The following is a 227419-nucleotide window of genomic DNA, read 5'->3' as shown; positions in this document are numbered from 1 at the left end:
GTGTACCGTTCGTGCAGCGAGCGTGTGGGGGGCAGAGGTCTCAGGTCTGTACTTATTGCTAGGCATTATCTACATTTTAAATTGACGACGGATTTTCCCGTTATTTCCCTATCATGAATAGGGGCGACAATTTACAGCTGCATTCATTAAATTTAAAAACAAATATGACAACATGATATGACAATATGTGCATGCATCATAAATGATTTTGTTTCCATTTGTATATGTTGACGCTGATGCACATAATTTGTAGTTCTTAACCTGCACTGGTGTCCATGCAAAAAGAATCAGGGGAAAGTCGAGAAAAGTGTCTGGTAAAAAAAAACTTTTTATTTCATATTTAAAAACTCAGCTTATGTATTAAAACAAGGAGTCTGATATTACAGGAAAAACATTTTCAGCCAAAAACCACAACCAGTTCTGTCTGACTTTATCATATAAAAATATATATAGTATATATACATTTAATTTCAATTTCAGGAGAGTCTTGCAGGAATGAATCCTACGAATAAGAATACAACACCTTCTCAGGTATGTGATTTGTAATAAATGGCTATGTTTACGTAAATGTACACTAAATGAAACAAATGTGAATAAGTTCAATATATTTATCTCCGACGCCTCTACTCATTTCAGCTACATGTAAATATAAGACTTTGAATTACCACTATGGCGATAATTTAAGTTGATAGATTCTACAAAAGGATTAATCGGTTTCTATGAAAGATGGTGCAGGGAAAGAAAAAGTATCACGTATATGAAATATACATATATATTATAGTGAACAAGAGGTTATAATAATTTATTATTTTCATTACTGATAATTACTGATGTGATCTACTTTGTAAGAAGTTTTCAACAGATTGTAGTTTTTAAACAGGTATTTAGTAATTGAAATATTGAGACAGAGAAACAGAACATGTATCTAAAATCTGAAGTCCATCAAACAATACAAACTTTAATGCAGAGCAAACATGAACCCCTAAAACATCGATTAACGTGGGGTCAGGTGCCATAAAGAAGTGCAACTCCCCAGTCGACTGGATTCAATTTTTGTCCTATCTTTTATATCATTCTATTTTATCTTTGACAGGTGGCTGAACTAGTTACCTTTCTTTGCTCCCCGGCAGCAGACAATACGACAGGGACAGCTATTCCAGTAGATGGTGGATATACAGCGCAATAGACGCTTAACCATTTCTAGTGTCATGTCCAGTGCAAAAAAACGGTCTTATTTCTGTCACTGCTTACAAAGCAAAATCTTAAAAGAACCTTGTTCATAATTCCATTCTATACGGGCCAATATATAGCATTCATTGTCATTTGGGAAAGTTTGAAAAGAAGCTTGTACATTTTTTGTGGATTAAACAAAGCAACAAAATATTACTTTTGATTATTTTTTAAAATAAAATGTTTAAATAAAATATCCTGAAAAAAAAAACAAATATTATTTTTTGCAGTCTAGAAGGGCATTTGTAAAGCAGAATATGCAATAGAAAATTAGATAACATTTGATTATATAAAAAGTACAATAAAATTCCATCATAACATATATTTATATTGCGTAAATCACAACAACTTTTGCATGATAAATATACGATAATATCTGAATTTGATATTCATTAAACTCGTTTATGAAATCTTTAAAAAAGTTTAACTTCCAGGAAACAATTATTTTTTAAGCATTCCGGAATATATATTTTGAAAATTCAGCATTGATGCTGAAATTTTCTGAGAAAAAAGTCCCATCTGCATGTATCTATTGACCAATGTTTTTCCCTCCCGAGGGAATATTATTTTAAGCTTGTCTTATAATGAAATTCTTGCAGCATACGGAATAAGGTAATTATATCTACTTTCTGAATTTTTAATTCCTTGAATAAGGAATATTATATCCTGTTTCCTTAAATGAATTCTTTTCGGTCAGATTTATATTCATGAAGACCATGTATTTAAAGTTTTTAAAATTATTTATTCTGGTGGAAGTGTAAATGGAGTTTTAATGTCTTTCTTGTATATTATGATCTCTCGTGTTATTCATTTTTTTCCACACATGTAGTGATATTGGATGAACATCCCCGCTTACTGGAAATTAGGAAATACACGATATATTTCACACATAAAGTGATATTGGGTGTACATCCCAGCTTACTGGAAACTAAGAAATACACGATTATTTAACACATAAAGTGATATTTATCCGTGGGATAGGCGTCTTGACATTTAAAGTCTAGGCTACTCATGGCCCTCATGTGAATTTTGCCCTCAAGGCCAGACAGACTAGCAAGACAGTGACCAGGCATCAGTGTACCATCGTGGAATCTCCATTGGGTGTTGTTCTCTTCTATTTCTTGAACCAAAACCTGGAACTGGCCATTACCTGTATATTGACCTAAATATAGAGAGCAGTATGTGTATTACTGTATATTGACCTAAAACAGTTGGCAGTACATGTATATGTATTACTGTGTTTTGACCTCAAAAAGAGGGCAGTATATGTATTATACAGTTATTGACTGGGTATGAGGGCAACATATGATTTGTTGGACCTGAAGGTGAAAATGTTGCCCGAGGCCTGCGGCCTCGGGCAACATTTTCACCTTCATGATCAGGTCCAACAAAATATATGTTGCCGAATCCCAGTCTCTAACTGTTTTGTTATACCCTTCACTGCTCACTTAAGATTGATCAATTTAATCAATACACGCTGTATTATCAATTATTTTATATGGAAAATTATGGCTTCTTCAGTAAATATAAAACATCAAGCTGAGAAAGAACAAAATCAATTATATATATATTGTATCACAAAAATTATTTATCACGAAACATACTCTTCCCTTCTTCCTTACCTTGCTGTTAGCAACAACTCTGTAGCTCTTAACTTCGTCTATTTTCGCGTCTCCGATATTGAACGATGATTAATTACTTGTGTCGTAACAGACGAGTGACGTTGCGGTCTAACAATTCTTATGTAAGACCGGTCAATAGCGAAATTGTTGAACCGATGTAATAAACAGTTCTTTTGTTGGACTTTTTATAAGTAATAAATCTATAGAATGATATTTATAAGGGTATAACAATACTGTATATTGACCTAAAACATAGGGCATCATTTGTTTTACGTAATACAGTGAAAACTGTCTAATCCGACACCTACGTAATCCGTCACACTGTTAATTCCGTCGTAAAATTGTTTTCCATTTTACTAATTGAAATGTTATTTTACACTATTCAATCCGCACACTGTCTATTCCGACACAAAATTCGTCTCCCAGTGCATACATGTCGGATTAGACAGGTTTCATTCGCAGCACTGTTAAGGCTTACTATGAGAAATCAACGGAAAATAGAAGTGCAAAAACGGGATTTTTTTAAAAACTGAATTTATTTTTATTCAGTTGTTTTATTATCACAGAACTTAAATACTTATGGAAATAGCATAGTATAACCTACTCCGTACTGTATAAAGTTTGGTCTCATCGATGGACAGTCACGTGCTGAATGCATAGTACGTGTACTGATTGTACATGTAGGTCATTAACAAATTTCAATATCGCAAGGGCATACCCTATTTGAAATTAAAAATTCAAGCTATTAATTTTTTCCGTATACTTTGTGCTTTTTGGAAAGTGCTGCTGCTTTGAATAGAATTTACGTTTTAATAGTTAAAATTTCAAGTAAATAGCTCCACGTCGAAATATGTTTGATTTTTACCAAATATTTTGTGTACTTATAAAGTCACCCTCTCAGTTTAAAGAAAGCAGCAGCACTTTTCAAGTTAAGGAACATATTCTTTATTTCTGTTTAAAAAAATGGTTAAGATTTATTTAGTGTATACCCTTGCAAAAGAACGATTTAATGAGGCACCTCGATGAAAATTTTACCTAACCTGAACATAAAAACGCAACAAAATTATTTAAATACATTCTCCCGGTAGTTAATGAATAATCGCACTAAACTAAGGATATACATTGGCATTAAAAGCCTAATTCAAAATCGGTAAATGACATTCTGTTTCATAATAAAACGCATTTTCAGTGTTTCCCTTAATCTGCCTCTCACAGCACATGAATATGTTATTTCTAACAAAATGACGTCATGATAGACAAGTTCATCGAGATCAGTGATTTGTTTATAACCAGCTGTATTGGATTTAACTAGCAACTTTTTAAAATGCATTGATAAGTATTATTGTTGTTTATTATGTTAATGCAGCTTAAGTTGCAAATTATTTCATTTTCTGGTATTATGAGGGATACATAAAAGTCATATTTTAGTGTGACGTCACAGTAAACTTTTCCCGTATAAATTAGGCCCTGCCTCCATTTTTTAGCCTTAACAATGCTGCGTTGTATGTTTTGAACTTAATACATTTCACGGTATAGTATTTTTCGGAAAACCATGCTGTATTTTATTGTGAGTTGCACTATCGATATATTTTTAAAACTTAATCTAACTTAAAATCTTATGATTTGAAATATCTGGTCTACAGATGTTCTTTTGCATTATTTGTCACGAATGACAGTAGATCCAGGGCGTTTATACGTTTTTAGCTGACTGTTTCGTCTGATAATATAATCGATGGAAATAAATTACCTCCTGTTTAATAAACTTTAACTCCGTATGAATTTCACATGAACCATAATAGATCTAAACCCCTTTTTACGTGTCTTTGCATACTCCACCCTTAATACAAGTTCAATTCCCAAGTTACTTCATGTACAATGACCTTTTCGACCTTGATCTGTGACAGATATAGCTTAACAAAGAAAAGATTTTATTTTTGTTCGTTTACTTTTTTATTGCCATAACCTTTGCTATACCATTTTAACATATTGAGGCTTTCATATTTCACAGATGCATATTCCTTGTGTCAAAATCTTCAATGGATACCAACAATGAACTTGTGACCTTGACTGTGACTTTCAATTTAAAAATAGCTTTCGCTATAAGTTGCCAAATGGGCGCATCAGTGTTTCATAAACACATCTTGTTCTAAAAACATTTTTTATAACGAGGTTGATTCCTAAAATTGGCAGATGGTTAAGATATTTCATAGTATTTTAAAAAATTAGTATTGCAATACACATAATTTAATTAAAAGTCAAATCAAATAATATTTGAAAAAATACGTATTTCTCGCTAGTATCAATTTTGATGAGATTGCCGCCATTTGTGTTTGCAAAAATGACATCAATTGTGTACATTTTCTTTATTTTTATCATATAGTAGACAAATAAACTATATAAGTGTGGTGGTATAAAACATAGCCCGTTGGACATTTTGCTACAAAAGTTAAAATTTATGACACAATTTATTTAAATTTATCTATCACAAAATGTTGGAACATTCCTGCATTGAAAATTTTAACTACATGTATTATTAGTTTGGAATTGATTAGAGTTCATGAATAACAATTTATTTTTTTTAATTTTTAGAAAAGAACATTAAAATTTTTAGAATATTTGATATAAATTTTAAAGATCTTTGTTACAAAATGTAATTGAAAAGATCTCTATTTTCATGGATAAAACAGAACTGTATTGGACTCATATTTTTGTTGCTACTTATAGAATTCATGATATTTATACTGCTTTCAAAACTGTTATTCTTAAGGTTATGACTAGATGTGCAACCAGCATGGAAAACTATGAATCGTTAATACTTACTATTACTGAATATTTACAATTCTGATGAGTAGTTAGCTAACATAATTTGAAAGGTTATTTTCTACATTACTCAACACACTGATATCTATTAAACTTTTAAATCTTACATGTATCAATTTTATTTATCTTAAACGCCAATGTGATGAGGTATAAATACAATACTTAGGAGCCTGATATTACTTGTTTAAAACAATACTTTCAAGCCTGGTATATATAATTATTCCGAGCCTTTTATATACACATGTACAATATTTACGAGACTGATATATAGGAAATTTTCAAGTTTAAATTTTAAATTGAAAAAATAAAAAAAAAATAACTATTTTTGATATAGAAACTCATTTCAGAAAATGAAAACAGTGCATCATTTTTTTTTACTTAAAAAATAATCTTTTTTTATTCATTATAGTTTTTTGCAAGTATTGTTCCTTCACATGATGTGCTAACGGAATAAACATATTCCCATTGAATAAAATATGCAGCTCTTCATATTTTTAATTCATATTATAAAGTATCACACCATAACACAATTAGTTAACACGTGTAAAACGTGTGAATTGTGATGAAAAATTCAGTATATACATATATTTCCGAACTGAAAAACAGTAAACGTCACATAAACGTATGTGACAATCACTTTTGTATCAGGTTAACTTTACGGCCTGTAACAATGATTTCCCATAGTTCTTTGTCGCTGCAAAAGTCACGTGATTTAAGTTGGCTGGGCAAGTCCCTATATTAGCTGCTGTGTGAGTACATGTTGTAACACGTATATTAGAGGGCATTCGAGTTTACTGCAGGGGCAGTTTATTTTGCAGTATGCAACGTACAGAACCTAAGTACTAACAAAGGGCATGGAGAGCAGACCGTGCGTTATGACGTCGGTGAAGTACGAGGACGTAGCTGAGTGAGCTTACGATCCAAATACAGTCAAGCTTTCTGAGGGTTATCATCGCCTTCTTACAAGTTCCGGGACTACAGCCCCAGAACCGATCATACGATTGATGTACCTGAGCTGAAACTTTTGGTGTTGATCGATATTCAGATAAATCGATCTGAAAGGAACTAGAACTTAGAGCTTGTGACTGTGGCAAACCTAGATATTTGGATCAACCACGTTACATTTGGTAGGAGCGGTAGTTGAGAACCTGTCTATCTCCAAATAACACTTAAGACAGTTCCAATTATAGAAATTTATTTACAAAATGAAAGAAAAAATATATTTAAATAATCACACTAACATTCACACGCACTTGCACACCTCTGTTTCACATATAGTTGTAAGAAAAAAATCAATAAACCTTATAACTTGAAAGACAGACTGACAGACTAAATGTTTCTTTATAAAATCATATCTGATTATGTTTTATATTGTTGCCCTGTAATGTTCACTTGCACAGTTCTTTATATCTAGGTTTGCCACAACCACAAGCACTAAGTTCTAGTTCCTTTCAGATCGACTTATCTGAATCTCGATCAACACCAGAAGTTTCAACTTAGGTACACCAATCGTCCGATCGCCTCTGCAGCTGTAGTCCCAGAACTTGTGGAAGGGCGATGATAACCCTCAGAAACGTCCTCGTTCTTCACCAACGTCATAACGCACAGTCTGCTCTCCGTGCCCTTTGTTACTACTAAGGTTCTGTACGTTGCATACTGCATGATATACGGCCCTTGCAGTAAACTCGAATGCCCTCTAATATACGTGTTACAACATGTACTCACACAGCAGCTCACCCGGGAATTGCCCCAGCCCATTTAAATCACGTGACTTTTGCAGCGACAAAGAACTATAGGAAATCATTGTTACAGGCGTAAAGCTAACCTGATACAAAAAGTGATTGTTACAACGCATTTCCTTAGCAGAATAAAACTTTCCTAAAATTTTGGAAATACATGAAAATCTTAATCACATATATTTACTTCAACATATACTGTAGATTCTTAATATACACGTGGAATTAATTATCGCGTAAAATCTCGAGAGGCAACAAGCGAAATAAAATTACTCGCTTTTATTCTTATTCTGCTGAAGTCTGTGTAAAATCTTTGGATCAATCGACCATTCGCGAATTATTATTCTCGCGATTTGACGTTGAAGAGGCCTTTCGCGATAAAAAGTACTCGCGAAAAATAAGGAATCTACAGAATAGCCTGAATCATGATATATAATGCTTACTAGCCTGATATATACAATACGTACGCGGCTGATAGGTACTCCATCCTGTGCTAATAACATCAATCCCAGGGTAGTCAGCACAACACAAAGACAGCTTGTCTTTGTCATTGTAGCTGAACATGTATGCCCATTGTTGACACTTCAAACAGGTGTAGAAACAGTGTAATTCTGCTTGAATAGGATAGAATTGCGCACATGACGTTGTAGGATAAACAACGACGCTAGCTTTAACTCCCTAACTAATAGCGTTCTGAATTGTCAACTTAAAAAGCGTATTAAGTGCCAAAAAACGATAAAAGACTACTAGACACATTGCAATGACTTTTCTTTGAAAAGTACTTTAAGAAAAAACAAACAAACAAATTTGAAATATGGTATAAGATGAAATTAACGAACAACCCGTCAGTCCTCTTAAATATTACTCTGATGATTAATATTTCTGAACTTTGTATATACATAGTATCTATTTTTTATTATTTATTGATAGAAGCATTCATTTGAAAATTGCGCTCTCAAAAGCAGGATGAAAGAGATATATAAATAGATCGATTTCTCTTTTCTTTTAAGGCAAGCGATTTTTGATATGGATGAGATTGTCAATTTTATGAGAAAAAAGAAGTAGATATATTATAAAGCGTTCTACGGAAGTGTCCGTGATTTCAACTTTGATTTAAATAAAAAAAATTCTTAAGGCCTCTCTAAAAGTTCTTAAAGTCATAAAGAGAAAATAACTGGTAGTGTTTTAATGTTTTATACATGTAAACTAACTTTAACAACTTAAGCAAAACCTTTGCAGAGTTATTTTTTTCATCAATGCATCTCTGTCAATAATAACATCTGATTTCCTTAAATTAAAACATTGCTTTGACGTCATGCTTATTGTTCTTGCAGTCTAAAACATTACCCGTAATCGTCCGAGAATAATAATCAACAGTCCAATAATATATTTTCGGATAGCAGTAATACCCCAAAAATGGACTGTATTTACAAAGCACATCTAAAGTGAAATACAAGATCAATATGCCAAGAAACTAAAAAAAGTTGGGGAAAACAAATTCAGGTAAGGCAATGCAGATAAATTAGTTGCTACAAAATGAATAATCCATGAAGAAGGTATAGCTGTCCTCAACTTAAACACTTTCATTCGACTTCTTGCAAATCATTTTTGATACAACCCTATAAATAAATTCTTATAACTCAGCATCTGATAAGGTTGCAGAGTCCTCAAAAATATTTTTAAGCATCGACAAGTACTTCTTATGTTGTTTCACTGTTGACAAGACGAGGTTGGAAAGACATCCGTTTTTTAATGCATAGCTCACCTGCACCACGGTTTGAATCGTGATTTTAATCACAAAACACAGATAAACAGAAAGAAATCGAACTGGTTTTTTTTAACATTATAGCGATTTCTTATAATTGTCTAATTGTTTTACTTTACTCTCTGAGTAATTAACATTCCAAATAATTTGCACAAGCTTAGTTAACATTTAGGCCAGCATACTTAAAAACAAATCGTGTATTAACAATGTAAATCCTCCATACATGTACTTGATCTTTTTCTAACTCTTGTCTGTTTAAACAATTGATATCTAGAACTAAAGCAGGAATAGATGATAAAATATTTTAAGATCTTTAGTGTTTGAAAGGGCACTAAACAGTATCACGTTTCATTTAGGACAAAATGGAATACTGTGCAGACTGTCTGTTTGGCCATATGAAAATTGTTTAATTTTCATGTTATGTAAATGAAAATTAAAGAAACGTTATCTCTAAAGTGGTATCCATGACGATGATATAATGATAACATTCAACTGTTTTAAATGTCCTTTAAAAGCAAGTGGGTTGCTTAAAACCAATCTAACAAACAAACCCAACAAAGGACGTAGTAAATACAATTAAAAGAAACAAAGGTTCAAATTGCATGTAATGGATTACATCTAAATAATTTAGATAAAGTATTAATAAGAATAAAACTGGGTTTTTACGGTTTGCAGTAAACGTTATCATATATTTCGTTAAAATTACATTGGATTAAGGAACAGACAATTTTAAAGTTAATTTCATATAATATAATATATAATCAAATTCAGAGATTGAGATTGTGTCATTGCAAGAAAGTTTTTTTTATCTGTTTGCTAACTCACTAAAGTTGGTTTTGCTAGGGACACGAAGAGCAAAACCCAGTGTACCTTAATGGAAATGAGTAAATAAACGATATATTTCACACATGTAATGAAACTCATCGGATGCAGACGCATCATGACATGTGTAATCGTAATGACTATTGGCTCTCATGTGAATTTCACTCTCGCCGTTAGTCTCGCCAGCGAGACAAATACGAGACATCAAGGTGCCGTCGTGAAATTTCCATTGATTATTTTCCTCCATTCCCTGCACCCAGATCTCTGTTTTACCACTCAGTGTCAGTTGTCCTGGAACAAAAAGACGTAGAAGGTGTTAAAATAATTTAAAAATTAATATACTAGCATACATATTGAATAATGTAGGAGTTTTTTTTATAGTTTTTTTTTCTGGTTTTAACCGCTTTATTTCCATGTATGAAGCTACACATACCTATTCTAATAAACGAGGGGAATTCTACGTCTCAATATTTACCACTCCCCCATGCTCAGAATATTAAAGATAGTTTATTGTAAGACGTTTTAAGACAAAAGAAAACTTTCTCACTATGATGATTTAACTAGAAAGTTTGTTCAATATTGTTTACAATGTACTTAACTCATCTACGCTGGTAAAGTTAAATTTGTCTTATTTCTGAATAAAGCTCGATAAAAACGATAAATTCATAATTTCCCTTTAGATCACGTATACTATATCCCAGGCTTAGGGTAATGCTAATTGTAATGGTAATGCATTGCAATGCATTACAAAAAATCAAAGTGATGCTAGTAATGTGTAATGTCAAAAAATTTGCATTAAATGTAATGGTAATGTAATGCATTACTTCATAAAATTGAATGTAATGCTTGCATTACATAGCATTACAAAGCATTATTTTGTATGTATACCTATTTTAAGAAATCAAAATGGACATGGAAATTATTGCTAAGGTTATTCATTTATTTATTTTATTTTATTTTTTATCTATTTTTTTGTTGCAAATGATAAATATGAATGAAAAAAGTTAACCCATTTAAAAAAAATTTCTGAATGTTTTTAAATACACTTTATATTCTGTTGAAAGTACACTTACCTTACATTTTAAGTTATCAAACTTATCTTAAGTAAGATTTGATTTCAGAGTTATTATTACTTATTAAATTACTGTCCACTGTAAACTGATAATTGCCACCATTTGAATAGCTAGAGTGTCATCAAAACACACTATGCCTCTGGGTTATGTAACAATTAAACAGTGCATTGTTTGGAGAAGTGCTCCAAATTACCAGTCCCTTTTTTCATACAGTGTTTATAAAACATAAATTGAGCTGGTCTAGCTTGAACTGACCATGAAAAACCTATTGTACCAAAGAAAATAGAAGACATGCAGGCATTCTCTGCTTAGCGGAGCAAAATGTACAAACTATCTACCTTTTTTACAAGTTTGCCAATGCATTTATTTTTTTCATAAGGCACTAGATCAAAACAGCCTATGCTTTATTATAAGATATTTTGGGCAGGGGTTAAAGTGCCCCAAAAGTTAAATTGCTTTATGGCATCAATAGTTACACAAAAATATTGTACATGTTTTATATTACTGACAATTTAAAAGTTTGAACTCCTTATGAATGTAAGTTATTGACAGTGTAATATATTCAAGTACTTGAAATCAAATTTGAATTATCATTAACCATGTTTAGTTTTGAGGGGGGTGGATGCATGCTTACGAAAAAAATGCACAGTTTTGTATTTCTTTTTTAAAATCCTCCAAAAGTAATGGTAATAGTAATGCATTACTTTACTTAAGGAATGGTAATGTAATGCATTACTTTCAAAAAATAGTGTAATGGTAATAGTAATTTAATGCCTAATTGTTGAAGTAATGGTGATGTAATGCATTGTTGCAACCACTATTGAAATAACGACCACTATTGAAATACTTGTATCAATAGTGGTTGAAAGTGCATTTCAATAGCAAACATAGTTAGTAACCACTATTGAAATACAACCACTATTGAAATAATTCTATCAATAGTGGTTGAGAGCGTATTTCAAGAACAAACATAGATAATAACCGCTATTGAAATACGACCACTATTGAAATAATTATTTCAATAGTGGGTGAGATTCATTTCAATAACATACATAGGTTGCAACCACTATTGAAATAATTTTCTCTTTTGAAATAAAGATTTCAATATGAATTAAATTGTGGTTTTAGTTTTGCTTAATACTTTAGTAAGTATTATCTATCAAATATCAAAAAAATAATTATTTAAATCACTTTTGAAATTATCATTTCAATAACTATCTAAATCTTCATTTAAGGACAGATGATTCAAACAAAATATTGATGCCTGGATTGGTATATATTTTTTCGTCTGATTTCATTGAAAATGATGCAAATAATAAATTTCTAGAATATAAAGAAATTGTAACCGTTTTTTGATATTCAAAAATCTGCTAAAACTAAAACCATCCTTATTAATTTATACACTTTAATCATTAATCTATATATTTTTCACCCCAAATCCGATTTTTGTGAAATTTGGATAAAAAATTAAAAATTACGCGGTGAAACTTTTCTTTCAATACTGGTCGTATTTCAATATTGGTTGAAACCTATTGTTACATCTATCACATTGAAATGCACTCTTCCCCACTATTAGATAATTATTTCAATAGTGCTACGATTTCAACAGTGGTTGAAACCTATGGTTATTATATTGAAATGCATTCTCTCTCACCATTGAAATAAATATTTATAAAGCGGTCGTATTTCAATAGTGGTTATAACCTATGCTTGTTTTGAAATACGCTCTCAACCACTTTTGATAGAATTATTTCAATAGTGGTTGTATTTCAATAGTGGTAACTAACTATGTTTGTTATTGAAATGCACTCTCAACCAATTTTGATATGATTATATCAATAGTGGTTGTATTTCAATAGTGGTTACTATGTTTGCTATTGAAATGCAGTCTCAACCTATATTGATATAATTATTTCAATATTGGTCGTATTTCAATAGTGGTTACTAACTATGTTTGCTATTAAAATGCACTCTCAACCACTACTGATATAATTATTTCAATAGTGGTCGTTATTTCAATAGTGGTTGCAACAATGCATTACTTTACAATGTAATTCGCCCCAAGCCTGCTATATCCATATTTTTGTTTCCAAGTTTTTGTCAAAAATAAAAATGAATTATATTGAATATAAATTTATGTGTATATTTTTGAAGATTTGTATTTTACGCTGAAATTTAGCAATGCTTTAAGTTTGCAAATACAAGCTAATTTTTACGTAACTGTCCTTAGATCAAATGTAGAAAGGCGTCTTTCATACAAATTGTCCGACATTTATTTCTGCATTGGATGACGGGTCATAGTAGCCTAGAAGCACGACACTCGCTACATGTTCCGGAGATCTATTTTCAATTTTCTACGCCGCCCTGTGAAAGAACTAACTTAAATGTAACTAGTAGACCCTTCAATCTCACGGCACCATACGTGAGGGAAAAACGAATCTATCGTATAAGAACTTAAAACTTCAAGTCTCGTGTCACTGAAGGCCTTCTCAAGAAAATTATTAATCATTGTTCAATTGCTATGAGTAACGAATAATGATTATAAATTTGATGCCATTCGCTAACATATAATGAAAGATATCCGGAATGGATGTAAAATAATAGAAAAATCATTTAGCAATAATACTGAGTTGTCTATGATTTTTTTTTCAGTTTACCCAATATCAAGAAAAAATGACAGGAGATGCTTACTCTTCCATGATACTTGATCCAAATCTCTTTTCATAGTTCTCAGAAATTGAATTGTTTATTTGGCATTTTTTTAGAATGATAACTATTCTTTATTTTCTCATTTTATTGATCTTTAAATTTATGTTTAAACTGTTTTAGGATCACAATTCTGCTGAATTGATCGGTTGATGATTGTACGTTCTATCCCTATACAAATATTACACTTTATCCCGCTTTAGACAAATTTGTCGATTACTGATTGGATAAAAGCGAATCACGTGACGCCCTGAAATTTTCCGTATTACGTCTCCGTTTCCGTATTACAGTGCTGTTATCCTATAAGTTGACAATTCTATCCTATCCTATCGTGAATCCTGCATCCACAATCCTATCCTGTGAATTCACTCTAATCCTATCCTATCCTATCCTGCAACTCTCAGTTTTTTAATATTTAGGAATTAATTTGACAAAACGAAAAAAAGGAATTATCAGGAAAAAAATCAGACATAGTTATGGTATTCATTTAAATGTTATAGATTTTAATGGAAAAAAAAATAATCGAGATCGGCATTCCATAATTCCCGACTCGCCGCACAAATTAAATTTACGATTATCATGGCCATGTTAAAAATAAATGTTAACAAACAGGTCGTAATTACACGTGGACAAGTACTGATTTTACGAACATATGTAAAGAAATTGGGCTACCAGAAGAATTAAAGAAAAAAAATATACTTAGTGTTTTAATTTTCCTACTAACAATGATCGGGAGACCCGGGATCGCGACTTGCGTCCGGCGTATTATGATTAATTAATTTTAAAAATCATAGGCCTATACGGTAAAAATGTTTAAGTATATGTTTCATGTATTTTTTTTTTCTAAACTGAACACCATGAAAATAACATGCATGTACATGTATCTATAGTCTAACTGTGCCTGCATAACAGGTTTTTCTGTATGCAATTCTCAAAAAGAAGATCTGACTAGACAATAAACCAAACAGACAAAGTCAAAATGTAGATCTAGAATATTTTGACTTTCACATATTAAACATTTTAAATGTGAAATTGTCTTATAATATCAAATATTAAATGTATGATTTTTTTAATTTAATTTCATAATTTATTCTTTTTTAAAATTTCAGTTCATCATCTGTCGTATGTGATATTTTTCAAACATGCAAAATATATAGTTGCTAAATAAAATTCAAGATGATCGAAATGTTTTTTTTTTCCATTTAACTTCAGTTTCTTCTCACTTTATGGTCAGCTCAGTGCCGTACAAATTATTTCAATTTCCTATTTTGTTTTATGTGTGAAAAGGTAATAATCTATGTTTAATAGAATATATTTTCTAAATTTGATATTGGTTGACAGATTGACAGTATATAAATATTGCATGTAGTTGAGTGTAACATTGTCAACCGAGGCGCAGCCGAGGTTGACAATGGTTTTCGAGGGGTGAAAATTTTTAATGTTACAATCAACTACATGCAATATTTATTATATTATACTGAATGTTTTATACAAATACATATTACAGTGAACCGTGTGCGCATAAATTTCGCGCAGTCACTATACTTTGTAATACCACCCGTCGTCAAGCAATGTTGACTGTTGCTACGCAGGAGGGCATGGCTTCATTATCAGCAGGTAGTAGTGTTTTTTATCAAATGTTTCTCGAAGAGTCAGATTCAAGTAATTTACATGAAAGTATAATATAAATAAATATTGCAGTGAGGTCACACATGTTCCTAAGATCTTAGAAAACATGCTAGAGAAATTCAGAATTCACAGTATTTACAGTATTTATAACTCATTCTTGAGTAAAGCAAGTTTGTATTTGACCTTGGTATTGGATCTTGAATCTTAATCAGTGTCTGATTGAAAAATATTAAAATGCTCCACACATGTTCCTTAGATCTTATAAACATGCATAAGAATTCACAGTATGTATAACACATTCTTGAGTAAACCTTTTATTTGACCTTGACATTTGATCTTAAAATTATCAGTGTTGAAATGAGAAAAAAAACTTTATCAAGTACACAATATTTTTATTCAAGGTGGTTCCTCAACAATGTTTAACAATTGAATATTCCATTACCATGAGACAAAGTCATTAAAAGTATCCATGTACACCGCATTTATGAATTTTAATTCAAAGATCACAGATACATGTACATGAACGTTGTTTAAATTTAAGTTTATCAATGTTTTTATAACCGTGGTATAATGTTTTACATGCATTTAATTTGACTTTCTTATTCGACGCTCAAATTGAAATTCAAATGTCAGAGTTATTGTCAGAGAGATGGTCATAAACTGAACAGTTCCACAAATGTCAACAATGCACAGAAAACATACACTGATCTCCTTAATTAAAGCACCATGATTTCAGTCTAAGGAATCTTTGACACTGGTTTGAACATCTTTCATCATTTACTCTAACAGCATATGGCATGAACTGCATTCTGCACAGCTGCAAATCTGCAGGGTTTCCTGAAAAAAAATCACATAATTAAAGGCATGTAGATTGTAAATTTTGTCATACACATTTCATACACATTTAAAATGTTTTTGATTGTGATTATCTTTCACATTTCATGTACAATTGGCTTTAATTTCACCTTTTTCTCTCTCAAAAAAAAAATAATGCATTTAGAAATCATGAAAAATAAAATCTTATACTGCAACCTCAGTCATATAAAATTAAGAGAAAAATCTTATTTAAGATAATTTACTTGTACATTATAATTCATTTTATCTTGTCAACTTGCTAACAAGTATGAATACATTTGTTTTAATGACTTTTCTCTATTTTCTCTTTGTATTTATCTATTTAATGTTTTTTCTTGGTTTTTTTTTTTTTGGTCTTGAAATTTGAATATGTAAAAGAAGAAGAAAATATCTATGTAACAGGAACATGATGACCAGAAAAATTCAACATTTCTTTCAGTTTAACTCTCAAGATTTTTGAAAGAAGAAAATCACTTGTTCCGAAAAACTGCAGACATGTCACCTCAAAGCAGAAAATGATGTTTATATAGTTGAATGACCATTTAAAAATACATGATAAAAATAAAATCATACATACTTTTTAGATTAAAATCCTTTATACCGTGATGACACATGATGACGCATGAGTGCAGGCAAATCCATCACTGTAATAATGAATATTAAAAGATTAACTTATGTTTCATAACTCACAATACATCATACATACATGTACAATATGTAAGTGCACTGCTGAGTGAGCTTATTAAACATTTCAGCAGTAGCATTAGAAATGGTCATGATGATTCTAAATTAATTTATTATAAGTTACACTGAAATGAAAGAATTAAGGAAATAATAAGATTAATAAACTGATTAAGGCATAATACATATGATTGTTTTAGTCTTAGAGCTCACTGATAGCTAATTGAATCATATGACAGAGTAACGGGGGTATTTGTAAATATTTTATCCCCCCTTCTGTCTACACTACTTCTTTTTTCCGCAACTAATTTTTGTTTATATTAAATAGAATAAAATGTTTATATTTTAAGACAAGAGAACATTGTTTTGAGGGATAAATAAGTATAAAAATGCAAACATGTACAGTGTACATGGTGTACAGTGTGTAGTATACTTACATGAACTCGCACATCATCTATTCAAGTCCGCTGTTGACGGTTCCTGTGGAATTATCCAAACAAACAGAGCATATTTAACAGAAAACATGTTAGAACACTTTTTCAAAGTAAGAATCGGTTAAATCATCCAAACAAGCTGAAGAAATACGGTCTTTCGATGTCTGGACTCTTCGTTGTTTACATTCCCAAATCTTCCGGTGATCGTTCACGGTTAGATCGTACGCCGTGTTACTCGAAGTTTATAATGTAAATCTGTGTTTTGAGAAAAAAATGTTTTATTTTCTATTGAAATTTTATAAATATTTCTTTTGTAGACATTTTATATCGTATTTCGTTTTTGTAATTTATTCTGAAATATGAATGAACCTTTGCTCGAATCTGATTGGCTGTAGGATACAGGATAGGATAGGATAGGATAGGATTGGATTAACTTCTATATGTTTCTATCGTGAATCCTCAATCCTGAATCCTATCCGATCCCAGCCCATGTCAACTTGTGGGATAGCAGCACTGTACGTCTACGTCGAGGCGTAATATGAAAATCGGGCGCGCGATTCCGTTCGAAGCGTTGTTATTGTAAATAAAAATGGCGGCTAAGAAACGGTTTACGTTGGTAGTTTAGTTAAATTTCTTGTTACCGTAACGATATTTAATGTTGTTTGTTATTGGATTAAAACGTAATATTTTCATAATATGCACAAATATTTTTTTTTATATTGAAAAAGGTCTTCAGCGGGATAAATTCGTAACACAGTCAGTTAGTGACCTAATACGGATTCATACAGGGTGTGAATTGGAAATCCGTATTGGGACTCGGTTTCGCCTCGCCCAATACGGATTTCCAATTCACACCCTGTATGAATCCGTATTAGGTCACTAACTGACTGTGTAACTAATAGTACAGGGTGTCCCATAATATATGATACCATTTGAAGTTATTGTCAGAAATCAATTTCTTGACCACTTCAGCTGATAATTGTCTCATTTGTTTCATAATTTGATTCCCTATATAACTTTACTCTAGAATATGTTTTGAGATTTCAAAGTTTAAATTTTTTAAACTTCATGACAGTGGTGCTAAATTTAGAGGTATGTGACTATAAATGAAATAAATCCATTAAATAAAAAAAAATGACCATGATTGTACGAATTGGAGAATATAAAACAAAGCAATCTTAAAGATAATGTAAAATACTTTGATTAACAAAAATGTTACTTTACTAAACTATAATTAACTATAAGGAACTATCTTTGTATAAAGTATCTTTTGTTTTGGATGTCCCATTTCAGATGCAGAAGAAAAACATACTTGTGCAAAAAGTGTTGAAATTAATTAGAAAAGTTATGCTAAATGATAAATAGGGTGCATATAAAGACAAATGTCAATAGAAATGTATCTCATATCCGAAAAACGTTAAACATTGAAAATAGAACTTATACATACCGATGTATTCTTTAAATATATCGCATTTCTCTACAGAATCTATTCGAATCAGATCGCCGCCATCCAATATACACTTGTTGACAGCCTCCCAGTACCCCATCCTCACTGACACATACTTGAGACAAACCTCGAGATGAGTATACACGTATGTAACGTACCCTGTTGGGCAGGGGGCTAGAAAGAAACCATCATGAGCCATAAATCGTCGATATTTTTTCCCTAGGCCTAGGTATTTTGATACAGTTTTTCATCAGAAAGTTTTAAATATTATTATTCTTTTTCCTGTTTTTTGTTTTTGGATCTTTTTTGGTTTTGTTTTGGTGTCGTTTTGGTTTTGTTTGTAAGTTTTTTTTGTTTGTCTGTTTGTTTTTTGTTTGTTTGCTATTTTTTGTTTGTTTTGTTTATTATAATTTCAGTAAACCATGTTGTAAATAGAAACATTTTAAATAGATACAATGTATGCCATTTTTGGCTATGGTTATCTTTGTTCAACCGTTTAAAGACGGTTCTGCGACACAAAAATGCAATATGCATTTGCATACGTTTGGCTGTTATCATTTTTACTTTAAAATCAAATTTACAATAAAAAAAATCTACGTCAATTTTTCGGGAAAATGTTTCAATCGTTAGCTAGCTACACATTCCAAACACAGGACAAGATGAATGATAATGTTCTGAGCATAATAAAATAGTTCCATCCTTACAAATAAAAATATCGAATAATAAATATATATACTAAAGACAGTATTACTTAACAATATTAAATAGCAAATATACACATGGTCTTTTATTTATTTCTCAAAAAATATATATATTTTATATTGTGAGTTTTGAAACTTTTAAAAAGAATTCATTCATTTTGATTATTTCATATCCTATTTCAAATTTTATCAACCAAAAACGTTAATCAGCTTGTATTTAACATCAATACGATACAGTGAATAATAATAAGTAACTTTGATTATAAGAACGCCGATTCTTTGATTTTTAGCACAAAAGCACAAAAAAAGATATTGACTTACAAGGCTTGAATGTATTCCACTCTGTACCGTTTATATTAAGAATACTTCCAGGAACAGCATTGCAGCACATACAACGCTTATTGAACCTGTTATGACTGAACATATATAAAGACTTCTGGTTTTTCACGCACTGGTGAAAGCAAATAATTTCGCTCTCTATGTTTGAGCGAGTTTGGCATGAATCTGTTAGATTCTCGTTGAAAATTATAGCATTGTTTTCATGAAATGTGCCTGGAATCGCCATTTTACACAGCAAATTAAAAATCGTGAATGAAAGGAAATATTTTGTTAACATTGCAGTGAGTTAAATTTCTGACTGTTTATAATCAAAAATCGCCTCGTGGAAAATAAACCTAGCTTGTAAATTTTTAAAACTCTTCTGTCAAAGTTCTTGTAAAAATTTCGTTCAAGTTAATAATATATACATCCATTAAATGAAAACAGTGAGATAGCTGTAAAATATGTATATTTGTTTATCGAGCTATTAGGTAAAATAATAGACTATTGTTCTTCTTACTGATTTGTAAATAACCCAATAATTTAAATTCCACTCAGAATTTTGCTGATATGAAAAATGGTAATGTAAATTCGAGCTTTTATTTGCCTTTTAGTTGAAGACAAAGTTTTTTCTTTCAATCGGAAATTTTATCATTGTAAATAATATCTTTTCTGAGAAAAAAAATCAGAGTTCGATATCTATATAAAAAAATCGTTAAAAAAGAATCGATCGAAAAATCTGTACCCAAGATATTTCTTGTTTGCTTTCTTTTTTAGAATATGTTTTTCAATATAATTTTGTCTAAAAAAAGTTTATACAAAGATTAACTAGCCTTTCGATACCACAAGAAAAAAAAAAAACCACCTTTCACTGAAAATATATAATTTGCCAAGCAAATCCTTGAGGGATTGATTCAATTTTCAGTGTACATTTTAGTATAAAGCAAGTGTGGTGCTATTGATATTTACTCTGGACTCCTCTATCCTCTCATAAGTATGTAGCCTTGTACTTTCCGCTCTGAAGTAAAGAAAGGAAATACAACCTGCATATGGGAATTTTGTCTTTCAGTTGATTTGATACGTAACAAGATTCTCTTTGCGCGAAAATTTTCAAAGCGAGACAAGCTATTGACAAACATGTTAATGAATCAAGGATATCGACAGTCTAATATAAAGTCATCATTTTGCAAGTTCTTTGTTCGATACAATGGTCTTGTCAGCAAATACAATCTATTATTAAACCAATGGCTGACTGGCAGTTTTTCTTAGCAATTGCTAGACCATTTTTATGTACTAAAATATGTACGGTTTTATTCCATTTGCCCTATCATCAAAAGAAGCAAACAGCGGGTTAATCCCAACCTCTAATACTTTAGAGGTCCCTGTTTACTCTACTTAAGATTTGCATTGTTTCAATTGAGTTTTAATAGGTAACGTTACTTTAGTCGTATCTCTTTTACATTTCTCCCTATTATTCTTAGCAAAATTGTTTCATATAAAATCAAATACAATAAAAGATATACAAGGATCAAACTCTACCATTTAGTTAATTGAAAGGTGACTCAAATTTTACTGACTCAAAGTTCACTGAAAGGTGACTCAAGGTTCCGTTGAAATAATTCCAGATGGATTGTAGCAACACATGAACACAGACAATGCTGATTAAGACCATCAAATTGTGACTGAACATGTAGAAATGGTTTAATCTAATTTGGCATGTCATAAACAATGTACAGTGCTGTGCATATTACGGTAAATCATGCATGAGCTTGTTGCATATAGGTTTATTTCCAATTCAAAAATAACATGAACGAAACCTTTTGTTGGTAATCTAAATAAGACATTAGAGGTGATTTAAAAGACAGATTATGCCCAAGTCATTCCAAGTGAAAAAATGTTTACGCATATGCAAAAGTTCTATGTGACAGCCGACTATATATCATAGGAAATACCGTGCAAGCACAATTTTTAGCGAGGATTTAATTTTGGCATTATTAGCGAGGGTGCTGAGATCGCTTAAATTGAATATTGCTGAAAATTAACTGCGTTTTCATTGTAATGTCCTCTTTAGTGAGCTTTTTAATATCGCTAAAAATACTTCTCGCTAAAAATTAAAATTTTTAAAGACAAATCACTAAATTTGCGTCTCGCTAAAATTTCCACTTATAATGAAAGAATTACGAAAATTTCAAATATTTTATTTGACTTTTCCATATTTTGTCATGTAAATTTATACCTATTTTATATATTAAGTTGATTGAACATTTTCAAGAAGATTAAGCAATTAATCCACCATTGAAATTTTATCGTTTACTCTTGCCTATGATTCCTTTCAGAATGTTCATTGTTTCCTACTGAATAGAAACAGAGATCTATTGCAATGAAGGGTTTACTTTTTAGGTGGATATCGAAAATAAATCCTGAGTGAAAAGATTTTTCATACTTTAATTACAGCAATAGTGCGGGTACAATTGCTTAATCAATATCCTCTAAGTGTAATCTTTAGGGATGGATTAAGAAATGTAGCTTTGGTTGATATCTGGATTAAGATTCTCATAAAATATTTTATTTTTAATCATATTTTTTTTTACATAAAATGTCAATAGGTCAAAGCTACATTTCATAAATTGAATTGATTTTTTTTTCATATTGTTTGATCTTAACTCTTCTCTTGGTTTTTATGATAATCTTTCTCAACTTATCTTACAATTTAGTGCAAATGTTTTTTTTCCAGAAATTTCCTATCAAATCTTCAAACTGTTAACTGTACAAGAAACAGTTAACAGATCTTAATCTACAGTTGTAGTCGCAGTCTATTATTTTATCTCTGGGGTTTAACTCTAAAGAATAAACATTCATGATAAATGGCTAAATTGGGACTAGAATCCTTGATCTGAATGGTATTTTAACAGATTGAATTTTCTATTCCAATTTTGGCCGGGAATAAAATGAAATTAACAAACAGAGCTGTTTGTTACAGGATTGAAGATTCAGGGATAAACACATTCCTAAATCACAACACAATGTTATTAAACTCCTAATTTTTTCTTCATTGATATATAAAAATATTCTTCTCACCTTACATGGTAAATGCAAGTAAAAGAGGTTTTACAAGCATTCATTTTAAACCTGAGTAGGTTTACTAGCTTAATTTTCATATTTGAGTCAATATGGAGGATTTAGATCTATTTCGTGGCGTATTTTAAATAAAATTAATAAAAATCCCGAGACAATTCGGTGCAAAAATATTGAATAGTCCATTATCTATACACGGAATTGACTACGAATTTTTCCGTTATTTTCCGATCATGACAAGGAGCACATGGTGGTGTGATCGGTCAGCAGGGGATGCTCACTCCTCCGTGGCACAAGATCCCACCTCTGATGTTTTAAAGGTCCATGTTTGCTATGCTCTTACCGGTATTTTGTATTGTTTTCCGGAGTTTAATATTGAATATATTCGAATAATTTGTATGAAAAACGTCAGTCAATATTCCACTTCTTAAGAAATTGTTTTTGTTGAAATGTCATTCTATCAACCACAGAATTTGCGATATGTTGGCTTAAAAGAGACAGTTGATATCTTTCCTTCATTATCCTATTTGTCAGTAGCTAGCATCATTTATGGAATTATTCGAACGTTGAACATGTTCTTGAGAATCAAGTTCAATGTGAGACATGTACTTTGTACTGTATGCAGATGTTAATGGTATATTGTTACATTAAAAAAAGGGAAGATAACGACAGAAATGTTAAGATTGTCACGTTTATCAGTAAATTTTTGTGTTGGATTTTAATTAATTTTTTCTTCTAATGAGATATCGAAGGATGAGACAGAAATTTATGTCTTTGAGTTGAAGTTTAGAGGGATATATCGAATCAAACTAGGAATGAAAATGTCTATAAATAAGACATCGAAGATATATCTCAATGATAAATTGAGGGTCTAGGGTCTCAATAAGAGGTCATCTTTTCATGAGGAAGTAAAGCGTACAATCACCCATAGTACTTTCAATCACTTGCTGTACTTTATTCAACATTTATAATAAATGCATGTTGCTAGGCAGATACTGGCAATAATGAGTTTTATGATCCAGAAACCAAAATGTAATAAACACATCAGTTCAGACATTTTAATAAAATATCCCGTATTCACATTTTTTATTATTGATTCATTGCAAATCATGAAAACATTTACATGTACATGTACTTTAATTACACTAGACTGCGAGCAAGCAGCATTACATTTTTGTAATCGCGGAAAGTAATACACAAAATAGTTCACAAGAACTAAGAAAAAATACTATATATTTCACACATAAAATGATAAAAGGCACTGGGAGGTGCGTCAGCGCAGTTGTACTTGTCATTCCTGAATCTTATGTGATTTTCTTCTGCCTTTCCTGATTCATCCATTTATCAGAAACTCGGTATATATAGGTGTATCGTCAATAAATTTCCATTCTCCATCTTTCTTTTCTCCCTGTACCCAGATTTCGATTAAGTCATCAGATGCGTCTAAATAAAATAATTTGTCATCAAAGTGGAGGTGGCTTTCTTAAATTTACTTTATCGAAATAAATTATGATTTATTTTTTCTGAGTTTAAACTGCTTTTCAACCTAGAAATTTTTTTGAACAATCTTTGCAAAGATCATAAAGGCACATATTTTTCGGAGAGATGCAAAAGGCATCCAAATAAGTGCTTTGAAATCTACTTGATATTGTCAGACGTCTGAAACCACTTGTTCTATCTTTTTCATTTCGATATCTTTCAATCTGAATTTCGGATCAATTATTCTGTAAACGGTTTGGAAAGAAATGAAATATTTAATTTCTCTTCTGACATCATAAAGTGTAGCATAATAACGTGTAAATTTGCATTTTCAGGGCTATTTATGCTCTAGTTTCACATCACATTGTACGAAATTTTTTTGGAAGAGTTTTTGGACTATCTCGCCATGAAATTAATTTTTAAACGTTTAGTTAGCATCATCTTTTTATTTATATAATAAACTATACATGATTCATCACTAGTTATATTTTTTAATAAATTGTTGATGATTCTGAAAGCAATGGTATGTCCAGGCAGCACAAACTCGACGATTAAGTTTTTTTTCTACATAAATGTTACTGAGATTTTTTTTAATATAAACATTTGTCATTGAAAATTCCGTTAATTCATTTATATGGTATGACACAATTGTACCGTTAAATTTGCAATTTATATCTCCTTCTGTTAGTTCTATAAAACTTTAGCGAGAATTTTATATGAAATGTCCAAACAATTAAGGGGTTGTAATGACGTCAGAAAGGGTATGGGGTTGGGTTTCTTTTTTCAAACATTCTATAACGTTTTACCCTTTGAAAAAAAAACTGGTATAGAACTAGGAGATAGTTCAGTGGGTTACTGAAAAATAACATGCATTCAGGTTACTTGTTTTTAAACGCCAAAAAGATTAGAAAGACGAGAGGTGATAGAATTATTGTCAATTTGTAGTGAGGATGTTATAAGTTTGTCACGTCAAAAATTGACATTGATCATGTGTGAAAGATGTTGAACTCCGACAAGCAAATTTGCTGTTATAATCAATTGGGAATCTTTCAGATATATTAACAATATTATATGCATTAAAATCAGCAGCTCATAACATTGCAAAATCATGCATATAAGCAAGACAGGTTGAAATCTTGTTAGGATAAGTGTATGAGGTAGAGAATGAGGACAATAAAAAACAATGACGTCAGGAAACTAAATGGTGACAATGCCGGGTGATCATATAATGTCTTTTATTTATTTATAATAATTTGGTAAATGTTGAAGGTATCAAGTTATCATTTTCAAAATTTCTTAAAATTTTCTCGTTTTATGCTCCTTAAAAAATGTGTAAGCATAAATTGCATGGTATTATTTTTATCGCATCAGTACATGATTTTTTCAAACTATCGTCGTCCAAAAAATACACAGGTATCAATAAACTTTCCAAAATTTCAGCAACATAAAGCTTTACTTTACAAACAGTATCACCCAATTAAACATTTCATCACTTTAAATTTTAAAGCTATTATTTACCTTGCATTATTTTCAGAAATCAACGATATATATTATCATAACGTCTTAATTTCTAAAGAATCAGATTAAATTTTAGAAAAAAAAAACTTTCATATCTACTCATCGTCATGTCTTAAAATTAAGTGGTTTTCCAAAGGTGTAAAAGTTGTTTTCTTTCAAAAGATAAACGTAACTGAAACATGTAAAATAAAAATAGTTGAATTTACCTCTGTCGAACTCCGATATATCGAATACCATGGATAGGTTGAAGTGAGTTGAAAGTCCAATAACTTTTTCTTTACTAAATTACGTTCAATATCTTGAGCTCTCTAGATCTGTTACATGTATCTTGACTTTTTTGGTTTCTTCGAGTTCTAGATAAGGAGTTTTGACCGTACTACAAATATTACAAGAGCACCGCTAAGCGGAGCATGCCATTGCGCCAAGAACTTAACCGGTAATGGCAATGTCTCCATAAGAGGGAAAAATTCTCGTGAGGGACGTTAAACAAGATACGATCATCTAAGCCATCAAGTGTGCAGAGTATTGGAAAAATAAAGTGTAAAATAAGGTAAACAATTCAAATGTGTTTTTAACAAAAGTCAAGGTAGATATCATCTACGGGGGGTATGGTGGGTGTGAGGCATAACAAACAAACGTGGTTGGGCAGTTTGCCATATTCCTCGCAGATGAATATCACGTATGCTCGAAATTACCTACCTGAGTATATATATAACCGTTGCATGCATTATGTATAAAAACTTCTCATGAAATCAGTTTTTTTGTGAATAATGACAATATACCCATATGTTCAGACGTCAATGAAACTTGTGAAATATCTTACACTTACAGCTTTCACAAATTTCGTACAACTCAAGAATAAATTCCATATTGTGAACATATACAACTAATATAAAAAGAAACCTTGTAAACCTTTCAAACTTTAATTCATTCATGAGCCTTTAAGCAACGATTCCTTTTTAGATTATATCCGTAGCATTTTTGAGCCCTTAAGGCTTATTTTCATGCAAAAATTTTTCGAGACATATTTCTTTCTTATATTAAATTAGTTATGCAAAAAATGCAGGACTTTATTCTATTTTGGTTCTTAATGGTTTGAAACGTATATTTTTAAATCCCTACATTTAATACTCTAAAGTGCGTGATTATTTGTAGCACGGTACAAGTACTGCTGAGGCCATTCATAAAATTCATAAAGAGCACAAATAATTTACAACAAAAGTTTAGAAAAATACATTTTTGTCTTAATAGTGGTTGCTGTTCATTCATCATGCATTAAAAGAGCAGGAAAAGATAAAGAAAGACCATTCACTTAGTATGTTTAAATAAAATTATCATTTCAGATTTATATTGAAATTAATTGCTCAACTTTTCAACAAGCTATTATTGCTTGATCTAATACTGCAAAAATTATGCTTCGTATTTAATTTCTTACTGGCATAGCATGAAATTCTTCAACTATGCTACTTGCAAATATGCATACCATTCCACTGTAATTAACATCCATTATTTCCATTACATTTTTTAATGTTCAAAAATGGTTAAGACAAAGAAATATATAGGAAAATAATAAATTACTTCAATGCGCGAACGATTGCCTACTTCGATTTTCCAAAATATTTCCCATACATAAGCACAAATAAGTGCCATCGATGTCAGTATAATCTGACATGAAAAAGCGCTCCGTGGTTGTTAAACATTTTCAAAAAATATCGCAAAATACTTTGTGTTTAATTTCCTTGTTTTGAAAACAAAAAAACCCAGTTGGTTTAAAATTAATTCTTACTGCTTAAGTTCGATGTGTCCTATTTTGGAAGGGACCTTCAAATGACCTTATTTGAATCAAAATGGCAAAGATATATAATATTGAAATTATTTTAAGTAATTTGGTTCCTAGTTTTATAGTTTTCTTTTTCTTATTACACCTGAATTACAATGTGAAATTCAGCCAGCATTGCCCTTTGTGTTTAAGTCTTTCATTCTTAGACCAATCACAGACAACCTTAGACCTCGTATTCAAGTGTAGCTTTACATTTATCTTTAATACTAATTACAAACCAAAACACAACACTTTTAATCACTTAATAAAACCATTAAGCACTCTAAATTGAAGCCCAGTTTTTTGACATCATATACTGAAAGAAAAAGGAAAAGCAGGGTAGCATGATATTCAAATTTTTTTTTTTGATGGCATGATTAAAAATTATGAAAATTGGTCAGATGATAATGTTTGTTACTATGCATCAAAATCAGGTTCCGAATCATCTAACAGTAAAATGTGTGACGTCACATAGGGAAAATGCTAAAAAGCCCACAGCACGTGCAAATTGATAACGACGAGTTTGTCAACAAGTCTTGTTGTATCATTTGTTGCATTTGATGTATTTTTTTTTTTGTTTTTTTTGGCAATGAAAAAGCTATCAACAGAATTCTCCCTCTTTCCATTCCAACAAATGACGGCGCTATAAATGTTGGGTCTTTTTATGAACATATTAATTACTCCCTATTTCGGGGTTATATGATATTCCTTTTTCAATTTTCTTTGATTTTAGATTCTTTACCCTCGCTTGAAATGTTGGAGGGTATATAGTGATCGGGGTGTCCGTGCGTCTGTTACGCTTTGGGGATACCTCTGTTTTATGATTTGCCGTTAGAAACCCAAAACATATGTCGGATCAAAATGTAAAATAAAAGGTCACAATGGCAATATGTTATTTAGATTCTGTGAATTTTTCATTGAATTTCATTCAGTGGTATAATAGGACAAGCGGAAAATAGGATAAGCGGATAAGAGACGGATACCCTAAAGCGTAACAGACAGACAGACGGGTGGATATATCGATTATTATAACCCTCCTGATTTTCAAGCGGGAGGTAAAAAAAAACACGAATTTCCTGGAAAGGATCCCAGAATTTAGTAGTACAATGTAGTAGTACTGTCTAAAAGGCATGATTTTCTAGATTTGTAGAAATAAATATTATACTACATTGAAATGTTATGTGTATGATTTACATAGTTTATCCACGTCAGCTATAGAATTCTGTGCGTTTTGTTTTCTAAGCAATGCGCAGTCACTTGCATTGATGTCGTAAACGATCGACCAACGGTCAAAGTCGAGAGGAGATCAACAGAAAATAGGAAAGGACTGTCTCTAGTTTGAAATTAAATTCTTGATAAAAATTTGTTCATTGGTAGTCATAATTGTACATCTTGATAATGAGTACACCCCCCACTTCCATATATTTTTCTATTTAAATGAAGCAAAATACAAATAATCGAAATGCAGAATAACAAAACATTTAATCTAAAAATATCAAAACTTAGATCAAGTCCCTTATTTTATCTAACCTTTTTATAAGCTGTATATTGAGACACTTTTGCAGTTACACGTATGTTATAAATATACGAAAACTAATGATATTTTGTGTCGTGTGGGCACCGTCACTATACGGCGTGCATTTTTTTTTTTACAGAGTTAGGTTTTTCATTCCCGGATAACCATTAGAAAGCCAGAAAGGGTTTCTAACAAAATTAGTTTTTTTTCTTGAAAGTTGTTTTGATGAAAAATTCTTTTAAAATATACCTCACAAACGGCTGGCATGTATTACGTCATTTACGTGACTATACATCTAATGAGACAAAAACTGCTAAACATAGACATTATTGATATTGATTATGCTTTACAGTACTTCCGAAATGTAAATGTTTATAGATATTTGATAGATTTCAAAGACAATAATAATTTCAATGTCAATCCTGTCTCACTTCCTTTGGAAACATTAACTTTCTGGGACCTTCGCAATGCTTTACGTCATTTGTTCTTGTAGTAACGATAAAATACTTTTCATATTTTTTCGGAACGAATAATCATCACAGACGGAAGTTGACATCTTTAATATTCAGATCTGATGTGCACCATTTTCAGTAAGTTGATACTGAACTAGACACCCCTCCCCATCTTCCCAGCCCTGATGAATACCATTTGTGTCAATGTTTATATCCTATGACATATTTAACGTATTATATCATGAATAATTTGGTTGAAATTCTTTTAAAGCTTAACAATATTTTGTCTGATACATTCGTTTTAACACAGATAATTTTTGAAAGGCAATTTAATATCTTATAAATGACTTAATTAATTTCTGAAAAAAGTCTTAATCGAGATAAATATATAGATTGTATGCAGCGGAAGGAGAAAAGCATGTCTCTTGTCAAAAAATAATGCATGATTATGCTTGTTTTTATTTCTTAAATATACAGCGGATTCATATATGTTAAAATTGCCTTCACTTGTCCGTGTAAAGAAAAATGTTAATTGCTGATTAGAACTGTTAATCTTTATTCAGACACAAATAAATAATTGATTGCATCATGTTTCATTTTATTACATAGAATTGCCGAAAACACTCACAACTGTAGCCATGCAAGATTTGTCAAAATAATATTATTTCATTATCTAAACTCCTTATAGATTACAGTTGCGGATCGAGGAATTTACTAACGGGGAAGGGGTGGTATTGAGGACAGGGTGTCTGGAGCTGCGTTGAAGCCCCATGGGGGTTGGGAGCACATTTCTGGTAGGGTCCAGGAACGAACATCTACTATAATATGTGCCCCCTCCCCATTGATTTAGAAAACCAATCGTCATTGTATAATTGTCGAATACATTGCCATGGCGGTAAAATAATATTTCGGAATATCTCATACCATACGTGTAGATATTCTGATAAGTTTGTGTTTAATGCTAGTACCAAAAAAAAAATTAATTAAATGCTTGTTTTACAAAATACAAGCAAATTTTTAAAAAAATCAAACGGTGGATTGGGGGGGGGGGGCGCTCGGTGCAACGGCCCTGGATCCGCCTTTGAATTGCATGTTTAATTTGAACCTGTCTTGAAAGCACTGATGTCAACATTCAGCATGATAAATGTATAATCTAAATCATACTTTAAAAAAGCTGCATGATAATTTTCAATAAAACACTAAAAAAATCTTTTCTTGAACAGTAAAGTCAATATCACGTCCAATATGAAAGAGACGCTCGTTTTAATGAGAGGTATATGTATTAATGTAAACTTATATCGTTTGACTGTTTTTCACTGTATATATATTGATTGAAAATTTATCATATTATTATTTTATTTTGGAAGACTGAAGAATTTGGTTATTCAACATATACCGGCTCATTGTGACGTCATGTTTTAATGTATTGCCTCATTAATTTCCATGTAATGTCCCTTGATAAATTTTACGAAGAAAAGTTTATGTGGTTTTCATAACATTCAGATACAGATTTAAGCAATAAATTCCTGTAAAAGTATAGATTAGATAATAACACATTCAGATCCAGACTTCAAAATTTAATTTCTTTAAAAGTATAGATTTCAATGAGGAGGAAAAGTCACATCTATCCAAAAACGAACTATTTTCAACTACAGTTTTTCTTAAAAACGGACGTGGCCGCACTTTTGTACAGTTATTTTTTCTCTTTAATATTAGAAACCGAAGTAAACTTGTTCTTTCTGCGAAGTTTCGCATACATACTCGGATGCGGCCACATCGATATATAGACTTGAAAAGGAGGGAAAACATCCCAAATAGGTGAATTTCGGAATATTTGACCGGTTTTGAACGTTATATACACAGAAAGTCACGTGAGTTGAGGAAAATTGATACCAGTTTTACACAAAGGGGAACCTTAACAATAAATTGACACAGTTCAAAAAATATTGTGCGTTCAATTTTTGACCTATTTTACAGGGCTGCCTCGTTATACATACCGTACCCAGTTCTGACCATTGTTAATTGACAATACGTCGTCTTTATATCTAAATGGCTTGTTAAAGGCCACAGCAAGTGTTTCTTGATTTTGATCCCAAAATTCAGGTGAATACATGAAAGAAATATTATAGGAAAAATCTTTGAGAAATTGTTAATGTGTAAGACGTAATTACAATGCAAAAGGGGATATCTTCGGTCCTGTAGCACACCTGGCTGTGCCGACAAATTATCATACCACGCTAACCCGCAATATTACATTTGTCGGCACGGCCAGGTGTGTTATAGGGCCGAAGACATCCAAATATATGAATTCAATGCTTAAATAAAATACACAATCTCTTTTTAACATTACTCTAGATTTTTGGTTTTTCGATTCTTCCTTGATCTTATTGGCTTGTCCTTGAACCTCAATTAATTTGCGACACCTTACTGGGTCAAGGTCACTTCATCTTACTCAATGACCAACATTTTTGGACTATGAAAATTATGTAAGAGGTTTGTGAAAATTAACACATCGCAAAAGGTATATTATGTAAGTTTGCTGGTTCATATTCATCATTCATTCTTTGAACATTGGTGTTAGAACCGAGGGTGGGGGTGATTTTTTTTTTGCAAAGATAGATATAATATAGGCATAAAAATATTCAGAATATATATTAAAAAAAGAACCTTCAAAATATTTCAAGTGATTATAGGAGCTCCATACATCAATGTTATCATATTTTCAACTCTGTTCAGATAATGTTAAGCGTAGAAGTATGAGAAATAATTTTTTTTAGATGTATAATCTAAAGATTCCTGCTTTTTGATTAAACAAATAAAATGCATTTTGAATGCTAATAAATAGATGAACGTCAAAGATCTGTGCAAAATATTTCATTTATTCAAATTTAACATGAAAGAAATGTATCATTTTGTAGAATTCTTCTTAACAATGTATTGTCTAGATAAAAAATTGAAAAAAAAATTATGATTTATTTTTTTCTGGTAACAGAAACGAAGGTTAATACATGTATATCTTACTTATGTTTCTTTTCACTTATGATTTTGTACAAAACTATGATGTGACATGAATATGCCAATGCTCTAATAAAAGGTAGCTTAAGGGTTTATCTTATATAAATATTATTTTATAGTATGACATTACATATATTAAAGGAAATAGGATATACAGCGTATTCTATTGCAATATTTAATGTACTTTCTTTCAAAAATACCGCGGTATATTATGCAATAAAATAAACACGTGTTGGTCAGTTAGTAACTAAAATTATATGCCCCATTTCGAGCTGAGAAAAACTTAACGTATATATGACAAAGGATGATGAACATCTTTTTAGCTCACCTGAGCCGAAGGCTCAAGAGAGCTTTCCTGTTCACATTTTGTCCGTCGTTCGTCTGTCTGTCCGTCCGCCTGTAAACTTTTCACATTTTCGTCTTCTTCTCAAGATCCAAGAGGCCAGTTTTAACCAAACTTAGTACAAAGCATCCTTGTCTAAAGGGGAATTTAAATTGATAAATTGAAGTCCCCTCACAAGGTTTGATAATCAAGAAAAGACAAAAAAGGGTGGGTTCATTAAAAAATTTTGTTTTTAAGAACCACTGGGCCAGAAAAGCTGAATCTTATGTGAAAGCATCATAAGGTAGTGTAGATTCTAAATTGAACAAATCATGACCCCCGGGGGTAGGGCGGGGCCACAATGGGGAATCAAATTTTAACATAGGTATATATGGGAAAAATCTTTGAAAATCTTCTTCTCAAGAATGGACCAGAAAAGCTGAAACTTATGTGGAAGGATCTTGGGGTAGTGTAGATTTTAAACTGTACAAATCCTGACGCCGGGGGTAGGGTGGGGCCAAAAAGGGGAATCAAAATTTTACGTAGAAATATATAGGAAAAATCATTGAAAATCTTCTTCTCAGGAACCATGGGCCAGAAAAGCTGAATCTTAAGTGGAAGCATCCTGGGGTAGTGTAGATTTTAAATTGTACAAAAAAAAAGGATATCAAAATTTTACGTAGAAATATATAGGAAAAATCTTTAAAAATCTTCTCCTCAAGAACCACTGGGCCAGAAAAGCTGAAACTTATGTGGAAGCATCCTGGGGTAGTGTAGATTTTAAATTGTACAAATCCTGACGCCGGGGGTAGGGTGGGGTCAAAAAGGATATCAAAATTTTACGTAGAAATATATAGGAAAAATCTTTAAAAATCTTCTCCTCAAGAACCACTGGGCCAGAAAAGCTTAAACTTATGTGGAAGTTTCCTGGGATAGTGTAGACTTCAAATTGTCCAAATTATGATCAGTGGGGTAGAGTGGGGTCACAATATGTATTACAATGGGGAAATCTGGTAAAGAACAAGATTGTCAAAGCTTCTCAGGAGAGCGATGTGGCCCATGGGCCTCTTGTTTGAATGGTTTTATGATTTTTATGAATGCTAAACTGTATTACATGTTTGAAGTTTCCTAAATAAAATCATATAAAAAGTAATTATAAGAGTAAGTTAACAGTAATATAAAAAGTATTGAAACACCAAAGTAGGTACAAGTTTCTAAAAAGGACCCAACCACAAAAAACGTAAGCATTAAGAATAATTTTTGAGGAACATTTTGGTGAAAAAAAAATTAACAACCAGCTGACCTTTTAAATTAAGCACAATGATATAATATTGTTCCACGGGGAAGCATATTCAATCTTAAATGAGTCGCGTCCTGGATTCTGTGAAAGGGAATTTGTGGAAAGGAATTTTGATACGACTGTAGAGATCCCGAAAAATCTCCAGTGATTTGTTGACAGATGCCCAGTATTTTACAGGAAGTATCCCTCTCCGCAGTTGACACATAATCATCATCATCATAGAGAAGCAGTGTCAGTAGATCATTTAAAGATTGTAATGACCTGACTGTGTCACCCAGCCTGTGGTGATTCAGTATAAATAACATGTGTAAAATCACGAAAGGTGGGACAAATAATACACGTGTTCTATTCTTTCTAATAATTTTCTGCTCTAACTCTAGTTCGTCAATGTAAATGACCTTAAATATCAAACGAATGTTAATCATTACAGCTCTTTTGATTTTCATTTCCAGAGACATCCCCGTCGTGTAGTATTCATACGTATCTATATCTACAGTTTTATCATACACAATAAAAGGGGCTGACATTCTCTCCTGTGCTTTCTTTAAGCAATTGAGGGAGAGTTCATATCTACGAGTTCTGTAGAAATACATAGCAAGGTACAGAATGTCTGACACAAAACCTGTTGTACATGGCAGTTTTAACATAGCTGTTACTTTATAGATATTGCAATAAACCGCGCGATTTTTATTTGGGTCTATATCGTTCTGTATCGAAAGTGAAGAGTTCCTTAATAAACTTGATGTCATGCATTGTAATGTAACAACCTGGTGCGATGTCAGCTTCGGTCTCATCAATCTCTCAACTTTATTCATGCAAAATGGAAAGTCCTCAACGCTCCGGTAACATTCTAACAGCTGTATTTCCTTAAAGAAGCTGATATCTAATTCTGTGCTCGTTTTTATACGGCTATCGTCTGTACAAGCACTCAATGAACTGTATAAAATGGGTTGACTGAGATAAGGTCTAATGGTTTGACTTAATAATAGAAAAGGTATGCCTTTACAATATAAATCCTGCAACCGATTACACAATGCTGCTTGTACAGATCCGGTGACTTTCATTGTAAACATGTTGTTTTTTGGAATAAAAAAGTTTGAACATTCTCCAATTCGAACCCAGTATATTAATAATTTAAAACATTCCAAGAAGCAACGCAGTAAGTAATTGGGTGTCCAAATTAAGGAATTATTGTTTTGAATGACCCAAAATAAAACTGATTGATAAAATACGAAAAAAGAATTGGGGAATTCCTTTGCGAACTGATTAGTTCCTTGAGTAAAATTTTTAGTAGACAATAACACAAAAACTGACAGTGATTCATTGTACAGACAAGTTTGAGTTCTGCTTGGGAGAAGGATAATCTCCATTCTTCCTCATTCTCGGATTTGCTTCCAATAGGAACAATATGAATTCCATTACACAGTATGTTCGATAAAACATTGCGGGTTGGCCAACCGTGTTAAAGCCATCTCTGTTTCGATGGTAGAGCTAATGTCGGCCAGTGGTGTGAATGAAAACAGAACACAATAACTGCCTCAAAATTCAGTTTTCTGATATTGGACGAACAGGGTCCGTGCGGAATGGATGATGCAAAGTATCCATCGATTGCCTTTATGAATTGTGAATGGTTATTGCGGAACAATGTACTAGAAATATATAATTCGTTATTACTAATTAAACAGGAGGATGTGATATATGGAGGATTTGAGGGACTTAACAAATGCAGTCTGGTAAATCCCGGTGGTAGCTCATCACACTCCATCAGAATCACAGTGTGTTGTGGGATAGGGTAGAGACTGATCTGAGAGAGATCACAGATGACCTTGAGGTCTTGAGGCCAGCACATAAAATCTACATCTGACGTTATCAGCCGAAATCCCTCACGCTTACGTCCACTCTTCATTTTTCTCAATCCCCTTCTATTATCAAAAGGTTGACTTAGAACTTCTACAGTGTCGTCTACTTCTTTTCTGAACATCACTTCTTTAGGAGTCCCTATTTCATGACACAATCCCACATAAGCCGCCTTTGAGAGTCGAGGAACGTGTAACATTCCAATTTTTTACAAAAAAATAAATTATATAGTTGCAAAAATCTGGAAAAAAAAGATATATATATATATGTTAACAGGTGCAGTTACGTCAGTGATATTTGCTTACTAAACTTAAATATTTTACTTTGCAGATTAAAAACTCACACGCATATATTGTGTCAAATTTTGAATAGTTTCAGCTGTCAATTACCTAGTATGCAAAATGAATACTGTTATCTACTGCCCTACAATATTTAAATAAGAAAAAGATATTTTGTAGGGTTTGGATTTCAGTGATTTCTTTAAAAAAAAATACTACAGTTAAATTTTAAATACCTTATTTGAAAACGAAAGTACAAACGAGGGATTTTCCATCAGATTAATCCATCTTCTAAAGTCACCTTCAGAGTTTGAAAAAGCCATTTACTATTGTACCATTATATCCATGGTATGTATATCCTTCCATCAATTTATTTTATTATATGTTTAACTTGCCATGACCTTATTTATAATTAATATAAGTTTGAAAAAGTCTGCTTCTAAAAATATCCAAGATAAGATAACATGTTCATAAATGTCAAAATGACAAAAAAATCAAGTTACGATTTATTAGTGTAAATAAAGTTATATATGTAGTAAAAATCAATAGCTTTAAGTCCAAATCTGCATGTAATTCAGTAACATTCTTAGAGATTCTATTTAATATCTAAGTGCAATGGGGATCCAGGCCAGGGTAAACGATGTCCGTTTGTTTGTTTACTTCGTTCCCTAACAAAAAGTTCTATATAAAAATAGTTAACTATTGTGAACTATAGATAACATGTACTACACTTAAATACAATTAATTAAAGGTAATTAATGATTTATTTTACTTTACAAAAGATATTTTTCAATGTCTCCTCCTATAATATTTCACAATATTTTCAATTTGCAATCAATGCAATTTTTTCGAATACACTACAGGTTAATATTTACGTCCCCCTTTTTTGCGAAAGTGAGGGGACATTAAATCTTGCGTGTCTGTCAGACTGTCTGCCTATTAGTGCGTCTAGATGTCCGTCTTTCACTTAAAGGCAAGCATTTTTACCGGGTTGTAAATTCAAGGTGAGGAAGTGGCTTATTTTGAACAGGTGTGAATGATTGGGTCTACCCAATGAGTCTACCTGTGGTCGCTTGTCCCCTTATCCTTATACACAGGAAGTGATTAAATTCAGGGCATATTACTAAGATCAATTAGAACCAAGTCAGGAAAGTCACCTCGTGACATAGCGGTCACAAGGAGAGGGGATCTTGTTTTTTCTGACCTTGACACAAGAACGGTTAACATAGTGAAGAATGAACAGATACAGGAAGTTATTAGACTACAGGGTGGATACCTTACAATGTCTGCATGACCTCTTATGAAGACACTTTGGTTTTCATGGTCAGCGAAAATGGCGAACAAGCTAAGGTTGTCCGTCACTCTGGTTCTACAAAGAAACAAACCATTCAGTTTGATAGCAACCACAAATCTCTATTCTCACTTGGTTACTGTAAATGCATTAATGAGAACATAAACTTGGACATTTGTGTTGCTGACAATAAGGCCAAAGCAGTTGTGGTGGTCAATGAGGCAGGAAAACTCCGATTTAGATACGAAGGTCCTCCCTCTTCTTCTAAGGGGACCTTTGGTCCAGTCGGCATCACAACAGACAATCAGAGTCAGATCCTGACAGCAGACTGTGACAACAACTGTATTCACATCTAGCATCAGGATGGACAGTTCCTTAGTTTAATTGATAATAGTCTTCTAAATCTTCCATGGGATTTATGTGCAGACACAGGACGCAATTTCTTTGTTGCTGAGTGTTGCAATGGTAATGTGAAGAAAATAAGGTATGTGAAAATAATTATTTAAAAGAAGTTCGATGTCATCAGAGGAATGTAAAGAACAAAAATTCATTATGTGATTAAATATATGGAGTTCAATTTAGGAAATGATGGAAATCATTAAAAATGTGCAAAGGTTATCAACAGTTTATGAAGAGTGGACAAATAGCCCAGTATATCTTTTGTAATTTTTCATAGCCCTTACACGTTCTTGTGAACCATTCTATTCTTCTCTGTTTTATATTTCAAACCATTATTTATATCCGAGATTGTCTTTATCTATACAACTACATTCAAAAAAGCATACAACTGCATTAAAATCATAACACATTTCAAATATGAACAAAATTAAATAAAAAATAAAACATCTGTCATATTTTTTTGTTATCTCTTATATCAACACTAGAATATATATACCCTTTGCATTTCAACATGCCATATATGTTTTTTTTAATCACTAATATCAGTACAAAGGTGTATTCCCTTCGCATTGCCATATGCCATGTCAGTTTTTTTTTAATCTCTGATATCAACACTAGGGTATATATACCCTCCACATTCGTTCCACCTGAATAAACACCAGCAGGAACTCATGGCAAACGTCTATTGTAGGCTTTTATTGCCTTTCTGTCATTTCGTTGAAATGCACATCCTCTGAATATCATCTAATAATTTTTCTTCGGAAAACCATGGTTTAGGCAGTATAAGCAACGCCGAACATATCACCTATATAGATTTAATGAGTAATGACTGTACTTTCAATGAAATCAAATTCAATTTATGATATCAATATTTCATTTTAAAGCCTATTTTAAATTATTATTTATACAGATATAAATATACACAATGAAGTGTGTTTCTTTATTTTGTTTGAATGAGAATTAACGTTGCATTTTTCTGAGACGGTTGCAACATTAATACCTGTACCATCATATAGAAATATTTAGGAAAATCTCAAAACACATTAATTTTACTTTTACTGTAGAATTGTATAGAGAAATACCTTTAATTTTCGATTTTTAAAGCAAAATATTGAAATTCTACAATATAATTTATTATAACATTTGACTAGAAAAACATATCAAACAATACAGCTCAAGGCACTTAAGCTCACATGATTTTCGCACAAATTAAGGTCACATTGTTCTAATGAAAATACCATGTTTAACTGCAGTACAAAGACATAACGTTATATTACATATATAACGTTCAAACATAGATGCCTTTTAAATTTATTATTTTAAGTTTCTAAAGTGGATGTTTTAAGGGGAATTTATATGTAAATGGTACGATTTTTCGACTATACGATTCTACCATAGGTTTTTAACAATTTTGTAAAACGAGCTTTCCTTGATATCATGTAGTTGAAATTTTGAATTTTGTTTCCTAAAGGTAAGTAGTTTTTAAAATTCTTTGTTTTTTACCATACTTCTCTTGGTTTTGTCGAAATGTAGCGCCGAAAAGGGATAGCATTGCAAACGGAAACCAGACTAAAGGGTAGGATAATGAAGTATTGTTTATTTTTTTCAATAGTAAATTCCTTCTATGAAAAGGAAAATTCCTCTGCATTTACATTTTGAAAGGTTAGAATTTTGCATAAGGATGAATCTCTCATGAGTCCAGATTTTAAAAGTTGACTCTGAAAAATCCCATCTTTTTAACATACAAAGCAGTCAAACAGATAAAAAAAACCATTATCACCCCGAGCTAATTAAAGAGTCAAAATGTACAGAAAATACAAGCTGGCAATAGCTAAACTGTGCCCATGTCTACGTTTCTGCAAACAGTTGTTGCTTTCATAAGAACGGATAAAAAGACAATTGCAATTGGCAAGAAACCACAAAAATTCAAATGAGAGTAGCTGTTATTTTTCAGCCATGAAAATATCAAAGTTCTACCAATTGATATGTGTGAATTTTGCTTTAGTAAATGAAATACCCCCGGTAAAACTCAAATAATGTAAACAAATACTTTTAAAATGTATTTTGATTCCTCAATACACAATATTACATCATAACAATGTGACCTAAATTTGTGCGAAAATTAATGTGAGCTTAAAAAGTGCGTTAAGCTGTATATTCATGTAGCGTAGAATTATATAGAGGTCTTCTTTAGGCAAGTTGTGATAAAACATTAATTTATTGCAAAAGCTGATGGTCAACGGCATCTCGATATATCGCCCGGAAACGAAATCTGACAGACCCCTCCAAAATAGTATCCCCTTCTTCAGTGAAAGCACGGGACAGAAATGAAGTCATAATTTATACATGAGATGAAAATATTTCGGGAAAATGCTTTGCGTTATATTTCTAATTATGCACAAAGACTTCGATTTGGATGGACAGCCATCGCAAATGACAACTTGTACGGATAAAATTTGATTTCCTTTACATGTCTCATATTTTTGATATTTGTGAAAATTATTCTAGTCATAGTTTCTAAATGCAGAGCTTCCTCGATAGACAAAATTAAGTCAAAATAAAAACAGTGTAAAGATGCATATTTTTGTTAAATTGTTTTTCATTTATCTGCCTCTTCTCTATCTGTACAATCAGAATGTTTTTAATAGAATAATTTTGCAAATGACCAAATGACAAGATAGTTAACGAATTCCATTGTTATAGAAAAAGCAGCTGCTAATGATTTACTCCTGGACATCAAGCAGTCAAACCGTTGGCATGATTGTAATCAGCATTGAGTCGTCTACCAAAATTGTGAAATTCATGGCCCCGGAGTTGGGGTTCTAGTGCTAGGGAGGCTGGCTGCCCGGGCTAAATGGATTATATAGTGAAAATACATTTCTAAGTATTTCTTTGAAAATCTTCTCTGCTCCTGAGCGATGTCAAGAAGCCTGGTGTTTGATTTATCGTGTGAAATTATTGAATTTAAATTTAAAAACGTCGTAAATTTTCATGCTATTGATTTTGGTAAACTTTTGTGATTCCATTTTTTTTGTAAATATAAGGAATGTTTTTTATGTAAAGTGTGAATTATTAGTGTATAAATCACACTGACTAGTTACAATGTAGCTTGTGTTTAATGGAAAATAAACCTATGTGACAAGTCTGTGTCATTTACTCATCAATAACTCACACAAATTAAAAAAAAATTCTTAAACCCCATTCAATTTTTATCCTGTTATATCTAGTTGCACACTCAAGTAAACGAAATTCATTTGAAAAAAAGATTTTGTTAATGTTTGACCTACTTAATCGATATCTTGTCAAATACGAGCCATTTAAATTGTAGTGGAAAACCCCCTAAATACAAGCACTAGTCATACGTACATTTGACTGCAGTGAAAATACTGGGGGTCACGTTTGACTTCATGTCGAACTTGTAAACATTAGAGAAAAACAAATACATTACAAACATCTAGAGAAGACCATTTAAGTATTATGTGCATTCCATGTTCAATACAAAAATTGGATCTCATGAATTAATATAAATTTCTCAAGCATGAATATGTGACCCTACTGGGTTAAAGGAATTCGATACCAATGCAAACAATACCTGTATACATTATTAGCATTGGTATCGTTTTATTAAACACATGTGTGCTCTTGATAAAGTATACATATTGTTTAGATGAAATATATGGAGATTACGAACGGCAGCGACTTCAAAATTGCAATAACATACATGCATTGTAGACACTTTACAAACAAGGAATTTAAGTATTTTCATCTAAGGTAACCTGTATATGAGTGAAACTGATATAGTGTTCAAGTGACCAGATTGCTTTCGGGAGAGTGTCCAGTGTGGTAGGATTTTTGTTACTAAAGTATATTCAAAATTATGCACTGAATACGTAAAATACACGACAATCTGAAGTAAATATCCAAGTTATCTGCTGGTATTTTAATGGAACATAAACACTGGTAGTAGTCGGGGTATTTTGTAAGCAGCTTTTTCATACAACAGTATACGGAAAGAAAATCGTTTTCCAAGCATTTTGTACAAACTGTAAGGGATTCTTTAAATATTGCCAAAGATGAAGTCTTGTACAATTTAGCAAGACAATCATAGGTCAATTTTGGGAATCAGAATCAGTTCCTTATAAATATGAATTCACTTTATAAAAGTTCGTTATATCCGTAAAATGTAACAAAATGTTAAGATGGGATTGCAAAACACCTCGCTATACCAGTAAATTCCCCATATCTTTGTTTAAAAAGTGAGGTTAGATAAGGTCATATCCATGAGGGTTCTTATGGTGACAGGTGATATACACGACCAATATTGTGTCAGTAGGAAAGATGCAAAAAAGTATTGACAATACATTATTTGAAGTTATGATAATGTTATCATAATCATGTGTCATGTGTCAAATGTTGCGCTACATTCCTCTCACCACCTCAATTTAAATGCTTTCATTACATTTACATCTATTCCAAAAAAAAGTGATTTAAGATTTTATTGTGTGCCAACACATTACATCAGAACAACACCAAAATTAAGACAGAGTTTGAAATATTTATTTTATTTACTTTATTTACCTGGTTTTTTTTTTTTGGCATAAATGACATGGTTTAATGTTTTTTTAGATTCTATTAGCATGTCACTAAACGGGAAAATTGCCTTAGTGACCGGTATTTGTGGAGGCTTGGGGTCTGAAATTGCTGCATCCCTAGCCCGATCTGGATGTACAATTCTCGGAACAGACCGTTTTGATCCAGAAACTGTTGCAGATAGCATTGCGAATCTAACGCAAAGGTAATTTTTAATCGTATTTTCTATCAGTTTATAAGAATTGAGAACCTGAAATATGAATATAATGAACAGTAATACTGTAGAAGCAGAACTTTTCATGGGGATAAAATTGCTTTGATTTGTTATCCAGAATAGTTTCGTTGGCATTAAATTTCGTTGTTTTGAAAGTGACCCTATTCAATATATAGTCATATAAAATTTTGTGAGGGATTTAATTCCGTTGATTATTGTTAACTTAACGAAATAAACGAAATTTAATACCCCACGAATACTTGTGCTTTTACAGTAAGTTTGAAAGGTTCATTGAAATCACACACATTTTGGGCAGAGCGAATCGAACATTGGATGAGGTTCCATTCAATATCGTACGATCAAATATACCTTGTGCTCTTTGTCATGATCGGTCAAAGGAAAAAAATGTCCGTAAACAAGTCAGTGTGAAATGGTGGACCATATGAAGAACATAAGTTAACATTCGACTTAAGGTTCATCGATACTCTGATAAAAAAGATAACTCTTAATGACATAGATCTCTATTATTCTTTTATAGATTTGTCAAGTTGAAGTGTCTTTTTTGTTCAATTTTCCCCACAAGCTATGCTACATTAGTTTTTATTTAACTTATAAAACACATTTATTTTGGAAAATCATTACGGTTCAAACAACATTTCATATGAGTGAGCAGATGGTTTTATGAACCTTAAGGATAGATTGTTTATATAAATAAGGTCATTGTATCGACCATAGACTTTGTGAAATGTTGATTTTAAGCGAGTTTGATGGTACGCTTGCCTCGATTTAAAGTTGTTTGCACGTAGAGCATTTTCTTCCATATTCAATCAATTTCAATTGAATAGATGGAATGATAAAATTCAATATTTATTGCTTAATTCCTATAATTTGTTTAATCTGAAATTATAATGATTGATCAAATTTATTTCATCTATAGATGCAAAACAGACGTTCGGTATTTTGAATGCAACCTGCTGAAGAAAGAATGCATAACTGATCTTTGCCAGAAAATTGATTCTGCAATTCCATCTGGTATAGATATATTAGTGAATAATGCAGGTAAGTTATATATGACCTCTGTACATAATCACATAACATACCAATGCTTACTGGAAATTTTTTTGTAGGTTTTAATCTTAGAAATTATATTATTAAAATGCTTCATATTTTTGGGTATGGTTTGAAAAACTGAAAAGTGAATTTATTTTTCCAATTGCCTTTACATATTCTTGAATTCAAAATTTTCATATTCAGTGAAGAATAGTCCAAATATTTTCTGTAAAGAGAAACATTCAACATTTTTGTATAAGTTCTTTCTAAAAATATTGACAATAAATCAATTTTCACTATTAACCAGCAAAGATTAGCTAGCACTAGGTCCTTAGTCAAAATGCATATAATTTAATTCAATGGTTCTCTTTCATATTTGCGTCTGGCAATATTTAATTCTTTTGAGGCTAGCTAAATATTACCCCCAACTCCAGTTAATATTTACATATTACTAAAACTACTACATCTTCATCCGAATATATGTAGAATTATTATTCATCTAGATATTTTAGCACTCAGAAGATTTCTTCGCGAAATTAATACAGCAATAGTATGAGGTGCTTAAACAATTCTATTTGAATTTTTATATAAAAGGAATGAGTAATCATTACTGACGGAATGTTTTTGGAGCGGGGGACAGGGGGCCCGTCCCTTTTGTCTCCAAAGTATACATTAGATGTAATAAATCGATTTTTTGGGCGTTGTTACTGGCCCCTACCCTACCCAAACTGGTCCCTCTCTTTCAAGATTCCTGGATCCGAAACTGAACATGGTAAAATTTGTTTTTTATTCGATGTCTTACAGGAATTATCCACTCTGACTTCCTAGAAAGTAAAACTCTGGAGGGTTTTGATGAAGAAATCACTGTGAATTTGAAGGCACCATTTCAGCTTTGTAAATACGCTTATGTATCAATGAAAAAGAAAGGTAAGGCTTAATACAATAATAATTCAATAGCATTTTCGATTGACTCCTAGTAAGAAAAAAATGTTATTTTTTATGTAGCAAGAAATGTTTTCACCGGCATATGGAATATATTTCTCGCAGAAGATTCGATACGCAAGTGCATTTTTAAGTACAAACAATTTCTGAAAAAGGCAGTTTATTGACAAATAAATTGAAAATAAAACATACAAAAAAATCTTTTCAAATTAACACTGTGCGCATTCTAAAGTCGATACAATGACCTTGTTTGACAAAGATCTTTCATACAAATTGTTTGGAAATTACTTTAACATTAATTTATCTATGGATTTTACTGCTAACCCGATCGAAGCAAGGAGGGAACAGTAGAAGTGGCCGGTTGAAAGGGACAGCTTACTCTTCCACGGCACCTGATCCCATTTCTGTTTTCAGAGGTCGATGATTCTTGTCGGTTCTTTTGTAATGAACATTACATTAATAATAATTTCTGAAAAGCGCTATTTTCATTTGAGCGATTTTTAATCGGTTTTTGCAAATAAAAAAAATGTTAAATGAAAATAATCAAAAGGTAAGAAAAAATAACTGCAAATTTTTTTGACAGTATCTAGGTATACAATCAATAACAATCTTTAAAATGTCTTTGAAATATATAATAATGTACCCTTCGATTCATTTTTGTATTCTTTAGTTTCTGATTGAATATTATAAAGAAAATATCAAAAATTGTCATTTCTTTACAATGTAACTGCATGCAACATTAACCTATATTCCCTTGTTACATTTTATATAAATTACTTTTGTCCTGCTAAAAGTTTGAGAAGGCAAGACATTAAAAATACTAATTGCAAAGTTTGCTTTAATATCACAAATAATTTTCAAAAGTATCGTCTTTTGTTGTTAAATATGAAATAAAACAATGTGATAATTTTTATATTTTAGAATGTTTACCTTATCCAAGGATAATGTAAAATAAAAATAAAAATACACCAGCTATAAGTTTTGTTCATTTCAATATAATTTTAGGAATTTATGTAATTTTTCTGTTATCGGTTTTTGATTTCAACGAGACTTTAATGTAACGTTGTTATTTCTTAATCATTATTATTATATAGTCTATTTATAGTCCCTATACAATCTATACAAACACGAACAGTTCATAACACTACATATTCACCGGATTTTAGGCCGTATTACTAAAAATAGGTGAAATTCTTTCAAAATGCGCGTTTTGCAAATATAACGGCACACAAGTAGACGTCACAATCAAAATATCGATTTCATAACGTTGTAAACAAAAATGGAAATTTCTGTGAAATTCTTTCAAAATGCTACTCCTCCTACAAATTTAGTCTGATTTCAATATAAACACATTATTCAAACCTATAATTCTGTGTATTTTTTTTTAACATCTGTTGGCGTTGTTACAAAAATGGAAATTTCTGTGAAATTCTTTCAAAACACAGAGGTTACAAATAACACTCAAGTAATCTGGAGATTTTTTATATCCGTTACAACAATGGAAGATCGCAAATAAAATGGTTTCTGTTACTCTCAAATTTGCCTTCAAATACAGTCTTATGTATTATAAATAATGTGGCTTGCAAGTAGACTATATAATAAAGAGACTTATGGAAGGATCATTATTCTCTTTTTTGCCTGTGCAAATTTTCAATTCCCATGCTTAAGTACTTTCCTCTTCCTTTGCTATAAGTACAAACCAGTAGAGCTTCAGTCTCGACAGAGACTTCTGGTTATTTTTTAGAATGTTTACCTTATCCAAGGATAATGTAAAATAAAAATAAAAATACACCAGCTATAAGACATTTGTTCAAGCCAATATGTAATTTTAGGAATTTATGTAATCTTTCTCTTTTTTTTTTAATTGAGACTTTAATGTAACGTTGTTATTTCTTAATCATTAATGTTGACCTGTAATACACATTCCTTTGCGTATACTGTAAATCACTTTTTATTTGGGAGAACTTTGTTTTCGCGTAATTACGCGAGACCGTGTGCTCTCGAAAATTTAATTCTCGCGCATAATAGTATTCCTAAAGATTATACAGAGCAGTAACAACGATTCGTGAAAATTTTGTCTCGCTAACCAAGAGACAATGAATATCTCGCGAAAATAAGGTGTCACGAAAATTTAGTGATCTACAGTATATCTTTTTAAGAGAAAAGTTAAAAAAAAAACAAACTGAAAAAAATTAGATCGATCTAAAAAAAATGGAAATGAATACTAGGACCCATTAAAATCCATGGTCTTTCTCCCAGTTCTTGGTATCCTATATCTATAAATTTAGTTGTAGTTTGCTGCTAAATGAGGAAATTCAAAATAAAAAGGTATAAGAAAATTTTGAAGGTGCTAATGATAAGTATCAGTTAACAGGTAACAATAGTTTAATTAAATTATAATTTGGCAGAACTTTCTCGATCGATCCTACCATGCAAAGTGCTAGTGTGTATATAAAATCCAAAGACCCTTCGACATTACGTAATCGCGCGTTCCGGTTTACATGTACTTATGTGGAAGCTTTGAACACACACACACACACATACACACACACCCTCTCTCACACACACACAAAATAAAATTTAGAAATCCGTTAGCGCACAATAAATTTTAGCGTTCAGGAGCTTTTGCGCCAAAGGCGCTAAAATTAGTAGTGCGCCAAATATTCTCGTTTTACATATATGTTTTGTATTTTTCAATTAGGCTGGGGGAGAATAATAAACATATCGTCGACGTTAGGACTAGTAGGTTGCCCTCAATACACAGGATACGTAGCCACAAAGTCCGGACTTATAGGTCTTACTAGGGTAATATTATCACCAAGTATAATTATTTTTAATTAGTATTTATAATTCTTTTTACTAGTATATCTGATTTTCCTCATCCGAAAGCAAAAAAAAAAAAAAAAAAAAAAAAAAAAAAAGAGAACCTATACAAAAAGAAATAATTGAATTCATTCGGGTAATATTTTCACTAATTATGATTCTTTTAATGAGTACTTATATTTATTTTTACTACGCGGTAATAATATTCAATTATTCTAATTTAAAAACAAAAATGAGACATATAAGAAAAGAAACGAATGGCATTTATTTATTTATCAATACCTACGTCTGTTTTCCCATTTTAATGGAAAATGAAAATAAAGTTTATCAAATGTTGAATTTTATTTTTGTTTATTACAAGGCTATTGCAGTAGAGGCAGCGCCACACGGAGTGACATGTAATAGCATTAGTCCCTGTGTAATGGATACCAACTGTGAGTTTTACAAAATCGAAAGACAGTGTTCTAAATGTTAAGAGGGACGTTCAATAAATAATGTCATCGGGGCTCGGAAAAAAGCAAAAGACGCTTTTTAATGATTTAGTCTTCATGATTTGACTTATTAATCTCTTTTGATTAAAATAGATGTCCGTTAAAGTTTTTATTTAATTTATGATTGTATTTAGAACACATTTTTGGGTATGACCCTTAGTATACTGGAAAAAAGCAGATCCAATGATTTCCTGGACTTGTTTTTATTTTTCTGAAAGGTGGTTTTTCAAGTTAGGAAATAGAAACAAGTCAAAAGGTAAAAGATCTAGCAAATATTGTTAATGTGAAAAAATATTAACTTTCTTTTTATCCCGAAAACCTCTTTACTCTTCAGGTGTGCAGGATTTGGACGCTGTCATGAAGAAATTTAATGTAGTGGATTCCTGATTCTAGGTTCTTCCTCTAATAAACCTTTCGATTTTTTTGCAAAAAGAATGCTTTCTAGACTCCTCTAAAAATTACTGTCTCCCCGAATACGAAATTGAACAACAGTGCCACTAATATTTAAGAAAATTGCATATAAATCTGTCTTTGTGTTCTCGCATACCTTTGCTCTTGTCGGACCATTGCTGTTTTTATCAAGTACATCTTATGGTAAATTTTGTGTTGAGTGTTTTAAGCAGTAGATTCATGTTCCATTATCTGTTTGAATATGAAACAAACTTGGATAACTACAGTTACTGATATTTTAAAATAATTGTTAAGACATTCCTACACGCTGTCGTTTTCACTCATTTTTCAAAATATGGGGTGATCTTTAAGTACCAAGCTTTTTTACCGTCAAACGTTTCTTAAAAACATTGTGAACTACTCCCGATATGACGTATATCAAATTTGCTATGTGTCTTAAAGTCAGTCATACATCATCAGATATTATTTGTTGAAATTGGGCAAATAGCACATAAGTTGTTATAATTTTTGTTGGCAAGGACGGTACCCATTCTTGATGCCCATTATATAATTTTTATTATTTAAATCCACCTGATCATTTGTCTATAAAACAGGCATTGGTTGCTGTAAATGTCACATATTTCAGTGAAAATTTCTTTGGGATTTTTTAACACGTTTTACAGCAGCTTTAATGAAGCTTTTATTTTCACTCTAGTTTACTAATTCTTTACCATTCATTTATAATGCAGTGTCTCGAGTAGCCCTTGTTTCCCAGCTTCTCACGGTTAAAATATGTGATGAAAAATGGTCACATAAACTGTTATCAATTCATTTAAGATTCAAAAATGAGAGAAAGTCTAGCTTAATGTCATATGATTTCTATGTTGTATGTCATCGAGCTAATGACATTATTTATTGAACGCCCCTCGTATGTTTTCCCCTCTTTCCCAATTTAAATTGGATGAAAAAGAGGGCAAAATAGGAAAATGTTCATAATGAAATGAGGATCGTTGGATTAAATATATAAACGTTATATTTCTTGAAAAAAAGACTTTCATGGTAACCTAACAACCAAGCTCCTTGATAGACGTGATGGCTAACTTATCAATCGTCGACATCCCTTTCTTATGCAGCAATAAACCTTCATGACCTGCTCACGTAGTCTATATCTCTCAATTGATTCGATATGCAAGAGCATGCTTTACGTTTATGCAATTTCTAAAACGAGGTAAATCATTAACAAAGTTGAAACAAGAATATCAGCAGTCTCGTTGAAAGTTCTATGGTCGATACAATGCTATATGGCCTTGTCAGCAATTATTCATTGAGTGAAATGCTGACTGACGTCCTACATATTTCTTGTTACGCATTATCTACATTCTAAATTGACGACGGATTTCCCGATTATGAATAGGAGCACACAATTTACAGCTGCCTTCATTAAATTTAGAAACAAATACATGTATGACAACATGATATGACAATATGCACATTATAAATGATTTTGTTTCCATTAGCATATGTTGACGCTGATGAACATAATTTGTAGTTATTAAACCTGTAATGGCGTCCATGCAAGAAAAGTCGGGGGAAAGTCGAGAAAAGTGTCTGGTAAATTTTTTTAGATCATATTTAAAAAGGCAGCTTATGTATTGTAACAAATAGTTTGATATTACAAAGAAAAAAAATTGTCAGCCAAAACCACAACCAGTTCTCTCTGACTTTATCATATAAAAGTATATATAATATAAACATTTAATTTCAATTTCAGGAGAGTCTTGCAGGAATGAATCCTACGAAAAAGATTACAACGCCTTCTCAGGTTTATGATTTTTGAATAAAGGGCTATGTTGACGTAAATGTGCACTAGATGAAACAAATGTGAACAAGTTCAATATATTTTATCTCCGACGCCTCTACTCATTGATAGAGTTGATAGATTCTACAAAAGCATTAATCGGTTTATATGAAAGATGGTGCAGTGAAAGAAAACGTTTCACATATATGAAATATACATATATATTATAGTAAACAAGAGGTTATAATAACTTGTTACAATATTCTTATTACTGATAATCACTGATGTGATCTACTTCGTTAGAATTTTTCAACAGGTTTTAGTTTTTAACAGGCATTTGGTAAGTGAAATATAGGGATGGAGATATCGAACATGTATTTAAAATCTGAAGTCCATCAAACATTAACAATACAAGCTTTGAATCAGAGCAAACGTGGACCTTTAAAACATCGATAGAGTTGGGATCAGGTGCCATGAAGAACTCTCCTGTCCACCGGTATAAATTTTTCTTCGTATCTTTCATATCTTGCTATCTTATCTTTGACAGGTTGCTGAGCTAGTTACTTTCTCTTTGCTTACCAGCAGGTGCCTTAAAGAAGTACAACTCCCCAGCAGACCGGTCATACTTTTCCTTCTATCCTTTATATCTTTCTATCATATCTTTGACAGGTGGCTGAACTAGTTACCTTTCTTTGCTCCCCGGCAGCAGACAATATGACAGGAACAGCTATTCCGGTAGATGGCGGATACACAGCACAATAGACGCTTAACCATTTCTTGTGTTATGTCCAGTGCAAAAAACGGTCTTATTTCTGTCACTGCTTACAAAGCAAAATCTTAAAAGAACCTTGTTCATAATTCAATTCTTTACGAGCCAATATATAGCATTCATTGTCATGTGGGCAAGTTTGAAAAAAACTTGTACATTTTTGGTGGATTAAACAAAGCAACAAAATATTACTTTTGATTTTTTTTCAAAAAATAAAATGTATAAATAAATTATCTTGAACAAAAAATATTATTACATGCAGTCTAGCAGTGCATTTGTGACGCAGCGTATGCAATAGAAAATTACATAACACTTGATTATATAAAAAGTAGAGACAATTTTAATCAAATTCCATCATAACATATATTTATATTGAGTAAATCAGAACAAGTTGTGCATGATAAATGTATGATAATGTCTGAATTTGATATTCCTTAAACTCGTTTAGGCCATCTTTAAAAAAATTACCTTCCAGGAAACAATTATTTTTTATGCATTCCGGAATATATCTTTAGAAAATTCAGCATTGGTGCTGAAATTTTCTGAGAAAAAACCCCACCTACATGTACAGACACGTGCCATAAGTATTCGGTCAACATGGCGACTTGTTTATGCTTGAAAACGAAAATACATATTTTGAGTCTCCTGTTTTTATATACAAAATGTACACTTCATCGATGACGAAGTGTCCTAGATATAGATTTTTAGTCACATGATGTATCACATCGTAATTTGTTGTCGTCTGTAGTTAGCGCAAGTTGTCAGAATTACGAATTTGAAAATATTGGTCAAAAAGGGCAGGAACTTGGGATGGAGGCGAAAAATATCGTTATAGATTTGATACAGAGTGGTCTTTCCCGTCACAAGGTCAGTGAGATGTTGAAAATTCCAAAATCAACAGTTATCGATGTTACACAAAAGTTTTTTTGCCACGGGGTCAGTGGAAAACAAACCAAGAAGTGGGATGCCGGCAAAATGAAACAAAGGGATTACCGTGGTTTAGAAAGGTTTGTGAAAACGCATGGTCGGGAGTCTTTAAGTGATATCACATCAAAATTTAATGAAGGCAGGACTGAAAGTGAAGAAGAAACTTGCTGTGTAAGAGGTTAAACGACGAAAGAGACTTGCATGGTGCAGAGAGAAAAGGCGATGGACAGTTCAGAATAACTGGATTAAAGTTATATTCTCCGACGAGAGCAAGATATTAATTGGACATGACCAGTGGGTTCATATTTGGCGCAAGAGAAACGAAGGTTGGAGACCTGATCTTGTTCAACCCCGGACATCGCAACCCAGATATAAAGTAATGATATGGGGTGTATCTCTTGGAATGGTGTTGGGACAATTACTCCGGTAAATGGTAACATAAATGCAGAAAAATACCAGGTAGAGAACCTGTGGCCAGTGATTGCTCGACATTTTCCTAGTGGTGTATATTTCTTCCAGGACGACAATGCCACCGTTCACCGAGCAAGGTTTACTCAAGAATACATTGCCCAGAATGGAATTAACTGCTTAAGTTGGCCTGCCCAGTCACCCGATATCAACATAATTGAAAACCTTTGGCTATTGATAAGAAGAAAGCTTCAGACACGCATTTCCTTTATCAATTCTAAAGACGATCTCGTGGAGGAAATTCGGGGCATTTGGACAAGCATCCGACCTGACTATGTTAAGAACCTCTACAAGTCTATACCAAACAGAAATTTGAATGTAATCAGACTCAAGGGACATCTTACTAAATATTAACAAGTTAGTTTAACATGATTTTAAATTTTTATTTCTTCATTTCATTACAGCGAATGTTTGAAATTTGACACTTCCGTTTTCAAGCGTAAACAAACCACCATGTTGACCGAATACTTATGGAACGTGTCTGTATCTATTGACCAATGTTTTTCGCTCACGAGGGAATATTAATTTAATCTTGTCTTATAGTGAAATTCTTGCAGCATACGGAATAAGTTAATTACATCTAGTTTCTGAATTTTTAATACCTTGAATAAGGAATATAATATCCTGTTTCCTTGAATGAATCTCTTTAGGTCAGATTAATATTCAGGAAGACCATGTATTTAAAGTTATTTAAATTATTTATTCTGGTGGAAGTGTGAATGGTGTTTTAATGTCTGTCTTTTATATTATGATCTCTGGTGTTATTTATTTTTTTTCAGATGTCTGAAAAATAAAAATTATATAGATTTCAAATATAAGCTAAAAAATAACTGAAAAAGATATTTATAATATTAATTATGATCAATTTCGTGCAAATAATGAGCACAATGGTGACAAAAGCTTACAATATCAGATTTTCTGCATACTGTCTATTATATTTTGAATTTTGACAACTGATTTTCCTCTGAAAAACCGAACGGTTAGAACATTAAATAACGCTTCTTTTCAGTCATAGAATAAACTAAAATACAGGCATCCTTACGCAATTTGTCTATTGGTTCAGAACAAGACTGCAACAGTACAATAGAATGTCAATTTCTTTGTCAAGAAATGAATACAAATACCTATTTTAAGTTTTTTAATTACTTCATTCATCATTCATATGAACATCAATTAAGAAAAAATCTTCATTAAATCATAACTGTATATGAAAGTTACCGATCCTGGGGGTTATTTCTCCTGTCAAAATATCATATAAATGTTTTTGGACCCGCGATAGACTTACAGTGAAATTGGCTTTAATTGAAACATTCAACTTCAATTTCTTTCTCTATCGTATTTACATGTACAAAATATATATACACACAATGAATTTTGATTAATAAGCTATATCTTTGTGTGGATTTCTTTCACATTATACGTAACGACACCCAAATATCAGAGTATATAATTTTACCCTGAATTAAACAAAATATATAGCACACGCTATAATATTATATATTTGAAGCAATATAACTTGTATCAAATGCTTGTTAACTCTAAGGTTAGCTATTTCTACATTTATAATTTGTTTTCATAAAAATACTCTATGTTGAACAAACCAAAGATTATGTAATTCAGCATAACAAAGGTGATATGTAGTTCTCTGCCTAACAATGAAGGTATATATCCCAGCTTACTGGCAATTGGAAAATACATGATATATTTCACACATGTAGTGATATTCATCCGTGGAACAGGTGTCTTGACATTCAAAGCTTAGGTTACTCATGGCCCTCATGTGAATTTTGCCCTCAAGGTCAGACTGACTAGCAAGACAGTGACCAGGCATCAGTGTACCATCGTGGAATCTCCATTGGGTTTTATTCTCTTCTATTCCCTGAACCCAAACCTGGAACTGGCCATTACCTGTATATTGATCTAAATATCGAGAGCAGTATGTGTTTTACTGTATATTGACCTAAAACAGAGGGCAGTACATGTATTACTGTATATTGACCTAAAACAGAGGGCAGTATATGTATTTCTGTATATTGACCTAAAACATAGGGCAGCATATGTATTACTGTATATTGACCCAAAACAGAGGGCATTACCCTAACAAAAAAATACTATAGTAAACTATAGTAAACTATAGTTAACTATAGTAAATCTGTATTTTCGCCATTCAAAGTTCCAAAGTTTTCACGATAGTAAATCAAAGTTCCAAAGTTTTTATCATATAGTAAATCAAAGTTTCAAATTTTCACTATAGTAAATCAAAGTTCCAAAGTTATTAAAAATCAAAGTTCCAATGTTTTCACTATAGTTAATCAAAGTTCCAAAGTTTTCACTATAGTAAAACAAAGTTCCAAATTTATTAATATAGTAAATCAAAGTTCCAAAGTTTTCACTATGGTAAATCAAAGTTCCAAAGTTTTTACTATAGTAAATCAAAGTTTCAAAGTTTTCGCCATAGAAAATCAAAGTTCCAAAGTTATTAGAATAGTAAATCAAAGTTTCAAAGTTTTACCAAGATAGATCAAAGTTTTAAAGTTTTTGTATTTTGTTTTATTAATTTTTAATTATTAGTCTTTTTTAAGGGGGATGATATTGGTTTGTTTAGGCTGGTTTTGTTGTTCATCTTAATTTAAATATTCAAAGTAATTAATTTAAATTCAATATTTACATTTAATAGTAGAAAAAAAATTATCTGAAGTTAAGGAGGCAAATATTTGATTCTAAGTGACGGAATTTATATCTGATAATAAATTTTCCCATAAATAATATTAAATATTGCTTATTTATCGGTGCAAGAGACAATTTGTACATTAAAATTCATTTCTTGTGTTCGTTCTTTTAACAGGTTATTTTCAAAACGTTCTCTGAAACTTTAATGAATCTTAGTCTTGAAATGTACTGAATGGAAAGCCAAAAAATAATTCCAAGGGTTTTATAGTACTTAATCAAAGTTTTTACTACAGTAAATCAAAGTTCCAAAGTTTTCGCCATAGTTATTCAAAGTTCCAAAGTTTTTACCATAGTAAATCAAAGTTCTAAAGTTTTCACTATAGTTAATCAAAGTTCCAAAGTTTTCACTATAGTAAATCAAAGTTCCAAAGTTATTACTATAGTAAATCAAAGTTCCAAAGTTTTCACTATAGTAAATCAAAGTTCCAAAGTTTTAACTTTGGTACTATAGTTAACTATAGTTTACTATAGTATTTTTTTGTTAGGGTATGCAGGGTGTCCCATAATATATGATACCATTTCATGATTATATAAAATAAAATGTAATGAATACAGAATTACAACTACTGCTCCATAAACATTGTATATACTGTCCAATTTTATTCACACAAGTTGATAGACATTGAATGGAACAAGAAATAATGAGTTCATTTTGAAAAATGCTATCGTTTTGAAATTATGTCCCCTAAATGACGTCCAATCTGGGTAATGATCATGTCTAAGCATTGCACAAAATTCTATAACTTAGGATAACAGCACATTTCTCTTTAGTTGTAACCTGGATTTCCATCGGAAATATGCCTTTTTAGATAAATTAGAGATTAAGATTAAGATTTAGGTTTAGTTATATATGGATTTGATAATTAGTTTTGAAATGAGGGTATACCTAGCTTGTTTGATACATCGATTTTGCTTGAAATGCAAATTTTAGCAATTTGTTTTATGTAATTATGTGGCCACATTATTCCAATTATGTAAAAAGTTTTAACTAAAATTATTTGTTGCTAAAAATTGTATTTATTCAAATATTTAATGAGACAAATTTCAAAGAAATTGGACAAGACCTGCGTTTCTGACAATAATTTAAAATGGTATCATATATTATGTATTACGTAATACAGTGAAAACTGTCTAACCCGACACCTATGTAATCCGTCATACTGTTACAATGTAATTCCGTCGTCAAATTGTTTTCCAATTTTACTCATTTAAATGTTATTTTACACTATGTAATCCGAACACTGTCTATTACGACACAAAATTCGTCTCCCAGTGCATGTCGAATTAAACAGGTTTCATTGTATGCTATCTTCTGTTGGGATCAATACTATTAAAATGGCTACCCAACTTAAGAAGAGATTTCATATAGTGTTATAAGGAAAACAAGGTGTTTTTTATCAATGGAAAAAAGTAGCGTGGATATTTTGTTTTAAACTTAAAATCTGAAGTACGATTGTTAAGCACGTGTAGTTTTTCTATTAATATTTTTTTATCGGGGATCATGATTCTAAAAATGGAAGATGTTTAAGATATATGAATAGTATCTGTCATAAAAACAATGAGTATTGCACATAAAAGAAAAACAAAAGTCATACCTACCCAAATAATATTTGAAAAAATCGCATTTCTCCAAAGTACCGATTTTGATGATGTCGCCGCCATTTTGTTTGCAGTTTGACGAGGCAACTGTGTACTTAGCTTTGATTGGTACATACAGTAGACAGATATCAATATAAGTATGGTGGTATACAACATATCCAGTTGGACATGTTGCTACAAAAGTTAAAATTGATGACAAAATTATGGTAAATATCTTTGTTAATTTGCTGGAACATTCCTGCTTAGAATCATGTTTTAACTATCTATTATTTGGAATTCATTGAAAGTTCAATAGAACTTTCCCGATCAAGATCTTTGTTACAAGATGTAATTGAAAAGATCTCTATTCTCATGGATAAAGCACAACTGTATTGGACTCATATTTTTTGTTGCTACTTATAGACTGATATTTATACTGCTTCCAAAACTGTTATTCTTAATAATTACGATTACTGAATATTAAAATTCTGGTGAAGCAGTTAGCTAAATTATTTGAAAGGTTATTTTCTACATAACTCAACACACTGATATCTATTAAAAATTTCAAAACTTACATGTAAAAATTTTATTTATGTTAAAGGGCGAATGTGATGAGTTATAAATATAATACTTAGGTGCCTGATATTTCTTATTGGTACAAACCTGTTTTAAACAATACTTTCAAGTCTGGTATATATAATCATTCCAAGCCTTTTATATTCACATGTACAATATTTACAAGCTTGATATATAGAATATTTTCAAGTTTAAATTTTAAATTAAAAAAAAAATATAAAAATAACTATTTTTGACATAGACAACTCATTTCAGAAAATGAAAGCAGTGTATCAATGTTTTTTTGTTTTTCTTTTAATTTAAAAAATAATCTATTTTTATTCATTAAGGTTTATTTCAAGTAATATTCCATCACTTGATATGCTAACGGACAAACGCATTCCCCCTGAATATAATATGCAGCTCTTCATTTTTTTAATTCATATTATAAAGTATCTCACCATAAAACAATTAGTAAACACTTGTAAAACGTGTAAATAGTAATGAAAAATTCAGTATATACATATATTTCCTAACTGAAAAACAGTAAATGTCACATAAACGTATTTTACAATCATTTGTGTATCAGGTTAGCTTTACAGCCTGTAACAATGATTTTCCCTAGTTCTTTGTCGTTGCAAAAGTCACGTGATTTAAATTGGCTGGGGCAATTCCCGGGTGAGCTGCTGTGTGAGGAACACGTATATTACAGGGCAGAGAACATGTCTTAAGTAGCCTGGATCAACCTCATTACATTTGGTGGGACCGGTAGTTGAGAACCTATCTCCAAATAACACTTAAGATAGTTCCAATTAAAAGAAATTTATTTACAAAATGAAAGAAAAATATATTACAAAATCACACTAACATTCACACGCACTTGCACACGTCTGTTTCACATATACATGTAAGAAAAAAATCAATAAAACTTATAACTTGACAGACAGACTCACATACTAAATGTTTCTGTATAAAATCATATCTGATTTTGATTTATATTGTTGCCCTGTAATGTTCACTTGTACAGATCTTTATATCTAGGTTTGCCACAATTACGAGCTCTAAGTTCTAGTTCCTTTCAGATCGACTTATCTGAATCTCGATCAACACCAAAAGTTTCAGCTTAGGTACACCAATTGTCCGATCGCTTCTGGGGCTGTAGTCCCGGAACTTATGGAAAGGCGATGATAACCCTCAGAAAGCTTGACTGTATTTGTCACATCTGGATCGTTAGCTCACTCAGCAGCGTCCTCGTACTTCACCAACGTCATAACGCACGGTATGCTCTCCGTGCCCTTTGTTACTACTAACTAAAGGTTCTGTACGTTGCATACTGCATAATATATTGTCCCTGCAGTAAACCCGACTGCCTCTGATATACGTGTTACTCACACAGCAGCTCACCCGGGTATTGCCCCAGCTAATTTAAATCACGTGACTTCTGCAACGACAAAGAACTATGGGAAATCATTGTTACAGGCCGTGAAGCTAACCTGATACAAAAGTGATTGTCACAACGTATTCCCTTAGCAGAATAAGACTTTTCCTAAAATTTTGGAAACACATGAAAATCTTTAGTACACATATTTACTTTAACATATACTGTAGATTCTTAATATACAAGTGGAATTAATTATCGCTTAAAATCGCGAGAGGCAACAAGCAAAATAAAATTACTCGCTTTTATTCTTATTGTGCTGAAATCTGTGTAAAATCTTTGGAGCAATCGATCATTCGCGATCGAATTATTATTCTCGCAATTTGACGTTGAAAAGCCGTTTGGCGAAAATAAGTACTCGCGAAAAATAAGGAATCTACAGAGTAGCCTGAATCATGATATTTAATGCTTACTAGCCTGATATATCAATACGTACGCGGCTGATAGGTACTCCATTCCGTGTTAATAATATCAGTCTCAGGGAAGTCAGCACAACACAAACATAGCTGGTCTTTGTCATTGTAGCTGAACATGTATGCCCATTGTTGACTCTTCAGACAGGTGTAGAAACAGTGTAATTCTGCTTTAATAGGATGGAATTGCGCACATGACGTTGTAAGATAAACACCGTCGTTAGCTTTAACTCCATAACTAATAGCGTTCTGAATTGTTAACTTAAAAAGCGTATTAAGTGCCAAAAAACGATGAAAGACTACTAGACACATTGCAATGACTTTTCTTTGAAAAGTACTTTATGAAAAAAAAAACAAAAAAACATGAAATATGGTATAAAATGAAATTAACGAACAACCCGTCAGTCCTCTTAAATATTACTCTTATGATTAATATTTCTGAACTTTGTATATACATAGTATCTATTTTTTATTATTTATTGATAGAAGCATTCATTTGAAAATTGCGCTCTCAAAAGCAGGATGAAGGAGATATGTAAATAGATCAATTTCTCTTTTCTTTAAGGCAAGCGATTTTTGAAATGGATGAGATTGTCAATTTTATGAGAAAGAGAAGTAGATATATGATAAAGCGTTCTACGGAAGTGTCCGAGATTTTAACTTTGATTTAAATAAAAAAATTCTTAAGGTCTCTCTAAAAGCTTTTAAAGGCATTAAAAGGAAATTAAATGGTAGTGTTTTAATGTTTTATACATGTAAACTAACTTTAATAACTTAAGCAAAACCTTTGCAGAGTTTTATTTTTTATCATTTCATCTCTGTCGATAATAATATCTTAAACACCTAAATTAAAACGTTGCTTTGACGTCCTGCTAATGGTTCTTGGAGTCTAAAACACTACCTGTAATCGTCTGATGATAATAAGGAACAGTCCAATAATATATTTTCGGATGGCAGTAATACTCCAAAACGGACTGTATTCACAAAGCAGATCTTTACTCTCTGATTAATTAACATTCCAAATAACTTGCACAAGCTTAGTTTAGTTACTTTTCTGAATATCTTATCTTTGACAGGTGGCTGAACTAGTTATCTTTCTCTGCTCCCCGGCAGCAGACAACATGACAGGAACAGCTATTCCAGTAGATGGCGGATATACGGCACAGTAGATGGCGGATATACAGCACAATAAACGCTTCTAGTGTCATGCCTAGTGCCAAAAAACGGTCTTATTTCTGTCACTGCTTAAAAAGCAAAATCTTAAAAGAACCTTGTTAATAATTCCATTCTATACGGGCCAATATGTAGTATTCGTTGTCATTTGGGAAAGTTTGAAAAGAAGCTTGTACATTTTTGGTGGATTAAACAAAGCAATAAAATATTACTTTTGATTATTATTTTTTAAATAAAATGTTTAAATAGAATATCCTGAAAAAAAAACAAATATTATTTTATGCAATCTAGAAGGGCATTTGTAAAGCAGAATATGCAATTGAAAATTAGATAACATTAATTGATTATATAAAAAGTACAATCAAATTCCATCATAACATATTTATATTGCGTAAATCAGAACAACTTGTGAATGATAAATATATGATATTCATTAAACTCGTTTAAGAAATATTTTAAAAAGTTTAACTTCCAGGAAACAACTATTTTTTTATGCATTCCGGAATATATATTTTGAAAATTCAGCATTGATGCTGAAATTTTCTGAGAATAAAAGTCCAATCTGCATGTTTCTATTGACCAATGTTTTTCCCTCCCGAGGGAATATTAGTTTAAGCTTGTCTTATAATGAAATTCTTGCAGCATACGGAATAAGTTAATTATATCTACTTTCTGAATTTTTAATACCTTGAACAAGGAATATTATATCCTGTTTCCTTAAATGAATCCTTTTCGGTCAGATTAATACTCAGGAAGACCATGTATTTAAAGTTTTTGAAAATTATTTATTCTGGTGGAAGTGTGAATGGAGTTATAATGTCTTTCTTGTATATTATGATCTCTCGTGTTATTCATTTTTTTTTCACATGTCTGAAAAATAAAAAAAATAAACAAATTTCAAATAAAAGCTAAAAAAATAACTGAAAAAAATATTTATGATATTAATTAATTATGATCAGTTTCGTGCAAACAATGAGCACAATGGTGACAAAAGCTTAAAATATCAGTTTTTCTACATACTGTTTATTATATTTTGAATTTTCACAACTGATTTTTTTCTCTGAATAACCGAGCGGTTAAAACATAAAATAACGCTTCTTTGCAGTCATAGAATAAACTAAAATACAGGCATCCTTATGCAATTTTTCTACTAGTTAAGAACAAGATTGCAATAGTACAATAGAGTGTCAATGTCTTTGTCAAGAAAGGAATACAAATACCTATTTTAATTTTTTTTAAATTACTTCATTAATAATTCATAACGAACATCAATTAAGGAACAATCTTCATCAAATCGTAACTGTATATGAAAGTTAACGGTCTTGGGGGGTTATTTCTTCTGTCAAATATCAGATAAATGTTTTTGGACCCGCGAAAGACTTACAGTCAAATTGGCTTTAATTGAAACATTCGAGTTCAATTTCTTTCTCTATCGTATTTACATGTACAAAATAGATATATTATGTCGACAAAATAGATCAAGAATGATTGGCAGTTTTTGTCATGGCTTTATTGATTAATATTCAAATCATCATCAATACATCAATAGTCAAAATCAATCATCAATACAATCAATAGTCAAATCAATCATCAATACAATGAATACAATGATGTACACAAGGTATCTCTACAATGATGTACATAAAGTATCAATTCAATGATGTACACAAAGTGTATATTGAATAATTAATACACAATGGGTACAATGATGTTCAATGATATTCAATCAATGATGTACACAAAGTGTATACATGTATTTACACAATGGGTACAATGATATTCAATGATATGCAATGATATGCAATGTTATGCAATAATATTCAATGATATTCAATGATATACAATGATATTCAATGATAAATGAATTGCAATGAGCAGGTAGCAATGTATTACAAAGACAAAGGTCTACGTCGACTTTATCAATAGTATATGACGTAGAATCAATAGCAATGGCACAATGACGGAAGCTCAATTATTGGCCACTGGCCCTGGAAGATAACAGGATCAGCAGCGAGCTTCTAGCAAAATTCGGCCATATGTCTTCATATGGGAGCTAATAAAGCGCAGCATGTGAAGACATCCGCCACATGCGGCAAATTTTGCCCATGCCATGACAAAACTGCTATATATTACAGTTATACAAAATTAATTACTGCTTGATATATATGCAGTATACCGTAGAACTAGGGAAATTTATATGAAGATCAATAATATATGTAATGATCGATAACTTTTCAATAGATCAATAGTTGCAAAGATCAATAATATATGTAATGATCAATAACTGTTCAATAGTTCAATAGATCAATAGTTGCAAAGATGAATAATATATGTAATGATCATAACTAAATGGAAATGGTAGGTAGCACTGCAAATTTTGACACATTATTTTGATTATGTCACACCTAATGGTATAGAGGATAATGGTAGAATGTGCTATATGAGAAAGGTGGACACCCTCTGGATACAATTTTGATGAGCACTGTTGAATATTGGGGTAGTGAATATACCCCTACCCCTTGTGGTAATGAACCAGTATAATGAGCTATTTATCCTAATGCAAGCCTTGTGTGACAACATGGGACTGAAATAATTTCTTGGCAGTATTTGTGACCCAATAAATTTTAACCTTGGTATTAAAGATAATCGAAAACCAGACAGTCAACTTCATCAACTTTTGTAAATGGCAAAGGGACATGGAACCAATCCTATTACCCACAATGAATCATTATGACATGTTGGTTGTCGTATTATGACACCAGAGTTTGAATATTTGAATGCTTGAACCTTTTTCCAGGTCATTCCTTGTTGACCAAACCATCTGATATGGATGTTGTATTGTTCTTTGTCCAATTCGCATTATCTAAATTGATGAATGTGTGGTTTTTTGCACAATATAACAAAGATGATCCAATAATCCATACCATGACAGAAGTGCCTGCAAACTTAGAATACGTTAAAAAACAGTAAAAAGGTGTTGACAAGTGTCTGACTGACTAATATTGAATGTAAGTCTGAAATGCATGGACTTCCATCTCCCTTTAATCTTTATATAATCTTCAGACAAGCCTGATAAATTTAAGTGTGTAGCGCCCCCAACTCTAAGAGTATTACCCTTAAATGTTTTAGTGTCAAAGCCAACAAATGAAATAAATTTCTGTAGCATTAAGGTAAATTGGAATGACGAGAAGGCTTCACGCCAAGGTAAGCAAAAAACTGAACGTGGAATGTTAGGTCTAATTGACAAGTAGCTGTGAAATATTTCAAATAATGAAGATGTTTCTTGGTTTGACAAAATGTGGAAGATATATAAGCCTTTTTTTGTAACTATTTAATCAATTAAGTAATTAACTTAATTTTATTTATTTGTCTATATATTTATTTATATTTATTTATTTATTTATTTTTTTTATTAATTTATTAATATTATTATTTATTTATTTATTTTTTTTTAATTATGGGCTAAAGCTGCATTGTAAAATCTTGAGCCAGTATAATGAGCTATTTATCCTAATGCAAGCCTTGTGTGACAACATGGGCCTGAAATAATTTCTTGGCAGTATTTGTGACCCAATAAATTTTAACCTTGGTATTAAAGATAATCGAAAACCAGACAGTCAACTTCATAAACTTTTGTAGATGGCAAAGGGACATGGAACCAATCCTATTTCCCACAATGAATCATTATGACATGTGGGTTGTCGTATTATGACACCAGAGTTTGAATATTTGAATGCTTGAACCTTTTTCCAGGTCATTCCTTGTTGACCAAACCATCTGATATGGATGTTGTATTGTTCTTTGTCCAATTCGCATTATCTAAATTGATGAATGTGTGGTTTTTTGCACAATATAACAAAGATGATCCAATAATCCATACCATGACAGAAGTGCCTGCAAACTTAGAATACGTTAAAAAACAGTAAAAAGGTGTTGACAAGTGTCTGACTGACTAATATTGAATGTAAGTCTGAAATGCATGGACTTCCATCTCCCTTTAATCTTTATATAATCTTCAGACAAGCCTGATAAATTCAAGTGTGTAGCGCCCCCAACTCTAAGAGTATTACCCTTAAATGTTTTAGTGTCAAAGCCAACAAATGAAATAAATTTCTGTAGCATTAAAGTAAATTGGAATGACGAGAAGGCTTCACGCCAAGGTAAGCAAAAAACTGAACGTGGAATGTTAGGTCTAATTGACAAGTAGCTGTGAAATATTTCAAATAATGAAGATGTTTCTTGGTTTGACAAAATGTGGAAGATATATATGCCTTTTTTTTGTAACTATTTAATCAATTAATTAATTAACTTAATTTTATTTATTTGCCTATATATTTATTTATATTTATTTATTTACTTATTTTTTTTATTAATTTATTAATATTATTATTTATTTATTTATTTTTTTTTTAATTATGGGCTAAAGCTGCATTGTAAAATCTTGAGCTACATGCCATACTTCCTGATAAAACTTTACTGTTTAGCCAGAATTGAATGACAAAGGCCACGGCATTGAACAATATTGCATTTGAAAGGTGGGCTTCTTGAAATTGACAATAATCAGCCAAACAAATTGTAACTCTTTACGAATGTGCTCTGGAATGAATATGTTTTGGCATAATTATTTTTGTTACTTCATAAGAATGTATTTCCGCCATTGTATCTTGTATATTATTTTTTGTATATATTGTACATATATTGTTGAACCTCATGTACCACTTATATGGTTTGAGTGAATAAATTGACCTTGAACTTCAACTTGGCTTGTGGAATTTTTAACTAGAACAAGAGATGTTAAATTAGTGGTTGGACCTTCAATTATAACCTGAATTACCGGTAATTGAGATTTCTATTTCCTGACAAGTTTGTTAGTGTTTAGGTAGTTTCTAACACTCTAAGGAATCCTTGAAATTTATTCATTCATTTATTTATTTTATGTTAAATACATTGTGTTGCCTACAATTTTAATCTGAATTAATTGGAATTTCTATTTGCTGACAATTTTGTTGAAATGTTTAGGTAGTTTCTAAGACTCTAAGGAATCCTTGGAATTTATTTCTTTATTTATTTTATTTCAAATAAGTGGTTGGGCCTTCAGTATTAATCTGCATTAATTGGAATTCTTATTTCCTGACAAGTTTGTTGAAATGTTTAAGTAGTTCTAACACTCTATAAGGAATCCTTGGAATTTATTCGTTTATTTTATTTTATTTATTTATTATTTTATCTATTTAGTTATTTATTTATTTTTGTCACCTACTAACTGACAATCAAATGGAATTTAGATGAAATTTTCCCAAAAATAAGACATCGTCATTGAACACCCAAGGAGCATTCACTTGTAAATGTTGGACACTGAATATTTTGCTCAAGAAAATAATTCCATTTTCCTCGTAACTTTTAAGGATTGTAAAAATAACATTTCATGCATTATATTATGCAAATTCATCATCATAAAATACTTTACTTTTCACTATGAACATTTCCTTTTATAGTATCCAAATGAAATTCTATTTACAACACATATAGACATCACAATATACACAAACTTCACTAAACCCAAATCTTACCAAATATATGGTATATGAACCTGATCTGTAGATGCTTCCCTTCTCAATCAGTCATAGCTTTACCTCTTGTTAATCTGAAAACTCTCACACTCCCTGATCTGTGACTCTTACTTCAAAAATATTTCTCAACCAGTGTAAAACATGGAGGCACAAACAATGGTGGTGATGATCGAGGTGATGTCAATGCAAAAATAAATAAATAAACGTTGAATAAATAGCATATATCAGGACAAGCACAAGTATAAAAATTTACAAGACTGTCAAGAGATCAGCTGATTGATGCACAAAATAATTCAATTAAATGGCAAGTAAATATTAGGTGATGTCAATGCAAAATTAAATAAATAAACATTGAATAAATAGCATATATCAAGACAAGCACAAGTGTAAATATTTACAAGACTGTCAAGAGATCAGCTAATTGATGCACAAACTATTTCAATTAAATGGCAAGTAAATATTAACAGTTAAATTAACAAAGTGATACATGCCACTATGGTTGAATGCGCAGAAAATGTCTTTCTTAAGGTTCATTCACAGTCATTCTGTGATTTGACCTCTTACTTATCATTCTGTGATTTGACCTCTTACTTATCATTCTGTGATTTGATCTCTTACTTATCATTCTGTGATTTGATCTCTTACTTATCATTCTGTGATTTGACCTCTTACTTATCATTCTGTGATTTGACCTCTTACTTATCATTCTGTGATTTGATCTCTTACTTATCATTCTGTGATTTGATCTCTTAATTATCATTCTGTGATTTGACCTCTTACTTATCATTTTGTGATTTGACCTCTTACTTATCATTCTGTGGTTTGACCTCCCCTTACTTATCATTCTGTGATTTGACCTCTTACTTATCATTCTGTGATTTGATCTCTTACTTATCATTCTGTGATTTGACCTCTTACTTATCATTCTGTGATTTGATCTCTTACTTATCATTCTATGATTTGACCTCTTACTTATCATTCTGTGATTTGATCTCTTACTTATCATTTTGTGATTTGATCTCTTACTTATCATCCTGTGATTTAATCTCTTACTTATCATTCTGTGATTTGACCTCTTCCTTATCATTCTGTGATTTGATCTCTTACTTATCACTCTGTGATTTGATCACTTAATTATCATTCTGTGATTTGACCTCTTACTAATCATTTTGTGATTTGACCTCTTACTTATCAATCTGTGGTTTGACCTCCCCTTACTTATCATTCTGTGATTTGACCTCTTACTTATCATTCTGTGATTTGATCTCTTACTTATCATTCTGTGATTTGACCTCTTACTTATCATTCTGTGATTTGATATCTTACTTATCATTCTGTGATTTGACCTCTTACTTATCATTCTGTGATTTGATCTCTTACTTATCATTCTGTGATTTGATCTCTTACTTATCATTCTGTGATTTGACCTCTTACTTATCATTCTGTGATTTGATCTCTTACTTATCATTCTGTGATTTGATCTCTTACTTATCATTCTGTGATTTGACCTCTTACTTATCATTCTGGGATTTGACCTCTTACTTATCATTCTGTGATTTGATCTCTTACTTATCATTCTGTGATTTGATCTCTTACTTATCCTTCTGTGATTTGACCTCTTCCTTATCCTTCTGTGATTTGATCTCTTACTTATCATTTTGTGATTTGATCTCTTACTTATCATTCTGTGATTTGACCTCTTACTTATCATTTTGTGATATGACCTCTTACTTATCATTCTGTGATTTAACCCCTTACTTATCATTCTGTGATTTGACCTCTTACTTATCATTCTGTGATTTGATCTCTTACTTATCATTCTGTGATTTAACCTCTTACTTATCATTCTGTGATTTGATCTCTTACTTATCATTCTGTGATTTGATCTCTTACTTATCATTCTGTTATTTTACCTCTTTCTTATCATTCTGTGATTTGATCTCTTACCTATCATTCTGGGATTTGACCTCCTCTTACTTATCGTTCTGTGACTTGACTGCACTTAAAAATTAAAACAATTTTACCAACACATGTTTACACGGAAGCCATGATGGATGGAATATTTTGCAGTCCGAACCCGATGATATGTGACACCGATCTATGTCGTGGTGGATCCAACAGGCACGTGATCACTGCATGGCGGCTATTGGTAAAGTCCAATGTATGTGGGCACCATTTGTAAACGTTGATTTTAATAACAACGAAAAGTTGGTTTGATTTCACCAAGGTATTGATACACTGAGGTCAAGTTCACAAACAAGAGTTCATCTACTGCGATGGTTGCTGCACACGTGGTTAATATCGTCGTTGGGGATGTTGATACTTTAGATATGCCATGATATTATTCACACATCGGGTAATATGGATGGGCGTTTAGTCCAGGATTTATTTGCACTGATTATGTTCATATTTCCGACGTTGGACAGTCAAAGGAACACAAGATGAAGATGAATATTGTTGAGACTAAACTCGATGCTGAGCTTCAATGGATGACGGAAGATGGAAAGGAAGAGCAAATGCACATGCGTAATGGATGTGGCTAAATGAAGTCAGTGCATTTGAGTGAGAGTTATCTTCCCTGAACTTTTTATCTCTATTTGTCTCCATAACGGGACTTAACTCATATTGAGTTAAGTCGGATTATACAAAATACAGTGTACATACTGAACATGTACATGATATATCTTATCTATGTTGAAATAAAATTTTCAACAATTTTGAATTCGGATAACCTCACTTTACTATGGATAAATTGACTTTAATCCTAGCTATACAACAAAAATTACTTCCGTGTTTACAATACCACGTTTTCAATAAATGACAACTCACACAAAACTTGTGTTTTGATATGTTATTCAGAAGAAAATATGTATATATATTAATCAAAGTATTTGAACAACATGTATAACATAAATATAAATGACATTTCAGCATTCATTGATAAAGCAATGAAACGATCATTTTGTGAAGTCAAATAGAACACCACATGCTACATGTATTTATTAAACTCAGCTCAGAAAAGAAATGAATAGAATATGCTTGAATTAAAAGTTTTTTTTTTTAAGAAGGACCCCTCCAAGATCAGATATGTTTTGGTTTGTGAAGCATGTCACTTGTACTATAATACCTTCCTATAGGGAAAAAATAATTCAACGTCCTTATCTTATGATAATAATTTGTTTATATGTTTCCTACGGAAACCGGTAGGTTCCAGGTAAAAAAAAAATGTTTTTTGTCCGTCAATCAGATATAATATATTTGCCATACCATAATGAGAAATAATTCTTAAGTGTTTGGCATTTCTTATATCTTTTACAATTGTGTAGACATGCTCAAGTCTCTATGTTTTTATTGTTTATTTTTTACAAATATTTTTACAAATACTTTGTTCTTATTTGTATTCCTTTTCTCTGCTCGCTGTCATAATTAAATGTTATCTATGTTTGACATTATCAAAAAGTATAAAAGAGAGCAATAAAACATAGAGACTAGAGAGAGTCTAACAATAGTGAAGAGTTATTTTTCTTTCAATATCAAGACATCTATATGACATGAATATTTGTAGCAATGACATGAATATGACATGAATATTTGTAACAATTCATATTGATTTCCATGGAACATGTTTATTTCAGGTTTAACTCTTACTGTACATATTAAATACATTATAGGTATCATGTTTCAAGATTTTCAATCAATTTCTGTAAAAATTGCGCCTTTAAATATTTTCTTTCAGCATTTAAAAAGAAAGCAGTATTGGGCATGATTTGCCCATCAATCTTATATTAAACAATTGGGGGTTTAGTTCAATTCTCGTTTATTTTTTTACCCAACCAAACCTGAAATAGATTTAAAAAAAAAATAGAAACTAAGGTGATCATTAAATCTGAGGGAATTTTTAGGGGAGTATACCTATCCTCTCTAACTATACATTATCAATTATTTTGTCTTCATTATCCGTTATTTATTTAACTTTTTAAACTAAGTCAAAACATGTCATATGAAGCGTATGTAATAGCAATGTTACACTTGTAATACAAAAAGTAAAAATAGAACTTAATGTCACAATAAAACCGGAAGTATGGCATTGATTTTTAACAGGATGTATGTGTCCGTTAAGAACATAAGTGTATGTAACACACAGTGCATGTTGTAAGAGTAAGTGAGATCCCGTGACAAAATGGTTGGTGTTAGCTTTTGTATCTTCTTGTATTCGTTATTGAATTATTGACACAATAGTCTTCACTATGAAATACCTTAATATTTTTAAAGATATTTTCCACATATTACTTATTGAGAAGTTAATTTAGTTCTACTTTCGTTTTGAAATATTCATGCTGACACCGATAATATTTTGATGTCATGATATATTTCATGTGTCATATCTATTTTTTTCTTTCAACGGAAAAGAATGCCCCGTTTTATTTTATTAGCACTGTGTATTTTTAATTTAAAACTGATTCAATACTTCAATACCAGATATGCATTGACTGAATTTCAGTTGTTATCCACTTTTATCTACTAAACTTTCTTTTATTATCATTGTTTTGTACCCTATTTTATTTTCAGAGTATAAAAGGTGCAAACGCGTTAACATGAAGACGAGCCTGGCTCCTATTCTTATTCTGCTCTTAAATTTCAAGGAGGTATATTGAATTTCTTGTATAAAAATATATAAAACAAACAAACATTTTTTTCGGGCTTCTTTCACTTTTGCAATAGCAATAGATGAAATTATCGAAACAATCAAAATCATAGAATTATGCACGCATTTATTTTCACCTCAATGAAACAAAGATTATTTTTATCTTTGAGTATTTACCCATTTACTTTCTCTTTAATAGACGCATGCTCAATATCGATTTCCTGTGTTCAGTGTGGATTCCTGTCCATCAACTCTCGACTCTCGTAATTCTGCAGCAGAAAGACTGAATTGCTCATTATATGAAAATAAAAATCCTTCTTATTTCTGTGTTCCAAATCAAGATAAAACAGCTCTACTGGAATTCTGCTATGGCGAATTTTTCGGCCTCGTACAGAATGGTAAAAAGTTCTAAAACGTGATTTATTTTTTAAAGAAAAAAAAACTTTATCTACTTATAAAACTGTCACAGAGTGAGCAATTGCAATTTTGCAGATTGCAGATTAAAGTCGCAATTTCACTATGACAATAGTTTTAAGCTCTTGTAAAGAGCTAAGGCATGCTATATGAGCCTTGCTTTAAAATTGTGAGAAAATTAATGTTATTAGCACTAACTAGGTTTTGAAGATTTGTCTTCTATGCACTAGTATCAGAAAATCTGTAAAATCAGTAAATGGATTTATCCATAGATCTGTCTAAAAACTAAAAAGTGGCACTGCCACTTGGTCAATTGCAATCATAGAACTCTTTATTAGCAAATGCAGTAAGTATACGCACCATTGTTCAAGCTTGAAAAAGGGGGCGGGGCCTAAGTTATACGGGAAATGTTTACTGTGACGTCACACAAAACTGGGTACATTCTGTATTCCTCATGATACTACAAAACCAAATACTTTGCAATTTTCAACTGTATTAGCATAATAAACAACATAAAAACTTATCAATGCATTTACAATAGTTGCTAGTTAAATCCCAGAGAGTTTACAAACAAATCACTAATCGCAGCAAACTTGTCAATATGACGTCAATTTTGTGAAGAAGAGGTATTTTATGTGCTGTGAAAGGCAGATCAAATATATATTTTTTTGCAATGTAAAATGCATTCTATTATTAAACAAATAAAACCTTTTTTAAGTGCGATTATACAATGACTTGCGAGAGAATTGTGTGATTTTACTGTTAATTTTACTGTGTTGATGTGTACAGGTTTGGCATGTTTAACATCAATGTGACTTACTAAATCGCCTTTTTTTCACGGGCATGCACTTTATAGATGTCAGCCATTTTTTATATATAAATAAAGAATGGTATTCTTACTTTAAAAATTGCTCCTGCAATGTTTGAATTGAGAGTAGCTTGAAATGATCAAGTTTGATCAGCTCTTTACCAAAAAAAAGTCGGATGGGACCACAAAAGATGACGTCGTTACATTGAAAGTTAAAATAAACCACTGAGAAATAATACACGACACACAACACACTACGACGGACAAAAACGGATAGCAATAGGTCACCTGAGGCTGAGTGACTCAGGTGACCTAATAAAGTCAATTTCTATCAATATTTGTCGAATTTAAAAAAAAAAAAAATATGTTTGAACTAAATGTTTTGAATTTGTTTATATCATGTTATCTTGTTAAAATACAGATTTTAAGCCCCTTTCACAATTGGCGCACGAGCAGAAGCGACAAAATATTCGTGCTACCGAGTAATTTTGATTAGGATCGTAAACTGTTACCAAAATATTCGCATATGAAAAAAGTGTTCGTACGAAATTCGCGCGATCTAGAGCGACTGTTGTGCATTAAAACTTACGATATATCTTGCGTCTATATGCGACTGTTGTAGAATGCAAGGCCGTAACCACCATTGAGGCAAGTGAGGCAAATGCCTCACTAAATTTTTTTTAATTTTCTGAAAAGTGAAATTTTTTTACATTGAACTTATGAATTATGTGTGTCTTCGTGCTAAATTAATATTTTCAACTTTTCTTTTCATTTCTTTAAATCGTTCAACTCACCAGGTGCCTCGATCATTTTCATTTAGAATGTAACATAATATAATTCAAAATATTTGTTTTGTAAATTGTTTGGTTGTTTAACATCCCTTCTAAGAATTTCTCATTCATATTGAGACATGCACCACTACTAGCCGATAGCAGCAACTTTTAAATCTGTTCAAGCCTTCAGGGTCACTGCAGAAGATTGAACACTAATATTCAATTATTGAGACATAGGACCTCGGTTTATACGGTCTCATCCAAAGGACCGGTCTCTACATCCCGCAGTGGGCTTTGAACCCGCGATGTAAGGATCAACTCCGTAGTCTGCGACTCTTGAGCATACGCTCTAACCACTGTGCCATGTGGGCGACAATTCAAAACGTAAAATCTTTCTAAGATTAAATCTGTGATTTTCTAATATATTAGAAAATCAAAGGGTATTCCCAGGTTTCATGATCCCCTTCCCTGGAAACCCTATCGATCACTGGCCGTCTGGGGTCTAGGAATGCCAAACACCCTTGCCTCACTAAAAATTTTAGCCTAGTTACGGCCTTGGAATGAAACGAGTGTTGTAAGATAATGCGATAGGATTGCACGACTGATCAGCTAATCGGACGATTGAACGTGCGGCAATACAATCGAACGTGCGGCGCTTGTGCGCTCATGCATTTCATAGTACGAAAGTTCGTGCGAGTCGGAGGGCCTAGTATGTATACCACCCGTTTCCGACGCTCTTCAGTCGACATAGTTAAGATGCTTATAATTTTACACGGTATATATATACCTGTTGCAAAGCATGGCAATTGAAGGTGATTAATCAAGCAATGATAGTAAAACGTTGCAAGATTACATGAGACATGTTGAGCAACAGTCTCATGTTCGCAAAACGAACGCAAAGACAGCTGCGATTCATCTTACGATCTTTAAAAATCGTACATCACTCTTACGAGGACATAAAACGTTGTAAGACGTTCGTACTAATATTCGTGCGTTGAATTGCGATAAATGTGGATCGCATTTGGTCGCGTCTGAATAGTGTGCATGTTGACTATTTTGAGGAGACTTGATGCGACCACTAAAACACTTGCAACGAACGCGAGACATCGTGCAATGTATCCGAGAGCTCGTGCGAAGCTAAAATTTTCCGATCGCAAAGTGTTGTAAAGTGCTCGTGCGCCAATTGTGAAAGAGCCTTTAAATAACTAATATATTTGTCTTTTTATATAAATTAAGTTTTATATCATTGTACATATATATATGATAATGGTTATATTTTCAGGACATTGTTTATATCTATCAACAACAGGATACCTGAATCAAGACGAATGCAATTTCTTTACAGAGGGCTGTCCTACTTCTTACTATTTAAGCAGCAATATATATAAGTGTAAGTTGATGCATGCAGAAAGAATGGATATACATTGAATGATTGTCAAAGAACAAGAGAAAAACTTCAATCTTATTGAGAATTTGTCATTAAAATTTTTTGTTTACTTGCTGCATTAGTTCAAATAAACAGTAAAAATTAACATTTTAATAAAAAAATTTGTTTGACGATTATAATAAATAAATAAATATAAATATAAAGAACAAACCAATATATTTTCCCAATGTTCTAATACCTAGATCCTAGATGTCATCAGATAGACAAAGAAAATAAGTGTTTTCTTGCCGATCCGAAGTGCATATCGAGGTATAATTCATATCTGTGATACTGATAAATGTCATCAAAGCATGTATTTAAAATTTGTCGCATATCTGCGGTGATTTTCTTTGATCTTTCTGTGGTGATATTTCCCATATCACATATGCGATAATACTTTCCACGCCCCTTCATATATCGCTTAAGGGTACTTACCACAAACAAAAAATGGATGCGCGGGTTGATATATATTTTTTCACTGATTTTGATTTGTATTGATATAAATAATAAATCCCTGAAATATAAAGAAATCGTAGGTTTTCCTTGGTGCTTAGATTCGAGATTTCATTTTGCCTTCTATATAATTCCATACAAAATTTTGCACACAATTTTTTAACTTTATGACAAAATCTTATAAAATCCTCCCGCTCTACTTTGTAAACATTATTCAGGTAGTCAATTTAAATGTAAATCTATGAAAAATAATGCTGATTTCTGAAAAAAGTTTGTTTGTGTTATTTATCCTTAAGGAGGCAGAAATCAGGTCATGAGAAAAAAACTGATTTTATTCATAAGTTCATAACTACAGAAAAATGAACATGTTATAGCTATTTCTTAGCCTTTAACTAAATCAAAGTACGTGTATTTAATTCAGTTGACAGTTCCCAGTCATTCAAAAGATTAATCCATTTTGAAAGTTACGGTAAAATACCAAACTTTATCTGGTTAAACTCCCTGCTATTTGTTTCTGTGAGTTCATATTTGTCGAGTGTCTGACTCAAAGATAAATCATCAAAATCTTCAAACTCAGTTAAAAAGTGAAAGTCAAATTCACTAAGAACGTCCGACATGTTGCAGAGCTAGCTTGCTTGAAATGAATAATTTATTGAGTCTTAAGTTTATGGCACGCTGAATATTTTTCAATTGAATTTTGACACTCTCAATTTAATTTACGTCATCGGACATGCGACAAGTTGCTTACATCATAGATACCTCGTGCTATTGGTTATATCGTTTTCACAAATCTGTTTGCGCCCTCGATTTCCACGCCCCAGGAAAACGATATAATCAAAGCATGTATTTAAAATACAGCATGTGTTTACATTTTATTCAATTTTTGTACCATTGATATGTCTTATTATTCTATTATTTGTTTATAACATTAATAACATTTTTTTTATTTAAGCTCTTCTACAAGGACTCATGCACCTACATATGAGTCTTATGCACCAAATACAACGACTGTACCATACATCATTTTGAACAGTTCTTCTACCACTAAACCTCCAACATCAGGCGATGATGGTATTTCAAGTGGATTAGTTGCAGTATTTCTGTGTATCTTTGCTGTCATAGTTTTCCTGTTATTGGTTGTCGTGTTTTACAAAAAAAGGCGGGAAAAAATAAGAAGACGGTTTGAACCAAACTTAGGAACGGAAGAAATAGGACTTATTTCACATGGTACAGTAAATTCAGTTTAGTTCAAGTAATGTTGTTGCAATTTTAATGAGATTTAACGAATTTTCCTTATTGCCTTTTTTTTCTCATTATCAGTTTGATTAAGACATTTTTGGACTTATCTTGCAAAGTTTGGAACAACCTATGCACTCCTTTAATATGCAGATGAATAATAATTTAAACATATTTAAACGAATAAAACACAGCAATAATTCCTACCTCCTATATATATCCTTAAAAGGATACCGAAAATCTATCTCTATTATGATTGGAATTATGAAATTTGTTGTTTAGAGATGAATTGAGTAGATCAGTGTAATAAAACAATCATGAAAGAATACGGCGTGAAGGCGAACCATTTTGAAATATGATGTAATTAATTTGTTTTTCGTTACAGCTTTTAACAGAAAAAAAGCCCCAAAACAACTCCTTCATATGCTTTTTAATTAGTCCTAGCCTTCGCCTACTTTATTTTCTGGGTATTTTGTGCAAAGGATTTTAAAAAAAACAAAAACATTTATATAATTCTTTATGGTCTGTACATATGTGTTCTATATATAAAACATTATTTGATAATAAAATCCACAGGAAACTTGATTTATTCTGCTTCTTTTCATAATATATTGGAACATGCACAAGTTCATGATTCAACATTATCATTTAGGAAGTCATAAATGAAACTGTAATAGAAAAAACACATTTTTGTAATTTTGTTTTGCATGGAATTTTAACTAAAAAAGCTCATTGTTATTGCCTTGCAGCACTTTCATAGTAACGAATAATACAGGGTCAATTTTATATTGCAAGGCAACCTCGATCTTTAAATATAGCTAGAATACTTAAATAACTTTACGGCTTATTGAGAAATCATAAATTGGATTCTTGCTCGTTATCATTACTTTGAGGCACAAAGTGAAATATTTATCTTTTCAGAAACTGAAAAAAAGAGAAGACATTCACAAGATGGAAGTAAGTTGAAATGTTTTTAAGGAAAGCGCTGTTAACTATTGTTTAATTACTTTAGAATTGTAGTAATCATCTTTGATAAGTAAGAGTTATTCATAACATTTTTCTTTCACTTCTCACCACTAGGGTAATACAAGCTCATGTTTCCATTCTTAATCCACTGTTTCTTATTATCCAGGTTTTAACAGACAGTTCTTACGATATCAACTTCTATTCTTTATGACAAAATTTATTTGGTCATTTTAATTTTTTCACATTTAATGAATTTGGCACTTTTTTAGGGAAGGAATACATCTATGAATTTCCATTTGAATGTTTAAAGACAAAAATTTCATGTACAGTACGAAATCGTTTCGTCAGAAGACATTTCAGGATACATTTTTAAAGAAAAGCTTGAAGTTTTGAAATACTGGACCCATTAATGTTACCAACAAATCTCCAAAAATTTATCCATGTAGATCTTATACATATATTCATGGCCACGTAATCGAATTTCGGGGTATATAGTTCGTCCGCCCATCTGTTTTTCTATGTCTCTTAGCATTTTTGTTTGTCTGTTACATGTAAAACTTTAACATTGTCCATAATTTTATTTTAGTGAAACTATGACTTTCATATTTAACGTGTATATTTCTTGTGACACGAACTTTCGTGTGTACAACCAAATGTGACCTTTTGACCTTTGAGTTTAACATACTTTTACACAAAAATTCCAAAATTTTCCTTCGCCATAAGTAAGCCCATAACTTGTGAATGTTAGATACTAAGACTTTCATACTTTATATATGTAATTTTCATGAAAAGACTTTCCATTTTATATGAACAATTTTGACCTTTTGATCTTGAACTTAAAGATTTAAAAAACTTAAAAAAAAACCTTTAACATCGGCCACAACTTTAGAACGGCAAGTGTTATGGCTTTCATATTTTTCACACTTTGACCCTTTGACTTCAATTTTTGAGTATGACCTCATTTTTAAAAATAAACCATAAACAAAACTTTTGAAGGTTTTAGCTTTCATACTTCAAATATTTAATCCTTGTGACTAGACCTTTCATTGAAAACGAAGAACGTTGACCCTTCGACCTTGATTTTGAGTTTTATAATTTTAATAAAATTATTTTAAACACATACATGTTTGACTAATTATTCATAATTATTCTCTTTAATTATATTTATTGTCGTTTTAGTGTTCAGCACTTTTGATTTATATTTGATATATAATTTTTTTGTTATTTGTTCTATTTTTATATCTTATACAAAGAGCTTTATAGATTTATGTTTTATTGTATTATTATCTAATTTCTTTCAAACTTTTAGAGACACATTGGGCTCCTCCTCATCATCATCATCCTGATGTGGAAGGTAGTCCTGATTTGGAAGGTAGGAAACAATATAATTGTATTACGGAAACTATAAAGTTTCTTTTATCTCTGTATATCTTTTTGAAATACACTATCTTTTAGAGCATGAGCATTAAGTTTAATTGATACAAAAATGTTTCTTATTTCATATTTTTATTGAATCAACAAAGGCTTAAGTATTTCTTTGGAGCACAAGGATTGTTTTAGAAGCTTCTGATTACTTTTACCGCTCTAAAAAAATAACTGTGTTGAAAAATTACAAACTCTAGCATATTTCATCGAATTTTTCTTACACGAATTAATCAGATAAAATATATGCTTTAACTTAATGATAAATAATTCAACCTTCAATTAAGTGAATGACGTGATTACAAAGCATACTAGTTTTAATATGTATCGTCTATAGAAAAAAGTGCGCATTTTTATTACCAGTGCAAGAGGAGGGCAATAATTTACATATTCGAGTGATAACACATCATCCCCCAGATGACGATACCATACGGTGGCTAAAAGACGGCGTGAATATAGATTGTGTGTACGACAATGAGAAATACTTATCCATTTGTCACGGAAAGAATGTCAGTGATAGACATGTATATCTGTACGTTTTCAACACAACAAAAGAAGATTCGGGGAAGTATACCGCTATATGGAAAGAAGATGGAGAGGAACACAAAAGAGGTCTATGTCTTTAATGAAATATCATGTTTATAAAAATAAGATCTAGAGAATGAATGTATTTAAGAGATGAAAAGTATTCTAAAATAAATGTTAGTTTATCACAGATAAAAATACGTATTTTTTTCTTTTTTAAATCATATCAGATATTGTATTTACAAAAGACGAAAGTGGATCAGCTCACAGAAAACACAGTAAGTGAACTATGCATGTAATTTGATGTCTCATTCCAATTGACAGGTCTGTGTTTTTTCTATATAAAATTTGACACCAGAATGTTGCACTTTTTTTTATCCACACCTATTATAGAATTGGGACGTCCCTTGATCTCTTTTCTAACTTTTTAAAATATCCATTTTAGTGTTCTTCACGTTCATAGTCTCAAAGAACGTAACGTCATAAAGCATTGCAGCGAATTTTATTTTCCGTTTCTAAAGAAAAGGACGTGTCATTATGTAACAAATGATTTTCGATCAGAATCACCCAGAACATTTTATTCAAACGCTTCATTGTACCATGAGCAATTGACCAATCGTTGAACTAAATAACAAAGTTTACGCCAAATATATAGAGGATATATATATATATTTTGTGTAATTTGATATTGACTTTATCCAACGAGTTAAAATGGTATATATATATGTATATTTGCGAGGCTTGCCGAGGAAATATACACCATTTCAACGAGTTGTATAGAGTCAATATCAAATCACACAATTATAGATGTTCTATATATCTCATACGACTTTCATTTTACTTTGAGACTTCCCCCAGCGAAACTACATGAATATTTTTTTATTCAAATAAATGACGTATAACTTGATGACATAGCACCGTTTATGTTGACAATTCCTCGAAAGAAATTTGATCGTGTTCGAAATATTTGAAAATATTACACTGTAAGCGTCCCGTATATCTGACTCTGGTAACCTTTCGCCATCCTACAGCATGTTCATTGAACGTAATTTTGAAATCACTAAATCTTATTGGTTATCATTGGAAATGGGAAAGGGAAGCAGAGTTTTACAAAACATCTATAATAGATATAGTGTCAATAATCAGCTTTTCTGCTTTTGTGAATATATTTTAAGATAAAAAGCCTTTTCACTCGATCTAGTTATATAAATATGTACACCTTATAAATTCAAATGTATAAACGTGTATATTTATTCTGATTGTATTTAACCTCATTTAAGGAGATGGCAGAAAGGTTTATGAAGTTTTAGTGCGACAATATGGAAATAATCTGAGAATACGCGTGACTACAACTAATACACCTGTTGATGTTAAATGGTACAAGGACGACAAAGAAATAGATGTCTCCAAAGATGCAGACAAATATCTGTCAGAAGTTGATGCAAATAAAAACTATTTATTTCTCTATATTTTCCAATTAACACTTAGGGATTCTGGTTCATATCATGCTTCATGGAGGGCAGAAGAAACTGGAAATACAATTGAGATCCATAAAACAAAAATTCGTAAGTGAAATGAAATACGGAAATAAAGTGCCTTTTTAAGATAACTTTCTGAAATTTACGAATAAAGGAAACATGCTTAATCATAATTTTAAATTCATTCTTATTAAAGAACTTTATTCGGTAATAACCAATATTTGCCCCCCAAATCAAACTTTGATGGAGATATATTTAATTAAGTACTTAAACAGGGGAGTATATGCTGACTTCAAAGCACTGAATATTTTCATAAGTAATGAAGCCATATGTAAGTAATGACGTCACAAACATGACGTAAATTTCAGTTTTTTATGAATTTTACAGAAAATTGTACATATTTCGTCAATATTTTGAGTAAAACTCACCGAGCGCATGTGTGTTCAGGATAATATTTTGATATAATGTGTAGAATGATAATATCAATGAAATATGTCAATATTGTTCCTGAACAAACTTACGCTCTATAAATTTTAAAGCTAAACTTGTTGAAATTTTGTCCATTTTGTCCTTTTTCTGAAAAAGGATATAAAATCGGACTAGTTTGTGACGTCATAAAAACAAAAATTGTGAATACACTGCTTTGACACTATAATATTTTCTGTTAATTTATATTTCTCATACAATTTATTGAATTCATCACATTTCAGGAAGTTTTCAAAATTTGACTTTTGTGGGGGCAAATATATGCAATATACTGCATATACTTCTTTAAAGGACAAATATTCTTTGTCTTATTCTGTTTGTATATATATATATATATATATATATATATATATATATATATATATATATATATATATATATATATTTTTTTTTTTTTTCTTTTTATGAATAGATTTTGAATCATTAAAACTAATTGGACCAAAGATAAAAGTTGAAAAAGACAAAACGCAAGCAGAGAAAGTTCACAAAATGGAGAATATCATCTTTCCTATTTTTCCTGTTAATAGAAGTTACAATTTGGTTGTGATAGAGAAGGAGGAATCTACAGATATCATCAGTAATGGTAAGATATTGCATTTTATACTATCCCTTGAAATGTTTATGTACGGAGGTTGTCCATTAAAATCCTGGTCAAGTAGTCAAGAGTGAAGAATAATCAACACTGCTTTCTAAATCTTTCCGAAGTCTTTAGTATATTTACATGTGTATGTTATGTGTGGTTTTGCTTACGGTGATGGGATAATAACGTCAACATTTTTAAGGCAATGTTACGATTCTTCTTTGCTTAAAACTTTGGGCCCTTTCTTGCTCCATAAACAGCTTAAGGACCGATCTTGGAAATACATGGGACCTTATAAAAAACATGTATTGGTACGTTATGGTAATAACAGTACTTTCACCTTCACGTAACTAAATTGGCGTCAATTGTCATTGCCAATAACTGATTGTCTTTATGTTTTGATCTCCCGAAGGACTCGATAAAAATTCCCCCGTCTGAGATATGCCACTTACACTTTGATTCTTATGCATTTGGGACATTTATGTATTTTGTTATATTTTGCTTTCATTTAAATACTTTAAGCTGTTGTTATTCAATCAACTGAATTGCTCTCCGATGCACCGTTACGTGATCAAACGTCACTATCTTTCGTGTGCTGTTTTTTACACTCTTTCGGAAAGCTGGGAAAAAATTAATATTTTTTTTTCAAAATGTAGAAATGATAAAATGGGACTTAAAAATGATTGAACTTTATCTTTATTTTAAACTTTAATTTCGATATAAACCTTTTATACATTTCATGATAAAACTCTGACTTTTTGATCGCACGCCGATGGCCATACAGCGTGAACATCCCAGTATTAACAAGATGTGTCCGTGAAACACTGATGTCCCTGTATGAGAATATAGCGAAGACTAAACGTTTCTTAAATGTAAATTTAATACATTGGAACCATTAGTAGGGTATTCTCACTGGAAATACTATTGTGAAATAAGAAAATAGGCCAAGATTAAGGTTTTTCATAAGTTCATAAATCTCCCAGATCAAGGTCAAAAGATCAAGGTAATTGGTATCCAATGGAAGGTCTTGCCACAAAAAATACATATTTGAAGTATGTAAGACGGGGAATTTTAATTCTTTATTGTAAAACACAAATAGAATTATAAATATGTACTTAGAAATTATAAATAAACATTTGTTAAAAATTGTATCTCTATGCTGGTATAAATATTTTTTTTTTACTGTATGTAGGGTTATTTCGCCCCATGTTATTTTCGCCCTTATGCACTTGCCTAATATTTGCTCCATTTTAAAGTCACCCAGTCATACATGTAGTTCTGTTTAAGAACTTTTACTGTGTTCTTTGCATTCTCTCCGTTTTATTTCCCCACTAGGGACAAGGTGAAAAAGGAATAAATTTAAACGGGGCTAAAAAATTCCTTTATACAATAACATCTAGTGTTCATGCAATCAGAATGCACAATTCACAAAACTGATCTTGTGAATGAATTCAATTTACATCTATGTTAATACAGTCATAATCCACATATCATATGTATCTCTTTTCAGTTAATTTAGAACTTTTTGGACAGTTTGAAGATGATGATTTTCGTCGCCTTCTGCATTTTGGAATCCTTTTGAGTGAAAGAGGGAACATTATATGGAATAACGAAGCGCATATCAGTCTTTTGGATGACATAAGAAAGCTAATGAAACACAAACAATTAATATCAGTGGAAGAATATCAAAGAATTGCTACTGAATTATCTGACCAAAGTTTACATGTTGATGAAGAAGGAGTTTCTTTTCTAAATATGGATGTGGAATTACAAACTGTGTGGGCTCTAATGCAAAACAACAATACATTTGAGACAATAATGTGGTTGTTTAAGAGACAGAGTGGACCTATTGTTCAAAACTATTTCAGAACGCCAGATTATGAAAGACAAAAAAATGAAATATGTGTTGTTTTATGTGATATGCTATGTGAAAACTTCCGAGAATCTCTAATTGAGCAGTACGTCAGACAATCAGATACACAGGCTTTGTCCAAAGAGGAGAAATATAAACTTTTGGAGATGAAGAAAGAAGACTGTAAGTTTCCGTCCAAAGAATCAATTCAGAAAATATTTTTTTTAAAGAAATACCGGTTAGCAAAATAGTCAAGTGCTTTGTCTATCATACTAAGAAACGGCCAATCTATATATGTATTTGCACATTCTGGAGTGTCAAAAAATAATAAAACAAACTCTTCCTTAGATCATTTGATAAATTTCTTTTGATATCTATAACTATTCGTAAACTTCACTTGTTTTGATTTTGAGGAACTAAAGATCAATATATAATCGTATTTAAGTTTAGATAAGAAAAAAATCTTTTGCAATTGATTATTATATATTTAAGATGTCATTATTCTTCTCAGTCAGATTTATAGAAACAGATTTTGAATCTGACGTTGATCCAGGAAAAAAACATACTGTGAAATCACTTATTTTCGTGGGGGGGGGGGTTAATTTTCATGGTTTTCAAGGTATGGAGGGACCCACCAATTTATGTCCACCACGAAATGCAATTTTTTCACCTATATTACTACTGAACAATTTATCAACCACAAAATCAAATCCCCATAATCCAATATTTTTTCCTTAAAACACAAAAAATTGACCTCTCGAAAATATGTGATTTTATAATGCATATTTTTGAATAAAGCTTGTTAAAAATATGTATTATAGCTTAAAAATGTTTCATCTAACGTTAACTGCAAATAAGCTTAGGATAATTACGAAAGACTTTACCTTAATGTTAATTAAGTATCATGTATCCATTTTCACATGTATCTACTATAATGACATATATATTTTTTTCAGATAAATTCGATCAAAAGCAGAGCTCTCTTTTGCAATGTGCTGTTTACTATTCATTCATGGCGGGAAAGGACACGCCTAAATGTTTAGCAAAATACTTTAGATCTGAGGGATATAAAGCGGAGGAAAATGAGATGTGTATTTGCTTGCCTTTGGAATACAATGAAAATCTGATACGAAAACTGGGCATAGATATCTTGACTCACAAAACATTTAGTGATATTTTAATCCATAAAGATATCTGCACATATCGTAAGTTACTATATTTTTAGAGCAGATAGAAACGGTTCCTCGTGAGCTATTATCTCTCCAAACGCATATCTTGAATGATTTTGTTTTCAGTGCATATCCCCGAAGAAGTAATGAAATGGCCCGAAGAAGGGAGACAGAGATATATTGTAAACTTCAAAGCTGGAAACATTGAAATGCATCGCGCTAGAGGTATGATTGTAGGGTGTGCCGGTTCAGGAAAGACAACTCTGTTGAGACGTCTACAGCGTCAAGACAGAAAGGATTTTCACAAAGATACACCAACAACAATAGGACTTGAAGTTCATCAGAATATATTTTTGATTGAAAATAACACACTTCAGGGTATATGATTTTTTTTTCTCATTTTGCACTTTTTCAAAGGAATGCAGCAAAAAAGTAATTCCATTTATTTCTAGATTTTCAGAGGAATTCGATATGAGAGTTTACTTTAAAATAATTGAGTTTGTTTTTGTTTATTGAATGATTCATCTCTTCATTTAAGATTTTCATGCTCAGAAAGAAATTGACGGGTATCAAGTGAATTTGCACGAGGACAAAAAACTCCTGAGTATAACGGATTTTGCTGGACAAGTTGCCTACTACGCCTGCCATCAGATTTATCTTTCAAGAAGAGCTTTCTACATACTTGTAGTAGATATGTCAAAGGACTTAAAAGATAAACCACACTTAAAAAACCGTCATAATCCTATGGGGTCGTTGTTTGAAAACTGGACGTATGAAGGTATTATGTATTGTAAATTAACAACCACAGTAACGTTATTTTCATTCTTATGTGGATACGGTATATCCCGGTGCGTTTGAAATAAAAGAAACCACGAGTCACAAAAACCTACTTGACATTTAGATATTTTACTAGAAGGAGACGTTAATGGTTATATAAAACAAAGGTTTATGTCATAAACATGACTTTAACTGCTCAGTCGTCTACTTTCCTTACCCATGCAACAATAAACCCTTCTCACCTTTATACGAACGAGTTTATATTTCTTAGTTGATTCCATACAGAAAAACAGGAGCAGCATGTTCTAAAACAGAAATTTCTATCTCTATATCTATCTACAAACTTTTTTTATTTGACACACGGTTTGATGAAGGGAGAATATCAACATTCTGACTTAATCCCCTGCCTCGCAGTGCCGATTTTATACTTGTTTAATTCTCATAAACTAAGAAAAGTTATTTTCTTGTAAAAATATTACGTCATAATAGTATTTACGCTTTACTTTAGAGAAACTTGTACTGCGCTAAAAAAGTGATTGCGGAGAAATGGTAACGTCATATTCTATGACTTGAACATTAAGTGTATGTTGCTTAAAAGTTCAATAAGTTCTTAAAAAAATATCAACAGTTTCGTTTAAAGTCATCATTTCGTTAATTTTATGGACGATGGTATTAGCAAATACAATCTATCTTCAAGTCAAATGCTGACTTACTTTTTTAATACTAATTATTAGGCTAATATTCACACACTGGTCACCACGGATTTTTTCTTTTTCCCCGAACATTTACAGTAGCTGTGACCGATAGACAGGGGATGCTCACTCCTCCATCGCACCTGATCCCACCTCTGGTGTTTTGAAGGTCCGTGTTTGCTCTTGTCCTATTGTGTAATGTTAAATGAACTGAGTCCGAGCTCAATTGTACTTTTCCACATGTCATGTGAAAGTCGTATTCTATTACCAACGTCCTTACATGTATAAAATACCCCCTTATTATAAGGAAATTCATTTATATACTATACATGTATGTCATTTGGATATATTGTCTTTAAACATAACACTCATTTAATCGAAATTCGTAGAAGGTTGATTCAATTTGCAGAGAGTCATAAGAGTTGTCAGATACATTATATGGTCTGATGCATGATTTATTCTCAATAAGTCATTATGATTGTGGTAATATTTACAATTTCTATCATGAATACTTAGTTGTCTTCTCCAAGTGCATATTTTATAAGATATCATTCATTGAAAATGTTTATCATTTTTATTGTCATTTTAGCATACTTTGTATTTTGGCTTCAATCGATAAGAACTTACTGTGATGACGAAGAATTGAAGAAAAAGTATGGAGACCAATGTGGAGCCAATCCTGTTATTCTTATAGCCTCCCATCAAGACCTTATAAAGGTACAATGTACTATGTATTATGTAAAAATGATTTCCTATTTTATATTATATATGCATAAAACAGATTATTGCTTTGTAAGTTTCTGATTATCCTGAATTCTACCACGACTATTGCCGAGATCTAAGAAATGCCGCGGACATTATTCTCCAATAAAATCACAATGTAATCAAAAAAATTATCAGATCAGAAGCACGTATTAAACATATACAGTTGAAATAAAATATTTGGCTCTAAAATGAAATTATTAGTCAGACACATCGATGGGTCGTTTGTAAGAATCGAAACACTTTGTATATTGCATAAAATAACTGGTGAATAGGGGTTTTATACATGTAGCTTAGCAGGGCTGTTCAACGGACATTCCTAAGCCACATTTTAACTTCGTTAATTAAAGATAAAGCAATGAAATAGAAAACTGATTTGTTATTTTACATTCATAAAATTATAAATCTATGGTGAAATCAAGTTTATGGTAGAGAAAAGGCTATTTTTAATGCAGCGAAAGTCAAATCGTCGGCCTTCCATACGTGGTAAACAAACAAAGGATCATTCTTTATAAGGCCGTTTTGCGGCCTACAATGACTTCAAATTTTCAAATAGTATTTTTTCCCTTAAAAATTGCATGAATCATTAGGCTTATGTTCCAATTCAATGATAAATATTGGTTGGTTAATGATATAATAGTATTTTTAATGATATAGGGTCACAAAGTAAGGTACTATCGATCCGTATTAGCATTAGAGTAATGGAAAAACTCCAGAGGGTGGCTGGGTAAGATAACTTCTACGCATGTCATAACCACCTTTAACCAACACCAAATTTGCATGTAAATTTCTAATAAGCATAAAAAGTGGCTACCAAATTATGAATTTGGTTAAAGGTGGTTATGGCATCCAAATAAAAACTTTTCGCTTCATTTTTACGATATTTACAGAAAAGGCTAACTACGCACAATGAAGGATATCAGCTTATGAAGATTATTTCTTAGTATGAACTTTTGGTTTGAGTAGAATTTTTTGTTGATTTACTAAGATTTATATCAGCCGTGCATATCTACTTAAAATAAATGTGAAATTTTTACTTAAAAAATCTAAAATCAAAGGACTGAGAAGACTGGATGTCATGAAATTACAAGTGGAGACGTTTCTTTGAAATGTCTGATAAAAATTAAGAAATAAATACTTTTTATAGGCTTTAAAGTGTGAATGTGAGTTATCTTTTATATTTATAATGATAGTTTAGTTTATCTCTATATGCTACTTCTTTGAATTCCGTTATGAATATTGCATATATTCTTTGTATTTCCTTATGAGTACTGTATATGTACTAGAAATGATAAAATCTATCTTTGTTGCAAGAAGCGGTAAAATGCATTTTCTATTTGTGTTATAGACATTTTTTCCTGTGGGTACACATATAAATTTTATATGGACACTTCAGTACGAGTAACATGTGATCCATATTTTGTTAACTGCATGGGTCTTAATTGAGAGGACTCGATCTATTCATCACATTTCTTTGATAGCATAGGTATAGGTTACGAGAACAGTTGTGCTGTCTTAGAAAATAAACTGGTAAGGAGGAAAGGGATTCCTATATGTAAGATTTGATTTATAATTGAATGTTGCTTTACCCCATTTAAGGATTTTTCAACCAGATAAAGAGATCATCCACTTAAGGTCAAGTGTTTATGCATAGTTACATTACTTACCAACGCCTAACGCGGGACGGGACTTTTTTTTAAAGATAATATCCTAAAGACTCGTGACATTTACTTTAAATGCTAAAGACTTAGGTAGAAACTGTCCCTATCCGTGTTAAACAAGTTTTTGACGCTGCGCTGGGAAAGAGACTGAATTTAACCTATGGGTTTCAAGAGTGCGAAAGGAGCATCAAACCCTTAGGGTCCCATTTGTACCTGGGATGTTGTAGAAATCTTAAGTCCGTATACTAGTATATACATGATATACGAAAACTTCTGATATGCATAGTTGAAGGAACTGTTAAAATTCTACTCCGTTTTTATGTTGTGCCGTTAGAAACGGGAGGGGGGGGGGGGGGATCTCAACTTTTATACATGTAAATACATAAAGTTTAGGTGACATTTTTAATTAAATATATCGTGCAACACGAGTAATTAAATAAAAGTAAAGCCATTTTACGACGATATTTTATTTCACTAAGAGATGTATATTTTAATGCAAGCGCTCTGAGTTACATGTATATGTATTGACTATTTACATGTATATGGATAGTCAACCTGTACTTGCATTGATGTTTTAATGCTGTTAATTCTCTATTTTTTGGCAATTGTTGAATTTCTTTTCTTAATTACTACTTCAGTTTTATTTAATCACAATCAAAATCCATTCAGTGCTTTTAACATTTGATACATAACTTTTATAGTTCAATAGAAACATTTCTAAAATGCTTATTTTATGCGTAAAATAATACATCTATAGAAATGATATTCAATTACAATATACTTATATATGATATAATACTTTTAATTAAATTCTGATTAAACTTTTTTCAGCATCATACAGTTTGAATTTCGTAAAAATTTACATTCAAAATAAGCAAAATGTGGATGCATCGGAATTCTTGTCATAAAAAAATATCTTGAACCTTAAATTTATAAAATTTTTCAATTTATTTCTTATGTCTGGTGATTTCCGACATAAATAAACAATTTTTGATCATCTACATTCAGAAACATACAAAGAAACTTGATTTGAATAGACCCACCCTCAGTTTTTCTTTAACTGACGGCCATTTTTAATTCCTAAATCACGTGAATTAGATGATCGATGTTGAAAAACAAACATCAAAATCATGAACTTTTATTTGTTTTTCTATAAAAGAAACGATCAGTCGTATTTTAGAGCTCTTGATAGACTTGAATATAAATTTATTGTTGTCTCAAAAGATGAAGTATAACATCCTCTGTCTCAAAATGTCATTTGATATATAAAAGCTTCGGCTTACTTCTCGGCCTCGGAGGTTATCCTGAAACATTCAAGAAAACACATACTTTATTCCTTAGATATTGTATCTTACAAAAAAGTATAAAGCAAATATTTTATATTAAATTAAATTATATTATATTGAACGAGTGTTGTCCTAGGAAATATTTCAAATACTATTCAACATAAACAAATTATTCTTCATATGCTTGAGTACTGTTCGTTATCTCAATATGTTTCATGTAGCTTATGTAATTTTTACAAACAATGATATACCTGCGATGTCATATGCATATAAAACGGCATTTAAAGGATGTTAAATAGCGATGATGTATGCCAATAACCTTTAACTTTACAGGTTTAGTGAACATAAGCATTAAAAAAAGTAAGAGTTCATTCGAAACAACCTTCGTATTATATTAGATGTAACTGAATACTATAATTTTAGTAGATTAAGATTCACTGCTCTGCCAATATTGGCTTTTTATCGTTTTAATGTCTGATAAATTAGATGACCACATTTTATCAAACTGGTCACATTGCTCATCGACTTAGATGAACACACAGTTAATTTGTCCCCTCTTTATATATTACAGGCAAACAATCTATTTATGGAATATTGTTTATTTGTTTATTTTGAACCTTTCATATTTCAGTCCAAGCAAGAAAGAACATCTTTGTCTAGCTCACAAAACTTATATTTTTACGACGAGTTAGAACGCTGTTTGCCAAAAGAACAAACACTAAAAGACCACTTATCCCCTAAACGTTACTTTGAAATTGCATGTCCCAAAGGTAAGCTCAGAAAATGTCAAGAGAAAGTTATAGAAGAAGTCAGAAGATGCATCGTGGAGACTGCTACAAACCTACCACAGTGGGGTGAGAAAATACCCGTCAAATGGTCAATATTCGAACAACATACGTGTGTATGGGCAAATAAGAAAAAACGAATATTGAAAAGAAAGAAATTGGGAGAGATAAGCGAATTCCAATCCTTGGGTGACAGTGACATCGACGATATGCTCCGATTTTATCATGAGATCGGTTACATCATTTACTTTTTAGATGAGGGCCTTAAAGATACTATCATTTTGGACGTACAGTGGTTTGTTGATGCTTTTAAAAATATAATAACAGATCCTTCTCATGCCCGTCCATTCTGCGCAAAATTCAATGAATGGGAAGTTTTCATGAAAACTGGACGAATATCAGATTCAACACTTTGCAAGGTATGGATAAAAAATAAAAATGAGTCGTATGTTACTCATAAGGACGAAATCATGCCATATATGGAAAAACTTGGAATTCTTGCAAAAGTTTGTGAACCAGAATTGAAGAAAATGAAATCAAGTCATGCCTCACCATACAATGAAGAATCCATTTACTATATCCCAAGTATTAACAAAACCGACTTTACAGAAGATCGTAAAGCTTTAATCAGCGAAGGAAAAAAGACCCCGATTTTGGTATTTTATTTCAAAACTTATCTTCCACATTTCTTTTTTTATAGACTTGTCGTCAAGTGTTTTTCAAAGTGGCGGGCATTGAGTGATGATCTTTTTTGCAAAAATACTGCATTTTATATGCCGGAAGGTGGTGATCATAATATTGCTATTGCTGTAAATAAATCATCCCTACAGCTGCAAGTATTTTCACCGGGTGCAGACATTCATCTCTCTGAAAGCAAAACAAAAGAAATCAGAAAACATGTAGAGAACATAATTAAGGAACTTACACAAACGTTTCATCAACAGGTAGTCTACGAAACTGGATACGCATGCAAGGATATAGATCTTACTGATGAGGACGAAGATTATTTTTTAAATGAGGAAGAAGTTGCAAAACTAAAATCGAACGAAAGACTTTGTTTAAATTCCTACAAGGAGAATCACGAAAAGCACAATATCCATCGTGACAACTTGCTGCAATACTGGTACAAGGTATGCTAGTAACATGTGTAATCTTTCATGAAAAGTCACATACAGATCTTAAGCTACTTGAATATGAAATATATGGAGATAACAAACAGTATTCAAACTCAAAAGTCCATAAAGCAATACAAAATTGGAGTAGAACAAACACGGACATCAAAACATCAGAGGTTGGATCAGGTGCCATGGAGGTTTAAGCATCACCTGCCTACCGTTCCCCCTCCCTCGAGTGCTCCCTGTCGTGATCGGGAAATAACGGAAAATCCATCGACAATTCAGCATTAATATAACAACCTAACAATAAGTATGAATAAAATCAGTCAGCATTTAACTTAATAATAAATTGTATTTGCTGACAAGGTCATTGCATGGAACATAGAACTTACGAAATAATGACTGTAAACAAGACTGCCGAAATTCCTGTTTCATCAACTTGTTTGTTAAAAAGTAACTTCTTTTCAAAATTGTACATACGTAGAGCATGATCTTGTGTATCTTATAAACTGAGAGATAAAATACATGTATGCAGGTGAGGAGGGTATATTCCTCCATAAGAGAAGGAAGTCTGAAAATGTCGAGTTTTTTTTAATAAAAAATGAACGAATGCATTAGAGATCATAATCCATTTATACTTTCCCATATTATTTAGTAGGATTACAAGTGGATTTTATTCCTTTGTAGTTACATTCGTTATCGGTTCCATTTCATTCTGCTAAATTTTCAAAATTTGGTTGATATAGTAGTAGTAGTAGCGTCAGTTATACTTTCAGGAAACAAACTTGATCTTCATGAAAGTTAATTGTCTGTGTTATATGATTTTTATTACTTCAAACAATATTTCCCTAGATAAATCATATTCTCATAAATTTTTTTGTACTCGTGTAATACTATGACTTTTCCAAGTACATTTCGGGTTTTAAAGAAGACGAGAAATTCATTTATTAAACAAAATGTTTATTACAACCATGTGAAAAGACTGCGTCTAAGCGCTTTAGGTGTAACACTTTAATAATTATAATGTCTTCTGTGTTTAACTTTAAACACGGATTCAATGGTTTTAGATAACTTGAGAGTGTATTTGATTTCGCTTGATTGTAATCAAAGATGGATGTTGAATTAAATGATGATGTGCATGCCAGATTACCAAAGTCAATAATCTTCCAATAAGTGGTTAAATTAAACGAATACATTTGCTGTGGACTTCAACTCAACATATAGATATATATAAGAGTTATTCTTAATAATCAATAGTTACTTTCATTCATATACTATTTACATTATGAAATGTCTATGGATTTTTCCGAATTTTTCGACCATAAGAAGAATACAGCAGGTATTACGGGTCGGTTCAGGGGTGTTCAGTCCTCCATGGCCACACGACTGGTTTTGGAAGTCGTTTTTGCTTTGTTTCCAATTTGCATTGTTGCAATGTTCGTTACATCCATATTTTATGATACCTTATTCCATTTGTGTTATGTTTTGCGGGAAAATGACGAATCGTAATATGATAGTGAGATCAAAGCCAGCCTCATAAATTCCGAGCCAGACAGCTTCTTTAACTGAAATATCAGGAGTAATTTCAGTTGAATTTAAATTCTGTGAATTTGTTGTACATTTTTTATAAAGATAACATCAAAAAGTAAGAATTAACTAAAAGTGTATTTAAAAACCAGTTAATTAATTCATTTTGTGCACTTTATTTTCTTAACAGTCAAGTGAGGACATGATTTCTGAGGAACAACCATTGAAATAGCTGAAGACCAGATAATCTTGGAAATAGATGATTCAGATCGACCATTTCAAGAGAAATATGTGCACTTTGGCTTAACAAAAAGCCTGGTTATTTGAACCATTTTGATTTAAAAGAAAACGATTATATATTTCTTTTTATTAAACTATTTTATATCATTGTTCATTTACATGTATTATTGCCATTGTGAACTTATTTACATTTGACATCGATTTATATTTTACTATGAAACGAAAGTCAATTTCGATCTCAGTATTGTTTTTAAAATACTCTGGATTCTTATATGTTTTAAAAGTAAGTCAAACACTTAGTCATAATCTTATACTCAATGTACATGTAAAATGCTTAATTATACTTTCCCTTTTTACTTATGCTTTCCTCCTTTTTGTGAAGGTCGGTTCATTACCAACCTAATTTCATTTCACCTGAGCTGAAAGATCATGTTATATTTTCTTATCATATCACACAGCAATGTTTAGTCATATTACTAATATGGAAACATCTTTTTCTTAAGGTAGAATCATGTTTGTTCAAATCACAGCAACAAGAGTAGGATGGTGCCATAAAGCACTATTTGAGTTTAACATGGGGTGGAAAGTTAAAGAATCTCTAAAATCTTCTTCTCTAGAAAGGCTAAAAGCAATGATTAGTTGCATTGATTTAGAAGTTTCTTGACGTATATGGGTCATTTTCAAAAAAAGTCTATTTTTTGAATGACATATTTTGAAAAATGAAAGTGGTTTTACTATGATTTTTTCAACTTTACTTGAATAATATAGTAATAAACTACTAAAATCCACTGCATTGCATAAAAGAAAATATTTCTTTTAAAAAATATTGACATTTTATCTTAGTCATTTAAACTTTAATGTCCTTCCTGTTACTTTCATAAAAAGAGCTGTAAAACTCTATTTCAAAATTTTCATCAAATTATCTTTTGTATACCGTTAATAAATGAAAAAATTATCATTGAATGCCAAGATGTTTGACATTCATCTATATTATATGAGCGTTTAAAAGCATGTCAAACTACCATATACCAAACAGAAGCAAAATCTACGGGTTTTTCTTCATGAAAAGCCTTATTGCTGAATGTTTATATGCTATAGTTGAAAAAAACATTCTTGTACATTATTTTTGTGATTAGAATAAACAGTTACAGAAAGTTATTTAAACAGGTGCTCTGCCAAAGCAATTTAAACTAGGAAAATATACTGGTAACAGTAAGGACTCGGGTAACAGGAAGGACAAAACAGTAACAGGATGGACAAAACAGTGTAACAGGATGGACAATGAAATCTACATTTTAAATAAAAATTGACTTTTTTTAAACTTTATTGGTTAGGAAAAGAGAAATAAATGTAGAATAAAAAAATGATTTTGTCAAATCTGGCAAATTTGAGACAATAAAAGACATTTATGTCCATCCTGTTACGAAATTTAATTCTAAAGTGCTATTAAAATATTTATCAGTTCAATTTTTGTTTATTAAAGGTACTCTATGCTGTTGCAAAACTAGAATTTTTCAAAATTTTAAGAAAAACAAATGATGAAACTTAAATAGGTATATAAATACCAGGATAATTTGTCCCTCCTGTTGCAATTTTTGTCCATTCTGTTACAAGAGTGCATGTTTAAGTTATAATGGCACAATTTGAAGCACTAACTTATTTCAATATGATTTACGAAGTTTTTTAACATGTGTTATTAAACTTATATTACTTAGAAAAATAAAAGTAATTGTTTTTATTGTTAAAACTCAAGATATGAAGTCAAGTTTTCCTTACTGTTACCATATTAATGGTAACAGGAATGACAGTAACAGGATGGACATTTCTCATATAAATCACCGGTTATTTAGTATAACGTACTCTTTTTGCATCATCAAGACATTGAAACAGTTTCTTTGTAACTTAGTAAATCTGATTGTTTTAGCAGAATAAACAATTTAAAGAGTATTTGCATATTATGAAGGTAACAGATAGGACATATTTTCATTATACTCTACCAATAAGACAAACTTATCGACCTTTGAACCCTTTCTTTACTCACTTTCAAATCATGGCGCTCATAAATTTGAGACAACAGAAAATGATGATATATTGTGGATCATGAAAACAGTTCCTAGGAAAGTGAGATAACTTTTATTTTAACATTTTCTTTCTGATAACAGGAATGACATAAACTGGTGGGACATGTCACTTCCTGAATGTTAAATGCACGATACTAGTATTTAGTGGGCGGCATAAGTAAAACAATCATATTAAATTAATCTGTAAATGAATTCAATTAAAATGAGGTGCAAAATTTGTACATATCTTCACAGGGAAATATTTTCCCTATCATTTAAATAAGCGCGTTATAAAATTTTTGTTAATGTGACATGGTTTTACTGTTAAATTTTACTCGGAATGCAGAGAATATTTTTTATAAAACACCTGGGAGATGATCATAAAATTACTTATAAGCTGTATGACCATGTATACTAACCAACGGGAAAAAAAATTTCACTCTAAAAAATGTTTTCCTATTATTCTGATCAAAAGACAAAAAAGTGGACTTTTTTTGAAAATGGCCCATATATTCATTTTTTCAAATCCTGATCCTGCAGGAGAGGTGGGGCTTCCTTTATTAAAATTCATGACACCTAGTGGTGGGACGGGGTCATAATAAGACCTACGTGTAATGTTTTACTTGGGAATATAGTATCTGCTTATGAAAAACAGCAGTGCCATATTTACTAGGTCAGCGTTGTGACTCATGTAACTCTTTTCTTTATTTTCTGTTTTTGCTGTTCTTCCTGAAAGTATCTGCCAAATTCTTTTCTTAAAAATTACAAACTCAGATTCAATTATGTTGTTTTGTACAGAGCGTTTTTGCTTTGAAATGTATTTCGTGAATAAAAAAAAAAATATCAAAATTATTAAAAATATATTTTCTAAAAATTTGATTTTAAGAACATATATTTAAGATCGTATTTTGGTACTGCTTAAAGTTGGACGCTTTATACAACCTCAGCATTTTTTTTTATCATTAATTAATCATTTGATAAATTGATATAATGTACTCCATTCCAGGCTTTCTGATTTCTTTAAAGGACTTTGAAATGACATCAGGAAAATGACGTGAATTTAAAATTTCCATGAATTTTACAGAAAAATGTATATATTACGTCGAAATTTTGAATAAAAGTCACCGAGCAAAGGTCTGCTCAAGCTCAATATTTTGATTTAATGTGTAGAATGATAATTGAAATGAAATATATGAATATTAAATTTTAGCTCATCGTAGTTTAATTGACTACTCAATTTAGAATACTTTTTAGATATTAAGGAAAAAAAAATGCCTTTGTTTGCAGTTTTACGTTCCTTCGATATTTTTTTTATTCATTTTGAGATGCCACCAATTCCTGCTGGAGGGCTGCAAATTCATACCTGTTCTCGGCATTTATGGCCTTTGAGCAGCGAGGGATTCTTTTCTCCTTCAAGCACCTACTGCTACACTTGAAATCGGTTTATAGGGTCTCATCTGAAGGACCGGTCTCCATGTTGCTTAGAGGATTCGAACCCGCGACCTTAGAAAAGACTTATTACTTCTCACTCTAGAGCTCACGTTCTAACCACTGCGCCATGTGGGCGACATGAAGATTATATGTCATAATTTTAAAACACGTTTGAGACCACGAGTGTTGTCCCAAAACGTCGTAGACCGAGAAAGCAGTCAATTTTTCCTTTGCTCAATTGAATTTATTTTCTTGTCATAGTAAATAGCAACGTTTCATGATCATGATTTTCAGGTTTTCTGATGATATCACATTTATTAAGAAAAAAAAATTAAGTATGCATGTGTACATCGATGCAAGAAAGCAAGCATATTTTACATTTCTTATAACGTAATAATCTCTTTTTCCGCTTCAAACGCGTCTCTTTACACCCAGTATTTTTTTAAGTGAAAACTACTCTTGAAAATGTGACTTATTTTAATTGAGTACTGTCCGTTTTTCTTCTTCTTTTTTTTTTTTTAGCAGATTCATATTCCAGTAGAAATTTAGCCGAAAGATCACCTTATATTGTCCGCACCGGAGAATACAATTTTTTGACGTCGTTTGTGAACAGAATGTTCCCAACGGTATGCTTTAAACGAATAGTACTTGAGTTCTTACATGCTGTAACTATTTTCGGTATAGAGAAAAAACTATCATTGTATCTCATACCATTCAAATCAACTTTTTTAAATATTCAAATCTAGTGTGTAATGTCACTTACGTACTCTTTTTTCCTGTCCCTGATGTCTATAAACCTTATCCATAACAATTTATTTCATCTCCGTGCGCCGTTTACGCGATTAGCGACGTCATTTTTATCAAACTCGATTCCAGTAACACCTTGAAAATCCTGACACCAATCGTCTGTCGATGATGCTATTTATATGAAAATTTGACAGGTTATCAAGATTTGGATTCCGGTTTCACTAATTTAAATTTGAGTTTAATGTTTTACATAGTACTAAAGAAATAAAAGCAATTGTAATGGTGACATGGGTAATTAATTACGGATTTTGTTCGTGTGCCGACGGAATATATCGGCCTTTATATTAATCGTCCCAATGGACATTTGCGAAATAGCGTACAGTCGACAACTGACTCCAGACTTCGGACTTTATATAAGGGGGAACATCTCAAAGTGTATAATTTATAAATCACCTTTGCGTTTAAATGATAAATAAATGCAATGGCATTTGATATCATGGTTATCAACAAACAACATACTTCTGTGACATTTATAAATAGGAAATTAGGAACACTTGGATTAATTTAATATAATGTTTCAGTCAGTCTCTTTGGAATCGAAACTCGCATCGAAAATGTATTTTCCTTTTCTCTCTTAATATTTACTTCTTTTTTAAAGGCTCCTTTTCAAAATGTTTAGATGTGAAACCATTTCGTCAAATAAATTATTTAAATAAAAAATGTCTGTAGAAATGCAAAGGCAGTGTAACACATTTATCATAAATATATTGTTAGCACGTGCAAAACATATCCCGATTAATCGTGCATATGATTTTTTTTAATTAATGGGAATTGACAATTAAAAAAAATTATAACTGAGTATTATGAATAATGTAAATAAAATCACTTATGATTGCAATGTAAACTAGATGCTGTCATGAGACAGTAATACCCGCACTATGGTGTTTGCCTCTAAATATACACTCATTCATATTGGACTTTCCAAGGAAGAAGTCAAAATAATTCTATAATTATCACCGTACATGTATTCGTCAAATTGAACATAAAATTTTCAGATGACCATATCAACTCTGAGCCTCACTTATGTATTTTAAAATACTTAATTCATAACCAGTCTGAAATAACAGAATTTAATTAATGATTGAAGTAAATTACTTAATTAGATTCAAATAAATAATTTTCCCATAATTTGGAACTTTTTAAATTTACTTTCTCAACGACATAAAATATTATTTTAGTACAAAGCGTTTTTGATGAATTTATCAAAATGTGCAAACTGATTTTAGTATTTGGTCGGGAAAAAACCCATTGAAAATACAACCCGATTAATTTGTAAATGCCTACCCCCCCCCCCCCCCACACACACACACACACTCTCTCTCTCACCCTCACATTTTTTAAAAAACATAGTTTAGTTTATTATGATAGTTTGAAATTTGTTCTTGTACTAAACAGTTTTATTTTCTACATTCACATTGGGTTTGCGTCACCCATTATCATATTTATAGATATCACCTCTCGGCACACCTCGGCCAATTCATACTGGCAACGGAATCAGCAAAGGTTTGTCGAATGAGATTATTTAGCACATGTATGCTGATGATGCAGTGTGGTCAGTTAAAATCATTTGTGTTTTAAATGGATTATATGGATTATATTTCATAAATTCGTTGTCACGACCTATGACATTCGGTAAGTACAAGATTTAGTATAGATTGCATAAAAATAAATAAATGCAAATGGTTAGGTTGAAGTTCAAAAAGGGTCAACATGGTCAAAGATCATCGCATGCCACAGTCGACAAATTTCACATTGTCAAGTTATCTCCCGTTGCGGACATTCAGTATATAACAGACGCAGATCCAGAATTTTTTTTTTCAGAAAGGGGGGGGGGGTGTCACACCTCAGTCAAAAAAATCAGCCCAAGATTTCCTGAGATGGAAATAAAAAATAATAATAAAAACAATGATGGTGGAGTCCCTGTTTTCTAAGGGGGAGGATGTCCAAAGTCATTTTTATTCTCTACAGTACATATAGTCTTATTTAAATAACTGCTAATTCCAGGGGGGAGGGGTCTGATCTCCATAGCCACTGACTCCCTGTACCTGAAATGACAATTGATCTTATGACTCCATAATAGTAGAAAATTTTTTCATTTGACTATTTATACATATTTTGTTTCTTATGTTTATGTATTTTTGTCTGTCCACGGAAACTTTAACCTTGCCCATATTTTTTAAGTGGATTGGGCTATACACATGGCTTCAATATTTCATAGGTAAATTTCTTTTGGCAAAACCTTTTAATGGGTACCACCAATTTTGACCTCTTGATCTCTTGACCTTGGAGTTTGACCCAATTTTACAAGAAAAATACCTTGAACTTGGCGTAAGTTTTGAACAGGTGGTGCTAGGACTTTCATGCTCTTACATGTGTAATCATTGTGAACTTTCAACAGGTATAATTATTTTTGACCTAGACCTTAGAGTTGAATCCAATTTAACTTTAACCTTGGCAATAACTTTTGAACAGGTGAGGAAGTTCTAGGGATTTCTCCCTTTTTCACATGTGTATTCCTTGTGACAAGACTTTCCCTTTGATACCAACAATTTAGACCCTTTGACCTTGACCTTGGAGTTTGACTTACATTTGAGAAACTTCAACCTTTGCCGAAAGCTGTCATAACAGTTGCTGTCACAACAAACAAACAAATTACTAAAAAAAACACAGAATACATGTACATATTTTATATTCAACAGATATACATCTGGTCATATCTCTAGTTCTCCCTTGAATGAGACATGGTGATATAAATTTTAAAAAATAATTATAAGAGTTGAAAAGGTTGTGCATATTGAAATATACTAAGCTCTGCGGATGAATTAGATATACCAGTTTAGCTTTATTTTGCTACCCAAAGCACCTTGATTAACTATTTATAAGCATACTGTTTTCTGAAATGTACTAATTTCTGCTGTCCATCTGTTTATCTGCAAACTTTTCACATTAACTTCTTAAGAACCACTGGGCTAATTTCAACCAATTTACATTTAAATATGCAGGGTACTTTTTAAGCGCCCGGATCGATGGATCCCGGGCGTATATTGTTTTTGTCCTGTCTGTTTGTCTGTTTATCTGTTTGTCTGTTTGTCAACTTTAACCTTGGCCATAACTTTTGAACAATAAGGGATAGAGACTTCATATTTGGTAAGCATACTCCACTAATAAAGTCCTTTCAAATGACTTCAAGGTCAATGACCTTGTGACCTTGACTAAGACTTATATGCTAAAAATAGCTTTTTCCACTGTTTGTCATAACTTTTGAACCATAGGAGATAGGGACTTCATATTTGGTATGCATACTCCACTAATAGAGTCCTTTCAAATGACATCAAGGTCAATGATCTTGTGACCTTGACTGTGACCTATATTCTAAAAATAGCTTTTTACACTTTTTGCCATAACTTTTGAACCATCAGAGATAAGGACTTCATATTTGGTATGCATACTCCACCAATTAAGTTCTTTCAAATGACACCATGGTCAATGACTTTGTGACCTTCACTGTGACCTATATTCTAAAAATAGCTTTTTCCACTGTTTGTCATAAATTTTGAACCAAAGGAGATAGGGACTTCATATTTGGTATGCATACTCCACCGATAAAGTCCTTTCAAACGACGGCAAGGTCAATGATCTTGTGACCTTGACTGTGATGGATATGCTAAAAATAGCTCTTTACACTTTTTGCCACAACTTTTGAACCATAGGAGATAATGACTTCATATTTAGTTCGCATACTCCACTGATTAAGTTATTTCGAATGACACCATGGTCAATGACCTTGTGACCTTGACTGTGATCAATATGCTAAAAGAAGATTTTTTTAACTTTGTTGCCGCCGGGCGCGTAGTGTTTCACAAACACATCTTGTTCCAACATAAATCTTCTTCTCAAAAACAGCAAAGACATTTATTGTCCCCATTTTTGCTAAAGGTAGGGTACATTAAATCTCATTTGTTTGTCAATCTGCCCATCTGTCACAATAAATTTAACCTTGGTCATCATGGTCGTATATTTTGAATGAGAAGAGATAGGACTTTTATATTAAACATGTGTATTAGTATTAAATGGGACAATACCATTCTACATACACTATGATTTTCATTACCCATGATCTTGAAGTTTGACCTAATTTCCTTAAAAAATTAATTGCTTTGAATTGATCATTTTGAAAGATAAATGAAAGGGCATTCATATTACCTGTGATAAGACCTTCCAAAATGTATCATGACTTTTTGACTCTGTGACCTTGACCTTGAAGTTTAACTTAGTTTTCATTAATGTTGTATTTCCTTTTCATTGAGAAGAGATTTGACTTTCACATTTCAAGTGAACATTACCCATAACAAGAGGCTCCCAACATGCTATGATTTTTTTACCCCTTGACCTTGATGTTTTAACAAAATTTCAAAAGAGTGAACTCTCCCAAAAGATGATAAGACCACTGTTTAAAACAAAAAAAGGAGTGCTGAATAAAATGTAAGAGGAGTTCAGGGAAGATGGGGCTTTTTCCATAAAAAACATCATTTTTCGACCCTTATTTGACCCCCCGGGGCAAAATCAAAACTCCGAAACCTAACTGCACATCTGCATGACCCCACCAACCATCTCCCAAAAGCTGGTTAGGCTACTGAGTAAAATGTAGAAGGAGTTCAGGGAAGACGGGGCTTTTTGGACAAAAAACGTCATTTTTCGACCCCCATTTGACCCCCCGGGGCAAAATCGAAATTCCGAAACATTACTGCACACCTACATGACCCCACCAACCATCTCCCAAAAGCTGGTTAGGCTACTGAGTAAAATGTAAGAGGAGTTCAGGGAAGACGGAGCTTTTTGCTTAAAAAACGTCATTTTTCGACCCCCATTTGACCCCCTGGGGCAAAATTAAAATTCCGAAAGCTTACTGCACATCTACATGACCCCACCAACCATCTCCCAAAAGCTGGTTAGGCTACTGAGTAAAATGTAGAAAGAGTTCAGGGAAGACGGGGCTTTTTGGACAAAAAACGTCATTTTTCGACCCCCATTTGACCCCCTGGGGCAAAATCAAAATTCCCAAAGCTTACTGCACATCTACATGACCCCACCAACCATCTCCCAAAAGCTGGTTAGGCTACTGAGTAAAATGTAAGAGGAGTTCAGGGAAGACGGAGCTTTTTGCTTAAAAAACGTCATTTTTCGACCCCCATTTGACCCCCTGGGGCAAAATCAAAATTCCGAAAGCTTACTGCACATCTACATGACCCCACCAACCATCTCCCAAAAGCTGGTTAGGCTACTGAGTAAAATGTAGAAGGAGTTCAGGGAAGACGGGGCTTTTTGGACAAAAAACGTCATTTTTCGACCCCCATTACCCCCCGGGGCAAAATCGAAATTCCAAAACCTTACTGCACATCTACATGACCCCACAAACCATCTCCCAAAAGATGATTAAGCTACTGTGTAAAATGTAGGAGGAGTTCAGGGAAGAAAAGTGTGACAGACGGACGGACGGACGGACGGACATGAGTAACAACAATATACCCGAACTTTCTTTAGAAAGTGCGGGTATAAATAGCAAACAAAAACGCAAAAGATGAACAGTTTCTTTCTGAATTATACAAATATGACCAAAAAAAAAAAAAAAAAAAGAGAAACAGATCTCCGTAAAAGTAGTTCAGGATACGACAAGGAAGGACCTTGTTTGTTTGAGCTTTTTTCATGAGGCAATGACTGCTAGAAATACACAAAAAGGCAGCATAAGAATAAACAATGGAAAGTACCTGCTATGAAATTAAAATACTTGAAGGAAAAGAAGTTTTGAAGCATACAAGTAAAGCAATACGTTGTTATAATAACTTTTAGGACAATCAATTCCTCTTGTAAAATACATGTACATCCTGTAATGTTTATGCTATCATTCATTCATGATCTTTTATATATATATATATATATATATATATATATATATATATATATATATATATATATATATATATATATATATATATATATATATATATATATATATATATATATATATATATCACAGTAAAATGTGCTAATTATTTTGTTCGAATCATGGATACAGTTATGTTATTAGGAAATGGAAAAAAATGTACCATTCGCTCTTAGTGAAACAAAGAACGACGCACGATAAATATTGATAACTGCCGATATTTTAGACAAATTAAATTCAATATTTAGGCAATCTGGCCTTAAAATCTTCATTGAATGCAAGGGAGCATTAAATGGAGATTAATTAAAAATTTTTATAACAATGTTAAAAAGTTAATTACCCCTCAAGCCACCTATTTGAATAAGTAGGTAGACGATATTTTCCATTGAAATCGGGCTTTAAAGCATCACCATACTTTGAAATATTCATAAATGTGAATGAATGTTTATCAACTCTTTTTCTATGTTTTACACATATAAAATTAAACATATTTTATTAATAAGTTGCGATGTTTACACTTATGAATTAATTAAAAAAAAAACTTACATGCAGTTCCCCTGTACGTCAATTTGATTGAAAGATGGTCATTGAATCTGATCAATGCATTTAAGGATTAAAATAAAATTTCTGTAAACACGATCTTTTATTTACGAAAAATGCTTTGTTTAATGAATTTTGTTTTCAATGGGCTTCTACTGCAAGAAAAAAAAATTATTCATTTTTCTTTTTAAACAGTTTTTTATTTAAGATAGAAAAATCAATCTTACAGAAAAGAACAATATCATTAAGTTATAAATATTTATTGCTGACACCTACCCAAATATTTTATTACCGAAAGTTCGTTTTATGATACATATCTTTAATGACACGTATCTTTATCATTATTCACGGTTTCCTCGGGTACACTTATCTTTAAGTCACGAACTATAAAATCTACAGGTATTAAAAACCATTAATATGACATAGACGACAGTAAATTATAAGGCTTTTATCTTCTTTTCTATCAAAATCGGTTACGATCCAATGCATGACCGGTTTCTGTATCCACTCAAAAGTGCAAGGCTTAGTATTAGTTTTTTTATATATATATATTTCATTGACTAAGTTTACAAAACAACCAGGTCACATCCTTGACTATTTATGCTAAAGTTATCTCTTCTTTAAGATTGTTAGGAATGATGTCATGGTGACATCAAAACGCATAGCATTCTCCAGCATTTCCTTTACTTATTGCGACATGGAATGCAAGTGGACGTACATGTGTTTGATAACCTAGATGTACATGTATTCGAAAAACTGTTATAATTAATTCATTTCCCTAAAGTACTTAAAATTAGTAATAATAAGCGCAATCTATGTTATATTCTATTCTTTGGTATTACATTATAAGAAAAAAAAAACTGTGAGACATTCAATTAAAAAAGGATTTTTTAAAATATTTGGAATGAAAGGACAAAATTCAAACAATTACAAAATATACCAGCTCTTTGGAGATTCCTCTGGATTTTTGGTTTTGGGATTTTGTCTCAATCTGATTGCCTTGTCTTTCAATCTCATTGGATTTGTGACACCTTATTGGGTCAAGGCTACTTCAACCAACTCAATGACCTACATTTTTGGACTATGGAAGTTTTGTAAGAAATCAAAAGATGTTCAATTCTGTGAAGATTTACAAAAAGCAAAAGGTAATTTATAAATGAACTTTTTAAGTCATACACGTATCGGAAGTAAGAAGAAATATCTTTCTTTCTTTTTTATAAATTTAGCATTTTTTGTAAATTAAGAATCATAATTATCACGAAGTCGACTTATGACTTTTGTTTCAGACTGGTTTCGTATAATTCAGGGAACAGCGTCCGTTGGCTTCGGCTGCCTGTTGTTCGCTTCGTTACTTTTATTCATCTATATTTTTATTTTGAGGAAAGGAAACAAATTAATTGTTTTGAGCTGTATTTGCTTAACAAGTATTGCCGGTAAGTTCTGATATTTTTCTTTTTTAATAAATGGAAGACGTTCCAAAAAAGTTACCAAAATCTAGAAATATGCTGCCTAATATCTTAAGGATTTTCCGTTACATTTGATTTTATACCATTTGGTGTTTTTTCCTTTATCTAATTTCATATAATCGTTCCTGTAGGGAATATTTTACAATCTTATTCTTTTTGCATAACGTTTAGAGCAAGCAAATTCTAAGCGTTTCAAAGGAGAAAGATATTTGTGCAATTCAATTCATTAAATAATAGACATTTATAAACTTAAACATCCTAACGCAGTTTGATATATAGAATAGATAATATTAAGATATATAATACATTTTCGATCCAACAATTTTTCTTTTAACAATTACTTATTGTGTGTCTTAATTAATAACAGGACATTGAACTAAAAAATAAAAATTAAATGAATGTATTCCATAAATGTGTCGTCTCGGTTGACCGATTTTCGCGATGTTGATTTTTCTTCAATGCAGTAATCATCAATAGAGTATCCTATAGGCGGTTTTACCTTAATGAGGTGTGATTTACTTTATTCAACAAAAAATGTACACAATTTATCAAGTAAAGCAGATCATAATTTTTAATGTTAGCATTAATCATATCTCATTATGTAAAAAGAGTCACTTTGTTATTAAATCTCGTATTTGTATAGCTAGAAAAGATAAGGAAAGTTTAATATGCAATAGATATTTTTTGTGTTTTAAGGGGGAAAATCGTAATTTCTACGAAGAATATTTTTAATACATTGTAATCATATCATTCGATAACTTTTTTTTTTTTTAGACTTAATGCAATTAAGATTCATTCAGAGCCATTCTTATTCCTTACTTGTGTTAAACGTTTTCTCACATTAACCTTATGTTCTATTTACCTTTCAATTTTTAATATGCATTCCTTAGATAATGGGGGTCATGAAAACTTGAACATTAAAACGATCGAAAGAAGTTTTATTTCACGGTAAACGTTTTATAATAAAACATCGCCTGGTTTGTTCACTCTTTCAGCCATCTTCATATGCATCACGATAATGGCCTTTGGTGGAGCAAAGATGGAGGATATGTTATCCCTAGGAGATGTAGCTTTTTCTGAACATCTTCATTTCTCCTACGGTTTTGATGCTGCCAGTATGATCATTTGTACCGTGGCTGCTGTCTCACTTGTATTTGATTTTAAATACGGATGAGATTTGGGGAACACATGTAATTGTGTCCTTATTAATTATTGGTGAACGTTTATTCTGGTTTGAAGGTTGCAAAATGAGCTTCAGTAGTTTACAAATAAAAAGAAATTAAAACATCTTATTTATTTTATACCTTTAATATCATTTGCTGGAGTTTTGTTTTTATACTTAATTCATCCACAAAATATTCGATCTACTTCAAAAAATAATTTGCAAGGGGCTCACTATGGGTGTGATCTGACAACAACGTATGAAAAATATGAGAAAATATGATTATAAGTCCTCCTGAGCACCCCATTTAACCTTCGGAATATTTTATTCCTTATTTAGAAATTTTGCTTTCTTTGTAGACTTGTAGAGCTTGATCACTCTCTACTTTAATCTACATTTTAAAATGAATTTTAGTTAAACAAAATTAATGTGTATCTACTGATTAAAGTAGAAATTATAGTACAAATTTACTAAAATGTTTTTAAAATATCTAAGGTTAAGCTATAACAAGATGGAATTCAACTGTAATCTTTTACAAAACGTAAAAAAAAGACCTTTTTTTAAAAACCGGTGCTCTACGCTAAATTTCTAAAGTTTCAGCAAAAAAAGGTGCCTTTGTGTTTAAATTTATTCAAGTTGTCTCGATTGAAAGAACTTGTTGGGAAAAAAACAATTGGTTGAAAAAGCTTTTCAAAGTTGAATCCACCTATATATCTAAACATAAAGGAACTCTCGTCAACCCGGATGTTTTGTTTACAATTTCTCGCTTATTATAATGTTAACGCTAGGTCTCATTCATTTAATTCATTTTAAAATGGCCCAGCCGCAATGAAGGCTAGTCGTGTCAATTTTTAGATAACCAATAGATTACCCCGATAATTTGTTTTAACATATTAGCACAATCAATTATTGTCACAATTATTGCGGGAACAAAAAAAAAAATGTTTGTTACATTTGGTAAAAATTTCCAAAGAGACAGAATGGTGTCAGTCTATTAATTGTTGCTTCACTTATTTGCAATTTGAATTATCCAATTATTTAAGTTAAATGAATTTGGATAAACCATCCCTTTTAAAATATTGCAAAGACCTATTTGTTTCAATTCATATACTTTGTTATAACAAAATTATTCACATTTAAAACATTCGTTTACCGTTATCGGTAAAAATATAGTGAGAAACTGTTTGAAGTTTCTTTTATATTAATTAATAACTGTAGTTAACCTTTTTTAACCATGAAAAGATAATCCCAGGGATGCATTGTGTTGTAAATTAATTTCCAATGTTTTGATTATATTTAATGCACTGTACCTAAATAAAAAGGAAAGGTTTCTGTAACCAGAAATGTTATTTCGAAACTAAAAGGGTTAAAAGTGGACAAACGTACAACCTTCCTGGTTTTAAGAGAAGATGCTAAGTCACTCATACTAGTACTAGTATTTGATATTCAGAGTTGTTAGATTTAAAAGTTACTGGTAATTGCGCATTATATAATTATCATGAATTAAACTAAGGCGTAGCCTGGCCTTATGGTACACTAATACAAAATATAACATTATTTTTCTGAACAATGAAAAAGTTAATAACAACTTTCAAAGATATTTCTCCATCAGATAATATGGATGCATTATTTTTTAATATTTTTCTACTTGTTTATAAGACAATGTCCAATCGAGTCTGTGCTACTACTTAAGAAACTTTCGAACATTTTTATGCGCCCGAATCGATAGATTCGGGGCGTATATTGTTTTTGTCTTGTCTGTTTGTCTGTCTGTCTGTTTGTTTGTCTGTCTGTTGTCAACTTTAACCTTCGTCATAACTTTTGAATAGTGAGAGATAGAGACTTCATATTTGGTATGCATACTTCACTAATTAAGCAATTTCACATGACACCAAGAACAAAGACCTTGTGACCTTGACTGTGACCTATATGCTAAAAATAGCTTTTTTAATGTTGCCATTACTTTTGAACAAAAGGAGTTAGAGTCTTCATATTTGGAATGCCTACTCCTATTATTAAGTTCTTTCAAATAACTTCAAGGTCAATAACCTTGTGACCTTGACTGTGATCTATATCCTAAAAATAGCCTTTTCGAACTTTCATCATCATTTTTTAACCATAGGAGATAGATACTTCATATTTGGTATGTATAATCCATTTATTTAATGCTTTCAAATGACATCAAAGACAATAATCGTGTGACCTTAACTGTGACGTATATGCTAAAAATTGCTTTTTCAAACTTTGTTGCCCCCCGGCGCATAGTGTTTCACAAACACATCTTGTTTTAAATTCAGAATTGACAAAAAAAGTCCATAATCTACTCAAACGATATGTGTGTGTCGAGAAAAAAGCCCACAGATATTATGCTATTTCAATGTCATATAAAAATATATATTTCAGGACAGATATCTGAGGAATTCTTACAAGATGTGACATATTTTCTCATTCTAGCAAAAGAGTAATAAATTTTGAATAATTTGAAATTGAAATCTGAAACTTAAATATTTCACGCTACCCTCTCTCTCTTTTACTCTCTCTCTCTCTCTTTCCCTATGTCAACAGACTTTTCTTTGCATTTGTATTCCGCTCATACGAAACTATTGTTTTCTGACTTATCTGGTTTTCAAGACATTGCATGTCAGCACGAATAGTTTAGCAATTGTCCATTCATTTAACACATTACCACGATATCATTGGTTTATTTGTTTGGGGAACAGTAACAGATTTTGGAGATCCTTGACAAGAAATACCATATTGACAACATTCCGGATATACACGTAGGAGAGCTGTTTATTAAAGGGCTACAAGAAGGAAGAGTAGCCAGAAGTGTTTTAGAGAATTCAAGTAAGAATAAGTAATTGATTTTGTCCATTTTATAGTAAAAATTTCAGTAATTTTTTTGTTGTAAAAACCAAACCTTTCCGCTTTACATTATATGGAAATTTATTAAGAGCGTTAATAATTCAATGAAAAAAGTATACTCAAAAACGTAGTATTATTTATGTAAATTAGACAAATGATGAAGAAAAGAAAAAGTTTACATACGATTACGAAAAAATGTCGAATTTTTAAATAGATATAGATACTGAAAAATTTTATCTTTGGTAGGTCAGGATGATCTTCGGAAATGCATCGGGTTTTCTCGTTTTGGGATTTTGTCTCAATCTCATCGCCTTCTCCCTGAACCTTATTGGATTTGCAACACCTTATTGGGTCAAGGCTACGTCACCAAGTTCCATTACATATATCTTCGGATTATGGAAGCTTTGTAAAAAATCTTCAGAGGAAACTGTTTGCCAAAGTACATTAAATGCACCAGGTAAGAATAAAACAATAAATAGTTCACTCCTCCATGGCACCTGATCCACCTCTGATGTTTTGGATGTCCGTGTTTGCTCCGCTCCTATTTTGTAGCATAGCACTTTTGAAAAAAAGTTTTCACATTATATAACAAATATAATATTTTTATCCACATGCCCTGGAAAACTGCTGAATCAAGCCGGATACAGTTATATTTCACCGGAAACAGTTATATTGCCCTCCCGAACACAGTTATGTTCCCTCGCTTGCAATCATTCTGCATATTAAATACGTCAGGTTTGAAATTCACAGCTAGGTAGCTGCTAAGCAAACGTAAACAGTTCCGCGAAAATTAAAAAGTCGGGACAATGTCTGTGATTTGTTAAGGAGTATATATAATAAGAGCCAATTTTGGCCCCCTAAAAATCAACATTTTTATATGACATTCAGATATGTTTAATTGGTATTTATTTTGTAGAAAAGATTATATTAGAAATATTTCCAATATATTTTTCACATTTATATGCACTCACTAGCTGTAAATGACATGAGAAATAATGCTATTTTTGCTATCTAACAAAAAAGCAAAAAATATGGCTTTTTCGTGATGTTTTTTTCTTATGGGAAACATAGAGCGCAGTGTAGAACATACATAATTTTTATGTCATTATTTAGTATTGGATAGATACATCCTTGGTAAAAATATAAAGCTTGTTCTCGGCTGCGCTCTATATTTTCTGGAAGAAAAACTGCTTAAAAATAATCAGTTTTATACAAAATATGCTAAAATGGCGGGAAAACGTGATTTTTATGATGTCATATTTCTAAAATAACGGCATTTTGATCAAAATGAAAATGACCAATAAAGGTCGCATATATATAGCTGTACAATTAAAGCTATATATAAAGTAAAATTAAGATATCCATTTTAAGGGGCCAATTGAGACACTTACCATATATCGCTCTTTGAATTCAGAGAAATTAGATTATTTAATTGAGGAGAAAAATTCTTTAAATACAACAAAGGTTATCAACACAAGTGTCAACATACTGAAAACATTCTGCCATGAAACAGACCGTGATATTTTGGAATTATACTCAACGTACATGTGTTCTATAGATATGTTCGATGATCGATTTGGGTACAATGTTTAAAAATGTTATATACCATATATTACATGGCTTAATTCTCGGGCAGCAATACCAGAATATTTGCCCCTTGGTGACGGGAAAGCCCTGGAGTGTTATGTCGCTCTCTGCCTTCGGACAGAACACTTTAGGGCTTTCCTGTCACCTTGGGGCAAATATTCTGGTATGCTGCCCTCGAAGCCATGTAATATCAAAGTCCACCCCAGCAGCACAAACTGGGAGCAGAGCAAACTCGGACCCAAAACAAAAATAGACATGACCAGACGTCAAATCAGAACATTCCTCTGTCTTACGCGTTCCTTACAACATTAGTACAAACCGAATATGATCTGACAAAATGTTTGAAAAAAGTCAATGAGAATTTGACCTAAAGATAGTTAGTATTTGCAGACAAGGCCTTCACATTGACCATGGAACTTACGAAATCATTATTACGATAAAACTATTTATATTCCCCTTTCTCCAAGTTAAGGAAGTCAAGCACTTTGCTAATTATTTATTTGTTTTGTTACATTCAGACTGGTTTAGATTAGTACAAAGTACTGGATCTATCGGATTTGGCTGCCTTCTTTTGGTGTCATCATTACTGTTCTTCTACGTGTTCATTCTAAGGAGAAGAAATACTATCATAGTTCTTATTTGCCTGTGTATAAATGTTATAGCAGGTAGGTTTGTAAAAGAATATTTTTTGAAAAAAATATCAAATTGTTTTTTTTTCTAATAGAGGATGGATTGTGAATTCTGTAGCAAATTCCTGTCTTGACATTTCTCTTAATTCAATATTTAATTTCTATCTACAGTATTTTACATGGATGTTTTAAGTAAAGTTATTATTCTAATATTTAATTTGACCCTCCATCTTAAATATTTCTTTTTTAATAAGTATACCCCCCCCCCCCAAAAAAAAAAAGAAAAAAAAAAAGAAAGAACAAAATTATTGATAATACAAAGAAAATATATAACAATCCGATATTTCAACATTTCATTGAAAGATCCAAAAGTATATCAATTTTTCGCTTTAATGTTTATTCTGTGATTAAACTGAAATGACAAATCTTTGACAAACATTAAAAGAACAAAAAGAATATATTTTAAAAGATTGCACATGTAAATAAACACACACGATACACGAAATTAAGCGTTTCTTTGTGTTTTCTCCTTTCAGCTATTAGTATCTTCATAGCCATAGTGACATTTGGAAGCTCTAATGTCCAGGAAACGTTTTCTATAGGTGACGTAGCCCTATCGGATGATCTACATTTCTCATTTGTTCTGACTGTCATAAGTATGGTCACATGTGCCGTTGCTGCCGGATGTTTAGTGTTTGATTACAAATACGGATGAAAACATTCCTTAACGTTTTGTTGTCAAAGTGTAATATATCTCTGAGGTACGAGGTAAAAATAAAAATTATATTTTTTCACCAATTTGAAATCATTGTTGTTGTTTTTTGTTTTTTTTATTTTCTAAAATCTTTTATAAGTCATAATAAGACAAAATAATTTATACTGCTTATTTTCATTTAAATTCAATGCTTTTTTTAGCAGTGTTAGTGAAAATAAATTTGAAAATGTAAGAAAAAACTTAAATAAAGAACAGAAGAATATATATGCTTAATGTATCTTTACGCCCTAATAAAGAAAATGAACTAGTTGTCAAGAACATTTTTATGCTTCATTGTTATGAAAGAGGTTTTTTTTTAATAGTTCATGAGGTTAATACCGTTATCGATTTTATTTTTATAAGCTTCTGGTAAAGCATTTTTAACACTTTTATAGACTCACATGCATTTTTGAAAACTTTCACTTCTTTCTAGCAGAGTACTCGTTCTTTGTTTATCTGTAAAATTCGTAGCGTAATATCCTGTCCTAAATCTTTCTTCTGATATTTTGTTATCTGATTCTTTTTTACATACATGTTTCTCTTCCAATGTAGAATCGTTTCTATTATTCTAGGACACATCAAATTATTTATCTTGAAACTTAAAATAAATAAACATTTATTTCATTAATTTTTTTTTATATAAAGTTATCAACCATCGTTGTTAAGTGTACCTGAAAGGTATTAGAAAATACATTACCAGGACAGGAAATATGATATATTAAATACAGAGGCGATATAAATGATGTGTTCCCGTTTTGCACACATTTGATAATTGGGTATAGAACAATAGGTGTGAAATGTGTTTTGATAACAATTATAGTCTGATTTCTGGTTAGTATTTACCTGAATTTACCTGTATTTTACCGATGTATCATGAACAGGAAAAATAAATATGAATTTGATGTATATGAATATTTATTGGGAAAAGTAAATTTATTGTATATTTTTATTTAATATCAATTATTATATGTAAAAATAACTTCTTGAAAAGCAAATAATTTTTAAAGTCGAAGATTCAGAAATTGACACCGATTAACCGATTACTATTCATAATTAACTATTTAGTATAAATTTCTATTTTGATATAAAAGTAAAGAAATAAATGAAAACTTGTAATGCACATGATTTTTGTTGGTTTAATTTCTAACTTTATTTTCAAATTCTCTCTTTTTGGTTCACCTTTCTCCCGTCTACCAACTTTGGTATAGACAATACCAATTAAGTGATTATCTCACCTGGTCAAATTCCCATTTTGCACACATTTTTTCTATGCCTCATATTCAAATGTGTGCAAAACGGGAACAAACCATTTAAATAAACACGCAAGAGTTTGTTTGTCAGGGATTAATATTTAAAATAAAATAGCAAAAACAATCCCCCCACACCCCCTCCCCCCAAAAAATAAAGCTAACGGATATGTCTATCGTCTTGCGTTTTAAACGAAAGGGATTTAAACTGCCCTAAACATTTTCACAATAGTAATATACTAGCATTTCTTCTGACAGTTTTCCCAAATGAAAAGTGGTGTGACCAAAAATAGAAAAGACCCCGCTAGTTTAAAAGGAAAAGATTTCAATTCAAATACTCAGATCAGGAATACATTGACAACATGAAATCATATTATTCGGGATATGACCAGGAAGTTGATAAAATTGACTATTTGAATTCTAAATAAATCACGGATAAAAGAATAACAATGAAAACAAAAAGTAGTTAAAATGTAAGATTTTTAAAGATATTTCCTTTGAGAATAATTATTGTAATATCGAGAAATGATTGCTCATGCTATCCGTGTAATGACAATAGGAATTACCACAATGATTCAAAAACATTTTGAAAACCCCATTGAACAGGATGTCAAATATAAAATTAATCAAAAAAAGGTGTCATTTCAGATATCTAATTTAAAGGGACAATCACAGTTATGCTCATTTTTTATGCAAAAGTAATTGAACTATATTCCAAAATGTGATATATTCATTAAAGAGAACTTATTTCATGAACACATGAGTTATAAAAATCAAAACTGATATTCTTGTCAAAATCGTAACGTATTTCTCTTTCAGTTATTTTCATCTGCATTGCTGTTATGAGGGCTGTTCCCCTTTTGCTCACATTTGAATTTCAGGCTTAGAAAAAATGTGTGCAAAACGGGAATTTGACCAGGTGAGATAATCAGTTAATTTGTATAGTCTGTACTTTAGTTGGTAGATAGGGAAAGGTGAACCTATAGGAGAGAACTGGAAAATAAAATTAGAAATTACAGCAGCACAAATTATTATGTGCATTACAAGTTTCAATCTTTAATTTTGTAACAAAAGAGACATTTATACTAAATAATCAATCATTAATGGTAATCGGTGTCAATTTCTGAGTTATCAACTTTAAAAATTATTCTTGGGGACGTAGACTTCGATGTTCGGTTTCACTACTCGTATGTTGTAGTTATCATTAGTATTGTAATGTGTTCCATATGTTCCATGGCAACTGGGTTCATTGTTTGTGACCTAAAAATGACCATAAATGCATCTATATTTGATGCATTCCTTCGTATATTAATACATAATACATCAATATATAAATATTTTGACAGATTTAGAACATATTTATATTTTTTACAGTGTGTGTCAGGTTACGCTTTCTCTTCATTTTATATGCAGTACATTGTTGTTTCGATATTTCAAATTGTTTTGTATTAAATATTTATATCAACCTTATAAGGTTATACATGAATAATAAAAGAATTTGCAAAAAAAAAAAAAAAAAAAATTTACTTTGTTGTCGAAATAAGAAGTGTACTTGTACTTCAAAATATTGATAATTATTTTAAAAAAAATCTAGAACACTGAATGATTATCCTCATCATTATTATATTAATTTACTCGAAAGTTAGTTATTTTCTTGATACTAAGGGGTATTTAACATTGAGGGACGTTCATCGTGCTAGGATCTGTCGTGTCAAGGGGATTCGATTTAAAGTGCATGTTTCTTTGAACGATATGGAAGAAACCTATCAAGCAGTAATGTGTATGTATTGCCAGGGTTTCAGAGCAACATGTTTATTGTAGGACCAAAGAATCAAACCGGTTGTCTGAGGCTGTTAAACTTAAGGCAATAGATTTGGTTCAATGACAAAATCTGCTGTCGAACATCTCTTTTTTTATGGCCGCTCAGTAAAAAATTAGAAATGTCATAATGCATGAATTTATAGAGGAATAAAAGTTTAAAGGTATACCGGGTAACAATGAAAACCGTGTTTTGCTTTTTAGAAAAAGAATGATGTTAATGAAACTTCATAGGTAATAATCCATTGCAGTTTGTGAATATCATCACATTGTCAGCGTCTTCACAACTGAACTTTCAGAAAGGTAACGTCTGAAATATCTAATCTCCTTCGCATCATACTTACCTGTTAGGGTTAACAATAGCTACTTATTCCCGGAATTTGCTACCACCGCCGAGTCAAATTTTATACACTCCCAAAACCCTAGCAGCGCCACCTACTTCCGCGCATGCTCATCTTCATTCTCGGCGCCATTAAAGAAAGTTGTTACCGAAATCGTGAAGAATATTTTCGATCGCGGCAGTGTTTCTTTTATGTTTCCACATGATGGGTAAAGATAAAGATAAAGAAAAACATGTGTCTAAAGGCTCTAAGGAGTCGGGGGAAGCTATTTCGCCCATAAAAGAGGCGAATGATACCAGAGTTCCTGGTAAGAGCCACACCACTAAGAATCCTGGTAAGGATTCTAAAAATGAAAAGACCTCATCGTCTCAACGACAATTTATTCCCCTTGTACCTGATTTCTCGGAGCCGGTAAACTCCGACGTCGTACCTGAAGTAAATTCTTCAGCGTATTTATCTAGACGTGAAGTCGATGCGATGTTTGAAACGAGATTTTCAGTGTTTGAAAATAAAATTATCAATCTTCTCTCTGTTGGTAATAAAGATTCTTCGGCAAGTAATAACGCCAAGTCAATGAACCCCCTTTAAATGTAATGGCTGATGATGACGATACTTGCAATTATTTAGACACATCGTCTCCAGACAAACTCCGCTCGTGGCAGAGTGAGCGTACTACTTGCACAAGTTCAAGACATGTTCCTCATGTACCTGACAGTGTAAATATAGCAGTTGAGGCACCTCTGCATGGTAATACAGCGGAGGAAGACGAGGAATTAGAATCGGTTCCAAAATCTTGGGACAATATGATTCACAATGTGCAAAATATACTTGGCATTGAAGCCAAAGAGCCTCAAGAGACGGCTAGAAAATCCTTTCTATCCCAGTCATTCTCTGGCCTGCGGTCCAGTAAAAAACAATCTGATGGGCCTAGTTTACCAGCAGATGGCATTATAGTTAATGCTTGGAAAGAGACTGAAAAGCCGTTGCCCAAAATAGCATCTTTTAAAAATCGTCACAGATATCAGTATAGATGGCCAGATGAAGACTTTGACAAGATAGGGAAGAGTCCAGATATAGATGCAACAGTCAGTACTTATATCAGTACTAATAAAGGACTCAAAAATGATCATGGTCTCAGAGAACTGTTTTCATCTGAACGTAAGGCCAACGCTGCTTTTTCAGCCATTGATCAAAGTTTAAGATTCCAACAGAGAGCCGTGTCTCATGCTTCTCTGATTCTATCGGCCTTGTCAAAAGGACTGAAAGGTGAATCTGAAATTTCAGATGAAGTGTTGTCTCAGTTACTAGGAGGATTGGTAAATTCTATTGTAGACATTGGGGACTTGTCAGTTAAAGCTTCGGCACGTTGTGTGCTTGCCAGACGCAATATTCACATAGATGCTATGAATATTCCAGATTCAGCAGTCAAAAATGAACTGTTAAAAGTGCCCTTGGAAGGGGACAAGTTGTTTGCTGGTCAGTTTCAGGAAATAACTCACAAATCATCAGAGATGATACGTGATGTACGAGAAACATCTAAAGCCTACGGCATAAAACTCAGTGGGCAGAAACGCCCTTTTTCTGAGAAATCTGATGCTAGTAAGCCTCCAGATAAAAAATTTAAACAATTGGACAAGTCGGGTAGTTTCGGGTCAAGTGGCAGAACTAGCGTATTAAGCAACTGGTACAGAAATTCAGATGAAAAGAAATCTGATAACTGTAGGCGTTCTGGTTGGAGTACCCAATCAAATTCTACATTTCAACCATCTAAGTTCCAAAAAAAGGGAAAATATTAGATGCCCCCAGCCAGTCATGGAAGCTACCAAAACCCAATATCAAAGCTGGAGGAAGACTCCAACATTTTGCTCAAAATTGGGAACAAATATCAAACGAAATTCATTCTCAGGGTCATATCATCAGGTTACAAAATCGAATTTTTAAAGAAGCCACCTTCCTTCACAGGCATCAGGCACACAGAAATTCCGAAGGATCCAGAAAAACGTAAAGTTATTCTGGAGGAAATAAAATCCCTATTAGAAAAAAATGCAATAGAAGTTGTATATCTCAAAGACTCAAATGCGGGGTTCTATTCAACAATTTTCATTGTTTCAAAACAATCGGGGAGATTTCGAGCAATTCTAAATTTGAGAAAATTAAACAGATTTATAAGAAATCAACATTTCAAAATGGAAACCTTAAGGTCAGTGATTCAGTCACTAAATATAGGGGACTGGGCCTTTTCTATAGATCTTTCAGATGCTTATCTGCACGTTCCTATCCATTTAGAAAGCAGAAAATATCTCAGGTTTGCTGTAGAGGGGAAAATATATCAGTATCGAGCGCTTCCCTTCGGAATTTCAGATGCCCCACGCTTGTTTACAAAAATAGTGTCAATTCAATTGCGCCACTTGCGCCAAAGAGGATTACATCCTCATGCGTATTTAGACGGCTGGCTCATCAAAAATCAAATTTATCATCAACTAAGAGCAGAAAAACACTTCATTTTAGAACAGACACTGAGTTTGGGTTTCATAGTAAATTGGGAAAAATCAAACCTACAATTGACTCAAAAACTGGTTTTTCTGGGTGCATTCATAGATTTGGAAAAAGGTTTGATTTTTCCAACTTCAGAACGTTACCACGCTTTGAGAGAATTGATTTATCTGTGCCAAAAATCAGAAAAGATTCAAGTATGAACACTTCTAAGACTGTGAGGAATAATGAATTCCTGCATAGATCTAGTACCTTGGGCAAGGTTACACATGAGGCCCATTCAACTCCATCTCCTGTTTTACTGGAAAATAATGGAAAAAAAATATTTTCCTAGAGATTCCCCTAACAGAACATGTGAAGGAGCACCTCAACTGGTGGAAAAACCAGGAAAATTTCTTCGGAGGGTTACCTCTAAGAAACAAATCAATCTCTCAAACCTTGGTAACAGATGCCTCCATGACAGGTTGGGGAGCGCATCTAGGTCAGATGCAAGTGTCAGGTGTTTGGTCAAGGGATCAAACTCAACTGCATATCAACTATTTAGAAATGATGGCAGTTTTCCTTGCACTAAAAAGCATTTCCAGGAAATACTGAAGGACCAAAGAGTGTTGGTCAAGACAGACAACACCACTGTTATGACTTATATCAAAAAGCAGGGGGGGGGGACACACTCTCCATCCCTATGCATTCTGGTCTGGAACATGTATCAGTGGGCTATAGACAACAATGTCATCTTAACTGCACAACACATAGCAGGGAAGGCCAACATACTTGCAGATCTTTTGTCTCGGAGATCAAAGATACTTCCAGCAGAGTGGATGCTAAACAAGACAGTTGCACAGACAATATTCAATATGTGGGACAGACCACAAGTAGACTTGTTTGCAACTCGATGGAATTGTCAAGTTCAGACCTTTGTGTCTCCGTTCCCAGACGAACTAGCTCTATCAGTGGATGCCTTGAGTCTCAGTTGGCAAGGGATAATAGGATATGCTTATCCCCCTGTTATTCTAATCCCAAAAGTATTGCAGAAAATTCGGTCATCAAACTGCATCATAATACTGATAGCCCTCTTTTGGACAAGACAACCATGGTTTTCAGAACTAGCTCAGCTACTTATAGATTACCCACTAAGGCTTCCAATGCTGCACAACTTGATAAGCCAGCGAGGAGGCAGGTTTCTACACCAAAACATAGAAATGTTAAAGCTGACAGCATGGAAATTATCCGCAAACAGTACATTAAGAAGGAGTTTTCTAGATCAGTGTCTAAGAGAGCATCAGCTTATAGACGAAACAGCACAAACAAAACATATAATAACAGACTCAGACTGTATTTTGATTGAGCCCAGGGAGAAAATATTGATCCCTTGCAAGCATCTGAACCTCAAATAGCTGATTTTCTTGAGTTTCTTTTCTCGGAAAGGAAACTACAAGCTAGAACTATTGCTGGCTATAAATCAGCAATTGCTGCTGTGCATCCAGGTTGGGATGGAATAACTGTTGGTCAGGCAGAAAGCTTGGAAAAACTTCTAAAAGCATATTTTATTGCTCATCCTCCAAAAAGGAGACTTATCCCAACATGGGATATAGGTTTTGTATTACAATGTTTATGTAAACATCCTTTTGAGCCATTAGGTCAGGTAGACTTAAATTTTTAACTTTGAAAACACTCTTTTTAGTGGCTGCTGCTTCAGGTAGAAGAGTTAGTTGCTTACATGCACTTACAGTTGATGAAGGACATATAAGATGGGATAGAGATGGTGTCTCTATTATACCATCACCTGAATTTTTAGCAAAAAATGACTCTTTGAATTACATGACAAACAAAATTACACTGCCAAAAACTATAATGCCATCTGCTGGTAAACTAGGCCCATCAGATTGTTTTTTACTGGACCGCAGGCCAGAGAATGACTGGGATAGAAAGGATTTTCTAGCCGTCTCTTGAGGCTTTTTGGCTTCAATGCCAAGTATATTTTGCACATTGTGAATCATATTGTCCCAAGATTTTGGAACCGATTCTAATTCCTCGTCTTCCTCCGCTGTATTACCATGCAGAGGTGCCTCAACTGCTATATTTACACTGTCAGGTACATGAGGAACATGTCTTGAACTTGTGCAAGTACGCTCACTCTGCCACGAGCGGAGTTTGTCTGGAGACGATGTGTCTAAATAACAGCAAGTATCGTCATCATCTGCCATTACATCTAAAAGGGGCTCATTGACTTCGCCGTTATTACTTGCCGAAGAATCTTTATGACCAACAGAGAGAAGATTGATAATTTTATTTTCAAACACTGAAAATCTCGTTTCAAACATCGCATCGACTTCACGTCTAGATAAATACGCTGAAGAATTTACTTCAGGTACGACGTCGGAGTTTACCGGCTCCGAGAAATCAGGTACAAGGGGAATAAATTGTCGTTGAGACGATGAGGTCTTTTCATTTTTAGAATCCTTACCAGGATTCTTAGTGGTGTGGCTCTTACCAGGAACTCTGGTATCATTCGCCTCTTTTATGGGCGAAATAGCTTCCCCCGACTCCTTAGAGCCTTTAGACACATGTTTTCTTTATCTTTATCTTTACCCATCATGTGGAAACATAAAAGAAACACTGCCGCGATCGAAAATATTCTTCACGATTTCGGTAACAACTTTCTTTAATGGCGCCGAGAATGAAGATGAGCATGCGCGGAAGTAGGTGGCGCTGTTTGGGTTTGGGGAGTGTATAAAATTTGACTCGGCGGTGGTAACAAAATCCGGGAATGAGTAGCTATTGTTAACTCTAACAGGTAAGTATGATGCTCGGAGATAATTATCTCAAAGGAAATTTATAATCTCCTTTCCACGCAAATATAGTGCTTCTTGAAAACACAAACTTTATTAATAAATGCACAAAAGTTTTCTATCAATATTTTATTAATCATTTAGAGATTGTGTTTTCAATCCTGTTTCATTCTCTCAGAGTATTCTTATACTTTTTCTTGCCAGGTTATTGATAACAAAAAAAAAAACAGTATTTTCTGTTAAAATAGGTATCCCTTTAAATCCTTATCACTCGAAAACTGTCAATCGCTGGTATAAAGGCATAAAAACGTATTTTACATATAAGTAAAATAAAAAGATCTTTTTCGATCAATAACATCAGAACGTATGTTTAAGATTCTTCAGTCCAGTTCATCACTAAACTATCAAATTAAGGAAATACTCGATAGATTTCACAAACATAATGATGCTCTGATGAGGGGGAAGAATCGTAACAGGAAAAGTTGTAGTAAACGTACGACGTTAAATGGATCTCTCCCGACGCGTTAGATTCAAAAAGAGGACATATATTCGGCATCAGTGTGCCATCATGGAATATCCACCGATCATTGATCTCTACACCCTGTACCCACATCTGGCTTGAATCGTCAGCAGCAAATCGTCCTGCAAGAACAAAGGATATGGAGATAACGAACAGTATTCAATATCAAACACCATAAAACAATACAAAATATGAGCAGAGCAATCACGGACCTCCAAAACATAAGAGATGGGATTAGGTACCATGGAGGAGTAAGCATCCCCTTCCGACCGGTCACGCCCACCGTGCGCTCCGAGAGATTTATGAGGAAAAATATTTTTCTAAACTATACTTGCAAACAAGTTTTTTTTTCAATTCAAAGAACGATACAAGTCTACTTATAGTCTTATGTGTAGTTAAATTGATGGTTGGAAGGTATGTTTTTTTTCCATATTGTGGATTTAGCTTTGAAAAGAATAAGCCCAGAAAATTCCTATTCATAAAATGTTAAAAAAAGAAAGAAATTGAATTTAAAAAATTAGAATATTCTGAGATGTGTTTCAAATAAAAATACCCAAAGTATATCCCAGCTTTGATTTTAAATGGACAGTGGAACATACCAATGTGGTCTTTAAAGATGTCGTACTTGTGAGAGGAATCAATCTTAACTAAATCTCCACCATCGGCTTGACAGTTTCCTACAGCCTCTGTGTAATTAGCTGATATTGATATGTATCGTAGGCAAATATTATAATGTGTGTAGTTATACATGGCATATGTAGATGGGCAGAGTGCTGAAACAAACAACAGAATTAGTGTATGTTTTTTTTTACATTCAATTCGTTGTTTTCTTTTTGAATTTATTTATTGATTAATGGATTATTACATTATTATAGCTACATATATTTTTTTTTATTTCAAAGATATTATAAGCATACCTCAACAGTCGTTAATACTACATGTATCCTTACATAAACAAATTTCCGATTTGATATTAGGCAAATATATATGAAATGTTGCCTGGCCATTGTATATGAATGAGCTCTTTCGGCAAAAATCTTTTGATACATTTACAAAAGTGATCTTAAATATACTTTAACCTAGCATCATTATATAAAGGATAATTAGTATTTCATCAATAAAAGTAAAGTATCGTTCTTTTTTGTTTTAAACTTTTTTTATAATCCCGTATTTTCTTCTCAACATTAATATATCAAAACTAATAAAACTTGGTGATTCGAAGCAAGGTATCAGGGAATTACATATATAATCCACTAGTGAGAGACAAACAAAAATCAATTATGGCTGTTAATCAGCGAGGAAAAGAGGTTTAGTTGAAAACATGAAAAACCATTTTCTTTTCAGAAGTTGAAATTACAAATCACAATAATATTTTTTTATACTTACGAGGCTTATACGATTTCCAGCTTGAATCATTTAAAACACTTCCAGGGGAATCTACACAGCACATGCAACGTCTTCTCAACACGTGATGACTAAACATATAAAACCTTTGAGATGTCTTTAAGCACTTTGAGAAGCAATGTAGACCGTTTCGTACAGCGTTGAACTCAAGACATGAATTCGTTGGGAAATCGAAAACCTTAACTGCATGCTTATAGTTAATAACATTAAAAACGGATGTTTTTAACACAATACCCAAACTCACAGAAGAGATGAAACATAATTTTAAAAACATTTCCATCGCCTTCAATATCTTTGATACGTTCACGATTTAATGTTCTCTTTGACCTTTTTGTTACTCAAATATTTATACATCCACAGATTGATTTAAAATCTCCATATCAAATTACATTTCAATGCATATTCTTTAATCATAATTATGCAGATTAGCCTTGTTTTATTGGAATTATTGACACATCGGCAAATAAAGACTGCTAAAGTCTAATTAAGTAGAGAAAGTTATTCATGACAGTGAGTGTCCAAATTCTGATAATTTTACTTTTCGCTAATGAAGGGTCAGTCAATTACGTTAATATTGATAACAGGATAATTTTTATCAGTTACAACAAGGTATGATAGAATATTTTTATTAAATCATGCAATGTTATTTAACTTCGATTAAAATGATAAATTTGAAGATATGACATAAAGATCAATCACAAAATTTCCCCCAAGATAATTAAAATATTTCAAAAGAGACCCATGTCAACTCCAAAGGTTGGATCAGGTACCAAGGAGGATTATGCTCCCTTTATTGACCGGTTACAGTGTATAATAGTCATGAGTTCTTTTGCTTTGATAGAACGAACGTTCAATAGTTAAATAAAAAAGGATCTACAATTAGAATCAACTAAAATACTACGAATTGAAATAATAGGTTTGTTTTTCAATAAGGTTCTTTTAAGGCCAAAATCGTGAATGTCTGTAGACTAACTTTTTAGAACCAGAATTGGTATGACGTCATTACCACTTTCAACTTTCCTTTTCCAGTACTTTACGGCTTAAATAGAATTGTGTAAAAAATAAAGTATTTTCTTGGAATTCAATTTGTATCACATGAAAATAAGTCCCGATAGCTATATTAAATTTGACATTATTTTAAAGAAGAGGCCAAAAACATACAAGCTACAGTTTTCTGAAAGACTGTAGGCAATCTGGATACACTTTCTTTGTCCGATATGGAAAAAAACCCCTCATATATTCATGACAATTTTTCATAGGAAATAACAGCTTAAAGTATGATTATTCATCTTGTTTACAAACAAAATATACCCAGAAAAACCTTCTTTGACCAAAGTTATAAAGCATCATTCAAGGAGATATTTCTTAAATTTGATAAATCTGTAAGCACCTTTCATGTACTAGATCCTGACCTTAACAACCGTGGAAGCTACAAAATGGTGAAAATTCTGTACTGATCCCTGCCTGTAATATCAGTTTATCCATAAGTACATGTAAATTGCATGATCATTTAAAAAAAAAACTTACTTAAAGCATGCTCATGAGTTCTAAAAACGTTGAGGAGACATACGAACCATATATAAGTGATAGTGGACATTTTTGCATAAGCAAGGAGAGGTAAAGATGACAAAACTGAAGTGATCTTGTTTGTCAAAAAAAATTAACTGGTCAGTATCTTCTCTTATCAGAAAAAAAAAATTAAAAAATGAAAGATTCTATTGTATTTTTTTAAAGTTTTACTTTCTAAAGGCTGATACACACATTCATTAGGTCTTCTTATTATACATGTAATGAATCGTTCAGTGTTCACATTCTAAAAATTTTTTTTATTTAAGTATATTGTTATTGATAACATTGTTAAAAGCGAATTAAACCTTGCCCTTTCTTGTAAGAAAAAAAAAATTAACAGACAGTAACCTAATAATTCTACCTAAGTTTTTAATGCCGTATTAAACAAAATTCTTTTTTTTCTCTCTGTCAAAATCAAAAGCACGAAATGCACTCATCTTATTCAGGAACAAAAAGGTTAAGCCAGAAATCAAAAACTCAATTAAAGAAGCCTTTAAATGTAAATTTGATATGAATTATTCATAAAATAAATCGTTATGCAGCATGTTTAGATATCTAATGTATAATGCTTATCATGAACGTATAATGCTTTATTCGTAACCTTTAATCAAACAACGAGAGACAAACATATTTATTGATATCCAAGGGACTCATTTAGAACAATCAAAATACTGATATTGTTATATGCTGTTACAATTTCACATACAAAGATATGTATATCGCACTGTGTATTAATTGACAGGTACATGTAATCAATATCATTTTTTGAGTATCTTACTTAATCAGAGAAATATACAACTTGAGTTCATGTAGGTTATAACAGTTACTCAATTTATTTGCAGAAGGTGTTTCAAAAGAATTTCCTTTGATCAAGGAATTTCGCTCTGGGTAATTAGAATAATAATTAGCAGGTAAAAATGATTTTCACCATGTGATGTATTTCAGAGTATACAAAAAATGGAAGAAAAATAAAAAATGTCTTACCTTTCAATTAGTATGTTGCAAGTAAGGTTCTTCATGGGCCCTTTATCGATAAATTTTCTAGCTCTTGCAGTTAAAAAATCAGTGCCATAGTTCCGCCACAGTTAAAATATTAGCGCCAAAGTAAGATTCTCATTTAAAGTCAAAATTACGTAAAAACATAGAACGAATCAATCAAATATGAAATAACAAAACTAATAAAACAAAGAATTGCTTACAAAATCTGTTTGGAGAAAAAAAGACGAAATGTGGGTGAAAAAAATGAAGTTTGATATCACAATGCAAAACAGAGGTTCGCCTTTGTTGCATGATATTTGCAAACTTATTGAAAGCTTTTCAGAATGACTCGCATCAATGCATTTTTTTTACAATAATTTTTTTTTTTTACATTATTACGATTTATTGATTTTCAAAAAAAAAAAAAAAACCCAAAAAACCCAAACATATCTATTAGACATTTCCTGAATTCGCGATCTCGAGCTCTTACTCGCAGATTAATATAAGGATCTTTGTCATGACTTGATTTTCATTTTGAATAGATATTCTCATTAACATTCAAAAGAAAATACCTGTATTTCGGAATATATAGCATCTAATATAGTCTTCGTGATTAATTTTCCATGTATGCATAACTTGTGTACACTGTGTACAATTACAAACGAGAACACCTTAATGAAATTCTGAAATAAATACGGTTAAATTGTATCCTTGTATATGTATTTTACATAACCTGTCATTTAATTTAGACAGTGAAATTTAATCATCCAGATACAACAACGAGGCCGATGAAAGCAATTTCGGTTGAAAGGGGGGGGGGTGCAAGCAAAATATTTTCACTTGGAAGGGGGTCTAAATATTTCCTGATAAGTCAGAAGATTTTATTATTAGGGTGACACAAAGATTTATTTTCATCCCAACGAACATTTATTTTTAAAAATTGTTGAACCATCGTATTAAAGAAAAACCCACGAAATTACGTTCCTACGAACAGGGAAAATTTTACTTGCCCACGAACATTGACCCCCACGAATTAAACTGATTCCACAGTATAACTTGTATATAATGACTTAGTGTACAAGCGGATACTTCTGATGGTGCTTACAGTATTATTATGGCTAAGAAAAAAAAAAGATTTGACAGTGGTGGATCTAGAGTAAACATTTCATGGATATCGACACATCTTATGCTTCATTTCGCCGCCTTTTGAATAAAATGATTATTCGTCTTTTTCTCATTTTAAGTCATTCAAGGATTCATTTAAACTAAATTTAGTATAGGAAGTACAAAGTGTTTTAGAAAAGCGCGTCGAAAGGAAACATCTATTAATTGTATTGATTGTAATCAATATTCACATTGATTCATTGTTCGTATTTTAACACACTTGTGAAAATCATTTCCTCATAGACATGTAAAGAAAAAAAAACATATCGTGCTGATCGATTCTTGGTGTATCCTATTGAGTACATATAACGTATAAAAGAGATTATGATTCCCCAGCTTCAAAACGCAAGCTAAGATACAAAGAAAAATCAAACGGAATCTCTGAATAATGAGTGATTTAACTCTTTTTTTAAAATCCAATTATAAATATCTACCCTTGTAATCTCTAGGTTCTTGTTTCTTGTATATTACAAAATTTGGACGTGTATTTCTTAAGGCCTAAACCATTGTCTAGCGGAAACAAAACCAAACATGATAGAAAAAGAAAATACTTTAATAAAAAGAAGTCGGGAGATGACGTTATTGAATACTGATGGTCAACGATTCATCATTTTTTAATGTGTGCAAAAAGTCAAAATATTTTTGTTTCATTTTAAACATACATTATACGCCAAGCTTTGTCGTGGTATGGAGAATCGAACACAGCCCTCTCCATAAGGAGGTAAGCGCCATAACAATTGGCTATCGTGTAACCACATGAATGTGAGAAATACCACTTTCCTTAAAAGATTTAGAAAAGAAAACTTTTTTATCTTTTCCTTCAATTGATTATGGTTACACATATATAATATTTTACATAAATATCAGTTTTAATTGCATCAGAAACTGCAAGGAATCTAATAACTGATATGCTACAATACTTAACAAAGATTTTTCTGATAAAACATATATAGGCATTTCTAAATATTTTTGTAAAGCGAAAACATCGATTTTTGAAAGTGTAATATTACTATTAAAAAGCAAGACAAATACGTAAATACTGTTTTCAGACAATAATATATAGAGGGCATCAAATATTGAGAATAACACAAAGATGAGAAACCTCTTTGTCTACTGAAAGCAAAGCAAACATTTTAAATGAAGACCTAACATTTAAATTGCCCTTTTGATTACTTTATTTGAACTAGAAATGAGAAGTTTAATTTACATCGCTTATCATTCAAAGAATGAAGCATTCAACAACGTGTTTACGAAATGTTTGAATAATATATTCTGCATCTTCTCATAACGTTAACATTTCATCATTTCAAAATTGCCAAACCCACGAGATTTAGGCAAAGTTTTGCAGTAAAAGGAAACTTTTATCCAAAAGACTCTTGTATCTACTTCAACTATATAAGAAACAGGTTCAAGTGTCTCGGTACTTGTTTGTATACCGTCCACTGATATTACATGTTAAGTTATGACAAAAATTCTACTGAATGTATATGTTGTTTTGAACCAATGCTGGGGGATATATTGTCGGGTCTGGCATGGGATTCTTTTGTGCCGTGTAAGTAGTCAACGGGGGAATCCTTTCTTAAATAGATAAAGTAAAGCACACTTATAATGCAGTGCCAGGTACGGATTCGTAGTAAGTGTAAGTCGCTATATGCATTAATTGTGAACTTATTTTATAAACAAATGGAATGAAAATCACTTTGGTATTAGCGTCAATTCTTTATTATCGTGTTAGATTATCTATAAGCTATTCTACTGTATTATTATAGGCTTATCAACTTGTTTTCTGTGTCAACGCTACCTTGTTTTATTATTGTTTCTGATGAGAGTTTTATTCACTCTGGTGAAAGAACATTCTGTTATTTTTTGAATGAAAATCAAACATTTATGACTTATAACTATCTATATTTATAAATATCATCGGTCTTGTATACATTCTATTTCAAATATTTCGCATAGATATGAACATAATATTTTGCTTATTTCAACACTGGCTTAAACATTTTTTGTGTGTAATTTTCAGTTTCTCATTCAAAGAATATAAAAGATAAAATACAAGGATGGAATAATTCATAATTTTAATAATTAATATTAATTACATGTAACTCAATTTGATACATTTCATTGCAGCAAACTGTTTTGCGAATTATACCTTGTACGACACAGAAGATTTTAATATTTGTTTAAAGTACTACTCAGAATTTCAGACTTACGAAAAAGCACGTCAGAATTGTCAAGATGAGGGAGGGGATCTCGTCAAAATCGATTCTAAGAGGAAATATGAAATCTGCAAAATGTATTTGGGTAATATTTTTTTTATAGATTTTGCTTCCTAAAGTTAAGTTATAAATTTAATCAAAAATAATTATACTGTAAAATCACACATTTTTGAAGGGTGAAATTTTTGTGGTTTAAGGAAAGTACTTTAGTTTAATATGGATTTGTTGAGGTTAAGGCTTTGTCCAGTAGTAAACTGATGAAAATTTGCATTCAGTGGTGTCATAAATTCCTGGGTTAATTTCTTCATACCTTGAAAACAACGATAATTAAACCCCAAAAGAAAGAGCCATAGCTGCCTTACCGACGAATCGGCCTACTCAAGTATTTAAAAGGAAATCACCTGTTTCTATTTATAGATACATGTACCTTTTCAAATCATAATCAATCCACATGTATGTATCATTTGTGAGCCAGTGTTATATTTTCATAGTTGCAAGTTTGTTGCATGACAGTAATTTTACTTCTTTAATACTCTTATTCTAAACAAGATTGTTTGAAAATTTTAAAAATAAAACAGGCTAGCAGCTATGACTTTGGGTCATTAAAATTGTTTAAAACTGTTTTTCCCCAAGATACTTTCAATGTGTAATGTTGCATTATATATTTCTTTTAAAAATTATTTATACATATATATTATAAAATAATAAAACATAGGAAAATGCACACAAGAAAAAAAATAAAATCGTAGTACACACAGTGAGACTCTAACTCACGATCATTACATCTTCAATCCAGCAATCATACCACTACGCCAGGAAGTCTTGGTAATCAATTGGATAAAATTAAGACAGATTGTTGAATTTTGAAATAATTTTAGAAGAAAAATTAAATACATATTTTCAACATTTTCAATATGAAGACCACCTTTAACCAAAATTATCTAAGCGTAATGAAGAGCAGTAATATCCAAATAAAATTATTCAGAAGTTGTTTTTCTGGTTAAGGGTGGTCTTTTCCTACAGTTTGTCATTGTTTAGGGGGGTACCTCAGTATTTACTATATTCTCCATATAAACTGAACGATTTTTATAACTATCATATGAGAGAACTATTAATAATTGAGTATTATTTTTGTGTGAGTTGCTTTAAGGCATGTATAAACTAACATTATATGACAAAATTTTTGTTACACAAAGTATTTAAAAAATCATTACTGGAGTAGGCGAAAGTGACTATCAAATGCGCTATGGCTCTTTTGTGATTTGACAGTAAATAACTTTGAAATATTCAAAATGGTTATATTTATCTGCTTATGATCAACAGTGAGGTTTATTTTTGTTAAGTCAGAAATGGAATGTCATTAATGGGCTAAGACAATTTAAATCTCATACGTACCTTAAAAATTGATTTTTTATAATTGAAATTAATGAGTACTTATTATGCTTTCTACAAAATTATTGTTATTTGCCTGAGGCACCTAAAAAAAAATAATGTTTGCATACGCCCTCCGGACGCGGTTAAAATAATTTGGTCGGTGGGTACAAGGAGAATTCTTTTATTATCGATAAAATTTCCACATATTTGTTAACGAGACAAGAGGAATAAGAAGGGGAAAAAAAAAATCTTGTCTTGGAATGTAAAATGTTTTTTAGTCGGGAAAGGGCAACCAAACAAATTTTTGGAGATGGTCTTCTGTTATTTTGTATCTTTTCTCACAGAATCATTTAGAGCGCTTGGAGAATTTATGACCTGGGTCCAAGCCGTATTAGAAAGCGGAACTTGGAAATTTCATGATGGAACATCGATCCCGATGGAAGGGGCTTGTGAGATTCAAAATTCAAATCTTCCTGGAGAAAATAATATGAGAACAAAAAGCAAAAAAGGATTTATCTGTTCTGATATGCCTGGGAGCGTTGAAAACGGCTACGTCTGTGAGAAAATTTTGAGAATAGATTAGTGAAATTCATCATGAAAATTGTATAATATTTTTAACTCTCAGTTCTGTTATCTTCTTTAAATTTGACCCCATTTGTACGATTTCATTGAAAGGGGTTCTTTACTGAAAACACAAATCAAGTGTTGTCTTTTTTTTGACAACTTTTTTGAAAGGTTTATCTTGGCACGTACATAAGAAATTTCTAGTAAAGCGAGTTCGAACTCGGGCTCGTAGTCTGCCTGCTTAAAACAAAGAGGGGTTCTGTTCTGATATGCCGGAGCTTTCCACTACCGAGAGTTCTTTTTAACCCTCTTAACAGAAATCAAAATTTTGCATTTTTAATAAAAATTTTTTAACAATATTTTGGCTTTTCAAGTTTTTGTAGCTATTAATCATAAGTATTGTACTAAAATGCCGGTGAAAAAACTTCTTTCTTTACTGGATGTGGTGCCTATATTTCCTCAAAATGACTGATAGCAAGAAGGGGGATGTTTTAAGAGTTATGTGTTACCTTCTAAAGTTTAATGATAACATTAAAAATGAATACATTTAGTAAAAAAGTAAATTCACAAAAAAATTAATGCTCCATTTAAACATTAAATGTTATTTTTAGATCTTAGAATGAAACAAATACCCAGTAAATCTTAAAACATCCCCCCTTCCGACCATTTAATTAAAACGTGCTAGTCCGCCATATACAACAAATGCAGCCCGAGTTCTACCATGCATTAGGTTTATTAATATGTTAATCTGAGCGAAATTAATATTCTTGGGCATTCTTAAATGCATGTTTTTCAGATACTGCGGTCGAATTTTCTCTAACTCGGCATAATGTAGCAACTTTTGGACTTCCGGCCAAGAAACTGTCATTTATGCTATTGAAACACATGAGCCTAATGAGTCGTTATATGGTGTACATTTGCATCTGCAGCTCTTTTTTTCTTTATTTTGAGAATTTCCAGCATTAACAATGAAAATCAACGGTTCACAGCACAGTTAAGGTTACAAAAAGGAGGCGGAACCTAATTTGTACTGGAAAACTTAACTATGACATCATACAAAATATACGTCATACAAAATAAATTTCTTTAAACGACCACAAAATGAGTTGATTTGCTAATTTAACCACGGCAGTAAGAAATCATCAAACTACATTAAAACTTACTACAACGTGCTGTTTTATCGTTAGTAAAATCCCACATAACATGTTATAAACAAGTCAGTGATCGCAATACATAATTACTACATACATAACACATAATTCATAATTACTACATAAAAGTAGTTATTAATCACAATTTTAATTATCCGATATGAAAAATGTAGTATAAATTATCGCCATCCCGATTATGAATACATTTTTAAAAACAAAAAATAGTCGATATTTCTATTCCGCACCTTAACTGTACTGCGTGGGTATAGAAAATTATTTTCCTGATTGATTCATGAAACCTAATTAAATACTAATTTAGATATATTTATTATATACTTAATGTGTATCACTCAATTTTACTGTTGATTTTACGCTATCACGTGACGTCGTGATCCGACTTTCTGGATCACCACACTGTGGGTTTCTGAATCCATTACACCACTCTCTGAAACTGATGACGTAGTACGGAGGAACATGACGTTATTTTTCTTGTGCGTTAAAAAGTAACTTATTATTATGCTTCGCGTCTCGTTTGATCTGATGATCTGCGCCTGTCAACTCGACGTGATACGGCCCTTCGGATAAAGTTTCTGTTATAATAGTATATATTTATTACTTTTTAGACTGGTTTTCTGTCTATCAAAGTACAGATTCTATTGGATGTGGACGTGTTATATATTTGTCTTGTTTCTGCTGGTCCTTTACATATTGTTTGCGAAGGAAAAACATTTCGGTATCTGAAAAAAGGCAATTACAAAGTGTGTTAATCATTTAGAGATCAATATTTCAATGCTGCTTTATTTTTCAGATAATTCTTAATCTTTATTCAAATAATGTCTTTCTTGCCAGGTTATGAATTACAAAAAAAAAAAAAAAAAAAAAAAAATCAAATTTATGCCTTAAAATTCTTAGATTGTATCACTGGGCTACATTCAGTCACACTACATTCAGTTTGAAGTGGTATAATGTATAGAATACATGTACATGTATTTAACATTAAAACTGTTTCCATCGTTTTATGAATAATGGCCGCAATAATGTAGCTCTTTCAGATATTTTCTAATCTGATGTTTTCTGGTAACAATTCCACAGCATCTTCGTAACGGTGCAATTATATTTTTTCGCTCTACTCAACAGCCATGACAGTTCATGCGGGATGTACGCGCGCAGTATACAGAGACTTTCGCTTGAAAATTAGAACCGCTTAATGAACCAAATGTCAGTAGTATATAAAACAGCGATAGTTTTACTTAAAATATGATAATTTTTAACAGATCTGTTCCCATGTATAGATCCCAAAGTTACATTGGCTATCCCCCCCCCCCCCAAAAAAAAACTATCAAGGTCAGTAAACATGAGAGATTAACTTAAATTGTAATGTTGACATACACGAAATAATAAGCGATATAATTATGGATCATTATGAATATTTTAGGATCGAATGCATAACTACATTTTTTGGAATCCAGGTAAAAAAAATGTCAATAAAAAAGCCATTTACTGATAATATATATGAGCCAAAACTGTGTGGGAGTGAGTCACCTCTGCACTTTCACCATTACGGAGACCTTTAGGAGGTGTAGCCCCCTTCCCCTAAAATAGGAGAGAGCTACTTTATTGCAGCTTATGAAAAAAAATCTCCAAGTATGTTTATTTTTTTTAATTTCAGTCATCGAGAAACCATTGAATATAGGACAGCGATACGCTCCTCTATTTTATTTATGTTTTAACAAAATTTTTCATTAATATGTTTACTCACAAAACGTTGAGATACCTTACCAGGCATTTGTTCAAAGTAGCTAAGGCTAGTGTTTCTTATATAACCCTTATGGGGGAAAACGTAATATTCCAAAATCAATTATTTATATTGTTTTGAATATTTCCCGAAAATTCAAAAAAATTATAAAACAGATATTTGAGGATAATATCGTGTGACCTTAAGGGAACATTCGATAGATTTCACACACATAATGATGCTCTGATGAAGGGGATGAAGTCAAACAGGAAAAGTAGGGATTAAGGGATGACGTTAAATGTACATGTATCTTTCCCGATTCGTTGAATTGGAGAAAGTTACAATAAAAGTGCATCTTAGTGCCATCACTGAATAACCACTGATCATTTATCTTTTCACCCTGTATCCAGACCTTATTGGAATCGTCAGCTGCAAAACGTCCTGAAAGAACGAAACTTGTGTAATAAACACATCAAACTTGTTAAATCCGACATGCACTGGAATACGAATTTTGTGTCAGAATAAACAGTGTGCGGATTGTACAGTGTACAATAACATGATAATAAGTAGAATGCAAAAGAAATTTTACGTCGAATTCCTCAATGTGACGGATTACGCAGGTGTCGCAGTAAACAGGTTTCACGGTACCATCTTATTGAATCATAATACCATATATTTCATAATACAATTCAAATTATGAAATATGTTCCCTAACAGTGTATTAAGTGGTTACATTAAAGCCAAATTGTGAGGGATGGGTTTTTGTCTACATTGATGATTCGACTTTGAAAAACAAATAAGTCAAAAATTCATTCTTATGCCGTACTGAAATTTAAGATCAATAGCGTTCAATTGCAAGTAGTCGTACATGTAATTACCAATTTCAAAGAAGATAGCTTGGATTTTAAAAGGACAATGGAACTTACCTATGTGGCCTTTTAAGATGTCGTACTTGTGAGAGGAATCAATTTTAACTAAATCTCCACCATCGGCTTGACAGTTTCCTACAGCCTCTGTGTAATTAGCTGATATCGATAGGTATCGCAGGCAAATATTGTAATGTGTGTAGTCATACATGACATAAGTAGATGGACAGTGTGCTGAAATAAAACAAAAGAATAATTGTATGCTGTTTATATTCTTTGGTCTTTATTTATTTATCTATTGATAAATATGTTATTGAATTATTGATTATTTTTATTAATTTATTTACTATACTTGTTGACAGAAAAATGTTGTTCAAAAAGATTTGATTTCGTCATTTATGAACTTTGGAGCCTGAAAATGCTTGTTATCTCCATATTTTTCATTGAAGAATAATATGATTGATTGATTGTATTCTGTTTAACGTCCCTCTCCAGGTAATATTTCACTGAAATGGAGACGTCACCATTACCGGTGAATGGCTGCAAATTTAGGCCTATGCTCGGCACTTACGGCCTTTGAGCAGGGAGGGATCTTTATCGTGCCACACATGCTGTGACACGGGGCCTCGGTTTATACGGTCTCATCCGAAAGACTGCCCCATTTAGTCGCCTTTTACGACAAGCAAGGGGGTACTGAGGACCTATTCTAACCCGGGTCCCCACGGGATAAGAATAATATGATATAACAGAACAAAGTTTTGTCAAGGAATTCAATTTGCGAATATCTTCGAACGATGAAGACCATAAAATAATCGACAGAAAAATAAATGAAATCACACTATAATTGGCTTTATTGATATGCATCGAATTTTACTTTTAATGTTAAAAATTTTCCTAGTAGCATGCAATGTATATGTGTGCATGAAACATAAGGAGATAACGAAAATTATTCAAGATCAAACGTCCATTAAACAGTACAAAATAGGAGCAGAGCAAACACTGGAGGTTGGATCAGGTGCCATGAAGGAGTAAGTATTCCCTGCAGAACGTTAACCCGCCGTCTTCTCCGCGTCTTGATCGGGAAATAGCGGGAAAATCCGTCGTCATTTCCGTGTTTAAATAATGCACTAAGAATTAGTATGAAAAACGTCAGTAAGTATTTGACTCATGAACAATGATAAATGATCAATGAAAACTTTTATTTGCTGACAAGTCCAATGTATCGACCATAGAGCTTACGAAATGACGATTTTAAACGAGACAGCTGAAATCGTTGTTTCATCAACTTGTTTGTCAAAATATCATCATTAATTTCCCTCGAGTTTATCGTATTGCCACGGCTTTCGCACACTATAATAACTACATATATATCTATTTTATTTTAAAGATATTATTAGTGGAATTCAAGTTGTTAATATTATTCTTACACAAACAAATATACGATTCGATATCAGTGAAATATATATGAAATTTTGCCTGGTCTATGACTGAGCTTTTTCAACAAAACTTTTATTACAAAAGTAATCTAAAATAAACTTTAACCTAACAACATTATTTAAAGGATAATAAGTTTTTTATCAATAAAAATCGTTCTTTTTTTTGATTTTTTTTTTATTAGCCAGTCTTTTCTTCTCGGTGACTTATAAACTGTGTGATTCGAAGCAAAGTGTCGGAAATTAAATGTATAATGCACTAGCGAGAGATAAAGAAAAAACAAACTTTGACTGTTAATCAGCGAGGTGAATTCCGAGGGTTGAGTTAAAAACTTCTTTTCATGGGAATTAAATCCAAAAACACATACTATTTGATACTTACGAGGCTTATAAGATTTCCAGCTGGAATCATTCAAAACACTTCCAGGGGAATCTTTACAACACATGCAACGTCTTCGCAACACATCATGACTAAACATGTAAAACCTTCGAGATGTCTCTAAACACTTCGAGAAGCAATGTAGACCGTTTCTTACAGCGTTGAACTCTTGACATGAGTTCGTTGGAAAATCGAAAACCTTAACTGCATAATTAAAATTTATAACATTTAAAACTGATGTTTTTAACACAATTCCTAAACTCACGAAGCAGATAAAACATAACTTTAAAAACATTTTCATCACCTTCAATATTCTTGATACATTCACGATTTCAATGCTCTCTTTGACCTTTTTGTTACTTAAATATTTATACATCCACAGATTAATTTAGAATATCCATATCAAATTTCATTTCAATGCATATTCTTTAATTATAATTATGCAGATTTACCTTGTTTGATTGGAATTATTGACACTTCAGCAAATAAAGACTGCTAAAGTCTAATTAAGTAGAGAAAGTTATACATGAAAGTGAGTGTCCAAGTTCTGATAAATATCAAAATTTATTTTTTTTTTATGATTTAGAATAATAATCTATATTTTCATATTTTCTTTTTGTTTGTTTGGATTTTTTTTTTTGCTTTTCGTAAATAAAGGCTCAGTCAATTATCTTGATACAGATGACAGTTATAATTCACATCAGTACATGTAAAAACAAGTTATTAAATAGAATTTTGATTAAACCATACAACATTCTTTAGCTTCCATTAAATGATAAATTTGAAGATATAAAAAAAGAGATTGATAACAAAACTCCAACCAAGATAACCAAAATATGTCGACAGAGACCCAAGTCAACTCCTGGTGTTTCGGAGGTCCATGTTTGCTCTGCTCTTATTTTGTATTGTTTAATGGACTTTGAGACTGAATACTGTTCGTTATCTCCATATTCTTCTTGAATCAGGTACCAAGGAGGAGTATGTTACCCTTATTGGCCGGTTACAACAGTCATGAGCACTTTTGCTTTGATGGAAGGAATGTTCAAGAGTTAATTAAAAAACAGAGGATCTACAATAAGAATCAACCAAAATACAACCAAATAACAGGTTATACTTTCCAATAAGATCCCTTAAAAAAACATGGATTTTACAAAATGTTGAAAAATCTGTTGAAATCCCTGCTAGTAGCATAGTAGCAACAACTTATCCGTAAGCACACGTAATCTGCATCCGTTTAAAATCATAAACGTTTTTAAAGCATGCTCATTAGTACTGAAAACTTTGAGGTGACATACGCACCATATGTAAGCAGGGAAAGGTGAGATGAGAAGATGATAAACTGAAGTGATCTTGTTTGCCAAAGAATTTAGTTGGTCAATATCATCTCCATTCAGTAAATTTTTAAAATAAGAATTGTGAGATCATATGGTCTCTTTTATTCTTATATCACTTTTAGTTCTTATTTTACTTTTATTCTTATATTACTTTTTGAAGGCTGTGTAACGGTATCTTATAGTATTATTCTGTTTTATTGTTATGCAATGTTTGTTTACATGTCATTGCTCCGCGCGAGCAATGCCGTTACATAAATGACCCCGTTAAAAAAGATTGCTCCTCATGAGCAATGCATATTATGTATATATATAGGCCGAGTGAAAGCTTAGGCGCGGTCAGTCTTATTAATTCTATTACGGGATATACATGTAGGAAAAAGTGCAGTCCGGCCAGTGATTTATTATGTGTGAAACTTTGGATTTTATTGTGATGTAAATAAACTGTAAATAATTTTATTTTGCGTTTTATTTAACCTAAAGCGTATGCTTTAGAGGTTGGAGAATTACACTCACATGGATTATTAATAAAACTGGAGTTATCTCACACTTGGATTATTTAAATAGAGCCGTTTACCGCTCGACGGCGCTACAGCTGGTACATACATCCTTTATGTCTTCCTTATGATAATGAATTACTCAGTGTTCACATTTAAAGAAATTTTTTTTAATTTAGGAATATTTTTATTGATAACATTGTTATCAGGGAAAGAACTTCACAGTACTGTTAACGATTCCCGGAGCTTAAAATGCATTTAAAACGTAACACTGCGTTGCAAAGCTGAAGTTATGTACTTCAGTACGCCAAATTCATACAGAGAATCTTCTAGGTTATATATAAACATATTTGTTACGATGTCACATGACCTTGTTGATCACGTGACGGTCGTTTTTTCTTTTTCGGAACGTTTCACATAAATTCGGCGCAGGTTATTAACACATTTATTATTAACTTTTTGTCACATAAATAAACTGGATGCATCCTTGTGAAACCGATATGTGCTTGGGAAAAGTAATACTATTTCTTTGGAACAATTTATTTCATATTATCTTCTACTTACCGACAAATCTGAGGGTATTTTCCGCTGAATATCGTCATCTGTGTTAAAACAAAGCCATCATACATTTTTCCCGAGCAGGATTCAGTTAGAAATGAAACTCCTCTTACATATTTCCACAGAAGATATTAAATAAATCCTCATTAACAACCTGCGCCAGGCTCTTTTAAACACATATTATGAATTCTGTCTCTGTCCACGGGTATAAAAAAGGGTATATGTCAAACGTATATTTTTGTACGAAGTTTGAACACGATGACTCTTAAACAAGAGTAATAAAGCAAAGGTATCTAAATAATTTGGATACATTAGACTTTTGAAAAAAAAAGATAAAAACACGTTTATTTTAAACTACATGTAGCATTCTGCAACTTTATATGCAGATTGAAATAAGAAGTAAAGTTTATGACACTCTCCCCTTCATTACAGCTCAAATATGCAGTGACATGACGTCATTTTCAATTATGACATCATACATCTGTAGTTCAGAGAAGTGCATGCAGAGGGTACACTACAATATTCTCTTGGAAGCTTTATCGTACCTGCGTTATTACAACCTTTCCTCTAAGAAAAATAAACAGATAATAAACTCGTTATTCTACTTAAATTTTAAATGCCCTATTAAACTAACTTTATGTTTTATTCTATCAAATTCAAAAATTCGAAATGCACTCATCTTTTTCAAGAACGAAAATGTTAAGCCAGAAATCAAAAACTCAATGAAAGAAGCCTTTAAATGTAAATTTGATATGAATTATTCATAAATGAAATCGTTATGCAGCATGTTTAGATTTCTAATGCATACTGCCTATGATGAATTTATAATGCTTTATTCGTGTCCTGTAATCAATTTAAAGACACAAACATATTTAATAAAGTCCATAGGACTCATTTAGAACAATCAACATATTGACATTGTTATATGCTGTTGCATTTTCACCAACAAAGGTATATAGATCGCACTTCATATTAATTGACAAGTTATCAATATCATTCTTTTATTATCTAAATTATTCAGAGAAACATACAACTTGATTTCATGTAGGTCATAAAAGCTACTGAATTTATTTGCAGAAGGTGTTTCAAAATAATTTCGCATGATCAAAGAATTTGGCTCTTTGAATTAGAAAATAATAATATTAATGTCAAGTTTTGTGCCCGTAAAAATGATTTTCACCATGTTGATGAAAATCATAGTATATAAAAATGGAATAAGAGTAAAACAATTGTCAAATAACTAACAATTATTATGTTATAACCAGGGCTCTCCATGGACCGTTTATCATGGTGGCACCACCACATTTAAATTTTCTAGCCAAAGTTAAAATTTTAGAGCCTTGGTAAGATCGTCTTTTTACTTACGGTAAATTGATAATTTAATTATCAAATTGACTTCTTAACCTCAAAGTTATGAGGATCAAAGAGCAATTTATGATAAGTGTCTTGAATTGCCCCTTAAAATGAATATATTAATTTTACTTTATATGTAGCTCTTAATTGCACGGATATATATACTTGAGTTCTTTATTGATAATTTTCAATTTGGTCAAACTGCGATTAATTTAGAAATATAAAATCATAAAAATCACGTTTGCCCGCCATGTTAGCATATTTTATATAAAACTGCTTATTTTCGAGCAAGTTTTCATCTAGAAAATATTGAGTGCAGACTAGATCAAACTTAATATTTTTACCAAAGATGTATCTATCCAAGACTATTCACTGACAGAAAAATTTTGAAAGGATCATTCTCTACAAGGCCGTTTTGCGGCCTACAATGACTTCAAATTTTCAGAAAGTATATTTTTTCTTAAAAATTGCATGAATCGTTAGGCTTATGTTCCAAGTTAATGATAAATGTTTATTGGTAAATGATACAAAAATATTTATTATGATATAGGGTCACAAAGCAAAGTACTATCGGTCCGTACTAGCATCAGAGTAATGGAAAAACTTAAGAGGGTGGCTGTGTTAGATAACTCCTACGCATGTCATAACCACCTTTAACCAACACCAAAATTTGGATGTAAACTTCTTATTAGCATAAAAAGTGACTAACAAATTATGAAGTTGGTTAAGGTGGTTATGACAAGTTCACGATATTCGCTGGAAAAGCTAACTACTCACAATGAAAGATATCACCATATGCTAATTATTTCTTTTTATGAACTTTTGATTAGAGTACAATTTTCTGTTGATTTACTAAGAATTAATAAAAGTCATGCACGTTTACTCAAAAAATGTCAACCTTTTAGTTGATAAAATCTAAAATCAAAGGACTGAGAAGAAATTACACGCGGAGAAGTCTCGTTGAAATGTCTGCCAACAATTAGGAAAAAAAATGAAAATAAGTGAAAATAAGTTATTTATTATAATTATTAGTATTTATAATGATAGTTAAGTTAATCTATATATGCCACTTCTCTGTATTTCCTTAGTGAGTGCTGCGCATGATCGTGGCATATCCTTATCACTACATACCTGGTAAATGTTCTATAATTATAAAAGCTATATTTCATGTAGCGGGAAAATACATTTCCTATTTTCTACGGATACACACGTAACTTTTATAGATAGAGAACTACTGATGGGATGGTTTTGTATATTAATATACAGTTAAAGTATATCGTTGATGGAGTCAGCAAGATTCCAGTTCCCCAAGAGCAAGTCTATTTCCCGAGGCGCTGGCGCCGAGGGAAATAGGCTTGCTCGAGGGGAACTGGAATCTTGCTGACTCCCGAAATGATATACTTTAACTGTTTTATTATACCGATACAAACAAAACATTTGAAAAAAAATATTCAATTCTGTATTCAGTAATAATGTTTAAAAAAAATGAAAAAATGAAGAAAAAAAACCCCACAAAAACAGAATACAGTCATGAAAGGAATTCCATTTTATCAATAAATCAGTTTATTGTCCGAGTTTTTACCTAGTAATATCGAAAGTAACATTACGCAAAATTGAGCACGCCATTTCTGTTGTTGTTCGCTTCCAGTAAACTGGTTCTTTTTGATTGATTTGGGACCAGTTGACTCGCGATGCATTTCGATTCACTAGTGAATATTCATGAGTTTATCCGGAACATTTTTAAGTTTGTCGTAAGTTGAAAGAAAATGTCAAGCGTTCCAAATAGGTGTGTATCAGTTCATCAAAAAAAAAAGTACTTTTTAGCAGGGAATCAGTCTGTTTTGCAGGGAATCGGTTTATTTACGGTGATTTTAAGGAAATCGGCAAAATATATCGATTTACTTTTATATAGTGAAAAATCAGTAGAGGTATAATAACAGTAATTCTCGACCCGAATTTTCAAAAATACATTTTTCGTCCGAGTGTCATAGGACCATTACACAGTGTACATGTATCTTAATTTGTTTATTAGGTCTTAATTGAGAGGACTCAATCTATTTATCACATTTTTTGATAGCATCGATATACGTTTCGAGAACAGCAGTCCTGTCTTAGAAAATAATTATAAACCGGTAAGGAGGAGAGGGGTTCCTAAATGTCATAAGTGTTTGATAATTGAATGTTGCTTTACTCCATTTTAGGATTTTAATTTCATCCAGATAAAGATATCATCGACTTAAGATCAAGTGTCACAATTTTGATATATGCATTGTTGCATTATTGGCTAACGCCTACATGGGGTTGGACCCCTTTTTCTTAAAGATGTTATCCAAACGACCCACTTTTAATACCTTAGAGTTAAGAAAGGAATTGTCACTATTCATTTCAAAAAACCGTAGGTTTTTATGCTGCAGTGGGAAAGAGACTGAATTTAACCCCTCAATTTTCCCCTCAAAAAGAAACATAAAACCCCTTTGCGTCCATTTTGTACCTGGGATGTTGTAAAACTCTGTTAGTGTATAGATAAACTAAAACTTCAAATATGCATAGTGGAAGGAATTATTAAAAAGCTTTCCATTTTATTGCTGTGCCGTGGTGTGGTGTCTTAACTTTTATACAAGTGTATGCATATAGCTGAGATGACATTTATAATTAAATATATCATGAAGCATTAATAGCTAAATAAGATCACAGCCATTTTTACGATGCTTATTAATTTTACTTAAAGATTTATCTTTAAATGCAACTGCTCTGAGTTTTATGTATAGACTATTCACATGAATATGGATAGTCAACATGTACTCGCATTGATATTTTTATGCTGCATTTTAATTATTTTTTTTTTGTTGCCAGTATTAAATTTATTTTATTAATTTCTACTTCACTTTTATTTAATCACAATCAAAATCCACTCAGTGGTGGTGGTTTCAACATTTGAGACAACTTTTATAGTTCAATAGAAACTAATTTCTACGAAAGCCCAGAAGGCTCATTCGAGATTCAAGTTTCAAAATACAAGATTCGAAATTCGAGATTCAAAATTCGAGTTTCGAGATTCAAGATACAGACTAACCAATCAAAAGCGGGTTTAATACTTGATTACTCCCCTTTATTATGTGTTTACTATCAAGAAATCGTTTAATATAATCATAACAAATGGGTAAATTGATTAAATTACAATGCAAGAAAGAGTGTTATATATATATTAGAATGAAATATAGATAATTATTTGATTTTTGACCAAGAAGATATACTTCAATTTATATCATAGCTTCTTAAATATTAAATAGATTACTTATATCAAGAGTATATATATTTTTGTATTTATAATGTTGTTTACAAGGTTGTTGACATAATAATGAGTGACTAGTCTCTAAAGATTAACAATAACCCCACCCCACCTGCCCATTTTTCCAAACACAGTGAAAATGTTACTTTGAAAAACTTGAAAGGCAACATAATATTGATACACAAAAATCGCGTTCATTTGCTCATAGAGTAAATACATAAAAATTAAGCTTTCAATTACTTATCTTGGTCTATGGCTTTGATTTCTTGAATTAATTCAAAATTATATATGTGACGCGCCAAGCAAAAACCTCCCTTATCGAAGAATTTTTAACTTTTTCAGTTTTTTATTGATTCTTGTAGAGTTTTTCTTTCTCTTTCTTTTGATGTATAACATGACATATATTTCTGTACATAAATGTATAAAAAATCGCATGACAAAGACGGAATATTTACTTTGACGTACAGTGTACGCGTGCGTTAACTGCATGGATTTTTAACGTAAAATCGTAAAATGACGTAAAGCTTCATAATAATTTGATGATATTTATTATTATTAAACTTTTGATTTGATTTCCTTCAAAGTATCAACAATTAAGGATATTTTCATCGTAATACTAGAAAATAAACATTCTAAAGTATATCTTTGAGAAACGAATGACGGGGGGGGGGGGGGGGACCGAAATGAACGTCAAGGGAAAAACTCAAGACAAAATCAAAAAATCTTCTCTTCACCTGGGAGATCTTCCAATTTATGGCGTTTTAATACAGTAAAATGGCAGAAATCTACATCACTGCAATAGTAAAAGAAATTTTGCAACATTTGGATAAAAAAGTCCTATTGTGGTAGTACAAACGACACACGTACGGCTTCCTACTAGCTTAGGCTAGTGGGATAACCCTTAAGCTTATTCGGTAAAGCAAAGAGGCGTCGGGTTCGATCCCAATTAAGCAGAGGCACGTAATTTTCTCTGTTACACTATCAAAGTATTTATTTTTAAAAAAGAAGTTCGGGACAGTCTTTACTCCACACACACATACACCCAGGTCATTAAAAGTCTATACAATTTACGAATAGATAGAATGTATTGTCATAGTACCTGAAATTTTTTAAAGAGTGCGACAGTTTTCTTTTTTATATCCAAAGGAAAAATATCATTTCTTTTAACACAAGTTAACTATTTGCATGTTTTAGTTTCGAATGTTTTAATACGGAAGACTTCTTGGCTTATTGAAAAGATATTCTGCACCCAAGAATAAATTGTATTTGTCTCTTGTAGTAGAGTTTGATCCTTTTCTTCTAAATATATTTCTTTTCAATAATTTAAACATAAATATAATCATATGTTAAAAATTACCAAGAAATAATGATTGAACACTTTAAAATTTGATGCACCTAATCTTCATTGATTTGATTTAAACATGCATTTATTGAATTATACAAACGCATTGGAAACAAATTTGACAACTTTCAAGTTCTTATTGTGAATGAAAGACTGATTTCATAACGACATCCGAAAAAGAAAAGCGTCTGCATGCATACGTTTCAGTGAATCAGAATTTAACCTCCATCCCCACCCAGTAAAATATATGTATTTTTAAATCTTGTTAATTAAAAAACAAATCTGCAATTTATATGTATGAAGTTAATCGTGAATTAATTTTGAACCGATCATTGTATATAAGCCGAATAACTAACCACAATACCAGAATATAAATTTTATATGAATCCCACAAGTGACACGTACACTCCACAACTTCATTTCTAGGAATAGAATGTAAGGCTTATACTAAGCTTCACTGTTACCTTCCTGAGAAAGTACATGCACACATTATGATTTATTTAAATCATTTTAAATGCTAGTTACATTTTAGTATTGGTTAAAACACGCATGTCAAAAATAGCAACAGAAAGTAAGAGAACGGGTAAAACATTTTTACATGTAATATTCTTCGATCATCGTAAACGGGAGGGGGGGGGGGGCATGTCTCATCTATGGACATTCACGCTTAATTGATTATCTGATTTAATTAAACAAGAACAAGGCACACATCTTAAGCTGTAACTTTTGCTATTTTTTTAAAAAAAAATACTTAATTGTTGTAATTTATAATTTTTTGATACACGAGAAGCTGTATGAATGGGTTAGTTGATCAAGCACGCAATATTCAAGCCGACCAACATGTATTTTTTATGTTCGATAAATCCTTTATCGTAGAATATAGAGCGATTTGATCATTGACTTTAGTATGATATATTCAGATACATGTATTTACATACTCCAACTTCCTTATATATTGAACAAATATAGGCATATTAATTACATCGGATTAATATATTTTGCATAAGCGTCGGAACCCGGGGGGGGGGAGAGGGTAGGAGGGGATTAGCCCCCCTTTTTTTCTCTATATTAAGATATACTTAATATAGTCATTGGACATTGCTGCGTAGGCTTAGCCCCCCCCCCCCACTTTCCCTTTCCATTGACATGTTGCAATATAGGCGTAAAATGGGGAAAGTGGTGTGTTTGGAAAAAAAGGTTTGGAGTTCGAACCTACCCCCCCCCCCTCCTCCCACATAATTGGATTTTCGTGTTTAACCAATGCACATTTCCCTTTTTTTTATTGCTTGTCAGGTCTTTTTGAAGGTTTAAAAATTCCTTATACCTACCCCCCTCCCCCCCCACTTTCAATTTGCTTCCGACGCCAATGTTTTGAGCAGATTTGTACCGTACTAATTTTGCATTAAACTGCCAATACATGTACATGTTCAAAGCAACTTTTGCAGGAAAAATTTATTAACGTTGTAAAAATTTGTTACATCTTTACATTTAATAAATAACGTGTAATTGGTAGCAAATTTTCATAATTTGAAACGCATATTCATATTCATTTAATTGCGATACAACAGAGGGAAACAAGATTATTATTTTCCAGGGTAGATGTTAAATCGTGAAATGTTGGTAGTAAAGTCTTTGTCGGGGAAATAATTACTTCAGGTTAAATAATCCTTCATACTAAAGGTTAAAATAAATCATTAAAAAGAAAGTCTTTAACCTCTAAAACGTTTAATTTATACTCCCATACTGTATTGATGTTTTAAAAAGGGCTGAATGTGATGAGTACCGGAGACGTTACTACATGTACATGCAACAGCCTGATTCAGCGATTTTATACATGACCAAAATTATGTTGTTTTCGGGAATCCAGAACTCCAGAATCTTCGTTAGTACATGTAGATAAACCATGCACAAAATAGTTTTAAAACTGTTCAAACAGATTGTATGAATTTGTAACAATTTGAATTAATTATAACATTTTAGTGATGTATCATGTTTGCCATTTTTACATTCGGTGTATTGTGTATAACCTCATCAAACAGATTATGAAAAGGTTGATAAACATACGTTCAATCTGTTTAATTCTCAATCATGAATTCGAAATATTGTAGACAGTGGGACTGTTACTTACAATGTATGCGAGCATCCGTAAATTCAAGACGAAATTACATGTAGTACGAAGTATCCAAAGAAATAAAGCAGACAAGCGACACAGAAGAAAGGGAAGGGAGGGGGAGGGGAGAATTTTTTCTACATTTTTTGTACAACATGAGAAGGTGTTCAACAATAAAATAAATTGAGAAGCTCAAAAGGTCTTTCTTCAAAATATTCATTTTAAATCGACAGCTAAAACTAATTCCGGAAGAAGTGTCCAAATCAAATACTCTGTGTCGTACCTATAGAGAATACTTTTTTAAAAAAACTAAACTTAAATATTTTTCAATAACAGTTCACGTTTTATTTATATAAAAGGCAGCGTTAACTGTCCCAAACCAGTTTACATGTACACCGTTTACATTGGGTTAAATTCATTCCATAATTAAAAGAGAAGTAATTCAGGTCAATTTTCATTGCATCGCTATTTAAATAAAAATACCTTAGTTTAATGCTCCTTTAAAATTGCATGTGCATTACGACAAAATAGCTGGACATTAAGCTAAAAAAAACTATCTTTAAAAACGTGTTTGTTTGACCTTTTAAAATGAACAGACTAAAATCTTTTTAAAAACTTGCAAATAATTTATTCCGGTTTTTCTCATCCTATTAACAATTTTAATGCCTTCAATCTTGTTCAACACTGAAAATTTCTGACAAAAAAAAAATTCGACCTACCTACCAATGTAATTTTTTAACCCGAATAGGGAGAAGGCAAACAAACTTCATTTCAAAAACGGCCTTAGGGGAATTTTTCAGCCACCACTGGAAATCTTTAAAAAATACACACTTAATTGTGAAAAGGAGATATCACACAGCCACTTGACGGAGAATAAATTTTTAATAAATAAACTACATCAAATTACACCCAAGAATCCGTCTTAGTGTATAAAAAAACAACATCCCCCTGTTCTATTGCGGAGAGTTTCTCTCAAGGAGACGTTTTTACGTCGCATTTACCTTGTTGACTTTAGACGCGTCTTTTGACGTTACGTCATAATAGACATAAGGGAGGTTTTTGCTTGGCGCGTCACATATATACTGGTGTCTGATAAAATCGTGGTACTTAATCCTTTTGCATAAAAAATGGTTATTCCAATTTTTTACTTTAACTTTCATCAAATACTATCCATAAACCAATCTATGGCCTAACTTTTCAGTGTCAAATTATTTCTCAAGTTTGCATTGTTTAATTTGTTGTCTTTTTTTTTAATGGAAAGTCTTATTTACCTCCTAAATTTGAGAGTCTCATAGTATCGCGGTATAGAAAAACATGGAAACTTGTGGCTGACATGGACTTCAATTTTTTTTTTTAATATATTTACGGTGTAATTCTACATAAAAAATAAACAATTATACAAACTAAAGACTTTCGAAACACGAACTTTATTATGGTTTTTACTAGGTTATAAAATCAATGATCTATATATGATAAAAACGGGAATGGAAATGTGTAAAATTACGTTTTATTTGAATAAAAAAATTACCGACGCATGTTCCATACTTTTTAATCATCACAAAAGTATACATTCGGACGACAAACAGATAGTAATTCAACAGAAAGGATATGAGCTATGTATCTGAATTTTTGGAATATACCGCGATACAATAGAACCCGCGATATAATGAAAAGCGAGTACCAACTAAGAACGGCCATGCACCACCACCCACCGAATCAAGATAGAGCTCTCAATCTATACAATACAGATTGGCAATATGAAATAAAATAAGTGCGGCATTTATTTTATCTGATATCAAATAGTAGACGAGTCTAAATTAGCTGGAGAACTAAAGCGTTATGGGCCGCGTTATGGTACGTTTTATATTTTAGTCTCTGACAAGAGCGTTATGGTCAAAGACTAAATTATACTTGTAAAACCTTATAATGTTACAGTTCGATTCAGCAATTAGTCTCAGTGCACAAATGTTCTCTTTATAAATGTAATGAAATATATACCCTTAAATTGCTGTGCAGTGTAGGTACGATATTTAATATTTCATATCTAAACATTATTAATTTTCTCCCTCCTCTTCTTTACAAAAGTTTTTATAAATGTATGAATGATATATGAAGGTAAAAGAAAACACAACAAAATATGTGTAAGATTTTTTTGGGTAAAAACAACCAAACAACCTTACAACACTTAATTTAAGACTGAATAACCAATAAAAAAAATAACCTGCATGTAATGTACGAATCCTGATTATCTTACTAACTTAATCGCTCGTTTTGGCTACATTTTCATGCAGGAATTGTTTACAAAATATATTTGTATACATTTGCTAAGATATGGGCTTTTTGCAAGCGAAGTTGAATCATGAGTAATTAGGTCAAGCATTGAAATTAAAGATTCCCAGCCTATCCCCATCTCTACGAAAGCAGATACATATATCAATCATTAACATGTTGTTGCAATTGAATTAAGGCCCTAGCTGTGAAATGATTGCAGGACCGACCATTTTTATTGAATCTGTTATCAGCTTCTGACAAGATCGATTAATTTTGTGTGATTTTTTTATTAAAAATTAGTCGACAAAGATATTCCGCAAGTCAACGATAAAACCACATAATATTCTACATTTAACGTATTTACTGTTTTGTTTAATTAAAAAAATAAGATTTTATATTTTTTTCAAAATGTAACCCAAATTTTATTTTTATTTCGTTTTGATATATTAAACATTTTTTCTTGCGTTATCATTTTAGCAAATGTCCCATTTGTTATGAATATATTCAACGATTTCTTGATAGTAAAAACATAAAAAAGGGGAGTAATCAAATGTTGAACTCGCTTTTGATTGGTTGGTTTGGATATTGAATTTCGAAACTCGAATTTTGAATCTCGAATTTCGAATCTCGTATTTTGAAACTCGAATCTCGAATGAGCCTTCTGGGCTTTCGTAAATTTCTTACTCGGGCATTTTATGCGTGAAATAGGTACCACATCCATAGAAACAATATGCAATTACAAGATAAAGATATATGATATAATACTTTAAATTAAATGCCAATTAAACCTATTTTCAACATCATGCGGTGTGCATTTTGTAAAGATTTACATTCAAAATATGCAAAATGTGGATTCATCAAAATTCATGTCAAAAGAATATTTGAAGTTTTTAATTTAAAAAAAAAATCGCATTTATTACTTGTGTCTGGTGTGTTGCCGACATAAATAAACACTTTTTGATCATTTGTATTCAGAAACATGCATAAAATCTTGATGTGTACAGACCGACCCTCAATTTTTCTTAAACTGACGGCCATTTGTAATCTCTGAATCACGTGACTTAGGTGATCGATGTTGAACAACAAACATCAAAATTATTAAATAGAATGATTATAGTTAAATAAAATCCCATTTAAAAGTGATTTTATCGAATGCCGTGAAATGGCCTTATACAGTATCAAGCTTTCCAAGCTGAGCTCTGTGTTTCTCATTAGAAAAAAAAAGTCAAGAAAAAACCCATTTTTGTCTTTTTTTGGTTGGATTGTAAATTTCGGCCTTTTCGCCCTTTCGTACATCATTTTTAGCCTGTAAGTACATACATGTATAAATGTGAAATATGTATTGGAAAAATTTCTTTTATATAATCTCTTCGACAAAATAAAAATCAATTATTCATATGTAAATGTTAATGTTAAAGGGGCAAAACTGACTCTTTTCTTAAACTGTAAATCACTTTTTTTCACAAGAACTTTATTTTCGCGTAATTATACGAGACAGTGTGCTCGCGAAAGTTTCATTCTCGCGTATAATAATATTCCTTAAGAATATATAGAGCAATAACCACAATTCGGGAAAGTTTTGTCTCGCTAATCAAGAGTCGATGACTATCTCGCGAAAATAAGGTGTTGCGAAAATTTAGCGATCTACAGTATAGCTCTTTCAAAGAACAGAACAGAGTTTGTAGCAAAAAAATATACAATTTTCATAATGAATTTTTCTAATCTATTCTCAAAATTTTCTCACAGACGTAACCGTTTTCAACGCTCCCAGGCATATCAGAGCAGATAAATCCATTTTTGCTTTTTGTTCTCATATTGTTTTCTCCAGGATTATTTGAATTTTGAATCTCACAAACCCCTTCCATCGGGATCGATGTTCCATCATGAAATTTCCAAGTTCCGCTTTCTAATACGGCTTGGACCCAGGTTATAAACTCTCCAAACGCTCTAAATGGTTCTGAGAAAAAAGATACAAAATCACAGATGACCATCTCCAAAAATTTGTTTGGTTGCCCTTTCCCGACTAAAAAACATTTTACAATCCAATACAAGATTTTTTTCCCTTCTTATTCCCCTTGTCTCGTCAACAAATATGTGGAAATTTTATTAATAATAAAAGAAGTCCCCTTGTACCTACCGACCAAATTATTTTAACCGAGTCCGGAAAGCGTAAGCAAACATTATTTTTAAGGTGCCTCAGGCAAATAACAATAATTTTGTAGAAAGCGTAGTAAGTACACCTTAATTTCAATTATTAAAAATTGGTACAATGTACGTATGAGATTTAAATTGTCTTATCCCCTTAATGACATTCCATTTCTGACTTAACAAAAATAAACCTCACTCATGATCATAAGTAGATAAATGTAACCATTTTGAATATTTTAAAGTTATACACTGTCAAATAACAAATTTTCTTTTGGGATTTAAATATCGTTGATTTCAAGGTATGAAAAAATTAACCCAGGAATTAATGCCACCACTGATTGCAAATTTTCATTATTTTACTACTGGACGAATTCTTAACCTCGACAAACCCATATTAAACAAATGTACTTTCCTTAAACCACAAAAATTTGACCCTTCAGAAATGTGTGATTTTACAATTTAATTATTTTAATTAAATTTTTAACTTAACGTTAGGAAACAAAATCTATAAAAAAAAATATTACCCAAATACATTTTGTAGATTTCATATTTCCTCTTAGAATCGATTTTGACGAGATCTCCTCCCTCATCTTGACAATTCTGACGGGCTTTCTCGTAAGTCCGAAATTCTGAGTAGTACTTTAAACAAATACTAAAATCTTCTGTGTCGTAGAAGGTATAATTCGCAAAACAGTTTGCTGCAATGAAATGTATCAAATTGAATTACATGAAATTAATATTAATTATTATAATCATGAATTATTCCATCGTTGTGTTTTATCTTTTATATTCTTTGAATGTGAAAGGGAAAATTACACACAAAAAATGTTTAAGCCAGGGTTGAAATAAGCAAAATATTATGTTCATATCTATGCGAAATATTTGAAATAGAATGTATACAAGACCGATGATATTAATAAATATAGATAGTTATAAGTCATAAATGTTTGATTTTCAATCAAAAAATAACAGAATGTTCTTTCACCCGAGTGAATAAAACTCTCATCAGAAACAATAATAAAACAAGGTAGCGTTGACAAAGAAAACAAGTTAATAGGCCTATAATAATACAGCAGAATACGATTATAGCTATATTTAACACGATAATAAAGAATTGACGCTAATACCGAAGTGATTTTCATTCCATTTGTTTATAAAATAAGTTCACAATTAATGCATATAGCGAATTACACTACGAATCCGTACCTGACACTGCATTAAAGGTGTGCTTTACTATATCTATTTAAGAAAGGATTCCCCCCGTTGACTACTTACATGGTACAAAAGAATCCCATGCCGGACCCGACAATACATTCCCCAGCATTGGTTCAAAACAACATATACATCCAGTAGAATTTTTGTCATAACTTAACATGTAATATCCGTAGACTGTATCCAAACAAGTACCGAGACACTTGAACCTGTTTCTTATATGGTTGAAGTAGATGCAAGAGTCTTTTGGATAAAAGTTTCCTTTAACTGCAAAACTTTGCCTAAATCTCGTGGGTTTGGCAATTTTGAAATGATGAAATGTTAACGTTATGAGAAGATGCAGAATATATGATTTAAACATTTCGAAATCACGTTGTTGAATGCTTCATTCTTTGAATGATAAGCGATGTAAACCTCTCATTTCTAGTTCAAATAAAGTGATCGAAAGGGCAATTTAAATGTTAGGTTTTCATTTAAAATGTTTGCTTTGCTTTCAGTAGACAAAATCGGTTTCTAATCTTTATCTGTTATTCTCAATATTTGATGCCGTCTAATATTATTGTCTGAGAACAGTATTTCCGTTTGTCTTGCTTTTTCAATAGTAATATTACATTTTCAAAAATCGATGTTTTCGCATTGCAAAAAAAAATTTAGAAATGCCTTAATTTGTCTTATCAGAACAATCTTTGTTAAATGTTGTAGCATAGCAGTTACTTGGCATGCTGATTTCTTGCAGTTTCTGATACAATTAAAACTGATATTTATATAGGATATTGTATATAATATAACCATTACCAAATGAAGGAAAAAGTTTTTTTAATATTCTTTTATGAGAAGTGGTATTTCTCACATTCACACGGTTACACGATAGCCAATTGTTTAGGCGCTTACCTCATTATTGAGAGGGCTGTGTTCGATTCTTATTTTCGATGCCACGACAACGCATGGCGTATAAGGTTTGTTTAAAAAGAAACAAAAATATTTTGACTTTTTGCACACATTAAAAAATGATGAATCGTTGACCATCAATGTTCAATAACATCATCACCCGACTTTTCTAATTAAAGTATTTTCTGTTTCTATCATGCTTGGTTTTGTTTCCGCTAGGCCATGGTCTAGCCTTAAGAAAAACACGTCCAAATTTTGTAATATACAAGAAACAAGCACCTAGAGAATACAAGGGTAGATATGTATTATTGGATTTAAAAAAAAAGAGTTTAATCACTCATTATCCAGACCTTTCACTGGATTTTTCTTTGTCTCTTAGCTTGCGTTTTGAAGCTGGGGAATCATAATCTCTTTTATATGTTATATGTACTCAATAGGATACACCAAGAATCGATCAGCACGATATGTTTTTTTTCATTACATGTCTATAAGGAGATGATTTTCACAAGTGTGTTAAAATACGAACTATGTATCAATGTGAATATTGATTAGAATCAATACAATAAATAGATGTGTCCTTTCGACACACTTTTCTAACACACTTTTTACTTCCTATACTAAATTCAGTTTAAATGAATCCCTGAATGACTAAAATTGAGAGTAAGACGAATAAGCAGTTTATTCAAAAGGCGGCAAAATGAAGCATAAAATGTGTCAATATCCAAGAAATGTTTACTCTAGATCCACCACTGTGAAATCTTTGTCTTTTTCTTAACCATAGTTATACTGTAAGCACAATCAGAAGTATCCATTTGTACGCTAAGTCATTATATACATGTAATACGGTGGAATCAGTTTAATTCGTGGAGGTCAATGTTCAGTGTCAATGTAAAATTTTCCCTGTTCGTGGGAACGTTATTTCGTGGGTTCCCTTTTAATACGATGGTTCAACAATGAATCGATATGTTAACAAAATAAATGTTCCTTGAGATGAAAATTCGTGGGTAAGGGTGACCCATGAAATCCACGAACATTGGCGCCGTACTAACAATGATGATTCTACAGTGCATACAATTCTGATTACAAGTTAAATATATAACAAACAACCTTTTTAAAAATAATTTTTAATCGGAAAAAAATATAGATATACTTATATATTTCTAACGGGAAAAACAAAACACTGATTAATTATTTTTACCTTGTGTTCAAAAATATTACATAACATATAAAATGACATCAGTTGCAAAACAATGCTGTCAACATTAGTTGCGTTTTAGTTGATTAATTGTATTATATTCTGGATCTATCAGGTTTTAAATTACCGTTTTCCAACATCTGTTTCAATATTGATGTTGTGCTGACTCAAATTTGAAATTCATACTTTCTCTTAATGAGAGATTGGACTTTTCAATATTTTTTGTTCATATTTCGTTTTTTCATTCAGTAACATTACTCTATCGCCAACCTTAAATAAATGAGCTTCGAAATAATTGAATCACTGGTCAAGTTCAAAGGTCGTCTCGAAGAAAAATTAAAACAAAACCCTAAATGCAGAGAAATCATGAACCATGAACAAACTCGATGTTTGATCATATACCATAAACAAGAAATCGTCCATCGACTACTAGTCAGAAACACAATGTGAAGTAAATGTTCTACATTTAGCTGTGTATTCCTGTTAACGCCTTTGGTGGAAAGCGCCATCCACTAATTCAAGTACAAAACTTAATGTCTTGTACATATACACATAGATAAGAACATTATGAAATGCGCAAAATCAGATCGACACTTACTTGCTCAATAAATCAATAGCCGCCAAATATCTTAAACGCTAAATACAATTCATTTACAGTATTCTTTATCATGACCTGGTGTATCTAAAATTTTGTAGGCAATGCTGTGTAAGAATTTTTGTAGATTACTAGATTTCAAATGCTTTTCAACACATTACACAGCGCCATACAAATATATAGTTACATAACATTTTGCTTGGCAAGGTCATTGAGCCCCCACGAAGTAATCATCAAGGATTCCAAAATGAATTACTTAATTCTATAGATTAAGTGTTTAGTTCCTTGTCCTTACGAGAATTATATAGAGACGTCAGTTTATACCGTTACAGCGTTTCAAATTTAGACCTTTACTTGACACTCATGGCCATTTACCAGTGAAGTTTTTTCTCGTGCCAACACCTAACACGAAACAGGTTTTATTCAAGGTACCCGCACTTTCAAAGTGCAGAGCGCTTGTTGAAGGAATAGTTGCTACCTATTTGTATCGACTTAACTCTGTCGCGGCCGATGTTCGAACCCAACATCCTCCGATGATTCACCAATCACTGCGCTACATTATACACGGGTGGTTTATTGAATTTGTCAATCAGTTTTAAACCGTTGAAAAAATATTTTTAAAGGATTTTTAACCAATGTCGATTAAAGCATCATTTTAGAAACTTGTGCACAACGAGTGCTTGGAAACGAGCACTTTAAGAAGCAATGTAGACCGTTCCGTACTGCGTTGAACTCTAGACATGACGTCGTTGTGAAATCTAAAACCTTAACTGCATAATAATAGTTTATTAGCTTAAGCATGGGCCTATTTAATACAAATACCAACATTACAGAGCATAACTTTAAAAAAATTTCATCGCCTTCGCATTTCTTGAACCTTCAAAAATTTAATGTTCTCTTGGACCTTTTGTTACTCAAATACCTATACATACATAGATTAATTTAGAACTTCTATATCAAATTTTATTTCAATGCATATTGTTTAATTATGCCGATTAGCCTTGTTTGATTGGAATTCGTGACAAATAAAGATTGTTGAAATCTAATTAAGTAGAAAAAGTTACATATAACGTGAGTGTCCAAGTTATGATAAATATCAAAAAAGATTTTTAATGATTTTGAATCGTAATCTTCCCCTATTTTCTTTTTTTTTCTTTTCTCCTCTTTGCTTGTTTGTTAGTTTGTGTGTGTGTGTGCTTTTTTTTGTTTTTCTTTTCGTAAACGAAGGCTCAGTCAATTACGCTGATACAACGTTCTTAACTTTGATTATCTAGAATGATAAATTTGAGGATATTACATAATGATCGATCAAACCCCCTCCGATAATTAAAATCCTTGGACAGGTCAACAGGGACCCATGTCAACTCCAAAGGTCAGATCAGGTCCCAGGATCATGAAAAGACTTAAACTTAAGTCAAATTTATAATCATCCGTTAAAAGTTTATTGAACAAATCTCTAATTCTGCAGATAACAAGACTTTCGTAAAGCAATATTTAAAAAAAAAAATTCATTTTTGCCTATTTGACTCAATCAAAATTCTAGAACAACATGAATATTTTGACTTAAGCTTAGGATATTTCATGATCCTGGTGCCAGGTACCAATGAGGTGTACGTATCCCTCATTGACTGGTTACAACAGTTGGGAACAAAAAAGCTGATATCCTACAATTGGGATAAACCAAAATGCAACCTATTAGAAGGTTATTTTTTTCTAATAAAGTACTTTTAACAATTTTTTAATTAAGAAACAAAATGCTGGAAATCCTGCTGAGATCCTTGCCTGTAACATCAACTTATCAGTAAGTATATGTAATCTGCATCAGTTAAAAAATTTACTTACTGAAAACGTTGAGGAGACATTCGAACCAAATATACGTGAAAGTGGAACATTTTTGCAAAAGCAAGGAAAAGTCAAGATGGCAAAACTGAAGTGATCTTGTTTGTCAAAGAATTTAGCTGGTCAGTATCGTCTCTTATCATTAAAGTTTAAGAAAATTGATAATTATGGTGTCCGTTATTTTAAATTCAATGTTTAAAGCCTGGTCCATGCATTCGCCAGGTATTCTAATTATAATGAATTTTTCAGTGTTAACATTTAAAGAAATATATTTTTATTTACGTATATTTTTATTGATAACATCGTTAAAAGCGAATGAAAAGTTACCCTTTCCCCTAAGAAAAATAAACAGAAAATAAACTAAAATTCTACTTTTAAATGCCATATCACACCAAATTCTTTTTTTTCTATCAAATTCAAAACTTCGAAAAGCACTCACCTTATTCAAGAACAAAAAGTTCAGAAAATCAAAAGCTCATTTTAGAAGGTTTTAAATGTAAACATCGAATGAATTATACATAAAAGAAATCGTTTTCCAGCATATTTAGATTTCTAATGTATAATGCCTATCAAAATATTTAATGTTTTATTCGTATCATTTAACCTTTAATGAGAGACAAACATATTTATTGAAGTCAATGGGACTCATTCAGAAAAAATCGAGATATTGATACTGTTACATGTTGTTGCATATTCACATTCAGAGGTATCTAGATCGCACTTTATATTAATTTACAAGTAATCAATATCATTCTTTGATTATTTAACGAAATAAGAGAAACATATAACTTGATTTCAACAGTTACTTTAAGTTAATTTATTTACAAATTAAAGTTATTTCAAAACAATTCTGCTTGATCAAGGAATCTGGCTCTGGGTTTTAAAACATGATGATATTAATATCAGGTTTTGTGGCATTGAAATTGATTTCCACCATGCTGATGTATATTACAGTATGTAAAAATAGAATAAGAATAATCAAATGTCTAACCAACAATAAGTATGACCAAGGTTCTCAATTGGTCTTTTACCATGGTGGTCCCGCCACAATTACATTTTCTATCGCTTACAGTTAAAAAATCAGCGCCACAGTTCCGCCATAGTTAAAATATTAGCGTCACGGTAAGATCGTCGTTTTAAGTACGGTAAATAAATAAGTTATTTAATCAAATAAACTTCTAAACCTCAAAGTTTTGTACATTTTCAGCTTCTAACACTAAACTGTTAATTTACTCTAATTAGGGCCATTTCTTTGGCTTGCACAATCAATTATCTTCTAGACCTTGCTGGACACTTGAATCCTTTTTTTCACTCTTCACGATAATTATACATTGAAATTTTAAATATTAGTTTGTTCATGCTTAAAGGGTTAGACAGTTAACCATGTCTCTAACATTGCACTTCCACAAAACATCGTATGTCTTATGTGACGTTCCAGAATTTCTTTTGTCCTTTAATGAATACTGTATATGTATATTTACCTTTTCTTAACTTTTATTTTAAATCAGCGTAAATTGATTAAAACCTATTATTACTGATACATGTTTTTAGATCCTATAAGCAAGTATATATTTATTTAGTACATACACGTACATATGTTTGAGAGGGGACCCATTTACACAATACATGTATTGTGGAAATATTTATTTTTTTGTTTTAAACAATGTTAAATCGATATTAATTTCTTCTTCTTATTATTATTATTAAATATATAAATCATTTTGTCAAATAATTAATGTCATTTGTATTTGAAGTTGATATTGATCAATTACAAAGGTGGTGTGTTTTTTTTTTTCAATTTCTCACAGGGAACTTTCGAGAATTTGGTCGCAAAATGATCGCGAATATTAGTACTTCGCGCAATTCTTGCGGCAGAGTTTAATTTGATGGAGAATCCTGTTACAGGGATAGGTTTTTGCCTTCAATCATTGTCGTGATATTTGTTTGTATCATGCATACTTTATACAAGCTTGTGGAGGTCCGTGTTTCCTTCGCTTCTATTTTGTTTTGTTTTATGGACTTTTGAGCTCGAATGCTCATCTGTTTTTCCATATATTTTGTGTAAAATTCAATAACAATTGGAAAAAAACAGATGTCGCAAAAGTTATGTAATTGTAATTGATATCGTTTTAAAAGTTGTTATCGATTATTAACTACATCCATTTGGAATAAAAATGATTAATTTCAATAAAAATATTAAATGTATTGCGTATAACTTTGTAGATCCTGTCCTTTAGGCAATTCATTATTTTAGCGCTTAATCATACATGTATAACTCATATTATTCTAATTCAAAGCAATTGTTGTACACGTTAAAGTAAATACCTAATCATATCCAATATCATATCCTTTTTTATAATGAAAGGCATAAAAAGAAACTCTAGATTTTATTTGTGAAATTTTAAAATATATAGATTTATTTTTTTAATATAAATGATCTGAAGAAAATTCTCTTTGAAGCAATATTTTTTTTAATTTCAATTTTAGATAAAGTAGCTAAATATTAAAAATAAACAAAAAATGATATTACTGTTCCAGCCAATAAATCGAATTTAAACGCATATTCATAATAAATGGAAATTTAAGTAAGACTTCCATTACATGTAACTAACGGACTAAAAGGATAAAAAAGAAGGCTTTTTTAAGTCCAGTTCTTTCCTCTTATAAGAGAAAATTGTTAAAAACGAAAGCAAATGGAGAAAAATGAACTCAGAACTACGTTAATTTATCTTATAATGAAAATTTAGTTTTGGTAACTTAACAAAAAATTATTAGGATACACCTAATACTATTGTGAAATTCGTTTGAGATTACTATAATCTGTTAATATAATATTATTACATGTGATGGATTCAAAATTCTAAGTAAAGCAATGATCTTTTTCTCAACAAAACGGCATTGATACAGAATATATCTACAAGCATATTGAAACAATTTTGAAATTAAGGAGGCTGGGGGGTCAACAAATTAACCACCAGATTTAACTTATTTTTTTAGATACGGTATCTTAAGCTGTCAACTATCATTTGGCAAAGAAAAAATTCATACATTTTTGTTTTAAAATTTGATCATCTTTGTATATCTTTATATGGAGCTCTTCTTTTAAAGGAGATCGAAATAGTCTGAAAATGGCTGCCACCCCCAGCCTCTTTAACAAGAGAAAAATTGAAGATAACGAATAGTGATCGATCTCAACAAAACTGTACAGCAGTGAAGCTATGTGAAGAAGGAATCAAACATGAGGTCTAGGAAATTTCAGAGATGAGACCAGGTGCCAATGTAGGAAAAGCATCTTCTGTTGATAGGTCACAACCGCTGTGAGGTCTTTGAAATTAATTAATGGGACATTTTGTTGTCATATTTTGTATTAAAACAATGATCTTATATTTAGATTGAAACAAGTTCTTCAGAGTAGAATGCAAAGATGGGGTATATTTGCTAACATTGTCCTTTCTAATAAACAAAGACTTCACAAAATACAAACTTTAAACGAGGTTGTGAATTCCCCAATTTGTATACAAAATCATTGCACAACTATTTAAAGTTTCAAAATGAGAAAGTTTGTGATTAAGTTACTTTTGATTGTTCTCTCTTCAGTATTTATTCCATTCAATGTAGCAGCTTTTCATAAGGCAATATTTAAATTGAAGCATTTCTTAAATGTTTTAATTTTTTAATTAAATTGACGTGCATGTTTGTTTGTTTTTTAATGTAATATTTCATGAAACCCCAATCAATTTAAACTTTTATGTATATTTTTTTCAGTATTTGCAGTATTTTTGTTGAAATATTACATATAAGTACATTTTTAGTGACAAGAAAAACATTTTGATTGGATAAGAAATTGACCAATTAAATGCTAAATTTTCCTTGTAATTGCTTACAAAATCAATATCAGCAGGTATATAATAAACTCTCTGAATATACTTTTGTATTTCTCTTCCACTGGATCAGAATGAAGACTTTCCTGTTTCTTGCTTTATTGTTGTGTGAGTATCTCAGATTTCATTCTCAATTGCAAGGGCTCACTACGATATTAATAAAAGACTATTCATTCTTAAAGTATAAAAAATGACAGCATTTAACATTCTACATTCAGTAACATTTCAATATTGAGTTTCTGAATTACTGTGTATTTTTTAACACTGTATAATGTAGAAATGCTTTTGTTACTAGATTAATAGAAATCGCAATCTGGAATGCATTTCATATACGAAATCTAACAATGTGTGTGTTATATACCTTAAAGTATACATCAGTACCATATATATTCGACTATAAGTCGATCCACTGATAAGTCGGTTGCATAATTTTTATGTTCATTTTTACTCAAGAAATACGATGAAATATATCTTCATTTTCAAAAATACCATACTGCATATGAGACATCTTAGTGTATATTAAAAATATGATTTTTTAAAAATAATTTTTACATTTAGGTATCTGGGGAACTGGTAAGTAGTCATTTTCCTTTTTTGATGAAATGATCATTAATTGTTAAAATCAAAACATTAAATTGTCATTTTGTGCTCTTGTATTTGAGTCAAACTGATAACGTATTCTCTAGAAAGTCATCAAAAACACCGTTAATCTGTGAGTCACAGTGACAACATTTCAAACCGATATCTTGAAACAGAGCACTATGAGTCATATAAAATCTTAAAAGAATGTAAAGGTTTTTTGAAGATAAGACACACATTATAAATAATCTATTGAATTATGAACCAGGTTTCAATTTCAATTTGTTATCTATGTATGTATGAAACGACAATTGGTGAAAAGAATTCCATAAGGTTTGACAGAAAAAAAGTTGGTCGTGCCACATGACCGAGTTGATCACGTAACGGACACAACACTTTTCCTAAACATTTCACGTAAATGAGATCGCACATTGTTACAATTGAAACGCTTTAAGGAGAGGATATTTTCATTAAGTAATTCTGTTTTTGTTTGAATACGTACATATCAAAAGAAAAGAATAAGATTTTATATATTCGGAGTATTAATTATCATAACGCTGCATTAAAGCTTAAAACTACAACCCAGAAACCAGTATTAATCATCAACGTAAAACTTATTTTACATGTCATGAGAAAGGAATGAAAAAGAAAACGAGTTTTTTCCGTCTAACATCTGCTTATTTTTCTTTTTACATGACGTCACATGCTATTTTGACGTCATCTCTACGTACTTAAAAGAAATTATCAGTGCCAGTACACTACGTTATTTTTTGACAACCTTAGTCTATCAGCAAATACTATACAACATATTCTAAATTTCCATTAAATTTCTAAATATATTCTGTCGATTCAAAACATATCTCTAACATGACGCAAAGGAGCTAAATGGTAAAATTAGAAATATAATACAAACTGTGACTTTTTTAAAGTACACGTCAGGTAGAGTTTGCATATTTTTTTTAAAATATAACCCTGTCTTATAAAATTATACCGCGATTTACACTTACATGTATGGTTCCTGACATCCTATACTTGATTGAGTACTAATAAATCCAGCATATCTAGTTAAAAACCGAATTCAGAAACTGGTTTAAAAAATATAAATAATAATTGATCTCATAATTTGAGAACAGGGGGTTAATACATAATCCTGTTAATTCCAGAGGTGGATCGGTTGCCGAGGAAAAGAAAGCATCCCCTCATGTAAATTTAAAATGATAAGGTCACAATACATAATCCTCCAGAGGTATAAATTCATGTAAATTTAAAATGATAAGGTCACATCTTTTATATCGATTGAATCCCTTGAAAAATAAACAGTTCATTTTTTTTCAACAGTTCATGATTACTTTTGCTATATTACAGCCCAAGTTGAGGCACGTGGCCTCCCTGAAGTGAATGATGGTAAGTTGATCTAACAATATTTCATTAAGTAGAGGAATTACCTACTTTAAGAGACTTCTGATAAGAGATTTCAAAATATACAAAAGCCTGAGGCATTTCAATATGAAACATTTAACCTAATAATCAGCTCATTGCTATCCTCTGAATGCTGCTTACTTTTTTAGATGAAAAGCCGTCTTCAATTGCAGTGGATATAACGATTTGTTTCAAGCAGCACGTATTATATGAGTTTACAATCATTGATTCGTCATATTTTTTTCATGTTGCAGGACATTATCGTGCAAACTAATCAAGTGAAAAAAATGAAACACATAGTGCATAAAATGTCATAAGTAAATTTGTTCTACAAATAATCCATGAAAAATTCAACAGCCTTATTAACAATGTATTTAGGCTATCATAAAATAAGGGTAAGGAAAATGATAATATGCTGTATTTAAACTGACGACAAAGACTGTCGTTCGTCAACTACTTATAACATTTTCTTTTTCGAGATTGTTCATGGTATAACTATGCCAGACAAATCTTGAATTAAATTATTGTACATGTAATTGAAAATATTAAACAAAGTCAATAAATGTTTTGTTATACCTTTCATTTTATTTATTTATTTATTTATTTTTTGTACTGTCTTCCGTGATGTACATATAACCTCGGGTCCGTCACTTTTGAACACCAACAAATGAAAATGAGATTAAGCTCCGCCCACTCTGTGAGGAAAGCGGTCCAACATCTCACTCAGCGGTCCAACATCGATTTTTTCAGCCCGCTCAGTTAAACATTAAATATGTTAGACTTTTTTTCGTATAAATTTGTATAGGAACATTTTTTAGGTATAATAAATGCTCTTGTTTATTTTAAATATATATTTTTTCTGTTTCGTACTTTTTTCTTGATTTTTTAACAATCAATTTGCATTGCAGACGCTCCAATTCGAATCGCTCGATCAGCTGCAGGTATGTATATACTTCTGGAATGGTATTAAAAGTGTTCTTTTATTCGTGTTTCAGGAACATGCATATTTGAAGTCACTTTATATATCGTTTGTTTTGCATATATTTATTTAAGGAATCACTGTCTATTTAGTACAGTATGCCAGGGCATCAACGATAGAACGATAGTAGGAAACGTTGGATAATTTCCCACGTTTCTCTCTATCATTGATGTCCCTGGCATGCTATATTACCTAGACAGTGATTCCTTATATTTCCATTTCATTATGAAATACAAATGTAGATTTAGATTTTAAAAATGTAGACTAATAGATTTAAATAACACGAGGCCTCCCATGTCACTTTCAATAGTCCTCGCGCACTGACGTCAAACATAAAGACAGTCGCATGAAATTTACGTGCATATTTTATTATTTGGCCTCCTTAGCGTCAGACACAAAGACAGACGCGCACGAGAATTAAATGCATAATAGGCCTCATTAACACCTGCCCTATCGATTTGCCTAATTAAAATTCCAGTAGAAATATCAAGGGATCACCTCCACTAACTTTCAAAGAGTTATCACAAGGAGAACAAATTAGAAATGGAAATATATATTGTCTTATACCTTCGGGAGAATTTTTCACTCAAATGGCGATGCCAACACTTGCCGGTGGAGAGCTGCAAATGTTGTCTTATACTCGGCATTTGAGCTGTGAGGGATTTTTTTTCGTGCCAGCACCTACTTCGATACGCAGGGCCTCTGTTTATACGGTCTCATCCAATGAATTGATCTCCATGTCCCACAGTGGAATGCGAACACATGATGTAACGATCAACTCCTTATTTTCTTAACAACTCTAGAGCAGATGCTCTAATCACTGCGCCACACCGGCGACCATTTCGTATATGTAATAGTTGTACACAATGATATTGAAAGTATGTTGTTTCAATTTAAGAAATTTTTTAGAATTTTTTTTTTATATTTTCTGTTTGTTTCTGTTTGGCAGTAATAAATCGACAAGATTTAAAAGATTTTTTTCAATATATGTATTTTCCTTTATTTATATGTATTTGTGTAAAATTTACATACTGATATCTTCAAAATTTGAGATAGATTTATTTTTCCTTTATATCATTTTCTTTTTTATTTCTCTCTCTCTCTCTCTCTCTCTCTCTCTTTCCATGGGTCATTGCCTTCCTAAATCATTTATTTTCGAGGCTTAGGTGGATAGAAGCATTCTTCAGATCGCCCGTGTAGCATAGTAGAAAGGGCATCTGCTCTAGAGTCATGGAGTAGGGTGTTGATCCTTACGTCGCGGGTTCGAACCCGCGATGTAAGGATCAATTCCCTACTCCGTGACTCACAGGAACCTGAAAACCGCTCCTCTGGATGTCATCCGGAGGTCTCGTGTCACAGAAGGGGCTTGCACAGAAACAATCCCTCACTGCTCAATGACCCGAGTGCCGAGTGTAGGTCAAAATTAGTATCCTTCTACTGACAAATGGTGGTGTTTCCATGTGAGTGAAAAATTCTCGAGAGGGACCTTAAACTACCTACAAACAAATACAAATTAAAATGTGAAAAAGTCATAAAATCGGCTTTTTATGCATTTTTTCTATATAATCCGAAACATTTCATTTCTGCTTATTGTTAAATCCATTTTATTCATTAGAATAAATATATTTTATATCAAGTTTAATTACTGCATTGACAAAAAAAGACACATTTTATTGTGTAATGAAACATATGGAGATAACGAACAGTACTCCTGATCAAAAGTCCATAAAACAATACAAAAAAGGAGCATAGCAAACACGGACCTCCTCAACATCAGAGGTTGGATCAGGTGCCACTGAAGAGTGAGTATCCCCTGGCGACCAGTCACACCCGCCGTGTGCTTCTTTCCTTATTGGGAAAGAACGGAAAATTCCGTCGTCAATTCAATGTATGGATAACATAATGGACTAAGAATTAGTATGAAAAATGTCATTTAGCATTTGACTCTATGATAAATTGTATTTGCTGAAATTATCACATATCATTTTTACTATTCTATTTTACAGGCCTTTTAACGAAGAGAGGGGGATGTTGTGACTATAGATGTCGACCCGTGCCGTGCAGTTGCTGTTATGCATGATGTCTTCGAATATCAAAAATACATTTTTTTTTCATGTATTTGATCTGAATTGAATAAAGAATCGAAATGCAAGTTTCCTTAGTTTCTCAAAAAAACGATAACACTCAGTTTTAAGTGTTTTATTATATAAACTTCCGAGTGTACATCTGTAAATCATCCCTCAGAATATCTTAAAAATTAATTACTCCTGTAAGACCTTCATTCACATTTACATGTAAACACATTTAATGATTCAAATATTTTTGCGTTGCATAGATTGAAATTAGGGTCATTGTTGACCAGAATTGTCAATGATGTGTGATACCCAAATAACATGCATTGACATTTTGCTTATCATGCCCAAAGTCGATTGAAACCGGACATGTTGACACCATTTTATACACATTAACCGGCCAGGTAAACGCAAGGAAAACAAATAGGAAATAAGTCCTATTTTCCGATATTTTCAACTGCTTATTAATGTACTCTTTTAATAACTTGTTTATCAATAAAAAACTAATTCATTAAATAAATTTTCCAACTGTTAATGTGACGGAAGAATGGTAGCATAATTTAACTTCATTACAGGAGTCTGAGATTTTTATCGTAAAAAAAATCCAACCTCAACATAAAAGAAAATCACCAGGATGGCAACGCGTTTTTGGGGTACACACTTAAGCAAATAAATCTGGGTTTGGCCAGAAAATTTTCGCGACTGATTCAGTATCCGGAGTGTTTGTGCTATTTATTCAAGTTAAGAAATCCAATCTGCTCGATGATTACGGGCCATGCGTGGCCTTTTTCGAAAAACACTATAGATATTGTCATAAGAAACTCAAGCATCTTTTTTATGTCAGCTTCAGAGTATTTTTCTGTACAGTTTGTGTTTAACAAAAAATATTGCAAATGACCATAAACTTAGTAAGTAAATTAACAAATTCCATGTTTTCCGAAAAAAAAAGCAGCTATCAATGATATCAAAAAAGCCTGACTTAAATTTGTATATTTAAATGAAAAGTTGTAGTGCTGTTGATTATATCCCCCGTTTGAAAAGTGGGAGAAATATAGTAATCGGTATGTCCGTCCGTCCGTCTGTTATGCTTTGGGGTATCCATCTCTTATCCGCAGCTCCTCTTATTCTACCGGGTGAAATTTGATAAAACTTGCACAGAATCTTTATTACATATTGCCATTGTGCACCTCCTATTTTACTTTTTTATTCGACACGTATTTTACGTTTCCCATAGCAAAGCATGGATATTGTCATTATATTCTTACCTATGACGTCACATATGGCGGCTTCTGAATAACATTTGATACGACGAGTTATTCCTCTTTACACATAACCGTAAAACAATAAATAGCAAAACATGGACATTATGGGAGGCGGGGGGTATCATTTAGTGAGCTCACTGCTCACAGTAAATCTAGTTTTGGTTAAAGTTTTGTTACTTAAAAATTTCCAAAAGCAGATTAGAATTTTTAAGTATCCACATCTTATTTACACCACTTCTCGAATATATCATTATACAGTACTCCTAAAAGTATTTCTCTTTCACTACTGCTAATGTTTTGTTGAGGAGTAATAGAAGATACTTCAAGTTGGTAGACCATTTACAAAACCCGTGATGTATATTTGGTAGTATTTCTATGAAGTTTTTGGAATTCAATATTGATATGATAATTAATAATCATTCCGGTTTTAGGAATATTATAAATATAATCAAATATTAATATGATATTTGAAAAAATTCCTATTTTAAAAAGGAAGAAATGGGTTTGATTACCACCATATTGTTGAAAATATTGTTGTTTGCTTTTCAGTAGGGATCAGTACATTTTTACCGTGTAATGTACCATTTTTTTTTACCTTCTGATTTACTGAAAATATAGGGATAGTTGGTTTTCATGTTGACCCTTATCAGTCGCTTAGAGTATAAGTGCAATGATTCAAACCTAGATTCATTCAACACGTACAGGCAGCATGATTCAATTTAACTTTACAAAGATACTTTATTTGGACAATATTTAAAATGCTGTTAACATATATGAAAAAAAAAATAATTAAAAATGGTTGATGCTTTAAAACCATAAAACATTATGATAAAAACAGTAATTTTTTTTTACATACGAATACATGTACACTCCTACCATCGATTCTGTATCTTTTATATCTTAACCCCTACAAATCAAATTTTTCTTCAGTGAATACAAAAAAAATATACATTTGCCAATATCTTTCTTCACATCACAATCCAAATGACATTCAGTTTGCGATGAAAGGAATTTGGTCACGTAATCAAAATAAACTGCTGGTAAAATGCAAAGTGCGAAATACATTTGAAATGTCTAGAATTTGAAGTTACATGATGTCGTGCAATTATGTTATTTAGTATTTCTATTTCAAAATCAAATCAGTGCATTTTCGTCCTTTTTTACACGAATACAGGTATAAATATAAAAAGACACCCAAGAGTTTAATTGAAATATGACTTTAAATTGATACGTAAGAGAACATTTAAATGATATTGAATTTGATCATTTGTTCAATGTCATGTGATGCCTCATTTAAACCAAAAAATGATACAAATGATTTTATAACTTGCAATCAATTTATAACCTCCTGCAACATTTATATTTTTTAATCTCAAATAAACTTTCATAACAATTGTCGTTAACTTCTTTCATGAGTAGGTAGAATATAAGCCAAACATATAACTAAACTGATGTTTCAAGGCCCTTCATACTTTCATGATTTTGTAATACTGTAATCGTATTACAGTTAGCGGTGTATTTTAATTAGCGATTTTGGCAGTAAGCAAAGTCTACTTAATTAAGAACATCACTAAATGCCTTGTAAATTATGATTTATATCTAGCACATTACGCTAAACAAATTCTACAATTACTTGTTGCAAAAAAATTCTCAAAATATCGTGCAGAACAAAATATAAATATCAAATATAAATGCATTTACAGTAATATCTTCAAAAGATGGGTGGGATATTTTATCCTGAATTTGCCGAAGCACATGCAACATCAGCATACGTGTTTATCTTTTCGTATTCCAAGTTTTGTTCATCAGTACTTTGTCTCCGTGATAATGAGTTGTAAACTTGTTCTCTAAGACTGTAGGTTTCACCTTCTTTGGTTCTTGTACTCAGTCTTTTGCCTTTGGCATCTGCAAACGCAACTTTAGCATTAATTTTGAAGGAAAAATAATGAAATAAAATTCATCATTCAATTCGAGATCAACTTCTTGTTCATAACAAACAAGGTATTTTTATGAATGTTTTTTCAGAAAATTGATACCAAAATTAATTAACAATTAATTAGAAACAAAATGGAGTGCTTAAAATAATTCATCGTCATGACAATATTAAATATATTACATATTTTCAGATATAAAATTTCGAAATACACAAATAAAGGTCAATTCGACTCGAAGATTCCTGACTATGAATCTAATTTGTTAAAATTCTTTAGAACTTACTTGCAATTCTCCCATTTTTGAGAGATATTATCAATAAAAAGCTTAGGACAAGAACCAGACCTCCTAGGACAGTAATAATAATATCGCTTTTCTCGAGTACCCGGATCAATTTCCCTGATTTTACAGGCACCATATCTTTTAATGTAAAAAAAATAAATAAATTTGCTACATATTCTTCAAAACACGTGAAAAACATCTTCAATTGAAAATACTTCTGAATCAGTAAATTATCTGTTTTGTTTTTTTCCTCAATTATTAAGTTTTTTTATGTAGATTCTTTGAAGAAGGAAATTTATAAATTATACCTCAGAAATACATACCTTTGTTCTGGATTTGAATAGTTACGATTATCTTTCCATCGAGAAAGAGTGAGTAGTTCCCATAACACTTAGGATTGAATATAGGAATATCGCTACTAATCCATAACTGATAAGGCCTATTTCTCTGAGCAATAATTGTTTTTATTCTATCGTGCTCAACAGGTCCCATCCAATAGGCATGTTTGGGTTCAGGATAACTTATAACAGGAACACTAAGAGAAACAACCTCTCCCGCCACTGCGTTATAGAGATACTTAAAATGCATTTTACTTTCCAATCGAGGAGAACCTTCAATAGAAAAGAGAAGTCGGTTTACGTTTGTGTAAATTAATATCTATCAAAAAATCTATGCAAATTCAAAAAATTATACCGTGTAACAGGCTAAAACCATAGCACCAGGAAGGAACATATTTACTTCTTCAAAAAAGTAATTCATTATACCTGTAAGGTTTACAATATATTCAAAGTCTTGAGAAAAATACAAAATCACTTCCATGAATACGTCACATTATTTTAACTGTTTTTGCTACATGTTTAAGGAGGCTCATTACACCACTTTTTGATGACGTACTACACAAAAAAATAAACCTCCATTGTGTCGACCAGTTTGCTCAGGGGACGAGTTGTATAGGTACCTCTATAATATGACCCTGACCTTTAAAACGCTTTAAAAATGGATGAAACATGCGGTGTTGTAAACAGTGAAAACAAAGTAACGGATTCATTATGCATAAACCAAGAAGAATTGCTTTTAGGCAGAAACAAAAGAGAGCAACAGTCAAATCTTCGCCAAACAAGTAATGTCAATTTCATAGCCATGCCTGCAGTGAACTCTATCAATCACTGACATGTATGTATGGAGGAAATTCGTGTTAAAATCTACAACCTTGTTGAAATTAAAATTTTATTTAATTGCGCTATTTACTGTGTTGGTGTTAATTTATATATTTGTTTTATTGATTTAAATGTATACTCTCGCAATTTAAAGCTTTATTCTGAATTTTAGATGTAATGTCAAACGTTCCATGTTTTTTGAGTCTTGGCTAATTAGGAAAGATAACTCTTTGTGGACTTTTTATATACCAAATATTTTTTAAATTGGATTTTTCATTTCGTTTAAACTTGCTTCATTCAATTTGACACATGTAATTCATTGAAATACATTCCTTGTCTCTTCAGAACACATTTTTAAAATGTTTTATGCATAGATTAAAAAGATGATGACATTAATTGTTTCCTAGGAGAAAATTATTTTTTCTAATAAAATTATTATTAGGTATTATGAGGTATTTTCACTGTATTTTCTAATAAAATTATTATTAGAGAGAGTGTGTAGAGAGAGAGAGAAAGAGAGATAAACCTGAAATTAAACATTTCACTAAAATAAAACAAAAACTAAAAAATTCTATAAAAAATATTTATGATATCAATACCCCCATCTGGATATTTGACATTTACATTATAAGTGGTGCTGTATTGAAATCTAAAATAAACTGTGGATGTAATGAGCCACCTTAAACTTATTTTCCTGTATTTAAAATATGAGAGAGAGAGAGAAAGAGAGAGAGAGCAGGGAGAAAGAGAGAGAATTAAGAAAAGAGAAGACGAAAACTAATGAATGTAAAATATATAACTTACATTTTACATATATTTTCGTTGCAGAAAACCTATCGATAAATTCTTTGTTTCTAGCAGTGCATCTATATGTAGTTGTATCAGTGCATTGCATTCCACCCAAAAAAGTATAAGTAAACGATTTCTTTGATCTGAGCCCAAACATTCCGACTTTGTTCCCGTGTCTTGTTTCGATAATAACTTCGGGCTCGGGATTCCCATTAGCTGTACAGTTCAACGTTACAATATCCCCTTCATCCAGGACATTATTAAGTCCGTTTTTGACAGTTCCATTGACTGACACTAAGAATGTTGGTGAAGAAAGATCTGAAATAGTTAAGTAATAACGAATATTGGTTATTGCTTGGTAAGATTATTTTCACATTTCTTTTTTTTTTATTCCTTAGACTTAAAAGAAGTCAATGAATAGAACACTATACCTTACAATTTATCGCCTTAAAATAGTCATTTTTACCAAAAAAAAAAAAATCACAAATTGTTTATGTTAATTTAATTGCCTTGTTATAACACTTAAAATTGGTATATGGGAGGAGTGACTGATAAGAAAAATTATAAACTTGATAGAAATACTAACAGATAAATAAAACTGGAAGAAATTTGGAGCATTCTCGTTTTGTTTTCCTTTCTCAGTCATAGCTTTTCAATAGCATTAACTTAATTATATGTAAATATTACATAAGGTTTTTCTGTAAAATCCTTTATCATGTAGATCTTAAATGCCCTTTCCTGATTTTCTAGATTTTCCCATTTTCTATTATACATAATTGACACAATTCGTATTTCATTTCCTGGTAACACTTAATTGATATTCTGTGACACAATTTAATTTTTGTCCAATAAATAGTGTAGATTTAAAAGTAATGAACAAAATATACTAGTAATCGCTGAAAGCAAATTTTCTTTTTAATCTGAAAAAAAAAATGTAAACATGAGAGACGTAAATAATATGATGAAATAATTGGCTTCCTAAATAATGAATATAAGGAGATAACGATAGATGTTCAGGATGAAAAGATCATAAAACAATACAAAATCGAAGAGTAAACACGGACCTCCAAAACATCAGAGGTAGGATCGAGTGCCATGGAGGAGTTAGCATCCCCTGCCGACCTGTAACACCGGTACCCGCCGTGTGCTCCTTGTCGTGATCGTGAAATATTAGAAAAATCCGTCGTCAATTTGGTGTATAAATGATTATGGACTAGCAATTACCATGACAAGTGTTAGTCAGCATTCGAATGAATGATAAAAGGAATTGTTGATAAGTCTTACATTGAATATTAAAACCAATGTCCCGGATAGCTGTTGTCTGGCCTTGAGTGTTATTATATTGTCCTTTAGCCACGCATCGGTACGCCATAACTTCATCTCTGTGTATATGTTGAATTGGAAGTGTCATTCCAGAAAAGCTTGTTAATTTGGTCCCCATTGGATCGATTCCCTCCCAATATACATGACATGGAGGGTTACATCGGGCAATACAATTGACAGGGCCAAAACTACTGTTGTCATGGATACTGAGAGTTGTGTTAAAATTCGGAGATATTTCAGCTGATTCCGGGCCATCTTTGAAAAGAGTTTTTTGAAAAGAAATCACACATGTGTTTCATGAACGAATACAATCTTCAAACATTTCTATCAAATTATGCATCACATTTAGTAATATAGTATGCTATTTATTCTCTAACCAAACCTACTATTTTACTTCGGGATAGAATATTGAGAAGACTTTGCATAAGGTAAAAAAAAATCAAATGGAAATCATCATATATTTAAATTAGAATTATACAAAAACATAATAACTCATGACTTTGAAATAATCTTGACATTTAGATTTGTTGAAAAAAACTTGAATGCAACTTAAATAATTGTTCGAAATCATAAAAATTAGTCGTTAATTAGTGTGTTACTTAAGAAATAAGGTATCATTTTTTGAGTTTTATTGGGATGTAAAACAGATTGGTCACGTGATTTTGGCTTTATGGAAGATTTGATCATGTGCCAACCCGTATTACATCCCAATAAAACTCAAAAAATGATACCTTATTACTTATATTTACATATGTGACTTATTAATACTTTAAATTTGCCTGATTGTGACTTTTAACGTGTGAAATGCATAATTTTTCAAACCCAACTGCATGTATGTAATCTACTGAACGTGCGTCGACCCTTTATGACGTCACTGAGAAATTACGTCGAACGTTTATCCATAAGCACATCTATGATCTCCAGACCCCGTACCTGTATTTATACAGCTATAAATACGCTTGCTTTCAGTAGTGTTATATAAAGTAAAATATTTGCAAATGTAAATATTTACATTTAACTTACATAAAGGGTCAACAAGATACACGTTAATCACAGTGTGTGACTAAAATTTAACTTACATAAGGGTTCAACATTATAAATGTCGCTCAGAGATTCCAGAGTTTCTGTAACTTTACATGTGATGATGTCCATCCCAATCCTCTTATGCACATTCATTTCTATCTTTTGACCTGTAAATGCTTCAGTCCTGTTTATAAACCAGGTATAGGAAAGCGGAGGAAATTTCTTGTAGTAACTTGGCTTTGATCGCGAAGACGATGAGCATGATAATGTTGTCTTTTGTCCAATCGGAACTCTATTATTTCCACTTATGATTGGTTTATTTGGCTTGGCTAAGATAAAGAGATGTCAAAGGTGAAAGAAAAAAAGTGTTGTTGGCATTGTCATTATTTCCAACAATATGAAATGTTTTTGTAATTTGATTATTAAACTTTATTGTTTCTTTTATTATCACAAAGACGTCAAGATTATCTTTACTGCGGTTTTATAATCAACGCATGATAAGATTGTTCTACTTGCTTTTAAATAAATAAATGCATAATATATTTTTTTTATGGTGGCTTTCATTTCAGTAAGTTTTTCTTAACTAAATGAGAATTGAAAACATTTCAACTATGTTTTTTTGTACTTTTTTTCAATTGTCTAATCATTAAATTTCAAGTCTGTTTTAAAACAATGTCATTGACGTAAATATCCGTTATACCGTTTATGAGGCCTTCCCCCTAATTAATACTTGTAAAAACAAGTTGCTGTCCTTTAGATAAGGACTGCAATACGTGAACCATATGCATGTTTTTCTAACCGAAATTCAATTGAGAAAATGTTTAGGTGTAGGGAATATTCATGTAGTTTGTTCACATTTTCTACAATAATCTGCCTACTTATGACTGATTGTAGTCTCAAAGCAAAATTTTAAAATTTATCTCCGGATAGCGACCTTCAGTTTTGTCAGTTTAAAAATAGGTTATTTTAATACGTGAAACTCATACTGGCTGGGATTTGACACCTGTTTTGGATTTATACGGAAGAAATATTTCATGGGAAAATAGAGATATGATGTTTCACGAGCTCTGTAGTACTGCAGATTTTTTTGTCGGAGCCCCCCCCCCCCCCCCCCCCCCCCCAAGCACACATTAAAAGCTGTTGCTACAAACCTTTATCAAACGATATTTAGATTGCTGAAATATTAAATTATTTTGCGAGCCTTGATGCACAAAGCTAGTGCTGGTGAAAACTTGTTCTATCTTTTAAAAGCTAGAACTAGTCGTTGAATGACGTTTTTCATTCAAGTTGTTAAGTTACATGTATCTATATATACCGCAATTTCTTCCTACTTTTTAAAATGCTTGTACCATAGAATCAATATTTAGTTTTTATATAAACGTTAATGTAAATGAGAGAAAATCTGATCCGCAAACAAATAAGTAAATGGGATATTCAGATTTAAAAGCGCGATTTGCCAATGAATTGCATGCTTTAATTCGAATAGGGCGAATTATTCTACGGGCAAGTTACCTAAAGCGCGAACTCTATAGCATTCTCGCGCATGCGTAGCCTGTCGTTTGCCCATGGCATCCGCTTTAACCTCGCTTATATATTTACTGTGGACCTCAGAGTCCACGCATTGAGGGTTAATAAATTTTTCTAGTTATTGCATTTCTCAGATAAAAAATGGTATATAAAGAAACAAAAGATTTCTGCTGTAAGAGGAAACGGACGCGAGCTCTTGAGATGGAAATAAATAAAAATGCTGTCCACAAGTGGTTGAACTTTTCAACTGCACGTCTGATAAATGAATGCTTTCCTTGTTTATATAAAGATACCCTTGCTTTAGGTTAGAGATTACCAATAAAATTTTACTGAGAAGCGGCCTGTTGTTGATAAAATTTAGTTTTTTTTTTTAAAATAAAATAAAATAAATGAATAAGTAAATGAATAAATAATAGATAAATATTATGCAAAAGATTCAATATGGTTTTGCCACTTCGGATTTCGAAGGAATTACAAATAAAAATATAGTGAGGTGTGTAAAGAAGTATAAATGTTGCGCAGACAGACAGGCAGACATACAGCTAGACAGACAGATCCTGGAGTCGTGAGTCGCACTGTTTCGATCCTTACATATATCGACTTCAAGAGAAATGTATATCGACCGAGCACGATGTTATATTTATGTACTGAATTATTTTCACTCCTTGTTATTTTTGCAAACACTTGTTTTTAATTTGCCTAGTCACCGTTCTTTTTTAATGTATTTATATAATATAAATGCCGCCCTTTCATGAGGTCGTTCCCTATATATATCGATTTGCAGAGAAATGTATATCGACCGAGCACGATGTTGTATTTGTATACTGTTATATTTTCACTCCAAGTTATTTTTGCCCTTCGTCACTTGCAAACACTTGCTCTAAATTCGTCTACTCACCGTTCCGATTAAGAAATTATACTTTCTTAATTGAATTCATCCCGTCTAAAAATCGCCCACCTTTGAGTTGTTTTGGTTGTTAAATATCTATTTTGAAATGTATTGTCTGTAAACAGATGTGCGAGCTTTACCTCATTTACTGATTTTGTTAAAATACTAATTTTATGTTTATTATATTTTGATATAAAAGTCGTCCTTATAAGAAAACATCAGATATTCTGACAGCAACTCGATATTATTATAGAGCAAAATTTCAAGATATTTCATCAAAAATATAAAGAATTGATTATACTATAACAGTTAATGACGGTATGAGTAGCAAACATGCCTATACATCTGAATGTTTACCTTTGACAACAAGAATCACACCATTCTGTGTTCTTGCATTTTCAACAGTGTACCCCACGCTATAAAACCCTGCGTCCTCTGTTGACACATTTTTTATTTCAAATATGATATGACTTTGAGTATAGCGAAGCTTGTATGGAGAACCGCTTTGATACCGAACATCAGGAATAATTGTGGCTTCTTCTTTTGAGTGTAACCTATACACCTTGTAAACAACGTTTTCTGGTGTGTGGGGAATAGGTAGTGTTATTTCCACTGCCCCACCTTCTACTGTCATCATAACGTTAGCTAGTGAAATAAAGAAACTATATTTTTTTTCTGATAAAAGTAATTGAAATCAAATAACAGAAAAAAATCTGAAATATATATGTATTCTATATCCAATACAAAGAGTTTAATGATGGGTTCATAAGCCAGGCAAGAAATACTGTCACAGTGTAACTTGGGTTGAAGACATTAATTAAGGTTTTGAAACTATAGGTTATACCAGTATGACTTTCGTAGCTTTGAATTGGTTATTTGATTTTTCCATTATAATAGGGAATTAAAACATATTGCTGACGTAGGCAGCGCAATTAGTTACATATATATATTATCAAATGACGCGTAACATCAAAATTAAAGGATTCAATAATCAACTTACGTCTGTATTCCGATCTGCTTTCATGGTACCGATAACTGATAGTTGCACGCACTAAGATGGCGACAACATTGTATCTCAGGACATCGACAACAGTGACCTGTCCGTCATATTCTCTGGTAAACCCCTGATTCTGTCCATCAAGTGTAAGACTGACGTCCTGATAATCTGATATTTTTGGCCAGGTAAACTTTAAATCTCCATTCCAAAAACGAGATGAAATTGAAAAAGTTGCTCCTGAAAAAAATCATAAAAACTTTAATCTAAAGTACTTTTTGTGATGCATTTATGAAATAGCAGAAATGCAGTTAAAAAAGGACACAGTGGAATGAAATACTTTAATGAAAAAAATCAGAGAAGATTGATGTCAAAAAAATTAAATCCGAGAAACAAATAATGAATTTCAAAGAATATCCAAAATTCCAAAATAAATCAATGAATAAATAAGTCTGATTAAACAGATAAATATACTCTATTTTTCAATTTTCTCATAGACATTCCGGTTAAAACTTACCTATTATAACGTGCTCTAGGATAACGAAGAGCAAAATATAGTATTCCATTGATATATTTCAAATATCTTCAAATCAATCGTGGTCATTTGTAGATATTTGTCTTTATAACATTACGTAGTTGAGAGTGTCTGATTATATAATAAAAAAGCACGATGCGGAAAGCGTTTTAATTGCGATCTTGTTGAAAATGTTTATTTACTTCCTCTGTTTAATCGGTTTACAGATATAAATAAACAACAATTATAATTTTTAAACGTTTACAAAAACGTTATTATTTTTACTAATACTTCTAAAATATTTTCAAAACTTTACAAATATACGAGGGTTGTTCAGAAGGTTCGTGGACTTCTGTCATTTTAAATTGACGTCATATGTTACCGAAATTTGGTAGAAATATTTTAGCAATAAATTCAAATGTTTGTATTAATTTTTTTTTAGATATGACAATTTATTTACAATTTTTCCAGGTTTTTAAAAAGCAAAAATTAGAAGCAGAGCAGGTCAAAATGTAACACAATAGTTACAAAAAATACATTAGATATATTTGTAGTCATTGTAAAATGGAGAAAAAACGAAGAAAAAAACCCACTAGAAATTCAAATTAGGAACTGTTACATCGATTCGTATTCCAAATCATGGCTTTATATTTTGCATCGTTGAAAAGAAATCAACTTGAGAAGACAGGTAGTCCTCATTGGAAACAAACAAAAGGTGACGTTTTAAAACGCAACGGAGAAGCAGATGACGATGCAGTTTTGTGTTTTACTCAAGGGGAATCCTGAATAAACTCTAAAAATGGTGGAAGAATAAAAAGAATTTCACAGCATTTGTACAAGGGGAATCCTGAATAAACTCTAAAAATGGTGGAAGAATAAAAAGAATATGTCACAGTCATGTTGTGCATGTATGTACAAATTGGACATGCACCATACAAAATGTATATATATATATTTATCACAATTATGAAATTGTTTATTTTTCATGCACTTTTTTGTTATTCTCTTAACGTTGTGCTCCTTATTATATATTGTATTTCAATTTTGTGTTTAAAGTGGCATATAGGCCCGATGGGCCGGGTGTTGATTGTTATTTTATACAGTCTGTAAACATAAGAATTTAATTGTACACATGTCACTATAAATAAATAAATCACTTACTTACTTACTTACTTATTTACTTATTATCGCAAATCACATGGCCTTCTTGTACCTTGATAAAATTTAAAAAAAACTAGATATGAGAGAGAGAGAGAGAGAGGGAGGGAGAGAGAGAGAGAATTAAAAATAACACAATCAGTGAAAAAAAAAGAAATTAGAGAAAGTTTCAACCGTTTAACTGTTAAATTCTTTTAATCTCTAAAGAACAATCGCTATATATTGAGAGATATAAAGAGGAAAGTTTTTTTTTCAATATTTTTCAATGTTGGCGCGCAACGTCAAAACTGAAAGACATAAATATTTTGCGCTTCAGAATTGCTTGTCCTGTGAAAGCAGAGTTACGTAATAAAAAAGTTTAAATATTTACAGAGGAAATTATACACATGAAACAATTGTTTAAAAAGATATCAAACGATAGAAAAAGATGTTTGTTAGTTTGTATTGGATTATACTGTTTGAAATGTATAGGTGAAGTATTTTTGAAAAATTCTAGACGCTATGTTTTGACGTTTCATTGCCGTTAAGTGTGCGCCGCGTGTACAGAGCATGTTGATTTTAAAATGAAGTAAATTTACTTCTGCTAAATCGAATGAAATACCAACTGTTTTTACATATTATATTGTGATTTTTAAAAAAACATTATGAAAGTAATAATACGGAGATTGACATGATCTACGAACTTTTCCATCAACCCTAGTACAATTGCCTTAGTACTCTGTTGGGGCATGATAACTTTATTTCTATGGCAGGAAATATGAAAGTATGCACACGGTATTCTCATAATGTTGAATATTAGTAATTATTATACTTTCATGTAAAATTAGTTCAATCTGATTGGTCGATAAACATTTGTTAAAAAACACTATTACCCGCTGAATAATGAAGCCACGCCCTCCAGCGTAGCAACAGTCAACAAATGCTTAACGACGGGTGATATTCCAAAAAAATAGCGACTGCGCAGAATTTATTATGTTTTTGTATAAAACATTCAGTATAATATAATAAATATTGCATGTAGTTGAGTGTAAGCAGCCTCGGTTGACAATGGTTTTCTTGGGGTGAAAATTTTCAATGTTACACTCAACTACATGCAATATTTATATTATGTTATGTTTGGACGTTGATTTTAACTACTGAAGAAAAACGACTATTTCAGTGGTTGATTAATTTTCGTTGTTTTTTAGGCATTGGGAGACACATAAATTTGTTACAATCAAGAAATTAAATTTTTTATTGGCATTACTAATCACGTAATCAAGTCCCCAGAAAGCAAGTTTTTCCCCAAACCTAAAAAAAATTACCCAACGATAATAGTGATTTTTCAATAGTTTCAAAATTATTTCACCATTGTCTTTGTAAAGTTGAAAGTGTAACCAAATTAGATATTAAAATCAAATTGAACTACAAGATTTGTTTTATTAACGAATATTAGTCCAGCATGTCCTTGAGAATTCAGTTTGGAACAAATGACATATGCGGGCGATAACAGAATATTACTAAAGATTAACATTTCAAATATCCTTGCCGGAGAATTTACTATAAGTAATAAAATCCTTGATATTTTATGAATCTTTTGATTCACAGAAAACCATAATAGATTTTTCTAGGATGGGATAGGGGTGGGTTGGGGTAGGAGGTTTGAGGTATGATGATGATCAAGCGGTTGACATGCATTTAAATGATGTTGACAATTTCTTTAAGTCAATTGATTTAATTTCCTTGTTTTTTGCTTCCGTACAAGTTCCATTCTTTTCATCAAGATATTTATGTACTGACTTGCTCTATTTATTTGATAGTTACTTATAATACGAATAGATAAAATTATTTAGAAAAAAAAATTATGTTAATGATTTCTTGTGTTCTAAAATAACATCCTGTTTCCGTTAATAAAATCAAGGCACGTTCTGTTACATCCAGTGCTTTAAACCACTTGACATATAAATTCTATATGTATTGAAAGCTTTTTATTGTAGATTTTTGGCGACACATTGTCTGGCTATAAAATATTTGCTGCTACATGTAACGCATTTGTAATCATACAAAATGCACATTTATTCGTTGTTCAAGGTGACAAAAAAGGTATCCATTCCTTAATAAAGGGTACACTAAAAAGATTTTTAACAGATCTAGAATATTTATAAATGATTTAGAATTAAAATGAACAAAATAAGCTTCGTTTTGCAGTTGTCATAATTGTAAGCTATAAGACAGATCTTACTCACTATTTAGAATTGGTCCTGAATATTTACACATTGTCAATAAATTTATTTTCAAACTTGTCGAACTTACAGGAAGAAATAAAGACCTCTTCTGTTAGATTGAAAGATTGAAAACGTCTTTTTAATAGCAAATTTATGAGCAAAAGTTCTGCATATACTTGAGGAAAATGAAAGATTACAGATAAAATTGGTGAATATAGAATGAAATGTAGTGACGATCAACAGAAAATAAAACATTTAGCTAAATGTAAAGTTTTAGAACACCCATAATTTTATATTGAAAGGCTTGGTTAAAATTTTACAAATTTTCGTAAACTTTCTAAAGAAACTGTCAGACTATAGCAATATAAAATTCAAGTTTCACCAACACGACATTTGACACGGTAAACTATTCACAATAAAGATCATCCTATCCCTATACAACTACATGTACGGTGGGTCGTCAATGCAGTCAAGGTTGTATCCACTGTGCGATCTCAGATGAATCTCATTAGCGATATTACTTTCACTCATGGGACATATATTTGGAATTGGGGTTCCATCGTGGAATATCCATTGATTGTTTTCCTCTTCTCCTTGTACCCATATCTGTATATCATCTGGAGATGCAAAAGATTCTAAAAGTGCAAAAAAAAAAAAAAAAATAGCGAGTCTGCATATCGAAAGAATTTTAAATAAAAATTCAAAAGAGATATAGTAGTATTGATCACGCCTCGATTTAATATATTATTGATTTACTGTTACAGTTTATAAAGTTGATCAACTGAACAACCTTTTTACATTTGTTTGTAATTCTAATCAAATTATTGCTTATCAAATTCTTGTGATTGGCGAATAAAACCAAGAAAACGTGACGTATCAAGCACTTGATTTTTTAAGAAAAAAGTTTTCTTTGATTGGTAAGCCTTTATAATAAACACAGACAACATAATTGAGGGGAAGTTAATTGAAAAAAATAAATTTGTAAAAGCTCAAAATCTTCTCAAGATATACCCGGATTACGAAAGCATTGCAGACAGAATAACAGCTAGACATGCAGACAGAAGGGCGAACTGAAAGACAGATGGACGCTTGGACAGACCGAAACTAATATCACAACTTTCAGAGGGGGACAAAAACTCTCAAGACATGTATTTACAATTAATAGAAAAAAACAACAATAAAATTACTGATTATGAGCCCCTGCGTATATCTACAATATTGCTTGATTTCATATATACTTTTTACCTAAATGATCCTTAAAAATCTTGTATCTATTCTCAGAGTCGATATTTAATGAGGTCTCCACCATCTTTTTTACATCTGGACCCAGCGTCATAATACGTGGTGGGTATTGGTACGTATTTCAGACAGATTTCATAAAAAAGTATAACAAGACTGATATATCCAAAGGGGCAGGGTACTGCAAAACAAACAAACAAAATCAAGTTCCAACTATTTTCATTTGTAAATTTATTGTCATTTATAAAGCTTGTTTGTTTGTGGTTTAACCTCGCTCTCGAAAATATTTTACTCAAATGAAGACACCACCACTTGCCGGAGAAAACAGCAGATTTTGTCCTTTATTTATTCAGCACTAATGGTCATTGAGCAGTGTGGAATCTTTTTCCTTTCAACACCTACTGCGAGACGGAATATCGGTTTAAACAGTTTTATCTAAAGGACCTATCTCAATGCAATAATGTTTGATTATAATTTTACAATGCTTATTAGTATGATATGAATAAGAAGAGATTTATTATGTTTTCCGTTATAGGAACACATTATAAAATGACCGAAGATAATAGGAGAAACTAAAGTACGGAATAAGTATAAGTGTAAAATAATTTTCTTCATAAACCTGGATACCTACGTTTTTTATTCCTTAAATGTATTAGATGATCATTTTTTCCATACGAAAATTTTGCCATAGGTAGTTCTATTCGCACGTCCTAAAAAATGAAATTTATTAATTTTTCCTATAAAATAGTAACTTTAAAGATGAAGTTATAAGAAACTCCATGGGTTAATACACATAACTTTGAGAATTTGTTAGCATTTTCAATAACTCAATCCCGATTTTAAGAACCTATGGATCAGACTACCTTAACTAGTCCGAATTGAAAGGAAACTTCTTATTTCTTTTTTAAATATAACTTTGTCTCCTGCTAACAGAGATTATATATATCATTTGATTCTATACAAAAGAGCCTGATCTACGTATGAATAATAATTTTTACGAGGTATGTTATTAAAAAAAAACAATAAAATTCAAAATTGATAAAATTGATAGTTTATAATTATGATATAAAAGTGTATTATACAAGGCATGTATGTCTTCCACTGTGGACTAGTTAAAGGAGTCCCTGGCATATCCCTACAACACAAAAAATCATGATTTGCCACGTATTGGCTGAAGAAATAAACGTTGCTTGTGTTCTGTAGGCAAGTGGAAAAACATTTGTGAAGAGATGAAAGAACGTCCGAAGTAGGATACTCATTTTTTATCCTTACACCATACCTTCTTCTGAAACCGTCCTGGATTGATGCTTAAAAAATAATAGCTAGAGTCATCCTTCGAAGAAAACATGAGATTGGAGACATATCTAAGAATATCCTTTCTCTGTTTCTTATAATGTGACTGAATTGATCCTCCTCTTCCTTCTTATATATTTTATTCATCCGTAGGTCATTCTAGTGTTTATATAAATTATTTTTTTCGGCACGACTGACATCAGAGATATGAAGTAGGAAGAAATTAAATCTATCCTCTTGTTTGTTTTGCTTTTAAGAGAACAATCTTATGCATATTCTTTCAATTGAATGGCAGTGCGTTGAAAAACAACAAAAAAGAAAAAAAAAACATTTGAAACATCAAAAGCTGTTCCACAGTTTACAGTTATCAATTACGCGATAGCATGACAAATAAGTCTTTAAACTGAAATAAAAAGTGTAATATATAATAAAAATTTCAAAAGGATTCAACGGTCAAAGATCTTGAAGGAAGGAATATAAATTTGCTAATATGAGTGGTAACAAATAGAAGTTCTGTAAATCGAAATTGTTCGATACAAAACAGTTTTCGTGACAAGTCAATGCAGAGATTCTTTGGATAATGAGAAAAAATGCGTTTGCTCTTTAAACTAATTCACGGACAACAATATTTATTTTTCACTACTCTGTATATCATATTGTTTTATTTTTGCTCGTTGAAGATCTCATATTTCATATTTACATAACATATGTATTTTGGATATAATTTTTGTGGGAATTAACGGCACTCAAAAAACCATAACATGGATACGGGTCACAGGTTTAAGATGTTGTTTAAGGTTGACGTCACAAACGTTGAAATTCGTCAAAGTGCAGCATCATACGCAAAAATCAACGATCACGCTCACTTTGAACAGAAGCTGTTGCAATGTCTCTTCAATCAAATGGAACTAACCCATACGATAATACAACGGCAATGTTGTGTACAAACAAATTGTCATTAAACGCTGACGCGCTTTATCGATTTTTTGTGTTGAAACACACGGTTGCAGTCATGAGACAATATTTTTGAAAAAAGGAATGATTCATTGCTTAATTATTGATGGGCATGGTAAAAAAAGACTTTACAAAATACAATTGACTTAATTTCAATGCTGTTTTGCTTCCTGTAGAATTTGTTTTACAATATTCTTAGTACTTTCACATTTTGATTTACTATACTCAATGCGTTGATCACTATTCAGAAAGATGACCCCTAGTTTAAAAAAAAACGAATGCCAACATTAAAAAATTTAAAACAAGGACGGAGTCACTATAAGAAAGTCATAATTCAAAACTACCGAAAGATAAATACTTAATAAACTAATGTTTCTACGGGATTCTTAGCTCAAAAAATTATGTCATTAATTTTGGTTATCAATTTGCCAGTAGGTTGCATAAAACTAAATGATCCTATTCCACTGAAAAAAAGTACCAATAAATATTTCTTTATACGTTTAATACTTAAAGTGGGAAAAACACATATTTTAACACATAACAGATATAACAGATATGATGGATTGATTGATTGTTTGGTGTTTTACGTCCCATTCGAGCATTCACTCATATAGAGACGACACCATAAAAGAGCTTCAAACTTTGACCTTTACTCGGCACTCAAAGCGATTGAGCAGTGAGGGTTCTTTATCGTGCCTACGCACGCCGCTCATAGGGAGCCTCGTTTTTTTTAGGTCTCCTCCGAAGGGCCTGCAACTGTCACTTCAAAGTGTCGAGCTTATGGCGAAGGAACAGTTGATACCACTTTTTATCGACTTACGTCAGCCTCGGCCGATATTCGAACTCGCGACCTCCCGATCATGGAGCGAAAGCTCTACCGACTTAGCTACCGTGAACGGAATATAACCGATATGAGAAATGTTACTATAATTTTTAATTACACCAACCAGTATTTGTCACTAAATTAAATCTTTGAAATTGCAATCAAAATACAGCATGATACGCATTTAAACCCGTTAAAAAAAGACAAAGGTAAAATGTATATGTATACATCTTGCTATAATATTTCTGAGTACCAGATATTAATGTAAAGTGATTAATCTTTCGATGAAATGAGAACTTTTTCGAAGAAATTTGAAAGACTTTTTTTTTTAAACCACTGCAATACTATTGGTTGTAAACAATATCGTGGATGGAATATATATTTTTGTGAAAAAAATACCATTTTGCAAAATCAAAAGAAAGAGTTTTTGAAATCGAACAATTCATTCTGAAGATGACTATGATAATTCAAAATTTATTTTTTAACGTCATTTTCACTGCTTTGTAAAGTAAGTAAATTAGTAAAGTTTTTTAACCTATCTATTTCAGTCCCTTTATCCACCTTAATGCCGTAATAGAATAAATCGTGAAGATGTTAAAAAGATATGGAAGTCAAATATAGATACTTTTTCTACCGGTTACCAATAATTTTTAGTAGTATACCCTGGAATCTTATGAGTAAAGTAGATACAGGTACCAGAAAATTTAAAACGTGTCAAAACATGAAATTGGATATCATTTTTTAACCTTTATTGAAACACAACAATACTCAAGATCAAAAGTCCATTAAACAATACAAAATAGGAGCAGGTCAAACACAGACCTCCAAAACATCAGAGGTGGGATCAGGTGTCATTGAGGAGTGAGAAACATCCCCAGGTAAGAGGTCACACCCGCCGTGCGCTCTTTGTCAAGATTCGGAAATAACGGAAAAATTTGTCGTCAATTCAGTGTATTGTGTAAGTAATGGACTAACAATAAGTATGAAAAACCTCAGTGGGCATTTGACTTAATATAATAAATTGTATTTCATGACAAGGTCATTGTATGGACCGTGGAAATTACGAAATGATGACTTTAAACGAGACTTCTCATATTCTTGTTTTATCAAAATTTTTGTCAATGATAATAATAGAAAATGGCATTAAACAATATCAATTCATTTTTTTTTATTCAAAAGCGTAGAAAGTCTGTTCGAAATAATGTTCCATGATAAACATTAAAGCATGCAGTGTATCTGCATAATTTTTTTAACAAATTTGTGGCAAACAGTTAAAAGTTATAAAATTTACAAATTACTATTGCTCTGTCAACGATCACTATAATATAAGAACAAAAATAACAAAAGATCTTACACACATAATGAAATCAATAAAATCTATTTAAAGGTGTGTCGTCATAAGTTTGAAAGTCAGTAATATTTGCAGGTCATATGAACTTGGGAAATAAACGATATATCTCACAAAGATAATGATTTTTATTAAAAGGAGGGTTATCAAAACACCGGAAGTCGAAATCACTCAATGCCCTCATGTGTATCTCACCCGGACCGTTAGACTGACCAGCAAGACAGTAACCAGGCATCAGGGACCCGTCATGAAACCTCCATTGTTGGTTATTGTCCTTTACTCCCTGAACCCAAACATTTGTAGAACCATTACTTGTGTATTGACCTAAAACAGAGATAGAACTATTAAAAACTCAATACTAGTTAAGAGAAAAAAGCTTAAGTTTAAATTATGTTAATGTTAAGGAAATCAATTTGGTTGTTGTCATTAATTTTCATATTCAATGTCTCTAAAATAAAATCATGTTTTAAAAGTTGAGAGATTTATAAAAGTGATGGCAAAAAGAAGAAACTGAAAGATCTGGATGTTTAAAATGATATTTTCCTTCTTTTAAAAAAAGGATTTGCTATTATAATTAAGTGAAACATATGGATATAACGAACAGGATTCAAGATCAGAAGTCCATAAAACAATACAAAAAAGGAGCAATGCAAACACGGACCTCAAAAACATCAGATGTAGGATCAGATGTCATGAATATGTTCGTTTAAAGAATATTTATAAGAAGTGTTTTAGTTGAATCAAATTACCTTTATTCAAATTCTTTTTTTTAATAATAAGACATACTAGAGTGGACTTTGAAAATGTCATATTTCTCCAAATATTCCATTTTGATGAGATCTCCGCCATCTTGCTTACAGTTCTCGACGGCATCTGGATACTTGCTATTAATAGGTACATACTTAAGGCAGATCTCAAAATAAGTATAGTTGTATGTGATATACCCTTCTGGACAGGGAGCTGAAAAAAAGAATATGTATCTTGTAAAATCCGTATTATGTATTATAGATTCTTCTACATGAATAACAATTTTCGTTAGATCCAGTAAACTGGCGATTTTTCCTTTGTTTTTCGATATCAAAATTTCAGTTCAAACTTGAAGCAATCTTTCATCTAATGTGTTTATATATCTAGAAAAAAAGAATTTAATACAGGCACGTAGCATCGTTTTTGCAAGTGGGTGCAGGTGGGGGTGGGGGGGGGGGTGGGCAACCAACCTTTCAATGAACATTTTCAATAGTAAATGTAATGTTTGGAGAAGAAAATTGGGGGTGGAGGCAGGGGCCTGCGCCCTGACCCCCCCCCCCCCCCGTTGCTACGTGCCTGTAATAGAAAGACAACGTAAAACATATTCAATTTGTTGTTTTCAGCGACAAGGCGGGCTGGTGATGATTGTTTTTTTTTATATACCTGACATGTTCTTCAACATGTTGAAACAGATAATAGATAATGTTGAAAATGTTGATATTTTTGGAAAAATTAAAAAATCGATTCAAATTGTCCAGGACAAGTAGTGCAAGAATTAACAGCTGTAACAGTTGCAGGAAAAAAATTCCACTATTAGTTTATTAACAACTTAAATTCTAAGAATTTTAAAACATTTAACTTATTTGCATATAAATTAAAGGCATCACACATAACACAAAGCTCACTGTTATGGTCCATTGTTAGATTGTTTTGCTTTCCAAATACTTAATTCCATCTTTTCAAGATAATACTCACGAGGTATAAATGTATTCCAATCTCCTTCACTTAATTCATTTCCGGGGGGATTACTGCAGCATATACACTGTTTATAACCATTGCTATAACTGAACATGTATACATATTGCTGTGTAATCAGGCAAGTGTGAAAACAGAGGGACGATTTTTCAATATTACTGTACTGCTGACAAGATGTTGTTGGGTTTCCGGTGACTTTAAATGCATACGTATTACACTCACTCTTTCTAAATACCATAAACAGAACTAAAATATGTAGAAAGCACGAGTTGAAAAACATTATTTTGAATTGAAAATTGTGGAACATTCAACCTCCAATATGAAAATATTATGCACCTTCATTAAACACATGTTTTTATTTCTCTTTTTACGATATCACGGCACCAGAATCGTATTTTTTAAATTATGTTTACATGGTCTTTAATGATTTGTTTAAGCTGAAGGAGATGTTGCTTTTAACTTTAATAAATATATTTGTTGTTCAATGGAACAAAAAGAGTGTTTCTTGTGTGCGTACAAGGTTATCATTTGTCATTAAAAGACAGCGTAGCTTTCTTTGTTGCAATGTTTGTCGAAAAACAATTATTGCAGCATAACATCCATATTGCATGAAGTAAACTGATATAAATTTGTAAATTGTATGTTTATCATGGCCTTTTTTTAAATGATTTGTTTAATGATTTGTTTAAGCTAAAGGAAATGTTGGTTTTTAACAAAAATACTGTTTGTTTTATCTACAAACAATGGCAGCATTATTATTATTTTTTAAAAAAATTTTTTGGTATGTTTGATTTATCAAAACTTTCGATATACTTTAAAGCTATAAAAATTATTGGCTCATAACTCCCCTTATAATTAAAAAGGAGGTTTTCTTAAGTTTAGAAGTTTGTAGTTCGTTTAAAAAATCATATATATTTTACATAATTTAGAACTGACGTCCATAGTTTTCTAATTCAGTCATCACTTGAAAGAATTCTTTTTGTCATTAGTTGTTTGAAAATTTGACTAAATTTTGCTATGCAGTAATTTTCAGATGCAGAGAAGGAGAATTTTTCATATATCAATTTTCCGCCCAAAATATAGCCCTATTTGATTTGAAATTTAGGTAACCATTTATCTACAATTGTACAACTATGACATTGAAAAAAAAAATCGATCTTTCAAATCCCTTACATCTAAATAAATGGCATGCATGCATATGCAAATTCCCTCCGGTACGTTTCTTGTTGAAAAGGTTCACCAAAGTCCTTTCTGAGTACACTTAGATTCTAAACGTCCTATCCTGCCTAGTTGGAATTACTACCTTTTTGGTATGATACTTTTTATATACGAGGGTTGTCAGTAAAGTTCGTGAACAAGATTAATTTTGAATAAAAGTTGTGTCATTGACATTCATTATTAATATATATAGTGCATTACTAAATGTGAATTACAAAACTTAAAATTATATTCAATTTCAATTGAATAATGACAATTACGGCTTCATATTTAAACTTGTTATGGAGACGCGAGTACTGCAAAATTTTAAGTAATACGTCTCATATCTCTTTATAAATATAATTTTTATTTTGTAAATTTCCATGGAAATTTGGAAGGCTTTTATATTATGCAGTTAACAAAAATTATTACGTCTAACCTGCACAATGTTCACGTTTTCTGCTTCGAAATTGCTAAGAAATCGAGGTTAATATCTGTTGAGACAGAATCCTAATGGTTAGAAAAATGGACGCTTTAAGAAAAAGAGGAGCAGAGAGCAATGATAAAAAATTACGTAGATATCGGAAAAATACCAACAAAGTTCCATAATAAATGTTGTAAACATTCGGGAAAACATAATGAAAAGAAGCTGTTTTATTTTTAGATTTTAAGTGGATGTAAGAATTTTGGAAGGAAGGAACAGTGTACAGGATGACATACGTAAAGAAAGACCAACATTCCCAGATTGTAGCACTGTGAGAAGGTGATAACGCCACTTTGCCTGCTAATTATAAAAGTAGTTTATTTTTTTTACGCGGACAGTGGTATGGTGATTTGCAGAACCTGAGACAGGCATTGTTAACAATTATTTTACTTATGAGATCTGAACATTTTATGCATATTTTTAAAGACTGGTTTATCAGATATAAGAGATGTATTGAGTTAAACGGTGAATATGACAATGTTGAGAAAAGTTTCATGCATTTTCACAAAGAAACATGCATTTGTATTAGAGAGGATATTGCATTTTGATCATAACATTTAATTTTTATTCATAGTTATGAATAAAATATAATGTTTTCAGATTATAAATATAAAACGTCTAATATTGGTTGTCTGGTTTAATTAAAAGCATCTAAATTACCATTCGAGCAACACACTGTTTTTTTAAGGAGCAATTCCTTTTACAATTCTCTATAAACAGTGAAATTCAAAATTTCATTCAACACACCCTCTTTCTTGGAGGAGAATGAAATGGGATGCATTAACCCCCTTCTCCGCAGTCACGCATATACCAATTTCTATTTCTAACGCAAAATCGCGCAAATACCGTTTCCCCGCAATCACACATTTTCACACACTTTAAAAATTTCATTTAACCCTCTTCCCCACAGTCACGCATTTTAACGCATATACCATTTGCTATTTCTGACGCAAAATAACGTATATACCGTTTCTCCGCTATCACGCATTTTCAAGCACTTTAAAAAGATTTATTGCCAAATTCTTTATATTTTATGCTTGTTAGAGTCTAATAAATCTTAAAAAGTCATCTTCTTAATAAACTAATATGCCATAATATTATTTACGCTAAACGTTAGAGAAACTTTGGCCAAGCTATAAAGTTGTTGCTTCAAACACACTCATATAGAGAAACTTGGCCACGCTATAAAGTGCTTGCAGGGGAATGGTAACGCCATATTTCTACGACGTAATCATGAAGTGTATGTTGCATAACAATTCAGTAAGTTAAACAAAACAAAAATATTTATCTCTAAACAATATCAATATTTAACATTATGGAATCTTTTCTAAACGGTTCTGAGTTTTTAAACTAGGAAAAAACATTTTCATTTCATTGACATTTGGTGTATACACATGCAATCATTATACTTTAATGCAAAGAGGTAGAATAGAAAAAAAAATGCACAAGGTCTCTATATATAAAGTATTTACAAATTTAAAGAAACAGACAACTGAAAGATAATTTAACATTTCATTTAAATCTTACAATAAAAATACGATATGAGGTAGATCTAACGTAATGAGCAATTACGCATGCAATTTGTTACGTTGTCATCAATTTAATTAAACTACCAATTGAACTTCAAAATCTTTGTTTAATATTTAAAATTAATAGATGAAGGAAGGCTCATGTAATTAATGATAATTTATATCTAGAAATAGGCAATTACTTGTGATTTTGATGTTCAAATAGATATGCCATGTATGTATTATGCTTTTGTGTATTATGAATTATTTATGTACCATGTTTTAATAAAAGAACAAAAATTAATAGATCAAACCAAGATTCAGTCAACACATAAAGTCATCATGAATCAGTTTGTACTTTACCAAGATACTTTTTCGACAATATCGAGAAATGTTATTAACATGTTTTTTTAAAGGTCATTTTAAAAAATCTGATGCTTCAAAATCATGAAAAAATATGAAACAGTCGTTTTTAAATTTATAAACGAAAATACTTACGCTCCCTATCTTCTGCATCTTTAATATCGTAAACCCAACAGATCTTTTCCTAGTTGAATGCCCATGTCTTTGAATACAACAAATATACATTTGCCAATGTCTTTCTTCATATTACATTCAAAATTGTAATTTGAACGTACATGACGTCTTGCTTTGTTATATTTCCATCTCTAAAGTCAAAACAGTGCATCGGCGTCCTTATTTATACACTGAATTGATAACCGATTTTCCGTTATTTCCCGATAATGACAAGGAGAACACGGCATGTGAAACCGGTCTGCAGGGATTATAACCTTTTCATTGCGCCTAATCCACTTCTGATGTTTTTAGGTCCGTGTTTTCTCTGCTGTTTTTTACTTTTTTATGGACTTTGATATTGAATACTCTTCATTATCTCCATATCATTTATTTAAGAGGCCCACTTGTATTCTTAATTGACTGAAGCACATGCATCCTCAGCATAAATGTTAAACTTTTAGAATTCCACGTTTTGTTCGTCAATTCACTGGTTCCGTGATGAATAGTATTATGACCTTGTACGACCATAGGTTTCAGTTTCTTACTGCAGTTTCCGTACTTAGTCTTTTGTCATTGATTGGCATCTGCAGTTGTAAATTTATGAAAATCCTACTCGCAGTTATGATAAGGCTGTCCGAAGGCTTAAAATGCCTAAAAAATATAGATTTTATTTTGAGGTAGATTTAATTTGAATATGTAATCTTTGTTTGAAATTGAAGTCAACTTTAGATAATAGTTCAATCAGATGTTATAATAAAGCATTAAGATTGTGTTGATCACGTGACGGAGATTAATGGTATTCCGTATAGTTGCACAAAAATGCAAAGTGAAAAACAAAAATATTGTGCAAAGATTTTACATAGATCAATTCAACGTGATCTCTGCTACACATGAAGTGCTGGTGGCAGGTTTAATTTTTACTCGTTAAGAAAATCAACTAAACCCACATAAGAAGGGGTATTTTCCACTCTTTATCGCAATTTATGCAAAAATGGATAAACTAAACATGATCTGGCTGTAAAATTCAGTTAGAGGACATACATCTCTTGAAGAATTAAACAGAATATCTTCAATTTATCCTTGTCTTTCACTTGTGCCAGTCCAGTATAAACACAATTAATAAATTCTAACTCTGTCTACAGACATATACGGGGAGCGTTTCACACATACCTTTTCTTTATTTTTCTTAGGATAAGAATATCGGACAAAGGAAAAGAATAGGGATATTTTAATTTGAAATGTTCAGCATCATAAAAGCCCATTGGAGCGTAAAAACGATCCTAACATTTGAGTTTAACAACAGGGCCCACAAATAAATCTACATGCTATGTAAAATTATGACATTTCCCCGTCATGTCAGTTCAAGTATGCAGTGACTTGGCGTCATATTCTATTATGACGTCATATGTAGGTAGTTCAGAGAAGTAACTACAGTTTGAACTGTTTGGTATTTTACGGGCAGCGTTATCCTTGCTGCGCTCTTCGTTATCCTAGGGCAAGTTTTAACAGGTAAGTGCTTATTAAGTGGTATGTCTTTTATAAAACTAGACCATTTTAAAATCTATTTTTTTATTTTTTTTTTTTTTTTTGGGGGGGGGGGGGGGGGGGTGGGTGATTGTTTAAAAAATCAACATTCTTCTTTGATTTAAATGAGTTTTAAAATCCATTTCTTTTCTGAAAAAATTATTATAGCACCAAGTCCATCGCGTAGATTCTTACAATACAGTTACATGATGCTAATGAGTGTAACAATAAATGATCTGAAAAAAACTTGATGATAAAAAGCACGATAGGGAAAAAAAGTTTTAATTGCAATTTTGTTGAAATTTTTATTTACTTCCTTTGTTTTATCGGTTTTAATCTGCCTTAATTGAACAGTCAGGTAATCACTGCCCTCTGGGGCCTAACATGCATCGCTACTTGATTCTTTATGCCCATAGGGTCACTATCCTTTTCCTTGATGTTAACTTTGCAATATACAACAGTTGTATGGTTATCGTTGGATTTATTAAAGACTTGAAAAAGCATACATGTACAATCTTGTGTTATTCATAACTGTGATGGACAAAAATGGAGTTGGCGTTAACTGGCCGCATTGCATAGATGTACAATAAATAATAGGGTTCGGGAAGGACAGCTCGCATACCGAATAAAGAGTACCGGGCACATCCAGTGGCCCTGTGTTGGTCACAGGTGCCTGGGATCCCAAATTTAGGTACTAAACATTTAGCATTTTTCTAAGCTACTGTAATGTAGGACTGCACGTGATGGGGGTAGAAATTTTATGTGGGGGATATGGGCTTTTCTTTGGCCTGCGTGGTATGGTTGTTGGTAACATGGATCAACCATATACTTTTGCGCAGCCTAAATCGTTCGTCATAGGTGGACCATTCGTTCTAAGATCTATCAGCGGCCATTCTTATGTCCCTTATATATTTCAAATTCTTGGGCTCTTGTTCTGTATTTTTCTAACATAATACTTGTGAAGATGATGAAGGCTGACGTCCATTTGTCAATTGACAAAAAGGTGCGGGTTTTATGCTTAACAAGGAACATTGTGCCATTAGCTATTTGCATTTGGCCTTGTGTGTAAGAAGTCTGAAATTTCCCGCGCCGATTTTAATAATGTTGATAGATCAACAAATTTTCCCTCCCAAATCTGTTGTTTATTTTTAAGAGGCAAGTGGACGCTGATAGGGTCTATACAGCTAGGGGTTTGGGCCGGTTGATAGTCTGAAATGTTAAATGGGGGGGGGGCGTCAAATTCATCATTGATTGTGTTATGCAATAAGGTATTTACGGTGGCTCAAAATATTTGACTCACTCGTGTTGCTTGAGGTCTCCGCCTCATCTAAGCCCTCGGAGAGTTCTGCTCCATGAAGCGTGGGGTCCGCCACCGTTACTGTGGCTGGTTGCGTGGGTGTGGTGGTCCTCCTGGCCAGGTTTCCCCTTTGCGGTGGTCTTGTGTTTGGTGGGTCATCGTGCGGGGGCTGATTGGGATGGTTGGGTCGCCTTCGAATCCCTCACCCTCTGCCTGGTGACACGAAGTTACGGTCTCGATCCTTCCTGGACCGCGTGGTTATTTTTTCTCTCACTGGCGGCATTTTCTGACGATTGGTTTGTGCAGATTGTTTCGCTTTCTTTGGATAATAATTTGTAATGGAAATTTTCTGTCGCGCTCTTTTTCTGAGTGGCGGAAGCGGAAGTGATACCAAGTAATTAACTCGTACCAAGATGACTTTTAGATTTTTGCCAATTCGTACCATTATTAGTTTTAACAATATTATATGCGCTTCCGTCAATTAAATGAGATTAATTTCGTACAAGGGCAAATTGATCTGCCATATGTTTGTCACGGGGGTTAAATACCAAATTCGTTACGACATAACTGTTGATCAGTAAATAGCAGAGTGAAAGTGAAACATAACAAAATTCATGTAAACAAACACATCGCATCGGAGTTTAAAAGCAATTAGCATGAAAATCATGTATGGTAAATGCCAGAATAAAGCTTATGAATAAGGGAGTTAATATATTTTTACAATTTCTTCGTACAATAAAAGCAGACAGTGTGTTAACTTCCCGATCAGCCTTTCCTCTGTCGTTCGTAACAAAAAAGATGCAAAAACATATTGTTTTTTGAAAGTTCTGCCAGAAACGTATGGTTAACTGGAATTGATAAAAGTTTTTCAATCTTTTGTTTAATATGTTAAAATTTTGGTAAGTTTTCATCCGAGAGTGTTGAATGATAATTTCTATCATGGGAGAGTTGGATTCTAGCAGCATTTTTTAATGGTACAGAGATAACTTTACACATCTATTGTTCAACGGTTAGAAAAGTGCATTCGGGGTGGCAGCACCAAAGCGGTGAAAAGATCATCACGATGAGTAAGCCTGAATTTTTTTTTCATAGTATTATGTTTAGACGAGTTATATCAGAAAATTGTATTCTACGGAAGAAAACAAATATTAACCTACCTCTTAACGTTTAAAGCAGTCTATAAGAGTGCTCCGTTTTCTCAAACACTCCGCCTCACATTTCGGGGTATCAACGCTTTAGACTTTGACACAATATTCTATTTCAAAATTGACGTCAGAGGGGTATTTTCCTTATTTTTTCAACAGTAATTAAATAATAGAATTTACCTTCAATCATTTTCTTATACGTCAACATACTTTACTAATTAAGCCAATTTAGGCTTCAAACTCTATGCGCGCTCGGGGTGGCGGTTTTCGTGTCTTCCGGGGTGGCAGCATGTCCGAGAAATAGGGAATATTTTTTCATGCAGTATTCTCCTGGCCCCCTTTCGAGACAAACAAGAAGCCCATGGGCCACATCGCTCACCTGAGAAGATTTGACCATTCTCTTCTTAACCAGATTTCCCCCTTGTAATACATATTGTGACCCCACCCTACCCCACTGATCATAATTTAGACTATTTGAATTCTACACTTCCCAAGGATGCTTCCACATAAGTTTCAGCTTTTCTGGAACAGTGGTTCTTGAGAAAAAGATTTTCAAAGATTTTTCCTATATATTTCTTTGTAAAAACTTGATTCCCTATTGTGGTCTTGCCCTAACCCCTGGGGCATGATTTGAATAATTTAGAATCTACACTACCCAAGGATGCTTCCACATTAGTTTCAGCTTTTCTGGCCCAGTGGGTCTTGAAAAGAAGATTTTTAAAGATTTTTCCTATATATTTCTATGTAAAATTTTGATTCCCCACTGTGGCCCCATCCCACCACTGGGGGTCATGATTTGTACGATTTAGAATCTACACTACTCCAGGATGCTTCCACATAGATTTCAGCTTTTCTCACCCAGTGGTTCTTGAGAAGAAGATTTTTAAACATTTTTCCTATATGTTTCTATGTAAAACTTTGATTCCCCATTATGGCCCCTCCCTACCCCGGGGGTTATGATTTTAACAATTTAAAATCTTTACTACCCCAGGATGCTTCTACATACGTTTCAGCTTTTCTGGCCCTGTGGGTCTTGAGAAGAAGATTTTTAAACATTTTTCTTATATATTTCTATGTAAAATTTTGATTACCCACTGTGGCCCCATCCAACAACTGGAGGTCATGATTTGTTAAATTTAGAATCTTCACTACCCAAGGATGCTTCCACATAAGTTTCAACTTTTCTGGTCCAGTGGTTCTTGAGAAAAAGATGATTTTCAAAGATTTTTCCTATATATTTCTTTGTAAAAACTTGATTCCCTATTGAGGCGTTGCCCTAACCCCCGGGGTCATGATTTGAATAATTTAGAATCTACACTACCCAAGGATGCTTCCACATAAGTTTCAGCTTTTCTGGAACAGTGGTTCTTGAGAAAAAGATTTTCAAAGATTTTTCTATATATTTCTTTGTAAAAACTTGATTCTCTATTGTGGTCTTGCCCTAACCCCCGGGGCATGATTTGAATAATTTAGAATCTACACTACCCAAGGATGCTTCCACATTGGTTTCAGCTTTTCTGGCCCAGTGGGTCTTGAAAAGAAGATTTTTAAAGATTTTTCCTATATATTTCTATGTAAAATTTTGATTCCCCACTGTGGCCCCATCCCACCACTGGGGGTCATGATTTGTACAATTTAGAATCTACACTACTCCAGGATGCTTCCACATAGATTTCAGCTTTTCTCACCCAGTGGTTCTTGAGAAGAAGATTTTTAAACATTTTTCCTATATGTTTCTATGTAAAACTTTGATTCCCCATTATGGCCCCTCCCTACCCCGGGGGTCATGATTTTAACAATTTAAAATCTTTACTACCCCAGGATGCTTCTACATAAGTTTCAGCTTTTCTGGCCCTGTGGGGCTTGAGAAGAAGATTTTAAAACATTTTTCTTATATATTTCTATGTAAAATTTTGATTCCCCACTGTGGCCCCATCCAACAACTGGAGGTCATGATTTTAACAATTTAAAATCTTTACTACCCAAGGATGCTTCCACATAAGTTTCAACTTTTCTGGTCCAGTGGTTCTTGAGAAAAAGATGATTTTCAAAGATTTTTCCTATATATTTCTTTGTAAAAACTTGATTCCCTATTGTGGCCCTGCACTAACCCCCGGGGTCATGATTTGAACAATTTAGAATCCACACTACCCAAGGATGCTTCCACATAAGTTTCAGCTTTTCTGGCCCTGTGGGTCTTGAAATGAAGATTTTTAAAGATTTTTCCTTTATATTTCTATGTAAAATTTTGATTCCCCACTGTGGCCCCATCCCACCACTGGGGGTCATGATTTGTACAATTTAGAATCTACACTACCCCAGGATGCCTCCACATAAGTTTCAGCTTTTCTGGCCCAGTGGTTCTTGGGAAGAAGATTTTTACACATTTTTCCTCTATGTTTCTATATAAAATTTTGATTCCCCATTATGGCCCCTCCCTACCCCGGGGGTCATGATTTGAACAATTTAGAATCTTCACTACCCCCAGGATGCTTCCACATAAGTTTCAGCTTTTCTGGTACAATGGTTCTTAAGAAGAAGATTTTAAAAGAGTTTCCCTATATATTTCTATGTAAAACTTTGATTCCCCATTGTGGTCCCGCCCTTCCCCCGGGGGTCATGATTTGAACAATTTAGAATCTACACTACCCCAGGATGCTTACACATAAGTTTCAGCTTTTCTGGCTCTGTGGTTCTCGAGAAGATTTTTAATGACCCCTCCAGAATTTTGTCTTTTCCTGATTATTTTCCCTTGCAACGGGGCTTGGCCCTTCATTATAAAAAATTAAATTAACCTTTACCCAAGGATGCTTTGTATCAAGTTTTGTCGAAATTGGTGCAGAGGTTCTTGAGGAGAAGTCGAAAATGTGAAAAGTTTACAGACGGACGGACAGACAGACGGACAGCTAGACGGACGACGGACAAAATGTGATCAGAAAAGCTCACTTGAACCTTCGGCTCAGGTGAGCTGAAAAAATCTCAGATCTCTTCGAAGAATTAAGATTATGCCATTGCACGATATTTTACTTCGCAATATGTCTATTTTAAACTTTAAGACTGAAGTATTTTTTAATAATTTTAAAACCAGAATGAACAAAGAATGGACACTATATAATGATAACAGTGCGCAAAAACAGGTATTATTTTATAGTTTATACGGTTTCTACATTTAAGCTTTGAGCAAAAGTCCAAGTTAAGCAGAATAATCAAGATATTTACAATCATTGTGTATATACACATATATAAAATTTTTGTTGTTGTCCTCACAATAAAAAATCAACTGATTGACTGTTGATAAATTATTAATTGTGATCATCTGCTTGTTCAGGACATATGTTCAAAGCTGGAAGATAAGAGTTTTAAAAAAGTAACAAAATAATCATATTAAGGGTAGGTCCATTACAGTCCCTGAAACGTTCTACTTTCCCACCTGAACGGTGAACGAACGCTGAACGAACGGTGAACGAACGGTGGACATACGCAGAACGAACGGTCAGCGAAAGATGTGTGAACGCTGAACGTAACTTCGTGAACGATGTGTGAACGGTGAACGGTGAGTGAACGCAGAATGCGAATGGAGTGCGAGCGCAAAGTGAACGGTGAACGCATGATGAACGATTCATTCGAAATGCCTCCGATCATTTCCTTGCGTTGAAATCATTCTATTATTCTATAATTCTAATTTTAGGTGCTTTATTATAAATTAATAATAGATAAATAAAAAATAATAAAAACATTTTTTCTGTACATATATGTTGCTATGTTTTAAATCGATATTTTTATAACACGATTTTAATAATTGCCATAAAACATGTGTATTTGTTACCGAACGAGTGAAGTTGAAATATAAATTTAATCTATTTATATAGTAAATAATATTATGCTTATTCTTTTCACTAATATAATAATATGGACTTTAGAAGATAAAACTACTACTTATAGAATGAATTAATTACACGGTTGAAACAACCATACATGTATTTCCGTGCTAAGGCGATTTCTTGGTAAAAGAACGGATTTTTTTTTAAATTCACAATTGTCTGTTGATGTATTGCATAAAAAAACACTTGTATAATTATAAAATTCTAATGCAAAATATTCCATATTAATGTGTCTTTTGTATTCTTTTATGATGATTATTTTAGCTAACTTCTACATGTATCAGTAGACATTTCCCGGATTGGCTGTGATTACACTCGGTTAATAGATTAAATTTTCAAAACTAAATAAGTAATGTTCTGTCATAGTTTTTATTGAACAGAGAAATGTACGAGAGAGAGAGAGAGAAAGAGATACCCCCTCGATTCTGAGATATCTGTTGTATCAAATAAAAATTCTTATTATTTTTCCTAAATATTCCAAGCAGTAAATGTAATGTGTTTTTTTTTAAATTAACAAATCCATTTGACAATAATTATCGGCTTTTATTTTCCTTCATCGAGTTACACGGTTCACAGGAAGTCCACGTTCTTGTCCTGTCAATCATTCTACTCTAAATCCATTCATTACTTTCAAATGAAAGTACAATAAACAACAAACACACCATTTGGACATAGCAACGACACGCAGAAGCTTTATTTGTACAGTGTACATAACATATCTGTATATATACATGTTTATGTTGGATTGAATAAATCATGATTAAATTTAAACTTTATCGTGCTCTACGTGTCGTCCTAAACTGATATTTAAACCACTATTCACCTCTTATATAGCCTTGCTAACGAGACCGGTTCTAAAGAACCACGTGATATTCACCAGGTATTCGAATGAAAACCTTGTAATTCCAAAAAAGTAATTCATTTTCACACCAAGTAGAAATTGATTTCTGTCTAATTGGTTCCTCAAACGAAAGAAATCATATTTCTACTCTAAATCCTTTCATTACTTTCAAATGAAAGTACAATAAACAACAAACACACCATATGGACATAGCAACGACACGCAGCAGCTCTAAATACAAAGAACGGGAAAATGAATTAAAGTATAAAATCACTGATTTTAAATTCAATCCAACAAAATTCATTTAAATAATATCAAAGTCAATCAATATTTTAAACACAATAACTACATAAAATTTACAGAAATTTTCCAATAAAATGTTTTGGAAACAATTAAATAATCACCAAAGAAATACATATACATGTATATCAATCCTAAACAAATTCAATACACCATGTGAGTCTGATCGTAAAAGTCTTGATATTATGCACACATCCTATCCACACTGCACCTGAGTTTTGAGTATAGTTTCAAGTCAAATTCAACGCATACCACACGACTGATCGTGAAGTCCCAGGGAAAAAGACCTCAAATATATGAAATGATTTCGACACAGTTATACATAGAAGTATATTCATTATCCAATATCAAAATAGCACAAAAACACATTCCTGTGAAATATCTTGAATCCCATCTCAATTCCTTGGATATGTGTCTCTTTGAAACTCTGTCTGCTACACAGATTAATACCTCATGATGCTTGAATTAAACGTAAGAAAACGATAACCAATAATACCTGGAAGAACAAATTTGATGTTAGAAAACTGATAGATATATGTATCTTTCAACTCTGAAATCAAAATCATCACCATTGTGGCTAGCAAATCATGCATACTATCATTAAATGATAAAATGAATCAAAATTCCACCATTAGGTTAAAAATTTATGAATTGCACTAATACTTTTTTAAATTAAGAAAAATATAAATGTCATTTTTGGAGAATAATACATTCACCTCTTACCTAACTAATACATAAAATTATTTCTTTAACTCTTTTTCTATTGACATCAATTTTGCCAAATGACAATACCACAAATATACTTGGATAAACATCCATAAAATAATTTTATCATAAAATTAAATATATAAAAATTATTTAAAACAAAATCTTCAAACTAAAAGAGCATAATATTGTGCAAAAACACTTTAAAAATTAAAATAACTAAACGTTCAATTATTGTGAATCAAGAACGCCTTTTTTTCCCCCGAAGACATTCTCTTCAAATGGTAACAACATAAATGTGTTTGTATAAACATCCATTTGATAATCAAATTATAATAAAGTGAATTTAAAAATTCAAACAATGTCACCAAATGGCATCAGAACAAATGTGGTTGGATAAACATCCATAAAATCATTTCATGATATAATTTATCAAAAAGTTCAAATTCCAATCAAATTTTTTACTTTATTTTCATCAGAATTATCAACCTTTACTTTACTAGAATTATCAACCATTATGTAGAAATACTTTCTACACAAACAAATCTCGCCAAATGGCATCACCACAAATGTGGTTGGATACAAATCCATACATTCATTTTAGGATATAATTTATCAAAACGTTCAAATTCCAGTCAAATTTTTTACTTCATTTTCATCAGAATTATCAACCTTTACTTTACTATTTATGTAGAAATACTTTCTACACAAACAAATCTCGCCAAATGGCATCACCACAAATGTGGCTGGATACAAATCCATACATTCATATTATGATATAATTTATCAAAAAGTTCAAATTTCAATCAAATTTTACTTTATTTTCATCAGAATAATAAACTTTAATTTTACTTCATATGTAGAAATACTTTCTACACAAACAAATCTCGCTAAATGGCATCACCACAAAAGGGGTCGAAAAACATCCATAAATTCATACTATGTGATAAATTTATCAAAATACTTCAAGTTCCAATCAAATTTTATTTTGCTCTCATAAAAATTATCAACTTTTACTTTACTATATGCTAAGAAACACTTTCTACAGAAACCAATCTTACTAAATGGCTTCACCACAAATGTGGATTGGATAAACATCCATAAATTCCAACTCGTATGATTTGAACCCACTTTCTACTTTAACCAACTCGTCAAACGGCAACACCACGAATGTAGTTGGATAAACATCTATAACATCATTTTTTGATAAAATGTGCAAAGCATTCGAATCCAATCCATTTCTATTTCATATTATCAGCAATATAATGAAAACAATCTTTAATAAATTGCCAAATAACAATACCATAAAAGTGGTTGGAAAATATTCATAAAAGCATGATATGCTAAAATGTGCCAAAGTTATTCAAATTCAAAACCAATTTAATATTATTTTAAACAGAAATATTTATTTGACTATTTCTGTACTTCTCATTGTCTACTGAAATCAATCCCGCCAAAAACCACACACCACAGATGTGTTATGATAAACATCCATAAAATATTTTATGCTAAGCTGGGTTATAGTTGAAATTCCGCTCAAATTCTACTTTTGTTTTAAATTAAAAAATAATAGATTTTACTACTTTCAATAAAACTAAATACTCCATAAATGGTTGGCAATTAATAAACATTCATTAAATCAGTTCATTATAAAATGAAATATATCAACGTTATCAAAATTCAAATCTTCCAAACACTACCAAACAGCAAAATTGTGCAAAACAACTCATGAAACTAATATTCAGAAAAAGTTGAATTTAATTTTGGTGAATCATTTTTAAAATAAGAATTCATTGACAAATTTTCCTTTTTACTCGAAAATCAAATCCGACAAAACTTCAGTTTCTGTTATCAAAACTTTTTAGTATTGAAACTAAATACTTAAATCTCTTTTTTCAAGATAACTCAATCAAGCCAATTAACAACACCGCAAATATTGCAAAATTAACATTTATGTAAATATTTTATACCATCTTGATCATATATTTTTCAAAATCAATACTCAATTAATAAATTTCCATTCTAAGTAGATAATTCAAATGAGACCTTAGTTTAACTATAATGAAAATCCAAATACAAATATTCTAAACCTTTAATCCACTTAGGCAATGCCGTACCTGTCCTGCATTAATCACAAGACAAGTAAAACTCGTTTTCTTCTATAAAGTTTATATGTCATTAATACATATACTTGGTTAAAAGATACCAAACAAAATTTGTCTATGCCCCATACTCTACTATACGGATTCTTGATTGAATAATCTACTAAAACATATCGAAAAACGAATTATTATATTCAAAGTTCAGAATATGAAATGTTTCTCTTTTCCATTATGATGGATTTAACTTTTAACTTGAATTTAACATTCAATTGGCATAAAACGCAAAGAAAAAATCTATCGTACTTCTCTGGAGATCTTAAAATCACCTTCTTATTATACTCATCGTGATACCAAACCCAACATGTAACCACCTGAAACATAAGAATATACTGTTTTCTCTTCAACATTTCTAAAACTTTTCATTTTAGTAGCACATTTGACAAAATGGCAAGAAACTGAAATTGGGAAATAAATTCAAACAATTTTACGTCCTCGATATTTTCTATACTTAGAAAATGTCCATGTTATAATGCTGATGCACTTAGGAAATTCAAAATGATAAGCAAACATATTTAACTGGATATAAATGCAAATAATACTAGTATCTTATTAATTCTATACTTGCATTAATTGAAAAATAAAATAAATTATCGTAACGTATTTGTTTTGATTTTCATAAACACCAGTTTTCTTCCATGAACATATCCATCTTTCTACAAAACAAATTATCTTTTTCTGGAAATAACTTCGATTATCACAGCAAAGATAAAATATTTATCAATATATAAAACAATCAAGAATTAAACCATGATATACTGACGAGAATTAACGAATCTCGTAATTTAATACAATCATGTATATGTATTTGTTTTCAAATTCTCTCTATTACAAGCCTTGTTATCAATACTTTATTACTTATTAAAAAAACTGATCAATTGTATTCTAAAATGAATACTTATCTTATAAAAACAAGCTCTAAGATGGCTTTTCTTTGATGACCTCGTTTTCCACTTTGTCAAATCTCTCTCCAACTCTACTTTCTGTGATTACATATCATCTACAATGGCTAAAACATTTCGATGAACCACTCCCTACTCTACTTCGTTCTGCTTCTGAGATTTAAACTTTATCGTGCTCTACGTGTCGTCCTAAACTGATATTTAAACCACTATTCACCTCTTATATAGCCTTGCTAACGAGACCGGTTCTAAAGAACCACGTGATATTCACCAGGTATTCGAATGAAAACCTTGTAATTCCGAAAAAGTAATTCATTTTCAAGTAGAAATTGATTTCTGTCTAATTCGTTCCTCAAACGAACGAAATCATATAATCATTCGACACAGTGGAGGTGTGGAAATCGCGTTTCACCGAACATGCCGGAGGCAAAGAGTCACTTAGTATTTCCGAGAAGTTTTAATATCAATTCTATGTAATTATCAAACAATGTCAATAATGCTTGGCCACGCTACATTTTCAATTTCTATGAAACTTTTTGTGTGTACTCACATTGTCACATCATTAATGGTTTTATATTTTTTTATTTCAAAAAATGCCTCGTTGCCATGGTAACGGCACCTATTGTTTCCCCTGTAAATTCTTCCTAAAATTTGACCAAAAAACGTGATTTTGTAGGTTTTACTGAATAAAAATGAGCTTAAAAGAAACAAGAGAATGGGAAAATCTACTTTTGTTTCAAAACTACCATTATTCCTCTCTAGTATAACAACATGATTTTTATACCCGCGCTTTCTAAAGAAAGTTCGGGTATATTGTTGTTACTCATGTCCGTCCGTCCGTCACACTTTTCTTCCCTGAACTCCTCCTACATTTTACACAGTAGCTTAATCATCTTTTGGGAGATGGTTGGTGGGGTCATGTAGATGTGCAGTAAGGTTTTGGAATTTTGATTTTGCCCCGGGGGGTCAAATGGGGGTCGTAAAATGATGTTTTTTTTATGCAAAAAGCCCCTTCTTCCCTAAACTCCTCTTACATTTTACTCAACAGCCTAATCAGCATTTGGGAGATGATTGGTGGGGTCATGTAGATGTGCAGTAAGGTTTTGGAATTTTGATTTTGCCCCAGGGGGTCAAATGGGGGTCGAAAAATGACTGTTTTCATGCAAAAAGCCCCGTCTTCCATGAACTCCTCTTACATTTTACTTAGAAGCCTAATCAGCTTTTGGGGGATGGTTGGTGGTGTCATGTAGATGTGCAGTAAGGTTTTGGAATTTTGATTTTGCCCCGGGGGGTCAAGTGGGGGTCGAAAAATGACGTTTTTTAAGCTAAAAGCCCCGTCTTCCCTGAACTCCTTCTACATTTACTCAACAGCCTAATCAGCTTTTGGGGGATTGTTGGTGGTGTCATGTAGATGTGCAGTAAGGTTTCGGAATTTTGATTTTTCCCCGGGGGGTCAAATGGGGGTCGAAAAATGACGTTTTTTATGCAAAAAAGCCCCATCTTCCCTGAACTCCCTCTACATTTTACTCAGCAGCCTAATCATCTTTTGGGAGATGGTTGGTGGTGTCATGTAGATGTGCGGTAAGGTTTCGGAATTTTGATTTTTCCCCGGGGGGTCAAATGGGAGACAAAAAATGACGTTTTTTATGCAAAAAGCCCCATCTTCCCTGAACTCCTCTTACATTTTATTCAGCAGCCTAATCATCTTTTAAGAGATGGTTGGTGGTGTCATGTAGATGTGCAGTAAGGTTTTGGAATTTTGATTTTGCCCCGGGGGGTCAAATGGGGGTCGAAAAATGACTGTTTTTAACGCTAAAAGCCCCTTCTTCCTTGGACTCCTCTTACATTTTACTCATCAGCCTAATCAGCTTTTGGGGGATGGTTGGTGGTGTCATGTAGATGTGCAGTAAGGTTTCGGAATTTTGATTTTGCCCCGGGGGGTCAAGTGGGGGTCGAAAAATGACGTTTTTAAGCTAAAAGCCCCGTCTTCCCTGAACTCCTATTTCATTTTACACAGTGGCGTAATCGTCTTTTGGGAGAGTTCACTCTTTTGAAATTTTGGTAAAACATCAAGGTCAAGGGGTAAAAAATCATAGCATGTTGGCCAAAGATTGTTGGGAAACATCTTGTTATGGGTATTTACACTTGAAATGTGAAAGTCGTATCTCTTCTCAATGAAAAGGAAATACAACAATATTGAAAAGTAAGTTAAGCTTCAAGGTCAAGGTCACAGAGTCAAAAAGTCATGATACATTTGGAAAGGTCTTTTCACGGGTAATATGAATGCCCTTTCATTTCTCTTTCAAAATGATCAATTTAAAACAATTAATTTGTTTATGACAGTAGGTCAAACTTCAAGGTCATTGGTAATAAAAATCATAGTGTATTTAGAATGGTATTGTCCCAGTTAAATACTAATACACATGTTTAATATAAAAGTCCTGTCTCTTCTCATTCAAAAAATATGACTATGATGACCATGCAAGGTTAAATTTATTGTGACAGATGGACAGACTGACAAACAAATGAGATTTAATGTCCCCTAGCTTTAGCGAAAATGAGGAACAATAAATGTCCTTGCTGTTCTTGAGAAGATTTATGTTGGAAAAATTCCCCTGCATATTTACATGTAAATTGGTTGAAATTAGCCTAGTGGTTCTTAAGAAATTAAGAATGTGAAAAGTTTGCAGACAAACAGATGGACGACAGAAAACAGTACATTTCAGAAAACAGTATGCTTGTAAATAGTTAATCAAAACGCTTTGGGTAGCAAAATAAAGCTAAACAGGTATATCTATTTCATCTACAGAGCTTAGTATATTTTAATATGCACAACCTTTTCAACTCTTATAATAATTATTTTTAAAATATTTATATCACCATGTGTGATTCAAGGGAGAACTAGAGATATGACCAGAAGTATATCTGTTGTATATAAAATATGTACATGAATACTGTGGGGTTTTTCCGAGTAATTTGTTTGTTTGTTGTGACAGCAACTGTTATGGCAGCTTTTGGCAAAGGTTGAAGTTTCCCAAATGTAAGTCAAACTCCAAGGTCAAGGTCAAAGGGTCAAAATTGTTGGTATCAAAGGGAAAGTCTTGTCACAAGGAATACACATGTGAAATAAGAGAGAAATCCCTAGTACTTCGGACTACTTCCTCACCTGTTCAAAAATTATTGCCAAGGTTAAAGTTAAATTGGGTTCAACTCTAGGGTCAAATCAAAAATATTTATACCTGTTGAAAGTTCACAATGATTACACATGTTAGAGCATGAAAGTCCTAGCACCACCTGTTCAAAACTTAGGCCAAGTTTAAGGTATTTTTCTTGTAAAAGTGGGTCAAACTCCAAGGTCAAGAGGTCAAAATTGGTGGTACCCATTAAAAGAATTTGCCAAAAGAAATTTATCTATGAAATGTGGAAGCCATTTGTATAGCCCGATCCACTTAAAACTTGTGGGCAAGGTTAAAGACAAACAGACATAAACACAGGAAACAAAATATGTATAATTTTATAGTAAAATGGAAAATTTTTCAACTATTATGGAGTCATAAGATCAATTGTCATTTCAGGTACAGGGATTCAGTGGCTAGGGAGATCACCCCCCCCCCCCCCGGAATTTGCAGTTATTTAAATAAGACTATTTACTTAAGAGAATAAAAATGACTTTGGACATCCTCCCTCTTAGAAAACAGGAACCCCACCATCATTGTTTTTATTATCATTTTTAATTTGCTTCTCAGGAAATCTTGGGCTGGATTTTTTTTTGACTGAGGTGTGACACCCCCCCCCCCTTTCCGGAAAAAAAATCTGGATCTGCGGCTGGATAAACTGAATGTCCACAACGGGAGATAACTTGACAATGTGAAATTTGTCGACTGTGGCATGCAATGATCTTTGACCCTTTTTGAACTTCAACCTAACCATTTGCATTTATTTATTCTTATGCAATCTATACTAAATCATGTACTTATCGAATGCCATGGGTCCAGACAACGAATTTATGGAATATAATCCATATAATCCAATTAAAAGACAACTGATTTTAACTGACCGCACTGCATCGTCAGCATACATGTGCTAAATAATTTCATTCGGCAAACCTTTGCCGATTCCGTCGCCTTCATTAGATAATTTATGAATCGCCCGAGGTGTGCCGAGTGGTGAAATCTAAAAATATGATAATGTGATGCAAACCCAATGTGAATGTAGAAGATAAGATGTTCACGCGTAAAACTTTTTAGTACAAGAACAAATTTCAAACTATCATAATAAATGATATTTTAACATAACTTTGCCATCTACGTCTATTTTAAAAAATGTGAGAGAAAGAGTGTGTGTGTTTGATGGTGGGGGGGGGCGGGATAAGCATTGACAAATTAATTAAGTTGTACTTTCAATGGTTTTTTTTTCTGACCAAGTACTAAAATCAGTTTGCACATTTTGATAAATTTATCAAAAATGCTTTGTACTATTAATATTTTATGACATTGAGAAAGTAAATCTAAAAAATTCCAAATTATTGGCAAAATATTTGTCAGAATCTAATTAAGTAAACTACTTCATTAATTAAATTCTGTTATTTCAGGCTGGTAATGAATTAAGTATACAAAATACATATGTGAGGCTCATAGATCATATGGTCACGTGAAAATTTTATGCTCAATTAGACGAATGCATGTACGGTGATAATTATAGAAATATTTTGACTTTTTCCTTGGAAAGTCCAATGTGAAGGAGTGTGTATTTAGAGGCAAACACCTTAGTGCGGGTATTACTGTCTCATGACAGCATCTAGTTTAAAAACTGTAATTCTACATAATGGCTTAACAACGCTTATAGGAGGTTCAAGTATAAATTTTCGGTGAAATATTTTCAATTAAATATATTCTAGCACAAACATGGAGACATTAAGAAATATAAAAAATTTTACTTGGTGAAAAAATTCCAAGTAGAACAGAAGTTATGAAATTATCAATGTTGTGAGTACTGCTATTTTATGTAAGGAAATTTCTATACATACGAGTATTAAATGATGGCACATGAAAGGAAGAAAAATCTGTTAAATCCAGGTATTTTTAAAAGGATAGAGTCTAATTTAATATAGAAGTTGGGCAAACTATATATTTTCGGAAAGGTCTATGCAAGCCCTAGTTTTCTGTTTCCATGTCAGCTAAAAAATATCCAAGATGGCGGCAAAATATCCAATATGGCCGCCAATAGTAAAAATGGCCGATACAGTCTTATTGAAAACATACTTTCAAAATCAGGTGAGTTAAGAATAAATAATGAAATTTTATGAATTATTTACAATTTATTACTTTTAAAAGATTTATTAAAATAAGGATCGTAATAAAATATTTGTTATAAAAATAAAATATGGTCACTAAAATTTAGCAAAGAAGAAAGATGTCAATATTCTGAAAATGGCAAAAAAAGGAGAAAAGAATTTACTACAATTAATTCACAACTTTATTTTTAAATTTATATAGATTTTTAAATACATATAAAATTTTCGGTTTCAATCAATAATTGTATATTTTATCCATGCTTCCTGGACAAGTTGAGTGTTAAATTTCTCTCAGACTTCTGCTACTACCGGCCGCGGGCGGGTACCATAATCATGATATGGAATGATTCTATAGCACTTTCCTGAAGTCTAACTGTAAATACTCACTGAAAAAAAATTAACAACAAAGTATCATGTACACAAACAAAATTATAAATATTTTATAGTTATAAGTAAAACAATAAATGTATATTTTCTTTTATCACATTTGAACTTCGGGTTATTCATTTATTATACAGACAGTATGATTTCAGAATTCAGAGGAAATCCAGACTGCAGAATCAAATTTGTACATTTACATCAGGGATCGTTAACTAGCATATATAGGCCCCTGTATATGTTATGTAGTAGGAAATGACCATAGCTTTCGAATTCATAGACTTTATTCCAATAAGTCTAAAATTATTTAATTTCACATTTTCTATTTCACTTGTGGTTTTACGATACAAAAGTGTGCATGAATTTAAAGGTTCTTAGAAACTGTTCAAAAGTTGCGTCGGGTTGACGTCTTTTGAATAAAATCCGGGTGAATTATTTTCTGAAATGATTACACAACCACGATTTTCTGATAGGAAATTTTCTCAGCTATCTAATAGTGTATGTTGCATAAAAATATTTTGATTACTTACCGTAGTAAAATTGACCTCTTTCCTTTGAAACGAAAATACATAAACTTCAGCACATTGCATCAAGATGCAACAAGAACAGTGTTAATCTTCAAAATGTAAGCTTTCCTGTGATATGTCAAAGTCGTTAATTCCTTAAAAATCACCTCCCGGAGAGCCAATCAAAATGACGCTATCAACGTCGCGGAGACAAAATTACAGTGCCATGCATCAAAAGGGAGACCCCGTATCCAATTTTAGCACAACTTCGACCCGGTTAATTTTCAGTACAGATTTATAGGAATGACATAACACACACATAATACGAAAGTTTAAACAAAGAAGAAAAAAAATCGTTATATTTAATTTCTAGATAAATATGAATAATAATGCAAAAAAGACGATTTTAAACACCGATAAATTGCGTGTAAATAGCACAATTACACAGGTAAGTCGGGTTACCCGAACCCCCTAACGCTTAGCTTTGGGGATTTTGGCATTTTGCCAAATTGAGAAAATTACCATTTTATACCCTTTTTCAAAGCGATTTTTTAATACTTTGCACACTGATTTGAAATTCAGGAAAGAGTGCATTGTATAGATGGTACATGGGTTAGTTTAAACACATTAAAATATTTATGGGACACTTAAACATTTTTTTTTAAAAAGCTGATGAAAAATTACCCAAAATCTGCAAAATTTCCGTATTTCAAGGAACATATGCACATTTCATTAAGTTCATATAGAAAAGAAATGTTCCTTTCTATCTGTTTTGATGTCATTTAAAGTAAAATTAGTCCATATCTAGGAGAAAGGTCATGTAAAAATATTCACATCCCATTTTCAAGAGCATTAAAACATGTAAATATGTTCTTAGATAGGAGAACTGTGAAGACCTGCACAAAATGCCCCCACTACCTTTCCGTAAAATTGTCAATTTTGAAGTACATGTAGACTAACCAGGGCATGTTTCAAGTTTCCTGAAACTATCCCCTTAGATTGAAACTAATATGAAATAAAATTTCCCCTATCCATTCTCTATTACTATGGAAACAGGAATGCAAGATTTGTTACCATGGAGACAGGAATACCAGATTTTTAACCAAAATGGCTGCGTTTAATGTAACAATATTCCCAAAACTACACTTATTTACTCTTTTATAAAACCTGTGTAATGAGCTAAATGTGAATGTGAACTAAATTTTTTTGGCATCTTAAATTTGCATCTTTATGATGTTGCAAAAATGTAATGCATTTTGTAATGCTATGTCAAATAATTGCAAAACCCTGTGGCTCTTACTTTTTCAAGATTTGGTCAAACTTGAAAAATTCTGAAATGAAACTAAAACAAGCAGGACATTCATAATATTTCACTCATTTCAACTTGTTACTTTGTATAATTATTTATTATATCCATGGGCAACTGCAAACCACAGATACTTTGAATGAAATCAAAAATTTACCCCCCCCCCCTTCTGATTTTTTTCTTTTAAAACTTATGAAACACGGCTTTAAACTTGAGAAAAATTACATTGGTTTAAAAAAAAAATCCCATCCTCTTGGGTAAGTTATCGTGGATTTAAACATAAATATCCAACAATGGAAATCTTTAAACATAGTGTTTGGCATATAATTAATAATTAGGTTTGCAATGGATCTTTTGTATTCTGTAAAGTCAGTTGACACAATGCCCCCCCCCCCCCCCCCATGAGACACTCTCCACCACAAGAATCATTTTAAGGAAGTTCTTCCTTTCATTTTACTAGGTTCCTGCCAACATCTCATCAAACCAACTATATCAATCTCCTTTTCTTTTTTTCACATGTAAATATAAATTCTGAAAACAAGAGAACTTTTCACTTTTTAAATTTTTTATATATGCAACATTTAGAGTACATGTATTCTCAACTACGGTACATATTATAAGATTTACGTGACAAATTCTACTGTTTCTGCTGCTCTGAAAATCTTGTCTCTGATTTTTCAATTTTAGAGTTTTTGTTGGTCAGGCATGTACCAGTAATGACCTACATTAACATACGCAAGTAACACTGATAATTATGTAATGAGAATTATGCTGAGTTGAGTTTTTTTCTGTAATGGGACGGTAGGTTTCTAGCAGCACTTTTCATGGTACATAGATGTTTTTAACTAATTATTATTACAGATTGAAATTAATTATCCCCGGGGGAGTGTTGAACTTTTCACTTTTTCATTAAGGCATTTTTTCTAATTATAGACGTCACGTGGTGACGTCGTGGTGAAGTGCTTCCTGTAGTATAAGTCCCATTGAAGTCTATAGAATGCATAATGATAGCAAAAGTTTTATCCATGACTTTTCCGATTTATTCATATTATAAAAAAAAAGTGTTAATTCGCCGAATTCTGATCCGTGTGCCTGCGTTAGCAAACCCGCGCTGTTCTAAAACCACTCCAGAACCAGACAAATAGCGAATAAATGTTGATGGCAAAAACATGACAACAGGAGTTGACGGTAAAGATTGGGAATTAAGAACTATATTCGCTATGCGTAGTTTGTTTCTGATGTCTGTCAAGCGATATTCGGCTAAAGTGAAAGTAGGAGTTGGTAAGTCGATTTTTTGTGTTTATTGTGAATTATGAGCCTTATCTCAGATATCTTACATAGTTCCCTGTGTCAATAATACATTTTGAGTATGGCAAAGACTGTGATCTGGTGCACATCAATTTTAAATAGGTTAGACATTATAAAGAGGATCCGAAAATTTCCACGTGGTTCTTGCAGACCGCGATTAGGTAGCGGGGAACTGATAAATGTTACTTTGTTTCAGAATACTAAAAGTGTTCGTCATTGTTTCAAAATACTGTGAAGTTAAAAACAGGGTTTCAAATATTATGAGTAGAATAAATTTGGTTTCATTAATGAGCGATTAATAGTTGTGTAAGACCGGATCATCCTTCATTGAGCCTCAGTCACTCAAAGTTAAATGTCCAATGACGGCTACGCGAAATGGCTCTATGTAGTCAACAAATATGGTAGATCAGTTGTGTTATTTATAAATCAGAATTTTTATATATTCAAATGTTATTATGTTCCCCAAACGAAGTTGGGGAACATATTGTTTTTACTCTGTTTCTTATTATTATTATTATTATTATTAAGGTCTTCCGTCTTCAGCGGAAGACCTTACTGTTATTCTTAGGTTTCTTTTCCACTATTTTTATTATTATTAGGGTCTTCCGTCTTCAGCGGAAGACCCTTCTATTATTCTTCGGTTTCTTTTTCCCCTTTATTAAGGTCTTCCGTTTCCAACGGAAGACCTTATTGTTTTCGTTCGGTTTCTTTTTCCCTATTATTATTATTATTATTATTTTTCTTCTAACCGATTTTGTGCAAGCGATTTCTCAGAGATGGCTCGTCCGATTTATACCAAACTTTCAGATCTGAAAGATATTCAATTGATCTTGATAGGTTTTTTTGCTTTTTGATGATCTCACTTCCGGTCTTGAGATATGGTCGATTTTCTGATTTTCAGAGGGTCGGCTTGTCCAGGAAACTCCTCCGAAATGACTTAAGATATCGACTTCAGATTTTCAGTGAAAGTAAAGGAAGGTTTAGTGAGTTGTAATTGGGTCTCCAAATCTTTCTAGCGCAAAAGGCGCCGGAGCTCGGTAGGGCCCGAAAAAATGTCTCAGAAATATCTCACAAAATTTGACACATTTTGTTTCATATCTTCATACCCGTTCATAATTTGTTAAAGCATATTGAAGAAAAAATGTGCAAAATTACAAGACCTTTCATTTGATGTCAAAAAAATGGGACTGACCCCTAAAATTAGGGGCTCAGAGAGGCCAAAAGTCTTTTATCTATAACTATCTAATGATCAATATTCTGTTGTACATTACTGAAGCAAAAGTATTTATCTTAACGATTTGCAACAATATATGATACAATTTTGATCATATGTTACGTAATTAGGGGTCACAAGGGGCCAGAATGTCAAATCTTTGACGCTTCATATCTCGAAAAGGGTGAATATTTTGATAAGCAATATTGAACAAAAGATGGCTAGATTAATGTGCTAAACAATATACATACTTTGAATTTTTGTAAAACGGCCCCATTAAGGACTTGTAGGAGTGGCCCCTAAATATTTATATAATGCATATCTCCTAAACGAAAAGAAATGTCTGAATAGGTGTAGAACAAAAAGTCTTTGAAATCACAAGACCTTTCGTTTGATATCAAGAAAAAGGGGCTGACTCCTCACATTAGGGGATAAGAGGGGCCAGAAGTATTTGATCTTTAACTCTTTAATGATTAATATTTTGTAATGCATTACAGAAGCAAAGATGTTCATATTAACAATTTGGAACCATATATTATAAAATTTTGATCATATATTACGTAATTAGGGGTCACAAGGGGCCAGAATGTCAAATCTTTGACGCTTCATATCTCGAAAAGGGTGAATATTTTGATAAGCAATATTGAACAAAAGATGGCTAGATTATTGTGCTAAACAATATGCATACTTTGAATTTTTGTAAAACGGCCCCATTAAGGACTTGTAGGAGTGGCCCCTAAATATTTATATTAAGAATATCTCCTAAATGAAAAGAAATCTCTAAACAAGTGTATAACAAAAAGTCTTTGAAATCACAAGACCTTTCGTTTGATATCAAGAAAAAGGGGCTGACTCCTCAAATTAGGGGCTCAGAGGGGCCAGAAATCTTTGATCTTTAACTCTTTGATGATCAATATTTTGTAATAAGTATACATTATGAGAAGATATTCATTTTAACGATATGCAACAATTTGTTATAAAATTTTGATCATATGTTACGTAATAAGGGATTGCAAGGGGCCAACATGCTATATTTTTTATGCTTTACGTCTCGAAAAGGGGGAGTATTTTCATAAGCAATATTGAACAAAGGATGTTCAGAATATTGGATAAAAAAACAGAAACTTTAAATTTAATGAAGAAAAACTTAATGTCATTCTCTTTTAACGAATATCTCAGTCGAAATCACATCTCATCTTATCGAGAAATTCAACGGAAGACCTACTCGTTGCTCGCAACGAGATCTCATCTAGTTATTATTATTATTTTTATTCTTTTTTCTTCTTACAAAATTTGTGCAGAGGATTTCTCGGAGATGGCTCGTTCGATTTTATCCAAATTTTCATGGTTAATGCATTGACATCTGAAGTTAATTCCGGCAAGTCCTTTTTTGGAAATACCTTTTTAGTCGAGAGTTATCGCCCTTTGATCGAAATTTAGAGGACCTCCGTGTCTGTCGCGTTACTCAAAAACGGCTGAAGCTAGAAAGCTGAAATTTTCAGGGATGATAGAGGACATGTTGCACCTGGGTCATGATATTTTCCGGAAGTGCCTAGTATGGAAGCTCGGTAGGGGTCAAAATTTAGGACTCGAATCATGACTGATTTTTAAAGACATTTTGCATCAAATCTTTTAAAGTATAATTATTTTGTTATAATATATTGAACAAAATTTGTGCAGAATGACAAGATCCTTAAAATGATATCAAGAAAAAAGTGCTGACTCATCACATTACGGACCAAAAGGGGCTAAAAGTCTTTTATCGATAACTCTTAAATGATCAATATTTTGTTATACAATATTGAAGCAAAAATATTCATCTCAACAATCTACAACTGTATATTATGATTTTAATTATTTTGTTATAATATATTGAACAAAATTTGTGCAGAATGACAAGATCCTTAAAATGATATCAAGAAAAAAGTGCTGACTCATCACATTACGGACCAAAAGGGGCTAAAAGTCTTTTATCGATAACTCTTAAATGATCAATATTTTGTTATACAATACAATATTAAAGCAAAAATATTCATCTCAACAATCTACAACTGTATATTATGATTTTAATGTCATATGTTACATAATTAGGGGCCACAAGGGGCCAGAATGCTAAATCTTTGACACTTTATATCTCAAAAGTGGGACATATTTTGATAAGTAATATTGAACAAAAGATGTTCAAGATAATGTTCTAAACAATATGCAACATCTAAATTTTTGCTTAACGTCCCCATTAAGGAGTTGAAGGGCTGACCCCTAAATATTTCTTTTGCTAATAACTCGAACACGAAAAAGAATCTCTGAATAGGTATTGAACAAAAAGTGTTCAAAATCCTAAGAGCTTTAAGATGAGATCAAGAAAAAGGGGCTGGGCACTCAAATTAGGGGCCAAGAGGGGCCAAAAGTCTTCAATTGATTGCTTTTTATCAGTTAATATTTTGTAATACATTACTGAAGCAAAGATGTTTATCTCAACCATCTACAACTATATATTATGGTTTTTATGTCGTATGGTTCATAATTAGGGGCCACAAGGGGCCAGAATGCTAAATCTTTGATGCTTTATATCTCAAAAGGGAGAAATATTTTGATAAGCAATATTGAACAAAAGTTGTTCAAAATAATGTTCTAAACAGTATGCAACCTTTCATTTTTTGCTAAACGTCCCCATTAAGGAGTTAAAGGGTTGGCCCCTAAATATTTCTTTTGCTAATAGCTCAAAAACGAAAAAGAATTTCTGAACAGTTGTTGAACACAAATGTTCAAAATCTTAAGATCTTTCAGATGAAATCCCAAAAAAAGGGCTGGGCACTCGAATTAGGGTCCAAGAGGGGCCAAAAGTCTTCAATCGATAACTCTTTATCAGTTAAAATTTTTTAATACATTACTGAAGCAAAGATGTTTATCTCAACCATCTACAACTATATATTATGATTTTCATGTCGCATGGTACATAATTAGGGGCCACAAGGGGCCAGATTGCTTAATCTTTGATGCTTTATATCTCGAAAGGGAGAAATATTTTGATAAGCAATATTGAACAAAAGTTGTTCAAAATAATGTTCTGAACAGTATGCAACCTTTCATTTTTTGCTAAACGTCCCCATTAAGGAGTTAAAGGGTTGGCCCCTAAATATTTCTTTTGCTAATAGCTCAAAATCAAAAAAAATTTCTGAACAGTTGTTGAACACAAAATGTTCAAAATCTTAAGATCTTTAAGATGAGATCCCGAAAAAGGGGCTGGGCACTCGAATTAGGGGCCAAGAGGGGCCAAAAGTCTTCAATCGATAACTCTTTATCAGTTAATATTTTGTAATACATTATTGAAGCAAAGATGTTTATCTCAATCATCTACAACTATATATTATGATTTTCATGTCGCGTGGTACATAATTAGGGGCCACAAGGGGCCAGATTGCTTAATCTTTGATGCTTTATATCTCGAAAGGGAGAAATATTTTGATAAGCAATATTGAACAAAAGTTGTTCAAAACTAGAGCCGAGCTCGTGGCAAAGCAACGAGTAGGTCTTCCGTTGGAGCTTTGGACAGGAAGTGCCGACCTTTGGTCAAGGTCACTTAACTTTCTATAAGACTATCTTCTATTCTCAGGATGAGCCTCTTGTGAATCTTAATAACAAAGTTATGCTTGAACATTTTTTGCCTCTGTCAGTGACCTTGATTTGCCTTCATCACGGTCATGACACAACTTCTATTTATAAATAATATAAATAATAAATAATATTTATATTTCAAGCACGGCCTCCAATGATTTTTATCTATTAATTCTTAGCGTGGAAAAGAAAATATTTTTTCTGTCAGTAACCCTGATCTCTATGGAATAACCTTTGATCTATATCAAGACAAACCCCCAATCTCAAACAACTTTTAGTGATTAGAAATTCAAAAGCCTGACAGGAAGTTTTCAACTTTTTCTGTCAGTGACCCTGAATTTGATAAAATGGCATTATTTTTAGTCGTCTGAAACCGGAGGACCATAAGCAATCTGTATCAAGTCTGAACTTAAAAAAGAATAGGCTAGATTGAATTTATACTATTTTCTGAGTCAAAATGATGCAAAACCTTTTTGTCACAAAAAATCTCTTTATCAAGTACGAGCTTCCAGATATTCTCGATTACATATATAAATGGCTCATACAAAACATTAACTCTTTCTATAGTGACCTTGAATTTGCCATAATATTCCCTTGAACCAAAGTCATGACACACCTTATGATCATTAGAAATCTTTGTATCGAGTACATGTAGTATGAGCTCCAAGATTCTCCATAAATTTAAAGCCTGGGCTTCAGGGAAAACATTGAGAGGCAGAAGGACAGCTGGACAGTGAAACAGAAAATGTTATTCCTAACCCATCCAACCCCACCCCAACCCCAAAATACACAATCACTTTGTTTGCGGGTGTAAAACTTCCTATGTTTGATTTTGAATGCCTATTCCAGTCATGATTTGAAAAACAGTTATCTTTATTATATGTATTTCATGAAGCTTTGATAAGTATGGTTTCCCATTCTTGCCCAGAAGTTCGAGAAAATAATATTAATAAAAAAACCCTCCTATTTTTGCTAATCGTTTTTCTGCATTATCTTCATTTTATACCCACCCACCCCGTAAAGGTCGCTGATCATGTTCAAAAACACGTTGCCTAGCCGAAACCACATCCGTTTATACACGCCGTTCAATTTACATGTATTTACATTTTTTTTTCCGTGAAGAAGGAAGCGCAGGTATAAAAGATTAAAGAAAAATTCCGGTATTCAACAGCACCATGCATGGACTTCATTTTAGTACCACATATTGTGCTTGAAGTTGAATAAAATCTATAAATAAATTTAATTAAAATAGGAAACGGAAATTACATTTAAAAGAATGAAGTCAACAATACCGGTATATTTGATACAGAACTATTTGATAAATATATGTATGTATATGAGCAAGGCGAGTCTCTCTCTCTCTCTCTCTCATTCATGTTTTTGTTAACCAAGAAAAATTAATGTGCGTAAGATACAAGTTCATTATTTTAAAGAAAATACTCAATATTACATGTACATGATGTATATACGGTAAACGATACAAATGGTTTGACTATGCTGCCGGTTATGATTTTAACAATTAAAATTAAGTCGTAAAAATGTAGTAATTACATGTAATAATGATAAATTTGTACTATTCAGTAGCTATATATTGTTATAAAAGTTCTTAAATTTTCAGTTCTGGAAATACGATGCAGGTTTATTACTTCTTACATTTAAATCTGCTACCGATATTTAATCACGAAACAAATGAAAATTAAATGTTAGCACACTATAGCTATATACATTAAAAAAAATTATGGGTTTTGAATAATTTATGGTAATTATAAAAACAAAGGGTATTGGCAAGTATGGTCCTAATACTCTTTTACCGGGGTACTGATTAGTGACTGCACATTAATTAAAACCTGTTCTCAAGCTGTTCAGTTGGACCATATTAGTTGAATGCTTTTATTTCATAAATTCTATAATCGGGGTACTTTATTCAAACCTGTAATATAAATAAACATTGCAGAGCACAGAAGTCGCTTCTGAAGTTCAGACGTGCAAGAGTTACATGTACCTATCGATGTTCAATCCATTTCTTTTACTATAATTCTATCCATATGATTCGAAAGTTTCTTTTAAAAGTTAAAGATGGTATAACCATGGAAATAATCTGTGATGGGGAAAAATGTGTATAGGAAAATTGTGTTGAAAAACGAAATTATTAAATCAATAATGGTTAAATTATTTAGTAACTGCAGATCGCTAGTTCTTACGCAATGTATCATTAAAAATTAAAGTAAAATTACATATGGAGCTAACGGACATGGTAAAAAAAAGAGACTGATTAATGTAAATGCCCCAGCGTTTTGTACTAAAACTAAATCCTAAGGCATTTTAAGATGGCGGTATTATAGAACACTCAAGTCTTGTACTGTCAAATAAAATCGTTCGTTCATCGAAGTGAATTTGAATGGGGAAAAAGTCTCATAATATTTATCATAATTCACAATATAATTTTCCGATCTTCTTCGTGTAATTGACTTGCATGGACGATGAATGAAAACCCCGTATGCATTGGTATGCTGATCGTTTAAACACACATTATTGCGATCTACTCGATGATTTTTTTCCCGTGAATTAGAAACTTCACCCCCACTTACAATTATCATGCATGTGTACGTGTAGTTTAAGATCCATAAAACAATTACCACCTCGATAAATATAGAAAAAAAATTCTTGCAAACCCAGCTATTGTTTAGTCGGCTATTAAAAAGCATGAAACTTGAAATAAATAAAAACACTAGCGATTACAACTGATTAAAACGAGCGAAAGATAGAGAGAAATTGAATAAAATGAAAGAGTTGACATGATTTCAAACCCATTTTTCTATTTATGACTATCAGAGTACACAATGTATTTTAACATCGAATGCCCGCGGCTCTCTTTCGCCACGTGCATGTAAACGAGAACTGGGCTGCAACACTGACAGAGCTGGGTGACGCTGTTTGCTATATTACAAAGATGTGAATTATAGTATATTTGAAATTAATATTATATATGTATTTATTAATGTTATTTGATTATATATTTAAAAAAGAATAAATAAACGGTGATTCAAACGAATGATGGTAAAAATAATATGTACACAGCATGCGTAGTACGTACCTATCACAAGACTTCCGTCACTAATAACAATTATTTGTCGAAGTCCCCTTTCAAGAATTAATTAAATACAATAACAAGGGATAGAGAAATGTTTTTTTTATTATTATTTTAATTGTATTGTTGCGTGAACAGGCCAAAGAAAGCGATTAAAATTCGAAATGATTTTATGCAACCGGTGTTTGGAATAAGATTATATAAAGATCGGTAAAGTAATCTTATTGATTTGATATAATTAAAAACATAATTTCCCATTAGTTAATAGTTCTTTGTACAAGATAGATGTTAAACGCGATCACAGATACTTGCTTTGTTTATAACACAGGTGGCTAGTACACTGGTGACCTAGATCGGCAGCGTGGGATTAGCGCGTTATGTTACATAACTGAAAACATCGAACTGAAACATGGAGATCGTAATATGCATACAGGTAATGATGTCAAATATTCAATGCATACAGTTTAAAATTACTTACATAGTTTGTTGTAATAAGAAATGTAGGTAGATATATTTAATATTCTCCGCTTTTAACACTATAAAACTAACAACAACAAAAGAAGAAAAGAGAGTTAGACTAGTTGTAATAAATCATTTAATAGTGAACCATAAAGCACGTTTAAAACCTTATTTAAAAGAAAATTAACATTAAATACTGCAGGGTATATAATTGATGGCAAGTCTGTTTCAGTTATACACATGAAAAGGTCTGATTTCCTTTCCCAATGAAAAACGCTACCTGTTTACCTGGCCTGCTTTGTACTACGTATTACGCAATACCCTCGGTATAATCGAACACAAAACATTTTCATCAGATCAAAAAGGTGTCAAAGAACAATTTTGTCCGTAAAATCCAGTTCGAAATATTTACCGTTTTTGAGTTATAAAGCAAAAACTTTCAAGCGCACTAAATCCCTAATCATAGGGGCCAGCCCCTTTTGAATAATATTATATGAAAGCCCTTGCAATTATGCACAACTTTTGTTCAACATGTCTTCACAAAATAATTTTAGTTTTAGATAAAAAGGAAAACATGTGTTAATTTTCGCTCTTTTAGGCATTCTAATTTTTGACCCCTATACAGCGCCATTTTGTATAGAGAAATCGAAAAACAAAAACCGATGTGCACAACTTCAATCCTTGTATTATCTAAAATCAGTAGAATTTCTGCTCCAGCTTTAGCCGTTTCTGAGCCTTTGTCTGGAAACGAAAGCCTATAAATTTTCGTTTAAAGGGAAATAACTCAAAACCGGAAGTGATTTTTTGAAATGTTAGGCAGCATTCCGGTAGAGTTTATAAACCTCTATAACCTCTGAAAATTTGAGCGAAATCCGTTGAGAAATGAGTGAGATATGAGGCCTCAAAGTTGCGGTCTAGGAAGCAGAAGAAAAAAAAGAATAAGAATCTTGACCAACAGAATCAGTAGAAGGTCTTCCGTTGGAAACGGAAGACCTTAATAATGTTCTGAACAGTATGCAACCTTTCATTTTTTGCTAAACGTCCCCATTAAGGAGTTGAAGGGTTGGCCCATAAATATTTCTTTTGCTAATAGCTCAAAAACAAAAAAGAATTTCTGAACAGTTGTTGAACACTAAATGTTCAAAATCTTAAGATCTTTAAGATGAAATCAAGAAAAAGGGGCTGGGCACTCAAATTAGGGGCCAACAAGGGCCAAAAGTCTTCAATCGATAACTCTTTATCAGTTGATATTTTGTAATACATTACTGAAGCAAAGATGTTTATCTCAACCATCTACAACTATATATTATGATTTTCATGTCGCATGGTACATAATTAGGGGCCACAAGGGGCCAGAATGCAAAATCTTTGATGCTTTATATCTCGAAAGGGAGAAATATTTTGATAAGCAATATTGAACAAAAGATGTTCAAAATAATGTTCTGAACAATATGCAACCTTTTATTTTTTGCTTAACGTCCCCATTAAGGAGTTGAAGGGTTGGCCCCTTAAATATTTCTTTTGCTAATATCTCAAAAACGAAAAAGAATTTCTGAATAGTTGTTGAACACAAAATGTTCAAAATCTTAAGAGCTTTAAGATGATTTGAATAAAAAGGGCTGATTCCTAAAATTAGGGGGCGTAAGGGGCAAAAGGCCAATTTTTTAAAGTCTTTAATGTTCAATGTCTTTTTACAGATTGTGGTAAATCATTATTTTAGAATGAAAATCGCAATCAAAATCTTTTCTTATCTCATCAAGAATTGGACGGAAGACCCACTCGTTGCTCGCAACGAGATCGTATCTAGTTATTATTATTATTATTTTTTTTTTCTTACCGATTTTGTGCACGCGAGTTCTCGAAAACGGCTCGCTCGATTTTCATGAAACTTTCAGGACTGATAGAGCATGAAAAAATCTAGATATATATTTTTTTGTTTTGATGACGTCACTTCCGGTTTTGAGATTTCCGCGTTTAAGGGATTTTCAGAGGGTCACTTTGTCCGGCAGTTTTCTGAAAAACCACTCAACACAGAAGCATGAAATTTTCAGTGATGCTAGAGCAACATTTGGAGAAGTGAATTTCGTATATCAGAACCACCGGAAGTACGAAGTGCCGACGCTCGCTATGGACCGAAAATAGTCCTATCAAGAATCTAAAAATTTTTGACACATTTTCTACGATAACTTTTTACCGAGAAATATTTTGTTAAAACATGTTGAACAAAAAAAGTATAGAATTCCAAGATCTTTCAAATGATACCTGACAAAAGGGCTAGCCCCTTAAATCAGGGGTCGAGAGGGGCCGAATGTTTTTTCTTTATATCTCAAAAAGTATTTAGAATTTGTAATACGTCATAGAAGCAAAGTTGTTCAAAATGTCAAGCTTAATCTATTGGAGTCGTCAAAATACGTCCGGCGTCATCACTTCCGGCCAAACCGGAAGTAGACGGAAAACGCGTTTTTTTGCCGTTCTTGACAAGTTTTGGAGTTACATATGTCTATGGGAGCATAAAAAGTAATTTTTCCGTCCGTCGTCGTCACTTCCGGTCAAACCGGAAGTAGTGAAAAATGGCTTATTTTGAAGGTTTTGACGCAAAATTGAAATTTTTAAGGCACTGGAGACTCCGTAGCTCATTGCTTTCTTTTGTTCCGGCACTTCCGGTCAAAACCGGACGGAAGACCTACTCGTTGCTTTGCAACGAGGTTTGCTCTAGTTATTATTATTTTTCTTCTTCCTGGGAAAATTTTGTCCACGAGTGATCTTGTAAACTACACATCGGACTAAGGTAAAATGTTTTTAGGGTCAGTAGACATGTTATGTAGATTTGCCAAACAAAGGTCATTTTGCGCGCACGTGCTTGCAAGAGCGCACACGTGCAACACGTGAAATGACCGATTTAATTGATTTTGGCGTAACTTTTTACATTTTTGATGAAATGCTTTCAAACTCATAATATAAGGATATATTAGTAGCATAGACTATATGACATGGTCAAAATAGCAAGATCTCACGCGCATGCACGTGCGCTCCGCTCTGATTGGCTGAAACTAAAGTGTCTATACCTTTCTTGTTTTTCGACGAAATCCTATGAAATTTTGAACATAGACATGCATTAAGATGTCCTACGACATGATATATTGCAATTATCATGAAAACACGTGCATGCACGTGCGCTGCAATCTGATTGGCTTAAACTTTAAATTGCTATAACTCCCTTGGTTTCAACCAAACAGGATAAGATTTGGAACATAGATAGATATAATGAATTACCACAAGATGGTATGGTCACCATGCACATGCATAGACGTGCATGTACGTGTGCTGTAATCTGATTGGCTGAAACTTTAAACAGCTATAACTCCCTTGATTTTCAATCAAACGGGGTGGGATTTAGAACATAGATAGATGTAATGGACTTCTACAAGAAGATATGGTCACCATACTCATGTATGCACGTGCGTGCACGTGAAATGAGTTAAATCAAAAATACACTTGAATGAGCGTATTTCTTAATACTTTTGGATCAAATACTTTAACATTTAGTCTATAAAAAATATATAGACTGTGTAGACAAGATTATATGGTCATTACGCACATGCATTCACATGCGCACGCGTGCAATGCTAAAATTTGAATGAACTTGGCGTTGTCAAAGTTTCAAATGCATAGATTTTGTCCTATTTAATGAAGCTTACAGAGAATATGGCACCAAAAGGGAGTTGGGGAGCGTTTGGGGAACATCTGTAACGGTCCCCGTTACAATTAGCACTAGTTTCCTTTTTTGTTTTATTTTTTGTGAAAAGAGATGCACCTGGTGCAAGTATTATAATTCTTTATATAAGGGGACGACCATTTGATTCTGAGGGGAGGGGGGGTTGGCAAATTTTTTTGAGACGGATTATTTATTTTCATGCCTGTCAAGGACAGATTGTTTATTTTCAAGATTATCGAGGACAGATTATTTATTTTCTTCTTTGTCTTACGTACCTTGATCGATTGATTCTAAAAGACTAATCATTTATATACCATTCAGGAGGGGGGGGGGCGTGTACAACTTCGTTCAAGCAAGAGGTCTGGGGCCGCCTTAAAGCCCCCAGTGGGTCCTGGGTGAAGCACTGGTGGAGGCCAAGGGAGGGAAATTCCCCAGAATCTCTTGGGTTTTCGGGTATTTTAAGAATAAAACCAGGACAATTATACATGTGGTGGTATTGGTTATTATGTACCAAACTATAACATTATTAATATTGGTCATGTCATACTTTGAATGAGGGAGGTCCAGTGGGTGAAGTCCCCTGAAGCTCGTGGGTTTTTGTGTATTTTAAGAGTAAAACCAGGCACAATTATGTAGGAATTGGTTAGTTATGTTCCAAAGTATGACATAATTAATACTAGTCATATCATACTTTGAATGAAGGGGGCCAAGGGGGCGAAGCCCCCTGAAGCTCTTGGGTTTTTGTGTATTTTAAGAGTAGAACTAGGCACAGAAATATTGGTATTGTACTAAACTATGGCAATATTAATATTATTCATATCATACTTTGAAATTTTAGGGGAGGGATCATACACATCTACGCCTTCCTTAAATCCGCCACTGTATACTTTGTATTAATTTATTGGGAAGTATACTTCTTTGACAAGAAAATTTATCTTTTGTGGTGTTTAAGAATTGGCTTGTATTTAAAATGATTCATCATATCTACTGAGTGCACATTGCCATGCTGATCAACTGACTACAAGTATCCAGTCTGATATTAAATCCCATTTGGTTCTAAAATGGCGAGCGAAGCGAGCTAAAAGAAATGCTGAATTGAAGATTCTGAGGTTAAATTGAACGTAAATGAAAAGGTATTTTTACAATATTTAAATATCATAAGTCAAGGTCAGATTATTTATTATCTTTGCAGAGGAGGACAGATTATTTATTTTCATCATTTTCATGGACAGATTATTTATTTCCAAAATCTGCCAGCCCCCCCTCTCAGAATCAAATGGTCGTCCCCTAATGATATTCACACAAGATTGTACTACATATATATATACAAGTCATTTTGGACCATACTCATTCTGATTTGCAGCTAGTGTAGGCATGAAGATGTCATTGGGGAAAAGTAATTTAAATTAGATATATATAAATTGTTCCTCAAATGAAAAAAGCAGCAAAATTGAACAAATATATAACTTACTAGCATTATTTTTTTAAAAAGATGAAAATTGCATATAATTCTATTCTTTAGCATCCCTGCCGAATGATGTTTGAGATATTGAAGCAAAACTATATTCTTTTAAGACCTCAGTGATAAAAATTTTTGGGATTCACTTTCTGTAAATATATACCATTCAGTCAAAACACTGACACC

At 32.0% G+C, this 227419-nt stretch overlaps 7 protein-coding genes and 3 long non-coding RNA genes across 12 annotated transcripts; 6 read left to right on the top strand and 4 right to left on the bottom strand.

Annotated features, from left to right (window-relative positions):
- Positions 1-261: 261 nt before the first annotated feature.
- On the top strand, positions 262-1368 carry LOC134265672 (uncharacterized). Its single transcript, XR_009991803.1, has 3 exons — positions 262-314; positions 481-531; positions 1094-1368. It is a non-coding gene; the product is annotated as an uncharacterized LOC134265672 (long non-coding RNA).
- Positions 1369-15958: 14590 nt separating this feature from the next.
- On the bottom strand, positions 15959-17467 carry LOC134265671 (uncharacterized). Its single transcript, XR_009991802.1, has 3 exons — positions 17377-17467; positions 16836-16902; positions 15959-16240 (listed from the first exon to the last, which is right to left on the bottom strand). It is a non-coding gene; the product is annotated as an uncharacterized LOC134265671 (long non-coding RNA).
- A 16879-nt stretch (positions 17468-34346) lies between these two features.
- On the bottom strand, positions 34347-35408 carry LOC134265675 (uncharacterized). Its single transcript, XM_062747894.1, has one exon. The coding sequence runs from the start codon at positions 35406-35408 to the stop codon at positions 34347-34349; it is 1062 nt and encodes a 353-aa protein (XP_062603878.1).
- Positions 35409-36742: 1334 nt separating this feature from the next.
- LOC134265670 (D-beta-hydroxybutyrate dehydrogenase-like) lies at positions 36743-51418 on the top strand. 2 transcript variants are annotated; one of them, XM_062747889.1, is made up of 9 exons: positions 36743-36818; positions 42787-42955; positions 43902-44023; positions 44819-44941; positions 47658-47761; positions 48141-48213; positions 50210-50271; positions 50432-50482; positions 51128-51418. In XM_062747889.1, the coding sequence occupies exons 2-9, from the start codon at positions 42798-42800 to the stop codon at positions 51218-51220; spliced, it is 786 nt and encodes a 261-aa protein (XP_062603873.1). In that variant the 5' UTR covers positions 36743-36818; positions 42787-42797; the 3' UTR covers positions 51221-51418. The 2 variants fall into 2 exon arrangements, with proteins under 2 accessions (XP_062603873.1, XP_062603874.1); XM_062747890.1 differs by lacking the exon at positions 36743-36818 and adding an exon at positions 41907-42003.
- On the top strand, positions 37761-38117 carry LOC134265674 (uncharacterized). The gene has a single exon (XM_062747892.1). The coding sequence runs from the start codon at positions 37761-37763 to the stop codon at positions 38115-38117; it is 357 nt and encodes a 118-aa protein (XP_062603876.1).
- An 18753-nt stretch (positions 51419-70171) lies between the features above and the next one.
- On the top strand, positions 70172-93822 carry LOC134265676 (uncharacterized). The gene is made up of 19 exons (XM_062747895.1): positions 70172-70262; positions 70649-70725; positions 70924-71122; positions 74002-74109; positions 74349-74415; positions 75551-75825; positions 76756-76791; positions 78110-78172; positions 78586-78834; positions 78978-79025; positions 80028-80312; positions 81124-81294; positions 82802-83326; positions 84100-84348; positions 84439-84690; positions 84851-85090; positions 86371-86498; positions 90122-91405; positions 93108-93822. Exons 2-19 carry the CDS (start codon positions 70675-70677, stop codon positions 93147-93149), a joined length of 4272 nt encoding a protein of 1423 aa, XP_062603879.1. The 5' UTR covers positions 70172-70262; positions 70649-70674; the 3' UTR covers positions 93150-93822.
- Positions 93823-109375: 15553 nt separating this feature from the next.
- Positions 109376-112444, top strand: LOC134265669 (uncharacterized). The gene is made up of 4 exons (XM_062747887.1): positions 109376-109411; positions 109676-109886; positions 111535-111681; positions 112182-112444. The coding sequence occupies exons 2-4, from the start codon at positions 109682-109684 to the stop codon at positions 112358-112360; spliced, it is 531 nt and encodes a 176-aa protein (XP_062603871.1). The 5' UTR covers positions 109376-109411; positions 109676-109681; the 3' UTR covers positions 112361-112444.
- A 9013-nt stretch (positions 112445-121457) lies between these two features.
- Positions 121458-152666, bottom strand: LOC134265673 (uncharacterized). Its single transcript, XM_062747891.1, has 5 exons — positions 152618-152666; positions 151867-152040; positions 150939-151151; positions 134692-134865; positions 121458-121729 (listed from the first exon to the last, which is right to left on the bottom strand). The coding sequence occupies exons 1-5, from the start codon at positions 152664-152666 to the stop codon at positions 121497-121499; spliced, it is 843 nt and encodes a 280-aa protein (XP_062603875.1). The 3' UTR covers positions 121458-121496.
- Positions 152667-160334: 7668 nt separating this feature from the next.
- Positions 160335-166081, top strand: LOC134265668 (uncharacterized). 2 transcript variants are annotated; one of them, XR_009991800.1, is made up of 6 exons: positions 160335-160350; positions 161026-161060; positions 161511-161525; positions 162897-162935; positions 163859-163891; positions 165936-166081. It is a non-coding gene; the product is annotated as an uncharacterized LOC134265668 (long non-coding RNA). The 2 variants fall into 2 exon arrangements; XR_009991801.1 differs by lacking the exons at positions 160335-160350; positions 161511-161525 and having other exon boundaries at positions 161028-161060.
- Positions 166082-168030: 1949 nt separating this feature from the next.
- On the bottom strand, positions 168031-177824 carry LOC134265667 (uncharacterized). The gene is made up of 9 exons (XM_062747886.1): positions 177697-177824; positions 177186-177419; positions 176543-176830; positions 173826-174098; positions 172708-173001; positions 171439-171741; positions 169801-170088; positions 169481-169615; positions 168031-169168 (listed from the first exon to the last, which is right to left on the bottom strand). The coding sequence occupies exons 1-9, from the start codon at positions 177743-177745 to the stop codon at positions 168996-168998; spliced, it is 2037 nt and encodes a 678-aa protein (XP_062603870.1). The 5' UTR covers positions 177746-177824; the 3' UTR covers positions 168031-168995.
- Between the last annotated feature and the right edge of the window lie 49595 nt (positions 177825-227419).

The sequence above is a fragment of the Saccostrea cucullata genome, unplaced genomic scaffold, assembly GCF_032062105.1.
Source record: "Saccostrea cucullata isolate Sc308-1 unplaced genomic scaffold, CSIRO_AGI_Scuc_v1 ctg1064, whole genome shotgun sequence".
NCBI lineage: Eukaryota > Metazoa > Mollusca > Bivalvia > Ostreida > Ostreidae > Saccostrea > Saccostrea cuccullata.
Note: the sequence above shows the minus strand (reverse complement) of the source record. Positions and strands in the feature narration are given on the sequence as shown.

What these genes read in the sequence shown, in the direction of transcription:
- LOC134265675 (XM_062747894.1), bottom strand. Translation starts at nt 35,408, where the DNA reads ATGTTTACAATGAAAGTCACCGGATCTGTACAAGCAGCATTGTGTAAT.
- LOC134265674 (XM_062747892.1), top strand. Translation starts at nt 37,761, where the DNA reads ATGACCTCTTATGAAGACACTTTGGTTTTCATGGTCAGCGAAAATGGC.
- LOC134265670 (XM_062747889.1), top strand. Translation starts at nt 42,798, where the DNA reads ATGTCACTAAACGGGAAAATTGCCTTAGTGACCGGTATTTGTGGAGGC. An exon ending in TGTATCAATGAAAAAGAAAG is followed by an intron (nt 44,942 to 47,657) that starts GTAAGGCTTAAT and finishes TTTTTCAATTAG; the next exon opens with GCTGGGGGAGAATAATAAAC. An exon ending in GACTTATAGGTCTTACTAGG is followed by an intron (nt 47,762 to 48,140) that starts GTAATATTATCA and finishes GTTTATTACAAG; the next exon opens with GCTATTGCAGTAGAGGCAGC.
- LOC134265676 (XM_062747895.1), top strand. Translation starts at nt 70,675, where the DNA reads ATGAAGACGAGCCTGGCTCCTATTCTTATTCTGCTCTTAAATTTCAAG. An exon ending in GGAGATGAAGAAAGAAGACT is followed by an intron (nt 83,327 to 84,099) that starts GTAAGTTTCCGT and finishes TATTTTTTTCAG; the next exon opens with ATAAATTCGATCAAAAGCAG. An exon ending in TGCTGCAATACTGGTACAAG is followed by an intron (nt 91,406 to 93,107) that starts GTATGCTAGTAA and finishes TTTTCTTAACAG; the next exon opens with TCAAGTGAGGACATGATTTC.
- LOC134265669 (XM_062747887.1), top strand. Translation starts at nt 109,682, where the DNA reads ATGATCTTCGGAAATGCATCGGGTTTTCTCGTTTTGGGATTTTGTCTC. An exon ending in AAGTACATTAAATGCACCAG is followed by an intron (nt 109,887 to 111,534) that starts GTAAGAATAAAA and finishes TGTTACATTCAG; the next exon opens with ACTGGTTTAGATTAGTACAA. An exon ending in GTGTATAAATGTTATAGCAG is followed by an intron (nt 111,682 to 112,181) that starts GTAGGTTTGTAA and finishes TTCTCCTTTCAG; the next exon opens with CTATTAGTATCTTCATAGCC.
- LOC134265673 (XM_062747891.1), bottom strand. Translation starts at nt 152,666, where the DNA reads ATGCTGGGGAATGTATTGTCGGGTCCGGCATGGGATTCTTTTGTACCA. An exon ending in AATCTACAAAATGTATTTGG is followed by an intron (nt 151,152 to 151,866) that starts GTAATATTTTTT and finishes CTTTTTTCTCAG; the next exon opens with AACCATTTAGAGCGTTTGGA. An exon ending in CGTTGAAAACGGTTACGTCT is followed by an intron (nt 134,866 to 150,938) that starts GTGAGAAAATTT and finishes GTTTTATTTCAG; the next exon opens with CACACTGTCCATCTACTTAT.
- LOC134265667 (XM_062747886.1), bottom strand. Translation starts at nt 177,745, where the DNA reads ATGGAATACTATATTTTGCTCTTCGTTATCCTAGAGCACGTTATAATA. An exon ending in CCTAGAGCACGTTATAATAG is followed by an intron (nt 177,420 to 177,696) that starts GTAAGTTTTAAC and finishes GATTTTTTTCAG; the next exon opens with GAGCAACTTTTTCAATTTCA. An exon ending in AAGCAGATCGGAATACAGAC is followed by an intron (nt 176,831 to 177,185) that starts GTAAGTTGATTA and finishes TTATTTCACTAG; the next exon opens with CTAACGTTATGATGACAGTA.